This window comes from Pseudophryne corroboree, chromosome 4, assembly GCF_028390025.1.
Source record: "Pseudophryne corroboree isolate aPseCor3 chromosome 4, aPseCor3.hap2, whole genome shotgun sequence".
NCBI lineage: Eukaryota > Metazoa > Chordata > Amphibia > Anura > Myobatrachidae > Pseudophryne > Pseudophryne corroboree.
The window spans coordinates 478,370,244-478,658,601 of NC_086447.1; the positions used below are offsets into that span (position 1 = coordinate 478,370,244).

The 288,358-nt window shown below is 46.6% G+C and overlaps 1 protein-coding gene across 1 annotated transcript; it reads right to left on the minus strand.

The window, feature by feature from the left end:
* Positions 1-47,569: 47,569 nt before the first annotated feature.
* POPDC3 (popeye domain containing 3) lies at positions 47,570-194,458 on the minus strand. Its single transcript, XM_063917050.1, has 4 exons — positions 194,217-194,458; positions 108,939-109,734; positions 50,439-50,547; positions 47,570-48,476 (listed from the first exon to the last, which is right to left on the minus strand). Exons 2-4 carry the CDS (start codon positions 109,481-109,483, stop codon positions 48,180-48,182), a joined length of 951 nt encoding a protein of 316 aa, XP_063773120.1. The 5' UTR covers positions 109,484-109,734; positions 194,217-194,458; the 3' UTR covers positions 47,570-48,179.
* Between the last annotated feature and the right edge of the window lie 93,900 nt (positions 194,459-288,358).

The window sequence follows — 288,358 nt, forward strand, 5'->3', positions numbered from 1 at the left end:
ACAAATGGTCCGGGTCCCATTTACAAATGCATCAGAGGATCACCCTGTCTCCCAGAGCCAGGGTATCTCTCCTGTGGTGGCTGCACAGTGCTCACCTCCTGGAAGGCCGCAGGTTCGGAATTCAGGACTGGATCCTGGTGACCACGGATGCAAGCCTCCGAGGTTGGGGAGCAGTCACACTGGGAAGAAATTTCCAAGGTCTCTGGTCGAATCTAGAGACTTGTCTCCACATCAACGTCCTGGAGGTGAGGGCCATATACAACGCCCTACGCCAGGCGGAGGCATTGCTTCGGGACAAACTGGTTCTGATTCAGTCAGACAATGTCACAGCAGTGGCTCATGTAAACCGCCAAGGCGGCACAAGGAGCAGAGCGGCCATGGCAGAAGCGACCAGGATTCTTCACTGGGCGGAAGGCCATGTAAGCGCCCTATCAGCTGTATTCATCCCGGGGTGGACAACTGGGAAGCGGACTTCCTCAGCAGGCACGACCTGCATCCGGGAGAGTGGGGACTTCATCAAGAAGTCTTCGCACAGATCGTGGGTCGGTGGGGACTACCTCAGATAGACATGATGGCGTCCCGTCTTAACAAAAAGCTAAAGCGGTATTGCACCAGGTCAAGAGACCCTCAGGCGGTAGCGGTGGACGCTCTAGTGACACCTTGGGTGTTCAGATCGGTCTATGTGTTCCCTCCTCTACCTCTCATACCCAAGGTGTTGAGGATAATAAGACTAAGAAGAGTAAGAACAATCCTCATTGTTCCAGATTGGCCACGAAGGACTTGGTATCCGGATCTGCAAGAGTTGCTCACAGAAGATCCGTGGCCTCTTCCTCTAAGACAGGACCTGCTGCAGCAGGGGCCCTGTCTGTTTCAAGACTTACCGCGGCTGCGTTTGACGGCATGGCAGTTGAACGCCGGATCCTAGCGAAAAAAGGTATTCCGGAGGAGGTCATTCCTACCCTGATCAAGGCTAGGAAGGACGTGACATTGAAACATTATCACCGTATATGGCGAAAATATGTTTCTTGGTGTGAGGCCAGGACTGCTCCTACGGAGGAGTTCCATTTGGGTCGTCTGCTTCACTTCCTGCAAACAGGAGTGACTTTGGGCCTAAAATTAGGGTCCATAAAGGTCCAAATTTCGGCCTTATCCATTTTCTTTCAAAAGGAATTGGCTTCTCTTCCTGAAGTACAGACATTCGTGAAGGGGGTGCTGCATATTCAGCCTCCTTTTGTACCTCCGGTGGCGCCGTGGGATCTTAATGTGGTATTAAGTTTCCTCAAGTCACACCACTCACAACAGTGGAGTTGAAATATCTCACTTGGAAAGTGGTCATGTTGTTGGCCTTGGCTTCTGCGAGGCATGTTTCGGAATTAGCGGCTTTGCCACATAAAAGCCCCTATTTGGTTTTCCACGTGGATAGGGCAGAATTGAGGACTCGTCCTCAATTTCTGCCTAAAGTGTTCTCTTCTTTTCATATGAATCAACCTATTGTCGTGCCTGTGGCTACACGGGACTTGGAGGATTCTGAGTCCCTTGATGTGGTCAGGGCTTTGAAGATTTATGTGGCCAGAACAGCGAGGGTTAGGAAAACTGAAGCGCTGTTTGTTCTGTATGCAGCCAACAAAGTTGGTGCGCCTGCTTCAAAGCAGACTATTGCTCGCTGGATCTGTAACACGATTCAGCAGGCGCATTCTACGGCAGGATTGCCATTGCCTAAATCGGTTAAGGCCTATTCCACTAGGAAGGTGGGCTCGTCTTGGGCGGCTGCCCGAGGGGTCTCGGCATTACAGTTGTGTCGAGCAGCTACTTGGTCGGGGTCAAACACCTTTGCAAAGTTCTATAAATTTGATACCCTGGCTGAGGAGGACCTCCTGTTTGCTCAATCGGTGCTGCAGAGTCATCCGCACTCTCCCGCCCGTTTGGGAGCTTTGGTATAATCCCCATGGTCCTTACGGAGTCCCAGCATCCTCTAGGACGTTAGAGAAAATAAGATTTTACACTTACCGGTAAATCTATTTCTCGTAGTCCATAGAGGATGCTGGGCGCCCGTCCCAAGTGCGGACTTCTTCTGCAAGACTTGTATATAGTTATTGCTTACATAAGGGTTATGTTATAGTTTCATCGGTTTAGACCGAGACTATGTTGTTTGTTCATACTATTAACTGGGTAGTTATCACAAGTTATACGGTGTGATTGTGTGGCTGGTATGAATCTTGCCCTGGGATTCCCAAAAATCCTTTCCTCGTACTGTCCATCTCCTCTGGGCACAGTTTCTCTAACTAGGGTCTGGAGGAGGGGCATAGAGGGAGGAGCCAGTGCACACCCAGAGTCCAAAGTCTTTCTTAAAGTGCCCATGTCTCCTGCAGAGCCAGTCTATTCCCCATGGTCCTTACGGAGTCCCAGCATCCTCTACGGACTACGAGAAATAGATTTACCGGTAAGTGTAAAATCTTATTTTTCTCTTACGTCCTAGAGGATGCTGGGGACTCCGTAAGGACCATGGGGATTATACCAAAGCTCCAAAACGGGCGGGAGAGTGCGGATGACTCTGCAGCACCGATTGAGCAAACATGAGGTCCTCATCAGCCAGGGTATCAAACTTGTAGAACTTTGCAAAGGTGTTTGAACCCGACCAAGTCGCTGCTCGGCAAAGCTGTAATGCCGAGACACCTCGGGCAGCCGCCCAAGAAGAGCCCACCTTCCTAGTGGAATGGGCCTTTACAGAATTTGGTAACGGCAATCCAGCCATAGAATGAGCCTGCTGAATCGTGTTACAGATCCAGCGAGCAATAGTCTGCTTAGAAGCAGGAGCGCCAACCTTGTTGGCTGCATACAGGACAAACAGTGCCTCTGTTTTCCTCACCCGAGCCGTTCTGGCCACATAAATTTTCAATGCCCTGACCACATCAAGGGACTCGGCATGCTCCAAGTCCCGCGTAGCCACAGTCACCACAATAGGTTGGTTCATATGAACAGATGAAACCACCTTGGGCAAAAATTGAGGACGAGTCCGCAACTCTGCTCAATCCACATGGAAAACCAGATAGGGGCTTTTGTGAGATAAAGCCGCCCATTCTGACACTCGTCTTGCCGATGCCAAGGCCAACAACATGACCACTTTCCAAGTGAGATACTTTAATTCCACCATTTTAAGAGGCTCAAACCAGTGAGACTTAAAGAACTGCAACACCACGTTAAGGTCCCAAGGAGCCACTGGAGGTACAAAAGGAGGCTGGATATGCAGCACTCCCTTCACAAAAGTCTGTACTTCCGGAAGAGAAGCCAATTCCTTCTGAAAGAAAATGGATAGGGATGAAATCTGAACCTTAATGGAGCCTAATTTTAGGCCCAAATTCACTCCAGTCTGTAGGAAGTGAAGGAAACGGCCCAGATGGAATTCTTCTGGAGGAGCATTCCTGGACTCACACCAAGAGACATACTTCCTCCAAATACGGTAATAATGTTTTGCTGTCACGTCCTTCCTAGCCTTTATCAGAGTAGGAATGACCTCATCCGGAATGCCCTTTTCCGCTAGGATCCGGTGTTCAACCGCCATGCCGTCAAATGCAGCTGCAGTAAGTCTGTGAACAGACAGGGCCCCTGTTGTAACAGGTCCTCTCTGAGAGGAAGAGGCCACGGATCTTCTGTGAGCATTTCCTGCAGATCCGGATACCAGGCCCTTCGAGGCCAATCTGGAACAATGAGAATTGTCTGTACTCCTCTTCATCTTTTGATTCTCAATATCTTGGAGATGAGAGGAAGAGGAGGAAACACATAGACCGACTGGAACGCCCACGGTGTCACCAGGGCGTCCACTGCTACCGCATGAGGGTCCCTTGACCTGGCGCAATACTTCGGTAGCTTTTTGTTGAGGCGTGACGCCATCATGTCTATCTGAGGCAGTCCCCACTGACTTGCAATCTCTGCGAAGACTTCCTGATGAAGTCCCCACTCTCCTGGATGTAGATCGTGTCTGCTGAGGAAGTCTGCTTCCCAGTTGTCCACTCCCGGAATGAAGACTGCTGTCAGAGCGCTTACATGATTTTCCGCCCAGCGAAGAATCCAGGTGGCTTCTGCCATTGCCACTCTGCTCTTTGTTCCGCCTTGGTAGTTTACATGAGCCACTGCGCTGATGTTGTCTGACTGAATCAGAACTGGTAGGTCGCGAAGCAAAGTTTCCGCTTGACGAAGGCCGTTGTATATGGCCCTTAATTCCAGTACGTTGATGTGAAGACAAGCCTCCTGGCTTGACCAGAGACCTTGGAAGTTTCTTCCCTGTGTGACTGCTCCCCAACCTCGGAGGCTCGCGTCCGTGGTTATCAGAACCCAGTCCTGAATGTCGAACCTGCGACCCTCTAGAAGGTGAGCACTTTGCAGCCACCACAGGATACCATGGCCCTGGGGGACAGGCTGATCATCTGATGAATCTGTAGATGTGGCCCGGACCACTTGTCGAGAAGGTCCCACTGAAAAGTCCTCGCATGGAACCTACCGAACGGAATGGCCTCGTAAGACGCCACAATCTTTCTAAGAACTCGAGTGCAGTGATGCACCGACACTCTTTTTGGCTTCAAGAGGTCCCTGACCAAACTCATGAGTTCTTGGGCCTTTTCCATCGGGAGATAAACCCTTTTCTGGTCTGTATCCAGAATCATGCCTAAGAAAGGCAAACGGGTCGTCGGAACCAACTGTGACTTCGGGATATTGAGAATGCAGTCGTGCTGCTGCAACACCCTCAGGGAAAGCGATACGCTGTTCAGCAACTGCTCTCTTGATCTCACTTTTATTAGGAGATCGTCCACGTACGGGATAATTGTGACACCCTGCTTGCGCAGGAGCACCATCATTTCCGCCATTACCTTGGTGAAAATCCTCGGGGCCGTGGAAAGCCCAAACGGCAACGTCTGAAATTGGTAATGACAATCCTGTACCCCAAATCTCAGGAACGCCTGATGAGGCGGATATATGGGGACATGAAGGTATGTATCCTTTATGTCCAGGGACACCATATAATCCCCCCCTTCCAGGCTGGCTATGACCGCCCTGAGCGATTCCATCTTGAACTTGAACCTTTTTAAGTATAGGTTTAAGGATTTTAAATTTAAAATGGGTCTGACCGAACCATCCGGTTTCGGGACCACAAACAGGGTTGAGAAATACCCCATCCCCTGCTGAAGCAGGGGAATCTTGACCACCACTTGTTGAAGACACAAGTTTTGAATTGCATTTAAAACTATCTCCCTCTCTGGGGAAGAAGCCGGTAGGGCCGATTTGAAAAAACGGCGAGGAGGCACCTCTTCGAATTCCAGCTTGTAACCCTGGGAAACAATTTCTATTGCCCAGGGATCTACCTGTGAGTGAACCCAGACGTGGCTGAAAAGTCAAAGACGTGCCCCCACTGGGGCGGACTCTCTCAGCGGAGCCCCAGCGTCATGCGGTGGATTTTGTAGAGGCCGGGGAGGACTTCTGCTCCTGGGAACTAGCTGTAGTTGGCAGCTTTTTCCCCCTGCCCTTACCTCTGGCAAGAAAGGAAGATCCCCGTACTCTCTTGGGATTATGCGATCGAAAGGACTGCATCTGATAATGTGGCGTTTTCTTAGGTTGTGAGGAAACATAAGGCAGAAAAGTTGATTTACCTGCAGTAGCTGTGGAAACCAGGTCCGTGAGACCTTCCTCAAACAATTCCTCACCTTTGTAAGGCAAAACCACCATATGCCTCTTCGAGTCGGCATCACCCGTCCATTGTCGGGTCCATAGGGCTCGTCTAGCAGAAATCGCCATAGCGTTGGCTCTGGACCCCAGTAGGCCAACGTCTCTCTGAGCATCTCTCATATATAGGACAGCATCCTTAATATGACCCAGGGTCAATAAAATGGTTTCCTTATCCAGCGTATCTATATCAGCTGATAAGGTATCTGTCCACGCTGCTACAGCGCTACAAACCCAAGCCGACGCTATCGCCGGTCTGAGTAATGTACCAGTATGTGTGTAAATTGACTTCAAGGTAGTCTCCTGCCTGCGATCAGCAGGATCCTTGAGGGTTGCGGTATCTTGAGATGGCAGCGCTACCTTTTTGGATAAGCGTGTCAACGCTTTGTCCACCCTTGGGGAGGATTCCCACCGTATCCTGTTCTCAGATAGCGCCTTTTTATATATATATATATATATATATCTATCTATCTTGATTGCGCCAAATTATGTGCCCCCCCCTTCTTTAAACCCCTCTGTCACCGTGTTCAGCAGGGGAGAGTCCAGGGAGCCAGCTTCTCAGCGTGTGCTGTGGTGAAAAATGGCGCTGGTGAGTGCTGAGGAATAAGCTCCGCCCCCTCAGCGGCGGGCTTTGGTCCCGCTCGAATCCATTCAAAAACTGGCGGGGGATACCCATATACAGCCCACAGAGCCAATATATCTAGTTTTACCAGTCCCAGAGGTGTAAATTGCCGCCCAGGGCGCCCCTACTGCGCCCTGCACCCTTACAGTGCCTGCCGTGTGTGTTTTGTGCGGGAGCAATGGCGCGCAGCGTTACCTCAGTGAAGATCTGAAGTCTTCTGCCGCCTTTGAAGTCTTCTATCTTCTTATACTCACCCGGCTTCTATCTTCCGGCTCTGTGAGGAGGACGGCGTTGCGGCTCCGGGACGAACAGCTTGGAGAGACCTGCGTTCCGACTCCCTCTGGAGCTAATGGTGTCCAGTAGCCTAAGAAGCAGAGCCTACCATTTAAGTAGGTCTGCTTCTCTCTCCTCAGTCCCTCGATGCAGGGAGCCTGTTGCCAGCAGGCTCCCTGAAATTAAAAAACCTAACAAAAATTCTTTCTTTCAGGAAACTCAGGAGAGCTCCCTGTAATGCACCCAGTCTCCTCTGGGCACAGTATCAAACTGAGGTCTGGAGGAGGGGCATAGAGGGAGGAGCCAGTGCACACCCATATCTAAAGTTCTTTTTAGTGCCCATGTCTCCTGCGGAGCCCGTCTATTCCCCATGGTCCTTACGGAGTCCCCAGCATCCTCTAGGACGTAAGAGAAATATATATATATATATATATATATATACACAAAACAGGATGCAGGTGCGCTTAGTAAAGCCTTATTACGTGCTTGAATTCAGTACTTTCTGATTTCCACATGAGTTCTATGAACAATCCTCCAAAGTGTGGGTTTTTACATAAGATGTCACATGGAAATATACCATTACACCAGAGATACACCCCAAAAAATGGCCAAAGGCCTAATTAGACATGATACCGAAGACTTTTATTAAAAAGTACATAATAAAAAATCAGATGTTCACATGAACAATAGAAAACATCGAGATACAGCCATGAGATTCTTTGTCGGTTTCAACAGATGGAAAAATCACCCTCACCTTCACAGGTGTGAGCTCAAAGGGTGTGATGACGAACTGAACAAGAAACCGTAGCTGATTTAACCCAATGCATTTCGTCAAAATGACTTCTTCAGGGGTTCATATATGGTATCACTATTAAAATAAAATGGGTGGTGAGAAATATAAATTAAGACTTATTAGTCTGAGGGAGTTTTTCTAATATGGAAGAGGAATACATACCAAGAAGAATGTCCTTCCTGAATAAGGGCATCAACATTCCATATATATAATACAGTATTTCTGTTAAAAATGGTCCACCCAGAGTAATTACAGGGTTAATGGAACCTATGGATATTATTAATAATTAGGCATGTTCTTAAATGGGAGCTATCAGATACGGTGTCCTTTAAATAATTTATACATACCAAGCCCCAAAAAAATATTGTGAAAACCTTCTCTACGAATGTTCGTCTCTTTATACTAAGCCTAATTGCAATTTGTGTAGTCACAGATATGCTCTCTGGATAAAATCCTAAAATACATTTAACAGTATTGCCTCTTATTATGGGTCATTTACCATATATACAATTGATCTAACAGTGCATTAAATTACAATGTGAGATACAATATATCTCATTAGACTGACATTTATATATACCATCAATTGTGGCTGAATTGTTACTGTTATAATGTTACAATCAAGTGATTAAACAAAGTACCATAATATAATAAACAGTGCTATGACTTGTGTTAACAGATTACATAGTGTTTCATATATGTTACAGTCCACTAGATACACTAGTAGACATATAAAAATAAATTCTACAAAGTACAATCCATTTTAAGTATATAAAGTTGTAAACCATGCACCCAACTTAGAAAACATACTTACTGCAGCTATCAAAGAGAAGCACATGTAAAAGCACATGCAGCAAACAGGATCAGGATATCTGATTTGGAAATCTGTGCCTGATATTTATTGAACTCAGTAGTGACCTCACTTCCTGCAATTAGACTGCAGATCTGATTGTTTGTAAATCAAAAACAATCACATTTGTGACACTTATATTTTTTAAAAAACAGATTCAGTGTCAGCCTATTTGAAAAATAATCCAGTTCCAGAAATTATTAGTTAGACTATGAAACATGTCTTACTTGTTCTCTATACAATTAACAGGTGTGTGGGAACTTATTTCCAATATGTGCTCCACCTCCTAATATGTGGAAGGCATATCATCAGAGCTCAATCCGGAAGCAACCTTACGTGTGCTCCGCCACTCCCCGCGGTGGAACGCACGGCTGGAAATAGCGTCATGTGTGTTCCACCGTTCCCCGCACCGTTCACGCTGGGCTTGGTATGTATAAATTATTTAAAGGACACCGTATCTGATAGCTCCCATTTAAGAACATGCCTAAGTATTAATAATATCCATAGGTTCCATTAACCCTGTAATTACTCTGGGTGGACCATTTTTAACAGAAATACTGTAGTATATACAGAATATGGAATGTTGACGCCCTTATTCAGGAAGGACATTCTTCTTGGTATGTATTCCTCTTCCATATTAGAAAAACTCCCTCAGACTAATAAGTTTTAATTCATATATCTCACCACCCATTTTATTTTAATAGTGATACCATATATGAACCCCTGAAGAAGTCATTTTGACGAAACGCATTGGGTTAAATCAGCTACGGTTTCTTGTTCAGTTCGTCATCACACCCTTTGAGCTCACACTTGAGAAGGTGAGGGTGATTTTTCCATCTGTTGAAACTGACAAAGAATCTCCTGGCTGTATCTCAATGTTTTATATTGTTCATGCGAACATGTGAAATTTTATTATGTACTTTTTAATAAAAGTCTTCGGTATCATGTCTAATTAGGCCTTCGGCCATTTTTTTGGGTGTATCTCTGGTGTAATGGTATATTTGCAGGTGACATCTTATGTAAAAACCCACACCTTGGAGGATTGTTCATAGAACTCATGTGGAAATCAGAAAGTACTGAATTCAAGCACGTTGATAAAGCTAAATATTTATCTTATATATTACCCTTTAAGAGGTCTAAGAACACTGTACGCTATCTACGTAAGAAGTACCGTAAGGGTACGCAAGTTGCGTAACGATCGCTCAACCGTAGTCGAGACGCTCAAGCGTCACGTTCGCTTACGGCCCAGAGATCACAGGCAGGCACGCTATTGCAGACGCTTATAACGTTAAACCTTTATATCTATACCTTTAACAACGAAATATACAGTAAACCTTAGTGTGGTGATAGAGTGTAAATGCAACCTGGTGTAACCTGATTAACTACAAAGCTGCTTGGGCGTCACCGACGCTCAGGGAATACTTAACACTATAAGAAATACACAGATACCTGGGCTTAGGGTCCAAAACCTATTGTATGTATTATGACTATTATACTTGCAAAAGAAACACATTACAAAGCATACACTACAATATAACATAGACTAACTAACCAAATAACTACACAGGAAATACCATACAATACAATACAATACAATCAAGGGAAAATAAGGGAAAAAGAGAGGAGAGAGAGATGGCTTACAATAACATCAAGACAATATGATTGCGGAGAAAACTTACGCACAAGGGGAAACGATCGCAAGCGCCTCTGGACATCCAGCTCCCGATTATCAGCAATGAGAACCGTTTGAAGAGAAGTGAGTGCTGGATGCCACAGGCTTGTCTTATTTATGCTCCACACACAATACAATTCAATGGTCCCTACAATCTCATTGTTCATTGGACACAGGAATTCGGCTTCGCATTATAACAAAAGGTCATAGGTTGATTCATACAGGTGGGCTGTGACTGTTTCCAACTGTTCAGGTGGGTGGGATACTGGGTTTCCCGCCGCATGACTAAGTAAGAACAAATAATAGTAAATGGACATAAACTTCTTATGTCCATAACTATTCGCACGAGCGACTAATCCGCTCCAAACCAACACCGGAATATTGCTATTTAAATACTCTTCCGATGGGTACCAAACACTACTGTATGACCCCTGTTAGACCCTTCGTACAATACAAAGAGGGATCTCTCTGTTCAGGAACATGCTATGTTAACTAAACTTTCCGAATCTATCAAAGGGACCATGATCTACAAAATACATTATTACTGAAAATATGTAACGATTGAGTCGCACGCTACGATCACATAAACTCTACCGTAAATACGCATACCGTGCGCCTGCGGGTGCCCGCGACTGTGAGTATGCGCACGCACGGGAGAGCGTACGCATGCGCAGCACGGACCTGTGTGAGGTGCAAATATGGTAGTGTGCATAGAGATATTTTTCTGACTTTGACAGTCCACCCTTTGGCAGTCAATAATAACTGCCACCTTCTAAAACATTTCAAAAGGAGAAAAATATATGTCAGGGGTTAATTAATTTCCATGGTTGGGTAAGGGAGGAGAGAGGAGTAGGTGGGAAGAGGGTATGACCTAGTGAGATAGCAGAAGCATGTGTGTATGAGTCCATGTTTGGGGGGTCATGTATCATCGTGCCGTACGTGTTGTAAATCAAGCTTCGAGGTATTGCGAAGTATACATTTGAATTCCTTCTTATCCCGTGGTACGGGTCTGTGGATGGGCTGTCAAACTTTACCGAGCTCTTTTCGGCTTTGGTTGTAACAAAATGGGGGAGCACATTTTAGTTGATGATACATGAATAGGGGAGGTATGTGGTTGCTGATATCTGTGCCTGTATTCCCTATCGACTATGTGTGTTATTACCTGAGGGTTGTAGAGATGGAGATAAAGAACACTTATGGAAAATGCAGTGGTATTCTATGTCAGGTTAATGTACATCTGTCGGTTGAAGTTTTGTTCGGTATCAGTTGAAAGTCGTCTTCTTTGCGCTGTTTTGCCCATTAGGGCGAGCAAAAAGCTTTGTCAATGCCATTAGATTTACAAAAAAAATGTTGGGCTAGCGTAAGTTTAAGAATTCTAGGGAAACTGGGGATCCATGGCAAAGTTCATCAAATGTCCGTATCTACAGTGGTCAAAACTTCTTCTTTGGTCAATCCGTTGTCTGTATAGCGTCTCGTCAACTTCCTTGTCCAAGTGGGTCTTTTTACCTTGGAGAAAACGGAAAAACAGGCGAAAGAAACGGACCGTATAATCGCATTTTCATTACATCATTGTTTCTATTGTTGGGTCATAAATCAAATCCAGGTTAATTACAGTTTCCTCACTCCTCAAACTAATTACTCTTGTACTTTGTTTGCACTTCATTAAAGCCTGACCGCATCTAAATATCAAGCCAATTGATATGACAACACCTAAGATACATAGGAGAAACTTCCCAACATCCATTATGACTCCTTGAGCCCAGTCTCCTAAACCGGAGAACCAATTTCGCGGGTTCAACCATGACACCCAACCAGTCAGCTCATTACCTACAGCAGCAAGAGTGAGATTGTGTTTTCGGCGAAATTCCCACTTCAATTGGAGAATATCGTCCATCTTTTGGTCTATGACCTCGACCGGATCCTCTGTGCTATTCGTGATATACGTGCAACACTTCACGCCATACTGTGTTGCCAATGTAACACAATATCCGCCTGTCACTGCTGTGAGGTAATTAAGAACCATTCTATGCTGCACCAGTTCTGTTTTATAAGCTTGAAGTTCCCTTCCAGTATATCTAAACGTGTCATCATACATTTCAGTGATATTATCTAACAAATTTGCAAGCGCAGAGATGTATCTATAATTCATCACTCCTCGAGCGGTGCGAGTGAAATCTAACGCCACCAGAACCTGAATCCCGGTGGATTCATGGATCAGATCAGAGGCCGGATGCTCTAACCTTTCTGTCAGTTGCCTTTTAACAATGTGCTCGTAATGAGTGTGAGTATAAGGAGCTTGGGCAACACGGTGTATGTCTTTCATTTTGTCATGTGGCACAGTCATTACTTCAGGCAATACTTTTCCAATATAACACAATCCTTCAGAGTTTGGGGCAAGCCACTTGTACGCCTTTCTCCCGCATATGAAATATGCATCATCGGGGAGAACATATGGGACGGAGTAGGACATAACCATATTACACACCTTCCATGTGAAATCTCCTGACCCTAATTCTTCCATCTGCTTAGTACAGGTATCAGGTTGTACGATATGTGTACAGTATCCTGGTGATACTTCTCCAACTCTCGTAATTCTATTTCCTAAGGTGTACCTATACCGGAAAGATTTTCCTCTACTGGCTATGTGGCGTACAAGCTCTGTATCTGTAGGCATTCTATCTGCTCTATGCGAAAAGGTCATGGTTTGGTTGCTCCATGACACTTCCCAATTTCCCGGCTTTCTGGGATTGGAGATGTTGAAACATAATAGGGACCTATCCACGTGGTATTGGTGGAGCTTTAAACTAGGAGGACTGGAGATGTTAAACCTCCTGTCCACCGGTCTCCCACCACTTAACTCAAGTACCTCCCCTAACGTTAAAGGAAATGGTACTAGCCCTGATTTGCTATGACCCTGAGGTACTTGAGAGCATACCCAACAATCTGTTTTGTTTAACACATTACCCACTAAGGAGTGATAGTCACTCAATGGATGCCGGTCCATATGGATATTAAAACTGGATTGGCATTTCTTAATGCACCCGTCCTCAATGACATTGTTACAGAGCCTACAGATACAGTTTTCTTCAGCCAACAATCCTTAAAAGAAAAATGTTTACAGATAACATGGCTGCTGGATCGTTTCCGGTACTCGCCTTTGCTTGGTGATTGGGTTGCTCTTGGAAAACTACGCCTCCATCTTTATCATCAGAACCCATTCCAGAACCTCTCTCGACCTCCATGGTACTCTCACCGAAACAGACTGCTCTGGTCAACATCAGGGTCAACATGAAAATCCATATCACAGTCTCTTGGGGCAAGTCCATCTTACAGGAGGAGAAAAGAAGAAATTTGTGAAGGGGGTATAAGAAAACAGTTTGTGGGGGAGAGAACTTGTTACGATAATAAGTTCTCTCGTCTTGTTGTTCTTCTTGTTCTGCTGTCCTCTCAAAAGGTGCTGTCTCTTCAGTCTTCCAAATGAACATTCTGGTGATGCAATATTCCTTCCTAACCGACGATCTTTCTGTAAGGAGCGAAAATCTGGCATTACCATTGGTCCAACTGAGGGGTGACATACCATCTTTAAACCATGAAAACATGAGTGAGAAGAGAGAGAGAGAGTCAAAAAAACAAAAGAGAGGGAGAACGCTTCATGTGCATAACTCAACAACAAACAACAATAGGAAACGAGAAACGAAGCATTTTTATCAAACATTTTTCAACATTAAGAAAACATTGTTAGCATTATCAGGCTGTCATATCTACGTGTCTAATGGTCTCCTTGAACAGTCCCTCCCCACCAGCACCTGCATTACTCCACTGTTTGTATCTGGCCAGAAATACATTGTGGCGGATAGGTCATGCTGGGGTTTGGTAGACTTCTGCAAGGACCAAGTGGATATGCAATGTGTGAATTCTTACCAATAATCGTCAGAGATGGGGATAGAGAGAGAGAGAAAAACATTTTTCTTCACAAATACATTTACAACGTTTCACCTGGTCATTCCTGTGTCTTTAGTGAATGACCTCCCAATTTATTAACCGTTACCTCAGGCTTACCATCAGTCCTAATAATCACCTTTCCTGACTATATCTCATGGGTGTGGGCCAAAATTCTTCCTGTCTGATCTCTGATTATAATGGTGTGTGTTATAATTTTGCTCATTTCTTGGTCTAGGGGGTCTGACTTTATGTGGGTTATTACAGTTGCTGGCATAATGCCCTTCTCTTCTACAATGATAACAAATCCTTGGCTTTCTCCATGTGCTAGGGGCCTGGGATTCCGGTCGACTTGATGCATCCTCTAGTGCTTGGATGTTCAGTGCCATCAACCGCTCTCCCTGCGCTTCCCTGGTTCTTTGGATATTTCGGTCATGCTCGATAGCGGACTCTCTTAATGCCGCCACCGAGATACCTCTCCACTGTGGTATGGAAGTTTGTACCCTAATTTTTAGTGTGTCTTTTAAGTTGTTCATTAATACGGACACAGCTACCTCTCTGTGGTGTACATTAGTTTCAATGTCATCTATACCAGTGTACCTAGCCATATCCTGCAGAGCCCGGTGAAAATACTCTGATGCGGATTCACCTTCTTTTTGTTTTATTGTAAAGATTTTATTCCACTTTACTACTGTAGGAAAATATTCTTTCAACTGTAGATTGATTCTTTTTACATTATCTTGGTTATACTCGTTTGTTAGTGGCACTTCCTCATCTAGCTTACAATCAGCGATAAATTTCAATGAATCAACATCGGGGGGTAAACATGCCCTCAAAACTGTCCTCCAATCTTTGTTATTTGGCTCTGCAGTGTGTCCTAGCACTCTAATGTATCTTTGACAAGCAACTAAGTCTTTCCTAGGATCAGGAAATTCAGACAGAATTGTTCTTAATTCTGTTCGGGAAAAAGGGCAGTACATGGCGATGTTCCTGACGGGGGTGACTCCTGAAGAGTCAGTTTTCCCATTTGGTACTGCAATTACCCTGACAGGATTAAGTCCAGTAACGTCATTCTGAATTGATTCTACAATATGAGGTACATTTGTTTGTGCGTAATGTATAATACCATACGTACCTGTGGACACGACCTCACCTGACCCTCCGTTAGGGGGTTTGATTACAGTCTTTACCGATTTGGTCGTGTCCACCTGGATGTCTTGTGTGATGGCTGCTGGAAAAGGTGCCGACATCGTTCTGGGCTCGCTTTCTTGTTGGTGTTCCTGAGGAAAGTTTAACATGGGGTGCGACTTGCATGGGTTAATAGTTGTACATTCAACAGTATTACAATTAGCATTGTTACATTTATTACACTTATTCTTATCATCTATACTACAGTTGCTAAGAGCGTTTTTATTGTTCACCCTTGTGCTTTTCTCCGCAACCACAATCCCCTCCATTGCCATGTCTCTCCTCTCAAGATGAAAGTTAGGTATGTAAGTTACATTTCTTTGCATTTCACCTTCCTGTTGCCATAACTGTAAACAATCATAATGCTTGATTCGTCTCTTTGCTGATTTAATGAGACATATCCTTCTCCTTAAATTATGCAACACCTCTGAGTTAAAACTACCTATCCCGGGAAATGGTGCCTTATCCCCCGCAGTCATTCGTGTCCATTCATCACAAAAGGTCTCAGTGTGGGGACCATATTTCCCCCACATTACTAACCGAGCAGACCCTCGGGGTCTGCAAGCCTCTGGAGTCTGAATCCTGACTGCCGACCGTCTCTGTGTTGTGCACTTGGCTGCCATTGTGGACCTCTTTAACACAGAAAAACTTCCTAAAATGCACCAAACACAGAACTTCGTTGGAAATCCTTAAAGCTCTTCCACTGAACTTCTTCTGCTCCGGGTATCTCCGATCCGCCTTCTAGCAGACACGTGTAGCCGTTGCAGGCCCTATCTCTAGAGATTTTCCTGAGAAAATTCCCTTCCTTTTTCTTTACACAAATCACGCTTGCATGTGCTCCCTACAACACGTATGAGGGCAAGATTTACGCATGGTTACACGACCTCATATCACGTTGCGTTATTGGTCACACATACAACCGTGCGGTCCAATCGTACCACTTATAGACACTTGTTGCCCATAAATGGTAGGATCATTGGAGTCTCCCTACTGTGCTCCAAAACAGCCAGAGCGTAACACAACGAAAACTTTATCACACTCTGTTGCACGTTTTCACTTCAGGCCGTGCTCATAGATCACACAGATCACAAAGTCCACAAAGCGGGATTTAATACCGTTTTATCACATAGACCACAAACTCCACAAAGCGGGATTCAATACACTCATACCGTTTTCAACCCACTATCATTCTTATAGTTTTCTGATCAGAAAAATCATTTCCCGTAGTCTGATAGCTCTCCCCAGAGGTATTACAGTAAAGTAAGGTATTTAAACTAAGTTTTGGAAAGCTGAAATCAATTTGTGCTATTTATCGCCTTGCGCTATTTACCGCGTTGCGCTATTTATCGCGTTGCGCTATTTATCGCGTTGCGCTATTTATCGCCTGTTAAAATCAACTTGTGGTTTGAGTTACGTGGGCGTACACAGACGCTCCGTTGCGTAATATACGCTGCGTGCGTCGGCCTTTGGATTGTGTACGCAAGTCTTTGTTAGAGACACGTGTACGCAAAGCAAAGATCCACCGTAACACAATTTATACTTTTATCAATGTAGATTGATCCTTGATCATCTACCACACAACACACTGACTTCGCCTTATCTCCCAGGCAAAAACTGTGTGTTTGTCTATACTTTAACTATATTACCTCTATTCTTAAACTATGAAATAACGGCAAATCTCTTTTAGCACGTTTATCAACTATAAACCTGGCAAACAGGAGAGTGATATACGAAAATACATAAATGAAAAAGAAATGCAGATATATATGTGTGCGTGCGTGTGTACGCAAGACAGAAAAATAAACAGTTTTAAAAGACACTAGCGTTTTGCTCTTACCTCCGGTTCCCGGATTCCTTCAGCACCCTTTACCTAAGCGAAGCAGACGCTTATCCCGTCAGCACTACGAGGGATACAACCTCCCGCCCTTTGCTGATGGATAATGTCTGCTGATCTACCTAGTGCAGATATGTGAAGGACTGGACGGCCCCCAATTGATAAAGCTAAATATTTATCTTATATATTACCCTTTAAGAGGTCTAAGAACACTGTACGCTATCTACGTAAGAAGTACCGTAAGGGTACGCAAGTTGCGTAACGATCGCTCAACCGTAGTCGAGACGCTCAAGCGTCACGTTCGCTTACGGCCCAGAGATCACAGGCAGGCACGCTATTGCAGACGCTTATAACGTTAAACCTTTATATCTATACCTTTAACAACGAAATATACAGTAAACCTTAGTGTGGTGATAGAGTGTAAATGCAACCTGGTGTAACCTGATTAACTACAAAGCTGCTTGGGCGTCACCGACGCTCAGGGAATACTTAACACTATAAGAAATACACAGATACCTGGGCTTAGGGTCCAAAACCTATTGTATGTATTATGACTATTATACTTGCAAAAGAATCACATTACAAAGCATACACTACAATATAACATAGACTAACTAACCAAATAACTACACAGGAAATACCATACAATACAATCAAGGGAAAATAAGGGAAAAAGAGAGGAGAGAGAGATGGCTTACAATAACATCAAGACAATATGATTGCGGAGAAAACTTACGCACAAGGGGAAACGATCGCAAGCGCCTCTGGACATCCAGCTCCCGATTATCAGCAATGAGAACCGTTTGAAGAGAAGTGAGTGCTGGATGCCACAGGCTTGTCTTATTTATGCTCCACACACAATACAATTCAATGGTCCCTACAATCTCATTGTTCATTGGACACAGGAATTCGGCTTCGCATTATAACAAAAGGTCATAGGTTGATTCATACAGGTGGGCTGTGACTGTTTCCAACTGTTCAGGTGGGTGGGATACTGGGTTTCCCGCCGCATGACTAAGTAAGAACAAATAATAGTAAATGGACATAAACTTCTTATGTCCATAACTATTCGCACGAGCGACTAATCCGCTCCAAACCAACACCGGAATATTGCTATTTAAATACTCTTCCGATGGGTACCAAACACTACTGTATGACCCCTGTTAGACCCTTCGTACAATACAAAGAGGGATCTCTCTGTTCAGGAACATGCTATGTTAACTAAACTTTCCGAATCTATCAAAGGGACCATGATCTACAAAATACATTATTACTGAAAATATGTAACGATTGAGTCGCACGCTACGATCACATAAACTCTACCGTAAATACGCATACCGTGCGCCTGCGGGTGCCCGCGACTGTGAGTATGCGCACGCACGGGAGAGCGTACGCATGCGCAGCACGGACCTGTGTGAGGTGCAAATATGGTAGTGTGCATAGAGATATTTTTCTGACTTTGACAACGTAACAAGGCTTTACTAAGCGCAATTGGTTTCTGTTTTGTCTAAATTGTTTTCTGGGAGTCTACTAACAGAGGCTCTCTCCAAATTGCTGCTGGTAATTTTAGCGCAAGTGTGAAGACATTCTTTCTGTGTGTGTGTATATATATATATATATATATATATATATATATATATATATAACAGAAAGAAGACAAAATACCCTTCCTGCGCTGAGATTGAGCAGCACTACTGAAAGGTCCCCTGTTGGTAGGATCTTAAAAACAGAAACATACAGTAGATACAGAGTGCGCTATGACAATACAACTGGTTGAATAATAATCACTTCCAGAATCGAGGAAGGGACTTCTCTTGGGTTCTTTTCCTCTTATGGAACTCCTGATTGGGGCCTATAGAGAAACCCTCACACCACAAAATCACCAGACAAGAATTTACAGTTTAGTAGAAGAAATCCTTTATATAAAATTGATTTTTAATCCATAGTCATATATTTGACATATCATAAAACATAATAAAATAACTTTTCAATTATTTGAACACACACCATAATGCTTGAGATGTTACAGTGTCAATCCTCCTCACCTTAACGGTGTGAGCTCTTGGAGGAATGATTGAAGCAAAGTGTACAATAATTGATAAACCCTACGCGTTTCGTCCAGTTGGACTTCTTCAGGGGTAATCGTGTCTGGGTGAAGAAAAATTGATTTAGGAAATGGAAAGGGAATGTGGGTCTTTTCAGTTGGAGTAACGTATTAAAGGTACCTACCTAAAGATATGGTATAGAGAATTCCACCAAAAAACCTGTGTTTCAGAAGTAAGTGGCTGGAATTCAATGTACACAAATAGAATTGGATCTGGTAGGGAATAATTATTAGGCAATTTATTTGTATAGGTCCATAACTAAATATATATATATATATATATATATATATACACACATATATATATATATATAAAGTAAAGAGTGTAACATAATATAGGTACCTACCTAAAATTAATATCACCAAAAGACGCTTGTAGATTAGAAGTGAATGGCAGGAATTCAATATATCGCAGATAAAAAATTGGATCTAGTTGGAAATAATTGCATGAATTATTAACCATTTCATTTATGTAGGGCCATATATAGAAATGATAGCTGATACTAACCTAAAAAAATATAGACCGCATTAATTCGGTAGAAAGAATGGCATGTATAAAGCCATAGGGAGTGATGGACATGCTCAGCCTCCTATAATGAATAAAGGAGAAATACTCCTTAGTTTCGGAACAAGTATAAATAGGGGGAACGAGGGAAATTTGATTTTAACCATACTGTTTAGAGAAACCACAGATCCATACTGGCTGGCGGCGACCAGGATCAAGGGTTAAAAAACGAAAAAATGAATTAAGAAAATCTGATATTTCTTCCTGACTGCAACAGAGGGATAATTTACGTAAGGTTTATCAATATATTATAAACCAGTGTATACTTAGCAACAAAATGTGTACATACCACAGCTTGAAAAACTGATATTGCATACAGGACCAACGGTATATAGGCCCTCATTCCGAGTTGTTCGCTCAGTAAATTTCATCGCATCGCAGCGATTTTCCGCTTAGTGCGCATGCGCAATGTCCGCACTGCGACTGCGCCAAGTAAATTTGCTATGAAGTTAGGATTTTTACTCACGGCCTTTTCTTCGCTCAGGCGATCGTAATGTGATTGACAGGAAATGGGTGTTTCTGGGCGGAAACAGGCCGTTTTATGGGCGTGTGGGAAAAAACGCTACCGTTTCCGGAAAAAACGCAGGAGTGGCTGGAGAAACGGGGGAGTGTCTGGGCGAACGCTGGGTGTGTTTGTGACGTCAAACCAGGAACGACAAGCACTGAACTGATCGCAGATGCCGAGTAAGTCTGAAGCTACTCTGAAACTGCTAAGAAGTTTGTAATCGCAAAATTGCGAATACGTCGTTCGCAATTTTAAGATGCTAAGATTCACTCCCAGTAGGCGGCGGCTTAGCGTGAGCAACTCTGCTAAAATCGCCTTGCGAGCGAACAACTCGGAATGACCTCCATAGTGACAATCCAATGACTAACACCCTAAACAATAAAAATTACATTTATCAATAACATCTTATTGATAGAATGTCAAAACATAGCATGAATAAAGATAATAATGACGGTGATAATAGTCGTATCATTCTTTCTAGGACACACTACATTCATATGATAGAGTTATGCTATGTTTTAATCAATGCCCAGACAGGTTCATAATGGTTAGGTTATCTGATTAAGCTAAATAGTTTAAATATATACAAAAACAACTAAACATAGAAAACATAGTGACATATTAGCACATGTAACCACAAGTGAGATTGAACAAAAGAGGAAACTAAGGGTGTGTACACACGGTGAGATTTTTTCTTCCGATTCTGACTATATAGGCAGAATCGGAAGAAAAGTTAGTGCAGATCGCAAGGTGACAGTCACCTTGCGATCCCAATTCGATGCCGATGCGCGGTCCCGCGCGGTCGGCATCGAAAGAAAAACTAGACTGTGCAGGCAAGTCAATTTTGGCTCTCTATAGAAGAGATAGTCAAAATCGGGACTTAGCCAAAATCGCACATAGCAAGTATTGCAAGCACACTCATTATGTGCTTACGATACTGGCTAAGTGCCGACCCGGCCCCTGTCGCATGGTGAGAATCGGGCATAGCCCGAATCTCATCGTGTGTACACACCCTAAGGGTGTGTACACACGATGAGATCCCTGCTATGTTCGATTTTGACTATGCGATTTCCCTTGAACTCCCCCAGAGACCAGATAGCACAGATTGTACAGATTTTGACTATCTGTGCTTGAGATTTTGATATGTACAATTTTGACTATACTTTGTACTAGATTGTACACTAGATAGTCAAGATTGACTTGCCTGCTCAATCTATCTAGCCTTGCGATACCGACCCCACGGGAGCGCGCATCGGGATCGAATCTGTATCGCAAGCTGCCTAGCACCATGAGATATGCACTAACTTTTCATAAGATTTTGACTATATAGTCAAAATCTCACAGATTTATCTCACCGTGTGTACACACCCTTACTTAGATACAATGTAGATACAGCACACCAGCTTGAATATGTGTTTGCAGCATTCAGGAAGGGAGATAAGGCCTGGGATCACAGGGTGTCCCCTATATCAGTCCCAGAACATTACATCACTTCCTGTCCCATTAAAAAGAAAACTTTCCATTTTAGATTAAATTAATACTTAAACGTTATTGCCAGTGAAGTGAGGAGTAAAGTACTGCTGCCTGACTCATAACCAAAAGAATCTGTAAAGGGAGAGTATGCATAGCAGATAATTATATAATTACTTATAATGCCCTTCCCTTACTGTGTGTTTAAAATAAAAGTTAGCCAGACTGAAAGATACCTTAAAATTAATTGGTTGCTATCTCCCAGTGTTTTAATTAACATGGCTAGCCCAGTAAGCCCATTTTAGAGTTAATTAACAGTGTTTTAAAGGGGATCGCAAGTCCGAAGCACGAGTCCGTGCTTCCCGTTTGTGTTCCAACTTCGGTGAGTGGAACGCATTGCGTCATGCTGTTCTGTCCCCTTCATTCACAATGGCCCAGTGCGTGTGCGCGGCTTCTCTAATGGAGCGCATGCACGGCCTTCCAGAGTGCATAATGAGTCCGTCACATTGCTGAAGGGGTAAACCTAGTAGCTAAGCAACCATTGGCCACATACGTAAACGGTTGTGATAGGCCACGCGGATGGCTGAAGGAGTGAACATAGTTGCTAGGCAACTGTTAGCCTAACACGTGAACAGATATAATAGGCCGTTTTTTCAGGGGTCACTGGGGGAGTGAACATGGTTGCTAAGCAACTGTTAGCCTCACGCATAGAAGGTCGTAATAGGCTATTACCGCGCATACATCACCGAGAGGAGGTGGTATGTTGCTAGGCAACTAATAACCTAGCTTTTGGACTTCTAAAATACAAATAATAAAGGAATGTCTACCCGAAAACAAATAAATAAACAATGTGGTGAAGCTGTACTATAAGATCATTATTAAGTTTACCTAATTTACATATTATAATACAGTACGGTCAGTGCTCTCATATATGTAACATTACACAGTGTTACTGAATACCTATAAATAACATATATAAGAAAAATACAAGATTGTGAAAAAAAACTTTATTCTTTTTATCACTTAAAGAATTTGTGAATTCATTAACTTATAAATTTCATATTGAGTATGTGTGTGAGCATTCAATCCAATGAAGCATACATATCTCCTTTTGGATTTAATAAGTGAATGTGTATCCATATATTTGTGTATACACAAAAAAGCCCCCCCAGAAAGCATACCCCACCTGGCAGATTAGGCATTCTATACATGGATGTCCACTCACAAAATATGGTAAGCGCTTCAAGATTGAAGCACCATATCAAAGAACTGACCATATACAGGAACAGTTATAAGTGGTGAGAAAAAATAAATAAATAAAATAAAATAAAAATTACCCAGATATTCGATCTCACTTGTAATTTTACAAACACTGAGTTAAAATACTACACATAACCCAAGCAGAAATACAAATTACCTTACTAAAATAAACAGACAAATTACAAAAATGGTTTTTAATGATATTAAGCACAGGCAGAAATATATTTGATTTTTAGTGGAGTTAAAGGAAAGAAACAATATCTATATTCTCGATCAAGCCCCTGGGAGAGAGGGTGTCAAGGGTAAAAATCCAGAAGGATTCCCTCCTTGACAGTGTTGGTTCTCTATCCCCTCTCCTATAATTGGGTTTGATATGCTCAATGATGGTAAATGTAAGATCTTTTATTTCTGAATTGTGACACTCTGCGAAGTGTCTAGGCAAACTATGAGTTTTTATCTTATTTTTAATGTTTCGTAAATGTTCCTGTATGCGCAACTTAATGATCCTTTTTGTTTTTCCAACATATGAAAGTTTGCATCCACAAGTAATTTTATAGATAACAAAACTGGAATTGCAATTAACGTTATCCTTTAATCGATAGATGTATCCATTGTCCAGGGTGTACTCAAATGAAGTTCTCTCTAAATGCTTACAACAGATGCATTTATTACATGGGCGGCAGACAATTTTGGGATATAGAAAGGTTTCCACTGCAGTAGGATCCTTTCTTTCAAATTTTGGCTTCAACCTACTAGGAGCAAGTATACTCTTGAAGTTATTGGCTTTTTTAAAAATGATCTGAGGTTTCTTTGGTAAGATAGGGCCCAAAACTGGGATCTTAAGTAAAATGTTCCAATGTCGTTCAATAGTTCTTTTTATCTTCACATTTTCCCTATTGAACTGTGTGATGAACGGTCTACTTTTAAACTCTTTTTTGGCCTAGAGGTTTGAATCAGGAGATCTTCTCTAACCTTCCTTGAAGCTTTCATTATTGCAGCGTCGATCTTAAATGTACTGTATCCCCTAGAAAGAAAACGCTCCTTAAGGACAGCCGCTTGTAAATGAAAATCATCAATGCTGCTACAGTTTCTGCGTAAATGCAGGAACTGTGCATAGGGAACACTGTTTAACCAGGTGGAATGATGACAGCTTTTTGAAGGAATAAAACTGTTTGCGTCTACTTCCTTAAAAAAGGTAGTTTTAATTTTGGCTGATTGAGAGCTCTCAAGCTTCAAGTCTAGATCGTCTATCGTAGTCTCATGAAATTTGTAGGTAAACTTTAAATTAAAAGTGTTCTTATGGCTGTACTCTACAAAGAGTTCTACATCCGCAAGTTCGCCATTCCATATGAAAATGAGGTCATCAGTGTAACAACGGTAGAATCTTATATGCTTTGAGTGAAACTTGGAGCTGTAGACAAATAGCTCCTCCCACTCCCCCATTAATAGATTGGCGTATGAGGGGGCAAATTTTGTCCCCATAGCGGTTCCTTGTTGTTTGAGGCAAAACACCTCTTCAAACAAGGAAAAGTTATGCTGTAAAATATATTTAATGCTCTCTAGAATAAAGTTAATTTCCTCACAAGATTTGGTACTATCGAGATTCAGAACTTTTTGAACTGTTGATAAACCGGCTTCATGTGGGATTGAGGAATACAGTGCCTGTGCGTCAATCGTCAACCATTTATCACCTGGTGACCAAATATAATCTTTAAGTTCTTGTAGTAGACAGGTATAATCTCTTAGATAGGAGGATTGGTTTTTTTCATAAAGTTGTAGCTAAGTCTATAAAATGAGAGAGATTGTCCGTCTAAGAATCGACCCCTGAGATTATTGGTCTCCCAGGAGGTCGATTTCTGTCTTTGTGGACTTTGGGGAGATGATAAAATATGGCTATCGTAGGATGTTTAATGAACAGATATTCATATTCTTTGTCACAGATGACATCTTTTTGTTTTGCATTATACAATAAGACCTGCAGTTCATCTTGGAACACTGACGTAGGGTTAACTGTCAACTTTGTATAGGTTGTGGTGTCATTAAGGATGTTAAAGGCTTCTTTTAAATATGCGGTCCTGTCCTGTAGGACTACCGCTCCGCCTTTATCGGCACTCCTAATAATTAAGTCATCGTCTTTTTTCAACTGTTTCAAGGCTTTTTTCTCCAAAGGATCCATATTACTGTTAAACTTGTCGGGAATCACTTTTATGTTCTTAAAGTCTTCCTATACGGAATTGTAAAAAATGTCTACAAAACTTCCCCTAGATTCCTCAGGATAGAATTTTGAGGGCGGTGCCACTAACGGTTTAGGTTTGGCTGGTACTGGTGATAGTGAGACAGGATTCTTTAAAAAATGTCTCTGAACCGTAAGGTTTCTCACAAATTTGTTTAGGTCGATATACAGGTCAAAATTATTAATGTGCTGGTCAGGGGCAAATTTAAGACCCTTGTCTAAAACTTTGATCTGTTGGTTGGATAATTCTCTCTCTGTGAGATTGATGATACTTGTTTTAGATTGTCTTGTTGGTGAAACAGGGGTCTCCTTTTTTTTGGGGAGATTTTTATCCCCCCTTTCTTTACTCTTCTACGTGGAAACTTCTCTTTTGGCCATGAGGGGATTCTGGGTGGGGGACTGAATCTAAAAAATGCTGTCGCTGACGTCTAGGTGGTGGGGACGGAGACCTAAACACTTCATACTGATTTTTAAGAAACTCACGTCTATTGTTTTGTTGACCTCTATAGGAATTGTACCTGTTTCTTTGTCTTTGTGGATAGGGTGAGTAATAGGAGGACCTCCTCCTCTGTTTGTGATTGGTGTAATGCCATTCTGATCTTCGATTAAACTCTCTGTTTTGGTAAGTCCTATTATTCCTTCTGCCTGTATACGGTTGTTCAATACGGTTGGAATAATCTTGTCTGGCAATCTGTCTGGAGTCTACTTTTACAGTCTCCTGGTTGGACCAATACTGTATTTTGCCATTAAGGTAATTGTTTTTATCCCTGAAAATTTTTTTTCTGTTTCCTTTGGATTATTTCATCCTCTTCCCTATCTAATTTGAATTGTAAATCATTTACATCCCTTTTGAAATCCTCATCATTCTCGTAATTACTAACTAATCCTTCTAATTTTCCCAACTCTTCTTCCAATTTAGTAAGTTCTTTTTTACGTTCCGTAATTAACAAACTCATTAATTTTAAGGAACAATCATTTAATATGTTGTTCCAGGTTTTCAAAAACTGCTCATTTTGACTACCATAAGTTGGGCTTTTTGAAATTCTTAGGCCCCTAGGGACTCTGCCTACCTCAATGTATTTTTCCAGGGTGGTAACATCATACCATCCCCTCAATTTCTTCATAGCTAGTTTTTCAATCGTATTTAAATATGTATAATACTCTTCCTCATCATTCCCTTCTATTTCAATCAGTGTAGAATCCTCAGAAAAAATGTTTTTACATTTAGCAGACCTCATGGATCTGTCTTTAAACAACAGCATTACAGCAGCAGTACAAGGTACCCAACAGGTATAGATAAAACAGAAAGAAGACAAAAATTGGAAAGAAAGGATCCTACTGCAGTGGAAACCTTTCTATATCCCAAAAATGGCTGCCGCCCATGTAATAAATGCATCTGTTGTAAGCATTTAGGTAGAACTTCATTTGAGTACACCCTGGACAATGGATTTGGGGTAAAATTAGGGGATTCTGTACTGGAAAAGGACTAAGGTGTCCGCATAGATAGCAAACTAAGTAATGGTACCCAAAGTGGGACTGCAACAAAGAAGGCTAATAAGATATTAGCATGCATAAAACGGGGAATTGATGCTAGGGACGAGAGTATTATACTCCAGTTATATAAATCACTTGTGAGGCCACACCTTGAATACTGTGTACAATTCTGGGCACCTTACTACAAAAAGTCCTGGAGCTAGAAAAGGTTCAAAGGCGGGCGACCAAACTAATTAAGGGTATGGAGACGCTGGAATACGAAGAAAGGCTTGCAAGACTAGGCATGTTTACACTGGAAAATAGGAGATTAAGAGGGGACATGATCAACATTTACAAATATTTAAGGGGACAATATACAGATCTTGCACAGGACCTGTTTTTGGTTAGATCAACACAGACAATTCGTGGACACTCGCTCAGGTTAGAGGAGAGGAGATTCCGCACAATACGGCGTAAAGGCTTTTTTACGGTAAGGACGATACGTGTGTGGCATTCCCTGCCTGAGGGAGTTGTAATGGCCGACTCAGTCAACACCTTTAAGAATGGGTTAGATAAATTCCTAATGGATAAGGATATCCAGGGTTACGGGGCATAGTCAAGCACTATGGTTATTATAAAAAAGAGGGGTAAAACATAACGGCAGTCATCAACTTCAGTCAAAATTTTATACAAAATAATCGTGCATAGAAGACCACAAATAGGATGAACTCGATGGACAATTGTCTTTTTTCAACCTTAGATACTATATTAATATGATACATCTATCAATTAAAGGATAACGTTAATTGGAATTCCAATTTTGTTATCTATAAAATTACTTGTGGATGCAAACTTTCATATGTTGGAAAAACAAAAAGGATCATTAAGTTGCGCATACAGGAACATTTACGAAACATTAAAAATAAGATAAAAACTCATAGTTTGCCTAGACACTTCGCAGAGTGTCACAATTCAGAAATAAAAGATCTTACATTTACCATCATTGAGCATATCAAACCCAATTGTTTCTTTCCTTTAACTCCACTAAAAATCAAATATATTTCTGCCTGTGCTTAATATCATTAAAAACTATTTTTGTAATTTGTCTGTTTATTTTAGTAAGGTTATTTGTATTTCTGCTTGGGTTATGTGTAGTATTTTAACTCAGTGTTTGTAAAATTACAAGTGAGATCGAATATCTGGGTCATTTTTTTTAAATGTATTTATTTATTTTTTTCTCACCACTTATAGCTGTTCCTGTATATGGTCAGTTCTTTGATATGGTGCTTCAATCTTGAAGCGCTTACCATATTTTGTGAGTGGACATCCATGTATAGAATGCCTAATCTGCCATGTGGGGTATGCTTTCTGGGGGGCTTTTTCGTGTATACACAAATATATGGATACACATTCACTTATTAAATCCAAAAGGAGATATGTATGCTTCATTGGATTGAATGCTCACACACATACTCAATATGAAATTTATAAGTTAATGAATTCACAAATTCTTTAAGTGGTAAAAAGAATAAAGTTTTTTTTCACAATCTTGTATTTTTCTTATATGTTATTTATAGGTACTTAGTAACACTGTGTAATGTTACATATATGAGAGCACTGACCGTACTGTATTATAATATGTAAATTAGGTAAACTTAATAATGATCTTATAGTACAACTTCACCACATTGTTTGTTTATTTGTTTTCGGGTAGACGTTCCTTTATTATTTGTATTTTAGAAGTCCAAAAGCTAGGTTATTAGTTGCTCAGCAACATACCACCTCCTCTCGGTGATGTATGCGCGGTAATAGCCTATTACGACCTTCTATGCGTGAGGCTAACAGTTGCTTAGCAACCATGTTCACTCCCCCAGTGACCCGTGAAGAAACGGCCTATTATATCTGTTCACGTGTTAGGCTAACAGTTGCCTAGCAACTATGTTCACTCCTTCAGCCATCCGCGTGGCCTATCACAACCGTTTAAGTGTGTGGCCAATGGTTGCTTAGCTACTAGGTTTACCCCTCCAGCGATGTGACGGACTCATTATGCACTCTGGAAGGCCGTGCATGCGCTCCATTAGAGAAGCCGCGCACGCGCACTGGGCCATTGTGAATGAAGGGGACAGTACAGCATGACGTAATGCGTTCCACTCACCGAAGTTGGAACACAAACGGGAAGCACGGACTCGTGCTTCGGACTTGCGATCCCCTTTAAAACACTGTTAATTAACTCTAAAATGGGCTTACTGGGCTAGCCATGTCAATTAAAACACTGGGAGATAGCAACCAATTAATGTTAAGGTATCTTTCAGTCTGGCTAACGTTTATTTTAAACACACAGTAAGGGAAGGGCATTATAAGTAATTATATAATTATCCGCTATGCATACTCTCCCTTTACAGATTCTTTTGGTTATGAGTCAGGCAGCAGTACTTTACTCCTCACTTCATTGGCAATTACGTTTAAGTATTCATTTAATCTAAAATGGAAAGTTTTCTTTTTAATGGGACAGGAAGTGATGTAATGTTCTGGGACTGCTATAAGGGACACCCTGTGATCCCAGGTCTTATCTCCCTTCCTGAATGCTGCAAACATTACATTGAATTCCAGCCACTTACTTCTGAACCACAAAGGGTTTTTGGTGGAATTCTCTATACCATATCTTTAGGTAGGTACCTTTAATACGTTACTCGAACTGAAAAGACCCACATTCCCTTTCCATTTCCTAAATCAATTTTTCTTCACCCAGAAACGATTACCCCTGAAGAAGTCCGACTGGACGAAACGCAGTGAGGCAGGCGCAGAGCCCGGTGCTGGTTTTAAAAATACGGGGGATCCCCTGTCAGTTCCCCCCCCGGATTTTTAGAACCAGGACCGGCTCGAAGAGCCCGAGGCTGGTTATGCTTTGGAGGGGGGACCCCACGCAATTTTTTTTCTGTTTTTTTACCGTTTTTTAAAAATCGGATCAAAATCCGTCAAATCGGCCGTTTTTCGACAGCAGGACTGTCGAATCCGTTTTTTATTGAATATGTTGAATTTCGGCACCCACTTGCCGGAATTCGACGGTCGAATTGTGTCGAATTAAAAAAGGGGTGAAAAATTGCCGCGATTCGCCGGCAATTGTATATACCCCTAAATGTTTAAATGTAGTTCCTGTTGGACTTGATTAAACCCACACCGGGGACTGTTGTTCAATGGTGATTTGAGCACCAATTGTTGTACTCCGCTAAATGTTGACTTAGAAGATACCCTCTTATTAGGGCAGGCACCCAGAAACAGCACCAGAGGCCTTTCATTAGTAGAACATCTGATTTATTCATGACTTTCAGTAAAAAAATCGAAGTTTGATCTTACATCCAAAAAAAGTGTTTACATAAAACCAATGCGCCCACATACACACTAGGGATATTTTATTTTATTTGTATTTTTTTTTTTTTGGGGGGGGGGGGGAAAGGGGGGAAGCAAATATACAGTATTTTTTTTTCAGTATATTTTTGGATTGTGCAGTACCCGGTGGAAACCCATGCAAGCACAGGGAGTTAATTCATAGGGAGATAAAGCAGAGAGAAAGTACCAAACAATTAACTCCTGTTATTTACTAAACCTCAGGTGGAGATAAAGTTGACGGAGATAAAGTACCAGCCATTCACAGCCTAACTGTAATTTTTCAAACCCAGCCTATTACATGGCAGTTACCAGCTGATTGGCTGGTACTTTATCTCCAGCCACTTTATCTCCACCAAAGGCTTAGTAAATAGACCCCTGTCTGTAACATGGCAGTTAGGAGCTGATTGGGGCATATGGGGAGATAAAAAGTACCAGCCAAAGCCTTTTAAAGCAAAGGAGGCAGACATTTTGGGGGCTAAAATAATATTCATAAAAAAAAACAACCTATCAACTCTCTGAAGAAACATTAATATAACTAAGGCATTGCATGACTAATATGAGAATACAGCTTTCCAATTCACTAGAAAATGGTAGCTCTCACTGGCTACCTGATAGGACACAGCCTTTCCTCCTCTCACTGGTTGCCTGACAGGATACAGCCTCCCTCCCAGCTCTCAGGGGCTGCCTCACTGGACACAGCCTTCCCCTCCCTGGACGTTCACACATCCTATCCTTAGATTCCAACCTCACCTCACATCTCACACGTATCTCACTGTCAGCTGCTCTTCAAGTCACAACACCAGGCTGACCGTTCATACATCAGTCTCTCTAGGGTGGTGGCACCTCAAGGCTGATGTGGTAACAGACAACAGGGGCACTAGACATTGATATTACAGGTTCAGTATGATTTGCCCTTGCGGGCTCACTGCGCTTGCCATGCTGCAGACAGGGTGGCTCGCTGCACTTGTCACAGGTTCTATTCTCCCTCTATGGGTGTCGTGGACACCCACAGAAGGAGAATAGCCTGTGGCGCAGGTATTCCAGCTGTGGTATTTCACCACTAGTTAGGATTCCGGCATCAGCATTGTGACCACCGGGATCCCAACTAGCGGCATTTTAACAACTTCTCGATACCACATAGAGAGAGAGAGAGATGGATCACCACAGAGTCCGTAATACAAGTTCAGTTATACATGATTGCATGAAAATAAGCAAGAAAATCTATTAAATTTTTTTTTGTAGTATAAATAGTATTTCTGTATATGTTTCTAAATATCTTTTATAAGTACACATAAAAACTTGTGTAAAAGCAGATAGGGCATTCACACATTTTGCTTTCCAGCTAGCTGGTTTTGGGTTTATGTAATTATATATTAACATTGTTGAACACAAATACAATCAATGTCTGACTTGCAGCTCTATTGAGCAAAATGTATGTTTTATTATTGTCAGGTAAATGTCACTATTTCTAGAAAAGCTTTAGAGCACTAGTAATTTATAACATTATGTCAGCAATTACTGAAGCAGCTGCTGATGTCAGATGCCTCATAGAATCTTTTTGTCTTGGTGATACTGGTATTGTGATGAGCTGGAGTCCCTAGGGAAATTAAAAAAAATATTACAAAAGATAACATTCAATATGATAATTCCTTCCAACTAATTTACTTAAGTTCTTTGAACACATCTGTGAGGCAATGAGAACTTTCTTTAACAAATAAATTGCTCTTAGTTATCACTTGGCTTGACATATGGGAGTATTGCTTCAGTAGGGGAAGAAGGCAATTTAATGGCAAAAAATGAAAAATTGGAGTTAAATTTCTAGTACAGTGGGCCCCATTCAGATACAGTCGCAATGTTGACGCAGCAGCAATCTTTTTTTCATGACGGAACTGCGAGGCATTGCAAGTCTAGTAGCCACCCACAAGTGAACAGAGACGCTCACAAAAGTCATTGCAACATGCTCAGCAACTGTGTACTCCGTCACAACCACGATGCAGATGTGAGAAACATAATCGCTGACGGCCTCCATGGCCGCACAGATTAGCCATGGGAGCTATGACGCTGGCACCATGTTTTCAGTTGCGTGCCAAAAAACGCCCCAGAAATGGTCATGATATGCCTGCATTCTTGCAGACTCACCCCATTACCTCCCCCAAATGGCCTCTTTTTGTCAATCACTCAACAACTGATTCCTCATATTGAACGGCACCACAAAGGCAACTTGGCAGGTGTGCATGGCAGCTGTGGCAAATGCGCAGTATACCGATAGTTGCTCAGTTGCGACACCATCGAGGTTATGATCGCATCTAAATCACGCTCAAAATCACTGGATTAATGTTGCTCTGATAGATGCTGTTTAAACCTATGCACATTTCTGCACTGCACAGTGGGGGTCATTCAGATGTGATCGCTGCTGTGAGTTTTCGCACAGCTGGTGATCAGATCTAAACTGCTCATGCACCGCAATCAGCGACGGGATTGTGCGAAGGATCCATTCGCACGGGCGTTTGCAAGGAGATTGACAGGAAAAGGGTGTTTTTGGGTGGTGTGACAGGACGGTACCGTACGAAAGCACTTGCCGCTTTCGCGTCCCGTTGACTGCGCACAGATTGGAAGGTCAAGCCGCATGAGGCCTGACCACATAGGGGATTCCCGCTTACCGTCAGTAACCGCCTGTTACTGACTCCACCCACTGCGCTGTGGGCGGGTTCTCGCTGTCACCACCAAACTCCTAACCTGCCGTGGCGTTTGGAACCACGGTTCTGCTCTGTATGTGCCGACGCACTGCCTTACCACAGCTGTGTGGTGCTGACGAATCCCCACTAGCCACTTGCTAGGCCTCTACCGGTAGCTGGCGGAAGGCGGAGCTTGGAGACGCTAGGTGCTTCCCTGGACAGCCGGAGGACGGGGCTAGGTTTGGCCTAACCCTGTTGGTCACAAGATGAAGCAGTCTTCTTGAGGCAAAGATGTTTATTGCTCAAATAACCTTTAAAAAGGCTCCTCCCTATTGCTAGGGGTAACAGCATACAATCAGATGTTTTCAGCAGAATAAGATGGAATAATACACTCTCCTATGGGCCAGCTGCCCTCCTTTTATCCCTCTCCAAGACCCCTTACCACAGGGGGTAAGCCCGCCCTGTGGTGCACAACCAATCAATGTTTACCCATGAGCTGTGCATGCCCTGGTCTCATGCACACCTAACATTGTCCTCTATGGACAGAGGGGAGTGGTCGGTCTCCTTTGACTCTCCCATCTTGGAGAGTCAGGATACTCCCCGGTGCCGTTCAGTCTGGCTGGGGGAAGTTTTCCCTCCTAAATCTGACCTCCAGAAACCTGCCCGGGACCCATCTCACTGCCTGCAGCATGGATTTGGGCTCCAGAGCTGGGCAGCCTGGCTCCCCGGTCCAGGTTTCCTTGGCCACTACGGGTGATCTCCATGGAGCTCCAAGAAACCACTCAGCTTGTTTCATAGCTGAGCTGCTTCTCTTTCTCCCTGTGCCCCTTGGAAATGTGAGACTGGATGGGAAAGCATTCCGTTTTTGGGGAAAGGTCTGGGAGAATCCATCAGCCTGCACAGCTATGGATTCCCCCCTACTGGGACACACAACCAAGTAAGTGCAATTTACCTTTAAATACATTACATTTAAATCACACTGTACATGTTTATACATTTAAATACACTCTGAGCCTGCACAGGCTCCACATACCTAGGCAGTGCAGTGCCTTACAACACACTGTACTTTCTACATTTTACACAATGTCTGGTTTGTGGAATACTGTCCTAGTCCTGCAGCCTGGCTGCTAGGACCCTGTCTGTTCTGGCTCCCCTAGCCCTGCAGCCTGGCTGCTAGGGCTCTCTCAGTGCTGGAGGTATGGGGCTGGCTTCCCCCACCCTCCAGCCTGCCTGCCTGCCACTGGGATCCAGGGAGCTGACTCTCCCTGTCCCCCCAGGGTGGCACTACTCAGTGGCCTCGCCGCACGCAGCGGCGCACCCCCCTGTACTGAAGCCCGGCGGCCCGGGACACTTGTCCCGGCCGCCGTGACTCTGGCTCGTTTCAGCGCTGAGGCGCCGGGAGCGTAGCTCCCGGACCCCAGCGCTCACCATCCTAATTCACCCACGCCGCTAGGGAGCCGGCTAGCCCGGTCCCCCCTGAGCGGCGCTGACTTGTGGCCTCGCCGCAGCGTCCGGCGGGGAGCCGGGCTGCGGCGCACCCCCCCTCTCCGGCTAGCAGCCCGGGACGTCCGTCCCGGCTGCTGCGGCTGGCCACCCGTGCTGGGCTGAGGCGCCATGAGCAGAGCTCCCGGCCCCCAGCAGCGGCTCTCACAGAGAGCACTGCAGCGGGAGCCGAGCTCCCAGCCGCAGCGCTCACCCTTCTCCCCGGCGCGCACACTCCAGTGCGCCCGGGGCTACACTGACCGCTGCCGGGAGCAGAGCTCCCGGACTCCGGCGGTCAGCGGCTGCCTTCTCTCCCCCGGCGCGCACACACTGCTGAGCGCGCCGGGGGGCTGTCCTCCCTGCCGTGGTCTCCGGAGAGGTCCGGGACCACGGCACATTTAAAAATACATTTTTTTCCCACAGGGAACTACATTTTTCAAATATGGCGCCAAGCGCCCATCACTTTTCAAATCTGGCGCCAAGCGCCCATTGTCTTGTTAAAATGGCGCCGGGCACTAGGGGTTAACCCCTTCAGTGCTGCGGCGGCCATTTGCCTCGTGGCTGGGGCTCTCCGGCCACACTCCTCCCCCCCCATTCAAGCGGGTCAACCAGGGACCCATGTCCCAACGATTTGGGTCCTGGTCCCGCAGTCCGTTGGGGTGAAGGGGACGCTACCTGGGGGGTGTAGGCTCTGGCCTAGACAGTTCTTCCATAGTGTAGTGGGCCTCTCTTCGTGGGTGCACAATGTTCAAATAGTCCACCTGAAGTCCAAGTTCAAGGCTCCACCACAAAAGTCTGTCCAATTTCCCCAAGGTAGGTTGCAGCCACCTATCAGGTAGGTGGTAAGTCACCACGGTGGGGGGCCGGTTACAAACAAGTGCCACCCACGGTGTCCCAATTGTGGCATACCCCACCTCCCACAATAGCAGTATCCTGCTCAACCAGGCCACAGGGTGCTCCTGCCCATATGGCTCTTTCTGGCTCGGTACTGCTCCCAGTCCGTGCAGTGGCGCAATAGTTCGTAACACACAGTCCTGGTCAAGAATGTGCGCCATCAGCACTGGAGCGGGTACCCGAGCCTCCTTCTATGACTGGAATGCCAACTCGCAAGCGGGTGCAAAGTCCACTGACTTGGGAATGCCCTTCCTAGCCATCTCTGTCAAGGGGTTCACTACAGGACTAAAGTCAATGACAACATGTCCGTAGGGCCTTACAGGTTCTAAGGTCAGTACCGGTCTGGGTGATGTGGGTCGGGGACGGCCTCTGGTTGCCTCCACCCCCTCTGGTTTGGGCCTACCCCTGTCTCCTCCCACATGGTGCCCCAGGCACTGCACCTCCGTCATACCTATCTGGCTACTGTCTGCCCTAACTGTCAGACCTGCCCTCCAATCCTCCTCCGTCGACCTATGACTCGGGAAACCTACCCTGTCACCTAGGCCTACTCCTTCCTCCTCGTCCGCTACCTGTGCCACAGTGATGGCGGCCAGACCACCAGCCTCTGGATCCTGTGTGGCATCCACTACAGGGAGGCTGCGTGTCTTCCCCGATCTTCTGCGCACAGGCAGGGGACCTGCTATGTCCACAGCAACTTGCTGCAAGGGTTCTCCTATGGGCAGAGGCCCAGAGACAACACAAACGCTGGAGTGCCCCGGCTGCCAACGCATGGCACCAGCCTTACAGTTGGTCTGGGCGTCATCCGACATTCCAGACCACGGTAAGCTCTGTGTCGGGCACTTCAGGGTACGGTCTGTCTCCGGGTTACTGTCCAAAGGGGTTTCACTGGCAACCGACACCGGTTGCGCAGGAACGTTCCCTGAGGGGACCAGTTGGACACATTCACTATCTGGTCTATCCCCTCCCACTTTCCTGTCTACCCTGTACCTTAACCCTTCCTGCCAGGGCAAACTTCCTGCCCCAACCCTGTCAAGGCCGCTGCCAGAGTGGCGCCTCATGCCTTTCGGGGATGGGTCAGAGAGTTGAGCTTCCCTAAACTCCTGCCTGTGGCCCTCAATCTCTCCTAAATTGGGACACTCTACAGGGGGATCTAGGTGGGGACTACTAGGGTCAGTCTGGTAGGGGTCAGTCATGGAAAAGTCAGTGTGGTTTCTCATACTCACCGCCGGAGTTGGCAAACCACTTGGGTCAGGAGCATCATTGGGCACCCCCACAGGATCAAACGAGCTGGAACCGACATCCTCTGCGTTGCTAGTGGACGTGGGCATACCAGAGGCAAAAGGCATGCGGGGTCGATATGCTGATCTAGCCTCTGTAATCTTTTCCTCTGGGCTGATTGATGCTGTGGTTGGCTGTGCTGGCAGTTGTCTAGCAGCTGTAGTCTTTTCCTCTGGGCTGGGCTGTGCTGGAGTAGCTGATGTCAACGGTGGGTTTGGAACTTGACTCCGGGGAATGGCGCCAACAAACATAGTGACGATCCCACCACCCAGATCATTTTCCTAGGACCACATCAGTTGGGAGACCATCCATGACGGCAACTTCTCGCAACTCTGGTCCAGCTCCCCAGTCCAGGTAGACTCTTGCCATGGGAACCGCTTTTTCTGTTCCTTCTGCCAGGGTGACCGTGGCAGTGCGACCCTGCAACACTGCAGCAGGATCTATAAGGTGGGGGCTCACCACAGTGATTGAGGCCCCAGAGTCTCTTAGGCCTTCTCCCTGCAGGGGTCCCACGTGGACCGGCTGCAGGTGCCTCCACATGTTGTGTAGGGGCTGTTTGGCCATGCAGGTGACTCTCTCCGCAGAGTGCACCTGTCTCTCGCCACACTCCATCGGACTGACTGGAGGGGGAACAGTCTCTGTAGGCTCATCTCCTCTCGTCAAACAAGCGATCCGGGCTCCAGCACTCGGATTTGGGGCACGAGTCTGGGGTGCTTGGGATGCAGGACAGTTCATCCTCAGATGTCCGATTTTCCCACAGCTGTAGCACTTCTTCTCCAGTCGTGGCACCGATGATCTCTGATCAGTTGCAGGGACGCTGCGGTGCGGTTGCTGGCCAAGAGCACCCGGGTTGGAAGATGCTTATCTTTGGGGGTGATGATCTGAAGAGGGGGGTCCCCTTGGTGGTGCAGTCTTTTGGAGCTGGCTACTGGCGGGGCGCTTCTGCCCCCGTGGCCGAATTGCCACATATTTGTCTGCTAATTGGGCAGCCATTTTTAAGCTGGGTGGCTCCCGATCTAGCACCCACTCCTTCACTTCTTGGGCGCACCTGCGGTAGAACTGCTCCCTGCAGATCAGGTCGATCAGTGCGTCCCATGTAGTGGCTTCCGAATCCTTCACCCACTTCACCACGTACTGCCGCAGCTGGGTGGCGAACTGCTCATGGGTGCTGCTAGGATTCTTAGGCAAGTCTCTGAATTTCTTCCTGTAAGACTCGGGAGTGATGAAGCATCGCTGGAGGAGAGCCTTCGCGACTTCGTCGTAGTTCCCACAGTCCTCCGCGGCCACTCCTCGATAGGCCTCCAAGGCCTCTCCATGCAGAGTGGGCACAAGGTGTCTCACCCACTCCGACTTGGGTAAATCGTGTAGTTTACAAGTCCTTTCAAAAACTTGCAAATGTCCATCAATGTCCCCATCACTGTCTGCAAACTTGGCAAACTGTATACGTCCTGATCTGTGTACAACAGCTGACAACGGCTCCCGGGGTACCACGGCCTGTGGTGCCCGCTCATCACGCCACATCTGGATGATGATCAAGCGCTCTTGCTCCGTTGCCCTTTCCCCCAATTCCGCTAGCCGATCTGCTAGGGTATCCGGGCCGCCCCCCCTGGGACGTTGGGATCCTGGCCCTGCTAGGGATTGCTGGGAAACATGGCTGCTGTGAAAGGGGGCGGGGCTTGTGGATCTCACCGGTTCCTTACGAAGGTCCACTGTTGGGCCGTCCTCTCCGATGCTGACGCCGTCAGTGCTTTCCACCTCCGCCCGATGAGACTCCTCCACGCTCCTGAGCGCCGCCTTCATGACGCTTCTGGACGCGTTGGAAGGGATATCCACACCCTTCTCCTGGCACACGATCTCCAGATCATCCTTGGACATTCCGCTGAATTCCGCCATCTTGTGCGTTCTCCTGCGCTGCAGTTACTCCTCTCCTGAGTAACTCGGCTTCTCCAATCGGGTGATGAAAAGCCGCCTGGGAATATCCCACCACTATGCCACCAATTTCTGTGACAGGACGGTACCGTACGAAAGCACTTGCCGCTTTCGCGTCCCGTTGACTGCGCACAGATTGGAAGGTCAAGCCGCACGAGGCCTGACCACATAGGGGATTCCCGCTTACCGTCAGTAACCGCCTGTTACTGACTCCACCCACTGCGCTGTGGGCGGGTTCTCGCTGCCACCACCAAACTCCTAACCTGCCGTGGCGTTTGGAACCACGGTTCTGCTCTGTATGTGCCGACGCACTGCCTTACCACAGCTGTGTGGTGCTGACGAATCCCCACTAGCCACTTGCTAGGCCTCTACCGGTAGCTGGCGGAGAGCGGAGCTTGCAGACGCTAGGTGCTTCCCTGGACAGCCGGAGGACGGGGCTAGGTTTGGCCTAACCCTGTTGGTCACAAGATGAAGCAGTCTTCTTGAGGCAAAGATGTTTATTGCTCAAATAACCTTTAAAAAGGCTCCTCCCTATTGCTAGGGGTAACCGCATACAATCAGATGTTTTCAGCAGAATAAGATGGAATAATACACTCTCCTATGGGCCAGCTGCCCTCCTTTTATCCCTCTCCAAGACCCCTTACCACAGGGGGTAAGCCCGCCCTGTGGTGCACAACCAATCAATGTTTACCCATGAGCTGTGCATGCCCTGGTCTCATGCACACCATTGTCCTCTATGGACAGAGGGGAGTGGTCGGTCTCCTTTGACTCTCCCATCTTGGAGAGTCAGGATACTCCCCGGTGCCGTTCAGTCTGGCTGGGGGAAGTTTTCCCTCCTAAATCTGACCTCCAGAAACCTGCCCGGGACCCATCTCACTGCCTGCAGCCTGGATTTGGGCTCCAGAGCTGGGCAGCCTGGCTCCCCGGTGCAGGTTTCCTTGGCCACTACGGGTGATCTCCATGGAGCTCCAAGAAACCACTCAGCTTGTTTCATAGCTGAGCTGCTTCTCTTTCTCCCTGTGCCCCTTGGAAATGTGAGGCTGGATAGGAAAGCATTCCGTTTTTGGGGAAAGGTCTGGGAGAATCCATCATCCTGCACAGCTATGGATTCCCCCCTACTGGGACACACAACCAAGTAAGTGCAATTTACCTTTAAATACATTACATTTAAATCACACTGTACATGTTTATACATTTAAATACACTCTGAGCCTGCACAGGCTCCACATACCTAGGCACTGCAGTGCCTTACAACACACTGTACTTTCTACATTTTACACAATGTCTGGTTTGTGGAATACTGTCCTAGTCCTGCAGCCTGACTGCTAGGACCCTGTCTGTTCTGGCTCCTCTAGCCCTGCAGCCTGGCTGCTAGGGCTCTCTCAGTGCTGGAGGTATGGGACTGGCTTCCCCCACCCTCCAGCCTGCCTGCCTGCCACTGGGATCCAGGGAGCTGACTCTCCCTGTCCCCCCCCAGGGTGGCACTACTCAGTGGCCTCGCCGCACGCAGCGGCGCACCCCCCTGTACTGAAGCCCGGCGGCCCGGGACACTTGTCCCGGCCGCCGTGACTCTGGCTCGTTTCAGCGCTGAGGCGCCGGGAGCGTAGCTCCCGGACCCCAGCGCTCACCGTCCTAATTCACCCACGCCGCTAGGGAGCCGGCTAGCCCGGTCCCCCCTGAGCAGCGCTGACTTGTGGCCTCGCCGCAGCGTCCGGCGGGGAGCCGGGCTGCGGCGCACCCCCCCTCGTCGGCTAGCAGCCCGTGACGTCCGTCCCGGCTGCTGCGGCTGGCCACCCGTGCTGGGCTGAGGCGCCGGCTCTCACAGAGAGCACTGCAGCGGGAGCCGAGCTCCCAACCGCAGCGGGAGCCCTTCTCCCCGGCGCGCACACTCCAGTGCGCCCGGGGCTACACAGACCGCTGCCGGGAGCGGAGCTCCCGGACTCCGGCGGTCAGCGGCTGCCTTCTCTCCCCCGGCGCGCACACACTGCTGAGCGCGCCGGGGGGCTGTCCACCCTGCCGTGGTCTCCGGAGAGGTCCGGGACCACGGCACATTTAAAAATAAATTTTTTTTCCCACAGGAAACTTCATTTTTCAAATATGGCGCCAAGCGCCCATCACTTTTCAAATCTGGCGCCAAGCGCCCATTGTCTTGTTAAAATGGCGCCGGGCACTAGGGGTTAACCCCTTCAGTGCTGCAGCGGCCATTTGCCTCGTGGCTGGGGCTCTCCGGCCACAGGTGGCAACTGTAAGTTTTCAGGGAGTGTTCGGAAAAACGCAGGCGGGATCAAGCGTTTTCAGGGAGGGTGTCTGACGTCAAATCCGGTCCTGAACAGCCTGATGTGATCGCAGCGGCTGAGTAAGTCCTGGGCTACGCAGAGACTGCATAAAATCAGTTTGTGCAGCTCTGCTACACATGCGAACGCACACTTGCATAGCAAAAATACACTCCCCCTGTAGGTGGCGACTATCTGATCGCAGGACAGCAAAAATCACTGCCCAGCAATCAGGTCTGAATGACCCCTAGTGTTCACGAGCAGTTTTGCTATGTATGCAGTAGGGAGGCCAATCCCGGGCCATTTTTTCAATACTGGGTATCGGGATTGAAAAATGGTCAATCCCGGGATTGACCCCACATAACTCACCATACAACGCAGACGGGTGGGAGGGAAACATCCGTCTGTTTTGGTGTGGGTGACGGTGGACAGCGCATTGTGACCTGTGTGCACGTCACGCTGCGTGAGGATCCATGAGGAGGGAGCCGGCCAGCATCTGAGCATCCTGAGGACACTCAACGCTGTCCGGCTTAAAACAAAAAGCAAAGGGCTGCCTGATCCCTCAATCCCCAGGATTGAATCCCGTCCGTTTATTGGCCTAAATCCCGATATCCCGCCGATACCAGAATTGGCCACCCTAATATACAGGTTACAGGAGAGATATTATAAAAAAGGTATTATACTTTTTCAGAACAAGACTCTTACTAATTTGGCAGCACATAAACTCAGCACGGACATAGCAAAGAAACAGGTTATATTTGGACACAGTATCGTGGTATACTTATTGTGCATGTTAACAGATCTAACATTCTGATTATTAAACTAGTCTTGTTTATCATTTATTTAATTAGTCCCAACTTCCTGGACTTGGTCCAAGATACTCCATTCTCTAACTGCTGTCCATAATTTTATCAAGATCATCACTCACTTGAGCATGCATGATGTGGGTCTGACACAGAGTTAATCAAATAACAACAATATAACTACAATTAAGTACCAATTATCTTTACACAAATAACCTGAAGTACAGTTATGTAACATGGATTAGCTGAATCCACAGGCAAAATGGATCCAGTAAGAAGCACAGACCAATCTTATTAAATTAAGTTTAATATGAGAAAAATACAAAGCTCAAAGTATATACTAAAACAATCATTAAGAATGATATACAAAGATAGTCTTAAGCAAATAATATTTTTTCAAGCAAAAGTTAAAAAATAAGTCTCACTTGAATCTGTTTATGGGGAGACACAAGATGGCGCAATTCCCAATATCAAATTGGCTGCCAAGAATTGTTTCTGAGATATGGTATTTATTCCTATCTGGGTGTCATGTTTCCAACGCCCTTTCCTTGGCTTTCTGTGTCAAAGCAAATTAGCCAAAATCCTGGCTGTCAACACAACTTTTTTTTGTGTGCGTTTGTGTGTGTCGGAAGGGTGACACGCCCCAGGCCAACCTTATGTTGGTGATAAGGGTAAACCCAAAATGTATAAAACCCGATAATTTTCACATTATCTGTCTGTTGGGTGCTTTGCTGGCAGTCCTGCTTGGTTATACAAAGATCTGCCAGCCTCCCTCTCATCTGGCATCTTCCCAGACAAATTATTACCCCTGCAGCAGGGCACAACACATCAAGGTCTATCGTATAAATACTTTTAGTACTTTAGCTCTCTCGAAGGTTTAGTCTCCCAAACAGTCACCAGCATAGAAGCCAGCAGTCTGGTTGATTGAACACTTCAAATATTTGTGCACCTTCAGCAGCTATCAACGTCTTTGCATGCAATTTTTCAATCAAATGGGAAGAGTTGGAAGATAATGTTATTACTTCAAATCATTGAAAGGAGTATGGGTCATTAGGTCAACAAGACTTAGGTCGACAGTCATTAGCTCGACATGGTCACTAGGTCGACATGGAAAAAGGTCAACATGAGTTGTTTTTTTTTACTTTATTTGGTGTCATTTTCTTCGTAAAGTGATGGGGAACCCCAATTAGTGCACAGTGTCCGCTCGCCATGCTTCGGGCAAGGTTACTATTCCCAATCGTAGTCCACGTGGATCGTAAAGTATGAAAAAGTTAAAAAAATAAAATGAAAATGTGGAAAACTCATGTCGACCTTTTTCCATGTCGAACTAATGCATGTCGACCAATAGTGGTCGACCTAATGACTGTCGACTTAAGTCATGTTGACCTAATGACCGTATCCTATTGAAAGTTGGCTCCTGTGCTTACCAGTATCCTCCACAATACATTACTTTTTTCACTCCAGCACAACCTTTGCCCTCCCAAAATTCACACTGATGGCCCTTGACGATACATATGCATTACTACAATGTGTTCTCCTTGCTCTTTCCCTAATTCAGTGCTCAAAGTGATTCATTGGCTTGTCCTGCATTGCACATGCTACCTCCCTTCATCACCTTACTACCATGATGTCTGGGAACAGCCTGTTCTCGTATTAAAATAACATTTTTTTTTCTTCAGGAGTATGTAAAATGGGACAATGAGGTTTATTTTTATAATTACAATAATGGTTTTTCATTTTTAGGAGCATATCTAAATTGTGAAAGTGCTGTGGATCTGGAAGTATTGATATAGGCAAGAGGCACCATTATAAAAGAATGTGCACAGAAAAATTAGAATAAAGAAGTGCTGCTGAAAACTGCCTAACATTTATGCTACTATCATTTATTGACATGTTCACCATCCTGTACCATGTACTTTTTGGATGGCATATTTTGTTGAGGGCGATACTGTCCTTGTATGGACATAGGGGTTATTCAGAGTTGTTAGCAAACCAAAAAAAGTTAGCAAATGGGCAACACCATGCTGCACTGCAGGTGGGTCAGATGTAACATGTGCACCTTCAGGTGCAAACCTGAATAAGACCCATAATGCAGTGTCATCAATGACTTGTGAAAGATAATAAATGTTTATAGTGTACCAGTTCTCCTAGCAAATCCCTGCATTATCACTTCACAGTCCAAGCACTCAGCCTTCTCAGGAATTGAGTATTAATAATTAATAATGCTTAGAAACCACACATTCTGAGCACTGATTATATTGGCACACATCTTCAGATATTCTGCACTCTGAGTTACATAAAGGGAGGAAATCTAGCTCAGATTAACTCTAAACCAGTCTCTTGGCCCATCAGAAGATTGTGTCAGGATATTTATATACTGATTACAGGTTGAGTATCCCATATCCAAATATTCAGAAATACGGACTTTTTTGAGTGAGAGTGAGATAGTGAAACCTTTGTTTTTTGATGGCTCAATGTACACAAACTTTGTTTAATACACAAAGTTATTAAAAATATTGTATTAAATTACCTTCAGGCTGTGTGTATAAGGTGTATATGAAACATAAATGAATTGTGTGAATGTACACACACTTTGTTTAATGCACAAAGTTATAAAAAATATTGTCTAAAATTACCTTCAGGCTGTGTGTATAAGGTGTATATGTAACAGAAATGCATTCTGTGCTTAGATTTAGGTCCCATCACCATGATATCTCATTATGGTATGTAATTATTCCAAAATACGGAAAAATCCCATATCCAAAATACCTCTGGTCCCAAGCATTTTGGATAAGGGAGACTCAACCTGTATTGGTTTGTTAGATTCTAAAAGCAGTTTAGTGTGAAAATTGTACTGTAGCTTTAAATGCAGAGGAAAGTGATCCAGAGCCCAAGAGGAAGTCATCAGAGAGCCAGGGGTCATTAGTCATGATGAAGTTGGAGTGCCAGGGGCCCACAAGCAGAGAGGCAGTTATTCAAAAGCCTTGGTAGCTTTCGCAATAAATCTACAGAAAGAAGCTAAACCAACATTGACAAAAATAGCTTCTTGAGGAACACTCAGCTCTGTCTGTTGAGGTGATACTTGTAATGTTTCAAACCGGCGCTACAATACAGGGCATCTGTTATTGAATTTAGAGAAAATGGCCAATAAGGAACATTGGGGGTCATTCCGAGTTGTTAGCTCGCTAGCAGTTTTTAGCAGCCGTGCAAACGCTATGCCGCCGCCCACTGGGAGTGTATTTTAGCTTAACAGAAGTGCGAACGAAAGGATTGCAGAGCGGCTACAAAATAATTTTGTGCAGTTTCAGAGTAGCTTCAGATCTACTCAGCGCTTGCGATCACTTCAGGACTATTCAGTTCCTGTTTTGACGTCATGAACACGCCCTGCGTTCACCCAGCCACGCCTGCGTTTTTCCTGGCACGCCTGCGTTTTTCTGAACACTCCCTGAAAACGGTGAGTTGACACCCAGAAACTCCCTCTTCCTGTCAATCACTCTGCGGTCACCAGTGCGACTGAAAAGCTTCACTAGACCTTGTGTGAAACTACATAGTTTGTTGTAATAGTACGACGCGAATGCGCATTGCGCCACATACGCATGCGCAGAAGTGCCGATTTTTTTTGTCTGATCGCTGCGCAGTGAACGAAAGCAGCTAGCGATCATCTCGGAATGACCCCCATAGGCCCTCATTCAGCTTTAGTTGCAGTTTTGCTATTTTAGCAAAACTGCAACTGCTTACGATTGCATGCTCGGGGCCACCTAGCACAGGGCAAGGCTGCCCAGCATGCTAATGGCTGCCAGCGATGCAATCGCACAGCTGATTAAGGGTAGCCTCCCTGCTTCCGCAGCCTGGCTGAGAAGGCAGTCAGCCCTCCGCCATTTTCTAATCGCAGTAGCCACTTGTGATGTCACGCAGCTGCCCCAAACCCAACCCGATTTCCAACACCCCACCCCCACAACGCCGCCCGACAGCCTCTGCCTGTCAATCAGACAGCGGCGTTCGCATCAATGCGATGTGGTCGCATTGTTCGACCCGTGAACGGGCTCTGCACGTGCGCAATGGCACAGAATTCAACATAATGCGATTGCATCACTAGCTGAATAAGGCCCATAAAGCTAAAACTGAGCAAATAACAAGGATCACAATGCCTGAAGAATGAAATGAAGCTCCATCCATCAAGTGTTGTCACTCTTTAAAAGCAGATTTCATAGCAAGAAGCGTTTAATCCCCAATATTTTGATCAGCACAAGGATTGATAAGCATTTATCCTTGATGATAGGCATGTATCATGGCATCTATGATTTTTGAATGGCATCTACTATTATAACAAAAGAAAAAGCAGGCTCGGGATGAGCCAACATGGAGTTGTAGTTAAGGCTTTCTTTAGAATGGTGAAAGCATGTTGAGGATTTTCAGGCAATATGACAGTGTGAGCCTTATTTTACTTCAGCAAACAGACTGTTTATACACATGGCAGTTGCTCAAATTAATTTATTGGTCCATCAGAGGTGTACAGTATGTAAGGGAGGGGCTATTTTAGAATATAAAAAACAAACAAACAAACAAATTCCCTCAGCACACCAAAATGGGCGGGATGCAATCAATTTGCCGGCTGTCGGGATCCCGATGCCAGAATCCCAACAGCCAACAATGCCGACAGCCAGAATCCCGACGCACAGGGAATATTCCCACTTGTGGTTGTCCACGACACCCATAGAGTGAGAATATAACCTGTGGCGAGCGCAGCAAGCCACCGAGCCCACAACGTGGTAAGCACAGCGAGCCCGCAAAGGGGACTGTTAGCGCTCACCCCGCTGCCGGCATTCTGGTGGGCGGGATGCTGCTATCGAGATCTTGACAGCTGGCATCCCGTCCACCAGTAAATAGTATGTAACCCAAATGGACAAGCAAGAGACATACAGTACAGCCTACATAATAGTAATGCAGAGATTGCTGTTACATACTTTTTAAAACATATGGTAAGCCACCAACTACAGCAAGGCATCTCTGCTCTGGTGGTCCATACAGTAATAATAGCAGATTTATTATTTATAAATTGAGAGCAAACTCACCCGGAGGCACCCCAAGGGACACAGTGATACACAGAATGGTAGCTGCTCAAGTCAATTTAATGTTCTATCACAGGTTCATATAAAGTAGGGGTTAATCCAGACTAGAAAAAAAAAACATTTCTCCAGCTAACCATAGTGGACCAGCAAAAGAAGAGACATACATCCTATGTAATAACAGTAATGCAGAGATCTCAGTTACATAACTTTGCAAAAATATGCTCAGCTATAAGCCGCTGCGAGGTTTCTCTGCTTTGGTGGCACTAGGCTACATGATAATAGCACCTACTTTGGGTAATACATTTAAGTATTTCTAAAATGAGAGCTAGCTCACCTGGATGTATATGTATCAATATGGCACTAGAAGTATCAGCATACCCTACAACTACTGATCCCATCCATGCCTCTTAGAACGTTGATACACAGAATGGTAGTTGCTCAAATAAATTATTGGTTCACAGCAGGAGCAGAGATCCCTTGCAGTGGCTGGTGGCTTACCATTTATTTGCAAATATATGTAACAGAGATCTCTGCACAAACACTGCCTTAAGCTCATTGTTACGGTTATGTTCATGTTTTTTTCACGTAGAAATACTAAACTTCTGCTATATTTTTGATGCTTGTAAAACTCTTGCTGGTGAAAAACGTTTTATAAATACAGTAAAATTAATATAAATAATGAGTATTAATTAAGTGAAAGAATTACATACATGCCTGCTTAGGAATGATGGGCAGAATTCTCATGAATATTGCAACAACCAACAAAATGGCAGCCTGCATAGTGTCTAAGTAACATGGTGCTCTTTTATTTTTACCCTTTTATACAATACTTTAATAAAACGGTATTAACTTTTTATAATTTACATCAGTATGATCTCAAAATAGAAAAACAAAGGCACTGAAGTGATTTATAGTGCCGTAACAGGGTGGCACTGCACCATGTGCCAGCCATCTTCCCTGACTAAATGATGTCATGACGAGGGGGTGGGGCTGCCAGCGCCGGAAAATACAGCACTTAGGATGCTCTGGGAGGCTGTACAGGCTGCAGTGTGCATATCTGGAGCTTCCGGCCGACACTGCACAGCAATACTGGCTGCACGGTACCATCACATTCACTGCCCCACAGCCAGATGCAGGGGCTGTGGGGCAGTGACTGTGCCGTCCCAAGGGTGACGGCACTGCTCATACATCCCTAGTTACGGCCCTGGTTATTTGTATCTACAGCATATTCAATTTTCAGTGAATGAAACATGATAGCTATAAAAAATAAAGACATTACAAAGAAATGAGAAAAAAGGTTTACTAATACACACAGTATTTATATGCATTACAGTTAATTTTTAAATTCAGAATAAATCTTTGGAGTATTTATCATGAATTCTGGACTGTCCCTACTATAGATTGTAAAATAAGAAAACATTTAAAAGGATCCATTTAGGATAATGAGCCATTAATTTAGGATGCATAAGAGGAATACCAATAGTCTTATTGGATTTACCTTTAATTGGCTGCAGTCTACTCATCAGAGGAAACTTTAATCTAAACTATTTCAAACCACAAAGATGCATTACTTCTCTTACCTAGGAAGAATCTTACATATGTACATTCATATGAGTTTTATAGTCGATTGATTTTATGAAATGCCCGATTTATCTTTAGTTTAACACCAGTGGTTTTGCATGGTCTACCTTTTTTCCATTTTTGAAAATGGTAACTATTGAAATGAACTGGATGGAAATTAGTAGAGAGTAATAATTAGGAAACCAATGAATACCAGTGAGTACTGCTCACTATTAATGCAGCTAGTGGCTCTTTGCATTGCATGGCTGATGAGTGTTGCCTGTTATCAAGCTAATATTCCCAACACACTGTGGGAAGACCATGAGAAAAAGTTGGTTACAGTCGTTTGGCTGCTTTTCTCCTCGTAGAGAAGTCCTGAACACAAATGGTGGGTGCAGTCAAATGTGATTGTTCTGGTAAGGCCATGTGATAATAGTTGGGAAGCCTGATGTCAAATCGAATCCCACTGTCCACAAACACCTTCTCATTTAATGCATAGAGTTTATCTGCAATGTCTCCCCTAATCAACACTGAAAAGAGTCTTGAGATGAAGCGGTGCTTGGCAAATAATAAATACAGCTTTTTCCTCCTCCAAGTAACGTATCGGCACTTTGTTTCTGCAGTAAGTGTTACCTGTAAGACAGCATCAAAGGCAACATTACAAAACAGAACTCTATTTGCAAATATCATTACAGACTCTTTATTTCAAAGGGCCCGATTTAGACCTGATTGCTGCTGTGCGTTTTATCGATTCCGAGTGATTATTGATTGGCTGCGCATGAACCGCAATATGCACGCGCGTCGCCAAACAACGACAATCTAGTGCAAAAATTTTGATCACACAGCCATTCGCATGCTGATTGACAGGAAGAGGCCGTTGGTGGGTGGTAACTGGCCGTTTTCTGGGAGTGTCAGGAAAAAACGCAGGCGTGCTCAAGAATTTTCTGGGAGGGTGTGTGACGTCAGCTCTGGACCCGATCAGCCTGTTCCTTTTGGCACTGGAGGAGTAAGACCTGGGCTGCACACAGACTGTACACACTGGAAAAACCATTCAATAGTGAGTGAGTTGCGAAAGGATTTGCAGCTGTCTGAGGAACATTTTCGCAGGGCGTTCAGATGCGATCGAACACTTGCACAGCGAATTTACACTCCCCCTTGGGCGGTGACTATCTGATCGCAGGACAACAAAATTAGCAGCACAGTGATCAGGTCTGAATTAGGCCCAAAGTCCTTCCCTGAATTAGGTCCAAAGTCATTAGATGCTCAAATACCGGTCTGTGTGTCTTTAGACACCCTCATCAGTCACACCATAGAAACTTGCAGCAGCCCTACAGCAGGTGCAGTTTTTCTGTCTGAAATTGGCCTCCTATGTGAACAATTCTGCAAATCTGAACACAACCATAACTTGCCTGCCACATTCCTATAAGATGCAACCTCTCCGTGCGTCCACTTAGCTACCTGTCACCACATCTTTCTACATCTTTCTGAGATTGTGCGTCTCCTGTGTGCCACAAACGTAACGGTGACCATGTGTGCACGGGCTCTGGATATATGCACAATGTGACAAATGCACAGAAGAAAAACACTGCTCTGCAGCGTCCTACATCTTCAGTGTGTCCGACTCAGAATCAGCCATATAGTGCACTGTTAGTGAAGACTGTCCATTGCCCAATAAAGTTATAAGGATGTCTGGTTAAGAAACTATGATGAATGCAATGATTAACTGGACCTGGTTGCTATTTGAAGGATGCCCAAATTGTAAATTTAAATATCAAATGTTGCTTAAATTACAGAGGACACAACATTTTGTTACATTAACCACACAACACCTTTCATTATTGAGGAAGTGAAATGACTGCTCTAGCACTATATAACTATTCATGATTTCTTTTTCAAGTTCTTCTTTGTGATCTGTTTATCCTTTAATTAGCACTAGGTTTTTACAGCCATAATTTCGGAGATGTACTGTAGCATGCTATTTTCTTGCTGCAAGCTGTTGGGAAATCATCACACTTGCTGTCTCTACACCAGTTAGTTTAGTGTTGGACTGGCCCACAGGAGTACAGGGGAAATCACCGGTGGGCCCCACCTACTCCTCTATGGATCAGGTTCCAAACTGTGCCATTGAATTATACACTACACATATGTTACCTCATACTGCACAGTACTATGGTGCATTCTCTACAGTGCATTGCGGTTATTAATCTGGTACATTATCTTGCATGCACTAGCAGCATTTACTATTATATATACATTTATTTATCTATCAAGGAGCTCATACCATGCACTCTCTAATTGCTAGTCAAGCCTCTGTGGCAGCTGGCCACACCCCCTCTGGAGAGTAGCCACACCCCTAAACATGGGCCCCTACCACTCCCCCAGTGGGCCCTTCATGCCACAGTCTGACACTGTGTTAGCTATATAAGGCGATCATTCCTGTTTAGAGAATGCTGAAGATGGCGGTAGCATCCACTTACAGCAACTTGTTAAATCAAATTTTACCTACTTATAGATCACTATTTACTACTGCCCATGAATAATTTGTATGAAACGTCTTGTAAATGATATTTTTAGAAACATGCGTTTAATTATTACCTGAAAAAAACCCTCTTCAGATGGTCTGAGTGAGTCCCACTCAGGTGAATCCAAAAACTGAAGTGGAAAAATGTAATGAAGAAACTCTCCATCTACAGTCACACGTATCCTGCCAAATTTATAAGATATAAATTATCAAATAGATATACCACAAAATAGATGCTTATTGACATTACAGTGACTCAGCTTAATATGGCTACAGGCAACTCCATATAATTACCCCCACTGTCTCTTTAAGGGCTTACTACAACGCCAGTCCTCAGGGACCTCTAACAATGCATGTTTTACAGATCTCTTAGTTGGAGCCACAGGTGGTGCTAATTATTGCACTTGTGATACTGAGCAGAACTGTAAAACATGCAAGAAGAGTTACCTTGATTAATATCGTATCTGAGACTGGTTGTAGTCGTGTACAAGTATGGTTCACCAAACTGTGCTGCACCGGATGCTGGATGTTCTGTGTTCCACGGTTTTCAACCAGGAATCCAGGTAGAGAGGCTCATCAAACGCATTTCCTCATTTCCAACTTCCTTATGGATGTACATAATGTCAGATAAGCTATTAATCAAATTTTAACAATGTACAAATTTATTTGTCGGATTTATAAATACTTTATCAATAGTATACACTCTCGCTAATAAAATCTACACACACACACACACACACACACACACACACACACACACACACACACACACACACACACACACACACACACACACCTTGAAAAGAAAGTAGTATTACAAATAGGTTCTACATTCTCTCAGATATTAAATGTATGTTGGAGATTTTTAGTCTTATCCCATTTTGGACCAAGCTCTATGTAATAAATAAAAAAAGTAAGACAAAGCAAGGCCACCTCTTGTTGTCACAAGGAACAAGTGTGTGAATAGTGATAAGGTGTGATGGTTTGTTTGGTGGCAAATCTATTTCAGCTGTCAAATCATTTATACAAGTTTAGCTTCATATCTAAGGCAAGGTAGAATGACAGGCTGTACAATAGACATGAATAAATGACTTGTAAATGTCACAGGACACACTGGTAACATTGCAGTTACCAAATAAGGTCACTACAGCCATGCACGAGTTACTTAAAAGTATCTAGCTGTCCTTGTGATTCCAGATAGCTCTGACACGCAGCAACTGGCTACTAATAAAGTCACTCTTAGGTAGAACAAAGTGTATATAATAAATATGGAATTGTATTTATATCTACTGGGACAAGAAAGTAAAAAAAAAAAAAAATCCTGTAAAACAATACTGACAAAAGTTCTCTAAAGAAATGCAGTATTAACAGATCATCATACAGTCAGTTCTCCTACTGCATGGATTGTAAAACTATTAAATTACAGTCACTTACATTTTCAATATATTTAAATCCTGAGAAAACATCTAAATTTCCACTTCTGCTACTGGTGAGCACCTGCAATATGTTTATATATTTATAGTTTGGGGCTATTTTTGGTTTTAAAGATGAGATTCTCTGCAAAGTATAACTTTTTATCTTAGACATGGAAAATGTAAAAATGAGCAAGCTAATAAATCATATAAATAATAATAATAATAATAATAATAATAATAAGAAGAATAATACAGCTGTTCCTCAACAAGTACACAATTGTAGCATTATCATTACTGTATATCAGGCTTAGCAGTAATTCCGGCATAGTTTATTTCTCATCTCACAAAGGCTTTATCGTATCACATGAACAAAGGGATATGGGTTTTCTCCATTTATTCCTTTTAAGTATAATGGAACTTTTAAAAAATTTTATAACATTTTTGGAATAATTTTAAGAGGTGTCCATTCTAGTTTTGCTATTATATCCCAACTGATAAATGTAAAAAGAAAATCAGATCCTTTATTATTCTACTGGAACATGTTTAATAAATGAAATTAAAGCATACCCAAATCTTTACAGCAATATGGGGATGTTTATTCACGTAGATTTGTGGCATACGTGTGTTTTAGGGCGGTACCCGCAAATATTAAGTATCACGAAGAAGTAACAAGGAGGGCCTGCAGCAGATATCACCAATATCTGCCGGTATCCCTCCATTTCAGACAGCAACAGTAGCCCCATGTATTGCAGGCTGCTAATGCCACCTTCAGATGGCATTATCCTATGGTAGCCTATGGGCTACCTTTTGCAGATTTTTTTCAGTAGTCCCAGCGCTGATCACATCGCCAGGTCAATCTCCTATCAGAGCCCATTTTATATATCCTGAAATAGATTCCTTATTGCCAGGAATTGCGGCAATAAGAAATCTTTATATCGGGGCTGGGCGCAAATAATTGGATTTTGGTACTTACCGATAAATCCTTTTCTCCTAGTCCGTAGAGGATGCTGGGGAATCCAAAAGGACCATGGGGTATAGACGGGATCCGCAGGAGCTTGGGCACACTAAAAAGACTTAATCTGGGTGTGAACTGGCTCCTCCCTCTATGCCCCTCCTCCAGACCCCAGTTATAAGAACTGTGCCCAGGAGAGACGGACATTTCAAGGAAAGATTTTTGTTTAAACTAAGGGCTACAAAACTACCAGCCCACACCACAAACATACCGTACAACCGAGTAACTTTTAACCAGATAACAGTATGCATTAACACCAGCAACAAGCTGCAATAAACAATACACAACCCGTGTATAAACCAATTTAACCAGCAAGAAAAACACTGCAAGTAATAGCCGCACCGGGACAGGCGCCCAGCATCCTCTACGGACTAGGAGAAAAGGATTTATCGGTAAGTACCAAAATCCTATTTTCTTTTACGTCCTAGAGGATGTTGGGGACTCCAAAAGGACCATGGGGATAATACCAAAGCTCCAGAACGGGGGGGAGAGTGCGGATGACTCTGCAGCACCGACTGAGCAAACGCCAGGTCCTCATCGGCCAGGGTATCAAACTTATAGAACTTAGCAAATGTGTTAGACCCCGACCAAGTAGCCGCTCGGCAAAGTTGTAACGCCGAAACGCCTCGGGCAGCCGCCCAACATGAGCCCACCTTCCTGGTAGAATGGGCTTTTACTGACTTCGGCACCGGTAGTCCGAACGAAGAGTGAGCCTGCTGGATCGTACTACAAATCCAGCGTGCAATAGTCTGTTTTGAAGCGGGATGACCAATCTTGTTGGCAGCATACAAGACAAACAACGCCTCAGTCTTCCTAGCAACAGCTATCCTAGAAACGTAGATCTTCAACACTCTTACAACATCCAGAGATTTTGGAATCGTCACCGCTTCCGTAGCCACCGGAACCACAATAGGTTGGTTAATGTGAAATGAAGAAACCACCCTCGGTAGAAATTGTTGAGGAGTCCTCAATTCCGCCCTATCCGAATGAAAAATTAAGTATGGGCTCTTATGAGATAAAGCCGCCAACTCTGACACCCGCCTCGCAGATGCCAGTGCCAAAAGCATAACCACCTTCCAAGTGAGAAACTTCAACTCAACCTTACGCAAAGGTTCAAACCAGGAAGACATGAGAAACCGTAAGACCACATCAAGGTCCCATGGAGCTACAGGAGGTACAAACGGAGGATTGATATGCATTACTCCTTTCACAAAGGTCTGAACCTCTGGGAGGGCAGCTAATTCTTTTTAAAAGAAAATAGACAAAGCCGAAATCTGCACTTTGATGGAACCCAATTTCAGGCCTGCATCTACGCCCGCCTGTAAAAAGTGGAGAAAGCGACCCAAGTGAAAATCTTCCGCAGGAGCCATTTTAGACTCACACCAGGAAACATACTTCCTCCAAATACGGTGATAATGTTTCGCCGTAACCTCCTTCCTAGTCTTAATGAGAGTTGGAATGACCTTCCTGGGAATACCCTTACGAGCTAAGATCTGGCGCTCAACCTCCATGCCGTCAAACGCAGCCGTGGTAAGTCTGGAAACACGCATGGACCCTGCAACAACAGATCCTCTCTTAGAGGAAGCGGCCAAGGATCTTCCACCAGTAAGTCCTGGAGATCCGGGTACCAGGCCCTTCTTGGCCAGTCTGGGACGACGAGAATCGCCTGAACCCTTGCACGGCGAATGATCCCCAGTACCATTGGAATGAGAGGAAGTGGAGGGAACACATTCACCGACTGGAACACCCACGGAGACACCAGGGCGTCCACTGCACTGGCTTGGGGGTCCCTTGACCTGGAACAATACCTCGGGAGCTTCTTGTTGAGACGAGACGCCATCATGTCGATCAACGGAATTCCCCAGCGTTCTGTCACCTCTGCAAATACCTCTTGGCGAAGAGCCCACTCTCCTGGATGGAGATCGTGTCTGCTGAGGAAATCTGCTTCCCAGGTGTCCACTCCCGGTAGGAAGACCGCTGACAGTGCGCTCACGTGTTGTTCCGCCCAGCGAAGGATTTTTGTGGCCTCCGCCAATGCCGCTCTGCTCCTTGTTCCGCCTTGACGGTTTATATGTGCCACCGCTGTGATGTTGTCTGACTGTACCAGGACAGGACGACCCTGAAGAAGGCTTCTTGCTTGTAGCAGGCCGTTGCAAATGGCTCTTAACTCGAGAATATTTATGTGGAGACAGGCTTCCTGGAGCGACCATTTTCCCTGGAAGTTTCTTCCTTGGGTGAATGCGCCCCAGCCTCGGAGACTTGCATCTGTTGTCAGAAGTACCCAATCCTGGATACCGAATCGGCGTCCCCCCTAGGAGGTGATGACCTTGTAGCCACCACAGGAGAGAAATTCTGGCTCTGGGAGATAAACTTATCTTCCGGTGAATGTGCAGGTGAGACCCGGACCATTTGCTCAGCAAGTCCCACTGAAACACCCGGGCGTGAAACCTGCCAAATGGTATGGCTTCGTACGCCGCAACCATCTTCCCCAGAACCAGAGTACAATGATGGATCGACACACTCGTCGGCCTCAGAAGTTCCCTGACCATCGTCTGCAATTCCAGAGCCTTTTCTTCTGTAAGAAATACCTTCTGTAAATCCGTGTCCAGAATCATGCCCAGAAAAGGAAGCCGAGTGGTCGGAATCAACTGGGATTTTGGCAAATTGAGCACCCAACCCTGCTGTCGCAGAACCGACAGTGACAACTCTACACTTCTCAGCAACCGTTCCTTGGACCTCGCCTTTATCAGGAGATCGTCCAAGTACGGGATAATTGAAACCCCTTGTTTGCGAAGAAGAACCATCATTTCCGCCATGACTTTGGTGAAAATCCTCGGAGCCGTGGAAAGCCCAAACAGCAACGTCTGAAATTGGTAATGAGAATCCTTAATCGCAAACCTGAGAAAAACCTGATGAGAATATATCGGCACATGTAAGTAGGCATCCTTTATGTCGACTGACGCCATAAAATCCCCCCCCCCTCCAGGCTGGCAATCACCGCTCGAAGGGATTCCATCTTGAACTTGAACACTTTCAAGTATGGATTGAGGGATTTTAGATTTAGAATTGGTTTGACCGAACCGTCCGGTTTCGGCACCACAAAGAGGCTCGAGTAGAACCCCTCCCCCCGCTGGGACGAGGGAACAGGAATAATGACCCTCTGTAGACACATTTTTTTAATTGCTGCTAGCACCACCTCCCTGTCCGGAAGAACTACTGGTAATGCCGAAATGAAGAACCGGTGAGGGGGCATCTCCCGAAACTCCAGTTTGTATCCTTGAGACACGATCTCTAACACCCAAGGATCCAGGTCTGATTGAATCCAGACCTGACTGAATATCTGAAGACGGCCCCCCACCGGTCCGGACTCCCCCAGGGAAGCCCCAGCGTCATGCGGTGGACTTGGTAGCAGCAGGGGAGTACTTTTGGTCCTGTGCGCCTGAGCCTGCAGGAGGCTTCCTTCCCCTTCCTCTACCCTTTGAAGCGAGGAAGGACAAACCTTTTCCACGCCTGTATTTATTGTGACGAAAGGACTGCATTTGCTGATGTGGTGCCTTTTTCTGTTGTGTAGGCACATAAGGAAGAAAAGAGGACTTACCCGCAGTCGCGGTCGAGACCAGGTCCGCCAAGCCGTCCCCAAACAAGACAGTACCTTTGAAGGGTAGTGCTTCCATAGACCTCTTGGAGTCAGCATCAGCGTTCCATTGATGGATCCACAGGGCCCTCCTGGCAGATATCGACATGGCATTGGTTCTTGAACCCAAGAGACAGACATCTCTCGCCGCGTCCTTTAGGTAATCTGCAGCGTCCTTAATATAACCGAGAGTTAAAAGGACATTATCTTTGTCAAGGGTATCCATATCACTAGCTAAATTCTCAGCCCATTTAGCAATAGCACTACTCACCCATACCGACGCCACAGCGGGTCTGAGCAAAGCCCCCGAATTAGCGAAAATGGATTTCAGGCACGTCTCCAACTTGCGATCCGCCGGATCTTTGAGAGCTGCCGTGTCAGGAGACGGAAGTGCCACCTTCTTAGACAAACGGGAGAGAGTTTTATCAACATTTGGAGATGTCTCCCATTTTTCCCTGTCATCAGAGGGGAACGGATACGCCATGTAAATCCTCTTGGGAATCTGCCATTTCTTATCCGGCGACTCCCAAGCCTTTTCACAAAGAGTATTCATTTCATGAGAGGGGGGAAACTTCACCTCAGGTTTTTTCTCCTTGAACAAGCAAATCCTTGTTTCCTGTACCGCAGGTTCATCAGAAATGTGTAAAACATCTTTTATAGCCACAATCATTATTTATTTATTTATTAACAGTTTCTTATATAGCGCAGCAAATTCCGTTGCGCTTTACAATTTGAAATAACAATAACAAACTGGGTGATAACAGTCATAGAGGTAGGAAGGCCCTGCTCGCAAGCTTACAATCTATAGGGAAATAGGCATATGTACACAAGGAAAGGTGCTATCTATTGCATAGAATGAACAGACATGTGAGGATATGTGTGGACTGTACAGAGTGGATGTAATTTGATAGGAAGGTTTATGAAAGTTATGTGGGCGGTTCAGGAATTTGATACGCTTGCCTAAAGAGGTGAGTTTTGAGGGAACGCTTGAAGGTTTGGAGACTAGAGGAGAGTCTTATTGTGCGTGGTAGGGCATTCCACAGAGTGGGTGCAGCCCGATGAAAGTCCTGCAGTCGTGAGTGGGAGCGAGTAATGAGTGTGGATGAGAGACGCAGGTCTTGTGAAGAGCGAAGAGGTCGGGTTGGGAGATATTTTGTGATAAGCGAAGTGATGTACGTTGGTGTAGTTTGGTTAATGGCCTTGTGTGTGAGTAAAAGTATTTTATATTGAATGCGGTAGAGTACAGGTAACCAATGGAGGGACTGACAGAGTGGATCTGCAGACGATGAACGTCTGGCGAGGAAGATAAGCCTCGCTGCTGCATTCAGAATGGATTGTAGTGGTGAGAGTCTCGTTTTGGGAAGACCAGTTAGGAGACTATTGCAATAATCAATGCGGGAGATAATGAGAGCGTGGATTAGAGTTTTAACAGTGTCTTGTGTAAGGTATGGTCGTATTTTGGATATGTTTTTTAGATGCATGTAACATGATCTTGAGACAGATTGAATGTGGGGAACAAAGGACAGATCAGAGTCAAGGATGACACCTAGGCAGCGAGCTTGTGGGGTAGGGTAGATAGTCGAGTTTTCAACAGTGATAGAGATATCAGGTTGGTACCTACTATTGGCCAGTGGAAATATAATTAACTCTGTCTTTGAAATATTAAGTTTGAGGTGGCGAGATGTCATCCAGGATGAGATGGCAGAAAGGCATTCAGTGACACGGTCCAGTACAGATAGGGACAAGTCAGGGGAGGATAGGTAGATTTGAGTATCATCTGCGTACAGATGATACTGAAAACCAAAAGAGCTGATTAGTTTACCAAGAGATGAGGTATAGATAGAGAAAAGCAGAGGACCCAAGACTGAGCCTTGCGGTACTCCAACTGAAAGAGGTAGCGAAGAGGAGGTAGATTCAGAGAAGCGAACACTGAAGGAGCGATTAGATAGGTACGATAGGAACCAAGAAAGGGCTGTGTCTTTAAGACCTAGGGATTGTAGTGTCTGTATGAAAAGAGAGTGGTCTACAGTGTCAAATGCAGCAGATAGGTCTAGAAGAATAAGTAGTGAGTAGTGGCCTTTAGACTTCGTAGTGACCAAATCATTAACCACTTTAGTCAGTGCCGTCTCTGTGGAATGTTGGGAACGGAACCCTGACTGAAGTGGGTCCAACAAAGTGTATGAGTTAAGAAAGTGTGTGAGTCGAGTGTAGGCAAGTCTCTCAAGTAGCTTAGAGAGACAAGGGAGCTGAGAGATAGGGCGGTAGTTTGAGAGAGCATTAGGGTCAGAATTTAGTTTTTTTTAAATGGGAGTAATCACTGCATGCTTGAAGAGTGAAGGAAAAATACCAGTAGAGAGAGAGAGATTACAGATGTTAGTTAAGGTAGGGATGAGCACCAGAGACAGAGCTTTACTTATTTGTGAGGGTAAAGGATCAAGAGGAGAGGTAGTAGAGAAGCAGGATGAGAAGAGTGATGATACTTCATCTTCGTTTGTGGGATCAAATGAAGAAAGAGTGCCAGAGGGTTCAGGTAAAGAACGGAGCAGGTCACTGGCTGCCGAAGAGCATACCATTTCATCTCGGATCTTAGCAATCTTCTCCTTGAAGTAGGAAGCAAGATCCTGTGCCTTGATAGTGGCTGGTGGGGTAGGTGCGGGAGGATTCAGAAGTGATTTAAATGTATTAAAGAGTCGTTTGGGGTTAGAGGCTTGAGCAGAGATAAGAGTTTGGAAATATGTTTGTTTGGCAGTGTCCAGGGCATTTTTATAAGAATGATAGACTGTCTTATATGTGAGGAAGTCACTTGAAATACGAGATTTACGCCACTGACGTTCAAGTTTTCGTGTGAGTTTTTGTAGTTGTCTTGTTAATTTGGAGTGCCATGGTTGACATCTAGGCCAACGTGGAGTGTGATGGGTAGCTGGAGCCACTTCATCAAGGGCTAGTTCTAGAGTCTCATTAAGGTGTGATACAGCCATCTCAGGAGAGGTGAATGCAGAAATAGGTGAAAGCAGTTGTTGGAGTGAAGTGGAAAGTTCTTGAAGATTAATTGTGTTAATATTTCTGCGAGTTTGAGGAAGATTGGAGAACTTCCGCAACACAGGGTTTGAATTAACAGAGGAAAGCATGCAGGTGATAAGGTTGTGATCTGAGAGGGGGAAAGGAGTGTTAGTGAGTTCAGCAATGGAGCATAATCTGGTGAATACTAGATCAAGGCAGTGGCCCGCCTGATGAGTAGAGGAGTCAGTCCATTGGGAGAGGCCAAGAGAGGAGGTTAGAGAGAGTAGTTTGGAGGCATGCGCAGCAGATTTTGGACAATCAATAGCAATATTGAAATCACCCATGATAATGGTGGAGATGTCAGAGGATAGGAAGTGAGGGAGCCAGGCAGAAAAATCTTCCAAAAATTGTTTTGGATGCCCAGGTGGGCGGTAGATAGCTGCAACACGCAGAGAGAAAGGAGAGTAAACCCTAATGGAATGTACTTCAAATGATGTAAATGTGAGTGATGGAACCTGTGGTAGAACAGTATATGCCAAAGATTGGGAAAGTAAAAGTCCAACTCCTCCTCCTTTATGGTTATCGGGTCTGGAGGTGTGTGTAAAGTGGAGACCACCATGTGCCAGTGCTGCAGGGGAGGCTGTGTCAGATTGTGTGAGCCAGGTTTCTGTTATAGCCAGCAGATTGATGTTGTTAGATATGAAAAGGTCATGAATGGATGTTAATTTGTTACAAACAGAGCGTGCATTCCATAAGGCACATTTTAGTGATCTGGAGGGTGATGGAAGACATGTGATGTTTATGAGGTTAGCTGGATTTCTATGTTGCTGTGAATCAGGTGAATGTGAGTGATGCAAGTGGCTGGGTCCTGGATTTGGTGAAATGTCACCAGCTATCAGAAGCAGAAGAGAGAGATAAATGTGGGTGTCAGAGGTTTGTGAAAGTTTTTTATGGTGAGAGGTTGTAGATGTTATTGTCAATGAGTATAGGGAAGTAAAAAGCTCATGAGTGCTAATAAGAGGGGAGTGTAGAATTGAGGGGGCAACATGTACAGAGGGCTGAGTTGCTGGGAGACTGAATGATGCAATGGTCTTTATGAATACTCTTAACTAACCGTGGATGTAAAACTGCCTCAGTGAAATCGACCTCGGAATCAGAGTCCGTGTCGGTATCAGTATCTACTACTTGAGTAAATGGCCTCTTATGGGACCCGGATGGGGTCTGTACCTGAGACAAAGCCTCTTCCATGGACTTTTTCCACACCTGCGTCTGTGACTCCGACTTATCTAACCTCTTTTATAAGGAAGCTACATTTGAATTTATCGTATTGAGCAGTGCTAGCAAATCAGGTGTCGGCTGCGTCGACAGTCCCAATTCTAGCCCCGCATCCACACCCCCAATAACCTCCTCTGGTGAATATTATTCAGCCTCAGACATGCCGACACGTAGTACTGACACACCCCAACACACAGAACGTCCCAGCTAGGTGACAGGCCCACAATGAAGCCCAGAGAGAGGACACAGAGGGAGTATGCCAGCTCACACCCCAGCGCCCATATATCGACACAAATGATATATGTACCCAGCGCTGCCTTTGTTAAATTCAAGCACCACACTGCGGCCCCCCTTTGGAAATGCCCCCTGTTACTTTGTAGAGAAGTGTGGAGGTCCCGGCAGCGTCTATCCCTCAGCCGCGTGTAGGGAGAAAATGGTGCCCGTGAGCTGCGGGACGAAGCTCCGCCCCCTTCCCGGCGGGATTCGGCCCGCCAATTTGAAAATTGAAAGAAAATGCCGGCGGGGGTCTGTAAAGGGTACCGAGGCATCTACAATCTCTTTATGCCGCCCTCAACTCCAGTAAAATGCCGCCCAGGGCGCCACCCCCCAGCGCCCTGCACCCAGTGAAATACGGTTGGTGATGTGTGTGGGAGCATGGAGCACAGCGTTGCCGCTGTGCTGTACCTTTACTGAAGTCTTCTGCTGTCCTGAAGTCTTCTGTTCTTCTCATACTCACCCGACTTCTGACTTCTGGCTTCTGTGAGGGGGCAACGGCGTGGCTCCGGAAACAAGCAGCTAGGCGCACCAAGTGATCGAACCCTCTGGAGCTAATGGTGTCCAGTAGCCGAGAAGCAGAGCCCTTAAACTAAGAAGAAGTAGGTCTGGTTCTCTCCCCTCACTCCCACGCTGCAGGGAGCCTGTAGCCAGCAGGTCTCCCTGAAAATAAAAAACCTAACAAAAGTCTTTTTCTAGAGAAACTCAGTAGAGCTCCCCTAGTGTGTATCCAGTCACTCCTGGGCACAAAGTCTAACTGGGGTCTGGAGGAGGGGCATAGAGGGAGGAGCCAGTTCACACCCAGATTAAGTCTTTTTAGTGTGCCCAAGCTCCTGCGGATCCCATCTATATGGTCCTTTTGGAGTCCCCAGCATCCTCTAGGACGTAAGAGAAAATAAGATTTTAAACCTACCGGTAAATCTTTTTCTCCTAGTCCGTAGAGGATACTGGGGACTCCGTAAGGACCATGGGGTATATAGACGGTCTCCGCAGGAGACATGGGCACTCTAAGACTTTAGATGGGTGTGAACTGGCTCCTCCCTCTATGCCCCTCCTCCAGACCTCAGTTATAGAACTGTGCCCAGAGGAGACGGACAGTACGAGGAAAGGATTTTTGTTAATCAAAGGTCGAGATACATACCAGCCCACACCATACACACCGTACAACATGGTATATACTAAACCAGTTAACAGTATGAACAAAACAGCATCAGCCAGCGACTGATCTCAACTGTAACAAAACCCTTATATAAGCAACAACTATATACAAGCCTTGCAGAATTTGTCCGCACTGGGACGAGCGCCCAGCATCCTCTACGGACTAGGAGAAAAAGATTTACCGGTAGGTTTAAAATCTTATTTTCTCTTACGTCCTAGAGGATGTTGGGGACTCCGTAAGGACCATGGGGTTTATACCAAAGCTCCAGACCGGGCGGGAGAGTGCGGATGATTCTGCAGCACCGATTGAGCAAACATGAGGTCCTCATCAGCCAGGGTATCAAACTTGTAGAATTTTGCAAAAGTGTTTGAACCCGACCAAGTAGCTGCTCGGCAAAGCTATAATGCCGAGACGCCTCGGGCAGCCGCCAAAGAAGAGCCCACCTTCCTACTGGAATGGGCCTTTACCGAATTTGGCAACGGCAATCCAGCCGTAGAATGAGCCTGCTGAATCGTGTTACAGATCCAGCGAGCAATAGTCTGCTTAGAAGCAGGAGCGCCAACCTTGTTGGCTGCATACAGGACAAACAGTGCCTCTCTCTTCCTAACCCGAGCCGTCCTGGCTACATAAATTTTTAAGGCGCTGACTACATCAAGGGACTTGGAATCCTCCAAGATACCCGTAGCCACAGGCACCACAATAGGTTGGTTCATATGAAACGACGAAACCACTTTAGGCAGAAATTGAGTACGAGTCCTCAACTCTACTCGATCCACATGGAAAATCAGATAGGGGCTCTTGTGAGACAAAGCCGCCAATTCGGACACCCGCTTCGCAGATGCCAAGGCCAACAACATGACCACTTTCCAAGTGAGAAATTTTAATTCAACTGTTTGAAGAGGTTCAAACCAGTGTGATTTAAGGAACTGTAACACCACGTTAAGGTCCCACGGTGCCACTGGGGGCACAAATGGAGGTTGGATGTGCAGGACTCTCTTTACAAAAGTCTGGACTTCTGGGAGAGAAGCCAATTCCTTCTGAAATAATATAGATAAGGCCGAAATCTGCACCTTAATGGAGCCTAACTTTAGGCCCATATCCACTCCTGTCTGTAGAAAATGGAGAAAACGACCCAGCTGAAAATCTTCCATAGGAGCATTCTTGGCTTCACACCAAGATACATATTTCCTCCAGATACGGTGATAGTGGTTCGCCGTTACCTCCTTCCTAGCTTTGATTAGAGTAGGGATGACTTCCCCCGGAATACCTTTCCTAGCTAGGATTTGGTGTTCAACCGCCATGCCGTCAAACGTAACCGCGGTAAATCTTGGAACACACAGGGCCCCTGTTGCGACAGGTCCTCCCTGGGAGGAAGAGGCCACTGATCTTCTGTGATCATTTCCTGAAGATCTGAATATCAGGCCCTTCGAGGCCAATCTGGGACAATGAGTACTGTCTGCACTTTTGTTCGTCTTATGATTCTCAATATTTTTGAGATAAGTGGAAGCGGAGGGAACACATAGACCGACTGAAACACCCACGGTGTCACCAGGGCGTCCACCGTCACTGTCTGAGGGACCGTCGACCTGGAACAATACGTCCGAAGCTTTCTGTTGAGGCGTGAAGCCATCATGTCTATTTGAGGAAGTCCCCAACGATTTGTTACCTCTGCAAAGACCTCTTGATGAAGTCCCCACTCTCCTGGATGGAGATCTTGCCTGCTGAGGAAGTCTGCCTCCCAGTTGTCTACTCCCGGAATGAAGACCGCTGACAGAGCGCTTACATGATTTTCCGCCCAGCGAAGAATCCTGGTGGCTTCTGCCATTGCTGCTCTGCTCCTTGCCCCGCCCTGGCGGTTTACATGCGCCACGGCTGTGACGTTGTCTGACTGGATCAGAACGGGTAGGTTGCAAAGAAGATTCTCCGCCTGTTGCAGGCCGTTGTATATGGCCCTTAATTCCAGCACATTGATGTGTAGACAAGCCTCCTGGCTTGACCATATTCCCTGAAAATTTTTTCCTCGTGTGACTGCTCTCCATCCTCGGAGGCTCGCGTCCGTGGTCACAAGAACCCAATCTTGAATGCTGAACCTGCGACCCTCTAGAAGGTGAGCACGCTGGAGCCACCACAGGATAGAGACCCTGGCCCTGGGGGACAGGCTTATCCTCCGATGCATCTGTAGATGGGACCCTGACCACTTGTCCAGAAGGTCCCACTGAAAAGTTCTTGCATGGAACCTGCCGAACGGAATGGCCTAGTAGACCGCCACCATCTTTCCCAATACTCGAGTGCATTGATGAACTGACACTCTTTTTGGTTTCAGCAGGTCCTTGACCATGTTCTGGAGTTCCTGGGCTTTTTCCATTGGGAGAAAAACCCTCTTTTTTTCCATGTCCAGAATCATGCCCAAAAATTACAGCCGAGTTGTCGGAACCAACTGCGACTTTGGTAGATTTAGAATCCAGCCGTGTTGTTGTAGTACTCTCAGGGAGAGAGACACGCTATTTTGTAGCTGATTTCTTGATCTTGCCTTTATCAGGAGATCGTCCAAGTATGGGATAATTGTGACCCCCTGCTTGCGCAGGAGCACCATCATTTCCGCCATTACCTTGGTAAAAATTTTCGGGGCCGTGGAAAGCCCAAACAGCAACGTCTGAAACTGGTAATGACAATCCTGTACAGCGAATCTCAGGTACGCCTGATGAGGAGGATATATGGGGACATGAAGGTATGCATCCTTTATGTCTAGTGACACCATAAAATCCCTGGAGATCACTGCCCGGAGAGATTCCATCTTGAATTTGAACTTCTTCAAATATAGGTTTAGGTATTTTAGATTCAGAATTGGTCTGACCGAGCCATCCGGCTTCGGGACCACAAATAGGGTTGAATAAAACCCTTTCCCCTGTTGCACTAGGGGAACCCTGATAATCACTTGCTGTTGACACAGCTTTTGTATGGCAGCTGAAACTATTTCCCTCTCTGGGGGAGAAACTGGCAAGGCCGATTTGAAAAATCGGTGTGGAGGCACATCTTCGAACTCCAGCTTGTAGCCTTGGGATACAATTTCGACCACCCAAGGATCCAAATTCGACTGAACCCAGACTTGGCTGAAGAGTCGAAGACGTGCCCCTACCGGTGCGGACTCCTGTAGCGGAGCCCCAGTGTTATGCGGTGGATTTTGTAGAGGCCGGGGAGGATTTTTGTTCCTGGGAACTTGCCGTAGCTGGTGTTCTTTTCCCTCTACCTCTACCTCTGGTGAGGAAGGAAGAGCCACGCCCCTTTCTGAACTTATGAGACCGAAAGGACTGCATCTGGTATTGAGGTGTTTTCTTCTGCTGTGGGAGAACGTAAGGCAAAAAAGAAGACTTACCCGCGGTAGCTGTGGAAACCAGGTCCGCGAGGCCCCCCCCAAATAAAACTTCACCTTTGTAAGGCAAAGCCTCCATATGTCTCTTTGAGTCAGCATCACCTGTCCATTGACGGGTCCACAGGGACCTTCTAGCAGAAGCTGCCATGGCATTGGCTCTTGAACCCAAAAGCCCAATATCTCTCGCAGCCTCTCTCATATACAACGCTGCGTCCTTGATGTGACCTAAGGTCAACAAAATACTATCCTTATCTAGGGTGTCAATGTCAGATGACAAGTTATCTGCCCAAGCTGCAATTGCGCTACCCACCCATGCCGACGCTACTGCAGGTCTGAGCAGGGCTCCCGTAGTCGCATAAATTGATTTTAAGGTAGTTTCCTGCCTGCGATCCGCAGGATCCTTTAGGGCCGCCGTGTCCGGGGACGGTAGTGCCACCTTTTTGGACAAGCGCGTCAAGGCCTTGTCCATCGTGGGCGAGGATTCCCACCATACCCTGTCCTTTGAGGGGAAAGGATATGCCATAATAATTCTCTTGGGAACCTGCAGTCTCTTGTCTGGAATTTCCCAAGCCCTTTCAAATAAAGCGTTCAGTTCATGAGATGGGGGAAACGTTACCTCAGGTTTCTTTTCCTTAAACATGCAGACCCTCGTGTCAGGGACAGAGGGGTCCTCTGTGATATGCAAAACATCTTTTATTGCAATAATCATATATTGAATACTCTTGGCCACTCTTGGGTGCAACCTTGCATCATCATAGTCGACACTGGAGTCGGAATCCGTGTCGGTATCAGTGTCTGCTATCTGGGAAAAGGGACGTTTATGGGACCCTGAAGGGTCTAGTGACACAGTAACAGCCATGGATTGACTCCCTGCTTTGTCCTTGGACTCTGCTTTGTCCAATCTCTTATGTAATAAAGCCACATTAGCATTTAAAACATTCCACATGTCCACCCAATCAGGTGTCGGCTGTGCCGACGGAGACACCACCACCATCTGCTCTGCTTCCTCCCTAGACGAGCCTTACGCTTCAGACATGTCGACACACACGTACTGACACCCCCACACACACTGGGATATATGAAAATGGGGACAGACCCACAATAAGGCCCTTTGGAGAGACAGAGAGAGAGTATGCCAGCACACACCCAGCGCCACTAGATACTGAAACAAAGTCCCAGCCTGTACAGTGCTTTATATATAGAATTAGCACCAAATAAATGTCCCCCCCCTCGTTTTTGCCCCCTGCTACTTGTTCAGCAGGGGAGAGTCCGGGAGCAGCTTCTCTGCAGCATGCTGTGGAGAAAATGGCGCTGGTTAGTGCTGGAAAATCAAGCTCCGCCCCCTCGACGGCGGGCTTCGGTCCCGCTATTTTTATTATACTGGCAGGGGATTTATTATATACTGCCTCCGCAGTATCTATATATGTGTGCCAATCTTATGTGAGGTAAAAATTGCTGCCCAGGGCGCCCCCCCCTGCGCCCTGCACCCTTGCTGTGCCTGTGTGTGTTGTGGGAGCTATGGCGCGCAGCGCGACCGCTGCGCAGTGCCTCATGAAGATCTGAAGTCTTCTGCCGCCTTTAAAGTCTTCTTGCTTCCTATACTTACCCGGCTTCAATCTTCCGGCTCTGTGAGGAGGACGGCGGCGCGGCTCTGGGACGAACAGCAAGGACGACACCTGTGTTCCGACCCTCTGGAGCTAATGGTGTCCAGTAGCCTAAAAAGCAGAGCCCATCAGTCCAGGAAAGTGGGTCTGCTTCTCTCCACTCAGTCCCACGAAGCAGGGAGCCTGTTGCCAACAGTGCTCCCTGAAAATAAAAAACCTAACAAAAGTCTTTTCAGAGAAACTCAGTAGAGCTCCCCTGTAGTGCATCCAGTCTCCTCTGGGCACAGGATCTAACTGAGGTCTGGAGGAGGGGCATAGAGGGAGGAGCCAGTTCACACCCATATAAAGTCTTAGAGTGCCCATGTCTCCTGCGGAGCCCATCTATACCCCATGGTCCTTACGGAGTCCCCAGCATCCTCTAGGACGTAAGAGAAAATAATAATAATAATAATAATAATAATAATATGTGCGTAAGGGTGGTGTCGGACAGGGGCTTTGAACTTTTCAATTTATAAAATGTTTCTCCTATCACTATGTGCTGACACACCGAGGAGAATGAAACATTCCCCAGGTCACATGGGTTCCACTAAGCTCTAAAGACACAGCAAGCAGTTTTCTGAGCATAGTTGCTCCTATGAGATCATGGATGAGCATTCCCTATTCACTTCAGTGTGTCAGCAATATCACTTCCAATGCTTTTCTCAAAGAATGCAAAGCACCCATCTGACGGTAGCCTAAGGATATACAGATAAGCTATTTGCAATATTATTACAGAGCAAATAAAATGAAAATCCACAGTAAAAAAATAGATAAAAAAACTACAGTAGTGGCTCCTGCCAACTTCTACTGCAGTAAATAGCAAAGTGTTTATATTATAATCTGCACACATCTTCTAAAATGTCCAAATGCCAGGCAACCTGTTACAAGTAAATTTTAATATATGCTCACTTGAGTACAAATGATCATAGTCAAGATATTATGAAGTCAATAATACACACACAAATATACATACAATCAAACACACAGAACTGCAATTAACTAAATGCAAAGTGAATGAACAGAAGAAAAATCTAATTCAAATCAAAATTCTCTCTTTTTATATATATATATACAGGTTGAGTCTCCCTTATCCAAAATGCTTGGGACCAGAGGTATTTTGGATATCGGATTTTTCCGTATTTTGGAATAATTGCATACCATAATGAGATATCATGGTGATGGGACCTAAAGCTAAGCACAGAATGCATTTATGTTACATATACATCTTATACACACAGCCTGATGGTAATTTTAGCCAATATTTTTTATAACTTTGTGCATTAAATAAAGTGTGTGTACATTCACACAATTCATTTATGTTTCATATACACCTTATACACAAAGCCTGAAGGTCATTTAATACAATATTTTTAGTAATTTTGTGTATTAAACAAAGTTTGTGTACATTGAGCCATCAAAAAACAAAGGTTTCACTATCTCACTCTCACTCAAAAAAGTCCGTATTTCGGAATATTCCGTATTTCGGAATATTTGGATATGGGATACTCAACCTGTATATATATATATATATACACACACACACACACACACACACACACACACACACACACACACACACACACACACACACACACACACACAGATATATATATATTTTGTTTTGTTTATTATTATTTTTTATTAACATATGGAGGCCAATCCATGATCACTCCTGCAGTCATTACTTACATAGGTGCCCAGTAACGTTTCCTGTTTCCTGAATGATAGCACACTGCTATCCAACTCCGCATGTGGGAGCTGATGGCACTTCCTAATATGTCCCATTCAGAGCCAGAGCTTTGAGATGAAGTAATCACTCAAAGGCCAGGCTGACTTTTACTCTTTAGCTCTGCAATACTCTCACCATGTTAATCTTGTATTGTATGTTTCAGAACAGATATGGCTTTATTTGATGACCACAGATGAGTAAATAGGTTTTTGTTATAGGCATTAAATACTAAAAAATGTGCAACAGTAAAAGATACAGTAAAGATTCTTTCATTAGCACTTCTCACACAATTCAACTCAAATATCATCCCACATTTAATTCTGCCACCTGCAACGACTGGGTGCATACAAGATAAGGGTATTTATTAGAGGCGTGGATCAGAACAACAAAGGTATAAGCTTTTTCTGGGTTTTGTTTCACATTCTTATTCTATATGAAATAGGAGAAAATGTTTAATTCTTTAGTAGTCTTTCATGTCAAGATATCTAGTGACTGATGCAGAATGTAAAGTAAATTGGGTGTATGGTGCTTTTAAACAGTTTAGGGAGCACTGGCATACCTATAATGCAGGGGTGGGGAACCTTTTTTCTACCAAGGGCCAGTTGGATATATATAAAATCCTTCGGGGGCCATACAAAAATGATCAACTTCAAAATTAGCCTGCCCCCAGCAGATATGCCCCCATTAGATATGACCCCTAGTAGTGCCGCTTACACACACACATTAAAAGAAAGAAAAAAACACAATACTCACCAGCCCCGCTCCTGCTTCCGGACCCTTGCCCTCTGCATGGCTGCCCGCTCCTCAGAACTATGGGAGAGACATCATGACATCTCTTCCATAGCACCGCACAGGCACACACGCACACTGCCAGAGCCGGAAGCCGGAGCTCAGGAGTGAGCTCCTGCCTCCGGCTACTGCTGAGGGGAAGAAGCTGGGCGCCCGCTAGTAACAAAATCTCAGCGGGCGCCTGGCATCTCCCGTGGTTAGGTGAGCCTGGGAGGGTCGGATCAAGTGGCTTTGCGGGCCTCATACGGCCCGCGGGCCTGAGGTTCCCCACCCCTGCTATAATGGGTGCAGTGTGTGCGGTGCACAAGGGCCCCTGGGGTGCACACCCTGCACCTATTTTTCACAATACTTACCCTCCGGAGTCCCACGTCAACAGCAGCACTGCTGCAAAAAGTACCTGGGAAAAAAAAAAAAAAAGGAGCGGCAGACATTTTTCCAGCGTTTTACCAATGCGCAGTAGGAAAATCACTGGGAAAATACCCACAGCACCATTTTCCCATAAACCTGCGCATGCGCACTAGAGCCTGGGACTGCACTAGGGTCTCCTAGTGGCCCTATTACCCAGAGCGTATTTCTCTGCCGGCTAGAGAGGTGGGGGCCCAGATGGAGACTGCACACGGGCCTCCTTCTCTATTGATGCAAACCTGTTAGGGGGGCAGGACAGATGGACACTAGGGGGTAAATTTAATAAGATAGGAGTTCTATTTAAGATGGGATGTTGCCCATAGCAACCAATCAGATTCCAGGTATTATATTCTAGAAGGTACTAGATAAATGAGAAGTAGAATCTGATTGGTTGCTATGGGTAACATCCCATCTTAAATAGAACTCCCATCTTAGTAAATTTACCCCTAGGGGTGGTGAGACTCTTGAGTCGATGTTGGTACATTGGCCCAAATGTATTAAGCCCTAAACAGTGATTAAGTGGAGAGTGATAAAGAATGATAAAGTACCAACCAACCAGATGCTAGCAGTCATTTTTCAAACACATCCTGTAACATGGCAGTTAGGAAGCGGATTGGCTTACTTTATCACTCTTTATCAGTCTCCACTTTATCATTTTTTAAGGCTATAGTTCAGTATAGTGACACAGCAATTGACAACAACCTGGGTAATGTAATACCATGTTCAACACACAGTCAATCAGTCCTGATACACAATGGCAGACAAGTTGTATTCCAGAGGACTATGGGGCCTATTTATTAACAAGTTTTAGGTATTTAAAACTTATTGCGTATGATAAACGGTGTCCCAGCCAATCAGCTCTTCTCATGTGAAAAATGACAGGAGCTTATCTACAATGTTTTAAAACGCTAAAACCCGTTAATAAATGGGCCCCATGGTCAAATGTAACAGAGTGCTAAAGGGATTATGGGCCTTATTCAGCATCAATTGCAGTTTTACAAAAAAAGCAAAACTGCAACTGCTGAAGATCGCATGCTGGAGGTAGCCCAGCACAGGGCAAGGCCACCCAGCATACTAATTGCCGCTAGCGATTCGATCACAGTTTAATTCCGATCGCATCACTGTCCCGCAATTTAAGGGTAGCCCCCATTTTTGAATTCCGAGCGGCTGCATGTGATGTTACACAGCCTCCTCAATAACACTCCCAGCATGCCTGTGTTCTTCCGGAATGCTCCCCAACGCCGCACCGCTGCCCACCCAACACCCACCTTCTGTAAAGCCTTTAAGACTAAATTTAAGTCCCACGGGGTAACTGGAGGAACACAAGTAGGATGAATACGTAAAACACCCTGGAGGAAAATATGAACCTCCAGAATGTAAGCCAACCTCCTTTGACAAAAGGATAGATAAGGGTGATAACTGTCCTTTAAGAAACGACAAGCGAAGGCCTTTAGACAAACATTCCTGGAAAAAAGACAAAATTTGAGAGAGGCATGAAAAACATCTGGTTGCCATTTATGACACACAACAGGAAAAAGATTTTTTCCATACACAATGATAAATCCTTGAGATAACTGGCTTTCTGGCCCGAATCATGGATTCCATTAGGGAAAACCCTCTAGCTCTCAGAATTTTGGATGCAAGAGCCAAGTCGTCAAAAACCAACCAATTCAAATCGAGGTGAAAACATGGTCCTCGATGAAGATGATCTAGTAGTAATGGAAGAAGGATTGGGTCCTCTGCCACCATGTCCTGTTACCATACCACTCATCAGGATCCTGGCTGTCACAATACCGATGCCGGAATCCAATGGGGGCACCATACCACTGCCAGTATACCGGTGAGGTAGGTGATTCCCCCCCTGTGGGTGTCCATGACACCCATAGAGGGAGACTAGAACCTGTGGCGAGCTGCTTCGTTGCACTCGCCCCCTGCCAGCATTCTACCGATCGGGATGCCAATGTCTGTATACGGACATTCGGCATCCCTTGCAGCTGTAAAACATACCAAACTCGTCCTAAAGAATGGTGAACCATTGATGGCGTGGCCAGTATGGTGCTATGAGAATGACTGGCTGAGCTGATTCATCCGAGGAAGCATGGGCAGAGGCGGAAAGATGCATCCCAGCTGTAATGTCCAGGGGGCTGTCATGGCATCCACTAGAAATGCCTGTGGATCCTTTGGCACTGTACACCGGAAGCTTTGTGTTCAGAAATGAGGCCGATGTCTGGTAACCCCCATCTAGATACAATCTCCAGGAACACCTCCTGGTGTAATTCCCATTCTCCGTGGTGACTTAGAAAGTCCTCCTCCCAATTGTCCACCCCTGGAATGTACATTTCTGAGATTGCTGGAATCAAAATCTCTGCCCTCCTCAGGATGTGAGAAACCTCCTGCATTGTCCGCCAGCCCCTTGTGCCACCTTGCTTGTGTATATAAACCACTGCCGTGGCATTGTCTGTCTGAATCCACACAGGTAAGTTCTGTGGAAAGTAGTGGACCTTAATCAATGCCAAAGGAATCACCCTCAATTCCAAAATGTTGATTTGAAGTGTGGCTTCCTCAGTTGACCATTGCCAATTGACCACAGACTGGGATCTGTGGTAACAATCACCCAATTCCAGATTGTCATCAGAGAACCTCTTGTTAAATTTGTACTATCTAACCATCAAAGCAGTGACTGACGAGTTTGTGATGATAATCAGAACATCTGCCTGTCTAGTCGAACATCTGTCTTCAACCAGCAACTGCTTCGGTAATGAACTGGCATGAAATCTGGCAAACGGGACTGCTTCGAAAGATGCTCCCATCTTTCCCAGCAGCTGCATGGCCCTGAGAGTTAAGACCTGATACAATAACAAAAGGGTTCTTACTCTAGATTGGATAACCAGAACCTTTTCCTGTTAAGGAAAAACTCTTGACACTTTGGGTCGAAAGAGAGACTCAGACACTGCATCCTTTGTGAAAGATTAAAGTTGGATTAGGAAAATTGTCCATCCACCTGAAGTTTTGGAGTGTGTCTAAAGTCAAATGAAGATGTTGCTGCAACAGACTTACTGACTGAGCCTTGATCAGCAGATCATCCAAAAATAAGAATTTACTCACCGGTAATTCTATTTCTCGTAGTCCGTAGTGGATGCTGGGTACTCCGTAAGGACCATGGGGAATAGACGGGCTCCGCAGGAGACTGGGCACTCTAAAAGAAAGATTAGGTACTATCTGGTGTGCACTGGCTCCTCCCTCTATGCCCCTCCTCCAGATCTCAGTTAGGGAAACTGTGCCCGGAAGAGCTGACACTACAAGGAAAGGATTTGGAATCCCGGGTAAGACTCATACCAGCCACACCAATCACACCGTACAACTTGTGATAACTATACCCAGTTAACAGTATGAACAACAAATGAGCCTCATGAACAGATGGCTCATAACAAAACCCTTTAGTTAAGCAATAACTATCTACACGTATTGCAGAGAGTCCGCACTTGGGACGGGCTCCCAGCATCCACTACGGACTACGAGAAATAGAATTACCGGTGAGTAAATTCTTATTTTCTCTGACGTCCTAGTGGATGCTGGGTACTCCGTAAGGACCATGGGGATTATACCAAAGCTCCCAAACGGGCGGGAGAGTGCGGATGACTCTGTAGCACCGCATGAGCAAACTCAAGGTCCTCCTCAGCTAGGGTATCAAACTTGTAGAATGTTGCAAACGTGTTTGACCCCGACCAGGTAGCAGCTCGGCAAAGTTGTAATGCCGAGACCCCTTGGGCAGCCGCCCAAGAAAAGCCCCCTTCCTCGTGGAATGGGCTTTTACCGATTTAGGATGCGGCAGTCCAGCCGCAGATGTGCAAGTTGAATCGTGCTATCAGATCCAGCGAGCAGTCAGTCTGTTTAGAAGCAGGAGCACCCAGTTTTTTGGGTGCATGCAGGATAACAGCGAGTCAGTATTTCTGACTCTGGCCGTCCTGGAAACATACATTTTCAGGGCCCGGACTACATCCAGCAACTTGTAGGCCTCCAAGTCCCGAGAAGCCACAGGCACTACAAAAGGTTGGTTCAAATGACACGCTGATACTACCTTAGGGAGAAATTGGGGACAAATCCTCAATTCTGCCCTGTCCCTATGGAAGATCAGATAAGGGCTTTCACATGACAAAGCCGCCAATTCTGACACACGCCTAGCCGAAGCCAAGGCCAAATATATATATATATATATATATATATATATAACCACTTTCCACGTGAGATACTTCAACTCCACATTCTGAAGTGGCTCAACAATGTGATTTTAGGAAAACCAACACTACGTTGAGATCCCAAGGTGCCACTGGAGGCACAAAAGGGGCTGAACATGCAGCACTCCCTTAACAACATCTGAACTTCAGGCAGCGTCTTTCCTAGCCTTTAACAGCGTAGGAATCATTTCATCTGGAACGCCCTTTTCCGTTAGGATCCTGCGTTCAACCACCAAGCCTTCAAACGCAGCCGCGGTAAGTCTTGGAACAGACAGGGCCCCTGCAGTAACAGGTCCGTCTGAGACACAGAGGCCATGGGTCCTCCGAGATCATTTCTTCTAGTTCTGGGTACCAAGTTCTACCTGGCCAATCCGGAACTACGAGTATAGTTCTTACTCCTCTCTTACTTACTATCCTCAGTACCTTGGGTATGAGAGGAAGAGGAGGGAACACATAAACCTACTGGTACACCCACGGTGTCACTAGTGCGTCCACAGCTATCGCCTGAGGGTCTCTTGACCTGGCGCAATACTTTTGTAGCTTTTTGTTGAGGCGGGACGCCATCATGTCCACCTGTGGCCGTTCCCAACGGTTCACAATCTGCGTGAAAACTTCTAGATGAAGTCCCCACTCTCCCGTGTGGAGGTCGTGCCTGCTGAGGAAGTCTGCTTCCTAGTTTTCCACACCCGGAATGAACACTGCTGACAGTGTTAGCACGTGATACTCCGCCCATCGGAGAATCCTTGTGGCTTCTGCCAACGCCATCCTGCTTCTTGTGCCGCCTTGTCGGTTTACATGGGCGACAGCCGTGGTGTTGTCTGACTGAATCAGCACCGGCTGGTTTTGAAGCAGGGGTTCTGCTTGCCTTAGGGCATTGTAACTGGCCCTTAGGTCCAGAATATTTATGTAGGGAAGTCTCCTGACTCGACCTTTGTCCTTGGAAATTTCTTCCCTGAGTGACTGCTCCCCAACCTCGGGGGCTTGCATCCATGGTCACCAGGACCCAGTCCTGAATGCCGAATCTGCGGCCGTCGAGAAGATGAGCACTCTGCAGCCACCACAGCAAAGACACCCTGGCCCCGGGGACAGGGTGATCAGCAGATGCATCTGAAGATGCGATCCTCACTTGTCTAACAGGTCCCACTGAAAGTTCCTTGCATGGAACCTGCCGAAGGGAATTGCTTCGTAAGAAGCTACCACCTTTTACAGGACTCGCGTGCAATGATGCACCGACCCTGTTTTGGTTTTTAGGAGGTCTCTGACCCGAGATGACAACTCCTTGGCCTTCTCCTCCGGGAGAAACACCTTCTTCTGTTCTGTGTCCAGAAACATGCCCAATATCAGCAGACGCGTCGTAGGAACCAGCTGCGACTTTGGGATATTCAGAATCCAGCCGTGCTGTTGTAGCACTTCCTGAGACAGTGCTACTTCGATCAACGACTGCTCCTTGGACCTCGCCTTTATAAGGAGATCGTCCAAGTACGGGATAATTATAACTCCCTTCTTTCGAAGGAATGTCATCATTTTGGCCATTACCTTGGAACACACCCTCGGTGCCGTGGACAGACCAAACGGCAACGTCTGGAATTGGTAATGGCAGTTCTGTACCACAACCTTGAGGTACTCCTGGTGAGGTGGGTAAATGGGGACATGTAGGTAAGCATCCTTGATGTCCAGTGTTACCATGTAATCCCCCTCTTCCAGGCTTGCAATAACCGCCCTGAGCGATTCCATTTTGAACTCGAACTTCCTTATATAAGTGTTCAAGGATTTCAAATTTAGAATGGGTCTCACCGAACCATCTGGTTTCGGTACCACAAACATTGTGGAATAGTAACCCCGTCCCTGTTGAAGGAGGGGAACTTTTAATATCACCTGCTGGAGGTACAGCTTGTGAATTGCCGCCAGTACTACCTCCCTGTCCAGGGGAGTAGTTGGCAAGGCTGATTTGAGGTAACGGCGAGGGGGAGACGCCTCGAATTCCAGCTTGTATCCCTGCGATACCACTTGTAGAACCCAGAAATCCACCTGTGAGCGAACCCACTGGTCGCTGAAGTTCCGGAGACGCGCCCCCACCGCACCTGTCTGTGGAGCCCCAGCGTCATGCGGTGGGCTCAGTAGAAGCAGGGGAGAATTTTTGTTCCTGGGAACTGGCTGTCTGGTGCAGCTTTTCCCTCTCCCCCTGCCTCTGGGCAGAAAGGAAGCACCTTTGATCCGCTTGCCTTTCTGAGGCCGAAAGGACTGTACCTGATAGTACGGTGCTTTCTTAGGTTGTGAGGGAGCCTGAGGTAAAAATTTTGATTTCCCAGCTGTTGCTGTGGATACAAGGTCCGAGAGACCATCCCCAAACAATTCCTCACCCTTATAAGGCAAAACCTCCATGTGCCTTTTAAAATCAGCATCACCTGTCCACTGCCGGGTCCATAATACCCACCTGGCAGAAATGGACATTGCATTAATTCTAGATGCCAGCCGGCAAATATCCCTCTGTGCATCCCTCATATATAAGACTACGTCTTTAATATGCTCTATGGTTAGCAAAATAGTATCCCTGTCGAGGGTATCAATATTATCTGACAGGGTATCAGACCACGCTGCAGCAGCACTACACATCCATGCTGAAGCAATTGCAGGTCTTAGTATAGTACCTGAGTGTGTATATACAGACTTCAGGATAGCCTCCTGCTTTCTATCAGCAGGCTCCTTCAAGGCAGCCGTATCCTGAGACGGCAGTGCCACCTTTTTTAACAAGCGTATGAGCGCCTTATCCACCCTAGGAGATATCTCCCAACGTGACCTATCCTCTGGCGGGAAAGGGTACGCCATCAGTAATTTTTTTAGAAATTACCAGTTTCTTATCGGGGGAACCCCACGCTTCTTCACACACTTCATTCAACTCATCTGATGGGGGAAAAAACACTGGCTGCTTTTTCTCCCCAAACATAATACCCTTTTTAGTGGTACCTGGGTTAATGTCAGAAATGTGTAACACATTTTTCATTGCCGTAATCATGCAACGGATGCCCCTTGTGGATTGTGTATATGTTTCATCCTCGTCGACACTGGAGTCAGACTCCGTGTCGACATCTGTATCTGCCATCTGACGTAGCGGGCGTTTGTGAGCCCCTGATGGTCTTTGAGACGCCTGGGCAGGCACGGGCTGAGAAGCCGGCTGTCCCACGGCTGTTACGTCATCCAGCCTTTTATGTAAGGAGTTGACACTGTCGGTTAATACCTTCCACATATCCATCCACTCTGGTGTCGACCCCGCAGGGGGTGACATCACATTTATCGGCACCTGCTCCGCCTCCACATAAGCCTCCTCATCAAACATGTCGACACAGCCGTACCGACACACCGCACACACACAGGGAATGCTCTGACTGAGGACAGGACCCCACAAAGTCCTTTGGGGAGACAGAGAGAGAGTATGCCAGCACACACCACAGCGCTATATAAATAGGGATTTACACTATTACAGAAAGTGATTTTTCCCTATAGCTGCTTAACATGTATAGTTTGCGCCTAAATTTAGTGCCCCCCCTCTCTTTTTAACCCTTTGAGCCTGGAAACTGCAGGGGAGAGCCTGGGGAGCTGTCTTTCAGCGGAACTGTGAAGAGAAAATGGCGCCAGTGTGCTGAGGGAGATAGCCCCGCCCCTTTCACGGCGGACTTCTCCCGCTCTTTTATTAATATTATGGCAGGGGATTTTTACACATATATAGTTTATTAGACTATATTATGTGTTTTTTGACATTTTTAAGGTAATCTAATTGCAGCCCAGGGCGCCCCCCCCCCCCAGCGCCCTGCACCCATCAGTGACCGGAGTATGTGGTGTGCATGGGGAGCAATGGCAGTGCGCTACCTTAATGAAGACCGGAGTCTTCAGCCGCCGATTTTCTCCTCGGAATCTTCCGTCTTCTGGCTCTGCAAGGGGGACGGCGGCGCGGCTCCGGACGACCGAGGCTGGGCCTGTGTTCGATCCCTCTGGAGCTAATGGTGTCCAGTAGCCTAGAAGCCCAAGCTAGCTGCAAGCAGGTAGGTTTGCTTCTCTCCCCTAAGTCCCTCGTAGCAGTGAGTCTGTTGCCAGCAGATCTCACTGAAAATAAAAAACCTAACAAATACTTTCTTTACTAAGAGCTCAGGAGAGCCCCTAGTGTGCAACCAGCTCGAACCGGGCACAGATTCTAACTGAGATCTGGAGGAGGGGCATAGAGGGAGGAGCCAGTGCACACCAGATAGTACCTAATCTTTCTTTTAGAGTGCCCAGTCTCCTGCGGAGCCCGTCTATTCCCCATGGTCCTTACGGAGTACCCAGCATCCACTAGGACGTCAGAGAAATAAGGTATAATCTTTATATTAACTTCCTGAAGAAAAAGACCATATGGGCCATGACCTTTCGTAAACACTCTGGGCGCTGACAGGCTGAAGTGCCAGTTCCCTTACCCAAATCTTAGTAAATATTGATCCTCTTTCCATACGGAATATGGAGATAAGCATCCTTGATATCTTTGGAAGCCAAATAGTCTCATTCTTCATGGAGCTGATCACAGATCATGTTGACTCCATCCTGAAGTTTCCCAAATGAAGGAATGGATTTAACCACTTTAAGTTGAGAATTGGACAGAATAAGCAGTTTTCTCCACTAAGAAAAGACTTGATTAAAAACCCTGGCTTTGTTGATGTTCTGGAAAACAATTACCCCAGACTCTACCAGAGTCTGGACCACCTGGATGATGGCTCTTCTCTTGTCCTGATCCTGAGGGAAAGTGAAAAAAAAAAAAACAGCAACATGGTCCGGAACCGGACTTTCCAGATCTAGAATGTAACTTCTGGAAATAATTCCTCTCACCAAACGGTACAGGTTGGATTGAAATCAAACATCCCAAAACTTGAGTAAACGGCCCCTACCCTTTGCATGTAGATTGGAGCCTCCACACAAGTCACACAGATTGCCTATCTGGTGTTTTGACCACAGAATGTGTGGTACCAGGGGTACCCCATCCTCTAAATCAGGGGTGGGCAATCATTTCAGCTGAAGGGCCACTTGACACTTTCCTGTCAGTATCCGAGGGCCGCACACAAAATAGCAGCTCCCCCACGTGCCAAAAATATAGGGACGTGGCTTCATAGGGAAGGGGTGTGGCCAAAAAATAATATAGATACATATTAGGCTGCACAATAGTCTCCATTATTCAAATTATGCCACACAGTAGCGCCACTTACACACATTACGCCAGGTAGAGCCCCTGTCACACATTACGCCAGGTAAAGTCCCCTTTTACACATTACGCCAGGTAGAGCCCCTGTCACACATTACGCCAGGTAAAGTCCCCTTTTACACATTACGGCAGGTAGAGCCCCCTTTTACACATTAACATTTTATTTGGGATAATCATTGTACAGCAAGCAAATTATCCAGTGTCTCATGGCCCCTGGGGAAAGGTGTGACACAGTGACAGAACACGGATGGTGTGACGCGGTGACAGAACACGGGGAGTGACACGGTGACAGAACATGTGGAGTTGAGTCAGTGACAGAACGCGGGGGTGACACAGTGACAGAACACGGGGGGGGGGTGACATGGTGACAGAACACGGGGTGACACGGTGACAGAACATGTGGGGTTGAGTCAGTGACAGAACGCGGGGGTGACACAGTGACAGAACATGCGGGGTGTGACACAGTGACAGAACACGGGGGGGGGGTGACATGGTGACAGAACACGGGGGTGACACGGTGACAGAACATGTGGGGTTGAGTCAGTGACAGAACACGGGGGGGTGACACGGTGACAGAACATGCGGGGTGTGACACAGTGACAGAACACGGGGGGTGTGACGCGGTGACAGAACACGGGGGTGTGACGCGGTGACAGAACACGGGGGTGACACGGTGACAAAACATGTGGGGTTGAGTCAGTGACAGAACACGGGGGGTGACACGGTGACAGAACATGCGGGGTGTGACACAGTGACAGAACACGGGGGGGGGGGGGTGACAGTGACAGAACACGGGGGGGTGACGCGGTGACAGAACACGGGGGTGACACGGTGACAGAACATGTGGGGTTAAGTCAGTGACAGAACACTGAGGGTGACACGGTGACAGAACATGCGGGGTGTGACACAGTGACAGAACACGGGGAGTGACAGAACACGGGGGTGTGACGCGGTGACAGAACACGGGGGTGACACGGTGACAGAACTCGGGGGTGTGACGCGGTGACAGAACACGGGGGTGACACGGTAACAGAACATGTGGGGTTAAGTCAGTGACAGAACACGGGGGGGGGGGGGGGGTAGGGGTAGGGGTGGTACATCGAGCGTTAAAGATCTCCTCCCTAACCTAAAAACAGTCTGACGCCACTGCCTGCACACACAAACATACACACACTCTCACATATATATACACATTCACACACAAATACACTTTCTTTCTCTTACTCACTTTTTCCATTAACTTACTGATCTGGCTGGCAGTGGCAGGAAGGATGGATCTGTAGCAGTTGCTCTTGTCCCGTGTAGCTCCGCCCCCTGAGGTCCGTGTAGCCCCGCCCCTCGTCTTCGCATAGCTCCGCCCCCTTTTGGGCTGACCATGAACACTGCCGTTGTCACTGGAGGCGTGAGGGGGAGGCTACAAGGCAAGAAGACAGTGTGGCAGGCGCCGTGCAGCAGCAGCAGGGGAGACAGGCGCCGGCGGCTTGTAGGTACTGCAGGCAGAGCAATGACAAGCAGCTCAGCCTGTCGGGCCGCTTGTCATTGCGCACTAGGGGGAAGCAGTGGGCCGGGTAGGATCGGTTTGCGGGCCGCATCCGGCCCGCGGGCCGTATTTTGCCCACCCCTACTCTAAATGTTCCTCAACGGGAAACTCTTGGTGTACCCCTGAAAGTCTTAAACCTAGTTCTCCCTTGTGGCCGAAAATTCCTAAACCCTGGAGACTTATTTTTGTGACCCGAGACTGGCAGGTAAGGGCTCTTACCTCCCATAGCCTGGGAAATAATCTTTGTGAGTTCTGAGCAAAACAAGAACTCTCATTCAAAAGGCATTGCCTCTAAAATATGTTTAGACTCAACATCTGAATTCCATGATCGGAGCCATACAGACCTCCTGGCGGAAACTGCCAAAGCTGAAGTACGGGACTGTACCTTAATGGCATCTTTTAAAGGTGCCTCCCACATAAGTCAAATTCTCAGTAATATGCTCAACTGAGAAGTTAGCTGCAGAAGAGTCCCCTGACTGGACTCCCTCAACCAACTAAGCCATCCAGGATTCAACAGCCTTAACCATTCACGCACTAGCCAAAATAGGTTACAAGGAGATTCCAGACAGAGAAAAAAATAAATTTAAGAGCAGATCAGCACTTCCTATTGCCTGGATCTTTAAGAGAAACAGATTGTACTGTAGGAATGACTATAGCCCTAGCTGATCTAGGGTTTGGGCTGAAATCTCCCAAGGCTTAGTGTAATCCTCTTTACAGGGACAAATGTCCTTGAATCTCCTTGGCACCTGAAAATTTAGTGTCAGGTTTCAGCCAGGCCTCTGTAAAAACATCTTCAAAATGGGAAAATTCTGTTAAAACAGATACCCATTTCCTCTTACGCTTACAACTGGTTACTGGAGTATTATCATCCCCTCCAAGCAGAAGTATGTACCCATTCAGCGTGCATTTCCCCCTCTTCCTGGGATGAGCCAACAGATTCTGTATTAACACCATGGAAATCAAAAGGAGGCGTGAATAGGCTGCTTTCTAGTGGCAGAGGCCCCAACAGATGCCACCATCCTATTTAAAGATGTGGCCATCTATGTGATGCACTTGCCCAAATTACGGGCCCATGGGGGTGTAAACACTAGTCTAATGGTGCCCATACACTTGTGCGATTATCGGTACTAGCCTTCGATTTCGACCACATCTGTGAGAGAAATCGAAGGATTGTATGCACATTTTAGTACCTTTCGATGCGATGCGTGGGCACACCGGTCGAATATCGCGTCTCAAGATATAATATTTATCGAATCGCAGTGCGATCGCATGTGTTTCTAGAAACACATGCTATATATCGCACTGCGATGTGCGATGGGCACCCGCCGGGAGTGGCCAGAGGCCGCTCCCACTCGGCAGTGACGTGCCCATCACGTGATTACCATGTGATCTATCGCATGGTAATCTATTTGGCAGTTCAGGTGCGATTTCATCGCACCTGAACTGCCAGTGCGATGCCCTGCGATGTTGCGTCGAGGGGCATCGCACAAGTGTATGGGCACCATTTCACAGACATATTGCTTGTACACACCTGCAGATCAGCAAAAGATATATTGGACAACCAACTGATTGGCCTATATATCTGCCAGTGTGTACCCAGCATAAAGGTGGGTACACACTGGCCGATATATCGCGTGTCCGTCGGCCAGTGTGTACGGGGGCGATATGTCTGTGAACTCCGTCGTTCACAGACATATCGCGTCGGCCCCGCAGCACAGCCGACGGCCAATATATCTACCGATATATTGGCGCGTCGCTGTGTGTGTACGGGTGGTCGGCCGACCGCATGCAAACATGCTGCGGCAGCCGGCGGTGACTGACAACTGAACTGGGCGGGCATGTGTACACGCCCGGCCAGTTCATGACATCAGTCCCCGACGGATCGGGCAGTGTGTATGCTCAACACACTGCTCGATCCATCCATAGATATATCTGCCGATCAATTGATCGGCAGATATATGTCAGTGTGTACCCACCTAGACTGCTTTAACAGAGCATTGTCTTTTATCAAGGCCGAATCAGGAAAACCTGATTGTTCCTTAGAATACCCAGGCTGTGAGGCCACAGGCAGCCCGGAATATGCTGCACATAGCGAGCCCAGGTCTGTATAACCTTAGGTAATTTTATGTGCAATTAACACAAGTAAAAATGATAGCCAAGTTGCCCTTGGGATTTTTGTCTGGTTTATCAGACATAGACCCTCATTCAGCATGAGACTTTAATTTGAAAAAAAACACAAAACCGCAGACAAGTGCTTTTCGTCCATCTGCGCATGTGCAAAGTCCACATCTGTCGGGAGCAAGGGGGGGGGGTCGACATGGCGGCGTGGTCTAGACTACGGAAACATAGCAGAATCTGAATAGGGTCCATCATGCCCAATATCACGGTGATACAGAAAAATACAAAACTGCCTAGAACCAACAGAAAAATAAGAAGAACTGCAGCTCCCCTATGGGATGTCACTCAACAGCCACAACAATATAAACAAAAAATTATAGACACCACTTCTGCGCTCACGATAAATAACAAAAGTATATAGATGATTGTGACAGGACGGTACCGTACGGAAGCACTCGCCGCTTCTGCGTCCCGTTGACTGCGCACAGAATGGAAGGTCAAGCCGCACGAGGCCTGACCACATAGGGGATTCCCGCTTACCGTCAGTAACCGCCTGTTACTGACTCCACCCACTGCGCTGTGGGCGGGTTCTCGCTGCCACCACCAAACTCCTAACCTGCCGTGGCGTTTGGAACCACGGTTCTGCTCTGTATGTGCCGACGCACTGCCTTACCACACCTGTGTGGTGTTGACGAATCCCCTCTAGCCACTTGCTAGGCCTCTACCGGTAGCTGGCGGAAGGCGGAGCTTAGAGACGTCAGGTGCTTCCCTGGACAGCCGGAGAACGGGGCTAGGTTTGGCCTAACCCTGTAGGTCACAAGATGAAGCAGTCTTCTTGAGGCAAAGATGTTTATTGCTCAAATAACCTTTAAAAAGGCTCCTCCCTATTGCTAGGGGCAACAGCATACAATCAGATGTTTTCAGCAGAAGAAGATGTTACAATATACTCCTATGGGCCAACTGCCCTTCTTTTATCCCTCTCCAAGACCCCTTACCACAGGGGGTAAGCCCGCCCTGTGGTGCACAACCAATCAATGTTTACCCATGAGCTGTGCATGCTCTGGTCTCATGCACAGCTTTACATTGTTCCCTATGGACAGTGGGGAGTGGTCGGTCTCCTTTGACTCTCCCATCTTGGAGATTCAGGATACTCCCACGGTGCCGTTCAGTCTGGCTGGGGGGAAGTTTTCCCTCCTAATCTGACTTCCAGAAACCTGCCCGGGACCCCTCTCACTGCTTGCAGCCTGGATTTGGGCTCCAGAGCGGAGCAGCCTGGCTCCCCGGTCTAGGTTTCTTGGCACTACCGGTGATCTCCATGGAGCTCCAAGAAACCACTCAGCCTGTTTCCTAGCTGAGCTGTTTCTCTTTCTCCCTGTGCCCCTTGGAAAGGTGAGGCTGGATGGGAAAGCATTCCGTTTTTGGGGAAAAGGTCTGGGAGAATCCATCAGCCTGCACAGCCATGGATTCCCCCCTCCTGGGACACACAATCAAGTAAGTGCAATTTATCTTTAAATACATTACATTTAAATCACACTGTACATGTTTATACATTTAAATACCCTCTGAGCCTGCACAGGCTCCACATACCTAGGCACTGCATGTTTTACACAATGTCCTGTTCTGTAACTACTGTGTACTAGCCCTGCAGCCTGGCTGCTAGGGCTCTCTGCGTGCTGGAGGTATGGGGCTGGCTTCCCCCACCCTCCAGCCTGTCTGCCTGCCACTGGGGTCCAGGGAGCTGGCTCTCCCTGTCCCCCCAGTGTGGCACTACTTTTGTGGCCCCGCCGCACGCAGCGGCGCACCCCCCTGTACTGAAGCCCGGCGGCCCGGGACACTTGTCCCGGCCGCCGTGACTCTGGCTCTGTTGCAGCGCTGAGGCGCCGGGAGCGTAGCTCCCGGACCCCAGCGCTCATCAGCCTGCTCGCCAACCTAATTTCCCCCACACCGCTAGGGAGCCGGCTAGCCCGGTCCCCCATGAGCGGCGCTGACTAGTAGCCTTGCCGCAGCGTCCGGCGGGGAGCCGGGCTGCGGCGCACCCCCCCCCCCCCCTCGCCGGCTAGCAGCCCGGGACGTCCATCCCGGCTGCTGCGGCTGGCCACCCGTGCTGGGCTGAGGCGCCGGGAGCAGAGCTCCCGGCCCCCAGCGGCGGCTCTCACATAGAGCACTGCAGCGGGAGCCGAGCTCCCAGCCGCAGCGCTCACCCTTCTCCCCGGCGCGCACACTCCAGTGCGCCCGGGGCTGCATCGACCGCTGCCGGGAGCGGAGCTCCCGGACTCCGGCGGTCGGCGGCTGCCCTCTCCCCCGGCGTGCACACTCTGCTGAGCGCGCCGGGGGGCTGTCCTCCCTGCCGTGGTCTCCGGAGAGGTCCGGGACCACGGCACAACTTAAAATACAATTTTAAACAGTTCCTACAACACGGCGCCTAGCGCCCAACACATTTAAAATCTGGCGCCAAGCGCCCTTTGTTCTTTTAAAATGGCGCCGGGCACTAGGGGTTAACCCCTTCAGTGCCGCAGGCGGCCATTCTCCTCGTGGCTGGGGTCCCTCCGGCCACACTCCCCCCCCCTCCCATTCAAGCGGGTCAACCAGGGACCCATGTCCCAACGATTTGGGTCCTGGTCCGCAGTCCGTTGGGGTGAAGGGGACGCTACCTGGGGGTTGTAGGCTCTGGCCTAGACAGTTCATCCATAGTGTAGTGGGCCTCTCTTTGTGGGTGCACAATGTTCAAATAGTCCACCTGAAGTCCAAGTTCAAGGCTCCACCACAAAAGTCTGTCCAATTCCCCCAATGTAGGTTGCAGCCACCTAACAGGTAGGTGGTAAGTCACCACGGTGGGGGGCCGGTTACAAACAAGTGCCACCCACGGTGTCCCAACTGTGGCATACCCCACCTCCCACAATAGCAGTATACTGCTCAACCAGGCCACGGGGTGCTCCTGCCCATGTGGCTCTTTCTGGCTCGGTACTGCTCCCAGTCCGTGCAGTGGCGCAATAGTTCGTAACACACAGTCCTGGTCAAGAATGTGCGCCATCAACACTGGAGCGGGTACCCGAGCCTCCTTCAATGACTGGAATGCCAACTCGCAAGCGGGTGCAAAGTCCACTGACTTGGGAATGCCCTTCCTAGCCATCTCTGTCAAGGGGTTCACTACAGGACTAAAGTCAATGACAACATGTCCGTAGGGCCTTACAGGTTCTAAGGTCAGTACCGGTCTGGGTGATGTGGGTCGGGGACAGCCTCTGGTTGCCTCCACCCCCTCTGGGTTGGGCCTACCCCTGTCTCCTCCCACATGGTGCCCCAGGCACTGCACCTCCGTCATACCTATCTGGCAACTGTCTGCCCTAACTGTCAGACCTGCCCTCCAATCCTCCTCCGTCGACCTATGACTCGGGAAACCTACCCTGCCACCTAGGCCTACTCCTTCCTCCTCGTCCGCTACCTGTGCCACAGTGATGGCGGCAAGACCACCAGCCTCTGGATCCTGTGTGGCATCCACTACAGGGAGGCTGCGTGTCTTCCCCGATCTACTGAGCACAGGCAGGGGACCTGCTATGTCCACAGCAACTTGCTGCAAGGGTTCTCCTATGGGCAGAGGCCCAGAGACAACACAAACGCTGGAGTGCCCCAGCTGCCAACGCATGGCCCCAGCCTTACAGTTGGTCTGGGCGTCATCCGACATTCCAGACCAGGGTAAGCTCTGTGTCAGGCACTTCAGGGTACGGTCTGTCTCCGGGTTACTATCCAAAGGGGGTTCGCTGGCAACCGACACCGGTTGCGCAGGAACGTTCCCTGAGGGGACCAGTTGGACACATTCCCTATCTGGTCTATCCCCTCCCACTTTCCTGGCTACCCTGTACCTTAACCCTTCCCGCCAGGTCAAACTTCCTGCCCCAACCCTGTCAAGGCCGCTGCCAGAGTGGCGCCTCATGCCTTTCGGGGATGGGTCAGAGAGTTGAACCTCCCTAAACTCCTGCCTGTGGCCCTCAATCTCTCCTAAATTGGGACACTCTACAGGGGGATCTAGGTGGGGACTACTAGGGACAGTCTGGTAGGGGTCAGTCTTGGAAAAGTCAGTGTGGTTTCTCATACTCACCGCCGGAGTTGGCAAACCACTTGGGTCAGGAGCATCATTGGGCACCCCCACAGGATCAAACGAGCTGGAACCGACATCCTCTGCGTTGCTAGTGGACGTGGGCATACCAGAGGCAAAAGGCATGCGGGGTCGATGTGCTGATCTAGCCGCTGTAATCTTTTCCTCTGGGCTGGTTGATGCTGTGGTTGGCGGTGCTGGCAGTTGTCTAGCAGCTGTAGTCTTTTCCTCTGGGCTGGGCTGTGCTGGAGTAGCTGATGTCAACGGTGGTTTTGGAACTTGACTCCGGGGAATGGCGCCAACAAACGTAGTGACGATCCCACCACCCAGATCATTTCCTAGGACCACATCAGTTGGGAGACCATCCATGACGGCAACTTCTCGCAACTCTGGTCCAGCTCCCCAGTCCAGGTAGACTCTTGCCATGGGAACCGCTCTCTCCATTCCATCTGCCAGGGTGACCTTGGCAGTGCGACCCTGCAATACTACAGCAGGATCTATAAGGTGGGGTCTCACCACAGTGATTGAGGCCCCAGAGTCTCTTAGGCCTTCTCCCTGCAGGGGTCCCACGTGGACCGGCTGCAGGTGCCTCCACATATTGTGTAGGGGTGGTTTGGCCATGCAGGTGACTCTCTCCGCAGAGTGCACCTGTCTCTCGCCACACTCCATCGGACTGACTGGAGGGGGAACAGTCTCTGTAGGCTCATCTCCTCTCGTCAAACAAGCGAGCCGGGCTCCAGCACTCGGATTTGGGGCACGAGTCTGGGGTGCTTGGGATGCAGGACAGTTCATCCTCAGATGTCCGATTTTCCCACAGCCATAGCACTTCTTCTCCAGTCGTGGCACCGATGATCTCTGATCAGTTGCAGGGACGCTGCGGTGTGGCTGCTGGTCAAGAGCACCCGGGTTGGAAGATGCTTGTCTTTGGGGGTGATGAGCTGAAGAGGGGGGTCCCCTTGGTGGTACAGTCTTTTGGAGCTGGCTGCTGGCTGGGCGCTTCTGCCCCTGTGGCCGAATTGCCACATACTTGTCTGCTAACTGGGCAGCCATCTTTAAGCTGGGTGGCTCCCGATCTAGCACCCACTCCTTCACTTCTGGGGCGCACCTGCGGTAGAACTGCTCCCTGCAGATCAGGTCAATCAGTGCGTCCCATGTAGTGGCTTCCGAATCCTTCACCCACTTCACCACGTACTGCCGCAGCTGGGTGGCGAACTGCCCATGGGTGCTGCTAGGATTCTTGGGCAAGTCTCTGAACTTCTTCCTGTAAGACTCTGGAGTGATGAAGAATCGATGGAGGAGGGCCTTCGCGACTTCGTCGTAATCCCCACAGTCCTCCGTGGCCACTCCTCGATAGGCCTCCAAGGCCTCTCCATGCAGAGTGGGCACAAGGTGTCTCACCCACTCTGACTTGGGTAGATCGTGTAGTTTGCAAGTCCTTTCAAAAACTTGCAAATGTCCATCAATGTCCCCATCACTGTCTGCAAACTTGGCAAACTGAATGCGTCCCGATCTGTGTACAACAGCTGACAACGGCTCCCGGGGTACCACAGCCTGTGGTGCCCGCTCATCACGCCACATCTGGATGATGATCAAGCGCTCTTGCTCCGTTGCCCTTTCCCCCAATTCCGCTAGCCGATCTGCTAGGGTATCCGGGCCGCCCCCCCTGGGACGTTGGGATCCTGGCCCTGCTAGGGATTGCTGGGAAACATTGCTGCTGTGAGAGAGGGCGGGGCTTGTGGTTCTCACAGGTTCCTTACGAAGGTCCACTGTTGGGCCGTCCTCTGCGATGCTGACGCCGTCAGTGCTTTCCACCTCCGCCCGATGAGACTCCTCCACGCTCCTGAGCGCCGCCTTCATGACGCTTCTGGACGCGTTGGAAGGGATATCCACACCCTTCTCCTGGCACACGATCTCCAGATCGCCCTTGGACATTCCGCTGAATTCCGCCATCTTGTGCGTTCTCCTGCGCTGCAGTTACTCCTCTCCTGAGTAACTCGGCTTCTCCAATCGGGTGATGAAAAGCCGCCTGGGAATATCCCACCACTATGCCACCAATTTCTGTGACAGGACGGTACCGTACGGAAGCACTCGCCGCTTCTGCGTCCCGTTGACTGCGCACAGAATGGAAGGTCAAGCCGCACGAGGCCTGACCACATAGGGGATTCCCGCTTACCGTCAGTAACCGCCTGTTACTGACTCCACCCACTGCGCTGTGGGCGGGTTCTCGCTGCCACCACCAAACTCCTAACCTGCCGTGGCGTTTGGAACCACGGTTCTGCTCTGTATGTGCCGACGCACTGCCTTACTACACCTGTGTGGTGTTGATGAATCCCCTCTAGCCACTTGCTAGGCCTCTACCGGTAGCTGGCGGAAGGCGGAGCTTAGAGACGTCAGGTGCTTCCCTGGACAGCCGGAGAACGGGGCTAGGTTTGGCCTAACCCTGTAGGTCACAAGATGAAGCAGTCTTCTTGAGGCAAAGATGTTTATTGCTCAAATAACCTTTAAAAAGGCTCCTCCCTATTGCTAGGGGCAACAGCATACAATCAGATGTTTTCAGCAGAAGAAGATGTTACAATATACTCCTATGGGCCAACTGCCCTTCTTTTATCCCTCTCCAAGACCCCTTACCACAGGGGGTAAGCCCGCCCTGTGGTGCACAACCAATCAATGTTTACCCATGAGCTGTGCATGCTCTGGTCTCATGCACAGCTTTACATTGTTCCCTATGGACAGTGGGGAGTGGTCGGTCTCCTTTGACTCTCCCATCTTGGAGATTCAGGATACTCCCACGGTGCCGTTCAGTCTGGCTGGGGGGAAGTTTTCCCTCCTAATCTGACTTCCAGAAACCTGCCCGGGACCCCTCTCACTGCTTGCAGCCTGGATTTGGGCTCCAGAGCGGGGCAGCCTGGCTCCCCGGTCTAGGTTTCTTGGCACTACGGGTGATCTCCATGGAGCTCCAAGAAACCACTCAGCCTGTTTCCTAGCTGAGCTGTTTCTCTTTCTCCCTGTGCCCCTTGGAAAGGTGAGGCTGGATGGGAAAGCATTCCGTTTTTGGGGAAAAGGTCTGGGAGAATCCATCAGCCTGCACAGCCATGGATTCCCCTCTCCTGGGACACACAATCAAGTAAGTGCAATTTATCTTTAAATACATTACATTTAAATCACACTGTACATGTTTATACATTTAAATACCCTCTGAGCCTGCACAGGCTCCACATACCTAGGCACTGCATGTTTTACACAATGTCCTGTTCTGTAACTACTGTGTACTAGCCCTGCAGCCTGGCTGCTAGGGCTCTCTGCGTGCTGGAGGTATGGGGCTGGCTTCCCCCACCCTCCAGCCTGTCTGCCTGCCACTGGGGTCCAGGGAGCTGGCTCTCCCTGTCCCCCCAGTGTGGCACTACTTTTGTGGCACCGCCGCACGCAGCGGCGCACCGCCCTGTACTGAAGCCCGGCGGCCCGGGACACTTGTCCCGGCCGCCGTGACTCTGGCTCTGTTGCAGCGCTGAGGCGCCGGGAGCGTAGCTCCCGGACCCCAGCGCTCATCAGCCTGCTCGCCAACCTAATTTCCCCCACACCGCTAGGGAGCCGGCTAGCCCGGTCCCCCATTAGCGGCGCTGACTAGTAGCCTCGCCGCAGCGTCCGGCGGGGAGCCGGGCTGCGGCGCACCCCCCCCTCGCCGGCTAGCAGCCCGGGACGTCCGTCCCGGCTGCTGCGGCTGGCCACCCGTGCTGGGCTGAGGCGCCAGGAGCAGAGCTCCCGGCCCCCAGCGGCGGCTCTCACATAGAGCACTGCAGCGGGAGCCGAGCTCCCAGCCGCAGCGCTCACCCTTCTCGCCGGCGCGCACACTCCAGTGCGCCCGGGGCTGCATCGACCGCTGCCGGGAGCGGAGCTCCCAGACTCCGTCGGTCGGCGGCTGCCCTCTCCCCCGGCGTGCACACTCTGCTGAGCGCGCCGGGGGGCTGTCCTCCCTGCCGTGGTCTCCGGAGAGGTCCGGGACCACGGCACAACTTAAAATACAATTTTAAACAGTTCCTACAACACGGCGCCTAGCGCCCAACACATTTAAAATCTGGCGCCAAGCGCCCTTTGTTCTTTTAAAATGGCGCCGGGCACTAGGGGTTAACCCCTTCAGTGCCGCAGGCGGCCATTCTCCTCGTGGTTGGGGTCCCTCCGGCCACAATGATGTCATATGAAAGTCCAAAGTCTGTCAATGAGTGGGGAAATGAACATAGAAAAATAGTTTCAGATAAACAATCTCCTTTTCTTAATTTCTTCTACATAAAAAAATTATGACGTCGGAGGAGGCACTAGTGTTCGTACCATACTCACGTTGGAGCACGCGGTTTTCCTCATGTAAGGGTATCTTTTATTGACGACGTGGAGGCCATATCTAGGATCACAAATCATAAAAATAAAAGATACCCTTACATGAGCGCAGAAGCGGTGTCTATAATTTTTTGTTTAAATACAAACTAATGTATGGTAGTGATGAGCGGGTTCGGTTTCCGAGAAACCGAACCCCCCCGAACTTCACCTTGTTTACACGGGTCCGAGGCAGGTTCGAACCTTCCCGCCTTGCTCGGCTAACCCGAGCGCGCCCGAACGTCATCATCCCGCTGTCGGATTCTCGCGAGTTTCGGATTCTATATAAGCAGCCGCGCGTTGCCGACATTTTCCAAACGTGCATTGAGATTGATAGGGAGAGGACGTGGCTGGCGTCCTCTCCGTTTATATACTAGTTATATACTACACAGCTGATCTGATTGCTTAGCTTATTGTGGGGAGGATTGGGGAGCAGCTGTTAGGAGGAGTACAGTGCAGAGTTTTGCTAATAGTGACCACCAGTTTTTTATCCGTTCTCTGCCTGAAAAAAACGCTCCATACCATATCTGTGCTCAGTGTGCAGTGCTGCTGCATGATATATCTGTGCTGAGTGCTCACACTGCTTAATTGTGGGGACTGGGGAGAAGCTATAGCAGGAGTACAGTGCACAGTTTTGCTGACAGTGACCACCAGTATACGTTTGTCTGCCTGAAAAACACTCCTGTGGTGTCTTTTTTTTTTATACTATAAACGCAGTCTGCTGACAGTGTCCACCAGGTCCATTATACTGTATATAGCAGTACGGTAGGCCACTGCTGTACCTACCCCTGTGTCGTCACTCGTCGTCCATAAGTATACTAGTATCCATCCATCTACATTGTATACCTGTGGTGTCTTTTTTTTTTATACTATAAACGCAGTCTGCTGACAGTGTCCACCAGGTCCATTATACTGTATATAGCAGTACGGTAGGCCACTGCTGTACCTACCTCTGTGTCGTCACTCGTCGTCCATAAGTATACTAAGTATCCATCCATCTACATTGTATACCTGTGGTGTCTTTTTTTCTTTATACTAAGTATAAACGCAGTCTCCTGACAGTATCCACCAGGTCCATTATACTGTATATAGCAGTACGGTAGGCCACTGCTGTACCTACCTCTGTGTCGTCACTCGTCGTCCATAAGTATACTAAGTATCCATCCATCTACATTGTATACCTGTGGTGTCTTTTTTTCTTTATACTATAAACGCAGTCTGCTGACAGTGTCCACCAGGTCCATTATACTGTATATAGCAGTACGGTAGGCCACTGCTGTACCTACCTCTGTGTCGTCACTCGTCGTCCATAAGTATACCAAGTATCCATCCATCTACATAGTATAAAGAAAAAAAGACACCACAGGTATACAATGTAGATGGATGGATACTTGGTATACTTATGGACGACGAGTGACGACACAGAGGTAGGTACAGCAGTGGCCTACCGTACTGCTATATACAGTATAATGGACCTGGTGGACACTGTCAGCAGACTGCGTTTATAGTATAAAGAAAAAAAGACACCACAGGTATACAAAGTATAAACGCAGTCTGCTGACAGTGTCCACCAGGTCCATTATACTGTATATAGCAGTACGGTAGGCCACTGCTGTACCTACCTCTGTGTCGTCACTCGTCGTCCATAAGTATACTAAGTATCCATCCATCTACATTGTATACCTGTGGTGCCTTTTAGTTGTGCGCATTAAAATATGGAGAACAAAAATGTGGAGGTTAAAAAAATAGGGAAAGATCAAGATCCACTTCCACCTCGTGCTGAAGCTGCTGCCACTAGTCATGGCCGAGACGATGAAATGCCATCAACGTCGTCTGCCAAGGCCGATGCCCAATGTCATAGTACAGAGCATGTAAAATCCAAAACACAAAAGATCAGTAAAATGACCCAAAAATCAAAATTAAAAGCGTCTGAGGAGAAGCGTAAACTTGCCAATATGCCATTTACGACACGGAGTGGCAAGGAACGGCTGAGGCCCTGGCCTATGTTCATGGCTAGTGGTTCAGCTTCACATGAGGATGGAAGCACTCATCCTCTCGCTAGAAAAAAGAAAAGACTTAAGCTGGCAAAAGCACAGCAAAGAACTGTGTGTTCGAAATCACAAATCCCCAAGGAGAGTCCAATTGTGTCGGTTGCGATGCCTGACCTTCCCAACACTGGACGGGAAGAGGTTGCGCCTTCCACCATTTGCACGCCCCCTGCAAGTGCTGGAAGGAGCACCCGCAGTCCAGTTCCTGATAGTCAAATTGAAGATGTCAGTGTTGAAGTACACCAGGATGAGGATATGGGTGTTGCTGGCGCTGGGGAGGAAATTGACAAGGAGGATTCTGATGGTGAGGTGGTTTAAGTCAGGCACCCGGGGAGACGCCTGTTGTCCGTGGGAGGAATATGGCCATTGACATGCCTGGTCAAAATACAAAAAAAATCAGCTCTTCGGTGTGGAATTATTTCAACACAAATGCGGACAACAGGTGTCAAGCTGTGTGTTGCCTTTGTCAAGCTGTAATAAGTAGGGGTAAGGACGATAAGCACCTCGGAACATCCTCCCTTATATGTCACCTGCAGCGCATTCATCATAAGTCAGTGACAAGTTCAAAAACTTTGGGCGACAGCGGAAGCAGTCCACTGACCAGTAAATCCCTTCCTCTTGTAACCAAGCTCCTGCAAACCACACCACCAACTCCCTCAGTGTCAATTTCCTCCTTACCCAGGAAAGCCATTAGTCCTGCAGGCCATGTCACTGGCAAGTCTGACGAGTCCTTTCCTGCCTGGGATTCCTCCGATGCATCCTTGAGTGTAACGCCTACTGCTGCTGGCGCTGCTGTTGTTGCTGCTGGGAGTCGATCGTCATCCCAGAGGGGAAGTCGGAAGACCACTTGTACTACTTCCAGTAAGCAATTGACTGTCCAACAGTCCTTTGCGAGGAAGATGAAATATCACAGCAGTCATCCTGCTGCAAAGCGGATAACTGAGGCCTCGGCAGCCTGGGCGGTGAGAAACGTGGTTCCGGTATCCATCGTTACTTCAGAGCCAACTATAGACTTGATTGAGGTACTGTGTCCCCGGTACCAAATACCATCTAGGTTCCATTTCTCTAGGCAGGCGATACCGAAAATGTACACAGACCTCAGAAAAAGACTCACCAGTGTCCTAAAAAATGCAGTTGTACCCAATGTCCACTTAACCACGGACATGTGGACAAGTGGAGCAGGGCAGACTCAGGACTATATGACTGTGACAGCCCACTGGGTAGATGTATTGCCTCCCGCTGCAAGAACAGCAGCGGCGGCACCAGTAGCAGCATCTCGCAAACGCCAAATCGTTCCTAGGCAGGCTACGCTTTGTATCACCGCTTTCCAGAATACGCACACAGCTGAAAACCTCTTACGGCAACTGAGGAAGATCATCGCAGAATGGCTTACCCCAATTGGACTCTCCTGGGGATTTGTGACATCGGACAATGCCAGCAATATTGTGCGTGCATTACATCTGGGCACATTCCAGCACGTCCCATGTTTTGCACATACCTTGAATTTGGTGGTGCAGAATTATTTAAAAAACGACAGGGGCGTGCAAGAGATGCTGTCGGTGGCCCAAAGAATTGCGGGCCACTTTCGGCGTTCAGGCACCGCGTACAGAAGACTGGAGCACCACCAAACACACCTGAACCTGCCCTGCCATCATCTGAAGCAGGAGGTGGTAACGAGGTGGAATTCAACTCTCTATATGCTTCAGAGGATGGAGGAGCAGCAAAAGGCCATTCAAGCCTATACATCTGGCCACGATATAGGCAAAGGAGGTGGAATGCACCTGTCTCAAGCGCAGTGGAGAATGATTTCAACGTTGTGCAAGGTTCTGCAACCCTTTGAACTTGCCACACGTGAAGTCAGTTCAGACACTGCCAGCCTGAGTCAGGTCATTCCCCTCATCAGGCTTTTGCAGAAGAAGCTGGAGACATTGAAGGAGGAGCTAAAACAGAGCGATTCCGCTAGGCATGTGGGACTTGTGGATGGAGCCCTTCATTCGCTTAACCAGGATTCACGGGTGGTCAATCTGTTGAAATCAGAGCACTACATTTTGGCCACCGTGCTCGATCCTAGATTTAAAACCTACGTTGTATCTCTTTCCGGCAGACACAAGTCTGCAGGGGTTCAAAGACCTGCTGGTGAGAAAATTGTCAAGTCAAGCGGAACGTGACCCGTCAATAGCTCTTCCTTCACATTCTCCCGCAACTGGGGGTGCGAGGAAAAGGCTAAGAATTCCGAGCCCACCCGCTGGCGGTGATGCAGGGCAGTCTGGAGCGAGTGCTGACATCTGGTCCGGACTGAAGGACCTGCCAACGATTACTGACATGTCGTCTACTGTCACTGCATATGATTCTCTCACCATTGAAAGAATGGTGGAGGATTATATGAGTGACCGCATCCAAGTAGGCACGTCAGACAGTCCGTACGTATACTGGCAGGAAAAAGAGGCAATTTGGAGGCCCTTGCAGAAACTGGCTGTATTCTACCTAAGTTGCCCTCCCTCCAGTGTGTACTCCGAAAGAGTGTTTAGTGCAGCCGCTCACCTTGTCAGCAATCGGCGTACGAGGTCACTTCCAGAAAATGTGGAGAAGATCATGTTCATTAAAATGAATTATAATCAATTCCTCCGTGGAGACATTCACCAGCAGAAATTGCCTCCAGAAAGTACACGGGGACCTGAGATGGTGGATTCCAGTGGGGACGAATTAATAATCTGTGAGGAGGGGGATGTACACAGTGAAAGGGGTGATGAATCGGATGATGAGGAGGAGGTGGACATCTTGCCTCTGTAGAGCCAGTTTGTGCAAGGAGAGATTGATTGCTTCTTTTTTGGTGGGGGCCCAAACCAACCAGTCATTTCAGTCACAGTCGTGTGGCAGACCCTGTCACTGAAATGATGGGTTCGTTAAAGTGTGCATGTCCTGTTTATACAACATAAGGGTGGGTGGGAGGGCCCAAGGACAATTCCATCTTGCACCTCTTTTTTCTTTCATTTTTCTTTGCATCATGTGCTGTTTGGGGAGTATTTTTTTGAAGGGCCATCCTGCGTGACACTGCAGTGCCACTCCTAGAAGGGCCAGATGTTTGTGTCGGCCACTTGGGTCGCTTATCTTAGTCACACAGCTACCTCATTGCGCCTCTTTTTTTCTTTGCATCATGTGCTGTTTGGGGAGTATTTTTTTGAAGGGCCATCCTGCGTGACACTGCAGTGCCACTCCTAGATGGGCCAGGTGTTTGTGTCGGCCACTTGTGTCGCTTAGCTTAGTCACACAGCGACCTTGGTGCGCCTCTTTTTTTCTTTGCATCATGTGCTGTTTGGGGACAATTTTTTTGAAGGGCCATCCTGTCTGACACTGCAGTGCCACTCCTAGATGGGCCAGGTGTTTGTGTCGGCCACTTGGGTCGCTTAGCTTAGCCATCCAGCGACCTCGGTGCAAATTTTAGGACTAAAAATAATATTGTGAGATGCGAGGTGTTCAGAATAGACTGAAAATGAGTGGAAATTATGGTTATTGAGGTTAATAATACTATGGGATCAAAATGACCCCCAAATTCTATGATTTAAGCTGTTTTTTAGGGTTTTTTGAAAAAAAAACACCCGAATCCAAAACACACCCGAATCCGACAAAAAAATTTCAGTGAGGTTTTGCCAAAACGCGTCCGAACCCAAAACACGGCCGCGGAACCGAACCCAAAACCAAAACCCGAAAAATTTCCGGTGCACATCACTAATGTATGGACAAATAACTGCCTAAATCCCTAGCAGGTATTAGTGCAGAGAGAATAGTTGTAACACATAACAATAATTTGTGCAAGGTTTGAAACAAAAAGTAACAAGTCCCAGCCCTGCTTATCGGTGTCTCCTTGCAACAAGCAGTTCCCCAGCAGAGGTAGTCTGAACAGGCAGTCAAACTTTAAAAAGTGTTGGGAGTAGGGCTAAAAATGGCAACAAAATCGGGTCTAACGGTGGGCAAAGCTAAAAATGGCCTAAAAATGAGTCCAGAAAGTGAGCGGAGCCTAAAAATCATGCCAAAATCACCCAGTCCTAAGACCTCCTTGTTTGGGGTGGGGCTAATACAGCAACTGGAAGTGCCAGCCCTTAAAACTGCTTTGGATCAGATAGCTCTGTCACATTTATTAGCCAGTGACTGTATGGAAGGCTGCAGAAATATGACTAACCGAGTGCATCCTAAAATAAGTGCTAACAGACAGACATCTTACTTACTTCCATCTTTCCTGCTCCCCAGAATATTGGTAAAAAATGAGGGAGCAGTTAGAGTAAGCTAGTAAAAAGAGACTGACCTGTCCGCGACCCCATTAGTACGCCTAAATGCCAGGTATATCAGGTAAAATAAGATTTTACTTACTGGTAAATCTATTTCTCGTAGTCCGTAGTGGATGCTGGGGACTCCGTAAGGACCATGGGAATAGACTGGCTCCGCAGGAGACATGGGCACTTTAAGAAATAATTTAGATTCTGGTGTGCTCTGGCTCCTCCCTCTATGTCCCTCCTCCAGACCTCAGTTAGAGAAACTGTGCCCGGAAGAGCTGACAATACAAGGAAAGGATTTTGGAAATCCAGGGCGACTCATACCAGCCACACCAATCACACAGTATAACTTGTGATAAACTTACCCAGTCAACAGTATGAACAACAACAGAGCATCAGTTCAACCCTGATGCAACAATAACATAGCCCTTATTGCAGCAATAACTATATACAAGTATTGCAGAAAAAGTCCGCACTTGGGACGGGCGCCCAGCATCCACTACGGACTATGAGAAATAGATTTACCGGTAAGTAAAATCTTATATTCTCTAACGGCCTAGTGGATGCTGGGGACTCCGTAAGGACCATGGGGATTATACCAAAGCTCCCAAACGGGCGGGAGAGTGCGGATGACTCTGCAGCACCAATTGAGCAAACAATCAAACTTGTAGAACTTTGCAAAAGTGTTTGAACCTGACCAAGTAGCAGCTCGGCATAGTTGTAATGCAGAGACCCCTCGGGCAGCCGCCCAAGAAGAGCCCAACTTCCTAGTGGAATGGGTTTTAACTGATTTTGGCAGCGGCAATCCAGCAGCAGAATGAGCCTGCTGAATCGTGTTACAGATCCAGCGAGCAATAGTTTGCTTTGAAGCAGGAGCACCCAGCTTGTTGGATGCATACAGGATAAGCAGTGACTCCGTTTTCCTGACTCTAGCCGTTCTGGCTACATAAACCTTCAAAGCCCTGACCACATCCAGTAACTCGGAATCCTCCAAGTCACGAGTAGCCACTGGAACCACAATAGGTTGGTTCATATGAGAGATGACACAACTTTTGACAGAAATTGTGGACGGGTCCGCAATTCTGCTCTATCCATATGGAAAACCAGATAGGGGCTTTTATGTGACAAAGCCGCTAAATCTGACACACGCCTAGCCGAAGCCAAGGCTAATAGCATGACCACTTTCCACGTGAGATATTTTAACTCCACCGTTTTAAGTGGTTCAAACCAGTGTGATTTCAGGAAACTTAACACCACGTTAAGATCCTAAGGTGCGACTGGAGGCACAAAAGGAGGCTGAATATGCAGCACTCCCTTACAAATGTCTGAACTTCTGGTAGAGAAGCCAACTCTTTTCGAAAGAAAATGGATAGGGACGAAATCTGGACCTTAATGGAACCCAATTTTAGGCCCAAATTCACTCCTGACTGTAGGAAGTGAAGGAAACGGCCCAGCTGGAATTCATCTGTAGGAGCATTCCTGGCCTCACACCAAGAAACATATTTTCGCCATATACGGTGATGATGTTTAGCTGTCACGTCCTTCCTAGCCTTTATCCGCATAGGAATGACCTCGTCCGGAATGCCCTTTTCTGCTAGGATCCGGCGTTCAACCTCCATGCCGTCAAACGCAGCCGCGGTAAGTCTTGGAACAGACAGGGCCCCTGTTGCAACAGGTCCTGTCTTAGAGGAAGAGGCCACGGGTCCTCTGTGAGCATTTCTTGCAGATCTGGATACCAGGTCCTTCGTGGCCAATCTGGAACAATGAGGATTGTTCTCACTCCTCTTTTTCTTATTATCCTCAGCACCTTGGGTATGAGAGGAAGAGGAGGAAATAAACAGACCGACTGGAACACCCACGGTGTCACCAGTGCGTCCACAGCTATCGCCTGAGGGTCTCATGACCTGGCGCAATACCTCTGTAGCTTTTTGTTGAGGCGGGATGCCATCATATCCACCTGTGGCAGTTCCCACCGACTTGCAATCTGCGTGAAGACTTCTTGATGAAGTCCCCACTCTCCCGGGTGGAGGTCGTGCCTGCTGAGGAAGTCTGCTTCCCAGTTGTCCACTCCCGGGATGAACACTGCTGACAGTGCGCTTACGTGATTCTCCGCCCAGCGAAGAATTCTGGTGGCTTCTGACTGAATCAGAACCGGTTGGTCGCGAAGCAGGGTCTCCGCTTGACGTAGGGCGTTGTATACGGCCCTTAGTTCCAGGATGTTGATGTGAAGGCAAGTCTCCTGGCTTACCCACAGAGCTTGGAACTTTTTTCCCTGTGTGACTGCTCCCCACCCTCGGAGGCTTGCATCCGTGGTCACCAGGATCCAGTCCTGAATGCCGAATCTGCGGCCCTCGAGAAGATGAGCACTCTGCAGCCACCACAGAAGAGACACCCTGGCCCTGGGGGATAGGGTGATTAACCGATGCATCTGAAGATGTGATCCGGACCACTTGTCCAGTAAGTCCCATTGAAAGGTCCTCGCATGGAACCGTGCCAAAGGGAATGGCCTCGTATGATGTCACCCTCCTTCCCAGGACTCGAGTGCAGTGATGCACTGACACCTGTTTTGGTTTTAATAGGTTCCTGACCAGTGTCATGAGCTCCTGAGCTCTCTCTATCGGGAGATAAACCCTTTTGTCTAGAATCATGCCTAGGAAAGGCAGATGAGCCGTAGGAACCAACTGCGACTTTGGAATATTTAGAATCCAGCAGTGTTGCCGTTACACTTCCAGAGAAAGTGATGCGCTGTTCAGCAACTGCTCTCTTGATCTCGCTTTTATGAGGAGATTGTCCCAGTACGGGATAATTGTGACACCTTGCTTCCGCAGGAGCACCATCATTTCCGCCATTACCTTGGTGAATATTCTCGGGGCCGTGGAGAGACCAAACGGCAATGTCTGAAATTGGTAATGACAATCCTGTAACGCAAATATGAGGTACGCCTGATGAGGTGGATAAACGGGGACATGAAGGTATGCATCCTTTATGTCCAGAGACACCATAAAATCTCCCCCTTTCAGGCTTGCTATGACCGCTCTTAGCGATTCCATCTTGAACTTGAACCCTTTCAGGTATATGTTCAGGGATTTTAAATTCAATATGGGTCCGACCGAACTGTCCGGTTTCGGGACTACAACATGGTCGAATAATAACCCCCTCCTTGTTGAAGGAGGGGAACCTTGACCACCACCTGTTGAAGATACAATTTGTGAATTGCAGTTAACACTATTTCCCTCTCGTGGGGGGAAGCCGGCAGGGCCGTCGGTGAGGGGGCATCTCCTCAAAGTCCAGCTTGTATCCCTGAGACACAATATTTATTGCCCAGGGATCCAACAGGGAGTGAACCCACTTGTGGCTGAAATTACGAAGACGTGCCCCCACCGGGCCTAGCTCCGCCGGTGGAGCCCCAGCGACATGCGGTGGATTTTGTAGAGGCCGGGGAGGACTTCTGTTTCTGGGAACTAGCTGTGTTGTGCAGCTTCTTTCCTCTGCCCCTGCCTCTGGCAAGAAAGGACGTACCTCGGACTTTCTTGTTTCTTTGTGATCGAAAGGCTGCATTTGATAATGTCGTACTTTCCTAGGCTGTGCTGGAATATAAGGCAAAAGATCAGAATAACCAGCCATAGCTGTGGAGATCAGGTCCGAGATCCCTTCTCCACACAATCCTCAGCCTTCCATATGCCTCTTAAGTCGGCATCACCTGTCCATTGCATATCTACAGGACATGTGAAGCAGAAATCGACATAGCGTTGACTCCAGAACCCAGTAGACTAATGTCTTTTTGGGCATGTTTTATATATATATCTTAAGACAGCATCTTTAATATATATATCTATATATATACATACATACTAGGGTCTCAATCTCTGCTGATAAGATACCTGCCCACGCTGTTACAGCGCTATAAACCCATGCCGACACAATCGCCGGTCTGAGTAGTGTACCATAATGTGCACGCTATCTGCAGGATCCCTGAGGATAGCTGTTAAGTCAGGGCTACCTTTTGGGCAAACGTGACTGTATCCGGACTCCAGGTCGACAACAAAAAGGTCGACACACCTTAGGTCGACGCCAATTTGTCGACACGCCTTAGGTCGTCATGGACAAAAGGTCGACATGGACAAAAGGTCGAAAGGAACAAGGTCGACAAGGAAAAAGGTCGACATTAGTTTTTCACAATTTTTTTCTTTTTTGGAACTTTTTCATACTTAATGATCCATGTGGACTACGATTGGAACGGTAATCTGTGCCGAGCGAAGCGGAGCGGAGCGAAGGCACCATGCCCGAAGCATGGCGAGCGAAGCGAGCCAAGCGAGGGGACGCGGTGCACTAATTGGGGTTCCCGGTCACTCTACGAAGAAAACGACACCCAAAAAAACATGAAAAACTCATGTCGACCTTTTTCCATGTCGACCTTGTTCCTGTCGACCTTTTGTCCATGTCGACCTAAGGTGTGTCGACCAATTGGCGTCGACCTAAGGTGTGTCGACCAATTGGTGTCGACCTAAGGTGTGTCGACCTTTTTGTTGTCGACCTGGAGTCCCAGACCCAACGTGACACCCTAGGGGAAGATTCCCATCGTATCCTGGCCCTAGTAGGGGTAGGATACTCCCTGAGAATTCTTTGTGGGAAACTGCAGTCTCTTGTCTGGAGATTCCCGCTCTTTTTCATCATGAGAGGAGGGAAATTTACCTCAGCTTTCTTCCCCTTAAACATGTGTACCCTTGTGTCAGGGACAGATGAGTCATCAGTGATATGCAAAACATTTTTTATTACAATAATCATATATTGAATACTTTCCTGCCATTTTGGCTGTAACTTTGCATTATCGTAGTCGACACTGGAGTCAGACTCCGTGTCGATATCAGTTTCTATTATTTTGGATAGTGAGCATTGAGAGACTCTGACGGTCTCTGCGACATAGGGACAGACACGGGTAGATTCCATGTCTGTTCTCTAATCTATTGTGCAATAAATTCACCTTAGCATTTAATTACACATATCCAAACAGGTGTCGGCGTTGTCGACGGAGACACCCCTCACACACATATTTGCTCCATCTCCTCCTTAGGGGAGCCTTTTACCTCAGACATGTCGACACACACGTACCGACACACCACACACTCAGGGAATGTTCATCTGAAGACAATTCCCCCACAAGGCCCTTTCGAGAGACAGAGAGAGAGTATGCCAGCACACACCCCAGCGCTATATGACCCAGGAATAACACAGTAACTTAATGTTAACCCAGTAGCTGCTGTTTAGAATGATTTTTGCGCCTAATTATGTGCCCCCCCCTCTCTTTTTACCCTCTTCTACCGTGTATCTGCAGGGGAGAGGCTGGGGAGCATCCTCTCAGCGGTGCTGTGGAGAAAAACATGGCGCTGGTGAGTGCTGAGGAAGAAGCCCCGCCCCCTCGACGGCAGGCTTCTGTCCTGCTTAAATATACATTTTCTTGGCGGGGGCTCATACATATATACAGTGCCCAACTGCATATATGCTAAACTTTTGCCAAAGAGGTCCCAATTGCTGCCCAGGGCGCCCCCCCCATGCGCCCTGCACCCTTACAGTGACCAGAGTATGTGAGGTGTGTGTGGGAGCAATGGCGCACAGCTGCAGTGCTGTGCGCTACCTCAGTGAAGACTGGAGTCTTCTGCCACCGATTTCGAAGTCTTCTTGCTTCTTATGCTCACCCGGCTTCTGTCTTCCGGCTCTGCGAGGGGGACGGCGGCGCGGCTCTGGGATCGGACGACGAGGGTGAGATCCTGTGTACGATCCCTCTGGAGCTAATGGTGTCCAGTATCCTAAGAAGTAGGACCTATCTTCAGAGAGTAGGGCTGCTTCTCTCCCCTCTGTCCCACGATGCAGGGAGTCTGTTGCCCGCAGAGCTCCCTGAAAATAAAAAACCTAACAAAATACTTTCTTACAGCAAGCTCAGGAGAGCTCACTAAGTAGCACCCAGCTCGTCCGGGCACAGATTCAAACTGAGGTCTGGAGGAGGGACATAGAGGGAGGAGCCAGAGCACACCAGAATCTAAATTCTTTCTTAAAGTGCCCATATCTCCTGCGGAGCCCGTCTATTCCCATGGTCCTTATGGAGTCCCCAGCATCCACTAGGGCGTTAGAGAAATGGGGAATATTTGCACATAGTACCTTACCTTCCCTCACAGATGCCTCCTTGGACTAGCCAGTGTACAGAGCCCCAGTGACTGAGCACATTTTGGTTACTAACTGCAGAAGTGTTGGAGAGTGGGGGTACAGGACTCTAACTGACTACCCCCACTTAGTTAATGCTTGACATCTGTTGCCAGTGACCAAGCACCCAATGAAGAAAATGAAAAAATTTATATAAAAATAAAACCTAACTAAGCTGTTACAGCGTGCCTTTCTCCTTAAGCACTAAAACAAACAAGACTGAGGAAGGTAGGAGGGGTTATGAAGGGGAGGGAGTCAGTTGATTGTTTAGTGCCAGACTTCGATAGGTCAGATACTGTAATGGCGTCCTCCAGATAGAGGAATCAGAACTTATGACATTCCAGAAACAGACTAATAACAAAGTATGAAGGCACATTAGTGCGAGATCAGACAATTTAATCTGAGGGACAGTTGACTTCTGTTGCAGCCACTATTGCGAATTTAGTAATGCTGCAACCAATGAATGCACCATTAAGTAGACATCTGCCGCACCATCGGACTTATGAGCAACCCTATGGTTGCCCAGTATGTTCGACAGTATTTGCTTGCCACTATCAAAGGTACTACCTGATACTGGTACGCCCCCCGACTCTAACCAACTCCTTGTTACTGCCCAGGAACACCTCTCGGAACTGCATGCCTCCATGCAGTTCTTATCTGCATCCGCTGGCAGTGACCATCGGGATGCATGCACATTAGCAAAAATATCGGGCACTTGCACCTAATGCTTTACTTGAATCCACCTCTGAATCAGGCCCAGTATTCTGAGGCGGGAGAGACTGAGCTACATACAGTACGACATTTACATCATACTCAAAATAAGATATTAATTTTAATATGCTATCAAAACAGAAACAGAGTGTCTCCCCCAAAAAGCAATATAAAATAAATGGGTTCAATGGGAAAATATGTGATCCTGATATCTATCAATGGGTCAGGTCAATAAGTTACAACATATCTGTAGTCATTAAGATTTTAATGCCAACATTTTAGTTTTATTAATTAGAAGCAAGCTGAACAATAGAGCCCTTGTTTATTTTTTGGTCCAAGCCATTTCTCTAACTCAGTTATAGGGGATTTATTTCCGAAGCCATGGGATTTCTAGCTCGACAAACCTGTTTGTGTTTATGCCCTACATTTAAAAGGGCAAGGTTTTTACTAGCAAGACAAGGTAAAAGCACTAAATGTAGGGCATAGATACAAACAGAAACCCCACATAAGCCCCATACAACTTTCCAAGTCCATTACTAAGGTTTACAAGTGGGTATTCCCTAATTCCAGCCAATTTTCTGCCAATACTGATTTCATGGCTCCTGCTTAGCTGTATTAGTATAACCTTGGTTCTGTTCTATGAAGACCCCCCCCCCCCCCCCCCAAAAAAAAAAAGGACCTCTACAGACAAGGTGCAACTAAGACAAATGTGCTATCATCACCAGAAACCAATGAGATTTAAAGACACTGAAAAGTGCTTCAAGGCGCATGTCTCTTGGGGAAGGGGCAAACACACATTTATACACCACTGCAAGAAAACGGATTTGGACACATATCATCATTATACCACATTCATGCACGTAACTTGAGAGCTCAGTGTTGTTCAGTTACAATACCCTTTAGTAAATAACACATTTCAATATACTACCATACCCGGGATTCAAACCTATAACCTGCTGAATTCTAATCAAACACCCTAGTCATTGAGCTATGTGATCATGCAGAAAAACTATGAATGCTATATGAAGTTACTGGTACTCTGTAAAAAAATAATCAGCATTGCAACTGAGCAAATCTATGTTGTGTGCAGCCACAATCCAATCTCTTGCAGCCACACACTACATAGATCTCCTCAGCCACAATGCAGCTCATTTTTTCACAAAGTACAAGGTAAGCTTCAGATAGTTCTCTAGCTTAGAATTATCAACCTTTCTATGCAAGGGGAGATAGCTCAATGAATAGATTTTCTGACTGCAATGCCACAGGCAATGGGTTCAAATCCCGGGTATGTCAGCATCTTGAAATATAATAAAGGACAGTGTGACTGAGTAACAAAGAAATCTCAAAATGAGTTCATGAATGTTGTGTAGGTATTAGCGATAGAAGGGGTGAGGGTAGGAGACAGCGGTGGTCAGGAGTTGCTGGGCTTCAAAAAAGGGGGGAAGCTGCAAGTGAAAGTAATTAAAACAGATAATTGATAAATGTCACCAACAGCGCCTCTCCTACCCTGCAGCGCACTGTGCGGTTCCCCCTCCGCACACACCTAGTTACGGCCCTGTGAAGAAGACCACCAAAATGTACATTTTTTTATATATATACATATATATAATAGTGCTGCTACGCTTGTGTCAAGAACCCTGTCCACTCCCTCCCCTATGATCACCCAACACAGTTGGCACACACACTCCGACACAGGAAGCAGACACCAAATGGGTCGTCAAATCTGTACATAATAATTATGTGCAAAGCCTGTTGCCCAGTTTGACCCACAAATAGAAATTTGGTGAACAACTCATTTACAAAAGATAGGCATTGCTAAAGATGGGGGCACTTCAACCTCCCTGCACCCATTGCACCCATTACATGCTTATGCATCACAGCAAATGAACCATTTTCGATTATACCAGATTTACTTACACCAGTGTCCTCAATATATGGGATGCGGTTTAGTTTTCTGTAATGAAATGGGGAGAATTGCTGAATCCCATTTTTTTTTATTTCTTTTTTTTTTTTTTAAGCAGTTTTAGTGGAAAGTCTGGGTACACTGAACAAAGCAATTTACTTTCTTGATTCATATATAAAAGTTCCACTTGTGAGATTTATTTGTCCGTTAAAGCCAGTGAAGCATTGGTACAGTTTATATTTTGAGAGTATATAAAACATTTCATGGGATAGCCGTTATCCAGCTGCTCCGATTTATGACAAGCAAACACCTCTTCCATCATTTATCTATTACAGTATGCAAGCCATTTACTTTTTAAAATACACACATCACTAGTTCTAGCTAAAGAGAATGCAAATACGATCTTTTTACATCAAATGTACTATTTTCTAAGGACTGTATCTTATTACTACAGAATTTTATTTGGCCGTTGGGGCAGCAGGTGGCCGCCCATAAACTATAGCAAAAAGCAATACAAAGCACAGTTATACTTTCCATTTATATAGCATTGTTACTGTGAGCTTATGAAGAAAAGCACCTGTACTTTTTCCCTCTGCTTAAGGCTTTACTTCCTTTTGCCTCAGACTGCCCTCTATCCCCTAAGTGCACAGATTTATGGTGGTCTGGATCAGTGACATGCGGCTGAGGTGAGGAAGAGCCTTTCCTTCATACTCCAGTATAAGAAAGAGTTTTGACTATATAACGTATATGAAAAATACAAAGACTATATTAGAAATATCTTATTTGTATTATTCTAATCAGGTTTATAGTTAAAACTCTGGAGTAAAAAGTCTATGACAGGTGAGGCTGTGCCTCCCTGCCTACCTTTCTGCACATCTCTGATCAAAACTCTCCAAATTTCCAGCAGTACATACTGCTGCATCTGTGTAAAATGCACATATGTATATACTGCTGCACCCGTGTATAATGCCCACATGCACCCTTTTGCTCATACATTGTGTGTAAATCTGGCTCTGGTACTAGCCAGTGTCTCCAGAGCCATTTACCTCACGTCCCTGGTCTGGATTATACATGCCTACTCTGCCAGAATGTCCAATAGACTGTCAACTTTTGGGAAGTCCAACCAGAATGCAGGGACAGTAAGGGCACCTCACAGATGCTACTTTTCTAACTGGTGTGGCAGGAACTGGATGACATGATTTGAGTCATAAGTCACAGTCTCTGCAGAGATGGGATGCTATTTGCATCACTGCACCGTGCATATGGGGCCTGATGATGTTTATAATGTTATCATGGTCCTATAGTCCCTGCATACTTACACAAATTGCTTCAACACCCCCCAGCTTTTGCCCCTTGGACCTCTTCTACCGGGCTTCCACCAAAGAGCAAAATTGGTCTCACCAAGGAGATGTGGCTCAATATCATCTGCGGTGCTCATGTGAGAATATGATACATATACTGGAATATGCCAAAACAGATACAGCAATCTTTTTGGCAACAGTTGCATGAGTAAATTAATACATTAATGATGTTTCAAGATGTAAATCCTGTTTAATTAGTTATGCTCTACACAGATGTGTACTCATTCATCAAGCATTGTTGCGCCTTATAGCACAAGAAGCTTGTTCCGACTAAGGGCCTAATTCAGAGTTGATTGCAGCAGCAAATTTGTTAGCAGTTGGGCAAAACCATGTGCACTGCAGGGGGGGCAGATATAACATGTGCAGAGAGAGTTAGATTTGGGTGGGGTGTGTTCAATCTGAAATCGAAATTGCAGTGCAAAAATAAAGCAGCCAGTATTTACCCTGCACAGAAACAAAATAACCCACCCAAATCTAACTCTCTGCAAATGTTATATCTGCCACACCTGCAGTGCACATGGTTTTGCCCAACTGCTAACAAATTTGCTGCTGCGATCAACTCTGAATTACCCCCTAAGTCTCTAGTAGTGTATAAACAGTGACAAACAGAGCTATATCGTGTGATCTGAGCATCAGTGTATGCGGACACATCTTTAGGTAGCAATTACTAGCTTTCCAACAACGCATCAATGTTTTTATGGATATTGATATATGCCTACGATAGTTATATGTTGTAATAAAGACCACTTACTCATTACTGTCTACTTGTCACTTATTTGTACACATATGCTATATAGAATATAAACAATACCAACCTTCCAGATACAAGTAAGGAAAGTTTATCGATGGGTGTTTTTCCTTGAATTGCGTAACAATGCTCCCTTTCCAGTGTTACCACCTCTGCATTACAATGTGAAATTATCTTTCGAAACACAGTTAGTGAGATCCCCAGTGGCTGAAAGACTGCATTATACACCTCCTGGAATTCTTTGTCGAAGGTGACACTTCTTAGCTGATAGGCGAGGTGAATTATCTGTACAATACATATCACAAGAAGGATGAAGTTCCAGGAGAACACATCAGCAGCACAGACATCCATCCAGGCCCATATGCACGTACAGAGAAAACTCAAAGCAAAGAAGATGTATACATATAGAAGCCCAAAAAACCCACTTCCTCCCATACAGCCCAATACAAACAGAACACTGGCCAGGTGGTAAATAGATCCTTCGGCCTCTTGCCTCCAGTTGATGCACACAGGATGTCCCGTCACAAGGCTCTCCCAAAAACTCTCATTATCGCCCATGGCTGCAGTTCTCGAGATGACTTTCACATGAGCACTGCAATGTTCCGAACTCATATCAATTACTTATGATGTTATCCCATATCTTCTTTAGCTTCTAGATCTGTTTCTATTTCATACCCACTCCAACAAATTCCTGATGGTCATGACAGCTCAGCATAATGCTTCCATACATGTTAGACAATGTGCTGTCATTAGAAATGGAATGAGTTTGGCAATATAGCAGTCCTCCATTGTAGCATTCTCATCCTCAGTTGTGCTAATATTGGAAAAGATCCATAATATCCAATGTGGAAAGCAATGATAGGCTAAAAAGAAAATAAGCAGTTAATTTCATATACGTGTACAATTTCACTTTCAGATAAGTATGAAAAGAAACATTCCCTTTGTTTTACCACATATATTTGCCCTACAGTATTGCACAATGAGAAAGAAAAGTACCATGGGGATAATTCCAAGTTGATCGCAGCAGGATTTTTGATAGCAACTGGGCAAAACCATGTGCACTGCAGGGGAGGCAGATATAACATGTGCAGAAAGAGTTAGATTTGGGTGGGTTATATTGTTTCTGTGCAGGGTAAATACTGGCTGCTTTATTTTTACACTGCAAATTAGATTGCAGATTGAACACACCACACCCAAATCTAACTCTTTCTGCACGTTATATCTGCCTCCCCTGCAGTGCACAAGGTTTTGCCCAGTTGCTATCAAAAATCCTGCTGCGATCAATTTGAAATTACCCCCCATGTTAATATAGTCAACATATAAATTTAACATGCTGCAAAGTGATAAATTTATGCAGAGGATCATAATTGAACAATCTGTATTGCCGGTAATACATTCTCTGTTTACGTCTTCCATTTTATCCATCTTTATTTTTTATTTTTTTTAATATTGTGTTATTTTGTTTCTAGGTTATATTTTTTGTTCATTTTTTTTATTAGTGTCTTGTTTTGATAATGGCTGCCACTATTAGGAGAGGCTAAAGGGTAGTGTTCTGTTGGTATGTTGCCACTGGTATTTTTCAGGACAAATTATGTTTGACAAAGATCTGGACAAGCAAGAGGATGCCATTTCAGGTGATGAGTTGGAGGCAGGGTAGACAGAGCCTGTAAGCCCAACTGGAGGCCTGAAAAACACCATAATGCCCCAAAGTCAAACCAGGTGGACTGAGGTTATCGATACGTTTCTGAATTAGTACAGTGACCAACATGTATCAGTAGTGAAACGGGAGAACTGTACAATATTATATGAAGCATGTAGGTGCTCCTCAAAAATGTAGTGCTGGTAACCCTAATCTACTCTATACTGCCAACATTTTCTGTATGCCAAGTGTATATGCCAACTGTATGCCAAGATCTAAATACTCTTATCAGTGACCATTTCAGTAATAACAGAGCAAGTGCTGATCAGTAAATGGGAGCAAGGGAAGAGATTTGAGGAAGATCGAGCAAGCCTTGGAGAGATAAAGTGGCCTCTGAATGGCTAGGTTCAGCGTTAAATACAGAAGGCGGAAAAATGCTGAGATGTGACGTTTTCCCAGCATAAAGCATAGGTGAATTTTTTTTATTTTTTTTTATCAGGAAAAAAAACAGAGTTAATGAGAATTCAATGATTTAAGGGTATATGAAAGTTAAGAGGAAAAAATTGTTACTATATTACACTCTGCCTATCAGGACCGCTGCAGAATTTTCTACATAAATGAGGTGTGACCATTGGATGGGATTAGTGCACCAAAGGAAACAGGCCTATGGGATCCATCAATGCAAATCCAGCCCTTGTATTACCCAGATCCTAATATACAATAGTGTTGGTAAATGATTTTTAACTAATGACTGCCTTTAAATATATTTGTACCCTCCTGCTGTGCTTGTTTCACAACTGATTGACGTAATGCAGTATGAGACCTGCACTAATATATTGGTGCAAGCAGTCTGTATATAGAAATGCACTTAAAGTTGAGCCCATTTGTCCTTGTTTTTGATGCCAGTATGTGTAAACTTTGCTGCCATAGCACAGGCACAGGCTCCAGGAACAGGTATATAGGAAGATCATTTTTTAACCACTTAACTGGCATGGTCAGATCACATGCGACCGTGCCACCCCACTGTGTCCTCCAGTTTTTGACAAGGAGATCAATTCTGCAGCTGTGCATAATATTATATTTAAAAAAAAAATACTTTTTAATCTATATTAAATAAAAAAACAAGTGAAAAAATGAAGCTAAGTATGGTTTTAAAGGGAAAAATAATCAAATATGTGGTTAAAAGTAACAACAATTAAAAACCAGTAGGGGTACAGATTGTTATTGTGATTACTCAGGGAGTGGTCTTTAATTCTGCACTGTGAACAAGCAGTAGCATTTTCAACTGAAAAATCTGAATAGGTTATTTCTCTGAACTGTCAAAAGAAGGTAATTTACATTAGTTATATGACAATTTCCCAAATGATGTTAAAAAGAAAATTGCAGTAGAAAGAGAAATGACTATCAGCCAGTTACAGAAGAAACTACTAGCATGAATAAAATATATTCTCATTACTGTATAATACATCCATACTGAAAATGTCCAAAGGAAGTGTATCATCTTTTTTAAATAAACTCTGCACATCCACCATTTGTAAATGTAGCAACTGGGATACAGATACATTATTATTACAGTCAATCTGGAGATAGCTCAGAACAGAAACCCTGTATAAGGCCGTTGCTGGGCTCTCTTGCGCCACCTGCCTGGAGTCGGCTTATGCACTGTGAAGTCCTGTTCATCAATTCAATGTGCTTGCTGAAAAAAGACATCATTGCAAATGCACTGCTTCCACCATACCCCACTGCTTGCTCAATACCCATGCTTAGAGAAAGAAGAGGAGGGAACTCAAAATATGCAACTGGGATGTAGTTGATTTGCCGGCGGTCGGGATCCCAGCGGTCAAGAAACAGATGCCGGAATCCTGACAGCCAGAATGCCGGCTAGGAGGGGCTATTCCCACTCATGGGTGTCCACGGCACCCATACAGTGGGAACAGAACCTGTGGCGCCCGCAAGGAACTCCGCTGCGCTCGCCCCCCGATGGCATTCTGGCAACTAGGATCCCGAAAACCGGCATTCCAGTCCCAACCCCACCCACTGACCTACCATGCTTACATTGTTCCGCCAGCCCCACTTGCACCAAAAGACATGCTATATAACGATTCTAGCCAATCTGCAACTGCAAGAGAATAATGTGTTCTAGTATAATGGTTCACAAGAAGCAGTTTCCTTTAGCCATTTCTAGAATCTGGTGACCAAATGAATAACAAAAATGGTTTGATGCTGCTCACTGATTCCCAGCCATCAGCGTTCTTACAACAAGCCAATAGGATTAGTGGGTGTAGTATGGTATGCCGGCGGCCGGGCTCCCGGCGACCAGCATACCGGCGACGGGAGCCCGACCACCGGCATATCGACAGTGAGGCGAGCGCAAAGGAGCCCCTTGCGGGCTCGCTGCGCTCGCCACGCTGCGGGCACGGTGGCGCGCTATGCGCGCCACGTTATTTATTCTCCCTCCAGGGGGGTCGTGGACCCCCACGAGGGAGAATAGCTGTCAGTATGCCGGGTGTCGGGATCCCGGCGCCGGTATACTGTGTGCCGGGATCCCGACATTCGGCATACTGAAGACCACCAGGATTAGTGGCAGCACAAAAGCTTGAAAGCTTTCAAAACAAAATGTTCTGGCAGCTGCACTGCAGAACCCCTGGTCTACAAAGCGAGCTACTGCACCAACAGAGACCTCATGCAGCTCCCAACACTCCTCATCACAACATACCACACAACACTAACGTTTGAAAAGTGTGTGTTGGTGTCTGTTTTTTCTTATTTCAAATTGCAATGCATGTTGAACGGTTTTAAATACAGAGTACATATATATATATATATATATATATATATACACACACATACACACACACGATATATATATATATATATATATATATATATACACACACACACACACACACACACACACACACACACACACACACGCGCGAGTGCCCTCATCACTCACTCCCTCATCAATAATTATACTTCTTCCCGATATGTTAGGAAGCTGAAGCTGGGTGCTCCTCGGGTAACGCCCAGAACAATGGATTAATATTTACTTACATTAAGACATCTCATATTTACATCTCTATAGATTTACCAAATTTTAAACACTCATTTATATTTAAAACCGTAAAAATCAGAAACTCCCGTGTGAAGAATGGGTAGAACAGCTGGTTCACTATAAATAGCATTTATACCTACTGTACATAAGTGCCAAGGAGAAGTCCAAAAACAAAAGTTCCCTATCTACCCCATTCTGACACCTACTTTAATAGAGGACACCTCTATCAAACTGCTCACTTACAATTAATTGTCTGGTGACAGGGTGTATTACGATATACCAGCGTTCGGGATCCTAACTGCCAGAATACCGGCAGTGGGGCGAGCGCAAAAGAGCCCCTTGTGGGCTCGCTGCGGACACAGAAACATTTATTCTGCTCTCCATGGGTGTCGGGGACACCCCAAGAGGGAGAATAGTTGTCAGTATCCCGGCTGTTGGTATCCCGGTGGCGGTATGCAGAGCGCCATGATCCAGAGTGCCTCCCCTGGTGACCAGTGTTATCACCAGACAATATCCCGTTTCTCCCCCGTCCGAAGGATCCCACTCTGACCAACCCCCCACCCTCAGCCCTTCCACGGCTTTCACAAGCGGAGGCTAACGGCTGCCCATTCGCAGTAAGAACTATAAGCAAAGAAGACTTTAGAATGCAAAGGACAGCTATCAGGAAAAAGACAACTAGAAAAAAGATATATAGGGGGTCATTCCGAGTTGATCGCTAGCTGCCGTTGTTCGCAGCGCAGCGATCAGGCTAAAAATCGGCATTTCTGCGCGTGCGTATGCAAAGCCCGTTGTGGTTGTGCACAGGTTCTAGCAAAGTTTTCAGTCGCACTGACAGCCGCAAGAAGATTGACAGAAAGGGGGCGTTTCTGGGTGTCAATTGACAGGGAGTGTCTGAAAAAACGCAGGCGTGTCTGAAAAAACGCAGGCGTGGCTGGGCGTTCGCTGGGCGGGTGCATGACATCAAATACGGACACGAATAGGCTGAAGTGATCACAAGCGCTGAGTAGGTTCAGAGCTACTCAGAAACTGCACAAACTGTTTTTGTAGAGCTCGGCTGCACATGCGTTCGCAGTTCTGCTAAGCTAAAATACACTCCCCAGTGGGCGGCGGCATAGCGTCTGCACGGCTGCTAAAACTAGCTAGCGAGCGATCAACTCGGAATGACCCCCATAATCACATATTGTCAAACTGTTGCTCCAAAAGAAGGGGGTAACTGATTTGCCCTAAATTACAATGTAAAAAAAACAAAACCATGAAGCGCTGTTTTTCAAAGATTTTTTTTACAAAACATTTATATACATATCAAAAACACACGGTCTTTGTAAAAAATAAATTGTTGTACAAACTACAATTTCAATAATACACTGTTCAAAATATAAAGGGAACACTTAAACAACACATCCTAGATCTGAATGAATGAAATATTTTTATTAAATACTTTGTTCTTTACATAGTTGAATGTGCTGACAACAAAATCACACAAAAATTATCAATGGAAATCAAATTTATTAACCCATGGAGGTCTGGATTTGGAGTCACACTCAAAATTAAAGTGGAAAAACACACTACAGGCTGATCCAACTTTGGTGTAACACACATACAGGCTGATCCAACTTTGGTGTAATGTCCTTAAAACAAGTCAAAACGAGGCTCAGTAGTGTGTGTGGCCTCCACGTGCCTGTATGACCTCTCTACAACGCCTGGGCATGCTCTTGATGAGGTGGCGGATGGCCTCCTGAGGGATCTCCTCCCAGACCTGGACTAAAGCATCCGCCAACTCCTGGACAGTCTGTGGTGCAATGTAGCGTTGGTGGATGGAGCGATACATGATGTCCCAGATGTGCTTAATTGGATTCAGGTCTGGGGAACGGGCGGGCCAGTCCATAGCATCAATGCCTTCGTCTTGCAGGAACTGCTGACACACTCCAGCCACATGAGGTCTAGCATTGTCTTGCATTAGGAGGAACCCAGGGACAACCGCACCAGCATATGGTCTCACAAAGGGTCTGAGGATCTCATCTCGGTACCTAACGGCAGTCAGGCTACCTCTGGTGAGCACATGGAGGGCTGTGCGGCCCCCCAAAGAAAAGCTACCCCACACCATTACTGACCCACTGCCAAACCGGTCGTGCTGGAGGATGTTGCAGGCAGCAGAACGTTCTCCTTGGCGTCTCCAGACTCTGTCACGTCTGTCACATGTGCTCAGTGAGAACCTGCTTTCATCTGTGAAGAGCACAGGGCGCCAGTGGCGAATTTGCCAATCTTGGTGTTCTCTGGCAAATGCCAAACGTCCTGCACGGTGTTGGGCTGTCGGGCCCTTAGACCACCCTCATGGAGTCTGTTTCTGATCGTTTGAGTAGACACATGCACATTTGTGGCCTGCTGGAGGTCATTTTGCAGGGCTCTGGCAGTGCTCCTCCTGTTCCTCCTTGCACAAAGGTGGAGGTAGCGGTCCTGCTGCTGGGTTGTTGCCCTCCTACGGCCTCCTCCATGTCTCCTGATGTACTGGCCTGTCTCCTGGTAGCGCCTCCATGCTCTGGACACTACGCTGACAGACACAGCAAACCTTCTTGCCACAGCTAGCATTGATGTGCCATCCTGGATGAGCTGCAATACCTGAGCCACTTGTGTGGGTTGTAGACTCCGTCTCATGCTACCACTAGAGTGAAAGCACCGCCAGCTTTCAAAAGTGACCAAAACATCAGCCAGAAAGCATAGGAGCTGAGAAGTGGTCTGTGGTCACCACCTGCAGAACAACTCCTTTATTGGGGGTGTCTTGCTAATTGCCTATAATTTCCACCTGTTGTCTATTCCATTTGCACAACAGCATGTGAAATTGATTGTCAATCAGTGTTGCTTCCTAAGTGGACAGTTTGATTTCACAGAAGTGTGATTGACTTGGAGTTACATTGTGTTGTTTAAGTGTTCCCTTTATTTTTTTGAGCAGTGTATATGTCATATATATTATAAAATAGGATTTTGAATACCTACCGGTAAATCCTTTTCTCGTAGTCCATAAGGGATACTGGTGAGCAGATTAGTACGATGGGGTACAGACAGGTCCAAAGGAGCCAGTGCACTTTAAATTTCTTCCACTGGGTGTGCTGGCTCCTCCCCTCTTATGCCTCCTCCTACAGCTCAGTTATAGGTAAAACAGTGCCCGAAGGAGAATGACATACTTGAGAGAAGGAACATAACAACAACAACAACAACAACAACAACAACAACAACAACAACAACAGGTGTAGTGAGATTTGAACACCAGCACACCAATACATAATGTTGCCAGCCTTTGCTGGCTAAGCTAACAGCAACAGCTGAACAGGAACACGTAACAGAGAACCTGCAGAAAGTCACCTCACAGAGGCCCTCATTCCGAGTTGATCGCTCGCTAGCTGCTTTTAGCAGCCGTGCAAACGTTATGCCGCTTCCCACTGGGAGTGTATCGTAGCTTAGCAGAAGTGCGAACGAAAGGATCGTAGCGCTGCTGCAAAAAAAGAGATTGTGCAGTTTCTGAGCAGCTCCAGACCTACTCCTAGCTTGCGATCACTTCAGACTATTTAGTTCCTGCTTTGACGTCACGAACACCCCCTGCGTTCGGCCAGCCACGCCTGCGTTTCCCCAAGCACACCTGCGTTTGTATCTGACACGCCTGCGTTTTTCCACACACTCCCCAAAAACGGTCAGTTACCTCCCAGAAACACCCACTTCCTGTCAATCACTCTGCGGCCTGCAGTGCGACTGAAAAGCGTTGCTAGACCTTGTGTGAAACTACTACGGCTGTTGTGAAAGTACATTGCACGTGCGCATTGTGGCGCATACGCATGCGCAGAAATTCCGCTTTTTTGCCTGATCGCTGCGCAGCAAACTAAAAGAGCTAGCGAACAACTCGGGATGACCCCCAGAGGCAGGCGTCCAATGGGGGTCATTCCGAGTTGATAGCACGTAGCAACTTTTTGCTGCTCGTGCGATCAACTAGACGCCAGGGGAGTGTATTTTAGCATAGCAGGGCTGCGATCGCTTGTGCAGCCCTGCTATGCTAAAAAAGTTTTGTGCAGAACAAGACTAGCCCTGCAGTTACTTACCCTGTGTGATGGTTTCAGCGATGAAGGACCCGGAATTGACGTCAGACAACCACCCTCCAAACGCCTGTGTTCGGATCTCCATGCCCAGAAAACGGTGAGTATGCGTCCCAGAACGCCTCCCCTCTGTCAATTTTCTTACGATCGCGCTAGCGATCACTTTCTCCTGGTCGTTGCCCGGCGACGGCTGTCGCTGGGCAACGACGCGCCCGCCGGGCAATGACGCACGTGCACTATGCGGGTGCCGCACATGCGCAGTTCTGACCCGTTCGCACCACAGCGATGAACTGCAGCGTGCAGACGGGTTGGAATGACCCCCAATATCCCTTATGGACTACGAGAAAAGGATTTACCGGTAGGTATTCAAAATCCTATTTTCTCTAGCATCCATAAGGGATATTGGGGAGCAGATTAGTATGATGGGGATGTCTCAAAGCTTCCAGAACGGGCGGGAACGTTCGGAGACAACTGCAGCACCGCCTGCCCAAACTGGGTATCCTCTTTGGCCAGGGTATCAAACTTGTAGAACTGCACAAAGGTGTTCGTCCCCGACCAGGTAGCAGCTCGGCATAGTTGCAGGGCCGAGACTCCACAGGCAGCCGCCCAGGAAGAACCAACCGATCTAGTAGAGTGGGCCTTCAAAGACTGAGGATCCGGTAAGGCTGCAGACACATTGGCTTGTCGGATAGTAAGCCTAATCCAACGAGCAATGGACTGCTTTGAAGCAGGGCAACCCTTTTTCCGCGCATCATACAGCATGAACAAGGAATCCGTCTTTCTGATCCGAGCCATCCTCTTTACATAGATTACATAGATCAAGGCTCGCACTGCATCCAATGCCTCCAGAAGAGCAGAAGTGTCAGAAACGGACAGAATCACAATAGGTTGATTCAAGTGAAACGCGGACACAACCTTCGGCAGGAACTGCTGTCCAGTCCTGAGCTCCGCTCTGTTCTCGTAAAAGACCAAGTATGGACTTTTGCGCGACAAGGCCCCCAATTCTGAGACATGCCTAGCAGAAGCCAGGGCCAGTAACATCACCGTTTTCCATGTGAGGTACTTATCTTCTACCATCGTCAGAGGTTCAAACCAGGAGGACTGTAGAAAGCGTAACACTACATCCAGATCCACCAGATGTGATGATAGTGTTTTGACGTCACACGTTTTCTGGCTTGCACCATAGTGGCAATGACCTTTTTGGAAAGCCCTTTGTGAGCTAGGATGTTCCGCTCAACTTCCATGCCATCAAACGAAGCCGCCGTAAGTCCAGGTAGACGAACAATCCTTGTTGAAGAAGATCCGTTCTAGTGGTAGAGGCCAAGGGTCCTCTACGGACAAGTCCAGGAGAGCCATGTACCACGCTCTTCGGGGTCAATACAGGGCAATCAAGGTTGCTTCCACTCTTTGATGTCTGATCCGCTTGAGCACCCTTGGGATCAGAGGAATTGGAGGAAACAGGTAAACCAGCTGGTAAGGCCAAGGCAGCGCATCCACTGCACTCGCCTGTGTGTCCCTGGTTCGTGAGCAATAGCAGCGAAGCTTCTTGTTGAGACGAGAGGCCATTAAATCAATCTGTGGGCAACCCCACCTGTCGATGATCAGTTGGAACACCTGAGGGTGTAGTCCCCACTCCCCCGGGTAGAGGTAGTGGCGACTTAGGAAGTCCATCTCCCAGTTGTCCACTCCCGGAATGAAGATTGCGGACAGCATTCTTGCATTTCTTTCTGCCCAGAAAAGTATCCTTGACAATTCTCGTATGCAGGCCCTGTTTTTTTCCCTCCTTGTCGATTGATGTACGCCACCACCGTGGCGTTGTCCGACTGCACCTGGATCGCCCGATCACGTAGTAGATGAGACACCTGAAGCAGAGCATTGTGGATAGCCTGAAGTTCCAGAATGTTGATTGGAAGTAGGGCCTCTTGGGCAGACCACCTGCCCTGGAACTGCACCCCCTAGGTGACAGCTCCCCATCCTCTTAGACTTGCATCCATCGTGAGGTGGATCCAATCCAGAATCCCGAAGCTTCGGCCTTCCAGAAGGTTGGAAGACTGTAACCACCACAGGAGTGAAATCCTGGCCTGGGGTGACTGCTGAATCATCCGGTGCATTTGAAGATGGGAACCGGACCACTTGTTCAGGATGTCCAATTGGAAGAGTCTGGCATGGACCCGTCCATAAGGTATCGCCTCTTAGGAGGCCACCATCTTTCCCAATAATTTTATGTAAAGATGAATGGAGACTCGAGCAGGTCTGAGTATCATGCGAACCATTTCCTGGAATGTTCTCGCTTTTTCCACTGGGAGGAACACTCTCTGTGCTACAGTATCCAGTAGCATTCCCAGAAACAGGAGTCTCTGAGACGGTTCCAGGTGGGACTTCTGCAGATTGAGGATCCACCAGTGGTGAGACAGAAGTTGGATAGTGCGATCTATATGGAGCAATAGAAGCTCTCTGAAACTCGCTTTTATCAGGAGATCGTCCAGGTATGGAATTACATTGACCCCCTGGACCCTGAGCTGAAACATAATTTCTGCCATCACCTTCATGAACACCCTCGGAGCTGTAGACAGGCCGAAGGGTAACGCCTGAAACTGGTAGTGATCGTTCAGTAGAGCAAACCTCAGATAGGCCTGATGAGGAGGCCAAATTGGGATATGTAGGTAAGCGTCCTTGATATCCAGGGACACTAGGAATTCCTGTTGTTCCAGGCCTGTGATCACTGCTCTCAAAGATTCCATCTTGAATTTGAAAACCTTCAGGTAAGGATTCAAGGACTTCAGATTCAGAATGGGTCTCAAAGACCCGTCTCGTTTTGGTACGACAAACAGACTGGAGTAGTAACCCTGTCCTTGTTGTTGTAGTAGGGGTACTGGAACAATGACCTGGACTGGACCAACTTGTTTATGGCCAGTAGCAGCGTACCACGCATACTTTCCAAAGGTGGTAAGCCTGATTTGAAAAACCTTTGGGGAGGAGTACCATCGAACTCCAGCTTGTAACCCTGAGAGATAAGGTCCCTTACCCAAGCATCTTGGCAGGAACCGTCCCAGATGTGGCTGAAGTGACATAACCGAGCTCCCACCACGAGATCTCCTCGGGGTGGGTGGGCACCGCATGCTGAAGTCTTAGCGGGAGCAGAACTGGAGTTCTGGTCCTGAGATCCAGCAACGGCTGGTTTCTTAGGTTTTCCTCTGGAGCCTCTAGCTGCGTTGGAGGCCCCTCTTGCCCTAGATCGAAATCTGGAGGACCGAAAGGACTCAATAGATGGTCCCAGATAGGTACGTCTAGCAGGTGGAGCCCATGAAGGGAGAAATGTGGATTTTCCAGCAGTAGCTTTGGAAATCCATGCATCCAATTCACCTCCAAAGAGCTATTCACCTGTGAAGGGAAGAGATTCCACATTACGTTTGGAGTCAGCATCAGCAATCCACTGACGTAACCATATGACTCTGCACGCAGACACAGCCATAGCCGTGGTCCTAGCATTAATATTGCCAATCTCTTTAAGGGAGTCACAGAGAACTCTTGCCGTGTCCTGAATATGAGTCAGAAGAGTAACAGTATTAACTAAAGTCATATCACCCGAGAGACTTTCCTTAATTTGATTAGCCCAGGAATGAATTGCATGTGTCATCCAGCAACCTGCAATGACCGGCCTTTGAGCAACACCTGCAGCAATGTAAAAAGATTTAGAGTGGTCTCAACTTTCTTATCTGCCGGGTCCTTTACTGTAAAGGAGCCCGGAGCAGGGAGTACCGCCTTTTTAGAAAGGCGATAGACTGAGAAGTCTACTGCAGGAGATTCTTCCCAGAATTTTCTGCCATCAAGAGCAAAGGGTAATGTATGCAAAAATTATCAGGATTCTTCCAGGCCATATTAAATAAGTAATCTAATTCTTTGGAATCAGGAAATGTGACTGCCATTTTATCTTGTGGGAGGAAAAATGACTGCCAATTAGTAACATCCTCCAGGGGGAGCTTTAACACATCCCTAATAGCCAAAATGAGGGGCCCAATACCCTGGGTGGGGGTGGGATCCCCACTTATGGGGTCCACATCATCTCCATCATCCTGTATATCGTCATCAGTATCTGAGAGTAGTGCAGGTAAAGCACGTTTATGTGCACCCCTAATAGACAGGGGGGGGATGTTTAGCAGTGAGACTTGCCACTGCTTGTTGCAGTTCCTGTGTCTTATTGGCATTTGCAGTGAGCTGAGATGACATATCAGACATCATAGTTTTGATAGCCCCCAACCAGGAGGGCTCAGGACTCTCCCCCACATTGTTATCAGCATTTAGAGATGGCTGACTACACTGCTCACATGATAAGGAGTCATATGAACTAGGAGAGAATCTACCATTACATACACTGCATGACTTCTGTTTTACCATTGTGAATTAAAAAAAAAAAATAGGTACATTACACATACAACACAGCCTGCTATTGATATATTGCAAGCCTGCCCTAGTGCATGTGAGAGGAGACACAGAACCCTAACGCACGCTGGGTGCCCCAGTGAGGCTGTCAGCATTTTTATGTAAACACAGTGAGATTGTAATTTGATAAAATCCTTCAGAGGGATTGTTATTGTGCAGTATATCGGCTCTCCCCCTCTCTACACGGTACCAGCAATGCAAAGACTGTTTGGAGGAGCTGTGGAGGCTGCTGCTGCTATGCAAAGGCGCCAAAATGCAGCTGAGCCCGCTCTCGTGTAGCTCCGCCCACGCCATGGCGCCGGAGCTACCTCTGTATATTTATACTGGCCATAGCTCCCAAGTTGTAAAACCTTACATAAATGCTTGGTTTACCCTAAATTAGCCAGTCTCACGCAGGGGCTAGAGTGGGTCCCCCCCAATATGGACACGGTCGCCACACCTGCGCTATTAGCCGCACAGTAAACCGGGGGCCCCTAGCAGGGCCCCCGGTTGGTACTCACCGCCTATGATCACCTTCAGGCAGTGTTAGGGGTGTGCGGCATGTTGCGGCTGCGACAGCCAAGGTGCCATGCTCCGCTGAACAAACAGCCTAACAGGACGGTGGTCCTGCAGCGGGGAAGCGGCTCTGCACCTCAAGAGGCCAGTAACCGTTACCCCCCTAACTCCATCGTACTTATCTGCTACCCATTATCCCTTATGGATGCTAGAGAAATAAACTTACTGTAGCTGCAACAACCAACAATGTAATTTGCAATCTTTTTAATAAGTCGGTGCTCAGTAGGTTAGTGTAATAGGCATGCATACAATTTGAACGGTTATTAAATGGTTAAAAGTTTCATAGAATTTGTACCCAGCAACACTGCAGTTTAATTGTATCCATCATTTACAAGAAACAAGATCCTCCCATACTCAAATGTCGGGTTCGGTATGGGATCCTCACACCGGTCAGGAGACAGTCGCCAGAATCCCGAAAATGAGTTCGGCTTTAAGCCTGGTCGCGAGCTTCGCGCGCCACACTATTATATTCCCACAGATTAACAACGTCCTGATACATTGTTTTTCACAATCACTACACGGATACATGTCAATGCTAATTGGGTGCACATCGGACAGCGTGTACCCAGCCTGATATATTGTACGAGCCGTCGCGTAGTACGATATATCGGTAACATCGGAAAGTGTGTACGGGTGACACTGTATATACGATGTGCGCTCCCGCAGGTCGTATATGACATCACATATCTTTTGTTCTGCTCTTGAGATCAAAAGATATGCGACAGCCCTGCCTGCTCCGGGATGTGGGTGGATGCAGTCACAGCCGACATCGTACAGTGAATATGCACTTACGATATATACGTTATGGTAAGAACTTACCGTTGATAATGGTATTTCTCCTGAGTTCACAGGTTCCACAGGATAACAGTGGGATATGATGAAGCGACAGCTGATTTGCACCAATCGGTCAAAGCTTTTTGGCCTCCCAGCATGCAACGGGCCATTCCATATATCCCCACCTCCTGGCTCAGGCAAATCAGTTGCATTCCAAAGCTCAAGGCAGGAGCATCATAGATAGCTAATCAGGTGAGAAGAACACACATACACACCCTTCCGTACAAGAAGGAAGAGGTTAGTGAGTAAAAGGATCCTCAAATCAGGTGCGTCAGGGTGGGGTCCCTGTGGAACCTGTGGACTTAGGAGAAATACCGTCATCAACGGTAAGTTCTTACCATAACGTATATTTCTCCGGCAGGGTCCACAGGTTATCCACAGGGCAACATTGGGATTTCCCAAAGCAATTTCGTGGTGGTGACGCTCCTGATTGGACAGGAGAACCCTTCGCCCAAATTCAGCGTCATGAGAGGCAAAGGTATCCATGGCATAATGAATGTGTTAATGGGAGACCATGTGGTTGCCTTACATATCTGTTCTGCTGAAGCACCATGTTGTGCTGCCCATGATGGACCTACCTTACGAGTAGAGTGAGCAGAGACATTAGCCGGAACAGGGAGATCAGCTTGAGAATATGCTTCTGAAATTGTCATCCGAAGCCACCTTGCAAGCGTCTGCTTATCAGCAGGCCATCCTCTCTTGTGAAATCCGTAGAGAATGAAGAGAGAATCTGTCTTTCTGATGGCACTGGTACCATCCACGTAGATCCTTAAGGCACGGACCACGTCCAGCGATGCATCTCCCACAGAAAGGCCCGGTACCTGGAAAGCCGGGACTACAATTTCTTTGTTAAGGTGGAATTTAGACACCACCTTGAGAAGATATCCAGTTCTAGTTCTGAGAACTGCTTTATCTGGATAAAAAAAAAAAATCAGAAGTGAGGAACGACATGACAATGCCCCTAAATCTGATACTCTTCTAGCTGACGCCATGGCAAGTAGAAAGAGAACTTTAGCTGTTAACCATTTAAGATCCACTTTATGAAGTGGTTCAAATGGGGCAACTTGAAGGGCCTTTAGGACTAAATTTAAGTCCCAAGGCACTATAGGAGGAACAAAAGGAGGTTGAATGCGCAGCATTCCCTGGAAAACAAAAAGTATGCACATCCTGTAAGTTGGCAATTTTCTTTTGGAACCATACAGTCAATGCTGACACTTGCACTATCAAGGAAGCCACCTTCAAACCTTTATCCATTCCTGCCTGAAGGAATGCTAAGACACTGGAAACTCTTAAAGACTTAGGGTCCATTTTTCGTTCACTGCACCAATGAATATAGGTTTCAAATATTCGGTGATAAATGCGAGCTGAGGAAGGTTGCCTTGCTCTGAGCATTGTTTGAATTACCTATTGTGAGAATCCTCTTGACTTCAAGATAGAGCTTTCAAGAGCCATGCCGTCAAAGACAGTCGATCCAGATGTCTGTGATAACAAAGCATCAGTAGATCTGGACGTTGAGGGAGCAGGCGTGGAGCATCCATCGACATTCTCTGCAGATGTGTACCTATGTCTTCTGGGCCAAGTCAGAGCTATTAATATCACGGCACCCTTTCCTTGCTTTATCTTTCTCACCACCCTGGGTAATAGGGTGATTGGAGGAAACACATAAGCCAGATGAAAGTCCCATCTCACTGACAGGGCATCCACAAAGATCGCTCTGGGATCCTTTGTTCTTGACCCGTATGCGAGAACTTCATTGTTCTGACAGGACGCCATGAGATCTCTGGCAACCCCCACTTGTCTACTAGGGTCTGGAAGACCTCCGGGTGTAGAGCCCATTCGCTTGCCTGAACGGCGTGTCGACTGAGAAAATCCACTTCCCAGTTTAGGACTCCCGGAATGAACACTATGGGGTCAATTCTATTCGGCAACTAAAGAATAGCGCCGGGAATTAGCTCCCGACGCTATTCAATTCTGCTACTAGTTGCCCGCAATTGTCGGGAATTCTTCTCTCATCCCCGGGGGATGAGAGAAGAAACCCGACAAAAGTGCTGCCTCGCGGCCGGCGCGAGGCTGATTCTGTCGGGAATCAGCCTCGCGCCGGGTAGTTAAGTCGGAGAATGCCCGTTCTCCCGACAAAACTACCTGTTAAGTCGGCGAGAACGGGACATCGCCGACTTAACTTTAGCTGAATTGAATAGCGTCGGGAGCTAATTCCCGGCGCTATTCTTTAGTTGCCGAATAGAATTGACCCCTATGTGACTTTCCTCCTTCATCGCTTATCGGCTGCGAGTTCCTCCCTGATGGTTGAGGGATGCTACTGCCTTTGCATTTTCCGAGCGGATCTGAACTGAACTGGTTTTCCCCAAAGAATGTCCTTTGCCTGAATCAGTGCCATGTATACGGCCCGAAGTTACAATATATTTATTGGCAGACAACCTTCTTCCTTGGTCCATTTCCCCTGGAAACAGAACCTTCCTGACAATGCTCCGCAGCCCTGGGGACTGGCATCCATTATCAGAATTTCCCAATCGGATATCCAAAAGGGTCTCCCCTTGTCCAGATGGGATGTCTGTAACCACCAGGCTAATGACCTTCTTACTTCTATCGTAAAGAACCCTAGTCTGATGCAACCCATTCCATTTGGCAAGAATCAGCTGCTGCAGAGGCCTCGAGTGGAACAGTGCATACTCCACCATGTTGAATGTTGACTCCATCAATCCCATCACACGCATTGTTGCATGAATGGATAGCTTTTGACTGTGTAGCAAGTCCTGAATCCTTGACTGAACCTTGGATATCTTGCTCAGAGGTAAAATTACTCTCCTAAGACTTGAATCCAGTACAGCCCCCAAGTGAGTCATCCGCTATGACGGAACTAGAGATGATTTTGCCCAATTTATGAGCCACCCATGCCTTTGCAGACACGTTATTGTCTGTTGCAGATGACATAGGAGCAATTCCTGTGACTGTGCCAGGATTAAAAGATCGAGGTATGGAAAAATTCTTATTCCCTGCTGGCAGAGATAAGCTGCCACTACCACCATAATCTTGGTAAATACTCTGGGGGCTGTGGCTAACCCAAAAGGTAGGGCCTGGAACTGAAATGCTGTTGGAGGATAGCGAACCTGAGATAGCACAGATGAGACAATGCTATAGGAACATGTAGGTATGCATCCTGTATATCCAGGGATACCATATAATCCCCTGGCTCCATGGCCAAAATGATGGAACGGAAAGTCTCCATATGAAACGAGGTACCCAAATCTACTTGTTCAGCACTTTTTAGATTAAGAATGGGCCAAAACGACCCATTTGGTTTCTGAACTAGAAACAGGTTGGAGTAAAAACCCTGTCTTCTTTGCGCGGGAGGAACTGGAATGACTACTCCTGACTGAAGCAATTTCTGAACTGCCTCTTGCAAAGCCCTGACCTTCGTCTCTAGGCTGGTACAAAAAAAACTTTGAGGCAGGTGCTTCTTGAATGCAAAAGCATAACCTAGAGATACTGCTTCCTACACCCAGGAATCTGTTGTAGACTGCTGCCAGATCTGTTCAAACTGAAGAAGTCGGCCCCCCACCCTGGGATCCCCCAGGTGGAGGCCCGCACCATCAGGCTGATGTCTTATTATCCGTTTTACTAACCGGTCCTCTGGTAGCCCAATGCTTTTTAGTCGTACCAGACTTGTTGTATTGGGACTGCCTGCCATCACTTTTTCCTTTAGCTTTTCCTCGAGACCGAATTGCCGGAACTTTAGGTTTGAAATTGTATGTGGAAGGAAACTTTACCTTCTTGGAGTCTGCTTCTGACGCCAAAATATCTGTCAATTATTTACCAAAAAGAACATCTCCAGAAAAGGGCAAAGATTCCAAAAACTTCTTAGATTCTGAATCAGCTTTCCAAGTACGTAGCTAAACTGCTCTGCAAGCAGCGATTGTTGAAGCTGATGCCCTGGAGGCAATAGTACCCATATCCAATGCTGCTTCTTCCAGGAACATTGCAGTCTGTTTTATATGTGCTATATGAGATTTTTGCTCTCTAGATGCTATTGAAAAATCCCCCTCCAATGCATCAGCCCAGGCAGCCACTGCCTTTGCCATCCAAGCTGAAGCTATGGATGGCCTTATGACTGCCCCAGACAGGGAAAAAATTGTTTTTAAAAAACCATCCACTCTCCTATCCATGACATCATTTAATGATGTTGAAGGCAAAAGTAATGTAGATTTTCGCACTAATCGAATCACATGCGTATCTACTTTAGGAGCCACCTCCCTTTTTCAACAATCCCCAGCTGGAAGAGGATAATTGGAATTCCAATTCTTTGGAACTCTAAACTTCTTATTAGCTGGTTTCTTTTGAGAGGCTGCTGCTGGAAGTGATAGACCGCAGGTGGAAAGCTGCATGTAAGAGTTAATCGTGTAACCTATCCCTGGTACAGGAGTTGGAGGAATTGTCCGTTCAGCTATACTGGATAACGTTTGTGCAAACATAGCCCAAGGTTAATCAACCTGCACCTTAATCTGCCTTGCGTTTTTCAAGAGACCCTGGTGAAAGCTAAAACAATTTGCACACAAACCATCCTGCACCAGATCCTGAGAGGTTAACACAGCTTTGCAAGACAAACATGATATGAGTGTTGGTGTTGCTGTGAGTGTATCTTCCTCATCTTTGCCACTCTTAGACATGATAAATAATCAACACTTCCACAGTGTACTACACAATTTGTGACTGTAATCACTTTAAGCTTTTTAAAGTGACCAACAATCCAACCCTACCCATGCACCAGCATTGAGGATCGGAATAGAAAAAAAACTGACAGAATATATAGTAAAGTCAACAATCACACTAGCAGTCAGTCACATGTTATACATTAGTATAATAAGCAATATGAGCACATCATCAACTACAACTACATTTCAAGTATGTAGGAGAACATATTACTGAATCATGTTTAAACAGATCTACTATATTCAGACGCATAGCGAAAGAAACAGTAATAGTATACAAACTCATATGCAATAGGCACTTATCTAACTATTTGTACTCAAAAAGGTAGATAGAGACTTAGGCGGTCATTCCGACCCGTTCGCACGCAGCGGTTCTTCGCTGTGGTTCGAACGGGTCAGAACTGTGCATGTGCGGAGTGCGCATTGCGCACGCACGTTGTTGCCCGGCAACAGAAGTCGCCAGGCAATGGAGCGCCCAGCGAAAAAAAAAGATGCAGCGCTGGACGGAAGAAGATTGACAGCGGAGAGGCGTCCCAGGGCGGATACTCACCGTTGGAGGCCGTTTTCGGGGAGTGGTAAGAAGAACGCAGGCGTGTCCAGGCGAACGGAGGGCGGCTGTCTGACGTCAGGACTGGGACCTTCATCGCAGGATCCAACGCACAGGGTAAGTAGCTGCAGGGCTGGTCTTGTTTTGCAGGAAACTTTTTAAGCATAGTAGGGCTGCATAAGCGATCACAGCCCTGCTATGCTAAAATACACTCCCCCATAGGTGGGGATTAGTTGATCGCAGCAGCAGCAAAAAGTTGCTGGCTGCGATCAACTCGGAATGACCCCCTTAGTGCTGTATTACCCGTACTCAGTAGAGTTGGATACAGGGAGACTCACCTCGCTTCCAGGACTGATCAATACGTCAGAGAACGCTGAGTGGATCCAGACGCTACTAGTGTACACTGCTGCTTCATGAACCTATAGTGAACACAGATGCACCCGTCACAAAGCCGCCTATGCTGCGACTGGGTCCCCTTTGTGTACAGCGTCTGAGACGGAAGCGGGAAACAGTTCATGTAGGGAGACTCGGGAGGAAACTGGTCATGAACTGGGGGGATGGGCGACCAGGAGAGCATCTGACTCCCCACTGCTAATATCAACCCTGGGGATCGCAGCCTCATACTATTCCTGGAGCCTCTGATCCCTAAGGCCTAGCGCTGGTGCACCCAAGGTGGCAGCCGCATCAGCAACTGTCTGGTAGTCTCCTCCCAAAACAGTGCGGCTGTGTCCATATTGCCCTTGGAACCGATGCCTTACCTTCTCCCCGTGCTCCGGCCACAGCCTGGTAACGTCTGCTGGACCTTGCAGTATATCCGACAAAGACGCCAGCCGAAACTGGATTCGTGGGTAAACGTTGTCGCGACCCGGCGGAGAGGTGTTGGAGCGACTCTTTCTAAGGTACGTATAAGACGCTTTTTAGAAAGATCACTCAAGAAAAAATAGTAAGACTATAAAAATAAAATAAGAAAGCTTAGGGCTGCTAAAAACCAGCAGCCCTCTGACCATGGTCCGACTCCTGCCACACCAAACAAAAAACTGATTTGCCTGAGCCAGGAGGCGCGGATATATGGACTGGCCCGTTTCATGCTGGGAGGCCAAAAAGCTTTGACCGATTGGTGCAAATCCGCTATTGCTTCATTATATCCCAATGTTATCCTGTAGATAATCTGTGGACCCTGCCGGAGAAATATCGTTTGCGATGTCACATCTGCCCAATATCCTACAGTGTGTACCCAGCCTTAGACAGAGTGCCAACAAAGCTGTTTTTCACATTAGGCATATCCACCCTTTTTCACAAGTGTCCAATCAAATAAATAATAAACAGACGGATTACTCCTACATGCAAGTCTAAAAACATCTGTCCCACTCCTAAAGCACCCCAATATACCTGTCCCATACCTTGTACCCCAATTTTCATCACTTTGCATTTTATCACCCAAATATGACGTCATAATTGGCCAAATAAAAATAATTAAAAACATCTAAGTGCCTAATTAGTCATTCAGGGGGGTGTCCCAGTGGTTCTGAACCAAATCCCCATATTTTTTTAATTTTTTTTTTAAAGATTTATTTATTGAAAGATCACAACACATCAATACAAATTCCAGTATTCACAATCTAATACACTAGAAACACCTATAAAAACCTGAGAATCCTTGCACTATTAAATTGCTGTATGTGATCCATTTTATCTGTTTTTTAAAGAAATAAAGAAAAAGAAAAAAGAGAAGACAACTGTCTGTATGGTGTAGTCACTTAAGGAAGTGATAAACCGAAGAAGGCAGAAAGAGGAAAAAAAAAAAAAAGGGTTTAAAGGACAGTAGAAGAACAGAGAGTAAGGAAGAAGGAATAAGGGGGGTGGGCTGGACCCTTGACGAAAAGGGTTAAAGGATCATATGCTCCTGTATATAAAAGAAAAAAAAAAGGGATACAGCTAATGGGGGTAAGTATCAAATGGCAAAAGGAGAGCTGATTCGATGAGGGAGATCTATGGAGACCAAATGGCAATAAAATTTTTTGAACAGTTATTAAGGATGCTTGTCATATATTCCATACGGTACACGTCCCAAATATGGGACATTATAGTGTGCAGAGAAGGGGCAGCTAATTGCTTCCACTCCATTGCAATTTGGCATGTGGTCGCAGAGATCACATGGCGTATCAATTTATTTTGATGTTTGGATAACTTTGGGATATCTAGTGGTAGAAGAAAATATTTGGGGTCATTTGGAATAGGGATATGTAATAGAATTGCTATGAAGTTGACGACTTCATTCCATAAGCTAGCTATCTTAGGGCAAGACCACCATATATGCATAAATGAGCCTTCTAAGTTACACCCTCTCCAACACCTATCAGAGGTATCAGGATAGATCTCTGGAGGGGACATAGTACCACCGATATAATAACTTATAAATGTTCTCCTTTATTTTGACGCATATAGAGCTAGAGGCCGCATTGTCCCAAATCTCAGACCACTCGTCCTCAGTAAGAGTAGAGTTAAGATCCGTTTCCCAGGCTCTTTCGTGGGGAGGGTGTGGGGTTGTGGGGCCGTCAGAGAGCAGTGTATAAATAAAATAAATCAGTCCTTTTGTGGAAGAGCGTCTGAGACACATTGCTTCAAAAGCAGATAATGGCCTTTTAATAAGTATATGTTTCACTGTAGAGTGAAAGTGTCTAATTTGTAAATACTGGAAAAAGAGTGTAGTCGGTATGTAATTATTATCTTGGATTTGAGAGAATTGGGGGAAATTCTTATCCTTGGAAATATCATTAAGGAACAAAATGCCTCTACTTTTCCATGGAAGAAATGCTGTATTGTGCATTCCCGGTGGAAAAGCCAGATAATGGAGGAGTGGAATAACAGGGGAGGGAGAGGGAGCCAGACTATATTTTCTATTTGCATAATCCCAGATTGATAAAGAACGAGATACAATCGGATGAGAAACCACACCTTTAGGTCAGCTAGATCTTGAGATCCATAGGAGAGAGGAAATCGAAGAGAGTCCCAGATCAGTAGCCTCAATATCGACCCAGACCTTCCCTGCCTCGGCACCGCACCATTGAACACATTGTGCCAACTGTTCAGCAACATAATATTTTCTAAAATCTGGAATACCCAATCCTCCACCATGAGTGGGGCGCTGAAGCAGTTGTAGGCGAATTCTGGGATGTCTATTCGCCCATATGAAGCGAGAAGACTGAAATCTCAGAAATTTAAATTCATAGGATGGGATAAAGATCGGAAGGGTCTGAAAAAGGTAAAGGAGTCTGGGGAGTATGTTCATCTTGACTGAATTTATCCTTCCTATCCAGGAAACGAAGTGAGAAGACCATGAGAGCAGATCTAATTTAATCTGGTCTAAAATACAAGTGAAGTTAGCTTGAAACAATTGATGGTGTCTATGCGTTAAAAAAATACCTAGATATTTAAGTGTCTTCTTATGCCACGTAAATGGAAATGAGGCCTCTAGGGTTAATTTGGTCGGTCCAGGAATATAAAAGTCTAATACTTCAGTTTTTTCAGTATTGATTTTATAGCCTGAGAGTTGGGAATAGAGGTCAATTTCAGTTAAAATGGGATGTAAAGATTGGGTTGGATTTCCAAGAGATAGGAGTACATCATCCGCGTATAGGGCAATTTTATGATCAGTCGGACCAACACGAACACCAATAATGTCAGTGTTATTACGTATTCTCGCAGCTAGGGGTTCCATGACCAGGGCGAAGATTAGGGGGGAGAGTGGGCATCCCTGCCTAGTACCATTGTTGATCTGAAAAGGAGAAGAGGTGAGACGGTTAACAGATACCGTGGCTGTAGGGTGTTGGTATAGGGCCTGAATGCCTTGGGAGAATTTACCGGTAAAGCCCATTCTGTTAAGGACCTGAAAGGCAAAAGGCCAGGAAATTCGGTCAAATGCCTTCTCAGCGTCTAGTGCAAGGATCAGAGAGGGTAGTTTCTGTTTGTGTATAGAATTAATTATATCTATAGCCCTTCTGGTGTTGTCAGATGCTTGGCGACCTGGGATGAAACCCACTTGGTCTGGGTGTATGAGATGAGGGAGATAGGAAGCTAAACGTTTTGCCAAGACCTTTGCATAGATTTTAAGATCTACATTGAGCAACGAAATTGGCCTATAATTGGCGCATTTCGTGGGGTCTTTGTCAGGTTTCAGAATCACTACAATGTTTGCTTGCAGAGAGGCCGGTGCGAAGGAGGAGCCATTTAGTATGCTATTGAACAGAGAAGTGAGTTGGGGGGGGGAGTTCATTTACAAAGGTTTTGTAATATTGGGCCGTGAAGCCATCAGGTCCCGGAGCAGCTGAAGACCGCATGGACTTGACGGCAGCTGTGACTTCCTCTGGTGATATGTCTGCATTTAGTGATGCTAGCTGAATATCTGTAATGGTAGGTAGCGGTGTGTTCAGTAAATACGTCCGTATATTCTCTAAATCTGTCGAGGGAGAGGAGGATGTCGGTAGATTGTACAGTAATTTATAAAAGTCTCTAAATTCATCCACCATGTCTGTGGAGTTATAAGTAAGACCATTTGATTTTTTGGTGAAAAGTTTATCAATAGTAGTGGAAGCTTGTTTGCGTCTCAGCTTATTAGCTAGCAAGGAATCAACCTTATCTGATTTATCGTAAAATCTTTGTTTTTGTAAGATGGCCGCTGCCCGACGAGAAAGTAAAGCGTTCAATTGACCTTTGAGATTGTCGATCTGGGATAGGAGCGGTGCTGAAGGAGATAGTTTATGTTGGGCCAATAAAGCGGTTATTTGAGTTTCCAAAGATGAAATTTCTTGTGCTGCTCTTTTCCGCATAATAGAGGTCTTAACCATTATGTGGCCTCGGAGAGTGGCTTTGTGAGCCTCCCACACAATTCCAGGAGTAACGTCTGGAGTGTTATTGTCGTCAAAATAGTGTTTCAGGGTCGTTTTGAGGTCAGTTAAGGTCGAAGGATGTAACAATAATGTGTCATCTAGACGCCATTTACGAGTCGGGGGAGGGCCCTGGAGGAGGTCTAATAAAATATACACACCTGCATGGTCGGTCCATGTAAAAGGGGATATGCCAGCGTCCGCAATTAAAGAGGCAGTGGAATGAGAGACGTGGAGCATGTCAATTCGTGAGTATTGCTGATAAGGGGCTGAATAATGTGTGTAGTCTCGAGCCGAGGAGTGGCATAACCGCCATGAGTCACATAAATTCAGTTGTTTAAGAGACGAGGAAAGGGTGAGAGACGCCTTAGAAGCGGTAACGTCCTTTTTAGCATTTGGGGGGCCAGATTTATCCAGTGAGTGGTCAATAACAGTGTTGAAGTCCCCACCTAAAATTATGTGACCCTGTGCAACCTTTTGAAGACGCCTAAATAAAACTTGGAAGAATTGGGACTGATCTTGGTTAGGGGCGTATATGGAGGCGAAGGTGAAAGTTTCGGAGCGTAGGGAGCCAATTACCAGAATATAACACCCTTCCGGGTCTGTTATTGTGTTAGAGTGAAGAAAAGGAATGTTGTGGTGAATTAAAATTGCGACCCCCCTTTTTTTACAATTAGCCGAGGCAAAGAAGGTCTGAGAGTACTGCTTGCCTTTTAGCTGGGTGTGCAGACCTGTGAGGTGGGTTTCTTGGAGAAAGACAATATCTGCTTTTTCTCTTTTACATGCGCTAAGAACCACAGTACGTTTTTTAGGGGAGTTTAGCCCATTAACATTGATTGATAGTAATTTCAGAGCCATGACTGAGTGGTAAAGAAGGGGCAAGCTCTAGATTCCCGGAAGCACTGAATGCGCTGGTAAAAAAAATTAAAAACAAAAAAACATCAAGGGTCCAACCCGAGATTAAAAAGGTCAGGAGGGAGGGGGAAAAGAGAGAAAGTAAGTCTATAGCATAGAGTGAAAAGAAAGAGAGACAGAGAGTGCCCATAAGGGCGTAAACCCTAAAGAGGCGGGACCCGATCAGGGAACGCAGTATCAGTAATGAAAAAATTGCAATCACTACAAACAAAGGGTGCATGGGGGTGGTGGGATTCGAAACTGGTGCGACCAGAATACTCTGGTCCCCAACCTGTCGGAAAGTTCCAACAGCATAACAAAGTTCCCTAAACATAGGGAAAAGAAACATTGTACTACCTGTAGGGGTAGGAAGGGAGGGGAGTCTATAGGGGGAAGGGAGGGGGGGGGAAGGGGGGGAAACTATTCAGGTCTGCATAACTTCTAAACAGTAGCACATAAGCAGTCATGTAGTAACGAGGTCAAAGGTGGCCTTATAGCACATAATGACGGACCAAAAGTTAACTAGATAAACTGAAATAACAAATGTGAAATCGCATTGAATCAATAAAGGGGTATAACTGGACCTTTAGGTGAAAGTCCGTACAGCAGGTTCTCAGAGAACTGGTTGTCTGTGACCTGCAAATAAAAAAAACAAACAAAACCACAACACATAACATAGGGAGAAAAAGACAAGATATGTCCTGGCGAGACCGAGCAGGGTCTGTGACCTATCGCTAAGACCGACCCAGTCATATCAAGAGCAAAACAAAGTTATAAAAAGGGACAAAGTCAATTCGTTGTGGCAATTGAGGGTAGAGGCACAGAAATCGACCTAGGAAAGTCAAGGGGGGTCTGCCTCCCTGGAGCGTGGACGGCCCACTCTTGTCCATTCAGCCATTGGAGGCTTCGGGCGTTGAGATGCAGGAGAGATCGGGGAGGAGAAGGCGTGGGCGGAGTCCGGGAGTAGATCTAGTTTTGCGAGTAATTCGTGACCCTGCACTAGAGAGTTTTAATCGGATATATGGCTGAGACTTGGAGGAGAAAAGGAAAGCCCCACCTGTACCGGATGTTATGCTGGCGGAGAATCCTTGTAACAGGTTGAAGGTCCCTCCTCTTCTGTATGGTGGAAGGAGCTAAATCCTGGAATATTTGTTGGTGCATGTCCCGGAAGGGAATAGTAGGAGTGTCTCGAGTGGCAAACGAAATTCGCTCCTTGAATCTATAGTAGTGTAGGCGGACAATAACATCTCTGGGAGGTTGAGATGCCGAGGGTTAACTTCTTAAAGTTCTATGGGCTCTGTCGCAAATGCAGTCATCATCAGAAAGGTCTGGTACCAGGTGTTGAAAAAAAATCTTTGAGAAAAGTCTGCAGGGAGGAACCGGACACAGATTCCGCGACATGCCGAATACGAAGATTATTCCGGCGGGAGCGATTTTCTTGATCTTCCTGCTTCTCCTTAAGCATTTCAATCTCATCCTGGAGCCTGGTAAATTCCGAATCCATGCGCACTTGTGAGCGACAGAGGTCGTCGGTCTTTGTTTCCAAAGCATCTGTCGTGGAACCCAAAGAGGCAATTTACGTTTTAAATTCCGAAACCGCTTTGGAGAGTTCTTGGCTAAAAGCGGACTGCACACCTTCTAGTAAGCTGGTTATCACAGTATGAATCTGTGGGTCAATACCGGAGTCAGGGGATTGTGGGGAAGATGGCGAGTCCAGGAGGGACCGCTGTGACTGTGCAGGTTTAGTTTTGTTCCAAAAAAAGTTTGTAGGGGTCGTTTGGCCTTTCTTGTTTCTTTGCGACATAGCGGAGGAGGGTAGGAGAAGGAATGCAGACTACGCCTCAGAGGTAGGGGAGGGAAGGAGCTTAGGTAGTACTCTTATACAAATGGGGGACCAGAGAGAGGTAAGGTCACATTAGAGAGACATGCCGTGGAGCCCCCAGACAGAGGTCTCGTGACCAAAGCTCATCTTTTAAAGAGCGTTGAGAAAGGGTATTACAGTGGATCACAATTAGTGTGTCAAAGTCAGAAAAATGTCTCTATGCACGTTGCCATATTTGCACCGCACACTGGTCCGCGCTGCGCATGCGTACGCTCTCCCGTGAAGGCGCATACCCGCAATGGCGTGCACTCGCAGGCGCGGTATGCGTATTTACGGTAGAGTTTATGGAGTCGTAGCGTGCGACTCATTCGTTACATATTTTCACAATTAATGTAGTTTATAGATCATGATCCCTTTGATAGTTTCTGAAAGTTTGGTTAATATAGAAGGTCCCTGTTTAAAGGAATCCCTCTTTGTATTGTACGAAGGGTCTAACAGGAATCATACAGCAGTGTTTGGTACCCATCGGAAGAGTAGTTAATTAGTAATATTCCGGTGTTGGTTTGGAGCGTATTAATCGCTCGTGCGAATAGTTATGGACATAAGAAGTTTATGTCCATTTCTATTATTTACTCATACTCAGGTATGCGGCGGGAAACCTAGTTTCCCACCCACCTGAGCTGTTGGAAATCGTCACAGCCCACCTGTATGAATCACCCTATGACCTTTTGTTATGATGCAGGGCCGAATTCCTTCGGCCAATGGACAATGGGATTGTAGGGACTATGAGATTGCATTGTGTGTGGGGCATAAATAGGCAGGCCGACCATATCCAACTTCACTCTCTCATCAACGGTTATCTGCTGATAGCCGGGAGCTGGATATCGAGGCGCATGCGATCATACCCTTTGTGCGTAAGTTTTCTCTCCATAATCATTGTCTTTCTGTGAGCCAATTTCTCTCTCTCTCTCCGTCTCTCTCTCTCTCTCTCTCTCCTCTTTTCTCTTATATCTCTCATAGTATTGTATTGTATTGCATTTAGGTCAGAGTAGTATTGTCTTTTTGTATTTGTTGTTTAGTTCTGTGGTTAGGAAGTCTCTGTTATATTGTAGTGTATCATTTGTACTGTTATCCCCTTTTTACAAGTATATTAGATATAATACAGTTAATAGGCTTTGGACCCTAAACCAGTATCTGTGTATTTTCTATAGTGTTAAGTGTTCACTTGAGCGTCGGTAACGCTCAAGCAGCTTTGTAGTTAGTCAGGTTACACAAGGTTGCACTTACACCCTGTATTCACATTAAGGTATTCTGTGTATTTCATTGGTATAAGGTTTAGACATAAAGGTATAGCATTGTGAGCGTCTGCACCGCTGGTGACCTCCTCGTGGTCTCGAGCGAAAGCTACGCCATAGCGAATCATTACTCTAGTCATAGCCAATAACGTGTCCTGTGATCACTGGGCCGCGAGCGAACGTGACGCCTGAGCGTCTCGCCTACGGCTGAGCGATCGTTACGCAGATAGCGTACCCTTACGGTACTTCTTAAGCAAACAGCGTACAGTGTTCTTAGACTTCATAAAGGGTTGTTTATACGACAAAGGAATTTAGCATTGTCAATTGGGGACTCGTCCGATCCTTCTCATATCTGCACTAGGTAGATCAGTAGACATTATCCCTCCAGCAAAGGGTGGGAGGTTGTCTCGCAGTGCTGACGGGATAAGCGTCTGCTTCGCTTAGATAAAGAGTGCTGAAGGAATCGCGGCCGGAAACATCGATTCCATTAAATCTCTCAGTACATAACAGGTAGTGCTTATGTACTGAACGATTGGACCGCACGTAATTGTGTGCAGTAGTTAGTAATCTGACCTAATACCATTAGAGTAAAGTGGTCACAAACGCTATTTGTACATTCTGACGTGATTTGTGTAATTTTTTATTTTTAAAGGGAAGTTCGCTGGTCACTCAGGAACTATCTAACAACCCCACCTTTACTGGAAAGAGTAAGTGTCCTGCGGGTAACCCTCATATGTTCCAGTAAACAGAAGGTTTTTGGTAGGGCCCTGTATCGAGTACGCCAGCACCACGTCGGTGTGATCAGGTCGTATTGGTCGAGGTGGGCGAGTGAGTGGGGTACTCGGTAAACCGCCACCGCCGGCCTACTGTGGAGTAATTTGGTTGTCTGTAAAGGCTTGCTGAAAACCTTGATACAGAAATCCAAGGAGGACTAAGCAACACCTGCAGACTATGGGGGCCAGTTGCTCAGGTAGGGGGCGATCAACCTTGGTTCAGGTTGATTCTGTGAACCGACCAATTGGGTCGGCACGATATGTAATGTGTGAAAAATATGGAAGTCACACCGAATCTTTATGTGATGAATGGGAGAGAATGACTGTACAAGACAGGGACAAATTCCCAAGAATAGGTAGCTTCAGTCCAGAAGTGTTACAAAATTTAAGGAGGAGGATATGTCTCGTAAAATCAACAAAGAGACGAATTCAACATCATGATTATTTACAGTTATGGCACCAGGAAGGTGAGATACAGAGAGGTTTGGCTCTGGCGGCAGGATCTGGGGCAGTCAGGAAGCTGATAGCCACAGCTCCTCCTCCACCATACATTGCAGGAGAGAAGTTGATTGCGGAGAGAAACGCACTGGGTTGTAAAACACAAACACTCAGTAACTCTGTAAATGTAAATGATGTTAACCAAATAACTCATGCAAGTATTAACCCGTGCAAGATGTACCCTGTTTTGAACCTTCCTCAGGAGTGTGATCAAGAAGACGATTCAGCAACAATTTCAGCTCTCTCTCTTGCAGCCACCATAGCAGAGACCACAGTAGGCACAGCGACACCCACGAGATTAGTGAAAGCCCCTAGCGGAGGGATAGGTGAGGTCGTGTCAACGGGTAAGTACGGCACCATGCACTACACTGAAACAATTGTACCACAACAAGCAGTAGAATCTACACAGGAAGAGGCTGTTAGAATTGCTCCTGTAAGGGTAATAGCAGTTCCCAATGGAAAAACAGATGTGTCTGGAGCCACTCCCATAAGGAACATTGCCATGTACACTCCATTTTCCAGAATGGAATTAAGAACAATAGTGTCCGAATTTCCTGACCCCAGGAAGGACTTAGTTGCTAGCCAAAAATACATCAGGGATCTAGGTAACACTGTAGAACCCAACAACAAGGATTGGCAGATACTGCTAAGAGCTTGTTTACCTTCCAATGTCGACGCAACTCAATTTTTAGCTGACTGTGCATTGGATAAAGATGTACCGCTTACCGACGTGTACAACAAGGACAATGTAAAAAGGATAAATTTACAGCTAAAGGAGTATTTCCCAGCCGTTGTTAAATGGAACAAGATATTTTCCATTAAGCAAAAGGAGTCCGAAACGGCAACAGAATATTTTCACCGGGCACTATTAGAAATGGCAAAGTACACTGGTATAGAAGACATTAAGACCAACCCAAACCATCGAGAAGTAGCAGTATCTGTACTGATGGATGGTTTGAAAGAAACATTAAAAGCTAGGGTACAGACCACACAACCATGTTGGCGAGGTCTGTCAGTGTCCACATTGAGAGAGGCTGCTATTGATCACGACAGAAACATCACTAGGCACAGGGAGTCGCAAAGTGATAAGTTGATGTCCGTAAGTATACAGGCGCTGACCACAAGGCAGCCTGCGTATGTACCACCGAATCCTGTGGGTAAGGCAAGTGTAATAACATGTTTTTCTTGTAACAGACCGGGACACTATGCACGAGAATGTAGAACAAAGAGTGTACAAAGATCTTTTCAACCCCCTAGACAACGACACGACACACGACATTGGGAGCAGGGTCCACAGAGGCGGAGTTTTGAGCCACATACAGGGGAAACAAAAAGATATCCCCCGAACAGAGATTGGCATGCCTCTGGTAGTTCCCAGCTAACCCCCGCACAAGTAGTCGCTGCCAGCGGGATTCAGGGAGGTCAGCATACCCAATAGGGGTGTGGCCATACCTGTAATCTGCACCCAGTTAAGTTGATTGCTAGTCTTGGAAGCGAACCAGAGATTGCAATCAATGTAGCTGGTAAAACTTTAAACTTTCTTGTAGACACAGGGGCGGCCAAGTCAGTGATAAATTCGACAGTGGGCATGAGAACCACTGGTAGGACAATTCCAGCCATGGGAGTAACAGGAGTAGTCCAGCACTACCCTGTTAGCAAACCAGCCGAGATTACAATAGGGCCTTTGCATACCAAGCATTCCTTTTTGCTGGCTGCATCGGCACCAACTAATCTCCTGGGTAGAGACTTACTATGTAAAATGGGTTGCGTCATTTATTGTACTCCTGAAGGTGTATTCTTGGACATTCCTGAGAATCACGCTCAGGAGGTACGAGACATGTTAGACTCCCCATCAAAATTAATGTCACATTCCATTATGACAAATAGGAATCCATCCCAAGTAGAAGAGATGACATCTCAGATACCAGAGTCACTTTGGACAAAAGATGGACAGGACACTGGATTAATGGCAAACGTAGCTCCAGTAGTTGTACAAGTAAAAGATGGTAGGATAGCTCCAAAAATCCCACAGTATCCTCTGAAGCCAGAGGTGGAGTTAGGAGTTTTCCCAGTAATAGAGCGCTTGCTACAACAGGGCATTCTGGTAAGAACGTCCAGCACAGCAAATAGTCCCATCTTCCCTGTTAAAAAGAGTGGGGGGAGGGGTTACAGGCTAGTGCAGGATCTAAGGGGGATTAACAAAATAGTTGAGAGTCAGTTCCCCGTAGTGCCTAATCCAGCTGTCATCCTAATGCAAATTCCTCCCACTGCCAAATTTTTCACTGTTATTGACCTCTGCTCCGCTTTCTTTTCGGTACCTCTGCACCCTGACAGCCAATATTTGTTTGCATTCACATACAGAGGAGTCCAATACACATGGACTCGGTTACCCCAAGGTTTCATAGATAGTCCAAGTATATTTTCTCAGGCTTTGCATGATTGTTTACAGTCTTTCCAACCGGAGAGTGGATCAGTGTTGATACAGTACGTGGATGATCTACTACTGTGTTCTGATTCATTGGAGGCATCCCTGAAGGATACGAAACAGCTCCTGTTTCATCTTTCAGACACAGGTCACAAGGTTTCCAAAGACAAGTTACAATTATGCCAAACTAGGGTAAAATATTTGGGACACTGTCTAACACAAGGACTGAGACACCTGACCGCTGATAGAATCCAAGCCATTAGAGACATGACACTGCCACAAACCCAGCAACAGATCAGGACGTTTCTAGGAACGTGTGGGTATTGCCGTAATTGGATCCCAGGGTTTTCCATATTGGCGCTACCTCTGCAGGAAATGGTCTCTTCAAACAAACCTGATCGGATTTCGCATACAGACGAATCTGAAACAGCATTTGAGAGACTTAAGCAATGGCTAACGCAGGCACCAGCACTAGGTATGCCAGACTATGGGAAACCCTTTGAACTATACGGAACAGAAAGTGCTGGGTGCGCAGCAGGTGTACTAACCCAAAAACACGGTGACGCCAGCAGGCCAGTTGCATACTACAGCGCTCAGCTAGATACGGTAGCGCGATCCCTCCCCACATGCTTGCGTAGCGTTGCGGCGATAGCATTGCTAGTGACGAAAAGCGAAGATGTCGTGCTAGGCCACAACCTCACAATCCATACACCGCATGCGGTATCTGCCTTATTGAATTCTGCCCAAACCAGACACGTCTCATCAGCAAGGTTTACAAGATGGGAATTGGCATTAATGGCCCCAGTAAACATCACCATAAGGAGATGCAGTGCATTAAATCCTGCAACATTTCTCCCAGGTGTGCCTGGTCAGGCACAAAGGGTGGAAGGTGAGCGTGATGGGGAAGGAGGATTTAATGCAAAGGAAGATACACATGATTGTATGGAATATTTGACCCAAAATTTTACCGCAAGGCCTGACATCAGTGACAATCCACTGGAAGATGCAGAACTCACGTTCTACACGGACGGTAGTTGTCACAGACAGTCAGACTCGGGAGACTTGTGTACTGGATACGCAGTCGTAGATGACCAAGGCACCATAGAAGCGGAACCGCTAGGCCCACCTCACTCAGCCCAGGTTGCTGAACTGGTCGCCCTAACCAGAGCATGTGAATTGGCTAAGGGTAAGTCTGCCAATATCTACACCGATTCTAGATACGCCTTCGGGGTAGTACATGATTTCGGAGCCTTATGGCGTCTCAGAAATTTCATGACGGCAGCTGGTACACCGATAGCGCATGCAGCTTACATAAAAAGGCTTCTAACAGTGATACAGGAACCCGACAGAGTGGCTGTTATCAAATGTAAAGCACATACATATAGTCAAGACCCAGTGTCACTTGGTAACAGCCGAGCAGACGAAGCCGCAAAGCTTGCAGCTGCTACCCCCATACAGACAGACACCACACAACTGATGGTATTTAATACCATCAACACACAAAAGTTGTGTGAGATGCAGAATTTGTGTTCCACACAGGAAAGAGCAGTCTGGAAGGCAAAGGGATATGGCCAGGAGTCCTCAGGGCTCTGGACGGATGGACATGGTAAACCAGTGGCCCCCAGGGCATACCTTCCATGTCTGGCTGAAGCAGCTCACGGGCTGACTCATCTAGGCAGGGAGGGGATGTGCAAATTGGTAAGAGCATACTGGTGCGCCCCAGGATTCTCCTCTCATGCGAGTAAAAGAGCAATGTCATGCCTTACCTGTCTGAGAAAGAATATTGGAAAAGCAATACCTACAGAACCATCCCATATCCCACCTGCCGGCGGCCCTTTCCAGGTAATACAAATTGACTTCATTCAATTACCCCCATGTCGAAATTTGAAATACAGTATTTGCTGGCGTATAAGACTACTTTTTTGCCCTGAAAAACATGCCTCCAAGTGGGGGGGTCATCTTATACGCCGGGTGCACTTCAGTTGGGATAGACATAGCTGCCATAGTGGCCTTCCGATACTCGCCCGGTGCCCATAGTGGCCTCCCGATGCCCGCCCACCTCATTCTACTCACCATCCAGTATCGCGCGATATCCAGTGCGGCCGCGGCGGGTCACTAGTGCCAATTACAGGGAGATGCAGGGACTGGCCGGAGGCGCTGCAGTCGCGTTGTGGCCGTACAATGGTGACAATGACAGGTACTGTAATGGCACTAATACTAATACTAATGGCACTCATGTGAAACCGGTAACACTAAATGCACACAGGGGTATACTTTTATACATTTTACAACTTTCTCCTCGCCCCCTCCCACCTTCTTATGCATACCTTGATAAATACTCCCTATCCAAATCTCTTATCAGGTCATAATATACAGTATGTCACAAATCTGATGTTCTTTTACGTTTTATTTGGTGTGTGGAAGGGGGTAGTCTTATACGGCGAGTATATAACAAACTCTATATTTTGAGTGGAAATGTTGGGGGTCGTCTTATACGCCCAGTCGTCTTATAGGCCGGCAAATACGGTATGTACTTGTTTGTATAGATGTTTTCTCGAATTGGGTCGAAGCTTTTCCAGCAGCTACAAATACCGCTATGTTTACAGCTAAGAAAATTGTGCAGGAATTTGTATGTAGATATGGTATCCCTAGAATCATTGAAAGTGATAGGGGTACCCATTTTACAGGTGATGTCTTTCAAGGAATGTGTAAGTTGATGGGAATTGATAGTAAGCTGCACACTCCGTACCGTCCACAGGCGAGTGCGAAGGTCGAAAGAGTGAACAGCACTATTAAAAATAAATTGAGTAAAGTAATGACAGAGACAGGATTGACGTGGCCAGAAGCTTTACCCATTGTTTTGTATAGCATCAGAACCACTCCCAGGTCCCCTCTTAATCTGTCTCCTTTTGAAATCTTGTTTGGTCGACAACCGCATGTCATGATTAACCCTCAGGATGATTTGAAATGTAACAATGAAGTAACTGTAAAGTACTTGATTAACATGAGTAAGCAGTTGAGGAGTCAAAATGATAATCTGAAGTTGGTGATTCCTGATTTACCAGATAGTAATTGTCATGACATTGAACCTGGGGATTATGTAATGATACGAAATTTTCTACGCTCAGGTTGTCTTATTGATAGATGGGAAGGACCATACCAGGTCTTATTGACTAGCACCACAGCATTGAAGGTTGCTGAGAGAGAGACTTGGGTCCATTCATCCCACTGCAAAAAGGTTGCTGATCCAGAGAAGTCCCGTGATAAGGAACAGACGGTAGAGGTTGTATCACTGGAGTGTCTGTTCCAGGAGGACTGAGGCGGCACCTGAGCCTTGAAGACCGAAAGCAGTTGTCGACTCCCTTCTCCCTTTTATTGTTTTTCTCCACTTCCCAGCCCCTCTCCCTTAAAATTTCTTTTTCCCCCTTCTCATTCTTCTCTATTTCCTCCTCAAAGATGGACTTGCCCCAAGAGACTGTGATCCGGATTTTGATGTTAACCATGATGTTGACCAGAGCAGTCTGTTCCGGCGAGAGTACCATAGAGGTCGAAAGAGGTTCTGGAATGGGTTCCGATTATGATGATGGAGGCGTAGTTTTCCAAGATCAACCAAACCAACAAGCAAAGGCGAGTATCAGAAAACGATCCGATAGAAGAAATTGTGATGGATTGTTAGCTGAAGAAAATTGTATCTGTAGGCTCTGTGATAATCTGGTTGAAGATGGATGCATAAAGAAATGCCAGTCCAGTTTTAATATCCATATGGACCGGCATCCATTGAGTGACTATCACTCCTTAGTGGGTAACGTGTTAAACCAAACAGATTGTTGGGTATGCTCTCAAGTACCTCAGGGTCACAGCAAATCAGGGCTAGTACCATTTCCTTTAACGTTAGGGGAGGTACTTGAGCTAAGTGGTGGGAGACCGGTGGACCGGAGGTTTAACATCTCCAGCCCTCCTAGTTTGAAGCTCCACCAATACCATGTGGATAGGTCCCTCTTATGTTTCAACATCTCCAATCCCAGAAAACCGGGAAATTGGGAAGTGTCATGGAGCAACCTTACCATGACCTTTTCACACAGAGCAGATAGAATGCCTACAGATACAGAGCTCGTACGCCACATAGCCAGTAGAGGAAAATCTTTCCGGTATCGATATACCTTAGGAAATAGGATTACTAGAGTTGGAGAGGTATCACCAGGATACTGTGCACATATCGTACAAACCGATACGTGCATTAAGCAGATGGAAGAATTAGGGTCAGGAGATTTCACCTGGAAGGTTTGTAACATGATCATGTCCTTCTCCGTCCCTTATGTTCTCCCCGATGATGCATATTTCATATGCGGGAGAAAGGCGTACAAGTGGCTTGCCCCAAACTCTGAAGGATTGTGTTATATTGGAAAAGTGTTGCCTGAAGTGATGACTGTTACACATGACAAAATGAAGGACATACACCGTGGTGCCCAAGCTCCTTATACTCACACTCATTACGAGCACCGAGTTAAAAGACAGCTGTCAGAAAGGTTAGAGCATCCGGCCTCTGATCTTATCCATGAATCCACCGGGATTCAGGTTCTGGTAGCGTTAGATTTCACTCGTACCGCTCGAGGAGTGATGAATTATAGATACATTTCCGCACTCGCCAATTTGTTAGATAATATCACTGAAATGTATGATGACACGTTTAGATACACTGGAAGAGAACTTCAAGCTTACAAAACAGAACTAGTTCAGCATAGGATGGTTCTTAATTATCTTACAGCAGTAACAGGCGGATATTGTGTTACATTGGCAACACAGTACGGCATAAAGTGTTGCACGTATATCACAAATAGCACCGAGGATCCGGTAGAGGTCATAGACCAAAAGATGGACGATATTCTCCAATTGAAGTGGGAATTTCGTCGAAAACACAATCTCACCCTTGCTGCTGTAGGTAATGAGCTGACTGGTTGGGTGTCATGGTTGAACCCGCGAAATTGGTTCTCCGGTTTGGGAGACTGGGCTCAAGGAGTCATAATGGATGTTGGAAAGTTCCTACTATGTATCTTGGGTGTCATTATATCGATTGGATTGATATTTAGATGCGGGCAGGCTTTAATGAGGTGCAAACAAAGTACAAAAGTGATGAGCTTGAGGAGCGAGGAAACTGTAATTAACCTGGATTTGATTTATGACCCAATGATAGAAACCAGGATGTGATGAAAATACGATTATACGGTCCGTTTCTTTCACCTGTTTTTCTGTTTTTCTCCAAGATACAAAGGCCCCCTTGGACGAGGAAGCTGACGAGACGAGATGTATACAGACAACAGACAAGCACCAAAGATGAAGTTTTGACAACCTATGATATGGACACTTGATGAACTTTGCCATGGATCCCCAGTTTCCCTAGTACTTTTAAACTCACGCTAGCCCAACATTTTTTTTGTAAATCTGATGGCACTGACAAAGCTTGTTGCTCATGCCTAAGGAGCAAAACAGCGCAAAGAAGACGACTCTCAACAGATACCGAACACAACTTCAACAACAGATGTACATTTCCCTGACATAGAATATCATTGCATTTTTCGTAAGTGTTCTTTATCTTCATCCCTACAACCCTCAGGTAACGACACACATAGACGATAGGGAATACAGGCACAGATATCAGCAACCACATACCTCCCCCATTCATGTATCATCAACTAAAATGTGCATCCCCATTTTGTTACAACTGAAAGCCGAAATGAGCTCGGTAGAGTTTGACAGCCCATCCACAGACCTGTACCACAGGATAAGAAGGAATTCAAATGTATACTTCGCAATACCTCGAAGCTTGATTTACCACACGTACGGCACGATGATACATGACCCTCCAAACATGGACTCATACACACATGCTTCTACTTTCTCACTAGGTCATACCCTTTTCACACCTACTCCTCTCTTCTTCCTTACCCCACCATGGAAATCAATTAACCCCTGACTTACATTTTTCTCCTTAAATATTTTAGAAGGTGGCAGTTATTATTGACTGCCAAAGGGTGGACTGTCAAAGTCAGAAAAATGTCTCTATGCACGTTGCCATATTTGCACCGCACACTGGTCCGCGCTGCGCATGCGTACGCTCTCCCGTGAAGGCGCATACCCGCAATGGCGTGCACTCGCAGGCGCGGTATGCGTATTTACGGTAGAGTTTATGTAGTCGTAGCGTGCGACTCATTCGTTACATATTTTCACAATTAATGTAGTTTATAGATCATGATCCCTTTGATAGTTTCTGAAAGTTTGGTTAATATAGAAGGTCCCTGTTTAAAGGAATCCCTCTTTGTATTGTACGAAGGGTCTAACAGGAATCATACAGCAGTGTTTGGTACCCATCGGAAGAGTAGTTAATTAGTAATATTCCGGTGTTGGTTTGGAGCGTATTAATCGCTCGTGCGAATAGTTATGGACATAAGAAGTTTATGTCCATTTCTATTATTTACTCATACTCAGGTATGCGGCGGGAAACCTAGTTTCCCACCCACCTGAGCTGTTGGAAATCGTCACAGCCCACCTGTATGAATCACCCTATGACCTTTTGTTATGATGCAGGGCCGAATTCCTTCGGCCAATGGACAATGGGATTGTAGGGACTATGAGATTGCATTGTGTGTGGGGCATAAATAGGCAGGCCGACCATATCCAACTTCACTCTCTCATCAACGGTTATCTGCTGATAGCCGGGAGCTGGATATCGAGGCGCATGCGATCATACCCTTTGTGCGTAAGTTTTCTCTCCATAATCATTGTCTTTCTGTGAGCCAATTTCTCTCTCTCTCTCCGTCTCTCTCTCTCTCTCTCTCTCTCTCTCCTCTTTTCTCTTATATCTCTCATAGTATTGTATTGTATTGCATTTAGGTCAGAGTAGTATTGTCTTTTTGTATTTGTTGTTTAGTTCTGTGGTTAGGAAGTCTCTGTTATATTGTAGTGTATCATTTGTACTGTTATCCCCTTTTTACAAGTATATTAGATATAATACAGTTAATAGGCTTTGGACCCTAAACCAGTATCTGTGTATTTTCTATAGTGTTAAGTGTTCACTTGAGCGTCGGTAACGCTCAAGCAGCTTTGTAGTTAGTCAGGTTACACAAGGTTGCACTTACACCCTGTATTCACATTAAGGTATTCTGTGTATTTCATTGGTATAAGGTTTAGACATAAAGGTATAGCATTGTGAGCGTCTGCACCGCTGGTGACCTCCTCGTGGTCTCGAGCGTATGCTACGCCATAGCGAATCATTACTCTAGTCATAGCCAATAACGTGTCCTGTGATCACTGGGCCGCGAGCGAACGTGACGCCTGAGCGTCTCGCCTACGGCTGAGCGATCGTTACGCAGATAGCGTACCCTTACGGTACTTCTTAAGCAAACAGCGTACAGTGTTCTTAGACTTCATAAAGGGTTGTTTATACGACAAAGGAATTTAGCATTGTCAAGTGAATTATTCTAGTAATTAGTGATTAATTAGCAGGACACCAGGTGCCAGCCAGATAGTGTCTCCGCGGTGGGAGACACACGGAAGTCCCACTTGACTTACAGTGCCAAGGGGTACTAAGAGGGGGGCAATCTGTACACAATATTAAAATAAAACACTGACCCTAGAGTGGGAGTGAGAGGGACGGGTATCGGAGGGACACAGTGTAGCTCCCAGAGAACGCAGGAGACCCACCACCACAGAGCCAGCAGGATATGGCCACCCAGCCTGGTGATCCTGTGCACGGATCAATCAGCAGACACAGCTACCCAGCACACCTGTATGATGGGGCTTAGAGGCAATAAGGTACAGTACCTCTGATCCTGGGCGCCGGGGATCCACCACACACGGCCCAGTCAGCAGTTAGTTAAGGCCGGTGCACTACTAGGGAGATCACAGGTGATGGGGGCCCACAGCGCACCCTCAACGGGACAGGGCCCAGCAAGGGAGACCAGTCGGCGGCACTTCCGGCAGCGGGTGTCGGGGATCTTCAGTGCGCCCCCCGGGATGCAGGCGAGCGGGGCCAGGGTCCAGCAGGAGAGCCGTCAGCGGCACTTCCGGTCGCGGGAGCCGGGAATCCTCAGCGCACCCCCGGGACGCAGGCTAGTGGAGCCAGGGGTCAGCAAGAGAGCTGTCAGCGGCACCCCCGGCCGCAGGCGCTGGGCATCAACAGCGTGCCCCTCGGGTAGCAGATGAGCGGGTCCAGCTGGAGAGCGGTCGGCTGCACTTCCGGTCGCGGGTGCCGGGGATCCACCGCGCGTCCCCAGGCAGAAGGCAGACAGGACCGGGATACAACTGTCCAGGTGGCAGGCAGGGAGAGGCAGCAGGAGACCCACAGGGCAATAGAGGGCAACAGAGAATCCTGGATCCCAGGGCCAGAGGATGCAGGGGACACCCGTCGGGCAGCCACAAAAATCTAGTCCCCGGCTTCAACAGGGTGTTCAGGCCTCAACCCGCAGAGACGCAGGAGGCATCTCCCGGCTCCGAGAACAGAAACACCCAGCTCACCGAGGTAACGTACAGGTGCACCCAGTGGGTATCCGTTCACATGGTCGACCATGTTATGGTCGACAGTCATTAGGTCGACCACTATTGGTCGACATTGACATGGTCGACAAGGACACATGGTCGACACATGAAAATGGTCGACACATGAAAATGGTCGACACGAGTTTAACTTTTTTTCTCTTTTGGGGAACTTTTCCATAGTTTACGATCCACGTGGACTACGATTGGAACGGTAATCTGTGCCGAGCGAAGCGAAGGCACCATGCCAGAAGCATGGCGAGCGAAGCGAGCCATGCGAGGGGACGCGGTGCACTAATTGGGGTTCCCAGTCACTTTACGCAAAAAACGACACCCAAAAAAGTTAAAAAACTCATGTCGACCTTTTCATGTGTCGACCTTTCATGTGTCCATGTTGACCATGTCAATGTCGACCAATAGTGGTCGACCTAATGACTGTCGACCATAACATGATCGACCATTCATACCAGAACCCACCCAGTGCCTCTACAATATATCTGTCGTGCGTTTAGGGCAATACTGTAGGTGCTGACCAGGAGCTCTGAGGAGGCACATTCACACCACTTGCCAGTCAGGCCACTCCCCCAAAATCCCCATATTTTTATCTTAAAATAGGGATTTTGCACTACCTATAACCTGCTCGGAGATGGTGAAGGGAAATTTGCGATAAACCCTATGGATACTTTTTGCCGATAACTTTTTGAAGCCGACTGGATGCCGAATTATTGCAAATGCGATCATTTATTGCGAAACCGCGTTATCGTGGCTAATTGAATATCGTATTTTCCATAAAAGATATAATTAAATACAGATGCAAATACAGTATGAAATAAGTACTATTTAATAAAAACAAATGTAAAAATCTATGGTCTTCCCCTTTAAAAAATACAAATGGGAATCTGTTTCTCTGACATTGACAGATTGCCAAAATCAATAAAATAATGTAAATAGATTGCAGCAGCCACACTAATAATTGTAATAGTATAAATAAAAGGAATCAAGATGCACATATCCCATCTCACGTTGACACTGATCATCATGCATATTTGGAACAAAGCAACGAACACTCAAGTTCTAAACCTCCTGCCATTCTTATGTGTCTTCATTTTGTTATATATAAATAACCAACACCAAATTTATGTGCCCCCCCCCCTTCTGTTTAGCACCCTGTTACTTTTGACAGCAGTGAAGGGCCAGGAGCAGCGTCTCTGCAGCAAGCTGTGGAGAGAAAATGGCGCTGGTCAGAGCTGAAGGACGAAGCCCCGCCCCCTACATGGCGCGCTTCGGTCCCGCTATTAATTATACTGGCGGGGGTCTCCTAACAGTGCCTATGCACCAGTGCCTATGCACTGTATATAGCTGCCAGTCCCTAAAAATTAGGTTTTTATTGCTGCCCAGGGTGCCCCCCCTGCGGGAGCAATGGCGCGCAGCGCGCCCGCTGAGCGGTGACTCAGGTAGACTGAAGTCTTCTGCCGCCTTCAGACGTCTTCTTTGCTTCGGTTACTCACCTGTCTTCTATCTTCTGGCTCTGTGAGGGGGACGGCGGCGCGGCTCCGGGAACGAGCAGCTAGGCGACCCAAGTGATCAGACCCTCTGGAGCTAATGGTGTCCAGTAGCCTAAGAAGCAGGGCCTATCAACTCACAGAAGTAGGTCTGCTTCTCTCCCCTCAGTCCCATGAAGCAGGGATCCTGTTGCCAGCAGTGCTCCCTGAAAATAATAAGATTTTAAACCTACCGGTAAACCTTTTTCTCCTAGTCCGTAGAGGATGCTAGGTACTCCGTAAGGACCATGGGGTATAGATGGGCTCCGCAGGAGACATGGGCACTCTAAAGACTTTAGATGGGTGTGCACTGGCTCCTCCCTCTATGCCCCTCCTCCAGACCTCAGTTAGAGAACTGTGCCCAGAGGAGACGGACAGAACGAGGAAAGGATTTTTGTTAATCTAAGGGCAAGATACATACCAGCCCACACCATCCACACCGTACAACTAGGAACATACGAACCAGTTAACAGTATGAAACAAAACAGCATCAGCCAGAGACTGATCAAAACTGTAACATAACCCTTATGTAAGCAATAACTATATACAAGTCTTGCAGAATTCAGTCCGCACTGGGACACTCTACGGACTAGGAGAAAAAGATTTACCGGTAGGTTTAAAATCTTATTTTCTCTTACGTCCTAGAGGATGCTAGCGACTCCGTAAGGACCATGGGGATTATACCAAAGCTCCAGACCGGGCGGGAGAGTGCGGATGACTCTGCAGCACCGATTGAGCAAACATGAGGTCCTCCTCAGCCAAGGTATCAAACTTGTAGAATTTAGCAAAAAAGTGTTTGAACCCGACCAAGTAGCCGCTCGGCAAAGTTGCAATGCCGAGACACCTCGGGCAGCCGCCCAAGAAGAGCCCACCTTCCTAGTGGAATGGGCCTTTACCGAATTTGGTACCGGCAATCCAGCCGTAGAATGAGCCTGCTGGATCGTGTTACAGATCCAGCGAGCAATAGTCTGCTTAGAAAAAGGAGCGCCAACTTTGTTGGCCGCATACAGGACAAACAGTGCCTCTGTTTTCCGAACTCGAGCCATCCTGGCTACATACATTTTTAAGGCCCTGACTACATCAGGGGACTTGGAATCCTCTCAGTCCCCCGTAGCCATAGGCACCACAATAGGTTGGTTCATATGAAATGACGAAACCACCTTAGGCAGAAATTGAGGACGAGTTCTCAACTCTGCTCGATCCACATGGAAAAGCAGATAGGGGCTCTTGTGAGACAAAGCCGCCAATTCGGACACCCGCCTTGCAGATGCCAAGGCCAGTAACATGACCACTTTCCAAGTGAGAAATTTTAATTCAACCGTTTGAAGAGGTTCAAACCAGTGTGATTTTAGGAACTGTAACATAACGTTAAGGTCCCATGGTGCCACTGGGGGCACAAAAGGAGGCTGGATGTGCAGTACTCCCTTCACAAAAGTTTTGACCTCCGGGAGAGAAGCCAATTCCTTCTGAAAGAATATTGATAGGGCCGAAATCTGTACCTTAATGGAGCCTAACTTTAGGCCCATATCCACTCCTGTTTGAAGAAAGTGGAGAAAACGGCCCAGGTCGAAATCTTCCGTAGGAGCATTCTTGGCTTCACACCAAGATACATACTTCCTCCAGATACGGTGATAGTGTTTCGCCGTCACCTCCTTCCTAGCCTTTATCAAAGATGGGATGACTTCCTCAGGAATACCTTTCCCAGCTAGGATTCGGTGTTCAACCGCCATGCCGTCAAACGTAACCGCGGTAAGTCTTGGAACACGCAGGGCCCCTGCTGCAACAGGTCCTCCCTGAGAGGAAGAGGCCACGGATCTTCTGTGAGCATGTCCTGAAGATCTGCATACCAGGCCCTTCGAGGCCAATCTGGAACAATGAGTATTGTCTGCACTCTTTTTCGTCTTATGATTCTCAATATTTTTGAGATGAGAGGAAGAGGAGGGAACACATAGACCGACTGAAACACCCATGGTGTCACCAGGGCGTCTACCGCCACTGCCTAAGGGTCAATATCTCCGAAGCTTCTTATTGAGGCGTGACGCCATCATGTCTATTTGAGGAAGTCCCCAAAGACTTGTTATCTCTGCAAAAACTTCTTGATGAAGTCCCCACTCTCCTGGATGGAGATTGTGTCTGCTGAGGAAGTCTGCTTCCCAGTTGTCCACTCCCGGAATGAAGACTGCTGACAGAGCGCTTACGTGATTTTCCGCCCAGCGAAGAATCCTGGTTGCTTCCGCCATTGCCACTCTGCTCCTTGTCCCACCTTGGCGGTTTACATGAGCCACGGCTGTGACGTTGTCTGATTGAATCAGCACCGGTAGGCCACGAAGAAGATTCACCGCTTGTCGTAGGCCGTTGTATATGGCCCTCAATTCCAGTACGTTGATGTGTAGACAAGCCTCCTGGCTTGACCATAGTCCCTGAAAATGTCTTCCTTGTGTGACTGCTCCCTAACCACGGAGGCTCGCGTCCGTGGTCACCAGAACCCAGTCTTGAATGCCGAACCTGCAACCCTCGAGAAGGTGAGTACTCTGCAGCCACCACAGGAGAAACACCCTGGCCCTGGGGGACAGGCTTATTTTCTGATGTATTTGTAGACGGGACCCCGACCACTTGTCCAGAAGGTCCCACTGAAACGTCCTCGCATGGAACCTGCCGAAGGGGATGGCCTCGTAGGTCGCCACCATTTTTTCCAGTACTCGAGTGCATTGATGGACTGACACTCTTTTTGGTTTTAGCAGGTCCCTGACCATGTTCTGGAGTTCCTGGGCTTTTTCCATTGGGAGAAAAACCCTCTTCTATTCCGTGTCCAGAATCATGCCTAAGAAAGATAGCCGAGTCGTTGGAATCAACTGTGACTTTGGTAGATTTAGAATCCAGCCATGCTGCTGCAGCACTCTCAGGGAGAGCAACACGCTTTTCATCAACTGATCTCTCGATCTCGCTTTTATCAGGAGATCGTCCAAGTACGGGATAATTGTGACTCCCTGCCTGCGCAGGAGCACCATCATTTCCGCCATTACCTTGGTGAAAATCCTTGGGGCCGTGGAAAGCCCAAACGGCAACGTATGAAACTGGTAATGACAGTCCTGTACAGCGAATCTCAGGTACGCCTGATGAGGGGGATATATGGGGACATGAAGGTATGCATCCTTTATGTCTAGAGACACCATAAAATCCCCCCATTCCAGGCCGGAGATAACTGCCCGGAGCGATTCCATCTTGAATTTGAACTTTTTCAAGTACAGGTTTAGGGATTTTAGATTCAGAATGGGTCTGACCGAGCCATCCGGTTTCGGGACCACAAACAGAGTTGAATAGTACCCCTTCCCCTGTTGGACTAGGGGAACCTTGATAATCACTTGCTGTTGACACAGTTTTTGAATTGCAGCTAAAACTATTTCCCTCTCTGGGGGAGAAGCTGGTAAAGCAGATTTGAAAAATCGGCGAGGAGGCACCTCTTTGAATTCCAGCTTGTAGCCTTGGGATACAATTTCCATCGCCCAAGGATCCACGTCTGACTGAACCCAGACCTGGCTGAAGAGTCGAAGACGTGCCCCCACCAGCGCGGACTCCCGCAGCGGAGCCCCAGCGTCATGCGGTGGATTTAGTAAAAGCCGGGGAGGACTTCTGCTCCTGGGAACTAGCCGTAGCAGGCATTCTTTTCCCTCTACCTTTACCTCTGGCGAGGAAGGAAGAGCCCTGACCTCTTCTGGACTTATGCGACCGAAAGGACTGCATCTGATATTGTGGTGTTTCCTTTTGCTGTGGGGGAACATAAGGTAAAAAAGTAGATTTACCCGCGGTAGCTGTGGAAACCAGTCCGCTAGACCCTCCCCAAATAAAACCTCACCCTTGTAAGGCAAAACTTCCATATGTCTCTTTGAGTCGGCATCACCCGTCCATTGGCGGGTCCACAGGGCTCGCCTAGCAGAAATTGCCATGACGTTGGCTCTTGAACCTAACAGCCCCACGTCTCTCGCAGCGTCTCTCATATATAAGGCTGCGTCTTTAATGTGACCCAAGGTCAATAAAATGCTATCCCTATCTAGGGTATCAATGTCAGATGCTAGTTATCTGCCCATGCTGCTACTGCGCTACATACCCAAGCCGACGCTATTGCCGGTCTGAGCAAGGCACCCGTATGTGCATAAATTGATTTTAAGGTAGTTTCCTGTCTGCAATCAGCAGGATCCTTGAGGGCTGCCGTGTCTGAAGACGGTAGCGTCACCTTTTTGGACAAGCGCGTCAAAGCCTTGTCCACCCTGGGCGAGGATTCCCACCGTAACCTGTCCTGTGCGGGGAAAGGATACGCCATAAGATTGGGAATCTGCAGTTTCTTGTCTGGAGTTTCCCAAGCCTTTTCAAATAACGCGTTCAGCTCATGAGATGGGGGAAAGGTTACCTCAGGTTTCTTTTCTTTAAACATGCATACCCTCGTGTCAGGGACAGAGGGGTCATCTGTGATATGCAAAACATCTTTTATTGCAATAATCATAAAATGAATACTTTTGGCCACTCTTGGGTGTAACCTCGCATCATCGTAGTCGACACTGGAGTCAGAATCCGTGTCGGTATCAGTGTCTGCTACTTGGGACAGGGGACGTTTCTGAGACCCTGGAGGGCCCTGTGATACAGCCAAAGCCATGGATTGACTCCCTGTTTTTTCTCTGGACTCTTCTTTGTCCATTCTCTTATGTAATAAAGACACATTTGCATTTTAAACATTCCACATAACCAACCAATCAGGTGTCGGCGTCGCCGACGGAGACACCACAATCATCTGCTCTACCTCCTCTTTAGATGAGCCTTCCGCTTCAGACATGCCGACACACATGTATCGACACCCCCACACACTCAGGGATATATATATATATATATGTATGGAGACAGTCCCCCAATAAGGCCCTTTGGAGAGACAGAGAGAGAGTATGCCAGCACACACCCAGCGCCACCGGACACTGGAATAAAATCAGTACAGCGCTTTTATAGAAATATACTCACTGCGCCAAATAAATGTGCCCCCCCCTCTTTTTTGCCCTCTGTACATGTGTTCAGCAGGGGAGAGTCCGGGGAGCCAGCTTCTCTGCAGCGTGCTGTGGAGAAAATGGCGCTGGTTAGTGCTGAGGGATCAAGCTCCGCCCCCTCAACGGCGGGCTTCGGTCCCGCTCAAATCCTTATACTGGCGGGGTTTTTTGCAATATACAGCCTCCGCAGTATATACCTATGCCAGTGTCCCTAGAGATTTCATAATTGCTGCCCAGGGTGCCCCCCCCTGCGCCCTGCACCCATACAGCGCGGTACCTCAATGAAGATCTGAAGTCTTCAGCCGCCTTTGAAGTCTTCTTTCTTCTCATACACACCCAGCTTCTATCTTCCGGCTCTGTGAGGAGGACGGCGGCGTGGCTCCGGGACGAACGGCGAGGGTGAGACCTGCGTTCCGACCCTCTGGAGCTAATGGTGTCCAGTAACCTAAGAAGCAGAGCCTATCATTTAAGTAGGTCTGCTTCTCTCTCCTCAGTCCCACGATGCAGGGAGCCTGTTGCCAGCAGTGCTCCCTGAAAATAAAAAACCTAACAAAAGTCTTTTACAGAGAAACTCAGTAGAGCTCCCCTGTGCACCCAGTCTCCTCTGGGCACAGGATCTAACTGAGGTCTGGAGGAGGGGCATAGAGGGAGGAACCAGTGCACACCCATCTAAAGTCTGTAGAGTGCCCATGTCTCCTGCGGAGCCTGTCTATACCCCATGGTCCTTACGGAGTCCCCAGCATCCTCTAGGACGTAAGAGAAAATAAACCTAACAAAAGTCTTTTTAGAGAAACTCTGTAGAGCTCCCCTAGTGTGTGACCAGTCTCCTCTGGGCACTGAATCTAACTGAGGTCTGGAGGAGGGGCATAGAGGGAGGAGCCAGTTCACACCCATCTAAAGTCTGTAGAGTGCCCATGTCTCCTGCGGATCCCGTCTATACCCCATGATCCTTTTGGAGTCCCCAGCATCCTCTAGGACGAAGGAGAAATAAAAAAAATGTCAGTTAGTGGCTTTTTCTTTATTATTCTATTAAATTGGCTACCATCAAATGAGGGCTTATAACCAATCAATATAAATAAATAAAAAATTGACAGGCGAGGGGCAGCCATTACTGTTGTACCTAGGGGGCAGCGCCTCACAGCTTAATCCGCCCCTGGCCACACAGATAGAACCTTGGTGGGAATCAGCCCCAAGAACACATTGCTCTGAAGCAGTAATGCTAACAACTGTACTGTCCAAATAGTAAACATTCAATGAAAGTAAGCATTCTCTGTATCACTATGTAAACATTCAATTAAAGTATGTATACTCGGTATCACTATTACAGAATGAGCAGAGTGTAATAAGGGGTATATTTCATAGACTGAAAGCAGTCAAGGAAAGAATCATAAAAGGTGCATTTCTATGTGTAAAATATATTTATTTAGCTATCATATTACAAAAGAAATCTGACATAAACATAATATTGTTTTTCTATATATACTATATGGCATTTTCCATGTGTGGTAATCAATATATTCCGCGTTAAATGCTGGAGAATCTATGGGTTTCCTTGTATATATATATATATATATATATATATATATATATATATATATATATATACACATACATACACACACACACACACATATATGGATGAGATTGTTTATATTGGCCTGCATGCATAAGCGACCGGGCACCAACGATGACCGAGCGTGGGGCCATGCATCATTCATCATTGGTGCCTACACACTGAACTATATGAACGAGTTCTCGTTCGTTAATGAACGAGAACGTTCATATCTATCACTGAAATCCTTAGGTGTATAAGGCCCATTAAAGTGGCTTCTAGATTTGTGTTCTCTTTAACCCTACAAACTTGTCCTGCAATAGTACATTAGCAAATGCCGTTGCTAGGAAGGTCAGCTTGTTCTTGATCGGACACAAATAAAAATAATTTAGGAAATATACAGTGAGAGAATAATTCTGCACCATTTTTTTGAATGCCTGTCTGTGTCACATTTCCTTTCGGTCTGTGTAGACTGAGTCAGCAACCACTCACATGAACAGATTTATAAATGTTCCGAAGGCCAATGTACAGCCAAAAATGGAACTTCCACCACAGAGGACTATACCAGGGGGCTCTGCATCTAAAGCCTCATGAGTTATCATTTACAAAGTACACCTATTTCTACTAATAGTATTTTTATTTGATCGAATGAAACATATATTTTTTAAATAACAAATTTCTAAATTTACAAACACCTCTAAGTTAACAGCTCAAATATTTTAAATGGAGGGATTTTATACTAGTCTCTCTTTCATTTCTCTAGATGCTAAGTTCTAGTAACCCAATTACACACCACTGGTTAAATCATGGATGTTTTTTACTTATTTTCCTAGTTTATGTAAATTCAATTTCAATTTAACTAATGTATTTATTTAAGTCAGGATTTTGGGCACTATACAGCAGCTGAGTGAGTAACCATCTAATTAAGTTGCTTATCAAGTTCATAGAAAATGCTCTATATAAAAAGGGTAAACACACCCACACAAACTATAAATCTGTGTTTCTCTCATTAAAGAGTTCTACTACATATTCAGCAGACAATAAATGCCTCCTCACAAGATCAAATTACAAATCCTATTAGCGCTGGCTGGCTTCTTTGGAGAATATATCCTGTGAATTCATAACCCATACGTATTCAAGAAAGTTCAAGCAGCAGACAGACTTCATTTCCAAGTAAATAGCAGTCTATTTTGAGATCAGAAAGGTAGTATTAATAAGTAATGATCTCCAGCCCAGGGGTAATGGGTATCCATTGCAGTGTGCTCCTTTGTTGTTGTGTGCTATTGCCCTCTGATAGTAAGAACAAGATAGCTGCATGGACTTACAGATAATACCGCATCTCCCCCCACCAAACAACAAGCACATGTAGGTGTGGTGGATGCTGCGCTCACTAATGATTTGCCAGGGTTTTAAAAAATTTTTTTTTTTTCGGCTGCCAGTTTTGCTGACTGTTTGCGTCTGATTTCTTCCAGCAATGTGATGGAGGGTAACGACACAAGGCTGTGTATAATAAGGTAGTACTTTATGCAAGGCAACAGTATTGGCAGATCATTCAACCTCTCTGGATTTCTTTTTTTTCAGTACAGAGAGGAAGCAGAGCCACAAGGACGGTATCCGGACTCCAGGTCGACAGCAAAAAGGTCGACACACCTTAGGTCGACGCCAATTGGTCGACACACCTTAGGTCGACATGGACAAAAGGTCGACTTGGTCAAAAGGTCGACAGGAACAAGGTCGACATGGAACAAGGTCGACATGGAACAAGGTCGACATGACTTTTTTACGATTTTTTTCTTTTTTGGAACCTTTTCATACTTAACGATCCACGTGGACTACGATTGAAACGGTAAAGTGTACCGAGCGAAGCGGTAGCGGAGCGAAGGCACCATGCCCGAAGCATGGCAAGCGAAGCGAGCCATGCAAGGGGACGCGGTGCACTAATTGGGGTTCCCGGTCACTCTACGAACAAAACGACACCAAAAAAACATAAAAAACTCATGTCGACCTTTTTCCATGTCGACCTTTTGTCCATGTCGACCTCAAGTGTGCCGACCTTTTTGCTGTCGACCCTCAGTCCCAGACCCACAAGGACATAAGTCCATGAAAATATATAGAACGTCTTCCCTTGGATGGTATGGCTGGTTGTTAATTAATGCATCTACCACTAAAACGTATGTATGCAAATGAGATGCAGAAGCTCATAAATAGCTTTCGCCTAATGAATCGTGGCTTTGCTAAAAAGGCTCTGAGCTCATCAATAGACTGCACTCTCTCTATGAATTCTGAAAGAAAGCGATATCTTTGGTGTGGTGATCACTATGTAACAGCAACGGCATTTCAGCTTCCAACCTCAGTGACTATGCATGGAAATGTTTGCAGGGAGATTGCAGTATCTAGGATTACATAGCGTCTAGTATTAACCCCTAATCTCACCCCAATTATGAAAAAATAAGATTTTACTTACCGGTAAATCTATTTCTCGTAGTCCGTAGAGGATGCTGGGGACTTCGTAAGGACCATGGGGAATAGACGGGCTCCGCAGGAGATAGGGCACTTTAAGAAAGCTTTGGATTCTGGGTGTGCACTGGCTCCTCCCTCTATGTCCCTCCTCCAGACCTCAGTTAGAGAAACTGTGCCCAGAGGAGATGAACAGTACGAGGAAAGGATTTTTGTAAATCTAAGGGCAAGATTCATACCAGCCACACCAATCACACCGTATAACTTGTGATAAACTACCCAGTTAACAGTATGAACAATAACATAGCCTCGGTTCAAACCCGATCAACTATAACATAACCCTTATGTAAGCAATAACTATATACAAGTCTTGCAGAATAAGTCCGCACTTGGGACGGGCGCCCAGCATCCTCTACGGACTACGAGAAATAGATTTACCGGTAAGTAAAATCTTATTTTCTCTAACGTTCTAGAGGATGCTGGGGACTCCCTGAGGACCATGGGGATTATACCAAAGCTCCCAAACGGGCGGGAGAGTGCGGATGACTCTGCAGCACCGATTGAGCAAACAGGAGGTCCTCCTCAGCCAGGGTATCAAACTTATAGAACTTTGCAAAGGTGTTTGACCCCGACCAAGTAGCAGCTCGGCACAGTTGTAGTGCCGAGACCACTCGGGCAGCCGCCCAAGAAGAGCCCACCTTCCTAGTGGAATGGGCCTTAACCGATTTAGGCAATGGCAATCCTGCCGAAGAATGCGCCTGCTGAATCGTGTTACAGATCCAGCGAGCAATAGTCTGCTTTGAAGCAGGAGCGCCAACCTTGTTGGCCGCATACAGAACAAACAGAGCTTCGGTCTTCCTGATCCTAGCCGTTCTGGTCACATAAATCTTCAAAGCCCTGACCACATCCAGGGACTCGGAATCCTCCAAGTCCCGTGTAGCCACAGGCACGACAATAGGTTGGTTCATATGAAAAGATGAGACCACCTTGGGCAGAAATTGAGGACGAGTCCTCAACTCTGCCCTATCCACGTAAAAAATCAGGTATGGGCTTTTATATGATAAAGCCGCCAATTTCGAAACCCGCCTTGCAGGAGCCAAGGCCAACAACATGACCACTTTCCAAGTGAGGTATTTCAACTCTACTGTTTTGAGTGGTTCAAACCAAGGTGACTTGAGGAAACTTAATACCACGTTAAGGTCCCAAGGTGCCACCGGAGGTACAAAGGGAGGCTGAATATGCAGCACGCCCTTCACAAAAGTCTGTACTTCAGGAAGAGAAGCCTTTCTAATGCAAAGGTCTGGAGGAGGGACATAGAGGGAGGAGCCAGTGCACACCCAGAATCCAAAGCTTTCTTAAAGTGCCCTATCTCCTGCGGAGCCCGTCTATTCCCCATGGTCTTTACGGAGTCCCCAGCATCCTCTAGGACGTTAGAGAAACTAAGATGCCGGCAAAAATAAATAAAAAAAATGTAAGGTAATTTATGGTCAGAAATTGGCCATTACACCATTGCATATTTATTGTACATGTGGGCACATGACAATGATTGCATCATCACTCTCTGATTACTATGAAGGAAACACTGGGGTGAAGAAGAAGAAAGTATGCTATAGGAAAATGATGCAGCTTTCCAGTGTGATGAATTGCATGAATTTGGCGGGGTGATATTCAGTATGCTGGCTGTTGGGATCCCGACACTCAGTATACCGGCGCCGGAATCCCGACACCCGGCATACCGACAATTATTTTCCCTCTTGGGGGTCCACGCCCCCCCCCCCCCCGCCCCGGAGGGCGAGCGCAGCGAGCCCACAAGGGGCTCATTTGCACTCGCCCAGCTGTCGGTATGCCGGCATACCATACTACACCCAATTTGGTGGATGGGAGAGAAAGTTAGAGCAGCTCATTAATATTCTCAAAAAATGTAGCATATTTTTAATGCACAGTCACGCATATCGTAAAACATCTCACATTAGTGAGTTCATGAGCTAAAGACCTTCTGTGCAAGTTCTGTGACAATAGTATATATATTTTTTTTTATTGTGACAATTGCACATAGTGCCTGATTCAGGTTTGTAAGTACAGTATAGCAAAAAAGAAAAAAAGAAAGCACTTAACTTTGTGTCTGGATCAAACCGTGTTGCCATGCAAGGGGAGAAAATACATTTTTATCTTTTTTTTCTGTGCAAGGTAAATACTGGTTACTAGTGCACAAATGTTAGACAGCTTTATTTTTACACTGCTATTTTCTGTTCAGTTTCAACACACCCCACCCAAATCTTACTCTCTCTGCACATGTTACAGTTTTTGCTTTACTTACAAAATGGAATCAAGCCCAGAGTTTGCAAACCACTGAGGAGGCAGAGCTAAAACAATGTTAATTACATAGTTTTAACACCGCACAATCCCCACAGACCCGCGCTCCTGACATGGCTGATCTGGGAGGGGTAGTGGTTTTGGTTTCACAGCATCCCGCCAATTCGTCACTCTAGGGGGCATGCACAGCACTTGAGAGGTGCGCTCAAAGTAGGCAAATACGCACATTGGGCCTTATTTAACTTGGACTGCCAATGCGAACACATAGGGTGGGTCTTAGCCTCACTGCGCTGGTCCCGATCTGCGCATGTACGCAGCTGCCAATGCGATTGCATTGCAATGATGCAAACGCCTCTTCCCGATTGACAGGCAGAAGCATTTGCGGGGTGGTCAGGGGTGGCAGCATGGCATTGCAGGGGAGGAGACGCAGCATTGGGCGGGCATGGTGTTGGAAATGCGGACGACTTCAGGGAGGCAGCGTGACATCACATGCGGCTGCTGCAAACAGGATAATTTGTGGCAGCCAGGCTGCAGAGGCAGGGGGGCTTCACTTATTTAGTGATGCATCGCTGGTCGCCATTAGCATGCTGAGTGGCCTTGCCTGTGCTAGGCAGCCCTCAGCATGCGATTGCAAGCTGTTGCAGTTTTGCTAAAATTGCAAAACTGCAACTGAAGCTGAATAAGGCCCATTGGCACCACATGAAACCAATAAAACACACACATAGGCAATTCAAGATAATGATTATATAATGCACACTACTAGATTTATTCTGAACCAAGGCAAAAATACAAATAGAGTGCGCTATCAACGGCAGCCTGTACAGGGAAGGTCAGTTCCCCTTTACAAGAATAGACAAAGAAGAAGATGAGTACTGGCGCCGGCTGAGATTCAAAGAAAATTAGCTAAACCAGTACAAAATACAAATATTGGATTTTATTTCTACACATTCATAAAAAAAGGAAAATAGTTTGCTTATTTCTCAATAATAAAACAAAAGCAATTGCTGATATCTAAAAATATATATATGTAGGAACCACAGTTAGACCCTTTTAGAATGTATCGTCCACAATCCCTGGCTAGGACGCTGATCCACAATTGTTCACAAGTTCAATTAGATATAGGTTGATTACCAGACTTTTTTTCCGGATGAAAGTCCCCTAGGTATCCTTATTGCAGTAGAAACCAGATGGCAGATGGGGATGAGTCCGGGTCTGTAAATCCCTTGTATCAGAATTGAGGCTGGTGGATGCATGAGAGTCCAAATATCGCCAGGAGGTGGATGGGGGTGCTAGTACTTGTAGTCCTTCAGGTAAAGTCCAACGCGTTTCACTGGTCTTATGGGTGCCAGCTTCCTCAGGAGCATATACTCAGTGTCTAACTGGCAAGCTATATATACCCTTAGTATAATCAGAAACATCTGCTGGGTCTGCCCCAACATAATTAATAAACATTTCATAAATTAATATAAAACTTCAGCAGAAGGCAATCCTTTTGAAACTGACAACCAAAGATACTATTTATTTATAAAAACGAGGTCTAGAAATATTGAAAAAGTATATAAATGTATGAGCAAAACCTGTACCATGTGATCGTTCCTTTTTTTATGAATGTGTAGAAATAAAATCCAATATTTGTATTTTATACTGGTTTAGCTAATTTTCTTTGAATCTCAGCCGGCGCCAGTACTCATCTTCTTCTAGATTTATTCTGAGTACCGATGCTTCTGTGTGAGCCAGTGTCTCCCCCACACAGGGCCATAACCAGAGGTGTGCAAGGGGCCCCCCACTAAAGCAGCCTGCTCTGTGCTGTTCCCACCCATGAGCCGCGGTGTTCCATTGATGGGAAAAGTGGCGGTTACTAATCACCGCCGAGTGAATAGATGCTGTGTGCATGGCATCTATTCACAGTGAGGGGAGAGCTTGGGAGCAGCCCAGCATCTCTAAGTGCTGGGCATGCCTTCTAGAGTGACAAACCAGGGGGATGCCATGAAACCAGTCCCCCTCCCTGGTCAGCCATGTACCCTTTACGGAAGCAGGCGCAGGGATACCTTGCCCACACCTCACCTGCCCCCATACACACTAGGAGGCTAATATGTTTTTTTTTTTTTTTTTTTTTGGGGGGGGGGGGGGGGGGGTGAGCTCCGAAAATTTCTGCACAGGGCACTAGTAGACCTGGAACAACCATAGCATTCGGTATCTTCTGGTGCAGACTATTAGCTATGGTTACTGGTGTTACTTGGCCACAAGACATTGAAGATCTGCAAGTGCCAACTGTATTTTATTTGTAAATAGTAGTCATTGCCATCACAAGGCTTCTTCACCGGCCTGTGGACCCACGTAATTCTCAGTGTTTGGTAAAGTGAAAAGAGTAGGTGTAATGTCAATATCTATTATACAGTGTTTCTGGTGGACTAGAGACGTATTAAATAATGCACAACTACAAAGTTTGACATTTATATACAGATGCTGTCGGCTGGACCAATGGTGCAAACTTGCGACTACCACAGACTTACTGGCAGTACACTCCAAAAAGTACAGTTAGATAAACACTTGATTGTGCTGTTAACACAGATAAACAGTGCTCCATCTGCACTCTTACACATATATTATGTGGTTGCTGCACATATACGGAAAACGTAATATATAGGGCTGGGCAAGTTAACGCGTTAATATCGCGTTAATGCATTAACTAATTAACGCTGACAATTATTTTAACGCTTGGCGGCCATGCAGCTCCTCTCCATCTCCCTGCAGTCACTGGCGGATACAGCGGGGGGCGATTGTGGCGATCGCCCCCCCCCCCATAGCACTGTGCAGTTGTAATCAGCTCTCTTTGTCCTCCCAGCTGTTGGTGCATACAGTGGTTAGCTGCGGGCAGCCATGGAGACCGTGACAGCGCCAGTGCCATTTCAAGTGTATTGCTGGCCGCCAGCGAGCCAATCGGAAGTCGAGGACTGGCAGCCAATCAGAAGCGGCCATATCAGTCGCTCCTGATTGGCTGCTGGCGGCGGCACATTTGAAACGCCGCCGGCGCTATCACGGTCTCCATGGCTCCAAGATTGGCCCACACAGGCAGAAGCAAAACGCAGCATTTATCCCGGCTGTAGTGGCTGCATCTACATCCCCATGCTGGACTCACCAAGCAGCTGGCGCCCGGCAAGATGGAGGAGACAAGAGGAAGCAGCGACTAGCAAAATCAGCACATGGGACTCACCAAGCTGACAGACGAGTCTGGAGCTGCACGGGGAGGTGGACATTTGCTAAGGTACACAGGGCCGGTGCAAGGTTCCCCGGGACCCTAGGCAAAACTTCTGCCTACTGCCCCTTCCCTGTACCCACCCTTCAGGTGAAAGGCATGCTGCTCTCCCCCATCCCCAGTCTGTTGCATGGCTCCTCTCTTTTCCCCATCTCCCCAGTCTGTGTGGGTGCCTGCTGCTCTCAGCCTCTCACCCCCCCCCCCCTCCTCCACTCTGTTAAATGTCTGCTATTCTGTTCCCTCCACCATCTGTGTGCATGCTGCTGCTCATTCCCCCAGACTGTGTGCATGCCTGCTGCTCATCTCCACCCCCCCCCCCCCCCCCTTCCCGACTGCTGCTCTCCCCCTCTTTCCTTATCAAATGCAGAGAGTGCACTGTGCAGCCACCTTACCTGCAGGCTGCGATGCAGGGTTGAGACTGAGTAGACTGTGAAAGGACCTGGAATGAAGAGCAGCGCCGCATGTTACCCCTGGCCAAGACTCCAGGAGCTGTCAAAGTTACTGCCTGTGCTGGAGCTGGAGGCTGCAGTACGGGAGCTTGGCAGTCGCTGCTACTGTAAGATATGAGTGCGGGGGGTATTGCGACACCTGTGGGAGGTAGGACCATGCTACCTTTTTCAGGCATCTGCAGCAGGCCGCCCCCTCAGGTCCCGGTGCCCCTAGGCAGCTGCCTAAAGCTGCCTAGTGGAAGCTCCGGCCCTGAAGGTACATTATGCACTCATTGCTCACAATCCGTTCATGGTCCTGCCTCAAGAATAGGAGCTGAGAGGCAGTGTTTCTTTTGAGACAGATTCCTGTTTATACATAAAGGAAGGCTTTGTTTTGTGATACCTATTTGCAGTTATAAAGCCATGCACTACACAGCCTGATCCAGTTTTGCACAATAGAATACTTACATGCTGTATGTATGTATGTATGTATGTATGTATGTATGTGTCTCTCCCTCTCTCGTTCTCTAAATGTGCGCAATACACTACTTTTGAATTCATTATTGAATCTTGCGCATAACAATGCGATTAATCGCGATTAATCTGAGAAAATCATGCGATTAATCGCGATTAGAAATTTTAATCGTTGCCCACCACTATTAATATACTGTAGTAACATATATAAAACAAAACTAAAGAAGTTACCGCCACTTTCAATTTCAGTTTGCCTCTTTTATTACAGGACAAGGGGCCTAATTCAGACCTGATTGCTGTGCTGCAAATTTGCAGAGGTCTGCGATCACATAATCGCGGCCCATAGAGAGTGAAAACCCGCCCCGTGCATACGTACGCCATGCAAAAACATCGCCAGACAGTGGACATCTGCAAATCCGTTCGCAACTCACTCGCCATCTAATGATTTTTCCAGTCTGTGCGTAGCCCAGGACTTACTCCTACAGTGCGACAGAATCAGGCTGTTTGGGGCCGCAGCTGACGTCACACACCCTTCCTGAAAACGCATGGGAACACCTGTGTTTTCCCTGAGACTCCCAGAAAATGGCCAGTTATCACCCCCAAACGTCCGCTTCCTGTCAATCACCTTGCGATCAAAATTTTCGCACCACTGTCGCTGGCTGGGCTTGTGCCTATGCACTGCGGTGCATACGCTTGCGCAGTCATTCGACAATCGGCCGCTGTGTGATTTCGCACAACAGCGATCAGGTCTGGATTAGGCCCAATATCCCAAAGGAGACATATTATAAAAGTTTCAGAGAAAGTACAGTGCCTACACACTGAAACATCGATCCATAGAACGCAGGGCCATATTAACATATGGTCACACTGGATAGCTATGGGCCTTCACGAGGGACAAGCTGGGTTGGGGTGCATCTTGGATAGCAGGTAGAAAATTACACACAATCAGGGTGGCCAGGCAGCATTCTCTACCTGCCTCCCAGCCTGCAGCCAGACAGTGGGGGTTATCCAATTACCCACTATAAAACAATGGGTGCGACAAATGTCAGTCTTTCGCAATTTTTCCAGATATATATTTTTTTTACAGGCTAATTTTCACACAAAACAAACTAGTTTAGTGAAACCTGTGTGTTTTCGCCAACAAGGCCGCTTTTGAGGCTTATCGGGGCTAATTGCATAGCCCCCAGCGAAGCATTACCCACTGTCAATGACCGTGTGTAATTGGATATCCCCCAGTAAATGACTGTTTGCATTCTGGAGCTATCTACCAATTAGAGTACTAACCCAGCCATTCACTGTATGTCAGCATGTGGAGAGACCGCACAGGACCACCGGAGGGTTAAGTTATGATTTTTTTTTTTATGATTTATTCCCGTGAATGGGTGTATTGCTTTGCCCAGGGTGTGCAATGCTGTTAAGGCGGCCCTAATAGAAAGACTAAGCAATAAATCCACTTGTTCTGAACTACAATATCTTGCAATATTGAATATAATACAGTACAATAACCATTTTTATAGAACCCTCCAGAGCAGGACGAGAAGAAAATTAACCAAGTAATGTTGAATGCATTACTGAATCTTTATGGAGAGACTGTTACATCATTCCATAATGGGCAATTATATGGCCATCTACACCATGGATTTGTGTTTAATTTACAGGAGAGCCTGAACTTTAGGATATGTTACTATGGGAAGTACCATATTTATGCGACATCTCATGGGAAACCACATCCATTTTTCAATTAACCAACTGCATGCTACAGTATGTTTGTTGCAAGTTAATATCTTCTTTATATGTTAATGCACTTCTGGAACACCACCATTTTACCAGTTTTCATATGAATTTAAGCAATTCGAATTCAGGAAATAACCTGAGGAAGCTGGCATCCATTAGACCAGCGAAACGCGTTGAGCTTTCCTTGTAGGACCACAGGTACCAGCACCCCATCCACCTCCTGGCGACATTTGGACCCATCAGCATCCACGGGATTAAAACTCCGACACAAGTTTCTCCACAGACCCGGACTTATCTCCAATTGCCATCTGGATTCCATTTGCTTGGGACTCCTAGGGGATTTTTCTATCCGGAAGCAAGTCTGGTAAAAAGCTATATACAAAATAACTTGTGGGCAAATGTGGATTAGTGTCCTAGCCAGGAACTGTGGACTTTTGAATTGAAAGGGTTAATATCCTGTGGCTTCCTACAGTGTTCTTATTTTATGGGGTTGTTTTATCCTTGAGAGATTAGCTAAATTCTCTTAGCGATATTTAATAAAGCTATATATATTTTTAAATATAGACTCTGTTATTGAATTTCAGCCGGCGCCAGTACATTTTCTTTATCTATATATCTATAATTTTAAGGGAACTGACCTTCCCTGTACAAGCTGCCGTTGACAGCGCACTCTATTTGTATATCTATTTATTTTCTATATTTTATAATACAAAGATAAACTGAGAATAAGACAAACAAAGATTAAAAGGATATGTAGCAAGTCTACATTCTGTGTGCGGCTGCAGCTGTATCTGTATCCGAAATGCTACTTTACAGTATTATCCTTCCTGAGACATACAGAAGCTGGCAGCTCCCATGCACCATGTGCTAAAACTCATTACATACAGAGGCTGTATGCTTAAATCAGTGGTGATAAACCAACTGGCCAAAATAAATTGCTGATATCACAGCTTGTGGCCATTATTAGCAACTGAAAATCAGCACTACACCACTATATTATACACTACCCAGTGATCAGCAAGTGGCATTATCACTTATTACAGTAACATAGATACACTGAATGCAGTCAATATACTGTACCGGCTGTCAGGATCCTGGGGTTCAGGGGATCGACACCAGAATCCCGACAGACAGTGAAATACAGAGGGTCAGAATCCCAACCAGGGCTCTGTATTCCCACTCGGTTGGTGGGTCCACGCCATCAACAGAGTGGAAACAGAACCTGTGGCGAGTGAAGTGAGCCACCCAGCCAGATGCGTGGTGAGAGCAGCGAGCCCGCGAGGGGACTTGCTGCTGGAATTCCGGCAGACGGGATGCCACTGTCGGTATAGTGACAGCCGGAATCCTGTCTGCCGGGATATCATATGTATCCCAGATACACACCTAAAATGCCTGTACAGGGAGGTCTGAAGAAAAACAGTGCAATAAATGTAAAATATTAACAGTTTGCCTTCAATTAACTTCAATTAATTTCTCTCCTTGCATACAGTATATGTATTTTGTGATGATATTCATTTTAGTCTTGTATAATTATGATGCAATTCTATCACTTTAAACTATTCATTTGCTCGCAATTTGTTTTTGGCCTTTAAATATAATATAGAATTGTATTAAAGCTTTAATATTTTATACTTCTCTTATGCTGCATTCAGACTGCAAATGCCGGATCCTACCCGGTAAGACAAACGTGTACTTACCGGGTGGGATCCGGCATTTGCACTCCGCTGCTGGCTTTCCGACCCGGCAATATACCGGGTCGGTTGCCATAACAACGGAGCGCGCAGCAGCAGCAGGGGCGGGGGTGGAGGCGGCGTCGGGAGATGAGCTCATCTCCAGCGCCGCCTCTCCCTATCTTGTGAATGGGAACCGTGTCGCATTGACACGGCTCCCATTCACACAGCACCTGACCCGGTAATCAACCCGGGTAAAACCCTTCTTTTTTACCGGGTTGATTTACCGGGTCAGGCGACCCGCTAATTCGGCCAGTGTGCTTTCACATCGCACACTGACCCGGTTCGACACGGCAATATGCCGTGTCGGTACCGGGTTATTTGTGCGATGTGAAAGGGGTATTAGAAAACAATCCCATGTTGCCTAATATTCCTATATAGGTTATGAGATTAAGGAACCGGCGTGATTTCGGTGACTTCACTGCTAAATTGAGTGCACCTTATAACTGATTGCTGCTTTAAATTTAGCAGTGAACTTGACAAATTTGCACCGGTTCCTTAATCTCCAAACCTATTACATAACCCTGGTGGGCTGAATGATTGTGGAACTTACATATAGAGGTATCCAATTGCAGGAGAGTTTTTGGCGGGTGAAAACGGACGGACCTCAAGATTAATGACCAATGGTCATTATTGCAGTATCCTATTACAGGCAGTTTTCATCAATCGTGCAATAACACATGGGAATGGGTCTCCAATCCTATGTGTTATTGCGGCCCTGGTAGCCATTTATCGCGGATTATGCATAATCTGCGATAAATTCAAGCATCAGGGAGGAGCCTGCCAGATCGAGGCTAATAGGATAAACCCTGCGATACAATTACCTGTGGTCATTGACCACGGGTAATTGGATACCCCCATAGAGTTGATAGATGCCAGCAGAATGTCAGACTGTGGCTTTAAAATTATTGGGGAACCTGCCAATGAGATGGCAGGTCACTATGCATTATGCAGCTACTTATAGGCAGCATACCATATATATTTGTCAAATATAACTCTACCAATATGTGCCACAAACAGCGGCAGACTGGAGGCAGGGCAGAGAATGTAAAAAAGGGTATATTTGTGCAATATACAGACAGCTGCCAATAATAAGAGTGCTTGCCCACATTTGTGCTTACCATCTGCACATATTAAATACCTATTTTTAGCCTAACAATACAGCCATATGGGTTAGTTAGAAATTTATGCATAAATACAAAAAAAATAAAAATAAAATAAAAAACTTGACAATTTTTAAGCTACATATATACTAAGACTGGGTACACACTTTAAAGATCTATTCGCCAACCCACCGTACCAGCAATTAGGTAAGCTATAAGCACTTACCAATTGGCCGCTCAATGGACCTTATTGAGGTCCGGTCACTACTGCTTCTCATGCAGCAAAGTATGGATTATTAGTACTTTGCACATGCGCAGAACCGGTTCTTTGCGTGTGCAAATGAGTCCTGCGATGAAAGTAGCAGCTCGGATCTCTACTGCAGCAGGAGGCGTCCGCTTCTAATAGACACCTCCTGCTACGTTACAATACAGCACTATCACTTCTGCTTCCAAGGAAGCAGCAGTGATAGCAACTCCAACCACACCTGAATAACTCCCAATATGTTGGGCCAGACGGCACAACTGGACGGCCATTTACATTTCTGTGCTGCAGGGCCAATCGGATATGTCTGTTCCACATTGTTCACAGACATATCAGGTGTACATACCCGCCCATCCATTCGTGATAAATTGGTGGTCAATATAAACAGTAACAAATCATATCGACAAGTGTGTATCCTGCATAAGGCATGCATTGTATTAGTTATGAAGACCAGATGTTAACACTATCCCATACTTTAATGTTAGTGTTCAACATTCATGAGAATATTTCTGACAAAAATGTAAATCTGTAGTAAATGAAACCGGAACAGAAATTAACAGTACGGATTCGATACACTGAGTTGCCAAAACAAGCTACAAACTTATAGTACAGTCTTCCAAACTCAATTTTAGTAGCAATATTAGCTGATGCATTATCATCACCACCTCGTAAAATGTGTAGGAATCAAATACAATGCAAGCGACGCAAATCCGGGAACATTCCAGTATACATGCTATCACCACTCCTTGAAAATCATTGACGTTGCATGCCCCAAAATCTTGGTATAACCTGCATTCAGCAAAGAACGTCACAATCCACTATTTTGTAGTTGTTGCTGAAGAAGCCATTTTTTTGATCAGTTATCATACTAAAAGGAAAGCTATTAGGTGTATGGGGCCTACTCATAAGGGTAGGCTGAATTCCAAGTATTGTGTTCAGATATTTTCACTGTATAATGCAAATAAATGTAACCTCTTAAGAGAATCCAATATTAATAGTGAAAGCAATCCGATTTGCATAATCCAGTGAAACGTAGTGTTAGTTATTGGGAGCTTAATCCAAGTGATATGTAATGTTTAATATAAATAACATTGCATACGGGCAGCACTGACTTGTACAGCACGAAAAGTCCTGTTTAATCAGACGTTTCAGGCGTCCCAGCACCCATCTTCAGGGACAAAACAGTGCAAACATTTATAGTCAAAACTAAACCATAATTGCCATCTTAGGGCACTTACCTGGAGACTCAGCCGTCCCTGCAGAAGCTGCACAACAGCAACTGTCTGTTGCATGCTACACAACTTACAGTCATCGGTTGCCAACTCTGGCATGGACGGTGGCATCTCCAGGTAATGCTTTGATAAATCAGACAGCCAAGCAGCCCCCATAGAATCCTACTGGGACTGATTCTGTTGTTGGAAATGGAGGGACCACGGCAGATATTGGAGATATCACGCAAATATTAGTTGATAAATAAATCCCTAAATGTCCCCATTATATCTATTAGACCATAAAATGCCTGCAACCTCATGGCCAAAATATGATCTGGAAGAGAAAACTTGAACAATGCAATCTGTGATGTACTGTGTAGTGTAAGGTTCTACATCATATGCTGAAAACCACTGTGCTATAACGTCCAACAGATCTATGTCTCATGAAGTATTGTATTTCCGCTGCGCAGTCCACATCACTTAACGGTCATGTCATATTTATTTTCGGTAAATAAAAATAAGAATTTACTTACCGATAATTCTATTTCTCATAGTCCGTAGTGGATGCTGGGGACTCCGTAAGGACCATGGGGATAGCGGCTCCGCAGGAGACTGGGCACATCTAAAGAAAGCTTTAGGACTATCTGGTGTGCACTGGCTCCTCCCCCTATGACCCTCCTCCAAGCCTCAGTTAGGATACTGTGCCCGGACGAGCGTACACAATAAGGAAGGATTTTGAATCCCGGGTAAGACCCATACCAGCCACACCAATCACACCGTATAACCTGTGATCTGAACCCAGTTAACAGCATGATAACAGAGGAGCCTCTGAAAGATGGCTCACAACAATAATAACCCGATTTTTGTAACAATAACTATGGCCCTCATTCCGAGTTGATCGCTCGCAAGGCGATTTTAGCAGAGTTACACACGCTAAGCCGCCGCCTACTGGGAGTGAATCTTAGCTTCTTAAAATTGCGACCGATGTATTCGCAATATTGCGATTACTAACTACTTAGCAGTTTCAGAGTAGCTTCAGACTTACTCTGCCTGTGCGATCAGTTCAGTGCTTGTCGTTCCTGTTTTGACGTCACAAACACACCCAGCGTTCGCCCAGACACTCCCCCGTTTCCCCGGCCACTCCTGCGTTTTTTCCGGAAACGGTAGCGTTTTTTCCCGCACGCCCATAAAACGGCCTGTTTCCGCCCAGTAACACCCATTTCCTGTCAATCACATTACGATCGCCGGAGCGATGAAAAAGCCGTGAGTAAAAATACTATCTACATTGTAAAATTACTTGGCGCAGTCGCAGTGCGAATATTGCGCATGCGTACTAAGCGGAATTTCACTGCGATGCGATGAAAAATACCGAGCGATCAACTCGGAATGAGGGCCTATGTACAAGTATTGCAGACAATCCGCACTTGGGATGGGCGCCCAGCATCCACTACGGACTATGAGAAATAGAATTATCGGTAAGTAAATTCTTATTTTCTCTAACGTCCTAAGTGGATGCTGGGGACTCCGTAAGGACCATGGGGATTATACCAAAGCTCCCAAACGGGCGGGAGAGTGCGGATGACTCTGCAGCACCAAATGAGAGAACTCCAGGTCCTCCTCAGCCAGGATATCAATTTTGTAGAATTTTACAAACGTATTTGCTCCTGACCAAGTAGCTGCTCGGCAAAGTTGTAAAGCCGAGACCCCTCGGGCAGCCGCCCAAGATGAGCCCACCTTCCTTGTGGAGTGGGCATTTACAGATTTTTGGCTGTGGCAGGCCTGCCACAGAATGTGCAAGCTGAATTGTACTACAAATCCAACGAGCAATAGTCTGCTTAGAAGCAGGAGCACCCAGCTTGTTGGGTGCACACAGGATAAACAGCGAGTCAGATTTCCCGACTCCAGCCGTCCTGGAAACATATATTTTCAGGGCACTGACAACGTCTAGCAACTTGGAGGCCTCCAAGTCCCTAGTAGCCGCAGGCACCACCAATAGGTTGGTTCAGGTGAGACGCTGAAACCACCTTGGGGAGAAACTGAGGACGAGTCCTCAATTCCGCCCTGTCCGAATGGAAAATCAGATAAGGGCTTTTTCAGGATAAAGCCGCCAATTCTGACACGCGCCTGGCCCAGGCCAGGGCCAACAGCATGACCACTTTCCATGTGAGATATTTTAACTCCACAGATTTAAGTGGTTCAAACCAATGTGACTTTTGGAACCCAAAACTACATTGAGATCCCAAAGTGCCACTGGAGGCACAAAAGGAGGCTGTATATGCAGTACCCCTTTTACAAACGTCTGAACTTCAGGGACTGAAGCTAGTTCTTTTTGGAAGAAAATTGACAGGGCCGAAATTTGAACCTTAATGGACCCCAATTTCAGGCCCATAGACACTCCTGTTTGCAGGAAATGTAGGAATCGACCCAGTTGAATTTCCTCCGTCGGGCCTTACTGGCCTCGCACCACGCAACATATTTTCGCCAATTGCGGTGATAATGTTTTTGCGGTTACATCCTTCCTGGCTTTGATCAGGATAGGGATGACTTCATCCGGAATGCCTTTTTTCCTTCAGGATCCGGCGTTCAACCGCCATGCCGTCAAACGCAGCCGCGGTAAGTCTTGGAACAGACAGGGTCCTTGCTGGAGCAGGTCCCTTCTTAGAGGTAGAGGCCACGGATCCTCCGTGAGCATCTCTTGAAGTTCCGGTTACCAAGTCCTTCTTGGCCAATCCGGAACCACGAATATAGTGCTTACTCCTCTCCATCTTATCAATCTCAGTACCTTGGGTATGAGAGGCAGAGGAGGGAACACATACCCTGACTGGTACACCCACGGTGTTACCAGAGCGTCTACAGCTTATTGCCTGAGGGTCCCTGGACCTGGCGCAATACCTGTCGAGTTTTTAATCATGTGGAAGACTTCTGGGTGAAGTCCCCACTCTCCCGGGTGGAGGTCGTGCTGAGGAAGTCTGCTTCCCAGTTGTCCACTCCCGGAATGAATACTGCTGACAGTGCTATCACATGATTTTCCGCCCAGCGAAGAATCCTTGCAGCTTCTGTCATTGCCCTCCTGCTTCTTGTGCCACCCTGTCTGTTTACGTGGGTGACTGCCGTGATGTTGTCCGACTGGATCAACACCGGCTGACCTTGAAGCAGAGGTCTTGCTAAGCTTAGAGCATTGTAAATGTCCCTTAGCTTCAGGATATTTATGTGAAGTGATGTCTCCAGGCTTGACCATAAGCCCTGGATATTCCTTCCCTGTGTGACTGCTCCCCAGCCTCGCAGGCTGGCATCCGTGGTCACCAGGACCCAGTCCTGAATGCCTAATCTGCGGCCCTCTAGAAGATGAGCACTCTGCAACCACCACAGGAGGGACACCCTTGTCCTTGGTGACAGGGTTATCCGCTGATGCATCTGAAGATGCGATCCGGACCATTTGTCCAGCAGGTCCCACTGGAAAGTTCTTGCGTGGAATCTGCCGAATGGGATTGCTTCGTAGGAAGCCACCATTTTACCCAGAACCCTTGTGCATTGATGCACTGAGACTTGGCTCGGTTTTAGGAGGTTCCTGACTAGCTCGGATAACTCCCTGGCTTTCTCCTCCGGGAGAAACACCTTTTTCTGGACTGTGTCCAGGATCATCCCTAGGAACAGAAGACACGTCGTCGGAACCAGGTGCGATTTTGGAATATTGAGAATCCAATCGTGCTGCCGCAGCACTACCTGAGATAGTGCTACACCGACCTCCAACTGTTCCCTGGATCTTACCCTTATCAGGGAATTGTCCAAGGAAGGGATAACTAAAATTCACTTCCTTCGAAGGAATATCATAATTTCGGCCATTACCTTGGTAAAGACCCGGGGTGCCGTGTACCATCCATACGGCAGCGTCTGAACTGATAGTGACAGTTCTGTACCATAAACCTGAGGTACCCTTGGTGAGAAGGGTAAATTTTGACATGAAGGTAAGCATCCTTGATGTCCCGAGACATCATGTAGTCCCCTTCTTCCAGGTTCGCAATCACTGCTCTGAGTGACTCAATCTTGAATTTGAACCTCTGTACGTAAGTGTTCAAAGATTTTAGATTTAGAATCGGTCTCACCGAGCCGTCCGGCTTCGATACCACAACAGTGTGGAATAATACCCCGTTCCCTGTTGCAGGAGGGGTATCTTGATTATCACCTGCTGGGAATACAGCTTGTGAATGGCTTCCAAAACTGTCTCCCTGTCAGAAGGAGACATCGGTAAAGCCGACTTTAGGAAACGGCGAGGGGGAGACGTCTCGAATTCTAATTTGTACCCCTGAGATATCACCTGAAGGATCCAGGGGTCTACTTGCGAGTGAGCCCACTGCGCGCTGAAATTCATCGAGACGGGCCCCCCACCGTGCCTGATTCTGCTTGTAAAGCCCCAGCGTATACTGAGGGCTTGGCAGAGGCGGGAGAGGGTTTCTGTTCCTGGGAACTGGCTGATTTCTGCAGCCTTTTTCCTCTCCCTCTGTCACGGGGCAGAAATGAGGAACCTTTTGCCCGCTTGTCCACGAAAAGACTGCGCCTGATAATACGGCGTCTTCTCATGTTGAGAGGCGACCTGGGGTACAAACGTGGAATTCCCAGCTGTTGCCGTGGCCACCAGGTCTGAAAGACCGACCCCAAATAACTCCTCCCTTAATAAAGCAATACTTCCAAATGCCGTTTGGAATACGCATCACCTGACCACTGACGTGTCCATAACCCTCTACTGGTAGAAATGGACAACGCGCTTAGACTTGATGCCAGTCGGCAAATATTCCGCTGTGCATCACGCATATATAAAAATGCATCTTTTAAATGCTCTATAGGCAAAAATATACTGTCCCTATCTAGGGTATCAATATTTTCAGTCAGGGAATCCGACCACGCCAACCCAGCACTGCACATCCAGGCTGAGGCGATTGCTGGTCGCAGTATAACACCAGTATGTGTGTAAATACCTTTTAGGATACCCTCCTGCTTTCTATCAGCAGGATCCTTAAGGGCGGCCATCTCAGGCGAAGGTAGAGCCCTTACAAGCGTGTGAGCGCTTTATCCCCCCTAGGGGGTGTTTCCCAACGCACCCTAACCTCTGGCGGGAAAGGATATAATGCCAATAACATTTTAGAAATTATCCGTTGTTATCGGGGGAAACCCACGCATCATCACACACCTCATTTAATTTCTCAGATTCAGGAAAACTACAGGTAGTTTTTCCTCACCGAACATAATACCCCTTTTTTGGTGGTACTCGTATTATCAGAAATGTGTAAAACATTTTTCATTGCCTCAATCATGTAACGTGTGGCCCTACTGGAAGTCACATTCGTCTCTTCACCGTCGACACTGGAGTCAGTATCCGTGTCGGCGTCTATATCTGCCATCTGAGGTAACGGGCGCTTTAGAGCCCCTGACGGCCTATGAGACGTCTGGACAGGCACAAGCTGAGTAGCCGGCTGTCTCATGTCAACCACTGTCTTTTATACAGAGCTGACACTGTCACGTAATTCCTTCCAACAGTTCATCCACTCAGGTGTCGACCCCCTAGGGGGGTGACATCACTATTACAGGCAATCTGCTCCGTCTCCACATCATTTTTCTCCTCATACATGTCGACACAAAAGTACCGACATACAGCACACACACAGGGAATGCTCTGATAGAGGACAGGACCCCACTAGCCCTTTGGGGAGACAGAGGGAGAGTTTGCCAACACACACCAGAGCGCTATATATATACAGGGATAACCTTATATAAGTGTTTTTCCCCTTATAGCTGCTGTATAGTTAATACTGCGCCTAATTAGTGCCCCCCTCTCTTTTTTTAACCCTTTCTGTAGTGTAGTGACTGCAGGGGAGAGACAGGGAGCTTCCCTCCAACGGAGCTGTGAGGGAAAATGGCGCCAGTGTGCTGAGGAGATAGGCTCTGCCCCTTTTTCGCGGACTTTTCTCCTGCTTTTTTATGGATTCTGGCAGGGGTTAAATGCATCCATATAGCCCAGGAGCTATATGTGATGCATTTTTTTGCCATCCAAGATGTTTTTATTGCGTCTCAGGGCGCCCCCCCCCAGCGCCCTGCACCCTCAGTGACCGAAGTGTGAAATGTGCTGAGAGCAATGGCGCACAGCTGCAGTGCTGCGCGCTACCTTGTTGAAGACAGGACGTCTTCTGCCACCGATTTTCCGGACCTCTTCTGCCTTCTGGCTCTGTAAGGGGGCCGGCGGCGCGGCTCTGGGACCCATCCAAGCTGGGCCTGTGATCGTCCCTCTGGAGCTAATGTCCAGTAGCCTAAGAAGCCCAATCCACTCTGCACGCAGGTGAGTTCGCTTCTTCTCCCCTTAGTCCCTCGATGCAGTGAGCCTGTTGCCAGCAGGTCTCACTGAAAATAAAAAACCTAATCTAAAACTTTCACTAAGAAGCTCAGGAGAGCCCCTAGTGTGCACCCTTCTCGTTCGGGCACAGAGATCTAACTGAGGCTTGGAGGAGGGTCATAGGGGGAGGAGCCAGTGCACACCAGATAGTCCTAAAGCTTTCTTTAGATGTGCCCAGTCTCCTGCGGAGCCGCTATCCCCATGGTCCTTACGGAGTCCCCAGCATCCACTTAGGACGTTAGAGAAATATATGTATCTGCTCAAAAATTTAAAATACATATGGGCTTATAGGTACCGTCTTCGCTAACCTGATTATCTTGATGAATATCTCTGTAAATATGAGTGGCACTGGAATCCTATATGCAGGTAGCAAGCAAAATTCTTATGATACAGGAAATATCTTGATCTGCTGTGAAACACATTGCTGCTAAGAAAGCGGAAATATATTTCCACTCAATGGTCAAATAAAAGAATGACCCACCTGACACAGGTCACTGGTTAGATATATACTACTAGCGTATAGATCAGAGGTTCTCAAACTCGGTCCTCGGGGGCACACACAGTGCATGTTTTGCAGGTCTCCTCACAGAATCGCAAGTGAAATAATTAGTTCCACCTGTGGACCTTTTAAAATGTGTCAGTGACTAATTAATACACCTGTGCACCTGCTGGGTTACCTGCAAAACATGCACTGTGTGTGCCCCCGAGGACCGAGTTTGAGAACCTCTGGTATAGATTGTACAGCTCATAGCTCAACATTATTTACTGATTTCCTTTGGAAATCATTCAAACTTAATAATAGCCTGGTATACAGATAGTCTTCTAGGCTGTATCATTTTGATGAAACAATGGAGACTCACACACCCAGTATGTCAGGAATCGGCGGTCAGCTGCGTCTCACTTACCAGCGCGCTGGTGTGCAGGCCTCCGGAGGTCATGGCCCCAGTTGCGGCTGCATGGCTGCGCTGACCGCGAGCGTCATCTCCCGTGTCGCTGAGTGCCCCTGAGTCTGGTCCTGCGTATGTGTTCCGCTGTGTGCCGGCATCTGGCCTGTATGGACGCTGCCATGACACCTGCACTCAGCTGATCCCGGCATCCAATCTAGCCCTGTGTTTCCAGCCAGGCCCCTGTGACCAATCACTGCAGAGCAAGGGGTATAAGTTCCTGTCCGGGGCTCACTCACATCGCCTCGGACAACGAGTCACATACCCTGTGTCTAGTTCTCCCAGTTCCTGTGTTCCAGTTTCCAGCGTTCCTTGTGGTTATCTTCATAGTTCCAGTTACCATCTCTACAGCTCTCCTGTTACTCCGGACTTCAGCTACATCCAGCTTCAAACCCATCAGCAGTAAGAGACTCTCCTCAGGTGTACTTTCTCATTACTTTACCTGTGCACTAATTGTCAGCATACCATCTGTGCAACTCAGCAGTAATAGGGGTATATGCAATTGCGGTCGAATTTGCGGCAATTTTCGCCGTTTTTTAATTCGACTCAATTCGACAGGTGAATCCCGGAAGGTGGCTTCCGGAATTCACCATATTCAATGAAAAACGGATTCGCCAGAGTCGCGGGCGAAAATCGGCCGATTTGGCGGATTTTGCCGCGATTTTAAAAAACGGTAAAAAAACGTGAAAAACCCGAAAAAAAAATGGCGTGGGGTCCCCCCTCCAAAGCATAACCAGCCTCGGGCTCATCGAGCTGGTCCTGGTTCTAAGAATGCAGGGGAAAAATTGGCCAGGGATCCCCCGTATTTTTAAAACCAGCACCGGGCTCTGCGCCTGGTGCCAAAAATACGGGGGACAAAAAGAGTAGGGGTCCCCCGTATTTTTAACACCAGCATCGGGCTCCACTAGCTGGACAGATAATGCCACAGCCGGGGGTCACTTTTATGCCGTGCCCTGCGGCCGTGGCATTAAATATCCAACTAGTCACCCCTGGCCGGGGGTACCCTGGGGGAGTGGGGACCCCTTCAATCAAGGGGTCCCCCCCCCCCAGCCACCCAAGGGCCAGGGGTGAAGCCCGAGGCTGTCCCCCCCCATCCAATGGGCTGCGGATGGGGGGGCTGATAGCCTTTTGTGATAATAAAAAGATATTGTTTTTTCCAGCAGTACTACAAGTCCCAGCAAGCCTCCCCCGCAAGCTGGTACTTGGAGAACCACAAGTACCAGCATGCGGGAGAAAAACGGGTCCGCTGGTACCTGTAGTACTACTGGGAAAAAAATACCCAAATAAAAACAGGACACACACACCTTGATAGTAAAACTTTATTACACACTACCGACACACACATACTTACCTATGTTGACACGCCGACTGCCACGGTCTCCGACGATCCGAGGGTACCTGTGAAAAAATTATACTCACCTTCCAGCGTCCAGAGATAAATCCACGTCCAGAGAGTAAAATCCACGTACTTGTTTAAAAAAAAAAAAAAACGCAAAAACCCGCTCCATACCGGACTAGAAAGGGGTCCAATGCTTTCACATCAGACCCCTTTCTCCCGAATGCCGGGACATCACGTGACTCCTGTCACTGACGTCCCTTCAGCCAATCAGGAAGCGCTACTTCCGTGGCGCTCACCTGATTGGCTGTGCGCTGTCTGTACTGTGACAGCGCATCGCAAAGCCGCTCCATTACTTTCAATGGTGGGAACTTTGCGGGTAGCGGTGGGGTCACCCGCCGGTCAGCCGCTGACCGGCGGGTGACCTCACCGCTAGCCGCTAAGTTCCCACCATTGAATATAATGGAGGGAGCTGTGCGATGCGCTGTCACAGTACAGACAGCGCTCAGCCAATCAGGTGAGCGCAACGAAGTTGCGCTTCCTGATTGGCTTAGAGACCTTTCTGTGACAGCTGTCACTGACAGGTCTCATTCGTGGAAAGGTGTCCCATGTGTCAGCATGGGACCCCTTTCAGTCCGTTATGGAGCGGGTATTTGCGTTTTTTTATTTTTAACAAGTACGTGGATTTATCTCTGGACCATGGCTGAGGTGAGTATATTGATCTTTTTTTTCAGGTATCCGTGGATTCTACATGGAGAAGAGGACCGATGTCGGCGTGTGAACATAGGTAAGTATGTGTGTGTCGGTAGTGTGTAATAAAGTTTTACTGTCGACGGTGTGTGTGTCCTGTTTTTATTTGGGTATTTTTTCCCCAGTAGTACTACAGGTACCAGCGGGCCCGTTTTTCTCCCGCATGCTGGTACTTGTGGTTCTCCAAGTACCATCTTGCGGGGGAGGCTTGCTGGGACTTGTAGTACTACTGGAAAAAACAATATCTTTTTATTATCACAAAAGGCTATCAGCCCCCCCATCCGCAGCCCATTGGATGGGGGGGGACAGCCTCGGGCTTCACCCCTGGCCCTTGGGTGGCTGGGGGGGGGGGACCCCTTGATTGAAGGGGTCCCCACTCCCCCAGGGTACCCCGGCCAGGGGTGACTAGTTGGATATTTGATGCCACGGCCGCAGGGCACGGCATAAAAGTGACCCCCGGCTGTGGCATTATCTGTCCAGCTAGTGGAGCCCGATGCTGGTGTTAAAAATACGGGGGACCCCTACTCTTTTTGTCCCCCGTATTTTTGGCACCAGCACCAGGCGCAGAGCCCGGTGCTGGTTTTAAAAATACGGGGGAACCCCTGTCAATTTTTCCCCCGCATTTTTAGAACCAGGACCAGCTCGAAGAGCCCGAGGCTGGTTATGCTTTGGAGGGGGGACCCCACGCCATTTTTTTTTATGATTTCACCGTTCCAGCATAAAAAAAAATAATAATAATAATAATAATATTTTAAAAAATATATAAATAATATTTGTGCCTCCAAAAAAAAAAAAAAAAGTACCTAATCCCTTCTAATATAAATAGATCTGCTATTCCCCCCAAAAAAAAACATGTTTAAAAATGTTTTATTTGTTTTCACCCTCCAAAGTGTGGCGGATTGAAAATGACGAATTTGCTGTCTAAAAGCACTGCTGTCGAATTTCCAAACTTGAATTGAATATGCTTTGGTCGAATTGCAGCACTTGTATCATTGCAGAAAAGTCGAATTTGCAAAAATTCGAATTTCAAAAAGTCGAATTTTGAAAGTCCGTTTTTTGGTCGGAAAGCACTGAATTGCATAGGCGATTTTTTTTTTTGGTCGAAAATGACCCGAAATTCGACAATTTCGGGAATTCGACCGCAATTGCATATACCCCATAACATCTACTTGCTTAGAGACTGTCTCCTGCTTTAGCCTAAGTGTGGCTATATGGACTTATGCTTTACAGAGACTGTGAGTTTCTAATATATATTGGAGTTCTGTTATGTCACCTGCATTCAGTATCAAGTTATTTTACATTCTGCTGCAAGAGACTTTTAACTTGTTCGGATTCAGTTACCTGTCATTGTTTTCCACATTACCGGTTTCCAGTGTATTCAGTATTATACCATCTGCTTTGCATTAATAAACATCAGCGCTAATGCGCAGGACTTTCATATTGCCTCCCCGCTTTGTACATCGCACCAACACTGACCCACTAGCGCCCCCACCGGGGACAGACAAAACCAGAGACCTGACAGTTTGTCCGAGGCCCATGGACCCGGACGGTGGTCAGAGTGTGGGGTCAGGGACACTCCAAGGCTTAGTGTCACGACTAGATGGTCAAGAGGCTGCGCAGCAGCAGATTATACAATTCCTGCAAGAAATGTCTTCTCGCTTAGATACTCTGCAACAGTCATTTCCAACTTCAGTTCCTCCAGTGTCCTCATCAGTTTCTGCTCCTGTTACTAGTTCCATAGTTTCTAGCTCTCCTGTTGCTTCTGTTCCAAAGCCTCGCATCCACCTTCCTACACCAAGTAAATTTGATGGTAATCCTAAAATGTGTAGTGGATTTTTGAATCAATGCAAAGTCCACTTTGAATTGCAACCACAGAACTTTCCAACACCTAGAGCAAAGGTTGCATATATTGTCTCTCTTTTAGCTGGTTCTGCTCTGAATTGGGTCTCTCCGCTGTGGGAGCGAGCAGATGCATTGCTGAATAACTATACAGAGTTTGTTGCCACATTCCAACGCATCTTTGACGAACCAGGGCGTACGACCTCTGCTTCTTCAGACCTCCTTCAGATCTGCCAGGGAACACGTACTGTGGGTCAGTACGTCATTCAGTTCCAGACATTGGCATCAGAGGTGAAGTGGAACAACCAGGCATTGGTTGCCGCCTTCTGGCATGATCTGTCTGACCGCATAAAGGATGAGTTGACTACCCGAGATCTACCAGAGCAACTGGAAGCCCTAATCTCTCTATGTGTCAAGTTGGATCTACGTTTACGCGAGCGAGCCTGTGAACGCTCTCGAGGTGATCTTCGCAAGCACCGAGTTATGCCTCCTGTACAGTCTCTACCTATTACTGCTGACGAACCCATGCAGGTAAACAAGTTTCGTTTAACACCTGAGGAGCGGTCCAGAAGAATAAAGGAAAGACGGTGTCTCTATTGTGCTGCTGATGGTCATCTGATTGGTTCCTGCCCTGCTCGGTCGGGAAACGCCAGGTCCTAACTTGCAAAGGAGGAGTCAAGTTAGGGACCTTGAATAAAGCTCCTCCATCTCAATACCTTATATTGCCTGTCACTTTGGAAATGCCAGATGGACTCCAGTCTCTGTCCGCTTTAGTGGATTGTGGTGCTGCTGGAAATTTTATCACACAAGCTGCAGTGGATAGACTTTCTCTCCCAGTGTCAAAGCTATCTCGTCCGGTTTTTCTCACTGCCGTAGACGGAAGCAGTATTGCTGAAGGTTCCATCACTCAGCAGACCAAGTCGGTAGTTCTGGGAGTGGGCTTCCTGCATTCTGAGCTCATCAAATTCCTGGTCATACCAAAAGCTACCTATGAGATTGTACTGGGTATGCCTTGGCTTCAATTGCACAATCCACAATTTGACTGGTCTACCTTACAGTTGACGGCATGGAGTTCCTCCTGTCTTCATTCATGTTTAGCTCAAGTATGTCCAATAAAATCTACAAGTGTAAAACCTCAGTCTGGCCTTCCAGAGGCCTATCAGGAATTCACTGACGTCTTCAGTGAGAAAGCTGCGGATGTCTTGCCGCCTCATCGAGAATGGGATTGTCCCATCGATTTGGTTCCAGGGAGCAAGCCACCTAGAGGGCGTACATACCCTCTTTCAGTTCCAGAGACCCAAGCAATGAGTGAATATATAAAGGAGAATTTACAGAAGGGGTTTATCCGTCCATCTTCTTCCCCGGCCGGTGCGGGATTCTTCTTCGTTAAGAAGAAAGATGGAGGACTACGCCGCGGTATTGATTATCAGGGTTTAAATGACATCACGATTAAAAACAGCTACCCGTTACCTCTTATCACAGAGCTGTTTGACAGAGTCAGACGTGTCTCCATCTTCACGAAACTGGATCTTCGCGGGGCTTACAATCTTATCAGGATTCGAAGTGGCGACGAGTGGAAAACCGCCTTCAATACTCGTGATGGTCACTACGAATATCTAGTGATGCCCTTCGGTTTGAGTAATGCCCCGACTGTGTTTCAAAACTTTGTCAACGAAGTATTCAGAGATCTCCCGTATAAGTGTGTGGTAGTTTACCTCGATGACATCTTGATATTCTCCCGTGATTTAGTTTCTCATCGTCAACAGGTAAAAGAGGTTCTTCGACGTCTTCGACAGAATCATCTGTATGGCAAACTATCTAAATGCACGTTTGAAGCTTCTTCAATATCTTTCCTGGGATACATCATTTCCGGAACAAACCTTCAAATGGACCTGGCTAAATTAGAAGCCATAGAAAACTGGTCTCTTCCAACAACACTCAAGTCAGTTCAACGTTTTATTGGCTTCGCTAACTACTACAGGAAGTTTATTAAGGGCTTTTCCACATTAATAGCCCCAATTACCTGCCTTACTCGAAAAGGGGGAAATCCTTCCCAATGGTCTGATGAAGCACTGTCTGCTTTTCATAAAATAAAACAGGCTTTTATTTCAGCTCCCGTGTTACATTCAGCCAGATGTCAATAAGGCCTTCATCTTGGAAGTAGAAGCCTCAACGGTTGGCGTGGACGCAGTCCTGTCCCAGGTGGGCGTTGATGGTAAGACTCACCCTTGCGGGTTTTTCTCTCGTAGATTCTTGCCCGCATAAATGAACTACACCATCGGTGACCAGGAGCTGTTGGCAATCAAATTGGCCCTTGAAGAATGGAGGTATCTGCTGGAGGGTGCGAGATTCCCTATTACTATCTACACGGATCACAAGAACCTCCTTTACTTGAAAGCAGTGCAGTGCCTAAATCCCCGACAAGCAAGGTGGGCCCTATTCTTTTCTCGTTTTGACTTTAAGTTAATGTTTAGACCTGGCTCACAAAATGTTAAGGCAGATGCATTATCTCGCTCTATGGGGTATATTTACTAAGCTCACGATTTTGACCGAGATGCCGTTTTTTCATCAAAGTGTCATCTCGGTAAATCTCGGTCATTTACTAAACACTAATCACGGCAGTGATGAGGGCATTCGTAATTTTTTGCTAGTTTAGGTAAAAAATTACGAATGAATACACCATCGGTCAAAACGCGGCTGTTTAAGTATGAATCTCGGTCATTTACTAAGAAGTGCAAAGCAAAAAAACACAAAACACTGCCGTGAAAAATTACAACTCGTAAAAAAGTCCTAAAAAAAAACAGACCTGCTTTTTTTATCCGTGATTTGAGATGCATGCAGGGATCCATGAGATCCGTGCATGTATATCAGTGGGAAGGGGTGTGAAAGTGCTTATTTTTGCTAAAAAAATTGCGTGGGGTCCCCCCTCCTAAGCATAACCAGCCTCGGGCTCTTTGAGCCGATCCTGGTTGCAGAAATATGGGAATAAAAATGACAGGGGTTCCCCCATATTTAAGCAACCAGCATCGGGCTCTGCGCCTGGTCCTGGTCCCAAAAATACGGGGGACAAAAAGAGTAGGGGTCCCCCGTATTTTTAAAACCAGCACCGGGCTCCACTAGCTGGACAGATAATGCCACAGCCGGGGGTCACTTTTATACAGCGCCCTGCGGCCGTGGCATCAAAAATCCAACTAGTCACCCCTGGCCGGGGTACCCTGGGGGAGTGGGGACCCCTTCAATCAAGGGGTCCCCCCCCCCAGCCACCCAAGGGCCAGGGGTGAAGCCCGAGGCTGTCCCCCCCCATCCAATGGGCTGCGGATGGGAGGGCTGATAGCCTTTGTTGTAAAATAAAAGATATTGTTTTTAGTAGCAGTACTACAAGTCCCAGCAAGCCTCCCCCGCATGCTGGTACTTGGAGAACCACAAGTACCAGCATGCGGCGGAAAAACGGGCCCGCTGGTACCTGTAGTACTACTACTAAAAAAATACCCAAAAAAAGACAAGACACACACACCGTGAAAGTATAATTTTATTACATACATACACACATACATACATACTTACCTATGGCCCCACGCAGGTCGGTCCTCTTGTCCAGTAGAATCCAAGGGTACCTGTTGAATAAATTATACTCACGAGATCCAGGGGTCCAGGCTCCTCGGCAAATCCAGGGGTAATCCACGTACTTGACAAAAAAAACAAAACGGTGTCCCGACCACGAACTGAAAGGGGACCCATGTTTGCACATGGGTCACCTTTCCACGAATGCCAGAAAGCCACTCTGACTTCTGTCTAAGTGGGTTTCTTCAGCCAATCAGGGAGTGCCACGTTGTAGCACTCTCCTGATCAGCTGTGTGGTCCTGTCCTCACTGACAGGCAGCACACGGCAGTGTTACAATGTAGCGCCTATGCGCTACATTGTAACCAATGCTGGGAACTTTCAGCTCAGCGGTGACGTCACTTTAGGTCAACCGCAGGGCAGAAAGTTCCCAGCATTGGTTACAATGTAGCGCATAGGCGCTACATTGTAACACTGCCGTGTGCTGCCTGTCAGTGAGGACAAGAGCACACAGCTGATCAGGAGAGTGCTACAACGTGGCACTCCCTGATTGGCTGAAGAAACCCACTTAGACAGAAGTCAAAGTGGGTTTCTGGCATTCGTGGGAAGGTGACCCATGTGCAAACATGGGTCCCCTTTCAGTTCGTGGTCGGGATACCGTTTTTTTATTTTTAACAAGTACGTGGATTAACCCTGGATTTGCCGAGGAGCCTGGACCCCTGGATCTCGTGAGTATAATTTATTCAACAGGTACCCTTGGATTCTACTGGACAAGAGGACCGACCTGCGTGGGGCCATAGGTAAGTATGTATGTATGTGTGTATGTATGTAATAAAATTATACTTTCACGGTGTGTGTGTCTTGTCTTTTTTTGGGTATTTTTTTAGTAGTAGTACTACAGGTACCAGCGGGCCCGTTTTTCCGCCGCATGCTGGTACTTGTGGTTCTCCAAGTACCAGCATGCGGGGGAGGCTTGCTGGGACTTGTAGTACTGCTACTAAAAACAATATCTTTTATTTTACAACAAAGGCTATCAGCCCTCCCATCCGCAGCCCATTGGATGGGGGGGGGGGGGACAGCCTCGGGCTTCACCCCTGGCCCTTGGGTGGCTGGGGGGGGGACCCCTTGATTGAAGGGGTCCCCACTCCCCCAGGGTACCCCGGCCAGGGGTGACTAGTTGGATTTTTGATGCCACGGCCGCAGGGCGCTGTATAAAAGTGACCCCCGGCTGTGGCATTATCTGTCCAGCTAGTGGAGCCCGGTGCTGGTTTTAAAAATACGGGGGACCCCTACTCTTTTTGTCCCCCGTATTTTTGGGACCAGGACCAGGCGCAGAGCCCGATGCTGGTTGCTTAAATATGGGGGAACCCCTGTCATTTTTTTCCCCATATTTTTGCAACCAGGATCGGCTCAAAGAGCCCGAGGCTGGTTATGCTTAGGAGGGGGGACCCCACGCATTTTTTTTTTTATTTTACATTGTTTAATTAAATTTAAAAAAAATAAGAACCCCAGCACGGATCACACAGATCCGTCCGAGATTGATTGTAAAAAAAAAACGGCAGTGTTTTGCTAATCACTGCCGTAAAATTAGGTAAAAAAACACGAATGACATCGACATCGGAAGAAAAGAAAAACCCGAATACGACAGCTTAGTAAATCCATCGTAATCAATTCAAAAAGTTGCAGTTTTACACTGTCGATGTCATTCGTGATTGAACTTTGACCTTTTTTCGGAAATTACGAATCTTAGTAAATTTACCCCTATGTGTTCAACTGAGGAATCATCAGAACAAGCTGCTCGACCCGTGTTAAATCCTGTGGTGTTCGCAGCTACAGGGGTGTCCCAAGTTCCACCTCCAGGCAAGATGTTTGTCTCTACTGAGCTTCGTCCAAATCTTCTGTCCTGGGCTCATATGTCTAAATTTACTGGTCACCCTTGAGTCCTAAAAACTTTCAAGTTCCTATCCCAAAATTACTGGTGGCCTCATATGAAAAGTAGATGTTCAAGAATTCATAGCTTCATGTCCCAAATGTGCTCAGCACAAAGTTTTTTTGTCAGGCTCCCGCAGGTCAATTGTTACCAAATTCCATTCCCAAGCGCCCCTGGTCTCATTTATCAATGGATTTTATTTCAGATCTTCCTCCCTCTAATGGGTATGATACCATCTGGGTAGTGGTCGATAGGTTGTCAAAAATGGCACATTTCATTCCACTCATGGGGTTACCCTCTGCGCCAAAGCTGGCACAGTTATTTCTTCGTGAAATCTTAGGTTACATGGACTTCCAACAGAAATAATATCTGACCGTGGTGTACAGTTTGTGGCAAAGTTTTGGAGGGCTCTGTGTTCTGCGCTGCAGGTTAAACTTAAGTTCTCTACGGCCTATCACCCTCAAACAAATGGGCAGACGGAGAGGGTAAATGAAGAGCTTGAGACCTATCTAAGACTGTATATTTCCTCTTCACAGGATGACTGGGTAGATTTATTGCCTTGGGCGGAGGTTGCTCATAATTTCCGTTATCATACTTCTAAAGATACAACTCCTTTTTTCGCAGTTTATGGTCAACATCCTAGAGTACCGGATTTCCAAGATTTACCTGTCATAGACGTGCCTGCGGCTGCTTCTGCTCTTCAGCGGTTCTCTCAAATTTGGAAGAAGATTCATCTATCTGTTAAAAAGGTTTCTCAACGGTACAAAATGTTTGCTGATCGAAAGAGACGAGCAGTCCCTAGTTTAAAGCCAGGCGACAAAGTCTGGTTATCTACTCGGAATCTCCGTCTCAGAGTTCTGTCAATTAAATTTGCTCCGCGGTTTATTGGACCATTTCCAGTAGAAAGTGTTATTAATCCGGTGGCTTATAAATTAAAACTGCCTTCCTATTTGAAAGTTCCCAACTCATTCCATATTTCTCTCCTCAGACCACTAATTCTCAATCGTTTCCAGAGAGCGCTTCCAGTAGCTCCAAAGGTACAAACTCATCGGGGCGTGGAATACGAGGTGGAAAAGATCTTGGACTCTCGTCATCGCTATGGTCGTTTGCAATACCTGATTGACTGGTCTGGATATGGTCCTGAAGAGAGGAGTTGGGTTAACACCACAGATGTGCATGCTCCACGGTTGGTACAAGAATTCCACAGACTCTTCCCTGCCAAGCCTTGTGGGTGTTCGGTGCCCACCCATAAAGGAGGGGGTACTGTCAGGAATCGGCGGTCAGCTGCGTCTCACTTACCAGCGCGCTGGTATGCAGGCCTCCGGAGGTCATGGCCCCAGTTGCGGCTGCATGGATGCGCTGACCGCGAGCGTCATCTCCCGTGTCGCTGAGTGCCCCCGAGTCTGGTCCTGCGTATGTGTTCCGCTGTGTGCCGGCAACTGGTCTGTATGGACGCTGCCATGACACCTGCACTCAGCTGATCCCGGCATCCAATCCAGCGCTGTGTTTCCAGCCAGGCCCCTGTGACCAATCATTGCAGAGCAAGGGGTATAAGTTCCTGTCCGGGGCTCACTCACATCGCCTCGGACAACGAGTCACATACCCTGTGTCTAGTTCCCCCAGTTCCTGTGTTCCTGTTTCCAGCGTTCCTTGTGGTTATCTTCATAGTTCCAGTTACCATCTCCACAGCTCTCCTGTTACTCCGGACTTCAGCTACATCCAGCTTCAAACCCATCAGCAGTAAGAGACTCTCCTCAGGTGTACTTTCTCATTACTTAGCTGTGCACTAATTGTCAGCATACCATCTGTCATACCATCTGTGCAACTCAGCAGTAATAACATCTACTTGCTTAGAGACTGTTTCCTGCTTTAGCCTAAAGGGGGGTACACACGGAGCGATAATCTAAGCAATCTGACTAGATTGCTTACATTTTCAGCAACATCGCTCCGTGTGTAGCCCCCTCAGCGATAGCGATGCGCGGCCCCGCACATCGCTATCGCTGCTGCTAGATTGGCCTGCATGCAGGCCAATCTAGCGGGTCGCTCACTTCACCCGCTGGATGAAATGAGCAGCCCCCCCCCCATCTCCACCCGCACGCTCAGCACAGATCGCGCTGTGCTGAGCGCCGGGAGAGATGTGTGCTGAGCGGTTCACTCAGCACACATCTCTCCCAAATCGGGACGTGAGTACTGGCCTTAAGTGTGGCTATATGGACTTATGCTTTACAGAGACTGTGAGTTTCTAATATATATTGGAGTTCTGTTATTTCACCTGCATTCAGTATCAAGTTATTTTACGTTCTGCTGCAAGAGACTTTTAACTTGTTTGGATTCAGTTACCTGTCATTGTTTTCCACATTACCGGTTTCCAGTGTATTCAGTATTATACCATCTGCTTTGCATTAATAAACATCAGCGCTTATGCGCAGGACTTTCATATTGCTTCCCCGCTTTGTACATCGCACCAACACTGACCCACTAGCGCCCCCGCCGGGGACAGACAAAACCAGAGACCTGTCACAGTACTAATGACTTTCTGCTTGGGCCTTTGTAACCCAGATTTCTGCCAAGTGCATACAATTTCCTTTATAAACCAACGTACACAGTCAGGCTAGGCACACACTTGGCGATATGCCCCCGATATACATCGTCTGATCCGGTGGATCGGACGATATATCGTTCACATCTTCTAGCGTGTATTCACTATATCATTAACAATGCACGCTCCCGTGGGTTGTTAACGATGTACAGTACAATATCTTTAGTTTTCACCTTGAAATCTAAAGATATTGTACAAGACTGAACAGGCCAGGTGCCGTCACTGATGAGATAGTAAACAATATCGCTCAGTGTGTATGAACGATATTGTTTGCGGGGGAAATCTTGCCCGACGTCACATCTGATGTGCATTGGCAAGTGTGTGCCCAGCTGAAGCTAGATATACTCTATTAAAACTCTTGGGGGCCCATTTATCATGAGTTTTAGCTATTTAAAACTTGTTACATATGAGAAATGGTGCTCCAGCCAATCAGCTCCAAACTGACATTTTTCAAACACATGACAGAAGCTGATTGGCTGGAGCACCATTTATCATCTGCAACATGTTTTAAATAGATAAAACTTGTTGATAAATGGACCCGTAAATATTCTATAAAAATAAAAACTAAAGTACTTTTCTTTTTAATATTACCTTTATTATCCAAGTTATTTAAAAAGCATATAATTGTATCTATACTTTACAGTATACTATTGGGAAATATTTTGAGTAAATAGAGCTGATATTACATTAAAAGAAAAGTAAATCAGTACAGCTCATACGTTTGCTCAATGTATGTAAAGTTCCTTCAAAAGTTTTTCACTCTTAGAAAATATTTACTTTGTAGGGTGACCTAAAATATCTAGAGACATTACTACTGCAGTGTGCTTATTACAGTATTTCTCGGTGATACTACTCATCTGGCTTCTTATAACATCGAATCCCTAAGGCAGAGGCCACGTGAGGAAACGTGGTGTTTCCTGCTTGCTGTGCACTTGCTTTAAGTCAGAAAGTGTTACTGTATGTGAATTGCACATTTCTGTTCCTTTTCCCTGGCAAGATGCAATCAGGATTGGAGTTTGTGTGTGATGTTTCAGCTTGCAAATAAACAATCACCTGCCATATGCTGCCACTGTTACATATATTATATCAATGTACATGGTACAAAGAAAACTATCTAGTGTGAAGATCAGACGCTGCCTCACAATATTTGTAAAGGAAGAAAGAGCATTTTACAGTCTATAGTACAAGGAAATCTGCTTATAAACATAATGATACCACATATGTGCAGTGAATTTTCTTCAGATGGTATGGATAAAAGAGCTAGCATGCCTATTGATCATTTACATGAAATCACAGCTATGAAATCCAATAACCTGTACTACACTGTATATGAGCAGAACTGCATTACCCAACCCTGGTACAATGTAATCAATTCTAACCACAACTCTGCTAGATCAATCTGGAACAGGATTCAGGTGTAATGACAGACTACTGTACAGTATAAGCTTGAAAAAAAAACTATACAATTGCAGTTCTATAAACTACTGTCACACAATCACATACACGGTAATTATATGAAGCACAATTCATGCATGTAGCACAGACAGGCAGTCACTGCTCCAATCAGAGCCTTGTGTGTGTTATACAGTGTGTCCCCCGGGATTTGGGAAGTACCTGAATAGTAATCCCGGCATATACTCTAGGGATGCCCTGACAGTATACCTGTCACTTCCATACACAGCACGGATCTGATCTGCACTATTCCTTCCCTGCTGCTGCTGCTGCTATTACACCTGTCTGAGGGGAAAGCAGCGGACGCACATGATCAGATACTGCTCCCAGGATGCTGTCTCTATCTCTTGTCAGGATCATAGTAATACAGTGCAGCGCTGAGCAGGCAGGCGGCAGTGTGGCCGGCACTGGACCCCCGGGGTCCCTCTGCAGCCGGAAAGTTTAGTGTGAGCCCCCCCTCTCCCGTCCCCTTACCTGGCTGTGCAGAGCGGGCGTCCGGGGAAAGTTTGTCAGTGAGGAGCTGCTGAGCGGCCGGCGGGGAGATGTTACTAAAATAGGCATCCAGAGGGGCGGCTGCTGCACTCAGCCCTGAGCCGCACACTCCCCTTCCCAGCAGCAGCAGCTCTCTCTGACTACTGGAGACTGACACACGGCGGCGGCGGAGGCAGGGGGAGGGGGAGGAGAGGAGACAGACAGGGACAGCGGCACGCGGGGAGGGGGGACACGGAGGAGGAGAGGGTTTAAAAGTAGAGCATGGGTTGAAACAAGAATTATCACATTATAGGAAATAAAAACAAATGTAGATAATCCATTAGATAAAAGTGGCTGTTCATAATGACCATAAAAAGATTAATTTATTGGTGTTATGTAGCCCATACACTTGTGCAATATGGCATACAATCCTTCGATTTCTACAGTATCTGTGAGATAAATCAAAGGATTGTATGCACATATTGTGCACTTTGCGACGCGATGCGTAGGCACGCTGGTCGAATGTCGCATTGCAAGATATTATATGCTACACTTATTTATCACATCGCAGTGCGATTGCATGTGTTTTTAAAAACACAAGCAATATATTGCACTGCGATGCGCGATGGGCAGTGACGTGCCCATCACATGATTATCATGTGATCTATCGCATGATTGCATGGTAATCACTTTGGCAGTTCAGGTGCGATTTCATTGCACCTGAACTGCCTGTGCGCACAAGTGTATGGGGGGCATTAGTTTATTATTTATGTTAATATATAGATACATGTTGGGGTACAATATTACTGTAGTATATGATATATACAGTAGTATGGGTGTGCACATTATTTTATTTAATTTGGTAACTTAATAAATACTGTAAAAAATAAGAATTTACTCACCGGTAATTCTATTTCTCGTAGTCCGTAGTGGATGCTGGGAACTCCGTAAGGACCATGGGGAATAGCGGGCTCCGAAGGAGGCTGGGCACTCTAGAAAGATCTTAGACTACCTGGTGTGCACTGGCTCCTCCCACTATGACCCTCCTCCAAGCCTCAGTTAGGACACCGTGCCCGGACGAGCGTACACAATAAGGAAGGATTTTGAATCCCGGGTAAGACTCATACCAGCCACACCAATCACACCGTATAACTCGTGATATGAAACCCAGTTAACAGTATGAAACAACCGAGCCTCTCAACAGATGGCTCAACAATAACCCGATTTAGTTAACAATAACTACGTACAAGTATTGCAGATACACCGCACTTGGGACGGGCGCCCAGCATCCACTACGGACTACGAGAAATAGAATTACCGGTGAGTAAATTCTTATTTTCTCTGACGTCCTAGTGGATGCTGGGAACTCCGTAAGGACCATGGGGATTATACCAAAGCTCCCAAACGGGCGGGAGAGTGCGGATGACTCTGCAACACCGAATGAGAGAACTCCAGGTCCTCCTCAGCCAGGGTATCAAATTTATAGAATTTTGCAAACGTGTTTGCCCCTGACCAAGTAGCAGCTCGGCAAAGCTGTAAAGCCGAGACCCCTCGGGCAGCCGCCCAAGATGAGCCCACCTTCCTCGTGGAATGGGCATTGACAGATTTTGGCTGTGGCAGGCCTGCCACAGAATGTGCAAGCTGAATTGTACTACAAATCCAACGAGCAATAGTCTGCTTAGAAGCAGGAGCACCCAGCTTGTTGGGTGCATATAGGATAAACAGAGAGTCAGATTTTCTGACTCCAGCCGTCCTGGAAACATATTTTCAGGGCCCTGACCACGTCTAACAACTTGGAGTCCTCCAAGTCCCTAGTAGCCGCAGGCACCACAATAGGCTGGTTCAGGTGAAACGCTGACACCACCTTAGGGAGAAACTGGGGACGAGTCCTCAATTCTGCCCTATCCATATGGAAAATCAGATAAGGGCTTTTACAGGACAAAGCCGCCAATTTTGATACTCGCCTGGCCGAAGCCAAGGCCAATAACATGACCACCTTCCACGTGAGATATTTCAGATCCACGGTTTTTAGTGGTACAAACCAATGTGATTTTAAGAAACTCAACACCACGTTGAGATCCCAAGGTGCCACAGGGGGCACAAACGGGGGCTGAATATGCAGCACTCCCTTTACAAAAGTCTGAACTTCAGGTACTGAAGCTAGTTCTTTTTGAAAGAAAATCGACAGAGCCGAGATCTGTACCTTAATGGAGCCCAGTTTTAGGCCCATATTCACTCCTGCTTGCAGGAAATGCAGAAATCGACCTAGTTGAAATTCCTCTGTTGGGGCCTTTTCGGCCTCACACCATGCAACATACTTCCGCCATATGCGGTGATAATGATTTGCTGTAACCTCTTTCCTAGCTTTAATAAGCGTAGGAATGACTTCCTCCGGAATTCCCTTTTCCTTCAGGATCCGGCATTCAACTGCCATGCCGTCAAACGCAGCCGCGGTAAGTTTTGGAACAGACAGGGCCCCTGCTGCCGCAGGTCCTGTCTGAGCGGCAGAGGCCATGGGTCCTCTGATATAATTTTTTGAAGTTCTGGGTACCAAGCTCTTCTTGGCAAATCCGGAACCACGAGTATCGTTCTTACTCCTCGCCTTCTTATTATTATTCTCAATACCTTTGGTATGAGGGGCAGAGGAGGGAACACATAAAACGACTGGTACACCCACGGTGTTACCAGAGCGTCCACAACTATCGCCTGAGGGTCCCTTGACCTGGTGCAATATCTTTTATAGCTTTTTGTTGAGGCGGGACGCCATCATGTCCACCTGTGGCCTTTCCCAAAGGTGTACAATCCTTTGGAAGACTTCTGGATGAAGTCCCCACTCTCCCGGGTGGAGGTCGTGTCTGCTGAGAAGATCAGCTTCCCAGTTGTCCACTCCGGGAATGAACACTGTTGACAGTGCTAACATATGATTTTCCGTCCATCGGAGAATCCTTGTGGCTTTTGCCATCGCCATCCTGCTTCTTGTGTCGCCCTGTCGGTTTACATGGGCGACCGCCGTGATGTTGTCTGATTGGATCAGTACCGGCTGGTTTTGAAGCAGAGGCCTTGCCTGTGTAGAGAAGTCACCTGACTTGACCAAAGTCCTTGGAATTTTCTTCCCTGTGTGACTGCCCCCAGCCTCAAAGGCTGGCCTCCATGGTCACTAGGACCTAGTCCAGTATGTCGAACCTGCGGCCCTCCTTAAGATGGGCACTCTGCAGCCACCATTTTAGAGATACCCTGGTCCTTGGAGACAGGGTTATCAGCCGATGCATTTGAAGATGCGATCCGGACCACTTGTCCAACAGGTCCCACTGAAAAGTTCTTGCATGGAACCTGCCGAATGGGATTGCTTCGTAGGAAGCTACCCTTTTTCCCAGGATTCGCGTGCAATGATGCACCGATACCTGTTTTGGCTTCAGGAGGTCTCTGACTAGAGATGACAGCTCCTTGGCTTTCTCCTCCCGGAGAAACACTTATTTCTGGTCTGTGTCCAGAACCATCCCCAGGAACAGTAGACGTGTCATAGGAACCAGCTGTGACTTTGGACTGTTTAGAATCCAACTCTGCTGTTGTAGCACTTTCCAAAATAGTGCTACCCCGACTAGCAACTGCTCCTTGGACCTCGCCCTTATAAGGAGATTGTACAAGTACGGGATAATTAAAAACTCCCTTTTTTCGAAGGAGTATCATCATGTCGGCCATTACCCCGGTAAACACCCTCGGTGCCTTGTACAGTCCTGTCTGGACTTGGTAATGGTAATCCTGTACCACAAATCTGAGGTACTTCTGGCGAGGATGGTAAATGGGGACATGCAGGTAAGCATCCTTGATGTCCTGGGATACCATGTAATCCCCCTCGTCCAGGCTTGCAATAACCGCCCCGAGCGATTCCATCTTGAACTTGATTTTTTTATTTTTATGTATGTGTTCAAGGATTTTAATATAAATGGGTCACACCGAACCATGCGGTTTCGGTACCCCCACTCCTGTAGAATAGTAACCCCGTCCTTGTTGAAGTAGGGGCACTTGAGTATTACCTGTTGGGAATACTGCTTATTAATTGCCTTTAGTACAGCCTCCCTGCCTGAGGGAGTTGTCGGCAAGCCATAATCTAGGAAACGGCTGGGGGGAGATATCTCGAATTCCAGCTTGTATCCCTGACATACTTCTTGAAAGAAACAGGGATCCACCTGTGAGCGAGCCCACTTATCGCTGAAATTTTTTTTAGACGGCCCCCCACCGTACCTGGCTACACCTGTGGAGCCCCCGCGTCATGCTGTGGGCTCAGAGGAAGCGAGAGAAGAATTTTGAATCTGGGAGCAGGCTGACTGGTGCGGCTTTTTCCCTCTTCCCTTGTCTCTGTACAGAAGGGAAACACCTTTGACCCGCTTGCTTTTCTGAAGCCGAAAGGACTGTACCTGATACAGTGCTTTCTTAGTCTGTGAGGAAACCTGAGGTAAAAATATTTCTTCCCAGCTGTAGCTGTGGATACGAGGTCCCAGAGACCATCCCCAAATAATTCCTCACCCTTATAAGGCAGAATCTTTTTAAAGTCAGCATCACCTGTCCCGTGACAGGTCTCTAATACCCTCCTGACAGAATGGACATTACATTCATTTTGGATGCCAGCCGGCAAAATATCCCTCTGTGCATCCCTCATATATAAGACGACGTCTTTAATATGTTCTCATGTTTGACAGGGTCACCGACCACGCTGCAGCAGCACGATCTGCAGGTCTCCGTCTAGTACCTGAGTGTGTAAATACAGACTTCAGGATATCCTCCTGTCTTTTATCAACAGGTACCTTCAAAGTGGCCGTTCCTAAAATGGCAGTGCCACCTTTTTTGACAACCGTGTGAGCGCCTTATCCACCCTAGGGTATATCTCCCAGCGTAACTTATCCTCCTGGCGGGAAAGGGTACGCCATCAGTAACTTTTTAGAAATTACCAGTTTCTAAACGGGGGAACCCACGCTTTTCACACACTTCATTTATTCATCTGATGGGGGAACAAAACACTGCCTGTTTTTTCTCCCCAAACCTAAAAACCCATTTTTAGAGGTGCTTGGGTTAATGTCAGAAATGTGTAACACATTTTTTATTGCCGGGATCAAGTCACGGATGTTCCTAATGGATTGTGTATATGTCTCAACCTTGTCGACACTGGAGTCAGACTCCGTGTCGACATCTGTGTCTGCCATCTGAGAGAGCGGGCGTTTTTGAGCCCCTGATGGCCTTTGAGACGCCTGGGCAGGCGCGGGCTGAGAAGCCGGCTGTCCCACAGCTGTTACGTCATCCACCCTTTTATGTAAGGAGTTGACACTGTCGGTTAATACCTTTCACCTATCCATCCACTCTGGTGTCGGCCCCACAGGGGGCTACATCACATATATCGGCCTCTGCTCCGTCACCATATAAGCCTCCTCATTCAACATGTCGACACAGCCGTACCGACACACCGCAGACACACAGGGAATGCTCTAAACGAGGACAGGACCCACAAAAGCCCTTTGGGGGGACAGAGTGAGAGTATGCCAGCACACACCAGAGCGCTATATAATGCAGGGACTAACTGAGTTATGTCCCCTATAGCTGCTTTTTTTTTTTTTTATATATGTATACTGCGCCTAAATTAAATGCCCCCCCCCTCTCTTTTTTTAACCCTTTTCTGTGTTGTAAACTGCAGGGGAGAGCTAGGGAGCTTCCCTCCATCGGAGCTGTGAGGGAAAATGGCGCCAGTGTGCTTGAGGGAGATAGCTCTGCCCCTTTTCCGCGGCCTATTCTCCCGCTTTTTTATGGAATCTGGCAGGGGTATTTACCTCATATATAGCCCCTGGGGCTATATATTGAGGTATTTTTGCCAGCCAAGGTGTTTTTATTGCTGCCTCAGGGCGCCCCCCCCAGCGCCCTGCACCCTCAGTGACCGGAGTGTGAAGTGTGAGAGGGGCAATGGCGCACAGCTGCAGTGCTGTGCGCTACCTTGGTGAAGACTGAGTCTTCATGCCGCCGATTTTCCGGACCATCTTCTTGCTTCTGGCTCTGTAAGGGGGACGGCGGCGCGGCTCCGGGACCGAACACCAAGGACTGGGCCTGCGGTCGATCCCTCTGGAGCTAATGGTGTCCAGTAGCCTAAGAAGCCCAATCCGGCTGTAAGCAGGCGAGTTCGCTTCTTCTCCCCTTAGTCCCTCGCTGCAGTGAATACAAACAATAGTATTGGTGACTCTGTGCGCAAATGACTGCTGCTGGCTTACAGATGCCCTTATGAGGTTTCCTTCACCCCTCACCACAGTGATACAATGCAATAATTCGTGGGCAAATGACTTAGCCTGCGCTGTGCGGATGAAGTCTTAATCACGGCAATCTTCCCAAACTCCAACTCACGTCACAAACAGTTCCACCATGGGAAAATGAAACAAAAGTGACAATAGTGAAGTCCGTTTTAATACATTTTCTAAAAATTACAATAAATACTTTGTTTACATAAATGAGTCAAGTTTAACACCAATAAAACTCCTGGTGCAAGGTAAATGCAGAGAAATTACCGGAGATGAATGGAACCGTGGCCAAACAGTTCCAAACAGCGCATGAGTGGTTGTTTTGGACCCACACTAGTCCAATCGATAAACTGCTCTGGTCAATGTCCAATCATCAGCCAGGGGGCACAGGTGGACTGTTAAAAAACAGGATATACGTCACCGGAAGTGACGTGACGATAGGAGAACCCGGTCCGGGTAACTATGGGAACCATTATATACAAATATTCACAGCCAATTAGGGAGAAGCGCAGCATGGGACCATGGGACTTTTAGATGATTTCTGTATAGGGTCCACCTGTGCCCCCTGGCTGATGATTGGACATTGATCATTTAAATAAGGACAGATTGGGAGAGTCAAGTTATTCACCAGGATACCTTGAAAAAGACCCCAGACAGGGGTGGAAACGCGTCGGGAGCCTCCAGGTGTCAAGGGAACGCGGAGTTTGAGACTTGGTGACCAGAGCAGTTTATCGATTGGACTAGTGTGGGTCCAAAACAACCACTCATGCGCTGTTTGGAACTGTTTGGCCACGGTTCCATTCATCTCCGGTAATTTCTCTGCATTTACCTTGCACCAGGAGTTTTATTGGTGTTAAACTTGACTCATTTATGTAAACAAAGTATTTATTGTAATTTTTAGAAAATGTATTAAAACGGACTTCACTATTGTCACTTTTGTTTCATTTTCCCATGGTGGAACTGTTTGTGACGTGAGTTGGAGTTTGGGAAGATTGCCGTGATTAAGACTTCATCCGCACAGCGCAGGCTAAGTCATTTGCCCACGAATTATTGCATTGTATCACTGTGGTGAGGGGTGAAGGAAACCTCATAAGGGCATCTGTAAGCCAGCAGCAGTCATTTGCGCACAGAGTCACCAATACTATTGTTTGTATACACTGTTTATATTTTTCCTTCAGTATTGTTTGCTTAGTGCTGCATTTACAGGATGTTCAAATTAAGAGAGAGTAGAAAAAATACTTTTGAATATGTTTTCAGGGAGGAAGGGGATACGGCTGTCCTGATAGGTGAGAATCTGGACAGCCTGATGAAAAAATTAGAAAATGTCCTTCTTAAGGAAAGCAGGATCTGGTGGGAAGTGGTGACTCTGGAAAGATACCTGTCCCACCAGATTATTCCAAAAGGACTCAGAATTAATAAAAAAGCTACGTTCACTTCATCTAATGAAGATTTTAAAGCTGAGTGGGATCGTATATTGGGGGTATGCTCATTTTCCCTCATTAACTTAATCATTGCGGATTGAAAACAGGAACTTTTAAGATTGGAAAGTGAGATCACCAATTATAGGACCCTAACCAATCCTTTTGCGGAACTTTCTGAGTATAAATCTCTTGAGAAACGAATTGATAACAGTCTAAGAAAAAGTGAGAAATTGTTAATAGATAAGAAAGTTCGCAAATTTAATAGAGACAAGAAGATGAAAGAATCTGAACAAGATGAAAGTGAGGATGTACAGATGGAACCGCAGACACCATGCTCTCAGGTTCGTGAGGTTCAATCCGAAAGGGAAAGGGATAGACATACCTCACGAGAGAGAGAGAGATATGGAGATACTAAATTTTCCCTCCCTACATATCACACAAGAAAGGACAGGGTATATAGTCCCAGACCAAGATCGCCCCTGAATAAATACGAGAAACAGAGAGATCACTGGGGGAATAGAAGAATAGATACAATTAGAAGAACTAATTATCACTCTAGGGATTTCCAGAGGAACCAACCACAGGGCCACAGATGGCAAAGAAGAAGGGGTCCCATCGTACAAGAGGAAAGAATGCGCTCCCCGTTTGAACCTGTGGAGACAAGGAACCGATTTAGACCATTGGAAATGAGAGCAAGATCTCCTTTTTTATACAGGGATTGGAGACGGGAAAATATGAGGTGAAACATAGGGGTAAAAGAGGAGGGAATAAAAAGAGAAAAAAGAAACAAAAGAAACAACGGAAGATTAGAGGGAATGCAAATGAGGTCACAAAGGAAGTTGAAACATCTGGACGAGTAAAAATATTCAATTTAACACAGCATGTACTGGCAAGAGAAGAAATTTCCCTTTTAGAGAAGGGGTTGAAATATGCCCCAGCTCTTCCAATCAACAAATTTAATACATTTGTTGATTTACATAAATTTGTAAGGAAACTGAGTCTGAAAAAGTTTTTTATGACTAAAGAGGGAAGTACCATCCAGTCTGCACCTATTCCAGATGGCACCCCATTTAAACCCAAGTCAGTTTTTAACCCTACTTTTGCGCGTGGCAACTTTTTAGAGACCTTTTTAAAAATTGTCTTGGATGAGATTCAAGAGATTGACACGAAGAAAATCAGGTCTAATTTAACATATAAGGAACGCCTAGCACTAAAGAATTTGAAGGCGAACGAAGATCTCATTATCAAGCCGGCCGATAAGGGGGGAGGGGTCGTCTTAATGACTAGAGGCAATTACGAGAAAGAAGTTATGTCACAGTTAGATGATGGGAATACATATAGTAAATTAAGAGGGGATCCCACTAGTCGTGTACAAAAGGAATTGGCCAAGCTTGTGGAAGAATATTGGACAAAAGGAACGTTGGAAGAAAGAGAGAAGAAATTTATTATTATAGAGGAACCCACCATTCCGGTTTTGTATGTTTTACCGAAGATTCACAAGGATCCGGTGAACCCCCCAGGACGTCCGATCGTCTCTGGGGTAGATTCTATTACATCGAACCTTTCTGAATTTATCGATTTTTATTTACAACCTTTAGTGTTAGAGAACAAAGCACATTTAAAGGACACCAAAGACTTTCTAGAAAACATTAAGAATACAGAATGGCATGAAAATTCCATTCTGGTTACAGCGGATGTCAAGTCACTCTACACCATCATTAAACATCAGGATGGTGTAGAGGCCTTATCGATTGCACTGAGGAAAAGCACTTTAGAAAAGAACTTACAAGAATTTTTAATAAAAGGCGTACAGTTCATTCTAGGAAATAATTATTTTGTTTTTAATGGTAATTTTTATATTCAGAATGTCGGGACGGCCATGGGCACCAGGTTCGCTCCTAGCTATGCCAATATTTTTATGGGGTGGTGGGAAGATTTAAATATTTGGAACAACTGCCCCTTTGGAGCGAACCTGGTGTCCTGGAAGAGATATATCGACGACGTGTTTTTTATTTGGAATGGTGGAGAAGAACATCTTAAAGACTTTTTTACATTTTTAAATGATAATGCTGTTAATATAAGATTCACTTTTGAACACAGCACTACCACTATAAATTTTTTAGATATCACAGTTTTTGTGAAAGATTGATGCATACATACAAAGAACTACTCCAAACCAACGGACTCAGGGACTTTCATTTGTCCTACGAGTTGCCACCATCCGGATTGGCTAAATTCAATACCAGAGGGCCAATTCAAACGTTTAAAACGCAATTGCACAGATACAGAAATCTTCAATATACAAGCAAAAGAGATGGAAAAGAAATTTGTGAATTCCGGCTATGACCCTGAAAAAGTATGCTCAACTAAGGAAAAGATTATGATGACAGACAGGGAACAGTTATTCAATCCCAAAGCAAAGGAAAAAGGAAAACATCTAGAATGGGCTTTTGTCACTTCCTTTAGTGCACAATATAAGACCATAGAAAAATCCATAAGGAGAAATTGGGGTATACTTAAAAAGGATCCCATAATAGGGAACATGTTACCAGACAAACCTAAATGTATTTTTAGACGAGCACCTAATTTAAGATCCAATTTAGTTACAAGTGCATTGCCTCCAAAAAAGGCAATGGTAACTATCAAATCAAAGGGGTTTTTTAGGTGCGGCCTTTGCCTGGGTTGTAGAGGTATATCCTCAGATAAGAATAAAATCATAAATGTGACAGTGAGAAATCAAACTGTAAATATTAGAGATTTTATTACTTGCAATAGTTCAAATGTTATTTATGGAATCGAGTGCACATGTGGGCTATGGTATATAGGCAGGACTTCCAGACCCCTTAAAGTAAGAATCAGTGAGCACCTTAGAAATGTCAAAAAAGGTCTCAGCACTCATGCACTTTCAGAACATTTTAGAGTCCATCATGGATGTAATCCTACTGCCATTAAACAGTTCTGTGGTCTAAGACACATTAAGGGCCATTGGAGGAAAAAGGATTTTTCCAACCAATTGGCCCAAGCTGAGATGAAAATGATCTTTGAATTGGGCACACTTGCTCCGGGAGGTTTGAATATTGATTTTGAGGTCAAGTGGTTTTTATGATCATTTTTTTCCCTCTTATCCTTCGTGAACATTTGCTATTTTTCATAATTTTCCCTTAAATTATTCTGATAAAAATGGTTAGGGATAAGTAGCCCAGATTTTTTACATTCCAGAATTATGAAATATGCACTTTATAAATTATGCACTTTTATTAGTATTTTTACCTGTAAGAAGTTTTTAAAGTATGGTTATTATGTAAAGTTTTTAAAGCTGTTCCTTTTGACGATTTTTAAATAGGTATTGGATCCTGCTTTACATAAATGTAATGTCTATTTTAAAATTGAGGAGAACTATCCCCACTCAGCTTATCGTGAACATATCTAAAAATCTTAGTACAACGCCGGGAAACCATGGTAACGGAGAGACGCGTCACCGGAAGTGACGCGACGGAGCACACCGGGTTACCATGGAAACCCGGAAGTAACGGCACGCGAGGAGAAGGGGATAAAGATACAGATCCCCACACAGAGAAGATAAGGTGACTGTTAAAAAACAGGATATACGTCACCGGAAGTGACGTGACGATAGGAGAACCCGGTCCGGGTAACTATGGGAAAAATTATATACAAATATTCACAGCCAATTAGGGAGAAGCGCAGCATGGGACCATGGGACTTTTAGATGATTTCTGTATAGGGTCCACCTGTGCCCCCTGGCTGATGATTGGACATTGATCATTTAAATAAGGACAGATTGGGAGAGTCAAGTTATTCACCAGGATACCTTGAAAAAGACGCCAGATAGGGGTGGAAACGCGTCGGGAGCCTCCAGGTGTCAAGGGAACGCGGAGTTTGAGACTTGGTGACCAGAGCAGTTTATCGATTGGACTAGTGTGGGTCCAAAACAACCACTCATGCGCTGTTTGGAACTGTTTGGCCACGGTTCCATTCATCTCCGGTAATTTCTCTGCATTTACCTTGCACCAGGAGTTTTATTGGTGTTAAACTTGACTCATTTATGTAAACAAAGTATTTATTGTAATTTTTAGAAAATGTATTAAAACGGACTTCACTATTGTCACTTTTGTTTCATTTTCCATGGTGGAACTGTTTGTGACGTGAGTTGGAGTTTGGGAAGATTGCCGTGATTAAGACTGCATCCGCACAGCGCAGGCTAAGTCATTTGCCCACGAATGCATTGCCTCGCTGCAGTGAGCCTGTTGCCAGCAGGTCTCACTGAAAATAAAAAAACCTAAGTCTATTTCTTTCTAAGAGCTCAGGAGAGCCCCTAGTGTGCATCCAACCTCGGCCGGGCACGAAATCTAACTGAGGCTTGGAGGAGGGTCATAGTGGGAGGAGCCAGTGCACACCAGGTAGTCTAAGATCTTTCTAGAGTGCCCAGCCTCCTTCGGAGCCCGCTATTCCCCATGGTCCTTACGGAGTTCCCAGCATCCACTAGGACGTCAGAGAAATAGTTTTTATTATTTATTAACAGTTTCTTATATGTTGCGCTTTACAATTGGAAACAACAATTATAAAACAAAAGTTGGTGATAAATAGTCATAGAGGTAGCAAGGCCCAGCTCACTTAACTTGCTAGGCCTGAGGGGGCATATTTACCAGTTATTGGTTTCAGATCCGATAATTTAAATTTTTCTTCTTTATAAGATATTTTGAGGTTTACTGTATAGAAACATAGATAGTCTTTATACTATTATTGCTATTGCCATCATAAAATATATTGTTAGATTATGCTTCCCATTTATTTTTCCTTGTTCTTCCATACAGTATGTTTGTCTGTATGTGCCCCTCTCTATCATTGGCGTAACTAGAAATTTTGCTCCCCAGACAAAAATGTTTCAAGTGCAATTGCCATTTAAAAAACAAAGAATTTGTGTGCACCCCAAAATAGGGGCGGTGCCTCATTGGAAGGGTGTGGCCTTGCTGTAAGGGGTGTGGCATTGCAGTAAAAGACTACTTTAGAGCCCAGTTTTACAACTTGCACACTTAGACATTAGCCATCACAGGAAAAAAATGGGATTTTGGAACCTACCGGTAAATCCTTTTCCCGTAGTCCATAGGGGATACTGGGGAATGCTTAGTACAATGGGGTATAGATCAGTGGTGTGAGGTCACTGGCTGGGGAGGCACTGAGAGTTATATATATATATATATATATATATATATATATATATATACACACACACTGCTCAAAAAAATAAAGGGAACACTTAACACAATGTAACTCCAAGTCAATCACACTTCTGTGAAATCAAACTGTGCACTTAGGAAGCAACACTGATTGACAATCAATTTCACATGCTGTTGTGCAAATGGAATAGACAACAGGTGGGAATTATAGGCAGTTAGCAAGACACCCCCAATAAAGGAGTTGTTCTGCAGGTGGTGACCACAGACCACTTCTCAGCTCCTATGCTTTCTGGCTGATGTTTTGGTCACTTTTGAAAGCTGCGGTGCTTTCACTCTAGTGATAGCATGAGACGGAGTCTACAACCCACACAAGTGGCTCAGGTAGTGCAGCTCATCCAGGATGGCACATCAATGCGAGCTGTGGCAAGAAGGTTTGCTGTGTCTGTCAGCGTAGTGTCCAGAGCATGGAGGCGCTACCAGGAGACAGGCCAGTACATCAGGAGACGTGGAGGAGGCTGTAGAAGGGCAGCAACCCAGCAGCAGGACCGTTACCTCCACCTTTGTGCAAGGAGGAACAGGAGGAGCACTGCTAGAGCCCTGCAAAATGACCTCCAGCAAGCCACAAATATGCATGTGTCTACTCAAACGATCAGAAACAGACTCCATGAGGGTGGTATGAGGGCCCGTCGTCCACAGGTGGGGGTTGTGCTTACAGCCCAACACCGTGCCGGACGTTTGGCATTTGCCAGAGAACACCAAGATTGGCAAATTCGATACTGGCGCCCTGTGCTCTTCACAGATGAAAGCAGGTTCTCACTGAGCACATGTGACAGACGTGACAGAGTCTGGAGACGCCAAGGAGAACGTTCTGCTGCCTGCAACATCCTCCAGCATGACTGTTTTGGCAGTGGGTCAGTAATGGTGTGGGGTGGCATTTCTTTGGGGGGCCGCACAGCCCTCCATGTGCTCGCCAGAGGTAGCCTGACTGCCATTAGGTACCGAGATGAGATCCTCAGACCCCTTGTGAGACCATATGCTGGTGCAGTTGGCCCTGGGTTCCTCCTAATGCAAGACAATGCTAGACCTCATGTGGCTGGAGGGGTTCACTACGGCTGGCCGGCGGTCGGGCTCCCGGCAACCAGCATCCCGGCGCCGGGAGCCCGACCGCCGGCTTACCGACAGTGTGGCGAGCACAAATGAGCCCCTTGCGGGCTCGCTGCGCTCGCCACGCTACGGGCACGGTGGCGCGCTACGCGCGCCACACTATTTTATTCTCCCTCTATGGGGGTCGTGGACCCCCACGAGGGAAAATAAGTGTCGGTATGCCGGCTGTCGGGCTCCCGGCGCCGGTATACTGAGCGCCGGGAGGCCGACCACCGGCATACAGAAGACCACCCGGCTGGAGTGTGTCAGCAGTTCCTGCAAGACGAAGGCATTGATGCTATGGACTGGCCCGCCCGTTCCCCAGACCTGAATCCAATTGAGCACATCTGGGACATCATGTCTCGTTCCATTGCACCACAGACTGTCCAGGAATTGGCAGATGCTTTAGTCCAGGTCTGGGAGGAGATCCCTCAGGAGACCATCCGCCACCTCATCAGGAGCATGCCCAGGCGTTGTAGGGAGGTCATACAGGCACGTGGAGGCCACACACACTACTGAGCCTCATTTTGACTTGTTTTAAGGACATTACATCAAAGTTGGATCAGCCTGTAGTGTGTTTTTCCACTTTAATTTTGAGTGTGATTCCAAATCCAGACCTCCTTGGGTTAATAAATTTGATTTCCATTGATAATTTTTGTGTGATTTTGTTGTCAGCACATTCAACTATGTAAAGAACAAAGTATTTAATAAGATAAGAATATTTCATTCATTCAGATCTAGGATGTGTTATGTTAGTGTTCCCTTTATTTTTTTGAGCAGTGTGTGTATATATATATATATATATATATATATATATATATATATAGCAAAGAGAGGTTCGGCACTCAAGTTGCACAATACTGGTCAAAATGCTCCGGTGCCCTGCCCTCTAGAATCAGTATAAGGGACGGAATGAGCTGGCACTCGTGGAGACTTAATTAAACAGGCAAACTACAGATTGATGCCAACGTTTCAGGTCTTGATAAAAGGGGTCATACCCTGAAACGTTGGCATCAATCTGTAGTTTGCCTGTTTAATTAAGTCTCCACGAGTGCCAGCTCATTCCGTCCCTTATATATATATATATATATATATATATACAAACAGAAAATTCAGCACTCACCATAGCAAGCTCACTTAACCTCACAACATCAATAAATAAATGATGGGGGTTTAGTTAGTGAACTGGCCAATGCACGGAAGCCTGCAAACCGCTCGCCAAGGTACCCCACCTTCTTGCAGGTCCTACACTATCACAGAGTCTTAAAAATTAAAACCTGGCAACTGTATCACACATAATATAACTGCAAATATGCCCGCTAGGTTTAAGGTGCACCTGCCACATACCTTATGGCTTTTAAAGGTACACTAGTCACCTGACACTGGCCGATAAATTACTAAGGAACAGCTGACACAGGTTTAGAACAATTGAGTTTACATAGGGGTGCATGAAAAAGCTTGTGGCCACTGTTAATAAGAGTATATATATATATATATATATAGTTGTGTGGCGTACGGCACTCCCAAAAATTGTACAAAATTGTCAGGATAAAGAGTAGAAATTAAATAAGCTCACCTTATGACTAAATCAGGAGTGACAGGGAGTTAGTGGGTGACTGGTGAGTATGGGGTGACAGGGAGTTAGAGGGTGACTGGTGAGGCTGGGGTGACAGGGAGATAGTGGGTGACTGAGTCAGGGGTGACAGGGAACTAGTGACAGGAGAGAGCTGCTTTCTGTACCCGCTTCTGTCTGTCCGCATCTATCTGCGCCCTGTTCTGTGCTTTTATCTGTGCCTCTATTTGTGCCCTCTTCTTCCTCTATCTATAACCCACTACTGTCTCTCTGTGCCTTTATCTATAACCCCTATTACCTTTCTGCACCTCTATCTATACCCCCCTTGTGCCTCTCTCTGTGCACCCATCTGCCTCTCTCACTGCTGCCTTTGAAATCACTGTAGTGTTTATCTGCTCCAGTAGTGCAGCAGCAGGCAACCATGGCCTCTTCAGGGTCTTCTCCTCCACACTGACACTGTGGGCTGGGTCTGGATTTCATGTACTGACGGCGCCGCAGTACCCTTAATTAAGAGACAAAAATTTCCCAAACGACAGGGGAGGGGGACCAATCTGCTACTGCCTCCCCCAGGTCCCTGGCATCACAGGAGGGCTGGGACCGGGAGGACGCACAGCCGCATCCAGGCACGGTGGGTGGATGCGGCGATGTAGGCAGTGACGGTCCGCAGCAGCGCCCTTCTCAGTCTGGTTCTCTACGCGATCGCGTACACGTCGGGCCGGGCCTGGCTTTGCCTTCAACATTACTAATGTCGGGTCCCACTCTCTCATCACCCCGCTGTGCTACTGTAGTGACAGCTCCACAGTAGCGCCGGGTCCCACCGCCGCTTCACCCTGCCACATATGGGTGATTGGACCAGCGGATCCAGCAGAGGATCTGCTGTCCATCACCTCTGCCTTGCTGACAGGGGCTGATTTCCCCTGTCAACGAGGCAGTTTTATAGTTGTGCCGCTTTCCCCTCTGGTTTTTAATGGGCTTTTGCAGCTCAGTACTTGCCCCCCCCCCCCCCCCCCCCTGCTTTAACCTGTTCCTAATGTTAAAGGGAGGCACTGCTATCAGTGCCTCCCAAACTACTTTTCAGCATTAAAATGGTTAGGATAATATTAAGAAATTACTTATGACACAGAATATGTGTCTTAACTATCTTCTTTATATAATTTTAATCATTAATGACAGGGGAGGCCCTGACTGCACGTCCCTGCTATTGGTGGGTAGCTGGATCCGGTGCACTTTAAGAAATCTTCAACTGACTGTGTGCTGGCTCCTCCCCTCTATGCCCCCTCCCGCAGCTCAGCTCAGTCTGAAAAAACTGTTCCCAAAGGAGATGGAACATACTTTGAGAGGAGGAAGAAACAGAACAGAATAATAAGAAAGAACATAACCAACACAACAAGAAGACATAGAAGGAACAGCAAAAACCTGATCCAAAAACTAGAAATGGATAACAAACTGATCCAACAATCTGTCACACAAGAACTTAACGTTTGCAGGAAAATTTACGAAGCTCAGAGGTGGGTGCCCAGTATCCCCTATGGACTACGAGAAAAGGATCTACTGGTCGGTAGCAAAATCCCATTTTTCTTGCATCCATATGGGATACTGGGGAATGCTTAGTACAATGGGAACGTCCCAGAGCTACCTTCACGGTTGGGAGTGTGCTGAGACCACTGCGATACTGAACGGTCATACTGAGTGTCCTCTGATACCGGGGTATCAAACCAATAGAATTTGACAACGTGTTTGTACCCAACCAGTTGACAGCTTGGAATAGGTGTAATGCCGAGACTCCCCGGGCAGCTGCCCAAGAGGAGCTCAGCGACCTTGAAGAATGGGCTGTAATGGAATGTGGTAGAGGAAAAGTTGCTGACTAATAAGCCTGTTGGATAGTTAGTCTGATCCAATGGCCTATTGCCTGTTTTGATGTTGGGCAACCTATCTTGTTGGCATCGTACAAAACAAAAAGAGAATCTGACTTTCTGATATGAGCAGTTCTTCTGACGTAGATCTTCAGTGCTTGTACTACAGCCAGTGATCTTGGAGTAGCTGAGACGTCATTAATGACCGGAACCACTATCAGATGTTGATATGAAAAGCTGAGATAATCTTCAGCAAGAACTTCTGCTGAGTTCTGAGCTCTGCACTGTCATCGTGAAACAGAAGGTAGGGACTTTTGCCCAACAATGCCCCAAACTCTGAGATTCTTCTAGCTGAATCCAGGGCTAACAGCATTAGTGTCTTCCACGTAAGATATCTTCCTTCTACCGTTTGTAGTGGTTCAAACCAAGAAGGTTGTGGTTAATCTAAAACCAGGCTTAGCTTCCAAGGTGTTGTAGGTGGTACAAAAGGTAGTTGTATATGAAGCACACCTTTGAGGAATGTCTGAACCTCTGGCCAGTTGTTTCTGGAAAAAGATTAATAAAGCTGAAATCCGAATGTCTAGTGAGCCTAAACTTAGGCCCACATCCACTCCTGACTGTAGGAAGCATAAAAGGCGACCCAGTTTGAAATCCGCTGGCGGATATTGTCGTCCTTCACACCAGGAGACTTACCTCTTCCATATTTGATGGGAATGTCGTGAAGTGACTGCCTTTCTGGCTTGAAGCATAGTTAGGATTACAGCACCTGGAATGCCACTCCTGGCTAGAATTTCCCTTTCAACTTCCATGCCGTTAAACGTAGCCGGTGTAAGTCTGGATAGACGAACGGGCCCTGTTGAGCAAGATCTTCGGAGTGGGAGAGGCCTGGGTTCTTCTACCAACAGGGAAATGAGATCTGCGTACCAAGCTCTGTGTGGCCAATCTGGGGGAATAAGAATTGCCTGAACGGTCTCCTATTCTTGTAAAGGAAATGGAGGGAAAATATATACTGTTTGCCAATTCCAAGGCGTCGTTAGCGCATCCACTGCTGTCGCCTGTGGATCCCTTATTCTTGAACAATAACACTGAAGCCTCTTGTTGTTCCAAGAAGCCATCATGGCTACCTAATGGAAGACCTGAGGATGAAGACCTCACTTCTCTGGATGTAGGTCATTTCTGCTCAGAAATCTGCTTTCCCGTTCTACCGGTATAAAGATGGCTGAGATGGCCGTGGCATCTCTTTCTGCCTCGAGAAGTATCTTGGAAACCTCTCTCATTGCTGCTCTTCCACCTCGTCGTTCTGTACGCCACTGATGTGGCATTGTCAAACAGTACTTGAATGTCCTGATTGTAGTAGATGGAAGGCCTGATGTAGAGCATTGTAAATTGCAGTCAGTTTCAAGATATTTATGGAGACTTAATGTGGTTTCGGGACTAACCGCACTCACGTCTGGATTCCCCTGGCTCTTTCCAGAGGAAGAAAACTCTCTGAGATACTGGGCCTAATTCCGACCTGATCGGTGCTGTGCATTTTCGCACAGCAGCCAATCAGGTCTGAACTGTGCATGTGGCGCATGCCAGACAGCCGACGGCCGTCTCAGCTCTGCGATCGCCTCTGCCTGATTGACAGGTAGAGGCGTTCGTGGGGCGGCGGCATTTGGCCGCCGTTTTAAGGGTGCGGTCCGGGCGATGCAGGCGTTCCCTGACCATGTGAGGGGCGGGCTGTAGCGGCTGCAAGACGTCACACGCAGCCGCTGCGACACTCACAGCGACGAGCAGCTCTCTGCCAGCTCGCAGGAGCTGCGCAGGTAGAGAGCTACTCTTCAAGTACAAAAGCATCACCACTGTGCGATGCTTTTGCACTTGTGCTTGGGGGTCGGGCCTGACATGAGGGACGGATTAGACCTGTGCTTGGCGTCCGCCCGCATGTCTGTGTGACTGATCTTAGATGTGCTAAATTTAGCACTTCTACGTTCAGGTCTGAATTAGGCCCACTGTGTCCAGAATCATACACAGAAACTAAAATCTCTGAATAGGCTTAAAGTGGGATTTCTGTATATTGAGAATACTAGTAGACCTTCTTTTGAGAATTATGCTGTGCAATAGCTGTTTGCAGGATAGCGCCCTTATGAGGAAGTGTCCAGATACTAAACTATGTTTTTTTGAATTAGGAGTTGTAGCAACGTCTCCACCGTCACCTTTGTAATACCTTCGGAGCTGATGAAGGACCGAAAGGTGAGGCCTAGAATTAGTAGTGTATATTTTTGATTGAAAGTTGTATGAATGCTAGATGATCTTCGCCATGACCTTTATGCATGGCCATATTGGAATGTGAAGGCAGGCCTTCCTGATATCCACGGATACCAAGAACTCCCCCTGTTCCAGTCCTGTGATGACTGCCCTAGCAAATTCTTTGTTGAAGTTGAAGACCCTTAGGGTTCAGGGACTTCATTAAGGAAAGGTCCGACCAACTAATTCGGTCTCGGAACTACCAAACAGGCTGGTATGGAATTCCTTGTTCCCTGATGAATTCAAACTAAGACAAATACATGTGTTTGCAGGAGTCTGCGTATGGCCTCCTGTAGGGATACCTGTCTTTCGAGGAAAACTCGTAAACCTGAAGTGAAAGCCTGCGAGGCGGGTACTCTATTTTGTATCCTTGGGTGTTAATGTAAGCATCTTGGTAGGGGCTTTTCCCATGTGACTGAAATGTGTTAGGTGTGCTCCTACATTGAGATCCTCTAGGCGCGGAAGAAGAGCGTCATGCTGTAGGTTTTGCCTGTAACAGCTGATTCCCATCCCCTGCCTTCTGGGGCTATGGACCATATTTGTGGCTCCTTAATGGGACCAACCAAAGGTTCTTAAGCTTACTGGCAGTGAGCTCTTGTGAGATGAGTCACCGAGGATATTTGGCTGTGCCTCTAATCTTGCAACATGAAAGGAATGGCTGCAAATAAGGCCGTCTAGCTGGTGAGCTGAAGGGAAATAAGTTTATTTGTCAAGATCCTAGCCACGGCGATTCCCCAGATACGCCAATCTGTGAATCCCTGCCACGTGACACTGTTACTGGATACCTGAGCGCATGCGTTAATTTCAACACGGTCACTGCCACCACCCAAAGTACAAACATTTCGGGTATGACACAAGGCAAACTTATGGCTTTTGCCTGCACCAAGAATTATTAATATTTTGGTAACGCCACTCTGTTAGAGAGTTGGGTTGGATACACAACAGAAAAACCAGAGCTAAAATGTATTATTTAATTTAAGTGAAACACTTCAAAGCTTATGTTACAGAAAAGAAAGTTACAAGATATAATGTTAAAAAGTCAAAGTCACATCAGAAAATACAATTTCAAGGAAAATAAAAATAGGGAGATAAAACCCACCGATCCTAGCACATGCAGAGTGGAACGATGGGATGAAGTGAAGCCTCTTCCAGATATTTGAGACATTACAAAGCCAGGATGCTTCTCCTGACTCGCTTCTTTGATAATGCACAATTTGCAGTCTCTGTTTCTCCTATTTAAAACTCAGGCTGCATGTTCAACCCCCCTCCCTCTGGAGAGTTTGTTTTGAACCCTTCCAAAGCCAGAGAAGGTATTGAGTGTCAGCTGGGCTCCCCAGCAACTCTCCTTCCAATAGCCTTTGAAGCTCTGGCCATGGTTCTTGTGTAAACAAATGGCTAGTTCTGAGAGGACACAAACCAGGAAGGGCTTAACACCTTTCTGGCCCTAGCTCTGGTTCTGGGGTAATTAAACTAGCTCTGGCCACGAGGAATTTCACACCTAAGCAGTCAGTGTGTCTCTGAGTTTTGTGGCCACAATGAAATGCCAGCAGATCAATCAAGCTTTCTACCATTTGCATGCAAAGACAGTTATCACATACTGGTACATTGATACATCGATCAGAATATTGATATCACATACATTGATTTTAACAGGCCTATTTCTACTTGAAATAGCCTGGATCATGATAGTATTTGTCAGCAGTAACTTGTGAACCACTTATTTAAATCCACTCCAAACAAAACCTCCAATTTATGAACGGCTTTTCACTTCTCATTTGGAGTCTGCATCCCTGTCCACTTACGAAGCCACAAGGCTCTGTGAGCGGAGACAGGCATTGATGTCATTCGAGAGTTAATCAGTCCTATTTTCATAGTGAACTCACACAATACGTTGCTGACTCTTTCTGTGCTATGCTAGACTGACCCATTGTTCCGTGGGCTTTGTAACCCAGCATCCAACCTTTATAGGTCGCAGGGCCACTGCTGCAGCAGTATATTATAGATTTTAAGTTGGTTTCTATACTATGGCCAAGGGCGTAGCTACCATAGGTGCAGGCAGTGCAGCTGCTATGGCGCCCAGAGCTGAGAGGGGCCCACCTTCCCTGGCACAGTTACATGTGTTATATAATTTTTTCGCCATTGGGTGGTACGTAGGGGTCCTTTTAAACTTTTTCCATGCAGTCTGCAATATATCTAGGTATACCCCTGGACCTGCTCATTGTAGTGTGGTATAAAATGAACTGGAGGGCATTTTAATGTTATATAATATGAACCAGGGCACTGTAATGAGGCACAAAATGAACGGGGAGCACTATATTACATAATATGAATTGGGGGTACTGTTTGGCATAATGTGTACTGGCAGCTGTGAAATGTGACATGAGTAAACTTAAGCACTACTACGATTCATAAAAGAAACTAGGGCACTACTATGTGGTACAACATTAAATAAGGCGCTACTATGGTTCAGAAAATGAACTAGGGCACTATAATAGGGCATAAAATTAACAACTGTTGCAGAGAAGTGTCTCTCTAGATTCTAGAAGCATTGGGATGGGGACCCCTTCAAAATGTTGCTATGGGGCCCACAAAGTTCTGGTTACGCCCCTGACTACGGCCTGAAGACTCCTTGTGAGGTAGCCCCCGGGACCGGAGGACAATATTTATTTTATAGACATGAAACCAATGGATTCACTGTTAGTGGATCTTTCCAAAGCTTCCTAAATCTAGAGGAGATGGGAATGATGACAAAAATTTCCTAGGGAAGAGAACTACATTGCTGCATTCATTTGTTTGAGCGCCATGAGCCGCTGGAGCTCTGGGTGAGGGGAAGCTTTTCCACCTCCCTTATAGAGATTAAAGAGTCTTATTCCATTAATGTCGGATCCCCATCAAGACTAAGGATCTGACACTTTAGTCTGCAGCCATGGGCCTTTTCGCCCCTTTTCCCTTGATTCCGACCAGTGACTTCCGACTTTGCCTATAGGTGAAAAGAATGGTCGAAAACTGACCTGTTTCCGCCCGTGCGTGTATCTGGCACTGTGGGGGCATAGCTGGCACTGTGGGGGCATATCTGGCACATGGCACTGTGGGGTCATATCTGTAGCTGGCACTGTGGGTTCATATCTGGCACTGTGTGGGCATAGCTAGCCATGTGGGCACATGGCACTGTGGGGGCATATCTGTATCTGGCACTGTGAGGTCATATGTGGCACTGTGGGGTCATATGTGGCACTGTGGGAGCATAGCTAGCAGTGTGGGGGCATAGCTAGCACTGTGGGCACATGGCACTGTGGGGGCATATCTGTCACTGTGGGGGCATATCTGTATCTGGCACTGTGGGGTCATTTGTGTAACTTGGGCACATGGCACTGTGGGGGCATATCTGTATCTGGCACTGTGGGGTCATATCTGGCACTGTGGGGTTATATCTGGCACATGGCACTGTGGGGGCATATCTGTATCTGGCACTGTGGGGGCATATCTGGCACTGTGGGCACATGGCACTGTGAGGTCATATCTGTATCTGGCACTGTGGGGTCATATCTGTATCTGGCACTGTGGGGGCATTGCTAGCACTGTGGGGGCATAGTTAGCACTGTGGGGGCATATCTGTATCTGGCACTGTGGGGTCATATGTGGCACTGTGGGGTCATATGTGGCACTGTGGGCACATGGCACCCACTATCTCCCTGTCACCCACTATCTCCCTGTGACCCCAGCCTCCTCAGTCACCCACTATCTCCATCACCTCTGCCACCAAGTCACGCACTTTGTCCCTGTCACTGACAATCTCCCTGGACCCCTGGGGGTACTATTGTGTGACCACGCCCCTTCCTTGTGAGACCACACCTCTTTTAAAAATTGATCCCATCAAGGGGTGCTAAATTCTAAATTTCCTTACCAAAAAAATTAAGCTCAGGCCGGCCCTGGATGCCACAGACCATCCAGTGGTGGACCATCATCAGGAACAGAAACAGCTGGGCCATCATCTGGCAGAGGAAGAGCTGACCCATCATCAGGAAGAACGGCACCAGAGGCAGAACTCTGGGAGGCAACAGAGTCATCTGCCGCCGGGCTCATACTCTGAAGGGGGTCACCTCTCCTCCCATTCTGTGACACCATTGAATTAAGTTAATTGATAGCTGCTACTGTCTTTTCAGTGGCCGACTTCTTCACTGGTCCCTGCACCTTACAAATCACACCCTCTATATTATACTGTAGATAAACATTTTACAATTTTCACGCCCAGTCTTAGAAACCACAAGCTATTACACTGGAAGCAAACACCTTACTGATGAAGCTGTTTGCTCCTGTATAGGATGCATGACAATTTTAACTATATATTATGAAGATACTTCTCTGACAATTACACGTAACTTCATATAGTTATAATTCTCATGCTTCCTCTACAGGAGCAAATAAATCCATCAGTAAAGTGTTTGCTGTTAGTGTAACAGGTCATGGGTTCTATTCCTGGGTATGACTGCTAAGAAATGTGTGACAATTAAATGTATAAATACAGTATATACATTTTTTTCAGAACACTCCACACACACACACACAAACACACACACACACACACACACACACACACACACACACACACACACACACACCACACACACACACGTGTGTATATATATATATATATATATATATATATATATACATATACGCACATCTACATACATATATTTATCTTAATATAGTAAATAGGGGGGCACCAATATTTTTCTTGCCTCCGGGCAACTGGGACGAACTTACGCCACTGAACGGCACCATCATCGGGAGAGAAAGTGTTAGATCATCATCGGGAGGAGAAAGTGCTAAACCATCATCGAGAAGAGAAAGAGCTGAACCATCATCAGAAAGAGTAAGAAATGAGCACAGTGCCAGTGATAATCAGGCAGCTGAACTGAAGGAAGCACTCCTGAGGCTGGAGAACACCCTGAGCCCATTCTCCCCAGTATTCCCACCTACAGCAGATGCACTGTTGCAGAAGGAGAGGAAGTAGAGTACTGCACCATCTGCATATCTGACATTGAAGTAGGATTGAAAATGGCTGTATCATCCTGCTACCATACCTTCCATGTCCCTTGTTTGACACAATGGCTACAGATAAACAGTATTTGTCCTGTGTGCCTTTTTTTGCAGCCGTGCAATCGGGTCTGAACGGCGTATGCGTTCGGTCCGCAATGCACAGGTGCGTCGCAGGCTGGCGACGGGGGTCGCCGGACAGCGACAGATTCTATGAAGAAAGCAGTCGCAGTGACGATCGTAAGAAGATTGACAGGAAGAAGGCATTCGTGGGCGGCAACTCACCATTTTCAGTGAGTGTCTAGGAAAACGCAGGCATGCCCGGCCATTTCCAGTGAGGGTTCCTGACATCAGCCCCGTCCAGGATCATCGCAGCAGCTGAGTAAGTCCTGAGCTGTGCAGAGACTGCACAAACTTTAGTTTGTGCAGCTCTCTGCACAAGCGTTCATACCACTGCACAGCGAGTACCCCCTCCCCAGTAGGCGGTGACTACCTGATCGCTGCAGTGCAAACAAATAGCCTGCTAGCGATCAGGTCTGAGTCACCCCCATGGTGCTACGACCTGAACATTTTCCCCCATTTTATCTGAAGGGCACCAAACAGAAGCAGAGGACACAATCTAAACATATCTTTATAAGATCCAGTTTCAAATATAGTTTGTTTTCTGAACAATAAATAAGAACATAATGGATGATTTTTTTTTAAATGGATGTGTAAATGTACACTTACAGAACATGCAGCAAAATAATAACAGTCACTGCTTTCTCCCTTCTCTGAGGTAACACACACATCAGAACTGGCAAGATTACAGCTGACACTTTTTGTGCAGGCCCTTTGTGGGACTACACAATGGGGGTCATTCCGAGTTGTTCGCTCGGTAAAACTCTTCGCATCGCAGCGATTTTCCGCTTAATGCGCATGCGCAATGTCCGCACTGCGACTGCGCCAAGTAAATTTGCTATGCACTTAGGAATTTTACTCACGGCATTTTCATCGTTCTGGCGATCGTAATATGATTGACAGGAAATGGGTGTTACTGGGCGGAAACAGGCCGTTTTATGGGCGTGTGGGAAAAAACGCTACCGTTTCCGGAAAAAACGCAGGAGTGGCCGGAGAAACGGGGGAGTGTCTGGGCGAACGCTGGGTGTGTTTGTGACGTCAAACCAGGAACGACAAGCACTGAAATGATCGCAGATGCCGAGTAAGTCTGGAGCTACTCAGAAACTGCTACGAGGTGTGTAATCGCAATATTGCGAATACTTCGTTCGCAATTTTAAGATGCTAAGATTCACTCCCAGTAGGCGGCGGCTTAGCATGAGCAAATCTGCTAAAATCCGCTTGCGAGCGAACAACTCGGAATGACCCCCAAAGTGCATGATTCATGTTTGTAAGTTAAGCAAAAAAGCAAGCAACTGGGCTGTACTATGTGGCATTGCAGGTGGGGCAGATATAATATGTTCAGACAGATTTAGATTTGGGTGGGGTTTGTTTAAACTGAAATCTACATTAAATTGCAGTGTAAAAATAAAGCTGTCTAACATTTGTAGGTTACATGCAAAAGCAGCTAGTATTTACGCCGCACAGAAAAAATATAACCCAATTTAACTAAACAGAAAGGAAAGCTGGGGTTAGGGCTACTGGCGACACCCCCCCAAAAAACCACAACAACATTAGACAGCCACCTCATGGGTGTGTTGGAAGAGCTACTAAGCTATTAATTACTTTTTAAAATGTTGACAGTTACATCCAACTCATTGATAACTTAAGTAGTTGAAAATTTCAAATAGTTAGAATTCTTTAGCTTTCTAGGTAAGGGCATATAGCTCAATGAATAGAGTGTCTGACTGCAAAGCCACAATCAGTGGGTACGAATCCTGGGTATGTCAGCATCTTGAAATGTAATAAAGGACACTGTGACTGACTAACAAAGAGCTCTCAAGTTGAGTACATGAATGTTGTATAGGTGTTAGGGACGGAAGGGGTAGAGACAGGGTCAGTCAGTAGATGCTGGGCTTCAAAAAAGAGGTAAGCTACAAGTGAAAGTAATTAAAACAGATAATTGATAAGTGCTGCTAACAGCACCCCCTATCCTGCAGCACTATGTGCACTGGCACACTCCGCACACACCTAGTTAGCCCTTTTGAAATAGTTAGCAGGTCACCTGGGACAGAGCTGATTAACTCTGCAGCAGCAAAAGAGCAACAATCACACTTGTACATACAGGTGCCTCTTTAAGGCTTGGGGTCCAGAGGCAGGCGTGTTCATTGCCTCTGGGTGTTACACATTTCCCTATATGTTCTGTGTTGTGCCTCCCCTTGTCTGTATTTTCTTCACTACAATTCTCACTAAATCACTCTTACTTTTCTTATTAAGCTCCACACTTCTTCCCTCTTTTTTTTTTATAGTGCCACTGTCCACGTGTTGTGCTTCTTCAGACCGTCCCCTCACCTGGTGGTCCTCCCTGGGAGACAGGTGGTCATGGCATTTTCACTCAGGAGTTAGAGCTGCAGCGGTGGTAGGCTGCTCTACTCTACTCTTTGTGCTGGTGGGGATTAGGTAGTGAGGACACCCTGTATGTGACGTCAGATGTTATCCAGTGGCACCCACCAACACGCACCAACCGCATCTCACACCCTCATCATCACTAATGGCTGCTGCACTTATTTCAGGTAAATGTCTTGCCCCAAGTAGTCACCCACCTCTGGGCGCAGGAGGTCACCATAGGCCAGTGCTTCTCAAATTTGGTCCTCAGGACCCAACACAGTTCATGTTTTCCAGGTCACCTGTGGATCTTTGAAATAAGACAGTTGAGATCATACACTTGTGCTCAGCTAGATGACATGGAAAATGTGAACTGGGTGGGGTCTGAGGACTGTGTGTTTGAGAACCACTGCCCTTGGCAAACACCCAGTGTGCCTATGCCCAGGACCAGCCCTGGTATTAGTGGTCACTTAATGCCTCTGTCGGGAACCTTCTTCTGGTAAACTTTTGCAAAGTGTAGCCTATAAGTGATAGCGGTTAATGCCATCTTCAGAGGGCGTAAGTTGTTGGGGCAAAACTCCAAAATAGCCATGTCGGCCATATAACTGTTGACATTTGGTTGTCCTCATGAATGTCAATATTATCAATGTCAACATACTGACTGCACACCAGTCATCTTGGAAAATCAGGCCTTAACTCTTTTAGAAGCCTTTAGAGAAAGGAATTATCTTGAGCATCTACTAACATCAGTTCTAAAGGAGACTATGGGACACCAGTGACGGATTTCCCATTAGGCAAGTGAGGCACGTGCCTATGGGTGGCACCTGCTGGGGGCGGCATGGCAATTTCCACCTTCCCCATTAGAGAAGCTGATGTACCCCCGAGCCCGGCCATGTACCCATTGTGCAGAAGTATAAGTAGAAGAGTCACCTGCTGAGCTCAGCATCCATCAGCAGCAGCAGCGTGGGTGCTCCTCCTCACTCCTCCATCCTCTGTCTTTGTACACTCTGTGCTCTGGACTGGTCGCTGGCGTCATGTCATGTGATATGACATCTGAGCACGTCCTTCACCCAGAGAGCCTGCGTGAGTCTTCATGAGTAGCCGGCCAGTAGGACACAATACGGGAGAGGCCGCAGATTGGGGCTGTCACTGGCTCTGGCTGAGGTGAGGAAGACACAAAATGGTATGCTTTAACAACAACAGGAAAGGATTACATTCTGCAAGTGCAAGCCCTATTGGGGGAGGTGGTGGATAACATTTATGGAGTGGAGTGGGTAACATTTATGGCACATGATCTATGCAAGGCCGTAAACTAGGTGTCGTAATGTGTAAAAAGGGGGACTCTGCCTGCCATAGTGTGTAAAAAGGTGGACTCTGCTGCCGTAATGTGTAAAAAAGGGGACTCTGCTGCTGTAATGTGTAAAAATGGGGACTCTTCTGCCGTAGTGAATAAAAAGGGGGACTCTACCTGCCGTAGTGTGCAAAAAGGGGGATTCCGCCTGCCTAATGTGTAAAAAGGGGGACTCTGCTGCCGTAATGTGTGAAAGAGTACTCTGCCTGCCATAATGTGTGAAAGGGGACTCTGCCTGCCTAATGTGTGAAAGGGGACTCTGCCTGCTTAATTTGTGAAAGGGGACTCTGCCTGCCGTAATGTGTGAAGGGGACTCTGCCTGCCTAATGTGTGAAGGGGACTCTGCCTGTTGTACTGTGTGATAGGGACTCTACCTGCTGTAATGTGTGACAGGGGCTCTACCTGGTTCAATATGTATAAGGGACTCTTCCTGGTGTGTATAAGGGGTACTACAGTGTGGTGTAATGTGACTGATGGATACTACTGTGCGGTGTAATGTGAATTGTTACTATTCTGTGGCCATGCCCCTTTCCGTTGTGCTGGGGGGGGGGGGGGGGTCGGCCAATATCATTGTGCCTACGGGCAACCTGACCCCTCGATCCAGCTCTGTGGGACATATGTAATAGTCTGTGATATGTGGGAGCCAGCACAATTCCAATGAGATATTTAAAGTGTCACTTAGGTTAAGGGCAAAACCAACCTGGTTTTCCCTTTAAACTAATTACCACTTTAAATCTATTAACTATCTCGTAATTTTGCTGGATACTGAATCTCACCGGCTATTGCATTTGTTACCAGGTGTCTAAACAGAGGACAACGTCTGGTGCCTAAAAGTTTGACCTCATATCATAAGAATTAGAATCCCCAAAAATGAGATAGAATGATCCCTCTATTCATTGGCAAATGTCATAATTCTTATATTAAAATCAAGAGAATTATTATCAACAATTTTCCCATCCTTATGTCAGATCTGTTTTAAAGTCTAATATTCCCCATACTCTCTCAGTAGTATTTCAAATATCGGAGAATTTTAAATATTTTTTGGTTCCTTGTTTTTTAAAGACAAGAACAATCTAGTCGAAGGTGAAGGAATAACATCAGATTGGTACTTAATAAACCCAAAAGTTTTTTCAAAGGAATTGGGTATGGGATGGGGGCAGCCAGGATCACGGCGGTCAGCATACTGACGGTGGGATACTGGCCGTTAGAGTGCCGGTAAGGGGGCGAGCACAATGAAGCCCCTTGCGGGCTTGCTGTGCTCGCCATGCTGCGAGCTTGGTGGTGTGCTGCGCTTGGCACAGGTTCTATTCCCACTCTATAAGTGTCGTGGACACCAACGAGTGGGAATACCTGTAGCTCCTGTTAGCCAGGATTCCGGCTGGCGGCATTGTCAGTGGTCGGGATCCCGGCGTTAGTATCCTGACCACCGGGATCCCGACTGCCGGCAATGTAACTACACCCCGTTTCAAAGGGGTAGTGGTTCCTGTATTACATGTAACTTGATCACTTTGTTAATTTGCCAATCATACTGTAGGTGAGACATACAGTATCCACTTAATATGTTTATTAAATGCAATACCACCTACAGTATGTGGTTTACATAATAAAATGTAGCTGTCCACATCAATATATGGGGAGGACCATCAGAGCTCACAGGGGGATATGTCTCAAGTCTTTAAGAGAGAGAAAGTGAAGTTGCCATAGCAACCAAAACATTTCTGTAATTTTATAGACTGGGTTAGATAAGTGGTAAGTTTAAAGGTTATTGGTTGCTAGGGGAATCTTCTCCACTTTATCTCTCTTGAAGGTGTCATACATCTCCCCTTTGCAGACAGATATTTAGAACATAGGAGGAACATGGGATGTGTACATGCCATCTCTAAACATTTCTCTATCCGACATAACAATAACCCCCTAGAAAACAGTACATGAGACTCTGTGTGAAATCTTATGAATTCATACCTTTAGGACTCTTTGTTTGGAGGGATTCAATAAATCAATATAAATAGATGTAGAACTAGATCTCTGACCCTCTATGGAGATCTGTACCATCCATTTAGTCCTCCTTTGGCCCTTGATTCTCTTTTTCCCTGGTTACACTCCTGCCCTTTCTTTCCTTATGAGTTTGAGTCCTAAAGAGTTAGGATTATGGGACTGATTTAGAGGTGGACGCAATGCCGATATTTGCAAATTTAAGAGATTTTTAGCTACTGAGCATGCTCAGAAAACTTTAGAAAAACCCTATGGCACGTGTTTCCTGACTGTACACAGAGTGCCAAATTCAGCATCGATCGCTAATGTGCTGAAATCACGATGAAGTGATTTCAGTACATGTGCGCATGTGCGTACGCCAGTGTGCGCATGCACAAGGTCTTAAACTGCATTCTCTTCAGAATGCAGTCTTAGTTATTACAGGAGTGGTGACAGGGCATCAACGCTGCATTTTGCATGCGTTGATGCACCGTGTGGGGGGCACGGACAATGCAGGAGTGTCTGGACCATTTGCAGGGCGGACCACGGCAGATGTCAACCGCTGTGACACAAAACATGGCACTCCACCCACCCCCCACTTGCATGTTAGCGGGGGGGGGGGGGAGGGGGGAGGGGACCCGGCATGCGGGACAGCCTTACCCTGTGCTGGGCTCCCCCAAGCATTGTTAGTGTAATGAGTTATAGTTGTGTGTTTTTTTGCACAACTACAACTCATGCTGAATTAAGCCCAGAGACCGCTGTGTGTATGGAGTCCCTTGCAATTCTTGAGATCTGACTGGGTGGTTGCCTGAAGTGTTTGCAAAAAAAGGAAGTTTCATGGGTGTATTATTATACGGTTGTGATCACTTATTCCACGGTTGTGATCACTTATTCCAAATAATGACGCTAATGATTGATACCATTTTTCTTGTGGTTAAGGGCGTCAGTATTGACTGATAGAAGCTGTGATATAACTGTTTAAATAAGTGTGCCTCAGCGCTATTATAGCCCTATGTCTAGTGCACACCCAGTGAGATGCGAAAGCATCTCACTGCTGCGATTGCCTCTGACTGATTGACAGGCAGAGGCGGTTGCGGGGGTCACTGTCCGGACAACACAGGCATGTCTGGACTGTTGCTGGAACTGGCTGCAGTGGCTGCGCATGACATCACCCAGAACACGGCGGGTAGCCGCCAATCAGCGCAGCTAAGCTGCACAGGCAGGGAGCTACTTGGCGGGTGCGAAAGCATCGCTGCCGTGTGATGCTTTCGCACCTGTGCCGGGGGGTGGTAGGGCTTGACATGCGGGGCGGGCTCAGTGGCAAACGCAGGATTTGCATGGGGGGGTTTCCAGAACTGGGCGGAGCCAATCACGGGGGTGGGGACTGAGGTGACCCAGTATATGCTGGGTCCGTAAAACTAGTGTGTCTGTATATATATATATATATATATATATATATATATACATATATCTACACACACACACACACACACACACACACACACACACACACACACACACACATATATATATATACATATACACACACACACACACACACACACACACACACACACACACACACACACACATACACATATACATAGCATATTAAACATGCATACATACATATATATATATATATGTACACACACATACAATACACACACATATATATATATATACACATGTATATATATATCATATATGTGTGTGTGTGTGTGTGTGTGTGTGTGTGTGTATATGTATGTATATACACGTGTATATATGTATGCACATGGATATATATGTACTATAATTAAAATAAAGTAAACTTTTATTGCACTTACAAGTGCCACCAGGAAGACAGCAGGCTGCAGAGGACTCTAGACAGCCATTAATAATACTCATGCAGCTAAAAAAAAAAAAAATAAAAAAAAAATATATATATATTTTTTTTTTTAGTGGAGGGGGGTTTCTGGGTGCTCGGAAACCCCCCTGGGTGCGCCACTGGGGCTAGCCCTGTGCTGGGCGTCCCCCCGCATGTCAGAGTGTCAGAGAATCTGATTGTAGATGTGCTAAGTTTAGCAAATCTACGATCAGGTGTGAATCACCCCCTGTGGCTGCTTATTCAGACATAGGGCCTAATCAGACCCGATCGCTGCAACCGCAGTGATCGCAGCCTGATGCCCATTCTGCAGTGTGTACGTGCAGCTGCCGCATTGCATCTGTGCACCCAGTGAGATGCGAAACAATCTCACTGGTGCGATCGCCTCTGCCCGATTGACAGGGAGAGGGCGTTCCAACGGCATTAGAACGCCGTTCGGTGGGGGCACGGACCGGACAACGCAGACATGTCTGGACTGTTGCTTGGGCAGGCTGTGGCCCAGAACGTGGCAGGTAGCCGCCTGCCAGCACAGCTAGGCTGTGCAGGCAGGGAGCTACTTGGTGTGTGCTTTCGCACCTGTGCGGGGGGGAGGGGATGGTCCCTGTGCTAGGAGCCCCCCCCTCCCCCGCATGTCAGAGAATCTGATCATACTGTAGATGTGCTAAATTTATCTGTTGCTTATCAATTTGCTCTATTTAATGTATGGTATTGTAAGCGCCTAAATAAGTAGGATATTTCTAGTCTCTTGTATTATGGGAGTATCACGAGAATGTCTGTAATCTGTTACGATCCAAAATACAGAACCACAGCCACAGAGGCCATGTTTAGAGGAGAAGAAAACACTGAACGACGCACAGGTTGTCAAATGTCAATGGTTCACACAATGTTGCACTGATGGTGATGGTGGAGTATTTGGAACCCCCAAAGCATTTGCAAGGAAAGTATGTGTCTCAAGTCTTGCACTCTCCATCACACACACTGGTTCACAAGCTAAAGGCTGACATTCGCATTTGCTTATTATTTCTCTTGTGGTTCTAACAGTGCCCGCTATTGTGGACGTACAGTAGCAGTGTCTACCTCTGAATCAAGCCCTCTGTGTCTTTATCTTGCAAGGTGTTGTATTAATTCATGTTAATGATCCCAGCATTCAGGATGCCAGCAGTCAGAATACTGACACCAGGATTCTGAAATTGCTTAGGGTTAGGACACGGGAGGGGGGTTGTCAGGAGGTTAGGTTTAGGCTGTGGGGAGAGGGTTAGGCTGCGGGGTGGGAGGAGAGTTAGAGTCAGGCTTTAGAGAGGTAGGGTTAGACACCACTGGGGAGGGTTAGGTTGTGGGGCTGGAAGGTTTAGGTTTAGGCTGTGGGGAGGGGTGGTTTAGGACCCACCAGGGAGGGTTAGGGTTAGGCTGTGTGTGTGTGTGTGTGTGTGTGTGTGTGTGTGTGTGTGGGGGGGGGGGGGTGGTGGTTAGTTTCAGGCTGCGGGTAGGGTCAGGGAGGTAGGAGGTCAGGCTTAGTATACTTACCTAGTAGGTTTTGGGGTCCTGCTTGTCAGTATGTCACTGACAGTATTCTAACCAACAGGATCCCAATACCATCCCCTGGACAAAATATATACACCTGAAAAAATATATACACCAGCATTTGGTGATACTGCATGTTATGCTATTAGTAATAGTCAGAATGTTATTTTTGTCTCTAGGATTTATTTCAATTCTCTTTATCTATTTCTATTTATTTCTATCATATGCAGTGCATAAATAATAGATACTTTCTAAGATCAATTAATATAAGGACCTAAAGATCCAATTTTGAAATAATCATATAAAATTTAATTTGTGTCCTTATCTAATAGTCTTTATATTGTATAGAATCCATGCATCCCTCCTGTCTAACAATACAGCACACAAGTCATCAAACATAATAATAACTAGAGATGAGCGCCTGAAATTTTTCGGGTTTTGTGTTTTGGTTTTGGGTTCGGTTCCGCGGCCGTGTTTTGGGTTCGAACGCGTTTTGGCAAAACCTCACCGAATTTTTTTTGTCGGATTCGGGTGTGTTTTGGATTCGGGTGTTTTTTTCCAAAAACACAAAAAAACAGCTTAAATCATAGAATTTGGGGGTCATTTTGATCCCAAAGTATTATTAACCTCAAAAACCATAATTTACACTCATTTTCAGTCTATTCTGAATACCTCACATCTCACAATATTATTTTTAGTCCTAAAATTTGCACCGAGGTCGCTGTGTGAGTAAGATAAGCGACCCTAGTGGCCGACACAAACACCGGGCCCATCTAGGAGTGGCACTGCAGTGTCACGCAGGATGTCCCTTCCAAAAAACCCTCCCCAAACAGCACATGACGCAAAGAAAAAAAGAGGCGCAATGAGGTAGCTGTGTGAGTAAGATTAGCGACCCTAGTGGCCGACACAAACACCGGGCCCATCTAGGAGTGGCACTGCAGTGTCACGCAGGATGGCCCTTCCAAAAAACCCTCCCCAAACAGCACATGACGCAAAGAAAAAAAGAGGCGCAATGAGGTAGCTGTGTGAGTAAGATTAGCGACCCTAGTGGCCGACAGAAACACCGGGCCCATCTAGGAGTGGCACTGCAGTGTCACGCAGGATGGCCCTTCCAAAAAACCCTCCCCAAACAGCACATGACGCAAAGAAAAAAAGAGGCGCAATGAGGTAGCTGACTGTGTGAGTAAGATTAGCGACCCTAGTGGCCGACACAAACACCGGGCCCATCTAGGAGTGGCACTGCAGTGTCACGCAGGATGTCCCTTCCAAAAAACCCTCCCCAAACAGCACATGACGCAAAGAAAAAAAGAGGCGCAATGAGGTAGCTGTGTGAGTAAGATTAGCGACCCTAGTGGCCGACACAAACACCGGGCCCATCTAGGAGTGGCACTGCAGTGTCACGCAGGATGTCCCTTCCAAAAAACCCTCCCCAAACAGCACATGACGCAAAGAAAAAAAGAGGCGCAATGAGGTAGCTGACTGTGTGAGTAAGATTAGCGACCCTAGTGGCCGACACAAACACCGGGCCCATCTAGGAGTGGCACTGCAGTGTCACGCAGGATGTCCCTTCCAAAAAACCCTCCCCAAACAGCACATGACGCAAAGAAAAAAAGAGGCGCAATGAGGTAGCTGACTGTGTGAGTAAGATTAGCGACCCTAGTGGCCGACACAAACACCGGGCCCATCTAGGAGTGGCACTGCAGTGTCACGCAGGATGTCCCTTCCAAAAAACCCTCCCCAATCAGCACATGATGCAAAGAAAAAGAAAAGAAAAAAGAGGTGCAAGATGGAATTGTCCTTGGGCCCTCCCACCCACCCTTATGTTGTATAAACAAAACAGGACATGCACACTTTAACCAACCCATCATTTCAGTGACAGGGTCTGCCACACGACTGTGACTGATATGACGGGTTGGTTTGGACCCCCCCCAAAAAAGAAGCAATTAATCTCTCCTTGCACAAACTGGCTCTACAGAGGCAAGATGTCCACCTCATCTTCACCCTCCGATATATCACCGTGTACATCCCCCTCCTCACAGATTATCAATTCGTCCCCACTGGAATCCACCATCTCAGCTCCCTGTGTACTTTGTGGAGGCAATTGCTGCTGGTCAATGTCTCCGCGGAGGAATTGATTATAATTCATTTTAATGAACATCATCTTCTCCACATTTTCTGGATGTAACCTCGTACGCCGATTGCTGACAAGGTGAGCGGCGGCACTAAACACTCTTTCGGAGTACACACTTGTGGGAGGGCAACTTAGGTAGAATAAAGCCAGTTTGTGCAAGGGCCTCCAAATTGCCTCTTTTTCCTGCCAGTATAAGTACGGACTGTGTGACGTGCCTGCTTGGATGCGGTCACTCATATAATCCTCCACCATTCTATCAATGTTGAGAGAATCATATGCAGTGACAGTAGACGACATGTCCGTAATCGTTGTCAGGTCCTTCAGTCCGGACCAGATGTCAGCATCAGCAGTCGCTCCAGACTGCCCTGCATCACCGCCAGCGGGTGGGCTCGGAATTTTGAGCCTTTTCCTCGCACCCCCAGTTGCGGGAGAATGTGAAGGAGGAGATGTTGACAGGTCGCGTTCCGCTTGACTTGACAATTTTGTCACCAGCAGGTCTTTCAACCCCAGCAGACCTGTGTCTGCCGGAAAGAGAGATCCAAGGTAGGCTTTAAATCTAGGATCGAGCACGGTGGCCAAAATGTAGTGCTCTGATTTCAACAGATTGACCACCCGTGAATCCTTGTTAAGCGAATTAAGGGCTGCATCCACAAGTCCCACATGCCTAGCGGAATCGCTCCCTTTTAGCTCCTTCTTCAATGCCTCCAGCTTCTTCTGCAAAAGCCTGATGAGGGGAATGACCTGACTCAGGCTGGCAGTGTCTGAACTGACTTCACGTGTGGCAAGTTCAAAGGGCATCAGAACCTTGCACAACGTTGAAATCATTCTCCACTGCACTTGAGACAGGTGCATTCCACCTACTATATCGTGCTCAATTGTATAGGCTTGAATGGCCTTTTGCTGCTCCTCCAACCTCTGAAGCATATAGAGGGTTGAATTCCACCTCGTTACCACTTCTTGCTTCAGATGATGGCAGGGCAGGTTCAGTAGTTTTTGGTGGTGCTCCAGTCTTCTGTACGTGGTGCCTGTACGCCGAAAGTGTCCCGCAATTTTTCTGGCCACCGACAGCATCTCTTGCACGCCCCTGTCGTTTTTTAAAAAATTCTGCACCACCAAATTCAAGGTATGTGCAAAACATGGGACGTGCTGGAATTTGCCCATATTTAATGCACACACAATATTGCTGGCGTTGTCCGATGCCACAAATCCACAGGAGAGTCCAATTGGGGTAAGCCATTCCGCGATGATCTTCCTCAGTTGCCGTAAGAGGTTTTCAGCTGTGTGCGTATTCTGGAAAGCGGTGATACAAAGCGTAGCCTGCCTAGGAAAGAGTTGGCGTTTGCGAGATGCTGCTACTGGTGCCGCCGCTGCTGTTCTTGCGGCGGGAGTCCATACATCTACCCAGTGGGCTGTCACAGTCATATAGTCCTGACCCTGCCCTGCTCCACTTGTCCACATGTCCGTGGTTAAGTGGACATTGGGTACAACTGCATTTTTTAGGACACTGGTGAGTCTTTTTCTGACGTCCGTGTACATTCTCGGTATCGCCTGCCTAGAGAAGTGGAACCTAGATGGTATTTGGTAACGGGGGCACACTGCCTCAATAAATTGTCTAGTTCCCTGTGAACTAACGGCGGATACCGGACGCACGTCTAACACCAACATAGTTGTCAAGGACTCAGTTATCCGCTTTGCAGTAGGATGACTGCTGTGATATTTCATCTTCCTCGCAAAGGACTGTTGAACAGTCAATTGCTTACTGGAAGTAGTACAAGTGGGCTTACGACTTCCCCTCTGGGATGACCATCGACTCCCAGCGGCAACAACAGCAGCGCCAGCAGCAGTAGGCGTTACACGCAAGGATGCATCGGAGGAATCCCAGGCAGGAGAGGACTCGTCAGAATTGCCAGTGACATGGCCTGCAGGACTATTGGCATTCCTGGGGAAGGAGGAAATTGACACTGAGGGAGTTGGTGGGGTGGTTTGCGTGAGCTTGGTTACAAGAGGAAGGGATTTACTGGTCAGTGGACTGCTTCCGCTGTCACCCAAAGTTTTTGAACTTGTCACTGACTTATTATGAATGCGCTGCAGGTGACGTATAAGGGAGGATGTTCCGAGGTGGTTAACGTCCTTACCCCTACTTATTACAGCTTGACAAAGGGAACACACGGCTTGACACCTGTTGTCCGCATTTCTGGTGAAATACCTCCACACCGAAGAGCTGATTTTTTTGGTATTTTCACCTGGCATGTCAACGGCCATATTCCTCCCACGGACAACAGGTGTCTCCCTGGGTGCCTGACTTAAACAAACCACCTCACCATCAGAATCCTCCTGGTCAATTTCCTCCCCAGCGCCAGCAACACCCATATCCTCCTCATCCTGGTGTACTTCAACACTGACATCTTCAATCTGACTATCAGGAACTGGACTGCGGGTGCTTCTTCCAGCACTTGCAGGGGGCGTGCAAATGGTGGAAGGCGCATGCTCTTCACGTCCAGTGTTGGGAAGGTCAGGCATCGCAACCGACACAATTGGACTCTCCTTGTGGATTTGGGATTTCAAAGAACGCACAGTTCTTTGCGGTGCTTTTGCCAGCTTGAGTCTTTTCAGTTTTCTAGCGAGAGGATGAGTGCTTCCATCCTCATGTGAAGCTGAACCACTAGCCATGAACATAGGCCAGGGCCTCAGCCGTTCCTTGCCACTCCGTGTGGTAAATGGCATATTGGCAAGTTTACGCTTCTCCTCCGACAATTTTATTTTAGGTTTTGGAGTCCTTTTTTTACTGATATTTGGTGTTTTGGTTTTGACATGCTCTGTACTATGCCATTGGGCATCGGCCTTGGCAGACGACGTTGCTGGCATTTCATCGTCTCGGCCATGACTAGTGGCAGCAGCTTCAGCACGAGGTGGAAGTGGATCTTGATCTTTCCCTAATTTTGGAACCTCAACATTTTTGTTCTCCATATTTTAATAGGCACAACTAAAAGGCACCTCAGGTAAACAATGGAGATGGATGGATTGGATACTAGTATACAATTATGGACGGGCTGCCGAGTGCCGACACAGAGGTAGCCACAGCCGTGAACTACCGCACTGTACTGTGTCTGCTGCTAATATATAGACTGGTTGATAAAGAGATAGTATACTCGTAACTAGTATGTATGTATAAAGAAAGAAAAAAAAAACCACGGTTAGGTGGTATATACAATTATGGACGGGCTGCCGAGTGCCGACACAGAGGTAGCCACAGCCGTGAACTACCGCACTGTACTGTGTCTGCTGCTAATATATAGACTGGTTGATAAAGAGATAGTATACTCGTAACTAGTATGTATGTATAAAGAAAGAAAAAAAAACCACGGTTAGGTGGTATATACAATTATGGACGGGCTGCCGAGTGCCGACACAGAGGTAGCCACAGCCGTGAACTACCGCACTGTACTGTGTCTGCTGCTAATATATAGACTGGTTGATAAAGAGATAGTATACTCGTAACTAGTATGTATGTATAAAGAAAGAAAAAAAAACCACGGTTAGGTGGTATATACAATTATGGACGGGCTGCCGAGTGCCGACACAGAGGTAGCCACAGCCGTGAACTACCGCACTGTACTGTGTCTGCTGCTAATATATAGACTGGTTGATAAAGAGATAGTATACTCGTAACTAGTATGTATGTATAAAGAAAGAAAAAAAAACCACGGTTAGGTGGTATATACAATTATGGACGGCTGCCGAGTGCCGACACAGAGGTAGCCACAGCCGTGAACTACCGCACTGTACTGTGTCTGCTGCTAATATATAGACTGGTTGATAAAGAGATAGTATACTCGTAACTAGTATGTATGTATAAAGAAAGAAAAAAAAACCACGGTTAGGTGGTATATACAATTATGGACGGGCTGCCGAGTGCCGACACAGAGGTAGCCACAGCCGTGAACTACCGCACTGTACTGTGTCTGCTGCTAATATAGACTGGTTGATAAAGAGATAGTATACTACTAATATTATATACTGGTGGTCAGGTCACTGGTCACTAGTCACACTGGCAGTGGCACTCCTGCAGCAAAAGTGTGCACTGTTTAATTTTAATATAATATTATGTACTCCTGGCTCCTGCTATAACCTATAACTGGCACTGCAGTAGTGCTCCCCAGTCTCCCCCACAATTATAAGCTGTGTGAGCTGAGCAGTCAGACAGATATATAATATATATAGATGATGCAGCACACTGGCCTGAGCCTGAGCAGTGCACACAGATATGGTATGTGACTGACTGAGTCACTGTGTGTATCGCTTTTTTCAGGCAGAGAACGGATATATTAAATAAACTGCACTGTGTGTCTGGTGGTCACTCACTATATAATATATTATGTACTCCTGGCTCCTGCTATAACCTATAACTGGCACTGCAGTAGTGCTCCCCAGTCTCCCCCACAATTATAAGCTGTGTGAGCTGAGCAGTCAGACAGATATATATAATATTATATATAGATAATAGATGATGCAGCACACTGGCCTGAGCCTGAGCAGTGCACACAGATATGGTATGTGACTGAGTCACTGTGTGCTGTGTATCGCTTTTTTCAGGCAGAGAACGGATTATATTATGTACTCCTGGCTCCTGCTATAACCTATAACTGGCACTGCAGTAGTGCTCCCCAGTCTCCCCCACAATTATAAGCTGTGTGAGCTGAGCAGTCAGACAGATATATATAATATATAGATAATAGATGATGCAGCACACTGGCCTGAGCCTGAGCAGTGCACACAGATATGGTATGTGACTGAGTCACTGTGTGCTGTGTATCGCTTTTTTCAGGCAGAGAACGGATTATAAATAAAAGTGGTGGTCACTGGTCACTATCAGCAAAACTCTGCACTGTACACTACTGAGTACTCCTAATGCTCCCCAAAATTAGTAAATCAAGTGTCTCTCTAATCTATTCTAATTCTAAACGGAGAGGACGCCAGCCACGTCCTCTCCCTATCAATCTCAATGCACGTGTGAAAATGGCGGCGACGCGCGGCTCCTTATATAGAATCCGAGTCTCGCGATAGAATCCGAGCCTCGCGAGAATCCGACAGCGTCATGATGACGTTCGGGCGCGCTCGGGTTAACCGAGCAAGGCGGGAAGATCCGAGTCGCTCGGACCCGTGAAAAAAAACATGAAGTTCTGGCGGGTTCGGATTCAGAGAAACCGAACCCGCTCATCTCTAATAATAACCAGAAAATTATTAACTTAACTTGTTAAAAGCCCATCAAAATTAGTGTGTGTGTGTGTGTGTGTGTGTGTGTGTGTGTGTGTGTGTGTGTGTGTGTGTGGCATTAACCTTTTATAAATATAGATGCTGTATCTCTGTAATGGGTAGGCTATAATAATGCTGCACTATATACACCAGTACTGACATACTGTATGTAAGTTCATTAGTCTGCATACAGTTCCCGGCCAGTCTGGGGGTAGAGGACACCAGTAGCAACCAGCAGCTGACCGGAGGAGTCTGGGCATGACCTGTGTGGGATGGGCAAGCACAGGAACCTGCCCCTCAGCTGGCACGCAGTATATATAAAGCAGCTGAGTTGGTTATCTGCCTCCTCTTCACTCGCATCATCTGTAGCCCCAGCACTGACCCATCCACCTCCCAGTAACCACACTACTTATCCCACACGGTCTCACACCTTCCTGCCGGACTGATTCACCTTCTCCCCCCAACCGGTGCCTTCAATCTGAGCGCTAATGGACCACCTTGTAGTTCCTGTATCTGTTAACTGGTTCCTGCTGCTACTTGTTGCTGAGTCCCGGGATGGCAAGTGACCCGGGGTTGCAGCATAGTATATGTGGAGGAGGCGGTGCAGGGTATGCCATATATGGTGGGATCAGTATGCCCTGTATATAGAGGCCACTATACGGAGGGTTACGGGGGTGCAGTGAGTATATCAGGGCAGTATATGGTGGGAGGGTGCAGAATATGGAAGAGGATGGGGGTGCAGTGTACGTAGGGTGTGTGCATGTGTGCACGCGTCCCGAACAGAGCTCCGTTGGGCCCCTCCAGTGACTACCGGTGGCACCACAGAGGTGACTATATAAAAAAATCTGCATCTCACTCTCCACTGTTCCTATCTGCCCCTACCAGCAGACACTGTTGCATTGGGCTTAGTTAATATAACAGCATTCTTAGGTAATTAATTTGAACTACTGCTCCCAGCAGACACTGTTGCATTGGGCTTAGTTAATATAACAGCATTCGTAGGTAATTGTAATATGTGTTAAAAAGTAGTTTGATCTGTTATTGTTTTGTACTTATGTGATGGTATCTGTCGCCCTCAGCATTTTGTTTGTTTTAATTTTCTTGCTCTCCTCACTGACCCTCTGTGGGTGATGGGTAGTGAGGTGTGGCCTTAATCAGGGGAAATGCAAACACTTGGTATTTGGTCTACATATTAAGGGATACATGGCTGACAAGCCAGGCTGACATAGATACAGTGTAGAAATCAAAGTGGAGAAATATAAGTGGTTTTTCAGCCTTTATTGTACTTAGCCTGTACTTAAACTGTACGAAAACTGAAAGAAAACAACAAGCACCAACAACAACTACAAATTTACTTCTTTGCAACTTCTAATTTATGTATATGTGTAATGATTGCCTTGTAATTGGCATTGCATGTGTGGGGAAGTTGCACAGTTTATTATTGCATGCTCTCTGGTGTTTACCTCCTTTGATCATTTGGCCATTGTGGTCAGGGTACTATATCTTTACATTTACTGAGGTGTAGTCGTGGTGTACAGGACAGAGTGTGATTCCTGATTAGTAAAAAACAAACAAACAAACACTGAGCAACATCCCCAAACAGGTAATTTCAACTTTAAACTTGTCATTTATTTTGCATGGTCTGGACATGGCTACTAATAACAAATGCACAGACAAAAATCTTAAAGCTATGTGTGCAAATGCTAGGAGCTTAGGAGACAAAATTCCAGAGCTAATTGCAATAATGACAAGGGATAACCTGGATTTTGTGGCAATTACAGAGTCATGGTGCAATGAGAATCATGACTGGAACATAGTTATACCAGCATACAATTTATTTAGGAAGGATAGAATAGGAAGAATAGGAGGAGGGGTAGCAATGTATGTGAAAAAAGCATAAATGCTACTTTAATACAAAATATTGAAGACAAAACCGAGGTCCTTTGGGTCACCATAGAAACCGCAGAGAAGGACATTATTCGCATTGGGGTGATCTATAGAACACCAGGCCAGGGGCCGGTTTTGGACAGGAACCTATAGTTGGACATCACTAAAATAAGAATTTACTTACCGATAATTCTATTTCTCATAGTCCGTAGTGGATGCTGGGGACTCCGTAAGGACCATGGGGAATAGCGGCTCCGCAGGAGACTGGGCACATCTAAAGAAAGCTTTAGGACTAACTGGTGTGCACTGGCTCCTCCCCCTATGACCCTCCTCCAAGCCTCAGTTAGGATACTGTGCCCGGACGAGCGTACACAATAAGGAAGGATTTTGAATCCCGGGTAAGACTCATACCAGCCACACCAATCACACCGTATAACCTGTGATCTGAACCCAGTTAACAGCATGATAACAGAGGAGCCTCTGAAAGATGGCTCACAACAATAATAACCCGATTTTTGTAACAATAACTATGTACAAGTATTGCAGACAATCCGCACTTGGGATGGGCGCCCAGCATCCACTACGGACTATGAGAAATAGAATTATCGGTAAGTAAATTCTTATTTTCTCTAACGTCCTAAGTGGATGCTGGGGACTCCGTAAGGACCATGGGGATTATACCAAAGCTCCCAAACGGGCGGGAGAGTGCGGATGACTCTGCAGCACCAAATGAGAGAACTCCAGGTCCTCCTCAGCCAGGATATCAATTTTGTAGAATTTTACAAACGTATTTGCTCCTGACCAAGTAGCTGCTCGGCAAAGTTGTAAAGCCGAGACCCCTCGGGCAGCCGCCCAAGATGAGCCCACCTTCCTTGTGGAGTGGGCATTTACAGATTTTTGGCTGTGGCAGGCCTGCCACAGAATGTGCAAGCTGAATTGTACTACAAATCCAACGAGCAATAGTCTGCTTAGAAGCAGGAGCACCCAGCTTGTTGGGTGCACACAGGATAAACAGCGAGTCAGATTTCCTGACTCCAGCCGTCCTGGAAACATATATTTTCAGGGCACTGACAACGTCTAGCAACTTGGAGGCCTCCAAGTCCCTAGTAGCCGCAGGCACCACCAATAGGTTGGTTCAGGTGAGACGCTGAAACCACCTTGGGGAGAAACTGAGGACGAGTCCTCAATTCCGCCCTGTCCGAATGGAACATCAGATAAGGGCTTTTTCAGGATAAAGCCGCCAATTCTGGCACGTGCCTGGCCCAGGCCAGGGCCAACAGCATGACCACTTTCCATGTGAGATATTTTAACTCCACAGATTTAAGTGGTTCAAACCAATGTGACTTTTGGAACCCAAAACTACATTGAGATCCCAAAGTGCCACTGGAGGCACAAAAGGAGGCTGTATATGCAGTACCCCTTTTACAAACGTCTGAACTTCAGGGACTGAAGCTAGTTCTTTTTGAAAGAAAATTGACAGGGCCGAAATTTGAACCTTAATGGACCCCAATTTCAGGCCCATAGACACTCCTGTTTGCAAGAAATGTAGGAATCGACCCAGTTGAATTTCCTCCGTCGGGCCTTACTGGCCTCGCACCACGCAACATATTTTCGCCAATTGCGGTGATAATGTTTTTGCGGTTACATCCTTCCTGGCTTTGATCAGGATAGGGATGACTTCATCCGGAATGCCTTTTTTCCTTCAGGATCCGGCGTTCAACCGCCATGCCGTCAAACGCAGCCGCGGTAAGTCTTGGAACAGACAGGGTCCTTGCTGGAGCAGGTCCCTTCTTAGAGGTAGAGGCCACGGATCCTCCGTGAGCATCTCTTGAAGTTCCGGTTACCAAGTCCTTCTTGGCCAATCCGGAGCCACGAATATAGTGCTTTCTCCTCTCCATCTTATCAATCTCAGTACCTTGGGTATGAGAGGCAGAGGAGGGAACACATACACTGACTGGTACACCCACGGTGTTACCAGAGCGTCTACAACTATTGCCTGAGGGTCTCTTGACCTGGCGCAATACCTGTCGAGTTTTTTAATCATGTGGACGACTTCTGGGTGAAGTCCCCACTCTCCCGGGTGGAGGTCGTGCTGAGGAAGTCTGCTTCCCAGTTGTCCACTCCCGGAATGAATACTGTTGACAGTGCTATCACATGATTTTCCGCCCAGCGAAGAATCCCTGCAGCTTCTGCCATTGCCCTCCTGCTTCTTGTGCCACCCTGTCTGTTTACGTGGGTGACTGCCATGATGTTGTCCGACTGGATCAACACCGGCTGACCTTGAAGCAGAGGTCTTGCTAAGCTTAGAGCATTGTAAATGGCCCTTAGCTTCAGGATATTTATGTGAAGTGATGTATCCAGGCTTGACCCTAAGCCCTGGATATTCCTTCCCTGTGTGACTGCTCCCCAGCCTCGCAGGCTGGCATCCGTGGTCACCAGGACCCAGTCCTGAATGCCGAATCTGCGGCCCTCTAGAAGATGAGCACTCTGCAACCACCACATGATGGATACCCTTGTCCTTGGTGACAGGGTTATCCGCTGATGCATCTGAAAATGCGACCTGGACCATTTGTCCAGTAGGTTCCACTGGAAAGTTCTTGCGTGGAATCTAACGAATGGGATTGCTTCGTAGGAAGCCACCATTTTTACCCAGAACCCTTGTGCATTGATGCACTGAGACTTGGTTCGGTTTTAGGAGGTTCCTGACTAGCTCGGATAACTCCCTGGCTTTCTCTTCCGGGAGAAACACCTTTTTTCTGGACTGTGTCCAGGAACATCCCTAGGAAACAGAAGACAAGTCGTCGGAACCAGCTGCGATTTTGGAATATTGAGAATCCAATTGTGCTGCCGCAACACTACCTGAGATAGTGCTACACCGACTTCCAACTGTTCCCTGGATCTTACCCTTATCAGGGAATCGTCCAAGTAAGGGATAACTAAAATTCCCTTCCTTCGAAGGGATATCATTTCGGCCATTACCTTGGTAAAGACCCGGGGTGCCGTGGACCATCCCTACGGCAGCGTCTGAACTGATAGTGACAGTTCTGTACCATAACCTGAGGTACCCTTGGTGAGAAGGGTAAATTTTGACATGAAGGTAAGCATCCTTGATGTCCCGAGACATCATGTAGTCCCCTTCTTCCAGGTTCGCAATCACTGCTCTGAGTGACTCAATCTTGAATTTGAACCTCTGTATGTAAGTGTTCAAAGATTTTAGATTTTAGATTTAGAATCGGTCTCACCGAGCCGTCTGGCTTCGGTACCACAATAGTGTGGAATAATACCCCGTTCCCTGTTGCAGGAGGGGTACCTTGATTATCACCTGCTGGGAATACAGCTTGTGAATGGCTTCCAAAACTGCCTCCCTGTCAGAGGGAGACGTCGGTAAAGCCGACTTTTGGAAACGGCGAGGGGGAGACGTCTCGAATTTTAATATGTACCCTTGAGATATTACCTGAAGGATCCAGGAGTCTACTTGCGAGTGAGCCCACTGCGCACTGAAATTCATTGAGAACGGGCCCCCACCGTGCCTGAGCTTGTAAGGCCCTAGCGTCATACTGAGGGCTTTGCAGAGGAAGGAAAGGATTTCTGTTCCTGGGAACTGGGTAATCTCTTCAGCCTTTTTCCTCTCCCTCTGTCACAAGCAGAAAAGAGGAACCTTTTGTCCGCTTGCCAACAAAGGACTGCGCCTGATAATACGGCGTCTTATTTTGAGAGGCGACCTGGGGTACAAACGTGGATTTCCCAGTTGTTGCCGTGGCCACCAGGTCTAAAAGACCGACCCCAAATGTCCCCTTTCAAAGGCAATACTTCCAAATGCCGTTTGGAATCCGCATCACCTGACCATTTTACTGGTAGAATTGGACAACGCACTTATACTTGATGCCAGTCGGCAAATATTCCGCTGTGCATCATGCATATATAGAAATGCATCTTTTAAATGCTCTATAGGCAATAATATACTATCCTTATCTAGGATATCAATATTTCCAGTCAGGGAATCCGACCATGCCAACCCAGCACTGCACCTCCAGGCTGAGGCGATTGCTGGTCGCAGTATAACACCAGTATGTGTGTGAATACATTTTTGGATACCCTCCTGCTTTCTATCAGCAGGATCCTTAAGGGCGGCCATCTCATGAGAGGGTAGAGCCCTTGTTCTTACAAGCATGTGAGCGCCTTATCCCCCCTAGGGGGTGTTTCCCAACGCACCCTAACCTCTGGCGGGAAAGGGTATACAGCCAATACTTTTTAAGAAATTATCAATTGTTATCGGGGGGAAACCCACGCATCATCACACACCTCATTTTATTTCTCAGATTCAGGAAAACTGCAGGTAGTTTTTCCCTCACCGAACATAATACCCCTTTTTGGTGGTACTCGTATTATCAGAAATGTATAAAACATTTTCCATTGTCTCAATCATGTAACGTGTGGCCCTACTGGAAATCACGGTTGTCTCTTCACCGTCGACACAGGAGTCAGTATCCGTGTCGGCGTCTGTATCTGCCATCTGAGGTAACGGGCGCTTTAGAGCCCCTGACGGCCTATGAGACGTCTGGACAGGCACAAGCTGAGTAGCCGGCTGTCTCATGTCAACCACTGTTTTTTTATACAGAGCTGACACTGTCACGTAATTTTCAACAGTACATCCACTCAGGTGTCGACCCCCTAGGTGGTGACATCACTGTTACAGACACTCTGCTCCGTCTCCACATCATTTTTCTCCTCATACATGTCGACACAAACGTACCGACACACAGCACACACACAGGGAATGCTCTGATAGAGGACAGGACCCCACTAGCCCTTTGGGGAGACAGAGGGAGAGTATGCCAGCACACACCAGAGCGCTATATATATATACAGGGATAACCTTATATAAGTGTTTTTCCCCTTATAGCTGCTGTATGTTTTAATACTGCGCCTAATTAGTGCCCCCCTCTCTTTTTTTAACCCTTTCTGTAGTGTAGTGACTGCAGGGAAGAGCCAGGGAGCTTCCCTCCAACTGAGCTGTGAGGGAAAATGGCGCCAGTGTGCTGAGGAGATAGGCTCCGCCCCCTTTTCGGCGGCCTTATCTCCCGTTTTTCTGTATATTCTGGCAGGGGTTAAATGCATCCATATAGCCCAGGAGCTATATGTGATGTATTTTTTGCCATGTAAGGTATTTTTATCATGTTTTATTGCGTCTCAGGGCGCCCCCCCCAGCGCCCTGCACCCTCAGTGACCGGAGTATGAAGTGTGCTGAGAGCAATGGCGCACAGCTGCAGTGCTGTGCGCTACCTTATTGAAGACAGGAACGTCTTCTGCCGCCGATTTTTCCGGACCTCTTCGCTCTTCTGGCTCTGTAAGGGGGCCGGCGGCGCGGCTCCGGGACCCATCCAGGCTGGGCCTGTGATCGTCCCTCTGGAGCTAATGTCCAGTAGCCAAGAAGCCCAATCCACTCTGCACGCAGGTGAGTTCGCTTCTTCTCCCCTTAGTCCCTCGATGCAGTGAGCCTGTTGCCAGCAGGTCTCACTGAAAATAACAAACCTAAACTAAAACTTTCACTAAGAAGCTCAGGAGAGCCCCTAGTGTGCACCCTTCTCGTCGGGCACAGAAATCTAACTGAGGCTTGGAGGAGGGTCATAGGGGGAGGAGCCAGTGCACACCAGTTAGTCCTAAAGCTTTCTTTAGATGTGCCCAGTCTCCTGCGGAGCCGCTATTCCCCATGGTCCTTACGGAGTCCCCAGCATCCACTTAGGACGTTAGAGAAAATGGCTTTAAAGGGAGAAGTCTTAATCATGGGAGACTTTAATTTATCTGATGTAAATTGGGAGGGGTCTTTTGCAAGTTCAGCTACAAGTGGCAAATTTCTACGGTCCTTACAGGGAGCATCTCTCAAGCAATTGGTGAGGGAGCCCACTCGCAAAGACTCAATATTAGATTTACTTCTTACAAATGGTGATAGGATATCCGACACATATGTGGGTGAGCACCTGGGATCCAGTGATCATCAAGCAGTATGGTTTAGTATAAAGACAGGATCCAACTCCTGTCATACAAAAACAAAGGTGTTGGATTTTAGAAATGCTGACTTTGCAAAAATGGGGAGATGTTTAAGTGATTCATTGGCAGACTAGAGGAAATTGGAAGGAGTGCAGGAGAGGTGGGAAAAACTGAAAAGTGCAATACTAAGTGCAACAGACCTTTGTATCAAAAGTGTTAGGAAAAGCACCAGGAAAAGGAAGCCAGTGTGGTTCACAAAAGAAGTATCAACTAGTGTGAAGGCAAAAAAGATGGCTTTTAGGAAATACAAACAGACTCAAAATAATAACGACAAAGAGGTGTATCTGGACAGACGGAAGGATGCTAAGAAAGTGATAAGACATGCAAAGGCAGAAGCTGAGGAGAAAATGGCTCAGTCAGTAGATAAAGGGGGCAAAACTTTTTTTAAGTATATAAGTGAAAGGAGAAAATCAAATGGAGGAATAATAAGACTTAAGACAGAGAGTGAGCATTTGGTGGAGGGAGATAAGGCAATAGCAGATCACCTAAATAATTATTTTTGCTCAGTATTTACTACAGAAGAAGGTATGGGGCCACAGTTAAGTTGCGAGGACTTTCATAAAAATATGGTAGATGAAAGTACATTTACAGAGGAGAAGGTCCTAGCAGAACTTTCAAAACTAAAAGTGGATAAATCAATGGGATACACCCAAGGATACTCAAAGAGCTAATAGATGTGCTGGTTACACCTTTAACAGAATTATCTAACCAGTCTCTAAGTACAGGTGCCATTCCAGAGGACTGGAAAAGAGCAAATGTAGTTCCACTGCACAAGAGTGGAAGCAGGGAAGAAGCAGGTAACTACAGACCAGTAAGCCTTACATCAGTAGTGGGGAAAGTAATGGAAAAACTATTAAAAGAAAGAGTTGTGGAATATCTTAAATCAAACAACTTACAGGATCCAAACAGCATGGATTTACTGATGGGAGATCATGCCAAACAATTCTTATTGACTTTTTTGACTCTATGACGAAAATAATAGATCAAGGGGGAGCTGTAGATGTAGCATATCTAGACTTTAGTAAGGCATTTTACACTGTCCCACATCGCAGACTGCTAAATAAACTTGAAAGCGTGGGGGTGGATTATAAAACAGTTAAATGGATAAGAAACTGGTTGCAGGATAGGAAACAGACAGTTGTAGTTAATGGAGTGCAATCTATGGAGGGAAATGTTACCAGTGGAGTACCCCAGGGATCTGTACTTGGTCCAGTTCTCTTTAATATCTTTGTTGGTGACATTGCAAATGGTATTGAAGGGAAGGTATGCTTTTTTGCAGATGATACAAAGATATGCAACAGGGTAGACACACCAGGAGGGGTAAAAGAATGGATTGATGACCTAGGTAGGCTTGAGAAATGGTCAAGAACGTGGCAACTACAGTTTAATGCTAAAAAATGCAAAATCATGCACTTGGGTCTCAAAAACCCAAAGGCTAAATATAGTATCAAGGGCACTATAGTGGAAACTACTGAGGAGGAAAGGGATTTAGGAGTCACTATTTCAAGTGACTTGAAGGCAGGAAAGCAATGCAACAAAGCAATGAGAAAGGCAAGTCAGATGCTTGGTTGCATTGGGAGAGGAATCAGTAGCAGGAAAAAAAAGAAGTGATAATGCCACTGTATAGGTCATTGGTACGGCCCCATCTGGAATACTGTGTCCAGTTCTGGAGACCATATCTCCAGAAGGATATAAATACATTAGAGAGTGTACAAAGAAGGGCAACTAAAATGATGCATGGCCTACATCACAAAACTTACCCGGAAAGGCTAAAAGATCTTAACATGTATAGTTTGGAGGAGAGAAGGGAAAGGGGGAACATGATAGAAACTTTCAAATATATCAAGGGTCTTAACAAAGTTCAAGAGGGAAACATTCTTCAAAGGAAGAGAAGTATTAGAACTCGAGGACATACACTGAGACTGGAGGGGGGGGGGAGGTTCAGGGGAAATTTAAGGAAAAATTACTTCACAGAAAGGGTAGTGGATAAGTGGAATAGCCTCCCATCAGAGGTGGTAGAGGCTAAGACTGTAGACCAATTTAAACATGCTTGGGATAGGCATATGAATATCCTTACAAAGAATTAAGGTTCTAAAAGGGTTGAGATTGCCTAAAAAAAGGGGCAGACTAGATGGGCCAAGTGGTTCTTATCTGCCGTCAAATTCTATGTTTCTATGTTACCACGCCACTCTCTCCCCAGTCCCTATCTACTCCAGCCACTCCCCCCTCTCTCCCGCCAGTCCCTATCTGCTCCTATCCCCTCTCCCCAGTCCCTATCTGCCCCAACCCTCCCACCCTCTCTCTTTCTCTCCCAGTCCCTATCTGCCCCTACCCCACTCTCCCCCAATCTCTATCTGCCCCTACCCCCACTCTCTCCTCAGCCCCTTCTCTCCAGCAAGTGTGAAACAGCAGCAGTTTAGGATAGGGATGGCCATCGACCATTGATGATTCAAAATCATCTATGGTATATGACCAATGTATACTTTTACCATTAATGGTTGAGATGGTTTCCCACGATTGATGATACACAAGTAATGAATATTTTGTCTTTCAAATTGCCGGGACATGGAGCTTAGTTTCACCACGACACTCCTGTGAAGCTCTGCCCGCAGGCGCTCATTGTCCCATAGTCTACTGAATTGTAAAGCAGAGTGACCATCAATGGGTAAAACCATTTATGGTTCCTTTGCAGATAGTTTCACACCATAGAGGTTACACATCAATGGTACCCAGGGCCGGTTCAAGCCCGCTCTGCGCCCCGGGCAGGAAACGGGGTGTGGCTTAATACAGGGGGCGTGGTCAGTTACGCCCCCTGTACATTAGTAGCGCTGCTTGAATGCTGTGCGGTGCGCGATGACGTCATCGCGCACCGTTCAGCAAAGGTACTCTCCACGAAGGGAAACTAGACGCTACGCGTCTAGTTCCCTTCACAGGAGGCACAGACGGGGGACACAGCGGGCAGCGTAGGGCACAGCAGTGGCGGATCTTGCCATGGTGCAGCGCCCTCCTGACGGCACCAGCGCCCTCCGGAAGGCGGCGCCCCGTGCAAAAGTCCTGCTTGCCCGTGGCAAGATCCGCTACTGATGGTACCAACCATGGTGACCATCGATGGGTAACCCCCCGATGGTCATCTCTAGTTTAGGAGGCTGTAAAATCTCCCTTCAGTATCACTTTCACTTTCAGCTGTGACAGCTCATTTGGTCCGTGGGGCGGCCCCTAGTGGCCAGTGGCGCACATAACAGAGGGGAAGAGCAGCCTTATCCTTTTATTATATAGGATAAGGAATGAAAATATTAATAATAAACAATAATTAAAACACCTTGTTAATTGAATTTTTGGTAAATACCTTTTATATTGAAAATAAAAATTTTGAGTGAATCAGATAAAGCTTGTATTAGTTACATATATAATTTATGCTTTTTTAATATATGTATATGGGCCCTCATTCCGAGTTGTTCGCTCGCAAGCGGATTTTAGCAGATTTGCTCATGCTAAGCCGCCGCCTACTGGGAGTGAATCTTAGCATCTTAAAATTGCGAACGATGTATTCGCAATATTGCGATTACACACCTCGTAGCAGTTTCTGAGTAGCTCCAGACTTACTCGGCATCTGCGATCAGTTCAGTGCTTGTCGTTCCTGGTTTGACGTCACAAACACACCCAGCGTTCGCTCAGACACTCCTCCGTTTCTCCGGCCACTGCTGCGTTTTTTCCGGAAACGGTAGCGTTTTTTCCCACACGCCCATAAAACGGCCTGTTTCCGCCCAGTAACACCCATTTCCTGTCAATCACATTACGATCGCCAGAACGATGAAAAAGCCGTGAGTAAAATTCCTAACTACATAGCAAATTTACTTGGCGCAGTCGCAGTGCGGACATTGCGCATGCGCATTAAGCGGAAAATCGCTGCGATGCGAAGATTTTTACCGAGCGAACAACTCGGAATGAGGGCCATGGTTTTTAATCACAGTCACAGCTCAGAAGCAACAACCCACAGATCTAATTGGACTAACTGTTCACAATTAGAACTGGTTAAGTCCATTTAAGGAAGCATCCTTTGGAAAAGTCACAGGTAACACATCGAAACACAGCAGGTGTCCAGATTGCAATTAAATATCAACTTTGACAGTGGCTACTTTGTGTCTCTAACCTTGTTAAGACACAGCCTGGCACATCTTTTACTTTCCTCTGCTCACTGCTAGCGTATTTAGCTCATACAGGACACTTGCAGTCGCAGACATTAGAATCAGGGCCGGATTAAGAGCTGTGGGGGCCCCTGGGCAACAATCTTGTGAGGACCCCTTTCAAATACTACAATTAATTAAATATATGTATATATATATATATATATATATATATATTTTTTTTTTTTGTTCATCCATGCACAGGGTGAGGGAGGGCTGTTTCTGCAACCTCCTCACTCTTCCTGCTGTCTGGAAGGGGGAAAAAAAGAGTACCCTCCAACCTCCCAGGATGGGCAGGCTCAACGCTAGGCATTTGCGGCTCTGTTCCTTTGGGATCTCACACTGCGGGTGGTTGCGGTTCCCTTTGATGGGATCATCCTACCATGCAAGTTGATCACTAGCTGCTTTCGTTCGCAGCGCAGCGATCAGGCAAAAAAACGGCAGTTCTGCGCATGCGTATGTGGCGCAATGCGCATGCACGTCGTACTCTTACAACGAACGTTGTAGTTTCACACAAGGTCTAGCGAAGCTTTTCAGTCGCACTGCTGGCCGCAGAGTGATTGACAGGAAGTGGGTGTTTCTAGGTGTCAACTGACCGTTTTCAGGGAGTGAGTGTAAAAACGCAGGCGTGCCTGATAAAAACGCAGGCGTGGCTGGTGAAATGTAGGCATGGCTGGCCGAACGCAGGGCGTGTTCATGACATCAAAACAGGAACTAAATAGTCTGCAGTGATCACAAGCTAGGAGTAGGTCTGGAGCTACTCTGAAGCTGCACAAAATTATTTTGTAGCCGCTCTGCGATCCTTTCGTTCACATTTCTGCTAAGCTAAGATACACTCCCAGAGGGTGGCAGCTTAGCGTTTGCACGGCTGCTAAAAGCAGCTAGCGAGCGAACAACTCGGAATGAGGGCCATTGACCCCTCCCGCCCAGCGACCGCTTCTGTCTCAGAGGCGATCGCTAGGTTACGAAGTCTGCCATGCGCCTGCGCACTGCGGTGGCGCATGCGCAGTTCCGACCCAAACGCTGTGCTGCGACAAACTGCAGCGAGCAATCGGGTTGGAATGACCCCCTATATACAATCAAATCCTGAAAAATATCTGTCTTTTCTTCAACAAGTAGATCTTACTAACTGCTTTGTGGCTCATTTACATTTGGATGTAAGTGATTTTTATGACACACCTCTCAGATGTATCAGTACATGTCCGCGCTGATAGGTGTTACTTTCACAATTTCCCCGAAATGCTTTTTCAAAAGTAGGCAAGTATGGGTTTTATTTTAATTGTATTGTTTGGTTAATTAATGCTTTCATTATCTGACCGCTCCCTGCTATCCTAAGTTGTAAAATACAAAAAATAAACATATGCATGTGTAAAGATGCTTAAGGCCAACAGTGACAGAACATAAAAAAATCATTTCATTCACGTTGTTTTCAAACCTGATCCAGAGTAACAATGTTCATTTCAGAGATGAGCTACTGTACTACTATCTAAAAGTCTTTTGTGGACTGTAATATAGCTGCATTGTGTTTTTCTAATGAGAGATTTGCAAGATAAGATAATCAAAGCCCATGGGAAATTTAAAGTGATATTAGTAATATGTGGTCAGACATAGCTGGAAATATTTGTTCTAAATGTACAGCACTTTGTCTTGTGCATACTCAGCACAGTGCATCACCAAGTCAGCTAGCTGTAAATTATTGAAGTGGCAGCATTATGTCATAGACATTTTACATCATCAATAGGAACACCTATCTGTTTGAGATGAGGATAATATTTGTGGAGTAAAAACACTTGTATATATTTTTTATATGGATATTTTCCTTTTAGTGGAGCACATTGATATATTTCATACAGTTAATATACTAGATCACATGGGCAGGGCAGGATTAAGGGAGGGGCAACACATAGGGAGCCCACACACAGGGTAATCTGACCCTACAATTGGGACTGGGTCTGCCACTGCTCAGGCAGCATACAGCACAGTGCAGAGCGCTCTCAAGTCCCCTTATCAGCGCACATGACACGTCACATGAGCACATACATACACAGTGTTTTGAGCAATGCTGCACACACTCTGCTTGATACTGTTGTCTTCTTCGATTCCCTCATGAAGATCTTCCACATCCCTGAACAGTAATTGCAAGCTGTTTGGGATCAAGTCATTGAAATAGGTGTGGGCATGGTCAGGGGTGTATCGAGGGTGGCTCCAGTGGAGCATGAGCTCTAGGAGTCGAAAAAGTTAGAGGGAGCACTGTTGCCTGCCACCCCCTCTTCTGGTAGGCCATTGTACTGTCAGACACAGAGCAGGAGGAGGACGAAGCATAGGGGGTGCACTCTGACACAGGGATTAAGTAGGCAAGAGGGCAAGCCAGAGGCAACAGCAGGTGACACTGACAGCCGGCACATGCCGGAGCTCTGCCCACCTTCTTTATATCACTATCTGCTTGTAGCTGTGCAGCAGGGCAACTTCTGTCCTGCAGCACCACCCTCTGCCCCCGCTGCTGCAGCACCTCTCTCTTTCCTGGAAGATAAAGCACATGTCTCTACTTCAGATGCTGCAGCAGCTCTCTCTTCCATAGCTGCTGCAGCACCTCTTTCTGCCCCGGCTTCTGCAGAACCTCTCTCTGCCGTGGCTGCTGTAGTATCTCTTTCTGCCCTGGCTGCTGCCACACTTCTCTCTACACTGATGCTGTAGCCAGTGGCGGAACTAGCGAGCGGTGGGCCCAGGTGCGACAAAATGCTTTGCCCCCCCCCCCCCCATCCCATCCAAGTCCACCCCCTCACCCCTGGAGAGGATCTGGTGAGGGGGACCTGCTCAGGGCAAGAGAAATGGATACCTAGCAACAGTGCCGTAACTAGACCTTTTAGCACTGTGTGCAAGAATTGGCATCGGAGCCCCGCCCCTGCATGCAAAACGGGGGCAGTGCACGCCGTAGGCGCGCGCAAAAATACATAGTGGCGTGGCTTCGTGGGGAAGGGGTGTGGCCACAAAATAATACCAATTCATAAAACGGTGCACAGTATTCTCCATTATTCAAATTACGCCGCACAGTAGCACCACTACACCAGGTAGAGACCCTTTTACACCTTACGGCGGACAGATTCCTCTTTTTACACATTATGGGGGTAATTCCAAGTTGATCGCAGCAGGAAATTTTTTAGCAGTTAGGCAAAACCATGTGCACTGCAGGGGAGGCAGATATAACATGTGCAGAGAGAGATAGATTTGGGTGTGGTGAGTTCAATCTGCAATCTAAATTGCAGTGTAAAAATAAAGCAGCCAGTATTTACCCTGCACAGAAACAAAATAACCCACCCAAATCTAACTCTCTCTGCACATGTTACATCTGCCCCCCCTGCAGTGCACATGGTTTTGCCCAACTGCTAAAAAATTTCCTGCTGCGATCAACTTGGAATTACCCCCTATAGCAGACAGCGTCCCCTTTTTACACATTACGGCAGACAGCACCCCCCTTTTCACAGATAAAGGCAGACAGCGTGCCCTTTTTACACATAGCGGCAGACAGCGTGCACTTTTTACACATAACGGCAGACATCGTCCCCTTTTTACACATAACGCCAGACAGCGTGCCCTTGTTACACATTACGGCAGACAGCGTCCCCCTTTTTACACATTACGGCAGGCAGATTCCCCCTTTTTACACATTTCGGCAGACAGCCTCCCCTTTTTACACATCATGGCAGACAGATTCCCCCTTTTTACACATCACGTCAGGCAGATTCCCCCTTTTTACACATTACGGCAAAGATTCCCCCTTTTTACACATTACGGCAGGCAGATTCCCCCTTTTTACACATTTCGGCAGACAGCCTTCCCTTTTTACACATCATGGCAGACAGATTCCCCCCTTTTACACATCACGTCAGGCAGATTCCCCCTTTTTACACATTACGGCAAAGATTCCCCCTTTTTACACATTACGGCAGGCAGATTCCCCCTTTTTACACATTGCGGCAAGCAGATTCCCCCTTTTTACACATCACGTCAGGCAGCTATGGAGGCCACAGCAAGGATACACAGCGGTATAGATTGCGGTATAGATCTGTACCTGGGAGCCGGAGGTGTGACGTCACTCAAGGTGCCGGTCCGCGTGATGCAGGGAAGCCGCTCTGTAGGAGTAATTCCGTCACTGCTGGAAGCCTCAGCTCAGCTGGGGTGTGCAGGCAGTACACAGGGAGAAGCTTCGTGGGAGGTAAGGAGCTGCTGAAAGGGTCCCACACTTCAGGCGCTGGAATCAGTAGTGAGGGCGTCTAAACGCTGCGGGCCGCTAAAGCAGCTGAGTGATTAAGCCCCCCCCCCGCTGGCACCACATTTGAAATTCCATCAGCGATGTTTGACTGACTCCTGCTACCCGGCGCCCTCCTCAGCGCGGCACCTTACACAGCGTCGGGCCGGCACTGAGGAGAAGGGAGGTGGAGGAGGGAGCCGCAGCAGCGCTGTGTTATTGGTGGAGGCGCTGCTGCTGCTGGCCCTCTGCTTCACTATAGGCTGTTCTCGGAAGACAGCCTATAGTGAAGCAGAGGGCCAGCAGCAGCAGCGCCTCCACCAATAACACAGCGCTGCTGCGGCTCCCTCCTCCTCCTTCTCCCCCGTACCGCTGCTCCTCTCCTCTCTGTCCGGGTGGCTGTGTGCTGCGAGCAGCGGTTGCCCGCAGCACACAGCGGCATGTAATGAGTCAGTTTGACTCATTACATGCTTTGGGCCCCTGGACAGTGGCGGGCCCCAGTGCAACGCACTGGTTGCACTGGCGGTAGTTCCGCCTCTGGCTGTAGCACCTCTCTCTGCCCCAGCTGCTGCTGCAGCACCTCTCTCTGCAGCATTTCTCTCTGCATTGATGATGCAGCAACTCTCTCTGCCCCAGCTGCTGTTGCAGCACCTCTCTCTGTATTAGAAGCTGCAGAGCCTCACTCTGTTTCTCAGACTGCTGCAGCACCTCTCTCTGCCCCTCAGGCTGCTGCGGTGCACCTTTCTCTGCACTTTAGACAATTCTGGGACATTATTTTCATTGAAGCATAGTGGGTGTTTGGGGGTTATCAGGTCTCTGGGGGTCACATATGGGGCTTTATTTTCATTAAGGAATTGGGGGTTGTGATGTTAGGTCAGTCGGGGCATATATAGTGTTTTTTAATTAATTTGAATTAAACAAGTAAATAGTTAAATACAGCTACTTCCATAGTGGCTCTACCAGGATGTAATGTGTATAAGGGGTTCAACCATAGTGTAATGTGTATAAGGACTCTTCTGTGTTCCTTAACGTGTATAAGGGGCACTACTGTGTGGTGTAATGTGAAATGGTACTATTCTGTCGCCACGCACCTTCCCAATGAAGCCATTATTTATTTATTATTATCCGTTATTTATATAGCGCACACATATTCCGCAGCGCTTTACTGAGAATATTTTGCCATTCACATTAGTTCCTGCCCCATGGGAGCTTACAATCTATATTCCTTATCTCACAGCCACCCACAACAGGGTTAATTTTTGTTGGAAGCTAATTAACCTACCAGTATATTTTTGTATTGTGGTAAGAAACTGGAGTACCTAGAGGAAACCCACACAAGTACGAAGAGAATATACAAACTGTACAAATTAAGGGCCACGGTGGAAATTGAACCCATGACCTTAGTGTTGTGAGGCAGTAATATTACTTCATCCGTACATTCATTCCCCTCTATTGTTGTTGCAAGCCTTTGGCATGCACTGACCCTATTTTAAACATGGGGTGCACCCAAAGGAAACTTTCACTCCGCAAGGTCTAGAACCGGCCCTGTCACCAATTTAGGATTTTTTTTTTATATTGTTTCTTTTCAAATGTAACATGACAGCACATGTGCCTAAGACCTAAGACAGTACGGGGGGGGGGGGGGGGGGCAAAACATTCCCTTGCTCCAGGCACCATGGCGCCTAGCTACACCTCTGGTTGTGGTACATGTGATGGCGCTAATTTAATGAAGATGTTTAGGAGCATACTCCACCTTTATGCTATATAAATGGCGGACATGGTAGGTTTAAACTATTTGTTTCAGTACAGTAGGTAAAACAATTATATAGAAGTAAAAAGTAAGAATCAGCAGTAAAAAGTCCTTATGGATCTCCCACCATTTGCCGGTGCTGCGGTGGGATAGCTTATAAAATGCAGAATGGTCCCAACTGAGGAGCTTGGCACCACCACAGAAGGCTTTCTCAAACCTTACAAAAGTCTACTGTGGTATCCACGATCCAGGGCATGTGGTCAGTGCAATATCTTTTGGTATTCTGACCTTTTTCAGAGTACCGAAACATGTTGCATGGACCACATGCCCCGGATCGTGGATACCACAGTGGACTGTTTTTTTAAAGCCTATTAGCTTCTTGGTTGGTCTACTATTCAGTATCAGGTTAAGACTTCTTAGTGAGTTAGAGTTAAAAAGGCCACACATCTACAGATTACAGATTTGATCGCCGGTAGTACGGGACAGTTCCCACTTGGCTTGGACAAGGTTGACTTAATACAGCCCCTGGCACTGCTGAGCTGGACCGATTTCTAACTGCTGCGAATGGAGCTCAGCTTTGGTTAGGCAGTGTCCCGAGCTTCTGCTTATGTGCAGACAGACGCTCATTGTATAGTCAGTGTAGGGATGGGTGCTTACTCTGGCTGTAACAGTGCCACTGTAACCTGGGTTGTGGGCCTACCGCTATCCTATCTGTTCCTGGCAGGCACATTGCGCTCTTTGGCCTGAACCTTTCTTGTATTTGGCTCTGCTACCTTCTACCCGTATGCCCTGAGCGCCAAGTTGTGCCCCGGACAAGGACAAGAGGCTGAGAGTGCTGGCAGGGTGCATGCACTGGGGTGCTGTACATTGCAAGATGGGGTGCAGTCAGTGCTGTGATAAAGTGTTTAGGAATTTGACCAAATGTCCCATTTTTATATTAATGCAATGTCACTACCAGTTACAGCAGACTGACTGCTTCTGTACTGTACTGAGAATGGATATTAAGTAGTAATTTAGGGCCTAATTCAGCATGAATCATAGATGTGTTAAAAATCGCACATCTATGATCCATTACACTGACATGTGGGGCAACAGCGGGCACAGGGCAAGTCCACCGTGGATGCCAGATCCAGCTTCCCCTGCACACATGCAAAAGCATGGCAGCGATGCTTTAGCATGTTTAGGGTAGCCCTCTGCTTATGCAGCCTAGCTGCTAAGGCAGACGGCTACCCGCCATGTTTTGGGTCGCAGCTGTGACATCACGCAGCCGACGTGGCCCAACCCGCAAATGGTCCGAACATACCTGCGTGGTCTGGCCCGTGCCCCTCCAACGCCGCAGCGTCACCGCTTAAACAGCATCGCAATGCCCCCTCCCACACCGCAAATGCCTCTACCTGTCAAAGCATTTGCAGACGTGAGGTGCCATGGCATCTCACAGTGTGCGCATGCGCAGTACGGCTTCTACTTCATGGGGCATCAGCGTGCAAATGATGCCGCTGCAGCATTCCATGCTGAATTAGGCCCTTAGTAACTAGGGACATCAGTCAGACACACAGCAGCATGGAGAGCTTCACATAGTGTGTATAGCTCATGTTTCTCGCATAGTGGTGGTCATTCCGAGTTGTTCGCTCGCAAGCTGCTTTTAGCAGCTTTGCACACGCTAAGCCGCCGCCTACTGGGAGTGAATCTTAGCTTAGCAAAATTGCGAACGAAAGATTCTCAAAATTGCGAATAGAATTTTCTTTGCAGTTTCTGAGTAGCTCGGGACTTACTCTGCCACTGCGATCAGTTCAGTCAGTTTCGTTCCTGGTTTGACGTCACAAACACACCCAGCGTTCGCCCAGACACTCCTCCGTTTCTCCAGCCACTCCCGCGTTTTCCCCAGAAACGGTAGCGTTTTTTCACACACTCCCATAAGACGGCCAGTTCCGCCCAGAAACACCCACTTCCTGTCAATCACATTACGATCACCAGAACGAAGAAAAAACCTCGTAATGCCGTGAGTAAAATACCTAACTGCATAGCAAATTTACTTGGCGCAGTCGCACTGCGGACATTGCACATGCGCATTAGCGACTAATCGCTCCGTTGCAAAAAAAAAATAACGAGCGATCAACTCGGAATGACCACCAGTGTGTATAGCTCATGTTTCTCACATAGGGGGTAATTCCAAGTTGATCGCAGCAGGAAATTTTTTAGCAGTTGGGCGAAACCATGTGCACTGCAAGGGGGGGCAGATATAACATTTGCAGAGAGAGGTAATATCTGAGTTGATCGCAGCAGGAATTTTGTTAGCAGTTGGGCAAAACCATGTGCACTGCAGGAAGAGCAGATATAACATGTGCATAGAGGTAGATTTGGGTATGGTGTGTTCAATCTGCAATCTAAATTGCAATGTAAAAATAAAGCAGCCAGTATTTACCCTGCACAGAAACAAAATAACCCACCCAAATCTAACTCTCTCTGCAAATGTTATATCTGCCCCCCCCTGCAGTGCACATGGTTTTGCCCAACTGCTAAAAAATTTCCTGCTGCGATCAACTTGGAATTATCCCCTATGTGAGAAACATGAGCCATACACACTATGTGAGAAACATGAGCTATACACACTATGGGGGTTATTCCGAGTTGATTGTAGCTTTGCTAAATTTAGCACAGGGCTAGTCCACCCCGCATATTAGTGCTGCCCCCCCCCCCCCCCACCACCACCGCAGAAATGCAAAAGCATCGCACAGCGGCAATGCTTTTGCATTAGAGGAGTAACTTCCGGCCAGCGCAGAACCTCTTTGCTGACCGGGTCGCAGTGGCTGCGTGTACCGTCATGCAGCCGCCGTGGCCCACCATCCCAATGGTCCAGCCACGCCTGCATTGGCCGGACCGCGCCCCCTAAACGGCCGCCGTACAGCCCCCCTCCCACCCAGCCACCGCCTCTGCGTGTCAATCAGGCAGAGGTGATCGCCAGGCAACGACGGTCTTCAGCTGCATCACACTGTGGCACCGGCGCATGCACAGTTCCGACCTGATCGCTGCGCTGGCATAAACTGCAGCAAGCGAACGGGTCGGAATGACCCCCTGTGAAAGAAACATGAGCTATACACTTCACACTATGGGGGTAATTCCAAGTTGATCGCAGCAGGAAATTTTTTAGCAGTTGGGCAAAACCATGTGCACTGCAGGGGGGGGGGGGCAGATATAACATTTGCAGAGAGAGTTAGATTTGGGTGGGTTATGTTGTTTCTGTGCAGGGTAAATACTGGCTGCTTTATTTTTACACTGCAATTTAGATTGCAGATTGAACACACCATACCCAAATCTACCTCTCTCTGCACATGTTATATCTGCCCTTCCTGCAGTGCACATGGGTGGTCATTCCGAGTTGTTCGCTCGCAAGCTGCTTTTAGCAGCTTTGCACACGCTAAGCCGCCGCCTACTGGGAGTAAATCTTAGCTTATCAAAATTGCGAACGAAAGATTAGCAATATTGCGAAAAGACATCTCTGTGCAGTTTCTGAGTAACTCGAGACTTACTCGGCATCTGCGATCAGTTCAGTGCTTGTCGTTCCTGGTTTGACGTCACAAACACACCCAGCGTTCGCCCAGACACTCCTCCGTTTCTCCAGCCACTCCCGCGTTTTTCCCAGAAACGGTAGCGTTTTTTCACACACACCCATAAAACGGCCTGTTTCCGCCCAGAAACACCCACTTCCTGTCAATCACATTACGATCACCAGAACGAAGAAAAAACCGTGAGTAAAATTCCTAACTGCATAGCAAATTTACTTGGCGCAGTCGCAGTGCGGACATTGCGCATGCGCACTAAGCGGAAAATCGCTGCGATGCGAAGAAATTTACCGAGCGAACAACTCGGAATGACCCCCATGGTTTTGCCCAACTGCTAACAAAATTCCTGCTGCGATCAACTCAGATGTTACCTCTCTCTGCAAATGTTATATCTGCCCCCCCTGCAGTGCACATGGTTTTGCCCAACTGCTAAAACATTTCCTGCTGCGATCAACTTGGAATTACCCCCATAGTGTGTATAGCTCATGTTTCTCGCTTATATTGGTGCACTTTGTTGGTGTTTTGAGTTTATTTCTTTTTATTAAAGAGGATTTTAGCATCAGCAGTTTTTCAAACCTATATCATTTCACATACATCCTTAGAGTTTAGAAAGTTAAATAAACAATGTCTATGTCCTTTCACGGCGACAAATCTTATTGCTAACTTTTAATGTTCTATTTACATTACATTATAGGCATATTATGTATAATTTATTATTATGTGTGGTCTATGCAACCAATCACAGGAGTACCGCTGTAGCGTCGTATTTATAATACCTGTACATCATTTCTATGGCAATTTAATGTGGCTCCACTGCAACTTTCATTATACATACAACCATTATATATTTTTAATAATGGTAGTGACAAGAACTTATTATTACACCTGAATTACTCCTTTCTGATGCATAACTAAAAGACTACCAGTCATTAGTCAAGACACTCAAGCATAGCTTGTTTATTAAAACTGATTTCTTAAAACATCTACACAGGAACAATAGTTAGAGCAATCATACATGAAAATATGTGCAGCTAATGAGAATATGCAAATTTCTTGCATGATTTGTTACACTTTTAGCACGCTGTATTAGACATTTATACTGTTCACAGATGTTTTATTGTGGAACATGTTATTTTTTTCCTTACTCAAGATTAATTAAAAGTTATAAAACTGACAGCTGAAGTAATTTGCCATGGCAGCTTGTGCATGGTGGATAGACCTCATCGATAATGAATTGTGGCAAAATGTGATTCTGTAATTAAAATCATCTTGCTTATTCTTGTGGTGTAGGTGTTTTCAAATTATTAGTATTTTTATATAGCCAAATAATTTAATACTTACTAGAGATGAGCGGGTTCGGTTTCTTTGAATCCGAACCCGCACGAACTTCACTTTTTTTTTCACGGGTCCGAGCGACTCGGATCTTCCCGCCTTGCTCGGTTAACCCGAGCGCGCCCGAACGTCATCATGACGCTGTCGGATTCTCGTGAGACTCGGATTCTATATAAGGAGCCGCGCGTCGCCGCCATTTTCACACGTGCATTGAGATTGATAGGGAGAGGACGTGGCTGGCGTCCTCTCCATTTAGATTAGATTTAGAAGAGAGAGAGAGAGAGAGATTGCTGTGATACTGTAGATTAGAAGAGAGTGCAGACAGAGTTTAGTGACTGACGACCACAGTGACCAGTGACCACCAGAGACAGTGCAGTTGTTTGTTTTATTTAATATATCCGTTCTCTGCCTGAAAAAAACGATACACAGTCACACAGTGACTCAGTCTGTGTGCACTGCTCAGCCCAGTGTGCTGCACATCAATGTATTGTATATAAAGCTTATAATTGTGGGGGAGACTGGGGAGCACTGCAGGTTGTTATAGCAGGAGCCAGGAGTACATGATAAATAATATTATATTAAAATTAAACAGTGCACACTTTTGCTGCAGGAGTGCCACTGCCAGTGTGACTAGTGGTGACCAGTGCCTGACCACCAGTATATTAGTAGTATTGTATACTATCTCTTTATCAACCAGTCTATATTAGCAGCAGACACAGTACAGTGCGGTAGTTCACGGCTGTGGCTACCTCTGTGTCGGCACTCGGCAGGCAGTCCGTCCATCCATAATTGTATTATAATATATACCACCTAACCGTGGTTTTTTTTTCATTCTTTATACCGTCGTCATACTAGTTGTTACGAGTATACTACTATCTCTTTATCAACCAGTGTACAGTGCGGTAGTTCACGGCTGTGGCTACCTCTGTGTCGGCACTCGGCAGGCAGTCCGTCCAACCATAATTGTATTATATACCACCTAACCGTGGTTTTTTTTTCATTCTTTATACCGTCGTCATACTAGTTGTTACGAGTATACTACTATCTCTTTATCAACCAGTGTACAGTGCGGTAGTTCACGGCTGTGGCTACCTCTGTGTCGGCACTCGGCAGGCAGTCCGTCCATCCATAATTGTATTATAATATATACCACCTAACCGTGGTTTTTTTTTCATTCTTTATACCGTCGTCATACTAGTTGTTACGAGTATACTACTATCTCTTTATCAACCAGTGTACAGTGCGGTAGTTCACGGCTGTGGCTACCTCTGTGTCGGCACTCGGCAGGCAGTCCGTCCAACCATAATTGTATTATAATATATACCACCTAACCGTGGTTTTTTTTTCATTCTTTATACCGTCGTCATACTAGTTGTTACGAGTATACTACTATCTCTTTATCAACCAGTGTACAGTGCGGTAGTTCACGGCTGTGGCTACCTCTGTGTCGGCACTCGGCAGGCAGTCCGTCCAACCATAATTGTATTATATACCACCTAACCGTGGTTTTTTTTTCATTCTTTATACCGTCGTCATACTAGTTGTTACGAGTATACTACTATCTCTTTATCAACCAGTGTACAGTGCGGTAGTTCACGGCTGTGGCTACCTCTGTGTCGGCACTCGGCAGGCAGTCCGTCCAACCATAATTGTATTATAATATATACCACCTAACCGTGGTTTTTTTTTCATTCTTTATACCGTCGTCATACTAGTTGTTACGAGTATACTACTATCTCTTTATCAACCAGTGTACAGTGCGGTAGTTCACGGCTGTGGCTACCTCTGTGTCGGCACTCGGCAGGCAGTCCGTCCAACCATAATTGTATTATAATATATACCACCTAACCGTGGTTTTTTTTTCATTCTTTATACCGTCGTCATACTAGTTGTTACGAGTATACTACTATCTCTTTATCAACCAGTGTACAGTGCGGTAGTTCACGGCTGTGGCTACCTCTGTGTCGGCACTCGGCAGGCAGTCCGTCCAACCATAATTGTATTATATACCACCTAACCGTGTTTTTTTTTTCATTCTTTATACCGTCGTCATACTAGTTGTTACGAGTATACTACTATCTCTTTATCAACCAGTGTACAGTGCGGTAGTTCACGGCTGTGGCTACCTCTGTGTCGGCACTCGGTAGGCAGTCCGTCCAACCATAATTGTATTATAATATATACCACCTAACCGTGGTTTTTTTTTCATTCTTTATACCGTCGTCATACTAGTTGTTACGAGTATACTACTATCTCTTTATCAACCAGTGTACAGTGCGGTAGTTCACGGCTGTGGCTACCTCTGTGTCGGCACTCGGCAGGCAGTCCGTCCATCCATAATTGTATTATAATATATACCACCTAACCGTGGTTTTTTTTTCATTCTTTATACCGTCGTCATACTAGTTGTTACGAGTATACTACTATCTCTTTATCAACCAGTGTACAGTGCGGTAGTTCACGGCTGTGGCTACCTCTGTGTCGGCACTCGACAGGCAGTCCGTCCAACCATAATTGTATTATAATATATACCACCTAACCGTGGTTTTTTTTTCATTCTTTATACCGTCGTCATACTAGTTGTTACGAGTATACTACTATCTCTTTATCAACCAGTGTACAGTGCGGTAGTTCACGGCTGTGGCTACCTCTGTGTCGGCACTCGGCAGGCAGTCCGTCCAACCATAATTGTATTATAATATATACCACCTAACCGTGGTTTTTTTTTCATTCTTTATACCGTCGTCATACTAGTTGTTACGAGTATACTACTATCTCTTTATCAACCAGTGTACAGTGCGGTAGTTCACGGCTGTGGCTACCTCTGTGTCGGCACTCGGCAGGCAGTCCGTCCATCCATAATTGTATTATATACCACCTAACCGTGGTTTTTTTATACCACCTAACCGTGGCAGTCCGTCCATAATTGTATACTAGTATCCAATCCATCCATCTCCATTGTTTACCTGAGGTGCCTTTTAGTTCTGCCTATAAAATATGGAGAACAAAAAAGTTGAGGTTCCAAAATTAGGGAAAGATCAAGATCCACTTCCACCTCGTGCTGAAGCTGCTGCCACTAGTCATGGCCGAGACGATGAAATGCCAGCAACGTCGTCTGCCAAGGCCGATGCCCAATGTCATAGTACAGAGCATGTCAAATCCAAAACACCAAATATCAGAAAAAAAAGGACTCCAAAACCTAAAATAAAATTGTCGGAGGAGAAGCGTAAACTTGCCAATATGCCATTTACCACACGGAGTGGCAAGGAACGGCTGAGGCCCTGGCCTATGTTCATGGCTAGTGGTTCAGCTTCACATGAGGATGGAAGCACTCAGCCTCTCGCTAGAAAACTGAAAAGACTCAAGCTGGCAAATGCACCGCAAAGAACTGTGCGTTCTTTGAAATCCCAAATCCACAAGGAGAGTCCAATTGTGTCGGTTGCGATGCCTGACCTTCCCAACACTGGACGTGAAGAGCATGCGCCTTCCACCATTTGCACGCCCCCTGCAAGTGCTGGAAGGAGCACCCGCAGTCCAGTTCCTGATAGTCAGATTGAAGATGTCAGTGTTGAAGTACACCAGGATGAGGAGGATATGGGTGTTGCTGGCGCTGGGGAGGAAATTGACCAGGAGGATTCTGATGGTGAGGTGGTTTGTTTAAGTCAGGCACCCGGGGAGACACCTGTTGTCCGTGGGAGGAATATGGCCGTTGACATGCCAGGTGAAAATACCAAAAAAATCAGCTCTTCGGTGTGGAGGTATTTCACCAGAAATGCGGACAACAGGTGTCAAGCCGTGTGTTCCCTTTGTCAAGCTGTAATAAGTAGGGGTAAGGACGTTAACCACCTCGGAACATCCTCCCTTATACGTCACCTGCAGCGCATTCATAATAAGTCAGTGACAAGTTCAAAAACTTTGGGTGACAGCGGAAGCAGTCCACTGACCAGTAAATCCCTTCCTCTTGTAACCAAGCTCACGCAAACCACCCCACCAACTCCCTCAGTGTCAATTTCCTCCTTCCCCAGGAATGCCAATAGTCCTGCAGGCCATGTCACTGGCAAGTCTGACGAGTCCTCTCCTGCCTGGGATTCCTCCGATGCATCCTTGCGTGTAACGCCTACTGCTGCTGGCGCTGCTGTTGTTGCCGCTGGGAGTCGATGGTCATCCCAGAGGGGAAGTCGTAAGCCCACTTGTACTACTTCCAGTAAGCAATTGACTGTTCAACAGTCCTTTGCGAGGAAGATGAAATATCACAGCAGTCATCCTACTGCAAAGCGGATAACTGAGGCCTTGGCATCCTGGGTGGTGAGAAACGTGGTTCCGGTATCCATCATTACTGCAGAGCCAACTAGAGACTTGTTGGAGGTACTGTGTCCCCGGTACCAAATACCATCTAGGTTCCATTTCTCTAGGCAGGCGATACCGAAAATGTACACAGACCTCAGAAAAAGAGTCACCAGTGTCCTAAAAAATGCAGCTGTACCCAATGTCCACTTAACCACGGACATGTGGACAAGTGGAGCAGGGCAGGGTCAGGACTATATGACTGTGACAGCCCACTGGGTAGATGTATGGACTCCCGCCGCAAGAACAGCAGCGGCGGCACCAGTAGCAGCATCTCGCAAACGCCAACTCTTTCCTAGGCAGGCTACGCTTTGTATCACCGCTTTCCAGAATACGCACACAGCTGAAAACCTCTTACGGCAACTGAGGAAGATCATCGCGGAATGGCTTACCCCAATTGGACTCTCCTGTGGATTTGTGGCATCGGACAACGCCAGCAATATTGTGTGTGCATTAAATCTGGGCCAATTCCAGCACGTCCCATGTTTTGCACATACCTTGAATTTGGTGGTGCAGAATTTTTTAAAAAACGACAGGGGCGTGCAAGAGATGCTGTCGGTGGCCAGAAGAATTGCGGGACACTTTCGGCGTACAGGCACCACGTACAGAAAACTGGAGCACCACCAAAAACTACTGAACCTGCCCTGCCATCATCTGAAGCAAGAAGTGGTAACGAGGTGGAATTCAACCCTCTATATGCTTCAGAGGTTGGAGGAGCAGCAAAAGGCCATTCAAGCCTATACAATTGAGCACGATATAGTAGGTGGAATGCACCTGTCTCAAGTGCAGTGGAGAATGATTTCAACGTTGTGCAAGGTTCTGATGCCCTTTGAACTTGCCACACGTGAAGTCAGTTCAGACACTGCCAGCCTGAGTCAGGTCATTCCCCTCATCAGGCTTTTGCAGAAGAAGCTGGAGGCATTGAAGGAGGAGCTAACACGGAGCGATTCCGCTAGGCATGTGGGACTTGTGGATGCAGCCCTTAATTCGCTTAACAAGGATTCACGGGTGGTCAATCTGTTGAAATCAGAGCACTACATTTTGGCCACCGTGCTCGATCCTAGATTTAAAGCCTACCTTGGATCTCTCTTTCCGGCAGACACAGGTCTGCTGGGGTTGAAAGACCTGCTGGTGACAAAATTGTCAAGTCAAGCGGAACGCGACCTGTCAACATCTCCTCCTTCACATTCTCCCGCAACTGGGGGTGCGAGGAAAAGGCTCAGAATTCCGAGCCCACCCGCTGGCGGTGATGCAGGGCAGTCTGGAGCGACTGCTGATGCTGACATCTGGTCCGGACTGAAGGACCTGACAACGATTACGGACATGTCGTCTACTGTCACTGCATATGATTCTCTCAACATTGATAGAATGGTGGAGGATTATATGAGTGACCGCATCCAAGTAGGCACGTCACACAGTCCGTACTTATACTGGCAGGAAAAAGAGGCAATTTGGAGGCCCTTGCACAAACTGGCTTTATTCTACCTAAGTTGCCCTCCCACAAGTGTGTACTCCGAAAGAGTGTTTAGTGCCGCCGCTCACCTTGTCAGCAATCGGCGTACGAGGTTACATCCAGAAAATGTGGAGAAGATGATGTTCATTAAAATGAATTATAATCAATTCCTCCGCGGAGACATTGACCAGCAGCAATTGCCTCCACAAAGTACACAGGGAGCTGAGATGGTGGATTCCAGTGGGGACGAATTGATAATCTGTGAGGAGGGGGATGTACACGGTGATATATCGGAGGGTGAAGATGAGGTGGACATCTTGCCTCTGTAGAGCCAGTTTGTGCAAGGAGAGATTAATTGCTTCTTTTTTGGGGGGGGTCCAAACCAACCCGTCATATCAGTCACAGTCGTGTGGCAGACCCTGTCACTGAAATGATGGGTTGGTTAAAGTGTGCATGTCCTGTTTTGTTTATACAACATAAGGGTGGGTGGGAGGGCCCAAGGATAATTCCATCTTGCACCTCTTTTTTCTTTTCTTTTTCTTTGCATCATGTGCTGATTGGGGAGGGTTTTTTGGAAGGGACATCCTGCGTGACACTGCAGTGCCACTCCTAGATGGGCCCGGTGTTTGTGTCGGCCACTAGGGTCGCTAATCTTACTCACACAGCTACCTCATTGCGCCTCTTTTTTTCTTTGCGTCATGTGCTGTTTGGGGAGGGTTTTTTGGAAGGGACATCCTGCGTGACACTGCAGTGCCACTCCTAGATGTGCCCGGTGTTTGTGTCGGCCACTAGGGTCGCTAATCTTACTCACACAGCTACCTCATTGCGCCTCTTTTTTTCTTTGCGTCATGTGCTGTTTGGGGAGGGTTTTTTGGAAGGGACATCCTGCGTGACACTGCAGTGCCACTCCTAGATGTGCCCGGTGTTTGTGTCGGCCACTAGGGTCGCTAATCTTACTCACACAGTCAGCTACCTCATTGCGCCTCTTTTTTTCTTTGCGTCATGTGCTGTTTGGGGAGGGTTTTTTGGAAGGGCCATCCTGCGTGACACTGCAGTGCCACTCCTAGATGGGCCCGGTGTTTGTGTCGGCCACTAGGGTCGCTAATCTTACTCACACAGCTACCTCATTGCGCCTCTTTTTTTCTTTGCGTCATGTGCTGTTTGGGGAGGGTTTTTTGGAAGAGACATCCTGCGTGACACTGCAGTGCCACTCCTAGATGGGCCCGGTGTTTGTGTCGGCCACTAGGGTCGCTTATCTTACTCACACAGCGACCTCGGTGCAAATTTTAGGACTAAAAATAATATTGTGAGGTGTGAGGTATTCAGAATAGACTGAAAATGAGTGTAAATTATGGTTTTTGAGGTTAATAATACTTTGGGATCAAAATGACCCCCAAATTCTATGATTTAAGCTGTTTTTTAGTGTTTTTGGAAAAAAACACCCGAATCCAAAACACACCCGAATCCGACAAAAATAATTCGGTGAGGTTTTGCCAAAACGCGTTCGAACCCAAAACACGGCCGCGGAACCGAACCCAAAACCAAAACACAAAACCCGAAAAATTTCAGGCGCTCATCTCTAATACTTACTGTATCTGCAGTCAGCAATCTACATAATGCTCATCATAGGTCATCGTGAGTCTATCCAACTATACCGTTTCAGTGTATGTACACCTTCCTCAAGGACTGTTCTGGCATATTGCTATTTAAGCTGCAGTAAGAAAGTACTCCCATCTACACCAGGAGACAACATCCTTACCCCGATCTTGCCAATATATATGTATAAACCAGACGACAGTGGTCAGCACTGAAAAGTTGTTTGACACAGCTCCAGCTACAGTAGGAGTGCCGCACCTTCGTTCCTATATAACTTTTACTTGTGAGGGCTCTGGCTTGAATAAATTCATTTTTGCTTAGGGTCGTTTTCCTGCTGAAAGATGAACTGCCGCCCCAGTCTAAGGTCAAGAGCACTCTGGAGCAGGTTTTCATCCAGGATGTCGCTGTACATTGCTGCATTAATCTTTCCCTCTATCTTGACTAGTCTCCCAGCCACCACCATGCTTCACTGTAGGGATGGTATTGGCCTGATGATGAGCCGTGCCTGGTTTCCTCCAAACATGATGCCTGGCATTCATGCCAAAGAGTTAAATTTTTGTCTTATCAGATGAGAGAATTTTGTTTCTCATGGTCCGAGACTCATTCAGGTGCATTTTGGTAAACTCCAGGCGGGCTTCCATGTGCTTTTTACCAAGGAGTGGCTTCTGTCTGGCCACTCTACCATACAGGCCTGATTGGGGAATTGCTGCAGAGATGGTTGTCCTTCTGGAAGGTGCTCCTCTCTCCACAGAGGAATGCTGTAGCTCTGACAGAGTGACCATCAGGATCCTGGTCACCTCCTTGATTAGGGCCCTTCTACCCCGATCGCCAGCTCTAGAAAGAATCCTGGTGGTTTCCGAACTTCTTCCGTTTATAGATGATGGAGGCCACTGTGCTCATTAGGACCTTCAAAGTAGCAGATATTTTTCTGTACCCTTTCCCAGATTTGTGCCTCGAGACAATGCTGTCTCTGAGGTCTACAGACAATTCCTTTGACTTCATGTTTGGTTTGTGCTCAGACATGCGCTGTCAAGTGTGGGACCTTATATAGACAGGTGTGTGCCTTTCCAAATCATGTCCAATCAAATGAATTTACCACAGGTGGACACCAATTAAGCAGTAGGAACGGCTCGATGATCAGTGGAAACAGGATGCACCTGGGCTCAATTTTGAGCTTCATGGCAAAGGCTGTGAATACTTATGTACATGTTATTTCTTTGTTGTTATTTTTAATAAATTTGCAAAAATCTAAAAAAAAAAATGTCACGTTGTCATTATGGGGCATTGTGTGCAGAATTTTGAGGGAAAAATATGAATTTATTCCAGTTTGGAATAAGGCTGTAACATAACAAAATGTGGAAAAAGTGAAGCGCAGTGAATACTTTCCAGGTGCACTATATATAAACTGCTCAAAAAAATTAAAGGGAACACTAAAATAACACATCCTAGATCTGAATGAATGAAATATTCTTATTAAATACTTTGTTCTTTACATAGTTGAATGTGCTGACAACAAAATCACACAAAAATTATCAATGGAAATCAAATTTATTAACCCATGGTGGTCTGGATTTGGAGTCACACTCAAAATTAAAGTGGAAAAACACACTACAGGCTGATCCAACTTTGATGTAGTGTCCTTAAAACAAGTCAAAATGAGGCTCAGTAGTGTGTGTGGCCTCCACGTGCCTGTATGACCTCCCTACAACGCCTGGGCATGCTCCTGATGAGGTGGCGGATGGTCTCCTGAGGGATCTCCTCCCAGACCTGGACTAAAGCATTCGCCAACTCCTGGACAGTCTGTTGTGCAACGTGGCGTTGGTGGATGGAGCGAGACATGATGTCCCAGATGTGCTCAATTGGATTCAGGTCTGAGGAACGGGCGGGCCAGTCCATAGCATCAATGCCTTCGTCTTGCAGGAACTGCTGACACACTCCAGTCACATGAGGTCTAGCATTGTCTTGCATTAGGAACCCAGGGCCAACCGCACCAGCATATGGTCTCACAAGGGGTCTGAGGATCTCATCTCGGTACTTAATGGCAGTCAGGCTACCTTTGGCGAGCACATGGAGGGCTGTGCGGCCCCCCAAAGAAATGCCACCCAACACCATTACGGACCCACTGCCAAACCGGTCGTGCTGGAGGATGTTGCAGGCAGCAGAACATTCTCCTTGGCGTCTCCAGACTCTGACACGTCTGTCACGTGTTCAGTGAGAACCTGCTTTCATCTGTGAAGAGCACAGGCCACCAGTGGCGAATTTGCCAATCTTGGTGTTCTCTGGCAAATGCCAAACGTCCTGCATGGTGTTGGGCTGTAAGCACAACCCCCACCTGTGGACGTCGAGCCCTCATACCACCCTCATGGAGTCTGTTTCTGATCGTTTGAGTAAACACATGCACATTTGTGGCTTGCTGGAGGTCATTTTGCAGGGCTTTGGCAGTGCTCCTCCTGTTCCTCCTTGCACAAAGGCAGAGGTAGCGGTCCTGCTGCTGGGTTGTTGCCCTCCTACGGCCTCCTCCACATCTCCTGATGTACTGGCCTGTCTCCTGGTAGCGCCTCCATGCTCTGGACACTACGCTGACAGACACAGCAAACCTTCTTGCCACAGCTCGCATTGATGTGCCATCCTGGATGAGCTGCACTACCTGAGTCACTTGTGTGGGTTGTAGACTCCGTCTCATGCTGCTACTAGAGTGAAAGCACTGCCAGCTTTCAAAAGTGACCAAAACATCAGCCAGAAAGCATAGGAGCTGAGAAGTGGTTTGTGGTCACCACCTGCAGAACAACTCCTGTATTGGGGGTGTCTTGCTAATTGCCTATAATTCCCACCTGTTGTCTATTCCATTTGCACAACAGCATGTGAAATTGATTGTCAATCAGTGTTGCTTCCTAAGTGGACAGTTTGATTTCACAGAAGTGTGATTGACTTGGAGTTACATTGTGTTGTTTAAGTGTTCCCTTTATTTTTTTGAGAAGTGTGTGTATATATATATATATATATATATATATATATAAGCTGGAAGAATCGGCGGCACTCAAGCAGACTGGTACAAAAATGCAGAAACGTGTCCCTTTAATAGCCTACATGTTTCGGGGAAGCTCCCCGTCCTCAGGGCTAGACAACAGTGAAAACCAACATACAAGACATTTAAATACATCACGAACAAAGATATTAGTGTGAAGATTGTACTCACCTGTCCTCACGGCGCTGCCGCCCGCCTGCACACGCTGTTAGCTTCCGCGTCGCCGGGCTGTGACGTCACGGTGCGCCGCGGGACAGGATCGTTGTCATGGTAACTAGTGAAGCAAAATCCCAGGCTCCTCTCGCACTGTAGAGCCTGTAACAAACATACAAAAATAACAAAAGACAGCACATTTAAAATACATGAATATCACCAATCAGGGAAATATACTAACAGCCCATAACCATTAATATATAAATAGACCATATGCATAAACTATCTAACATCCTCGCTAGATAGCAAACCACTCTATAGTGATAAAGGTCCTAATATACTTATCTCGGAGCCACGCTTTCTACCATAAGGGAAATATAAACATCATAAAGGCAAAATAAAATTAAATTACAAAAAGCTGAAGAAGACAAGAGCTCACTAGATGGGTTAGAGAAAACATTGTAACCCTAGGTTCTCATTTAGGCCACCAGGGGACAGTGTTCCCAATTTAAAGATCCAACGTGACTCTTTTTTCAAAAGCAGTTTATCCCTATTGCCACCCCTCAACATGATGGGGGTATGGTCAATAAGGATAGCTCGAATGCTAGCCACCCCATGTTTGGCCAACAGGCAATGGCGAGCAAATGGCTGGTCACTGGATCCCTTCTCAAATGGCTTTTTAATTGCACTCCTATGCAAGGCCATCCTTTCCCTAAATTGTCGTATGGTCTTGCCTACATAGGCAAGACCACACGGGCAAGTAAGTAAATATATCACATAGGTGGTAGTACATGTGAGGCGGTGTTTGATAAGTATTTTCTTGCCTGTTTGTGGATGATTAAAAGTGGTGCCAGTCTGTAAAGTGTTGCAGGTGGCACATCCTAGACACCTATAGCACCCCATCTTAGGTCTAAGAAAATGAGTTTGCTCAGATCTAATCATGTTAGTAACGTCGAGACGAACCACATGATCCCCTATATTCTTGCCCCTAGTGTGGCTGGGCAATAGTCTAGTATTGGCTAACTTACTCAGTGCAGCCTCTGTTTGTATGATGGGCCACAGTGGTTTAGCTTTTCTAACTGTATGTTTAGAACACGTAGTGAATCTACTAACCCATGGTAGTCTATCTGCATTAATATCCTGGCGGGCCCTGGGGTTTAACAATTGTTCCTTGGGTATATTTAATGCTAACTCCTTGGATTTCTCTAATTCCCTTATCGGGTAACCTCTTTGGGCAAATTTCAGTAGCATTTCATCAAGGGCCCTAATGGTATCTTGAGGATCTGAGGTAATGCGCCGTACCCGCAAAAACTGCGAGTATGGCAGTCCCTTCTTTAACGCAAGTGGGTGAAAGCTTTGATAATTCAAAAAAGTGTTCCTATCTGTTGCTTTGACAAATAAGGAGGTACTAAGTTGACCAGAATCAAGAGAGATGATGACATCCAAATAATTAATTTGTTTATCATCAATCACATATGTAAATTTCATCACATTGTCTGTCGCATTATGCTGGTCCCAAAGTAATTTAAGATCTTCCCTAGAGCCACTCCAACAAACTATAAGATCATCAATATAACGCCTGTAATAAACTACATGGGGGCTGACTAAAGGATCAAGATGGAACATAGTCTTCTCAAGATGGTACATAAACGCATTGGCGTAAGATGGGGCCACCGCGGACCCCATCGCACACCCCGATGTCTGTAAATAAAAGACCCCACTGAACACAAAATAATTCCTTTTCAAAACCAGACTCAATAAATGTAAGAAAAAAGACAACTCTGGGCCCTGGTATGTTACATTACCTTCAATGAGTGTTCTTACCGCCTCCACACCTGCATCATGTGGGATGCAGGTGTAGAGACTGGTAACGTCAGCACTACATAGCAAGGTATCAACAGGTACTGGTCCCAACCGCTGCAATTGCAGCAAGAGGGACGATGTATCTTTTAAGAAGGAGGGCAAAGCCTGAACGCAAGGATTAAGATAGGCATCCAGGTAGACCGCAATAGGTTGATAAAGTGAACCTCTCGCCGATACAATTGGGCGGCCTGGGGGGTTCACCAAGGTTTTATGCACCTTAGTGCTCAACTTGAGTGATTCCACTGTTTACTCTTGTCTTAAGAAAGATCCCACTAACGAATTTAAGAAAGAGTTGGATACTTATCTTAGGGAGTCTAATGTTTCAGGTATTATATCACAAGATGTTTGTGCTGCGCTTGTGGTAGACTTCCCGGTAGCACCTCTTTTCTACACCTTGCCTAAGGTGCATAAAACCTTGGTGAACCCCCCAGGCCGCCCAATTGTGTCGGCGAGAGGTTCACTTTATCAACCTATTGCGGTCTACCTGGACGCCTATCTTAACCCTTGCGTTCAGGCTTTGCCCTCCTTCTTAAAAGATACATCGTCCCTCTTGCTGCAATTGCAGCGGTTGGGACCAGTACCTGTTGATACCTTGCTATGTAGTGCTGACGTTACCAGTCTCTACACCTGCATCCCACATGATGCAGGTGTGGAGGTGGTAAGAACACTCATTGAAGGTAATGTAACATACCAGGGCCCAGAGTTGTCTTTTTTCGTACATTTGTTGAGTCTGGTTTTGAAAAGGAATTATTTTGTGTTCAATGGGGTCTTTTATTTACAGACATCGGGGTGTGCGATGGGGTCCGCGGTGGCCCCATCTTACGCCAATGCGTTTATGTACCATCTTGAGAAGACTATGTTCCATCTTGATCCTTTAGTCAGCCCCCATGTGGTTTATTACAGGCGTTATGTTGATGATCTTATAGTTTGTTGGAGTGGCTCTAGGGAAGATCTTAAATTACTTTGGGACCAGCATAATGCGACAGACCATGTGGTGAAATTTACATATGTGATTGATGATAAACAAATTAATTATTTGGATGTCATCATCTCTCTTGATTCTGGTCAACTTAGTACCTCCTTATTTGTCAAAGCAACAGATAGGAACACTTTTTTGAATTATCAAAGCTTTCACCCACTTGCGTTAAAGAAGGGACTGCCATACTCGCAGTTTTTGCGGGTACGGCGCATTACCTCAGATCCTCAAGATACCATTAGGGCCCTTGATGAAATGCTACTGAAATTTGCCCAAAGAGGTTACCCGATAAGGGAATTAGAGAAATCCAAGGAGTTAGCATTAAATATACCCAGGGAACAATTGTTAAACCCCAGGGCCCGCCAGGATATTAATGCAGATAGACTACCATGGGTTAGTAGATTCACTACGTGTTCTAAACATACAGTTAGAAAAGCTAAACCACTGTGGCCCATCATACAAACAGAGGCTGCACTGAGTAAGTTAGCCAATACTAGACTATTGCCCAGCCACACTAGGGGCAAGAATATAGGGGATCATGTGGTTCGTCTCGACGTTACTAACATGATTAGATCTGAGCAAACTCATTTTCTTAGACCTAAGATGGGGTGCTATAGGTGTCTAGGATGTGCCACCTGCAACACTTTACAGACTGGCACCACTTTTAATCATCCACAAACAGGCAAGAAAATACTTATCAAACACCGCCTCACATGTACTACCACCCATGTGATATATTTACTTACTTGCCCGTGTGGTCTTGCCTATGTAGGCAAGACCATACGACAATTTAGGGAAAGGATGGCCTTGCATAGGAGTGCAATTAAAAAGGCATTTGAGAAGGGATCCAGTGACCAGCCATTTGCTCGCCATTGCCTGTTGGCCAAACATGGGGTGGCTAGCATTCGAGCTATCCTTATTGACCATACCCCCATCATGTTGAGGGGTGGCAATAGGGATAAACTGCTTTTGAAAAAAGAGTCACGTTGGATCTTTAAATTGGGAACACTGTCCCCTGGTGGCCTAAATGAGAACCTAGGGTTACAATGTTTTCTCTAACCCATCTAGTGAGCTCTTGTCTTCTTCAGCTTTTTGTAATTTAATTTTATTTTGCCTTTATGATGTTTATATTTCCCTTATGGTAGAAAGCGTGGCTCCGAGATAAGTATATTAGGACCTTTATCACTATAGAGTGGTTTGCTATCTAGCGAGGATGTTAGATAGTTTATGCATATGGTCTATTTATATATTAATGGTTATGGGCTGTTAGTATATTTCCTTGATTGGTGATATTCATGTATTTTAAATGTGCTGTCTTTTGTTATTTTTGCATGTTTGTTACAGGCTCTACAGTGCGAGAGGAGCCTGGGATTTTGCTTCACTAGTTACCATGACAACGATCCTGTCCCGCGGCGCACCGTGACGTCACAGCCCGGCGACGCGGAAGCGAACAGCGTGTGCAGGCGGGCGGCAGCGCCGTGAGGACAGGTGAGTACAATCTTCACACTAATATCTTTGTTCGTGATGTATTTAAATGTCTTGTATGTTGGTTTTCACTGTTGTCTAGCCCTGAGGACGGGGAGCTTCCCCGAAACATGTAGGCTATTAAAGGGACACATTTCTGCATTTTTGTACCAGTCTGCTTGAGTGCCGCCGATTCTTCCAGCTTGTTTAGTCCTTACCTGACCTGGAGGGCACCGCAGCCAAGTAACCCTTTGTCGTTTGGAGTGCCGGTATATATTTTTCTCTCTCTCTCTCTCTCTATATATATATATATATATATATATATATACTAGGTGATTCATCGCAAGGGGCTACGTCCCCTTAACCCCTGCACGCCTTTCTGGCATTCAATATTTGTATTATATGGAGTATTACCATTGCACGACAAAAGGGCATGCGATGGTCAAACCCTTTGCGATGGGGAGTGGCGGGGGAGTGGGGTCCACGGATGAGGGAGGGGGTCTGGAGGTGCTACGGTTGGGGGAGGGGCAGGTGGGGGGCTGTTGCGGATGGGAGAGGGGTTACAGAGGTGCTGCGGGTGGGAAAGGGGCAGGTGCAAAGGTGCCGTGGGTGGGGGAGGAGCGGGTGCTGTAGGTGGGGTAGGGGGTCCGGAGGCACTGCGGGTGGTGGAGGGGTGGGGGTGCCGTGGGTGGGGGCCGGAGGCACTGCGGGTGGTGGAGGGGCGGGTGCGGGGGTGCCGTGGGTAGGGTAGGGGGTCCGGAGGCGCAGCGGGTGGGGGAAGGGCGGGTGCAGGGTTGCCATGGATAGGGGAGGGGGTCCGGGGGTGCTGCAGGTGGGGGAAGGGCCGGGTGCTGGGGTGGTGGTGGGGCGGGTATATTGAGGTATATATAATGGGGTATATAGGGGTGTATGTGTGTGGTGTGTAGTATATAGGGGTGTATATGTGTGTGGTGTGTAGTATATAGGGGTGTATATGTGTGTGGTGTGTAGTATATAGGGGTGTATATGTGTGTGGTGTGTAGTATATAGGGATGTATGTGTGTGGTGTGTAGTATTGTATATAATGGTGTATATATTTGTGCGCTGTGTAGTATATAGGGGTGTATATGTGTGTGGTGTGTAATACACTCTTCGGTATCTAATCAGGGTGGTGAGACAGGAATCGGCAACGGCGGGCCCGGAATGAGGTGTTCCGGCCACATCATCGATCCGTGCTGCCCCCTGTCTTCCCCCCGCAGGCCAGCCTCCAGTCCCTACATGGGACAGTGCCGGCGCTGCGGCCTAGCTGCCCCCGGCACTCACCGCCTCTACCGCCTGCTGCAGGATGGGTGTCAGCTTAGAGAACATCTTCTTCCCCCTCTGCTGCAGCAGCTTCTCCCGGGAGTGCCTGGAGAAATCCGAGATCTGCTCGCCCCGCCGCTCCTGTGTGTCACCGGCTGTTCACAGTGCAGCCAGCCCGGGGGCCGGAGACTACGCTGCCCCATGCTCTGCTGGCCCCGCCGCTTGTGTGTCACCAGCAGCTCACAGTGCACCCAGCCCAAGGGCCGGAGACTCTGCTGCATTACGCTCTCGCAGCCCCGCCGCTCCTGCGTGTCACCAGCTGCTCACAGCGCAGCCAGCCTGGGGGCCAGAGACTCCGCTGCGCCACGCTCTGCTGGCCCCGCCGCTCCGGCATGTCACCAGCTGCTCACAGTTCTGGCAGCCCGGGGGCGGAGACTCTACTGCGCGGCGCTCTGCTGGCCCAGCCGCTCCTGTGTGTCACTGGCAGCTCACAGTGCAGCCAGCCCGGGGGCCGGAGACTCCGCTGCGCCACGCTCTCTGGCCCCGCCGCTCCTGCGTGTCACCAGCTGCTCACAGCGCTGCCAGACCAGGGGCCGGAGACACCACGGGAGAAGGGGCGGGCGCGGGGGTTGGGAGGTGAAACGGGTGGAGGAGGAGCGGGGTTGACGCAAGTGGGGCAGTAGCAGGGGTACCATGGATGGGGGATGGGGTCCATAGGCGCTGCATCAACTACTCACCAGACAGTCATGTCATCATGGGCTGCATCCAGCCATCTCTCCTATATTTTTGAGCAGAGCTGTGACTGTGGGTGGGATATACTAACCTCCGCCGCGTTAAGTGCTGTTTTCTCTAAGATCTCACTCACCGCTCCACTGCCCGCTGCTTCCCCTTAGCTCCCCTGTCTGCTTTCTCATCTCCTCTCCCTCCTCATCACCGCTGCGTCCACTGAGTTCTCATATCGCTGCGCTCCCCCTGGCCATTGGTGCATGTTTTTCAGTAGAATTTTACTCATTTTCTTGCTCCCAAGAGTGGGAAAGGCCATCAGCCTTACGATTTTGTGACCCAGGATAGAACGACAGTTTGAAGCGAAACCTGGAAAAGAAAAGAGCCCATCTGAATTGATGGGGGTTAAGACATTGAGCGGACTTGAGGTACAGCAGATTTTTGTGGTCAGTTAGAATGGTAATTTCATGGGAAGTACCTTAGAGTAGATATCTCCACTCCTCTAATGCCAACTTAATTGCGAGCAATTCTTGGTTGCCAATAGCATAGTTGCGCTCTGCGGGTGAGATTTTCCTTGAAAAGAACCCACAGGGGTGGAAATGACCATCTGGAGCAACTTTGGTAATGAAACGCTCCCACACCGACGGATGAGGCATCCACTTCTAGAATGAAAGGTAATGAAGTATCTGGTTGTTTCAAGACTGGAGCTGAAATAAACTTCTGTTTTAGAAGATGGAAAGCTTGGGTAGCTTCTTCAGACCGCTTCACCGGATTGGCCCCTTTCCAGGTTAGAGCGGAGATGAGAGCAACGATGGTAGAGAAATTACGGATTAATTTTTTTTAGTAATTGGCAAAGCCCAGAAAGCTTTGAACACCTTTCAACGAAGACGGAATTGACCAATCTTGAATTGCTTGAAGCTTTTCTGCATCCATTCTAAGACCGGAGCCTAAAATAATGTATCCAAGGAATGGACTGGATTTTACCTCGAACATACACTTTTCAAGTTTACAGAATAAACGGTGAGCACGTAGACGGGATAGGACTTCTTTCACCCAATATCGATGTTCTTCCAAATTGTTTGCAAAGATTAGAATGTTGTCCAGATATACGACAACGTGTCAGTAGAGCAGGTTTCGAAATATTTCATTTACGAAGTGCTAAAAGACTGCGGAGCATTACTGAGTCTGAAAGGCATGATGAGGTACTCATAATGTACATCCCTGGTGTTAAAGGCCATCTTTCACTTGTCACCCTCTCGGATACAAATGAGATGATATGCACCTCTCAGATTCATATTCGTAAAAATGGTGGCTCCACTGACACAATCAAACAATTCAGTGATAAGAGGCAATGGGTACCGCTTCTTTACCGTAATGTCATTGAGACCTCACCAGTCTATACATGGACGCAGTCCGCCATATTTTTCTTCACAAAGAAAAGAAACCACCTTGGCAGGTAAGGAGGATGGTCGAATGAACCCCTTGGCAAGATTTTCTTTGATGTAGTCTGCCATTGCTTGAGTTTCGGGAAGAGAGAGAGGGTAAGTATGACCTCTGGGTGTAGTCTTGCCAGGAACAAGGTCTATTGGACAGTCCAATTCCCTATGAGGAGGAAGTTAATTTGCGTTGGATTTACTGATGACATTGGTACAGTTCGTATATGGATGAGGTAGAATATCAGCTGACTTGGAGGCTGAAGTATGTGCCTGAAGGACCCACTGAAGACAGGCACCTAAACAAGAGGACCCCAGGCTGTTATTTGAGAAGTCTTCCAATCGATCTGAGGGTTGTGGAGGCGGAACCAAGGCAGGCCCAGAAAAAGAGGATCGGTGGCTCTGGGTATCACTAGGAAAGATAACAGTTCAGAATGCAAGACCCCCACTTTGACTTGGTGAGGCAGCGTCCTGCAATTAATAGTAGCATCTAGAATTCTGCTGCCATCCACAGCAGTGAGATACACAGGATTAGAAAGTTTCTTGGTGGGAAGGGACCATTGCTGAATCAGTTCTGCAGTTACGAAATTCCCTGCTGCTCCGGAATCCACTAAGCGTTGGGAAACTTGCAAAGAAACTGGTAGGATACAGTCATTTATAGACGGAGAAGATTTAATTACTTCTAGCCAGCCTTCTCCCTGACGGGCTAGGACTTGGAGTTTTCCTGACGCTTTGGGCATGCATTAATCATGTGCGAAGGAGCAGCACAGTATAGACACAGGTGCGCAGAGCGGCGTCTTTGCTATTCCTCTGGAGACAGGTGGAAGCGATTTACCTCCATTGGTTCCTCTTTTGCTGGTGAAACTGGACTGAGGTGTAGAGATGACTTCACCTTAGATTGAATGACCCTTCCACGTTCAATAGCACGTTCCCGAAAACAGAGATCAACTTTGATACACCATGAGATGAGCACATCCAACTTTGGATGTAAGTCACGAGTGGCTTACTCATCTTTTAGACACTCAGAAAGTCCATGCTAGAATGCTGTGTATAGCGCCTCGTCGTTCCAGGTAAGTTCAGAAGCCAGAATTTAGAACTGTACAAGATACTGTCCCACAGATCGAGATCTCTGACGAAGATGTAATATATCTGCAGCTGCTGAAGTCACTCGCCCAGGGTCATCGAATATTCACCAGAAAGTTGCCACAAAGTTCTTATACGAAGATAGAAGGGCGTCAGATCTTTCCCATAATGGCAATGCACAATCCAGAGCTTAACCGGACAGGAGAGAGTTAATATATGCAACTTTAGCACATTTTGTCGTGAAGTTTCTGGTCTGCAGTTCAAAATGGATCTCGCATTGGTTCAGGAATCCCCTACAGGCATTAGGGAACCATCGAACTTAGGAGTAGTTGGCAGGTGGAGGCGAGGAACAGCTGTAGCAGTTGGAGGTGGTGAGTCCACCTGGGGTACACTGGGAGCCCCTACACCACGGAGGGTAGCCTGTAAATTATCCAGCCTAGAGGAGAGGTCTTGCAGACAACGAATTACCTGACTTTGCGCAGCGTTTGATGTTCTAGACTAGAGCTGACAACAATTGTACAGGGCTGGTGGGTGGGGTCTGTTCTCCGGCTGAATCCATTAGGCCAGTGCTAACTGTCACGCCTGAGGTCTGACTCTGACCATTGGAGATGTGAACCTGGGAGCTTCAATTAAGTTCTTGTACATTAACCGGGATATTGTGTACTTGAGCGTAGGCCCGAATCTGTGACCAGAACAAAGGAGAATGTAAAATAAAAGAAGTCTTTTTATTCAGCACGCAAGATGGTACAGATAGCGGCAGATGGTAATAGACTCAATAATCGGTATGACAGATAATTCAGTAACATAGGCAGCACAGGAACTGAGGCAATGCTGTGGCAGATGTAATATCGGATGTAGTGTGAACCACTAATGAAGTCCCAGTATGGGTGAGCACACAACAGCAGACTTAGATGCAGTGTAAACCACTGATGAAGTCCCAATATAAATAAGCACACAGCAGCAAACTTAGATGCAGTGTAAACCACTGATGAAGTCCCAATATAAATGAACACAGGGACACTGACCACAGGAGGTAGAAAGGATACTGATGATATTGGATATTGGTGCGGAGCACCACTGTACAATAGCTAGAGATCGATGGCGGAACACCGATGGAGCTAGAGATCGATGGCGGAACTCCAATGGAGCTAGAGATCGATGGCGGAACACCGATGGAGCGAGAAATCAATGGCAGACAAACCGATGGAGCTAGAGATCGATGGCGGAACACTGATGGAGCTAGAGATCTATGGCGGAACACCAATGGAGCTGAGTATCGATGGTGGAACACTGATGGAGCTAGAGAACAATCATGGAACACCGATGTAGCTAAGTATCGATGGCGGAACACCAATGGAGCTAGAGATCGATGGCGGAACATCGATGGAGCTGAATATCGATGGCAGAACACCAATGGAGCTAGAGATCGATGGCGGAACACCGATGGAGGTATCGATGGCAGAACACCGATGAGCCAGGCAGAGCTGCAAGCTGGGTGGATCTCAGGTCTTAGGACAGAGTGGAATTTTCTGGAGCAAGGTAAACTGGAAGCAGCTGAGTGCAAATAACCATATAGGGTATGACAATCATAGCACTGCTGATTAGGCAGTCATTACCCAGCATTCTTATAGTAGCCAGTGTGCTGGGATTGGCTGGGGCAATCAGCTGGACAGCAGGATGCTCAGGATAGGCTCACTGGAATCAGGTGACCGGATTAAACATGGCAGCACCCATGTTTGGTTTAGGAGGGAAACTATGTTTGTATCACATGTGGCTGCAGCCTAGCATCAATGGCGGCGGAGGCATGGAAGCCGTGGGTAGCTGAGACTGTGAGTCAGACATGATGGGCTGATGATGCTGTATAGCTGCAGGGATGGCGGCACCAAGTGACCTATGGAATGGATGCAGGTCTGCAACACTGCGCAGTTGACGCAGACAGCACTGATAGCCACCGGACCTGGAGTGCAGCGACAGCTTGGACAGGCACTTGAGAGGTAAGAATCAGGGCCGTCTTAACAGTAGTGTAGGCCCCTGGGCACAGCAATGCGCTGGGCCCCCTACCCATCCTTCAGAGGTAGGGGTGGGGGGTGCTATCAGCGGCAGCTTTGATGTCCCGCGGGAGGTAGGGGGTGCTCTATCTTCTGCTCAGCATGTAGGACCTGGAGCAGTAATTTCTGCTAATTTCGCCTTTACTGCACAGATGGCGCTAAACTGTAGAAGGGGGGCTTGAATGAATTGGGCTGAATGAAGAAGCCCTGGTACATGACTTCCAGGGTGGTATGGGGTGTTTAATACGTAGGGAAGGGGTGGATAGTGGAGTGGGCTTAATATTTGTTATTTTTGTGTGGGAGGGCAGCTTGCTTGACTGCAGATATCTCAAGCTCCTGAAAATATATTTCTTAGCTTTATGGGATAAAAAAACTAGAGAGTCCCACTTTTCAGATGGTTCTGAGGACTTGGGGATCAGAGTTCAGGAGCCAGAGCAATTCACCAATGAAAATCTAAAACTGCATATTAGGCGTGTGGAGCTGGAGCAGGGACCATCTGCTTGAAGGCTGATATCTCTAGTTCTGGGCATAGTAGAGACAAGCTGCCAGTGTTCACCGAAAAGGGAGAGTCACAGCTTTTGGATTATTCCCTTGGAAAAACTCTAAGTCAGACAGAACCTGAGATATCTGGCTGGGAAGAGCAATTAACAGGTTTGGATGGGGACCACTGGTTTCAAGTCGGATATCTCCGGTTCCCCAGGGCCAATTTTAAAAATCTGGTACCGCTGGAAAGAGGGGACCCTCAGCTATCAGCATAGGGCCCTTAAACTCATGGGGCCCTTGGGCAAGAGCCCATTGAGCCCATACGAAAAGACGGCCCTGGTAAGAATGTCTGTTTTGTTACCCGGACTGTGACAGAATGCTTACAAAAATACATGGTTAATAGTGTATTTTCATCAATTAACAAAATTCACATTGAATAGACAGAAGGGAAATCTAAATCAAATCAATATTTGGTGCGACCACCCTTTGCCTTCAAAACAGCAGAAAATCTAGGTACATTTACACACCGTTTTTGAAGGATCTCAGAAAGGAGGTTGTTCCAAACATCTTGGAGAACTAACCACAGATATTCTGTGGATGTAGGGTTCTCAAATCCTTCTGTCTTTTCAAGTAATCCCAGACAGACTCAATGATGTTGAGATCAGGGCTCTGTGCGGGCCATATTATTTATCACTTCCAGGACTCCTTGTTTTACTTTACAGTATACAGTATACAGTAGTTATTAACGACATTGGTTGTACTGTATGTTTCAGGTCATTGCCCTGCTGCAGAATACATTTGTAGCCAATCAGACACCTCCGTGATGGTATTGCATGATGGATCTGCCTGTATTTCTCAGTATTGAGGATACCATTGATCCTGACCAAATCCCCAAATCCATTTGCTAACATGCAGCCCCAAATTTGCAAAGAACCTCCACCATGCTTCACTGTTGTCTACAGACACTCAGAGCACATGCTGCCATTTTTCTGCATCCCAGTTCCTATGTTTTCGTACATAGTTGAGTTGCTTGGCCTTGTTTCCATGTTGAACGGTATGGCTTCCATGAAGACCACTTCTAGTCAGACTTCTCTAAACACTAAATGAGTGTACCTGGGTCCCACTGGTTTCTGCAAGTTCTGAGCTGGTGGCACTACTGGACATCTTCCGATTTCTAAGAGAAGTAAGCATGATGGGTTTTTCATCTGATGCACTAAGTTTCCTTGGCCAACCACTGCGTCTAGAGTCCTCCATGTTGGCTGTTTCTTTGTGCTTCTTCAAAAAAAAAACTTGAACAGCACATCTTGAAACCCCAGTCTGCTTTGAAATCTTTGCCTCTGAGAGACCTTGCTGATGCAGTATAACTACCTTGTGTCTTGTTGATAGGCTCAGTCTTGCTATAGTGTATGACCTGTGACATAAACTGTTTTCCACAATCTCACCTTTGTAGTAAAGTTATAGGCCCTACACACTGGCCGATTTTCTGAAAGATATGAACGATCTCGTTCATAAATGAACGAGAACTCGTTCATATCTTTCAGTGTGGAGACTCCAGCGATGAACGATGCGCGTCCCCGCGCTCGTTCATCGCTGGTCTCCCGTCGGCTGTGCATGCAGGCCAATATGGACGATCTCGTCCATATTGGCCTGCACTTCAATGCAGCCGCGTGACGGGGGGAGTGAAGAAACTTCACTCCCCCCGTCACTGCCCCCCCGCCGCCGGGTAGCTCGTCGGCCGTATCGGCCGTCGGGCACCTCGGCGGCGCATCGTGAAATGTGTAGGGCCCCTACGTCTGTTCCTCACCCAGTTTGAAGCCTCCTACACAGCTGTTTATGTTTCATTTAATGATTGTGTTTCAACCTACATATGAAAATGATGATCATTATCACCTGTTTGGTATGGTTGGTTAATCATACACCTGACTATGGGCCTAATTCAGACCTGATCGCTCCTCTGCGTTTTTGCAGAAGTCTGCGATCAGATAGATGCCGCTCATAAAGAGTGAAAACCCGTCCCGTGCAAGTGTGCGAATGCATGCGTACGCTGTGCAGAAACTTTGCTAGACAGAGGATATCTGCAAATCCATACACAACTCACTTACCATCTAATGATTTTTCCAGTCTATGCAGTCTGTGCGTAGCCGAGGACTTACTCTTCAGTGCAATACAAACAGGCAGATTGTGGCAGAGCTGACGTCACACACCCTCCCTGAATACGCTTGGGGACGCCTGCGTTTTTCCTGATACTCCTAAAAACAGCCAGTTACCCCCCCCCCCCAAATGCCCACTTCTTGTCAATCAGCTTGCGTTCGCCTAGCGATAAAAACACATGAGTTTTTAGCTGTTTGGGCATTTTAATCCATACGCATGCACAGTCAATCAATAATCAGCCACTGTGTGAATTCGTACAGCAGTGATCAGGTCTAAATTAGGCCCTATAATCCTAATCCTACAAAAGGTACACTTGCACAAAGTTAGGAATATTTATTTGATTTAGATTTCTCTTCTGTTCATTTAGTTTGCATTTTGTTAATTGATAAAAAATAAACTATTAACACTTCAAATTTTGAAAGCATTTGTTCCACACCTGCCTAAAAGGGGGTACACACGGAGAGATCCGTGCTTAAAATCTAAGCAATCTTGCTAGATTGCTTAGATTTTAAGCACGGATCTGCCGTGTGTATGCCCTCCAGCGATAGCGATGCGCGGCCCCGCGCATCGCTATCGCCGATGCTAGATTGAGCTGCATGCAGGCTCAATCTAGCGGGTCGCTCACTTCACCGTTGTGTGAAGTGAGCGGCCCCCCGTCGGCTTTCCCCCTCGCTCAGCACATCGCGCTGTGCTGAGCGGGGTGAGAGATGTGTGCTGAGCGGTCTGTGTTAAGATCGCTCAGCACACATCTCTCCCGTGAGTACCCCCCTTAAAACTTTTGCACAGTATTGTATATATTTTCACCACTTTAGACCCATCTTTCATTAGAACTTGGTCTAACTTAGATATTATAAAAATACCGCCCCTTCCCCGTAACACTTCCCTTCTGCCTCCAGCTGATGGTCCAGCTGAAGTAGCGGAGCTCATATCCTCGGATGGGGAGGGAGGTTGCTGCCTCTAAGCGTAGTAGTAGTATGAGTGGCCGGAGGCCAGGATCCCGGGGGCCGGCATACCGGCGCCGGGATCCTGACCGCCGGCATACCAACAGCTGGGTGAGCGCTAATGAGCCCCTTCCGGGGCATGGTGGTGCGCCCTCCAGGGGGGTCATGGACCCCCAAGAGGGAGAATATATGTCGGCATGCCGGCGGTGGGGATCCCGGTACCAGTATGCTGCTCGCCGGGATCCCAGCCGGCGGCATACTGAAGACCACCGCTCTAAGCTACCTGTTCTGTTCTCTGCTGCTAGAGCCAGCCCTATAGGCTGGATGAAAGTGTTGGCGGGTGGGGCATTCACTCTGATCACACCTGCTTAAAGCAGCAGATTTTCGTGCTTTGTTGATTGCCACATTTTTGTCTGCTGCAGGCAAACTATGCTATGGTAACTGGCAAGGTAGGTCTAGATGGGCTATAAATGAAATCTGGGCCTGTTTATGGTTTTCTGATGTATTCACACCTTACTTATACCTTATTTCTCTTACGTCCTAGAGGATGCTGGGGACTCCGTAAGGACCATGGGGTATAGACGGGCTCTGCAGAAGACATGGGCACTATAAAGAACTTTAGATGGGTGTGCACTGGCTCCTCCCTCTATGCCCCTCCTCCAGACCTCAGTTAGATCCTGTGCCCAGAGGAGACTGGGTGCACTACATGGGAGCTCTCCTGAGTTTCTCTGAAAAATAATTTTGTTAGGTTTTTTATTTTCAGGGAGCACTGCTGGCAACAGGCTCCCTGCATCGTGGGACTGAGGGGAGAGAAGCAGACCTACTTAAATGATAAGCTCTGCTGTCCTCCTCACAGAGCCGGAAGATAGAAGCAGGGTGAGTATAAGAAGATAGAAGACTTCAAAGGCGGCAGAAGACTTCAGATCTTCTCTGAGGTAATACGCAGCGGTAACGCTGCGCGCCATTGCTCCCACACACAACACACACAGCGGGCACTGAAGGGAGCAGGGTGCAGGGGGGGCGCCCTGGGCAGCAATAATAAACCTCTAGGAACTGGCTAACATATATATAGGCTACGGAGGCAGTATATTATATAATCCCCTGCCAGTATTGGAAATTTGAGCGGGACCGAAGCCCACCGCTGAGGGGGCGGAGCTTGATCTTCCAGCACTAACCAGCGCCATTTTCTCCACAGTACACTGCAGAGAAGCTGGCTCCCCAGACTCTCCCCTGCTGAACACGGTGACAGAGGGCAAAAAAGAGGGGGGGGGGGGCACTTTTAATTGGCGCAGTGAGTGTATATATATATTTATATAAAAGCGCTGTTTTATCTGGGAATTTTGTTTCCAGTGTCAGTTGGCGCTGGGTGTGTGCTGGCATACTCTCTCTCTGCCTCTCCAAAGGGCCTTATTGGTGAACTGTTTCCATATAGATATATCCCTGAGTGTGTGAGGGTGTCGATACGCGTGTGTCGGCATGTCTGAAGTGGAAGGCTCATCTAAGGAGGAGGTGGAACAGATGATTGTGGTGTCTCCGTCGGCAACGCCGACACCTGATTGGTTGGATATGTTGAATATTTTAAATGCAAATGTGTCTTTATTACATCAGAGATTGGACAAAGCAGAGTCCAGGGATAGAACAGGGAGTCAATCCATGGCTTTGACTGTGTCACAGGGCCCTTCAGGGTCTCAGAAACGTCCCCTGTCCCAAGTAGCAGACACTGATACTGACACGGATTCTGACTCCGGTGTCGACTACGATGATGCGAGGTTACACCCAAGGGTGGCCAAAAGTATTCATTATATGATTATTGCAATAAAGGATGTCAAGAGGGTACACATGTTTAAGGAAAAGAAACCTGAGGTAACCTTTCCCCCATCTCATGAGCTGAACACGTTATTTGAAAAGGCTTGGGAAACTCCAGACAAGAAATTGCAGATTCCCAAAAGAATTCTTATGGCGTATCCTTTCCCTGCTCAGGACAGGTTACGGTGGGAATCCTCACCCAGGGTGGACAAGGCGTTAACGCGCTTGTCCAAAAAGGTGGCGCTACCGTCTCCAGACACGTCAGCCCTCAAGGATCCTGCTGATCGCAGACAGGAAACTACCTTAAAATCAATTTATACACATACGGGTGCCTTGCTCATACCGGCAATAGCGTCGGCTTGGGTTTGTAGCGCTGTTGCGGCTTGGACGGATACTTTGTCAGCTGTCATTGATACCCTGGATAGGGATACCATTTTATTGACCTTAGGTCACATTAAAGACGCAGTCTTATATATGAGAGACGCTCAGAGAGACGTTGGTCTCCTAGGTTCGAGAGCCAACGCCATGGCGATTTCTGCTAGGCGAGCCCTGTGGACCCGCTAATGGACGGGTGATGCCGACTCAAAGAAGCATATGGAAGTTTTACCTTACAAAGGTGAGGATTTATTTGGGGAAGGTCTCGCAGACCTGGTTTCCACAGCTACCGCGGGTAAATCTACTTTTTTACCTTATGTTTCCCCACAGCAAAAGAAAACGCCGCAATATCAGATGCAGTCCTTTCGGACGCATAAGTCCAGAAGAGGTCGGGGCTCTTCCTTCCTCGCCAGAGGTAAGGGTAGAGGGAAAAGACTGCCTGCTACGGCTAGTTCCCAGGAGCAGAAGTCCTCCCCGGCTTCTACTAAATCCACCGCATGACGCTGGGGCTCCACTGAGGGAGTCTGCACCGGTGGGGGCACGTCTTCGACTCTTAAGCCACATCTGGGTTCAGTCAGACGTGGATCCTTGGGCAATGGAAATTGTATCCCAGGGTTACAAGCTGGAATTCGAAGACGTGCCTCCTCGCCGGTTTTTCAAATCGGCTTTACCAGCTTCTTCCCCAGAAAGGGAGATAGTTTTAGCTGCAATTCAAAAACTGTGTCAACAACAAGTGGTTGTTGAGGTTCCCCTAGTTCAACAGGGGAAGGGGTACTATTCAACCCTATTTGTGGTCCCGAAACCGGATGGCTCGGTCAGACCATTCTAAATTTAAAATCCCTAAACCTGTACTTGATAAAGTTCAAATTCAAGATGGAATCGCTCTGGGCAGTTATCTCCAGCCTGGAAGGGGGGGATTTTATGGTGTCACTGGACATAAAGGACGCATACCTTCATGTCCCCATATATACCCCTCATCAGGAGTACCTGAGATTCGCTGTACAGGACTGTCATTACCAGTTTCAGACGTTGCCGTTTGGGCTTTCCACGGCCCCGAGGATTTTCACCAAGGTAATGGCGGAAATGATGGTGCTCCTGCGCCGGCAGGGAGTCACAATTATCCCGTACTTGGACGATCTCCTGATAAAAGCGAGATCGAGAGATCAGTTGCTGAAAAGCGTGGGCTCTCTCTGAGAGTGCTGCAGCAACATGGCTGGATTCTGAATCTAGAGGGAGAGAGGCGCTGCCGTCAGCTTGGAGGTACTGCAGCTCAGAGCAATGACAAGCAGCTCAGCCGTTCGGGCCGCTTGTCATTGCTCGCTGGTGGGAGGCAGTGGGCCGGACAGGATCGGTTTGCGGGCCGCATCCGGCCCGCGGGCCGTATTTTGCCCACCCCTATTCTAGAGGGTCGCAGGTTCGGCATTCAGGGCTGGGTTCTGGTGACCACGGACGCGAGCCTCCGAGGATGGGGAGCAGTCACACAAGGAAAAAACTTTCAGGGACTATGGTCAAGCCAGGAGGCTTGTCTACACAACAACGTACTGGAATTGAGGGCCATATACAACGGCCTACGTCAAGCGGAGAATCTGCTTCGCGACTGACCGGTTCTGATTCAATCAGACAACGTCACAGCCGTGGCTCATGTAAACCGCCCAGGCGGGACTAGGAGCAGAGCGGCAATGGCGGAAGCCACCAGGATTCTTCGCTGGGCGGAAAATCACATAAGCGCGTTGGCAGCAGTCTTCATTCCGGGATTGGACAACTGGGAAGCAGACTTCCTCAGCAGACACGATCTCCATCCAGGAGAGTGGGGACTTCATCAAGAAGTTTTTGCAGAGATAACAAGTCATTGGGGACTTCCTCAAATAGACATGATGGCGTCACGCCTCAACAAGAAGCTTCTGAGGTATTGTGCCAGGTCAATGGACCCTCAGGCTGTAGCGGTAGACGCCCTGGTGACACCCTGGGTGTTTCCGTCGGTCTATGTGTTCCCTCCTCTTCCACTCATCTCAAAGATGTTGAGAATCATAAGACGAACTAACGTGCGGACAATAATCATTGTTTCAGATTGGCCACGAAGGGCCTGGTATTCAGATCTTCAGGATATGCTCACAGAAGATCCGTGGCCTCTTCCTCTCAGAGAGAACCTGTTGCAACAGGGGCCCTGCGTGTTCCAGGACTTACCGCGGTTACGTTTGACGGCATGGCGGTTGAACACCGAATCCTAGCTGGGAAAGGCATTACGGAAGAAGTCATCCCTACTCTGATAAAGGCTAGGAAGGAGGTGACGGCGAAACATTATCACCGTATCTGGAGAAAGTATGTATCTTGGTGTGAAGCCAAGAATGCTCCTACGGAGGAATTCCATCTGGGCCGTTTTCTCCACTTTCTACAGACAGGAGTGGATATGGGCCTAAAATTAGGCTCCATTAAGGTACAGATTTCGGCCTTATCAATTTTCTTTCAGAAGGAATTGGCTTCTCTCCCAGAACTCCAGACTTTTGTAAAGGGAGTGCTGCACATACAGCCTCCTTTTGTGCCTCCAGTGGCACCATGGGACCTTAACGTGGTGTTACAGT

Bases quoted from the DNA above. Each gene is read 5' to 3' on its own strand.
- POPDC3 (XM_063917050.1), bottom strand. From the start codon at position 109,483: ATGAGTTCGGAACATTGCAGTGCTCATGTGAAAGTCATCTCGAGAACT. The intron at 50,548-108,938 runs GTTGGTATTGTT...TAAATTTGGCAG, and splicing joins TCCTTACTTGTATCTGGAAG to GATACGTGTGACTGTAGATG. The intron at 48,477-50,438 runs GTAATAATTAAA...GCTGTCTTACAG, and splicing joins CTGAAGAGGGTTTTTTTCAG to GTAACACTTACTGCAGAAAC.